General features: G+C 38.7%; 13 protein-coding genes and 1 long non-coding RNA gene across 39 annotated transcripts; 8 read left to right on the forward strand and 6 right to left on the reverse strand.

The window, feature by feature from the left end:
- Nucleotides 1-7,838: 7,838 nt before the first annotated feature.
- pald1b (phosphatase domain containing paladin 1b) lies at nt 7,839-22,245 on the reverse strand. 2 transcript variants are annotated; one of them, XM_056242887.1, is made up of 20 exons: nt 19,897-20,139; nt 19,445-19,630; nt 19,139-19,241; nt 18,807-18,986; nt 18,381-18,545; nt 18,104-18,264; nt 17,382-17,457; nt 15,592-15,743; nt 15,351-15,444; nt 15,047-15,151; nt 14,830-14,925; nt 14,584-14,718; nt 14,218-14,334; nt 13,940-14,119; nt 12,472-12,669; nt 12,261-12,401; nt 12,044-12,115; nt 11,683-11,823; nt 9,788-9,943; nt 7,839-8,139 (listed from the first exon to the last, which is right to left on the reverse strand). In XM_056242887.1, exons 1-20 carry the CDS (start codon nt 19,941-19,943, stop codon nt 7,990-7,992), a joined length of 2,655 nt encoding a protein of 884 aa, XP_056098862.1. In that variant the 5' UTR covers nt 19,944-20,139; the 3' UTR covers nt 7,839-7,989. The 2 variants fall into 2 exon arrangements, with proteins under 2 accessions (XP_056098862.1, XP_056098863.1); XM_056242888.1 differs by lacking the exon at nt 19,897-20,139 and adding an exon at nt 21,910-22,245 and having other exon boundaries at nt 7,840-8,139.
- Nucleotides 22,246-24,603: 2,358 nt separating this feature from the next.
- eif4ebp2 (eukaryotic translation initiation factor 4E binding protein 2) lies at nt 24,604-26,769 on the reverse strand. Its single transcript, XM_056242877.1, has 3 exons — nt 26,460-26,769; nt 25,477-25,653; nt 24,604-25,283 (listed from the first exon to the last, which is right to left on the reverse strand). Exons 1-3 carry the CDS (start codon nt 26,590-26,592, stop codon nt 25,252-25,254), a joined length of 342 nt encoding a protein of 113 aa, XP_056098852.1. The 5' UTR covers nt 26,593-26,769; the 3' UTR covers nt 24,604-25,251.
- Nucleotides 26,770-27,258: 489 nt separating this feature from the next.
- ppa1b (inorganic pyrophosphatase 1b) lies at nt 27,259-33,294 on the forward strand. The gene is made up of 11 exons (XM_056242891.1): nt 27,259-27,355; nt 28,772-28,836; nt 29,192-29,245; nt 29,525-29,644; nt 29,972-30,058; nt 30,188-30,314; nt 30,400-30,527; nt 30,621-30,706; nt 30,939-31,014; nt 31,165-31,204; nt 32,944-33,294. Exons 1-11 carry the CDS (start codon nt 27,295-27,297, stop codon nt 32,973-32,975), a joined length of 876 nt encoding a protein of 291 aa, XP_056098866.1. The 5' UTR covers nt 27,259-27,294; the 3' UTR covers nt 32,976-33,294.
- A 618-nt stretch (nt 33,295-33,912) lies between these two features.
- On the forward strand, nt 33,913-39,210 carry sar1ab (secretion associated, Ras related GTPase 1Ab). Its single transcript, XM_056242890.1, has 7 exons — nt 33,913-34,023; nt 34,777-34,850; nt 34,938-35,057; nt 36,797-36,862; nt 37,070-37,173; nt 38,009-38,140; nt 38,264-39,210. The coding sequence occupies exons 2-7, from the start codon at nt 34,793-34,795 to the stop codon at nt 38,378-38,380; spliced, it is 597 nt and encodes a 198-aa protein (XP_056098865.1). The 5' UTR covers nt 33,913-34,023; nt 34,777-34,792; the 3' UTR covers nt 38,381-39,210.
- A 2,741-nt stretch (nt 39,211-41,951) lies between these two features.
- tysnd1 (trypsin like peroxisomal matrix peptidase 1) lies at nt 41,952-45,199 on the forward strand. The gene is made up of 4 exons (XM_056242874.1): nt 41,952-43,056; nt 43,199-43,329; nt 44,418-44,603; nt 44,913-45,199. The coding sequence occupies exons 1-4, from the start codon at nt 41,999-42,001 to the stop codon at nt 45,113-45,115; spliced, it is 1,578 nt and encodes a 525-aa protein (XP_056098849.1). The 5' UTR covers nt 41,952-41,998; the 3' UTR covers nt 45,116-45,199.
- Nucleotides 45,200-45,850: 651 nt separating this feature from the next.
- spock2 (SPARC (osteonectin), cwcv and kazal like domains proteoglycan 2) lies at nt 45,851-82,543 on the reverse strand. Its single transcript, XM_056242875.1, has 10 exons — nt 82,243-82,543; nt 64,166-64,211; nt 58,834-58,948; nt 57,706-57,811; nt 55,220-55,334; nt 54,336-54,455; nt 53,481-53,699; nt 50,112-50,174; nt 48,444-48,581; nt 45,851-47,998 (listed from the first exon to the last, which is right to left on the reverse strand). The coding sequence occupies exons 1-10, from the start codon at nt 82,429-82,431 to the stop codon at nt 47,853-47,855; spliced, it is 1,257 nt and encodes a 418-aa protein (XP_056098850.1). The 5' UTR covers nt 82,432-82,543; the 3' UTR covers nt 45,851-47,852.
- A 6,012-nt stretch (nt 82,544-88,555) lies between these two features.
- Nucleotides 88,556-97,121, reverse strand: dnajb12a (DnaJ heat shock protein family (Hsp40) member B12a). Of its 2 annotated transcripts, none has more exons than XM_056242929.1 (9): nt 96,953-97,121; nt 96,390-96,561; nt 96,111-96,256; nt 95,836-96,012; nt 95,640-95,719; nt 90,603-90,712; nt 89,469-89,641; nt 89,216-89,350; nt 88,556-89,114 (listed from the first exon to the last, which is right to left on the reverse strand). In XM_056242929.1, exons 1-8 carry the CDS (start codon nt 97,083-97,085, stop codon nt 89,226-89,228), a joined length of 1,116 nt encoding a protein of 371 aa, XP_056098904.1. In that variant the 5' UTR covers nt 97,086-97,121; the 3' UTR covers nt 88,556-89,114; nt 89,216-89,225. The 2 variants fall into 2 exon arrangements, with proteins under 2 accessions (XP_056098904.1, XP_056098903.1); XM_056242928.1 differs by having other exon boundaries at nt 88,556-89,118.
- A 1,250-nt stretch (nt 97,122-98,371) lies between these two features.
- On the forward strand, nt 98,372-100,074 carry trmt2b (tRNA methyltransferase 2 homolog B). The gene has a single exon (XM_056242925.1). It carries the CDS (start codon nt 98,584-98,586, stop codon nt 100,024-100,026), a length of 1,443 nt encoding a protein of 480 aa, XP_056098900.1. The 5' UTR covers nt 98,372-98,583; the 3' UTR covers nt 100,027-100,074.
- A 2,283-nt stretch (nt 100,075-102,357) lies between these two features.
- On the forward strand, nt 102,358-109,638 carry scdb (stearoyl-CoA desaturase b). 2 transcript variants are annotated; one of them, XM_056242926.1, is made up of 6 exons: nt 102,358-102,513; nt 102,731-102,935; nt 104,355-104,485; nt 104,809-105,014; nt 107,070-107,302; nt 108,894-109,638. In XM_056242926.1, exons 2-6 carry the CDS (start codon nt 102,746-102,748, stop codon nt 109,091-109,093), a joined length of 960 nt encoding a protein of 319 aa, XP_056098901.1. In that variant the 5' UTR covers nt 102,358-102,513; nt 102,731-102,745; the 3' UTR covers nt 109,094-109,638. The 2 variants fall into 2 exon arrangements, with proteins under 2 accessions (XP_056098901.1, XP_056098902.1); XM_056242927.1 differs by lacking the exon at nt 102,358-102,513 and adding an exon at nt 102,604-102,654.
- Nucleotides 109,639-111,897: 2,259 nt separating this feature from the next.
- wnt8b (wingless-type MMTV integration site family, member 8b) lies at nt 111,898-119,207 on the forward strand. Of its 2 annotated transcripts, XR_008805809.1 has the most exons (7): nt 111,898-112,258; nt 112,697-112,730; nt 114,199-114,337; nt 115,031-115,156; nt 116,790-116,932; nt 117,887-118,502; nt 118,546-119,207. XR_008805809.1 is itself a non-coding variant. In XM_056242923.1 (6 exons), exons 1-6 carry the CDS (start codon nt 112,188-112,190, stop codon nt 118,448-118,450), a joined length of 1,077 nt encoding a protein of 358 aa, XP_056098898.1. In that variant the 5' UTR covers nt 111,898-112,187; the 3' UTR covers nt 118,451-119,207. The 2 variants fall into 2 exon arrangements, 1 of the variants encoding a protein (XP_056098898.1); XM_056242923.1 differs by having other exon boundaries at nt 117,887-119,207.
- A 21,298-nt stretch (nt 119,208-140,505) lies between these two features.
- Nucleotides 140,506-147,640, forward strand: hif1an (hypoxia inducible factor 1 subunit alpha inhibitor). Its single transcript, XM_056242885.1, has 8 exons — nt 140,506-140,889; nt 142,272-142,522; nt 143,136-143,284; nt 143,446-143,591; nt 144,223-144,329; nt 146,187-146,250; nt 146,349-146,459; nt 146,748-147,640. Exons 1-8 carry the CDS (start codon nt 140,698-140,700, stop codon nt 146,802-146,804), a joined length of 1,077 nt encoding a protein of 358 aa, XP_056098860.1. The 5' UTR covers nt 140,506-140,697; the 3' UTR covers nt 146,805-147,640.
- An 8,568-nt stretch (nt 147,641-156,208) lies between these two features.
- Nucleotides 156,209-161,913, reverse strand: cuedc2 (CUE domain containing 2). Of its 3 annotated transcripts, none has more exons than XR_008805807.1 (9): nt 161,079-161,260; nt 160,843-160,986; nt 160,666-160,727; nt 159,629-159,753; nt 159,370-159,540; nt 157,919-157,983; nt 157,743-157,803; nt 156,712-157,640; nt 156,209-156,679 (listed from the first exon to the last, which is right to left on the reverse strand). XR_008805807.1 is itself a non-coding variant. In XM_056242919.1 (9 exons), exons 2-9 carry the CDS (start codon nt 161,150-161,152, stop codon nt 157,494-157,496), a joined length of 849 nt encoding a protein of 282 aa, XP_056098894.1. In that variant the 5' UTR covers nt 161,153-161,157; nt 161,760-161,913; the 3' UTR covers nt 156,209-157,493. The 3 variants fall into 3 exon arrangements, 2 of the variants coding, with proteins under 2 accessions (XP_056098894.1, XP_056098893.1); XM_056242919.1 differs by adding an exon at nt 161,760-161,913 and having other exon boundaries at nt 156,209-157,640; nt 161,079-161,157; XM_056242918.1 differs by having other exon boundaries at nt 156,209-157,640.
- Nucleotides 161,914-225,119: 63,206 nt separating this feature from the next.
- Nucleotides 225,120-257,490, reverse strand: pax2a (paired box 2a). Of its 20 annotated transcripts, none has more exons than XM_056242897.1 (13): nt 257,354-257,490; nt 251,162-251,327; nt 250,882-250,902; nt 250,255-250,452; nt 246,869-246,951; nt 246,608-246,778; nt 245,720-245,764; nt 239,770-239,945; nt 237,638-237,758; nt 232,315-232,524; nt 230,309-230,410; nt 227,573-227,659; nt 225,120-227,222 (listed from the first exon to the last, which is right to left on the reverse strand). In XM_056242897.1, exons 1-13 carry the CDS (start codon nt 257,376-257,378, stop codon nt 227,101-227,103), a joined length of 1,527 nt encoding a protein of 508 aa, XP_056098872.1. In that variant the 5' UTR covers nt 257,379-257,490; the 3' UTR covers nt 225,120-227,100. The 20 variants fall into 20 exon arrangements, with proteins under 20 accessions (XP_056098872.1, XP_056098876.1, XP_056098871.1 ...); XM_056242901.1 differs by lacking the exon at nt 257,354-257,490 and adding an exon at nt 252,921-253,005 and having other exon boundaries at nt 246,608-246,727; XM_056242896.1 differs by lacking the exon at nt 257,354-257,490 and adding an exon at nt 252,921-253,005.
- A 10,761-nt stretch (nt 257,491-268,251) lies between these two features.
- On the forward strand, nt 268,252-272,552 carry LOC130077624 (uncharacterized). The gene is made up of 3 exons (XR_008805808.1): nt 268,252-268,467; nt 270,160-270,632; nt 271,466-272,552. It is a non-coding gene; the product is annotated as an uncharacterized LOC130077624 (long non-coding RNA).
- Nucleotides 272,553-288,358: the final 15,806 nt, after the last annotated feature.

Raw genomic sequence — 288,358 nt, forward strand, 5'->3', positions numbered from 1 at the left:
AAGGTAACCGACTGGTATCAGTCAGGTGTGAGTCTGGGGACCGCCTCGAGTGTGCAGGTGGTGTCTACGGACGCCTCCACCTCGGGATGGGGAGCGCTGCTCAAGGGCAGACCGTTCGCTGGCCTGTGGTCAGGATGGGAAAAGCTCCTTCACATAAACTGCTTGGAGATGATAGCAGTTGACAAAGCGCTACGGTGCTTCTGTCCCCAGATAAAAGGTCACCACGTCCTGGTCTGGTCGGACAACATGTCAGTGGTGGCACACATAAATCGCCAGGGCGGCGTCAGGTCCCGAAACCTTTACAGGTTGACGGAACGCCTTCTGGTCTGGGCTCAGCACAACCTGCTCTCGCTGAGAGCAGCGCATGTGCCTGGTCACCTGAATGTGGGACCAGACAGGCTGTCCAGAAACAATGTCCCAGCAGGGGAATGGTCATTGCACCCGTAGACGATCCAACTGCTGTGGGAAACGTTCGGCAGACCGCAGGTGGACCTGTTCGTGTCCCACGAAAACGCTCAGTGTCCGAACTTCTTCTCGAAGAGCAGGGACGCGCTAGCCCATGTCTGGCCCCGCGTTCCACTATATGCTTTTCCCCCTGTCTCGCTCCTGCCTCAAGTGTTGGAACGAATCAGGGAAAACAGATGCCCAGTGCTGCTCGTGGCCCCGCTCTGGACAAACCAGACCTGGTTCCCAGTCCTGATGCAGCGGGCCAGCACTGCCCCGTGGGCTGTACCACTGAGGAGAGACCTCCTCTCTCAGGCAGGGGGCTCGATTTGGCATCCTCGCCCGGATCTGTGGTCCCTGCATGCATGGGCCATCAACGGGTACCCGCTAACCTCCCGGAGGGAGTGTTAAACACGATCACGCAGGCTGGAGCTCCGTCTACTCGACGGCTCTATTCCTCGAAATGGTCTGTGTTCTCTGCTTGGTGTCAAGCTCAGGGCTTTTCACCCGTAGACTGCGGGGTTACGGAAGTGCTTTCCTTCCTTCAAGAGCTGCTGGATAAGGGCAGAACCCCATCCACGCTCAAAGCATACGTGGCGGCCATAGCAACGTTTGCAAAACCGGCGTCTGGCCAGCCACTGGGGGAGAACGACCTAGTCGTGCGTTTCCTCAGGGGAGCTCGGAGATTGAACCCTCCCAGGCCCCCTTCAGTCCCGATGTGGGACCTTTCCACGGTGTTGGAAGCCATGCAAGGTGCCCCATTCGAGCCAATCCATTTGTCAGACATGAAACATCTGTCTTTCAAAACAGTGTTTCTCATGGCTCTCGCTTCAGTGAAGCGCGTAGGGGACTTACAAGCGCTTTCGGTAAGCGCGTCATATATGGAGTTTGGGCCTAATGACTCAAAGGTCAAACCTAGGCACGGGTACGTGCCGAAATCCCTCAACACACCGTTCAGGGCCCAGGTGATTTCCCTGTCCGCCCTTCCGGTTCTCAATGAGGAGAAGGACGCGAGTCTCCTTTGCCCCATCAGGGCACTAAGAGCTTATGTGTCCCGCTCGTCTGGTTTTAGACAGACTGAGCAGCTTTTCGTTTTGTTTGGCGGACGTTCTAAGGGACTTGCCGCATCAAAACAGAGCCTATCCAGATGGATAGTTGATGCCATAGCGCTGGCTTACACCTCTAAGGGCCTGCAGTGTCCCTTGGGTGTCAGAGCGCACTCCACGAGAGGCGTGGCCTCTTCGTGGGCATGGTCTAGCGGGATTACCCTGCAAGATATTTGTACGGCTGCGGGCTGGGCCTCGCCGTCTACATTTATAAAATACTGTAACCTGAAGGACCCTGTCCCCAGCTAAGCTTTTGGCGGTCTAGAATTCAGTGCGATCTGCCCCGCTGTGTCGGCCCAGATGCTGAGTTTGGCCTGCGTATCGCTCACTGACTGATACAGCAGCTCCATGAGTGTCAACACATGTATGGCCACCCAGTTTAGGCTGAAAGTGTTTCACCCTGACTACGTGGTATAATATCTATATGATTAGCTCCTCTGGATGCTATTTTATAAGGAATGACGCTTCTAGCCCCTCTTCCTTCACTCTTTCTGAGTCTATGGTGATTATGCACTACATGCGCCCCGGGCCTCTGCCCTTGGGACTTTGGTGTTGGATCCCTGTATGCACGGCGTGTTACACTGTGTTCCCCATAGCGTACGATATTACGCAGTACGAGAGATACTCTCGTAAGAGAACGTACTCGGTTACTAACGTAACCTCTGTTCTCTCTAGAGAGAGAACGAGTACTGCGTATCTTGCCGTGCTTACAATATGTTTTGGTTCGCTTCGGCGATGAAAACCAGTGTACCAGCCTTATCGAGCTATATTTATAGGGCGAGACCACGCCCTTTCTGGCGGGACGTGAGGAAATGGGCGCGAAGTGCCCCCATTGGTCAAGACGTCACGCAGAGCCGCTCTCGATAGGCTGCTGCTTTTGCCACAGAGCAGCCAATAGGCGCGCGAGCCGCCTCGCCTATGTCTGCTTGCTGCCGCAAAGCGTTTTGCATTGATTAAAAATTAAGGATAATTTTTGGCTTCAATATCTCGAGGAAAAGAGGTTTTCCCCATAGCGTAAGATATTACGCAGTACTCGTTCCCTCTCTAGAGAGAACAGAGGTTACGTTAGTAACCGAGTACGTTAATATTAATAAACACCCTGACGCTTCCGAGCTTAATAATGGAAGTGGATTGCAATCATCAGTTTGAAGCTCAAAAAAGTGCATCAATCCATTATAAAAGAACTCCACACGGCTCCGGGGGGTTAATACCCCAATTGTATTCGTCTGAAAGAAGAAAGTCATATACACCTAGGATGGCTTGAGGGTGAGTAAATCATGGGGCAATTTACATTTTAAAGTGAACTACTCCTTTAATAATCTAGTGCATTAGATGTCTTTTTTTTAGGTTTTAGGTACAAATGAGAAATAATGAATCCATTATAAACATATCAAGGTAAGCATCTTCATGTTATTAGCCCTCCTTGAACCCATGGAGGTGGAGGTTTTGAATGAAGACAAGTGTTTCCAGCTTTCATCACTGGGATCTGTGATGAGGTAAGTATTGCCATGGAACCAGTCGGTCATTTCAAACCTTCACAATAGAATATTGACAACCACCAGGAGCAGCCTGTACATCTTTAGTGCATCAATAGTGGCTCTTTGTATTATTACTCTAGAGCTTTAAAGAAAATAGGTTGTATCCTATGAGGAGCACTTCAAAAGTATGAAAAGCCATTTCGGGGTACTCCATTAAAAAACAAAATGAAAAGATGACTGCTGAACTCAGTGGCAGCTGTGCTGCATGTTGTTGACATCAACCACAATACACACTGTTGCTCTTATGAGAGACATAACACATGATCAATAACAGAAAATAATAGCATTCATATTAAAATATGGCATAGCAGGCAGCTACTTCTTTTCAAAAGATTGGGGTCAGTAAGATTTTTTTTCTATTAATCAAAATGTATTTCAGAAGATATTACGCTGAACAACTTTTTTCAACATTGATTATAAGAAATGTTTCTTGTGCACCACATTAGCATATCAGAATGATCTCTGAAGGATCATGTGATACTGAATATAATTATAATGACTACTGAAAAATCAGCTTTACCAACACAGGAATAAATAGTATTTTATTAAATATATTAAAATAGAAAACTACCATTTAAATTGTTAAAATATTACAAAATATTACTGTTTTTACTGTATTCCATAAATTTGATCAAATAAATGCAATGCATTTAAAAAATCTTACCAACCCCAAACTTTGTAGCGCCATGTATATTTCCATATTATTCTCAGAATTGCATGATGAAACTTGGACATATAGGAAAGACAATAACTGATAATGAAATTACACATTCTTAATCATGACATATCAGATGACCTGATGTTCAAATAACCGATATTTATACATATTATCTTTTGTCACATTAACTGCCAATTACCATTTGACACCAGAGCACAACATTGCATTATGACTGAAAAAGCCTCTCTCAGTTGTGAATTGCCACAGAGCAGTTTTGGGCATCAACAAACCTTAGCACTAATGAGAAGACATCTGTTGAGCTTCAGGTCCTGCTCCACTGTCTAAAGGGATCATGGGAGCATGAGATCCATGTCAGCTGCAAGGTGGCTAGACCTCAATTGTAAGCTACAAGAGCAGATCATTATATCACTTTCTTTTTTATATGGAGCAATGTTCTGTTTATGCATTAATTTCCCTAGAGGTTGCAGCATATTTGTACTTGTATTAATAGTGCTATATTTTGATGAGCCTTCTAGGGGTTAGAATAAATAGGATCAAAGGTCTTCTCATTGTCGAACACGGATAAGGATCATTACTGGGCGAGTATAATCAGCATCTTAAAATCAAACCACAGAAAAGAAAGTAGGTGTTCAATTAACTGACTACAGAAGAATGAACACTTGAAGAAACTATTAATTTGATGAAATTCTCTCTCATTAGTTTCAATCTAAACACAATAGGCATTTCCCAGGAAAAACAAAAAAATGTCCACATTATACAAATTATCAAAGCCAAATATATCTTCAGTTAATTAATTATTAAGGATTCAGTGACTAATGACTACCGTGATAGAAATGAATAAATAAATGGATTACTTAAAATGTCAAATTACAAAAATGACTTGACTGTATTAAATATTAGCATTTTACTCAACAACATAAAAACACTATTCAATCTAATTAAAATAAAGCAACTGACAATTTCACCTTGAGTAATATTTAAGCCATTTCAGTGAAAAGCGTTTTTCTTTTATGAGACACACTATTATTTCCAAACATTCTTATTAAAAATGTAGAAGATTGAATCATTACCTCTCCATCATCTTGCTGGTATAGCAGTGGTGGTAAAAGAAAAAAATCCTTCAGCATCATTCTGTTCAATGCTCCTGGCAGCCCTGTCCTCATTATACAGTCTATTAAACCCAAATGCAACCTCAGCTCCAGTTGTTTCCTTATGCAATGAATTAACTCTGAATTCAGAGCTGAGCATTTCGACTGTCACTATTCTCTATTATCATATGTGAAGTGAAAGTACAGGACATCACTGGAACATATGAACAGCTATACTCTAGATTATGTCATGACGAAACATTGGGAAAACTAACAACTATGATGCCCTGGAACAACAACAGCATAGTTTGATGACTATAATGACAAGAACAGTCAATAAAAATCAGTTTGTTTTCATCTGTGTAATAATTGTAAGGGGTATACAGTCAAAGACCCAGAACCAGATATGAAGAATGAAGACCCGGAGTCAGAATTATAAAAAATTAAAGAAAAGTTTTACTGAAGATAGTTTGCATTTTCATCAGCAGAAGTCAGCTTCAAGACTCACACAGGAGTTCGTAGGCCGCCCCACTTACAGTTACAAAGATCACAGCAGTTATACCATTTCCAAGGTCTAAGCTACGTCATTGCTTACAGGTTGAATGATTCTCATTGGCTAAGAAACATGAAAGCCTAAACAATTTAACACATGTGAGGAGATAGGGGTGCCTATCGCCATTAGTAAAGATAGTTGTCGTCCACTCATTGGATTTAGGTCTGTGGTGGCCTCGCAGGTTAGAGAAGGGCGCCGGGGTGTCTGGTCCGAACGTCCAGAACCTACATAGAATGTCATACGCACACACACACAAATAACAGACACTAGCAAATAACAGCTCCCATCAAGGCTGAAGAGAGTCTGAGCTCCTTATTATCAGTTAAGTATACCAAAACATAATGCTAAAACCTTCACTCGTTTGGGAGAAAAACAGATCACTGGCATTTACTCCCAAGGAAGGAAATATACTGGAAAGAATACATTTTAATACAACAATTAAAGTTTGATAGTAACGCTCAATATAGCTTGACCATATGTCCAGCGAAGAATCATATGTGCCCACGCTGCCTTTAGGACCCTCTAACCTTTCTACTGATCCCAGAGAAAGAGACAAACGGCCTTGTGGGTTACGTGGCCTTCGTGTCCTGCGTGTACTACGTGCAATCTCAAAGTAAGATTGGAATGCACCTAAAAGAAACTGGTTACTTGCATCCATGCATTTAAGAAAATATAATTTCACAAGCACAAGAATATAAAAATTATTATGTGATAATGAATATATTTGATTATTGATTTTTATAAAGGAAGTATATAACCATTCAAAATGATATATGATTATATATGTATTTGAAGAGGCAAGGGATTTTGACCAACCCTTCATAATTTACAGCCCTAATCGCACTGACTTATGAGTGGCAATATTCTTGTAGATTTGGAACAGTGATGTAGTATTTTATCACAGTATATAAAATATTTCAAAACAGCTGTCACTGCCCTCACAACCAAATATAAAAATGCATGGGGCTGATGTATTATTTAGCAGAGATGGAATTTGGAATATCAGCAAAAAAAGAATTCTAATAATATCTTTATGCCAAATTTTTAAAAAAAAACTAACGATTGAAGGAACCTGAGTCCTAAGGAAATAAAAGAATCCAAGAATGAAACAGACCACGTTTTCAGTTCCCAACAGTGAAGCACTGGTCTCCCGACACATGCTACAGGGTTGTTTGTAATCATGACATGAGACACAAAAATAACAAGAGAATACTGGGAGGACACTGCAGATGGTAAATTACAATATGTATGAGATACAGTTTCTCAAAAGCACATGGCTTTTCAGTCTTTACTGTTCCTGAGAGCCAAGCAGGGTTCATTTCGACTTGTCCACAATCCTTTGCACACAGACATCAGCAATATGAGCTTGGAAATAAGGGAAAAGAAACAAGACACATTCTGTGCCTTAAAGGAGTTGTTTCTCCCTGTACCTTCCTTTTGTGAAAGAAGAATTTTTAAATTAATCATAACTAACATTTCTTTTTCTTGCAGGCTTGACATTTGTATGCTTCTGAGACTAACACTTTACTAACAGTTTAGTGAAAGTTGGAGGCTAGACGGCGGTCTAAATATAATGACCTGAGTAACAAGCTGAAGTAATAAAAAAACAAAAACACAAAAAAAGTTGCTTTGCCAGCAGGTTAGTGGAACACTAGAGACCTTATTCCCAAGTGATAGTGTTCATAGAGGACGAGAAGTCGTCCGACTAGCTGACATCGATTAGGTTAACTTAAGTCAGGTGTGTAGGGGAATTTCTACCACACTTTCCATGAGGAAAGTCCAAGAATGAGAATAAAGACAAAAAGTTATAATCAAATTTAATGTCACAGACAGGGTACGGGATTACACTTTGCTTTTTAATTCTAATTTTCTTATTCTTATTCTTATTATTAATACATGGTATACTTGACTTTGATCAATAGCGTTATCCAGGTAATGGTCAGTTGGCCATTATTGCAAAATAAAACCTGTCGAAACTCAGAAAGTGTATTGGCCTATTTTTAAACTAATTTTAATTCTAACATTTTTTTTGACTGATATATGGTCGAGGGGCAGCAGAAGGAGGAAATAAATGACATCAGTTTGTTCAGTCAAAAACTTCAGGCTATTAAAAAAAGAATCAAGCTGCATGTGCTCTTTTCTTCCATATTAGCTCATTTAACTGAATGACATTATGAAATGATCCTTAATGGGCCCTAATGGACAAAAACACTACTTTTATGTAATGATATAATGAAGCTAATTGTTCTATAAATATATATATAAAGAGCCATTTAATAACCACATACTTGAATGCAAATCTCAATTACTTAAATGTTTTATATAATGCGGTGTGCAAATGTACCTTTTAAAGGTCCGCATTATAACTTTTATTCATCTTCATGTGTTGTTTATTTTAAGCCATCAATCTTCTATGTATGTCTTGTGTTTTTTAAGGGCAAAACATAACACTGCAAAGCCAAAGATGGTCAAAAATGTAAATAAGACAACAGGATGCATTAAATCACTTCTTGATTTAAGGAGTCTGACAGAAATTGTAATAAAAAAACATTTATAAAATGTGAGTCAGTTCGATGCATTTCTAAATAAGTTCCCCTCGCATGGGAATAGACTGGACACTGTGTGGGAGCCAGCGGAAACGGAGCCTGGTCATCGGAGAGTCGTCAGGGTTCTCAAACTCAGAAAAGCCCAGATGGTTGAGGATGGTATAGATGCCAGCTCTAGCTGCCACCTGCAAACCAGCAAAACTCATGAATGCATTTCAAACACTTAAACATTAAAAGGAGTAATAAATATGACTATAGGTTCTTCATTGGGATCGATGGTTCAATGAAGTACCTTCAACATCCATTGAACCTTTCCATTGCACAAAATGATCTTTATAGTGGAAAAAGGTTCTTTAGATTATTACGAAGTTCTTTACACTAAGAAAAATGGTTCTTTTAAAAACTGTTCATTGAAAGGCTCATTTGGGGAGTGTATTACATATTTGCATTTTCTGAATACATTTTAGAGGGGTTTACAGCAAGCTTCACACTAGTAATTTTCATAAGTCTCGTAGCTGTTCACTTGTTCTTAAAGGATGGCAGGATGATGGTAAAACACTTCTGAGGCCTTGACAGAATGCTTAATTTATTTACTTCACAAATAAGAAAACACATATAGTGCTGCACCAGCTGAATCTACAATTTGGAACAATTTGGATTTTTTCTTTGTGCATCTGAGGACAGATTGTTTAGAGGGCAAATAAGGTGATGATAACCTCTTGTGTAACTCAAGCTCAACTATATCTGTTAGAGCAGGGGTCGTCAAAATGCCGTCTAGAAACCAGCAAGAGGTTGCTAGGTCTGTGGAAAATTTGAGAGAAAACAACTTTTTACAAATTAATTTTTTGCTTAATCATAGTTAACATCATTTCTTAAGAGATAAAAATGAATACACTGCACTTTTCAAAAGTCCGGGTTCCGTAATTCGTAATTCCGTAAAAGAAAATGTATTTTAAACTATAATAATATTTCATAATATTACTGTTTTTACAGTCTTTTTAAATAAATGCAGCCTTGGTGAGCAATTCTTAAAAAAACATTTAAAAAAAATCTTACCATTTGTTTAATGCAATTATTTACAGAATTTTATATTATTTCTCTTCCATTTTCATTGTTTTTAAAGTTAAAAAATGGTTCTAAATAGATATAAATAATATTAAATAAAAAAATATATATTTTTTAATTCACAGCCATAGTTTTAATAGTAAAAATAAGAAAACACAAGGTGACCTATACTGTATAGTCTTCCAATTATCTTCTACCCCGTAAAACCAAGTTTAAAAGCCGTGGCTAAACAAAGGTTTGACTCAAGAAACCTCTAAATGAGACAGAATACATTTACAACTTCATATTGACAGACCACATTGTGAAGCTGAAATTTTTAGTGGAAGTTTTGGAAGTGGAAAGCATTTTGTTTTGCTGTAGTATTTTGAACAACTGGAAACAAAGAAAACTTATGATATAAAATAAACAAGAAATACTTAAGATTCTGCATATTTACTAGGTCACTGAAATGACTGAAAACAAATCTAATTTGCATTAAGTGCAGATGTGGTCATAATGTCTGATATGATCAAGCTCTGAATTCTCTAACATTAAATTGCTAAATTATCATTTTCAGTTTAAATATATTTTAGTTTTCAATAAAAAAAACATTTTCATTTTATTTTAAAATAAAAAATATTTGAAAAATATTTGATAATTCATTTTATTTCACAATTCAGAAAGAAAATATTTGCTCTGTCGATTAGAATACACTCTAAGTAAGCATGAAAAACAGCTTGCATGTGATATGTTTCTCTTCCTAAAGTAAGCAAGCGAGTCCGGCTTCACCTGGTACATCCACTGGCTGAAGGATCGCCTCCAGGAGTCTTTCTTCTCCAGATGGAGGTAGCAGTTAAACAGGATGAGATAAATGTAGCGCTCGAGGTACTGTAGGCTCCTTAACCGCAACCACTGAGCATCAGCCTCCGATTTAGCCATCTTAATCTGAGGAGGGAGAAATGTCTACTGTTATTCCTCTTGCCCTCTTATTTGTGACAAAATCCTTATGGCATGACACAGTTTATCAATGAAGATTATCATTTCAGTTATAATCTACCATATCTGTTCACTTTGGTAAGTTTATTTTGTGGGTGTTATAAAACAGCGTCTGAGATCTACACAAACAGGGCCTAAACAAGTGATCACACCAGTGTTTAAAATGAGGTGCATATTTGCTGGATTGACTGATATCCATATTCAACAACTTCTGCTCTAGAAAGTTAGTTCCTTAGTAATCTATTGAATATAATCTCATGTAGACATTTCCACTAGACTCATTTAATATAGATTATAACAAACAGCCTCTACCGTTTTCAAATTAGAGAATTTATAAACGTTTTTCACCTTTTCCATGTTTTAACAGCAGAGAAAGTAAGGGAAATGACAGAAAAGGACAGGAGAAGAGGAGAAAACAGGATTGGGGATTTGCGTCACCTGCATGAGCATCAAGGGACATCGTTTGACTAACTAATTTAAATCAAGTTACTTTTGACCTGTTATCGCAAGTGTGCTACCTGCCAGGCCATGTCTGAGACCAGTTGAAATATGTATAAAGCCAAGTATTTTTCACAGTTGGTAGTTTTCACTTCACCCTTTTCTTTTGACTTTAATATTCTACAATGGGTTCTAAAAGTCTGAGACCGCTAGTAAAAAAAAAAAAAATTTGATTACTGATTCATTAAAAATGTACATGAATATAAATCCACAGGTTAAAGTAAAAAAAAAAAAGCCCAGACTTTCAGCATTAAGTCTTCAGAATTTTGGAACTCACTGTATATCAAGAGGACAAAAACAGGTGCAAATTGACAAGCAATTCACACAATTTCACAGAATTAATCAAGAGCTTCAGATTATGCAAATCATTTAGAATAAGGCAGCTGTGCTTCTAAACTAGCCTGTACATAAAATCTCTATAACAGGCCTTGCAGAAATGCGGTTCTTGCAATGTACAATTGTTACATAACTGTCATGTAGGTGATCAAAATGAGTTAGTCCTGTTACCCATGTACACATACGATGTACTTATTATAGTAATTACAATTACTGGGTAATAACTAGGTACTAACCCTGAACCTACCCCTAACCCATGTACTTACCTTATATTAGCCAGTATTTTGTATGTACACTGTAAGTACACGTAAGTACTGTACTGTAAAAGGAAGCGTTACCATAAAACTAAATTTTTTTTGGACCATAACAAATATCTGCAGGGTTTTTTAAAGCAGTCTTTTTGAAAGCTCTCTGCTTATTTACGTCACTGTTTGTTTTCAAGGCCTTCGTGTAATTCAGCCTCAAATCAAACACATTCAGTGTGCTTTCGCCTAATGCATACATTCAGAGGCACTGGAATGGGCATTAATAATCTCTTTGTCCCTTTGAGTGCATCAGTACAAATGAGAAAATTGTACCTCTATAAACTTCTCAAGGCTACTATATGTTAGCTACAAAGACATGTGCTGTGGAAGTGATCTATTATTCAACATGACTCTTAAAATAAGGAGCACTGACTGACAGTCTTATTAACTACCTTTTTTTACAGTCGACTTTTCATGTTGAAGTTTATGCAAGCAAACACATAAAAAATAGTCCCACGAACCACATAGAAGATACAATAAAAATATTATATATATATATATATATATATATATATATATATATATACACATATATATTAATCACTTTACCTGTCTGTAAGTGGATATGATGATTTCCCGTAAATGGAAATGCATTGGGGTCATTGTCTCACTAACAACATCTAGAGCAGCATCCACTTCTCTCTTCACACAATGGCCATCAGGTAACACCCTTACCACCTGCATCACCACCTGAACACACACACGTGGGTCAAACTTCATCATATAAATACTGTATATATATATAAACTGTATATATAATGTATGTATATATATCATTCAATTTGCATTTACAGATCACAGGTGGGTTTAAGTTTATTAATTATTCATTTAAAATGTTCAAATATTACTAAATGTTTGTTTTAAGGTTGGCAGTGGGAGCTGTTTAAAGATACATGACCTCAAATTGTACCTCAAACTCTCCTTTGGTGTACTTGGCATCTGGAACACTTACAATCTCATCTTCTTCACACTCAGGAAAGCCCTGCAGGAAACAGGGTCAGGTTTATGAAACTGATTTGAGCTCAGTTCAGACATTTTTCATCCATCTAACCAATACCCTGGAGGCGAATACTTGAACTCTTGCTTCCTCTCTCCACTTCAACAGCCGATAGCGGAAAATGACTTACATTAATGTGCCACAGGGTGAGAGTGGCAATGACCATAGCTGCAGTAGTTCGGTCTTTCCCATCATGACAGTTGAAGATGAAAGCGCAGGTAGGGTCTTCAGCCAGACTACACTTCATGGCCTCCAACAACTGGTCAAAATCCTGAGAAAGAGCAACAGCATTTCAACTAAAGTGTCAGATCTATACCATGCTTTATATTGTACCGTCTTACCTCTTCTTTAGGTGCACAGCAGTCAGACAGGGGAATCCGGTGGTAGCTGAGACCTGGATGAATGCTCTTCTGATGGACGAAGAGCTCCTCTATGGTGTGACAACTTCTAAACATCCTCATCTGTTTATCCTGCTCTGTAATCACCTCCAGCCACTTCTCACACCTCAGGACATCCTGCTTCAGTGCCAGCTCAATTTCCTGTAGAGACGGCCATTTACCATTGCTAACACTTCTCAGGTTATTAGATTACAGCAGCCAATCTTGTAGGTGAAAATAATTTTAAAAAACGCTCATATCACATTTCAGACAAAGCTATTGTACATGTAACAAAGAAAAATATTTACCAAGACAGTATGTGGACCAAATATTTAATTACTTGTGTAATAAAATATGTCCTAAAATAAGACTGTCAATGAGCCACAATATGTACTTACACTACATACTTACACTCTAGCCTAATTTTTAATGGGGAATATCTACTATCGTCTATTCAATGTTTTACAGGTAAATTGCATTTAGCGGTGTTTCCTTCGTTTCCAAATCAGTCTTTTTGAACAAGTAATTTAAGTGAATTGTTCTCATTCACTTACATGAACTAACGCAAATGTTAATAAAGGATAATAACACTCTTTTTTTATTGATTGAGTGACTCACCTACTCGTGCAAAGGCTTACACTTGGTAGCAACAAGCGAGTATCCTTTCGTGTGTCTCTCAACCTTCTGATTTAGATTTAAAATGTTGTTAAAGAAATTCATAATGATTTCTGTCAAATTATGTTTCTTTGAACTTTTTATTCAATAGAAAATTATGAAAAACAAATTAAGCAGCATAACTGTTTTCAACATTGATCATAATACATGTTGCTTGAGCACCATATCAGCATATTAGAATCATTTCTGAAGGATCATGTGACACTGAAGACTGGAGTAATGATGCTGAAAATTCAGCTTTGCCATCACAGAAATAAATTACATTTTAAAATATATTAAAACAGAAAATAAGTAATTAAATAGTAATAATTCTAATACACAACAATATTACTGTTTTTATTGTATTTTTGATCAAATAAATGCAGCCTTGGGGAGCATAAGAGACTTCTTTTAAAAACATTTAAAAAATCTTACCAACCCCAAACATTTTAACAGTAGTGTATATCTATGGGAGTAACATGTTACAAATCTTTTTGGTGAACCGATTCAAGTCACTTGGATGAATCAGAATCCCCACCACTATACATTTTAAACACACATGATGTGTTGTTGCAAGCTTTAGCAGGTTTAGCCCCTGTATACTGCACATTGTATTGAACTGTAAATTGTACTGTGTTGTATTCACAGCATGCATTCTGTACCTACAACAATTTTGTCCAGTCCAGTCATACAAAGCCACAGAAATAAAGACTATCCTCTTTAATTCTATTTAATAATACATACTACTACTACAGATCTTCCCTGAACAGAAACGCACCTGGAGCTGCCGTGGATGTTGAACACAGACGGGAATAGGCTGTTCCAGACAGCCTGGCTCTCGTGGGGTGAACATTAGTCCATTTGCCTCCAGTGCAAGCTCTTCCTGTAGATTCAGCCAGAGAATTGTGGAGTGCCCTCGCCTCTGGTCTGTCAGGTAGGACATCACAACAGCAAGAGCCTGAAATGGGCACAAACAAGCTTTGATTAGTGTACACTGTACAGGCAGATGCTATTTAGAAGACTGACCTGCTGAAATGAGCTTCAAAAAGGATTTACCTCAGAGTTTGGCTGGCCCATTCCATACAGGGCCATTTTTGAAACACGTCTGAAATTGGCCACTTTCATCTCCTTGGCTGTACTGAGCAGATCCGTTGCTAAAAACTCACTGGACACCTTTTAAAAAAAGTTATTATGTGCATAAGTGCATGCCTATGTTTTAGGAGAATCTGCTGTGCTACAGGAGAAGGAGAAGGAGGAGGAGGAAACAGTTCGCATCTGATAAGAGCCAGGCTAGAAAATCTCATGTTAATGAGATTCAGTCTACCGGTATGCTTTTAAAAAGATGGTTTAGGCTTTCTAGAACCATAAACTAATGTTCTGGGAACCAAAAATTGTTCATTGTGTTTGCGGTTGAGCCCTTACCAGAACTCGAATCCCATTGGCTATAAGGTTTGCTGGTGCTGAGAGTTCTGAGCTATCCATGCTGGCCAGCAGTCTGTAGATCCAAGCGTTCATACACATCCACTGACTGAAGCTCTGGGAAAACGCCTGTGGATACTACAGAGATGGAAAAAGACAGCTGGTAATGCAGAGATTATTCAAATTATGGCATAATCTGGTAGACATTACTGCTTTTAAATATGATATGTCGAATTTAGTTAGCAATACCTGATCATGAAGATATGCATTGAACACTAGTAGGTACACATAGCGCTCGAGACTCTGCAGAGTTCTTTGCAGGAAATAGCCTTTTGTGCTGCTTCCCTGAAAACAAAAATGTGTGAATGACACAAATATGTGACCTTCATTTAACAATTTTTACATTAAAGCAAGTTTAATAGCAGTTAAACAAAACAGACACATTAATGTTTTAGTCGAGACTCACTTGAAACTGGAAGTTTTTCCCAATGCCTTCCAGCTTTAGTTTGTTTTCATACACAGCATCTTTTATGTTATGCATCTCTGAACACATAGCAATAGCATCATCAACCTATGGTGTATACATAAAAAAGCACTTAATATGATTTACATAAAACCATTCATTAAATCCTAAAGTGGTATGTTTTGTAAGAAGTAAAAGGCTTGGTTTCTGTTTACTTCTATTACTTTTCCAAATGAATACACCCTTGAAAGCAATTGGACCACTTCATGAACCATGAGTTATACAAACATAATTAATACGCTCTAACCTCATCAAGGAGTTGTTGACCTTTAGGTAGGCGACTGATTAGCAACTGAATCACTTGGAAATCCAATTTGTGTTCACTCTTCTGTATTTCCTGCCTGTGAAAGAAATGGAGAATAAGTAGAACTTAAACAGAGAAATTACCTTAAAACAATTGAATTACAGAAAAGTGTTATTAGTTCATAAGTAATGCTCTTCTTTGGTAAACAGTAATTGAAACGGCACTAACAGTTTACTATAGGTACCTGAGGCTATTTGATGCCCCCTGCAGGTGATGTAAGACTAAGGCTCCCAGAATTAAGCCAAGATTGGTGCGTCCTACCCCCACCTGGCAGCTGAAGAGCAGTGCAGGCAGAGGTCTGGAGCTGCCCCGCATCACAGAGAGGTTTGGGGTCTCCTGGTGGGCACAAAGGTGGGTGAAGAACATTGGCCAAACTAAAATACAAGTGAATAACATAAAACTATGTCATTCATACCACAAATACATAATGGCAGGCCTAAGCCAGAATTAGGTCTTAGCTAAATTAAGACATTTAAGTAGCTTTTATAAAGGTGCTTTAGAAAAAAACCTTACTGGGGTCCATCTTGAGACAAAACAATGGAGCTGTCATGGTTTAAAATATGTCAGTGCAAGCTGCTTTCAGTTAAAACAGCTCAAACATGCATTTTAGACTGGGACTAGGCTTAAAGAGCATATTGCAGGTAAAAAAAATCTAAATGAATATATAACCTTGTATGAAAATAACATATGAAAAGTTAATGCAGGATTTAAAATGTTTTAAAACGACATAAGGGCACTAATTTAGTAGATAAAGTGAGCGTTTCTTGGACTGCTCGTAAAAACGGCTTTTTTTTCTTTCTCAACATCGCGTCATTTTACGTCACGTCAGGGAGCCTCAGCCTCCCTCAGCTCAGTGCAGCAGAGTAGGCTGGTAATGGTATCCAGTGAGAGCGGTCGTGAGTGTGTTTTCGGTAGTTTTTGTATTTCATTTTATCATCGTCATGGTAAATTATTGTGTTTGTGGAGGTTGCAAAAACTCCAGCCTGTCAGGACATCGAGTCCACAGGTTTCCATAACAATAAAAGGGACGATGCTATATAGCCTATATCTTTCATGCCTGGTGGTGCGGTTTGTGCAGGTGAAGAGGGATAATCTGTACAATATTGTGAGCACAGTGTATATCGTTAGCGAACTTGTATCTAACGTTATAAGCACTCTCACCAAGACACCTGTCCTGTTCTCCACGTGTTCTCCTCACACCACAACTCAATTTGTCTCTGACCTTTCTGTCATTATCCTGGCCTGTCCCCGCTCTATTGGCAGTATAGCAGGCTCATAATTGTATGGCTGTGGTCCGTCATACGAGTAAGTATTTCCTCAGCGTCCGAAATGTCATTTATTAATTTATTGCGATCCATTGTTTTCCTGTTGTTTGAATCGACCGCTCTCCCGCCCGTTACGTCACGCCCATTTTCAGACGCGGAAGTAAAATTTTCTCACAAAAACGACTCCAGAAGCTTCTGTAGCGTATTTATAAGTATATTTTAAAGAAAATTTAGTTCCTACATTATTTTTCTTTACATTGACTCGTTGGGTCCTCTGCAATATGACCTTGTGAAGCCAAATAAGTTACAATTCTGTATACATTTCTGTAACCTCAAAAGAGAATACATATTCATTCTTGGCTGTGTCAGTCCAACTCTGATAAAAGGAAAATAAAATTAAGATGGAAAAAAAACGGAAGAAAAAATCTCTCGCCATTTCCTGATCATGAGCGGATACCTGAAGACATTTTTCATGGTCTTAAGTTAACATTTATAACTTGTGTCGGTGTTAATATGGTTTTAAAAGATTGATGATTGGTGACAGTGAAATATAAATAAAGTTTGCTGGCTAGTGCTGGGTTCTTGGGATGAATTATTGGTTCAGTGACACAAATCATCAGATATAAATAAACCAGAGCTCACATGGAGTTATTTTAAACTTAGAAACAAGAGTGAGAAAAAATATAAATTATATTCATAGAGGTCTTACCCGGAGTATATTAACAAAAGAATCAAATGTCTCCTCCAGTGGTGCCCCTTCCATGGGAAGCGGTAATCTGTAATATCTAAATTCATAAAAATGTATAATCAAACAAAAAAAAAAATCTAAAAGGTAAGATTAATTTTTATTCATATATCAGCATACATTTTGCCAGGTTTTTATTTAATTTACAACAGATTTCTTTTATTTCTTTTTTATATGAATATCTTATTAAAAGTGTCTTGGAAAGTTTTTCCCATGTCATCGTTTATTTTTGATACTTTTCAAATGCCTTTTGTGTACAGTATTGTTCAAAGGTTTGCAGTCAATAAGATAATTTATTTCAAATAAATGTTGTTCTTCTGAACTTTCTATTCATCAGTGAATCCTGAAATCAAATGTATCATGATTTTCACAAAAGCACAACAGCACAACTGTATTCAAAATAGTAATAATTTAATAAGAAGAAGTTTCTTCATGTGACACTAAAGACCGTAATAATGTCTGCTGAAAATTCAGCTTTACCATCACAGGTATAAATTACATTTTAAATATGTTAAAATACAAAACAATAATATTTGTAATAATATTCACAATATTACGTTTTTGATCAAATAAACACAGCCTGGGTGAGCATCAGAGACTTCTTTAAAAAACATTTAAAATCTTAGTGACCCCAAACCTTTAAAAGTTTGAACACATTTATTATGTAATAAAATATGAGGAAATACCTGTGTAACAGTTGACTGAAAAGTGGTCTTTTGTAGACCTCCTCAGTGACATGAATGTCCTCCTCTGACATAATCTGAACATGCTGAGGTTCATCTTTAAAATGCTCAATGTCATTATAGACATAGAACATATTTTCACTCAGCTTGGCAAAGTCACACAACTGGAGAAAAAATCAGAGAATTAAAAACTGACATGGAACAGACACTATGACACATTTCACCATAAATGGATGGCAATCAATCCTCCTCACACAACTAGTTGTGCTCTATAACTGACCTCTTTTCGGATGCAGAGCTCTATTTGCTCTGCATTGAGCTCTCTGTCCAGGTCATGCAGGTTTTCATGGAGGTTTTCTCTTCTTCTGGGAGTGTACGGAATAAAGTCTCCATCTGAGCGGAAGAACACCACTGGCTCCTCCCTCACGCAGATTAAAATCACCTCCTGTTCACATATTTTGCGAGATAAACAGCGATTCATCTGAGATCGTTATTTGAATGCCTATTTGCTGAACATATGGTAGTCAAGTTTGGGAGTTGGGACAGAACAAAATCACCATTTTATAGGGAAATTTGATGTAGGTTTATGCTACTTAAAAGCTAACAAAAATAATGATTCTTACAGCAAAAAACACTTTGGGACCCTAAAGTGTACTGTATCCGTGCCTCATTTCCTTACTTCCTACTCAAAGGACCACTCACTGACCTCACAGCCGTCAATCTGCAGTCTCTGGAGGACCTGTTTGAAACCATTCAGGCTAGGTTGGCCCATTCCAAAAAGGGGGTAGTTTCCCTTGACCTTGCGGAAGTTGGGGGCCCCGTGGCTTTTTGTAGTATTTAAGACATCAGCTCTATTGTATACATCCTGTATCATAAAAAACTCCCCCTGGAAAACATAAAAGCAAGTCATAAAACGTATTTCATCGTAAATGACAAGGAATTTCCATGCACTGATCTACATCTCCTGGTCATTAATGCATTGTGTTTCAAACAATAAGCACTAAATATTTAGTTTAAATCTCAAAAAGACAAACGTACCAACACTAGGTAGTGCTCAGGCAGCAGGTCAGATATCCTTCCCTTCGAGTAGTTGGAAGATTGGATCTTGTCATGAATCTGAAACTCTTCCCTGCAGTTATTTCTGTATAGAGACAAAACTCAACGTTTTTGAAATGGCATACAACTGATAATACATGTTGGTCTTATCCTTTAATTCAAGGTGAAGTGGTTGAGGACATCCACTACTGTTTTCACTCAAAGAGTAACACACAGGCGTGACATTTTGTGCATAAGTGGGCACTTACGGTCAGTTTTAAAAAGCATCATGTTGCACTTGTCACTTACGTGATGACAACAGGGGCCACCTTGTTTGTGATGATGGACTTAGCCTTGCTGTTGCGAATGTTCACCGACGGTAGTGAGCGCCTGTGCTCGGCCATGCTGTTCCCTTGGTGATCAGCCTGGTGTGTAGGTGCAAGCGGAGCAGCCTGGGAAGTTGCACTGGCGCTCGTACCCATAATCTGCACAGAACTGGAATGAGGATTTATACTGTGACTAATATAAAGTAAACAGGCAGACATGTTAGTCATTTTACATGGGGTTATTTCTAACTTTGGCACATTTTAAAGGGCCAGATGCACTTTGTGCAGTGAGACCACAACGATCCAATTTCCACAACAAAACCCCCTAATAAAACACATTATTGAAGTTTTATAATCTCTTTGAATATGTTCCTATTAAATTGCATGTGCACAGCATCTCTGTCATGTTATTTGATTGTAAAATGAATGGCTTACGGTCTCACAGCTGTGCCGCGTTTGTTCACATCCTTTGGTTTTTGCATCGTATTTTTCAGCAAGGGTTTAGGTCTCTCTTTAAGTGTAAATCCCGCAAAACAAACTCAGTTTCCTGTTGCTATCAGAATATCAACATAAACAGCCTTCTGTTTCAAAACAAACCACCACTGAAGTTTTGCTAGTGTCTTTTCTTCTCTTTCTCGCTCAGTGCCTCTCTGGTTCTCTTCTCACAGTGACAGGATAACAGTTCCAATCCTTTTGGGGGCCACAGAGAAATACAGTACATCTGGCAACCAGACGACAGTGTGGGCGGCTCCAGACATTCACAGGGACAGCCCATTCAAAGGCCATGACGGAGACATTAGAGAAAGCCAAAAGTGAGAAGAAAGAGAGTGCCAGATCAAACATGTCTGATGCCTTTGGATCTACTGAAATCAACTGAACGTGTTTGATATCAGTCATGAAGCAAAACTAATCTCCTCCATGGATTTCAGCGATAAGGCAGTTAATTAAACAAATCATGTTTTCCTCCCCCTCCCCCCTACTCCTTTCATAAGATCAAGTTTGTGCCAGAGAGATATCACTGGGAAATGTATGATAGTTCTGTGAATGTCATTAGGACATTCCTGCTTTATGTTTATATAACTGGCTGGTCTATTGAATGTTTGGGATACTGAGTCGCTGGCACCAAGAGCAGGGCTTGATTTAAATTCCAGTTGTGCCCGAGTATCACGGTCCCAGAACAAAAAAACAACTACAACGAAAAAAATCTCTAAATTTGGATGGGAAAGGCCCCGGGATGAATTTGTACAAGGCTGCACAGATCAGTGCAGATATTCAGTGAGTGGGAGTGACTAGTGATTTGCACATCCTCATTCACGCTGAGAAATGAGGAGCTTGAAAACGACATTTGTTCATTAAGCTTTCAATCCACATCAAATTCTGAATATGAAAATACTGAAACACTGCATGTACAAACATTTAAGGGATAGTTCACCCAAAAATGAAAATTGTCATAATTTACTCACCCTCAACTCAAGTTGTTCCAAACCAAAACTCTATGAATTTATTTCTTCTGCTTTACACAAACGAAGATGTTTTGAAGAATGTCCGTAACCAAACAGTTGATGGGCCCCATTGACTGTCTGGTTACCAAATTCCAGCATTCTTTAAAATATCTTCTTTTGAGTTTGGCATAAGAAAGAAATTCATACAGGTTTGGAACAACTTGAGGGTGAGTACATTTTTTGGGTAAACTCGCCCTTTAAGAGGCTGTGTAATAATTAGACACTAACACTAAAAGGTTTTATAATCCAGGCAGGTCAAACCAGGGACCCGGTAATGTAAAAAACAATATATTCTCTGAACCAATGCTTAGTAGTAACCTTCGATAATAACAATCTTTCATTTAATTAGGCTAACTAAGTGTTAACTTATCGTATATTTTTCAATTCACTACCTTTACAAAGTATTGCCACTACAGCGAGAGATGTTTGTTTAGCCTACTGACAATTTTAAGCTTTTTTAGCGACAACTGTAAATATGATGTCTTAATTTGTTTCTTTTTAGCCATAAATAAAATAAACTATAGAAATTTTGGAAATAAAGAATATTTAGGTATTTTTTTTGTTCACTTTTTCTGCATGTTACATCGATACGCCAGTAGATGCCGAGAAGTGACTAGTGAGTCATGCATGGAATCATTCACTCAACCGATTCGTTCAAAACACTGATTCATTCAGGTAGGCCTACGCCATTCTTCTTCTATATGGCTTCGTTTGCAATTATTGTCGTTGTTCGTTTCGGAGGAAGTAACTGACAATACCAATATAGTGTCTAAAATGTTTATTAAACTGTAAAAACAATGTTCCACTCACTAGATATGTTTGTTTAACAATGTTCTGAGAGTTTATTCGACTCAAAAAGACATAATTATACACTTAACAGAGCAACTGTCCTGAAGCCAAGACAAGGTAATAGGGAAAGTAAAACTATAATAAAAAGTTTCCTCACCTGGCTACCCGTTTTCTCAGACACCTGTCAGTATTTGACAGAGACAATTAAATGTAGAAGACCAAGTCCATGTCACACTCATCTTGAGTCCTGTCAATTAATGCCCCTCGCAGGTCCAAATACATCCAGTCACAGGTGTGATTCCTCCAGAGTGAGTCTCAACATCTTACAGCAGTGCGGATGAATAACACAGGGGGAGGAAAGAATGGCCACCTCCTTCAGCCGCCTCTTTCACTGGCAATAAATGTTATGGGAGAGGAGGATGGTGGGTGGATTCTCATCTTTTCACCAGTCAGCACAGCTCCATCTCCCAGCAACGGCGCTGCACACATGCCTGGAATGCAGAAAAGCCTGAGGTTTGGGGGACATAGTATAAGCTGACATTGATAAACATAATCAGTACAATTTCAACAAAATTCAGGATTAGCCAAACTTGTTTTTTTTTTATTATTATTATTTTTGTAAACAGTGTTGCCTATTCAGAGTATGTAAATTAAGAAGAGCACAAAGTTTGCATAGAAAGCTTCTAGCTAAATTCTTATTTCCCTGACACGGTCTAATGTCTTTCATTGCATTGAAAACAGCCTCTGCTTAAACTGCTGGTGTGGAGTGGACACATTGTGTGGCCACGAGTTTCCAAGCAACCAAGCTCTCTTCACATGAGGCATTCGTGTAAGGGCTTCTAGCTAGAGACAAGAAAAAAACTTTGAAAACTCCCTAGTGTAAACAGTTTAGCACTTACAAAACTATTCGTAAAAAGCCATAAAGATATGGTGATAATGACAATAACTGTGGTTATTATACTTAGAAAATATTCCCACTCTCGACTAACTTGGAGAGGACCAGAATCTTTTTTCGATTTTGCAGTCATAAAACTAAGAGCAGTGCACTTACTTACCCCAGTACTCCATCTAGTGGAAAACCTACTATTTCAAACCCAATAGATTGTTAACATTACATTTACGCATTTGGGAGAGAAGACAAGACAGTTGATATCAAGGAACTTTTATTGATTTTGCTGTAACAGTGTCCACTGGCATTGGCATTTCATTAAAATTCAACCGAACAGGGTCTCAAAGAAGAAAGAAAATACAGAAAGAAAATTTCCGCCACATTAGATTAAACACTTCCATCCAAAATCCCCTTGTACAGACCTAAATGCACTCCTGATAGTTTCTGAAAGCTCAGAAAAGCAAGCAATGATCTTAAAAAAAAAAAAAAAGAATCTTAAATTCCATATTGCAGAGTTGAAACAAGCTGGGATTTGACAACTCAAAATATATTACAGAAAGACAGTATAATATACGTTTTCTTTACTGTATAATCATTACTTGAGTTGAATGAGACTTTTACAAAACTCTATGATTTAAACCGTAAAAACTGCATCGAATTGTCAAGGATTTCAACAGTATTGAATACATGATAGAAAGTTTAACTGCGACTGATCAAAGTGGAACCTAAACTACATTTCTTTTTTAACCAATCCGTTACTATTACAAACATTACACTGCTGTATGTGCAAATATTCCCTTCTCTGTAAGAAAGTAAATGGTAACAAACATGTTTCCAAAAATATAAATGTTTTCTAGTAAAACATAGCAATATCTTGATCGTATCTTCAACTTGAAAGTTGGAAAGAAATTAAACAAAGGAACTGATCCTGTTTTAAGGTATGAAAGAGAACTGTATTTGACACAGTTGGTCAGCTTAGTAAAGTAAGGCATGGATACAGAGGCTAAGCACAAAAGATTACTGTGTGAGAGAGAAAAAAACATTGTGCTTCAGAGAATGACTGGAGCACAGAAAGAGACAATTAAAGTCATGAGAATAAGTCTATCCTCTTTAAGTCACTTTGTTTAGATAATCTCTTTGCCCTAATTCTCTTTCAATATAAATCAAACCTTCTTGTCTTCCACAAGATTTGGCATCCCCCCCAAAAACAACATAGATTAAATGATGTGACATGTGAACTAAAGACCAAGAAGCAGACCAAAAGAACATGCATAGAAGAGCATTGGAAAGATTCAATTCAAGTTTTCAAGATGTTTGATCTGAATCAATATATGAATGTCTGGTCACTACAAAACTATCCATCTTTTGAAGAATCCCATTGTGTGGATGTGAGACAGACAATAGTAAAATGACCAAAACAACACTTCAGTGCTTTCCTACCTTTGATTTGATTATCAAGGTTTGTAAGGATTGTAGTAATCGGAAAGTGACAGCAGATGTCACAGCTGATATTAATGTTAAATATTCATAGAGCGATTTCTCCCATTAAAGGAGCCACAAGAAGAAGTGTACTAGGTACATAAAGCAGGGGCTTCCTGAGACCAGCTCTCTTTTTGTCATCATTTCATAAAGTATATTAAACCCTTGATCCAGTCCAACCGTACTGTGTATTGTCTACCCTTTATTAGCTGATGTTGACGCTTCAAATATCTCGCCATGCAAAGGTAAGTACAAACCATACTGTTAGCAGGACAAATCTAAATGGAAACACTCTCTCTGAAATAAAGTAACAGTTTGGTCTTTCAAAATTGTGATCAGATGTTATTTACCTTAAGGAAATTTGAAGAATTTGCTCATGCTCATTTTGGGGTAGTTCTAAATAAGATTCGAAAATCTGTATACATTTGTTTGGCATCATAATCATGTAAAAATGAAATGAGTGATTAAGGACTGTGGTTTCAATGTTTTTTTTACAATTCTATAAAACTATAGTTTTGAGCTGAACAAATACCTGAAAAAAGTTTAACGTTTTAACTGATATAAAAGACATTTTTTAATCAAAATTATGATGATAATCCTGCTGTCCCTTTAAAATTAAAATGGTAACTGTAACCAGTAACTTTTTTGGATGGAAAACATATACATAGTACATTTGGTAGGACATGAACATGCAGATAACTGCATTTCCTGACTTGACAGCAAATCAGTTTACATGTGAACAAAGTAGACTGCATTAAGGGTATCAACTGGAACAGTGTACTCTGAACTATCAGCAGTGAATCTCTGATGGCTGATTTGTTTATGAGTCTATTACAGTAAATTGGTAATATATCCGGGCACTTACAATAAAGAATTTTTCCTTTGCTCTGTGACTTAAGCAAGTACAGCTGATGGCAGCCCTGAAACCTAAACAAAAAGAGCTCATCAGGCTAACAGGTTAACTTTCAGGGCTCCACTGGGCAAACTTAAGTCATTTATCCCCATGATTATGCAGCACCCAGCAGCTAGAGAGAGCTAAAGGAGAGGGCTCACAACATTGGTTTCTACAAGCCAAGCCACTGGCACACAGGTACCAGGTAATAAATCGTTCTTCACGTTGGTTCCTCTTCTTTAGATGTCCATCTCAAACTGAGCATCTTCAGCTGGAACACAAAAGAAAAAACTCATGTGCGCCATGCATGACCACTAGTAAAGTAAAAGAGAACGGTGTGAGTTAACACTATAGTCTAAACCTCCAACCAGATACATTACTGTTTGTGTATATTAGATGAGCGAGCACAAAGCAGGGAGGTTCCAGTGGAAACAGTTCCAGTTCGGTCGGTTTTAAAGACAAACCTTGGGCTGGTTTGGCATCATGGTTGTTGATGTTGTTAGCTTCATTCCTCTTGAGTTCATTGAGGATGTTCTTGCCCGTCACTCCTGGGATAACCGGCAGGTGTGCTGGTGGGGTCTGGGCGATGGGCGAGTTACGCCGGTCTAATAGGAACTTACGATCATAGATTATTCGGGTTCCTGCATTGTCACAACAAACATACTGTTATAATCAAGTTTTATTGCATAACTACCAGCCTTGCACAACAATCCTAAAGAAATATGACATCTTTCCTTTTTGTGTTACTCAGAAGTAAGCAAGTCATATAGGAATGAAAACATGATGATCATATCCCTGAAAAGGGTGAGATAGACAATAATATGACACATTGTCGTGCCTTTGAAATCACAAAGATGATTAATGTGAATAATTTAGTATGAATGGTCACAAAAAATAAGAATATAGTCCTTTGAGCATAATTTTAACTCAATGCAAATGAGATGCACAACGATATTTTTGTTGATCAAAAACAATCAAGATTACACTTGGTATGGTGTATACTGCTATATATGTAGCGCTCTCTGTATGAATTTAGTGGAATGCATTTCTTTGTTCTGTCCATCAGTCACTGCGGACCAATCAGGTTGATCAGAGCGAAGCACAGGCGGCGCTGTTTTTGTTTTGAACTACATGTCTGTGCCTCAAAAGCCCAGTCAGTTGCCTTCCTAGGCAACATCTTTGGCCATCGCCGATTTAAAAGTCTAAACATTTTGAGCATTCCCAGACTGTCTACATGCAAAATAACTCAACTTTCCTACGAGCCCCAAAATTACTGTCTAAGCAGCAGGCAGAACAGAACGTTTTGAGTCAGAGCCTTTTATGTGGTTACTGCTTCCTGGCCAACACAGGCCACCCTCTAACATTTGACTGTCTCCATGTAAACAACAAGCAAACGGCTGCAGATATCAGCCGGGACATAAAGCACACGTCTCAGGCGGGTTATTACCTCCAGGGGTGGTGGAGAATAAAGTGCCTCCAGGAGTGGTGCAATAGTCGTGAGGTAGCTGCGTTGAGTCGTTGATCAGCACCGTCCTGGTCGGGATGGTCCTGCTCTCGCTAAACTGACGACTGGACGACATTGCACTTGCTTCGGGTGCTAATCAGAGTCGAGCGATACGTTTTCCCGATACAAGGTAAAAAACCTCGGACCCTTTCCCCTCGTTTCTTATCGCTTTCCCAAGGCTTTCTTTACGTTCAGCTCGTCCTCCCAGCCGTCAGCACCGTCCCCTCCCTCCGCCAGGCAGGAAGCGAAGAGCGCTGGAAGGATATGACGTCAAGGGAGAATCACATCGCATGAACGCCAACGGCAATATATATATATATATATATATATATATATATATATATATATATATATATATATATATATATATATATATATATATATATATATATATATATATATATATATATATATATATATAAAAAAAGAATAGAGTTAGATTGGGAGATCACTTTGCTGACCAGCTAAACCAGGTGAACATCAACTTGACCAGGCTGTGAACTTTGGCTGTTTTAGGTGCAAATATACAAAACTCTCTTTTAACACATTAAACGTTACTGTTACAAATGTGATACTTCAATTTGTTTACAAGGTCTTTTTTATTTTTTTAGCATTGACCATCATTACCGATTCACAAATCAGATGTACAAAGACTTCGCTCTTATGCGCAATTCAGCCTCTGCGCAAGTGCGCATGCGCGGTTTCCTTGAGCTGAGCTGCTGTCCGTTTAACACAGTAACACACAGCCTACCGGAATCAATACACAACAGCGCACAATATGAGTTTCTCCGTTGAAGAAAGAGGAAACCCTAACACTTTGAGCTATAGGCTCTATTTTAGTAAGTATGAATTCTGTTCTTGAGGGATTGATGATGAGTTTGTACGGTCTGGGAGGTTCATTGAATTAAGATGAAAGGGGTTGGGCCGCAAGTCCCACGTGTCGCTTTTCCTCGCGTCATTTATGACCTAAACTTGACAGTAAATGTGATGAATTTACGATATTAAATTGATATTCAGCCCAAAAACTTTATTTTAATGGCTAATTATTTGTGGGTTTATTTAAAGTTCTTCTTAGTTCAAATTAACTAAACCTGTTGTACCGGTTACATAGTAAAAACTGAAAGTACCAAATGGACGACAATGTAGTATTATCAGAGAATGCTCTGGTATTATTTAGCTAGGTATTATTACCAAACAGAGCAACATCGCCAACTTTTTTAACTTACGTCCATTTAAAATGTGTAAATGAAGGACGGGCAAATACAGGGTCATTGCATCATATTGTCACGGTATATAATTTTTGGTCCTGTTATATTGTCTGCTCTGTTTAAAATGACCTCAGATAAATAAAATATGAAGTATATTAACCAGATATACTGCATGAGTCTCCTCAAAATTTTGTTTATTTTAGTTGCCAACTGTGCATTAGACATCTCATCTCACCCTTATCAGCAGCATGACATCATCACCTCTCTCTTGACAAGTAACATGATTGACAGATTATATGCACACTGGGGAAAACCATTAACATCATTATCATTAACACATTGAATTTACTCATTTAAGTTTCAAAGTCAACCCCATATGACTTTAGAATACCCAGTTCAGAATATCTGAGCTTCTTGCTTTCATGCCATGAACAGTGGTGTGATAAATTCTCTGTTTTCAGTTCTTTGATGTTCCGACTTGTCTTGTTTAAAAAATGCATAAAACAAACTCATTTAATAAAGTTTAAATGCCTGGGCTTGACCAGAACATATTTATGAAAAAGTCTGGTATAGGCTACCCTTTTGTAGAAATATTTTCCTAAATTATCACGCAGGCATGTTCATTTTTAATGGTTACAGTACCCAAAAGGTACTGCATAACAGTGCCTATATCTGTTTAAAGTGAGTCTATTTCGGTGTACCTTTATAATTACTAAAAATCTTGCCATGAAATTCTAGCTTGACAGCTGTGGTCACTTTTGTGTGAGTGAAAAAAAGAGCAGTTTGGACATTCTACTCAAGTAAACGATGCAGATTTGGGGAAGGGTTTAAAGATTTCAACTCATTACATGTTATTCATGATGGACATTGTGGCGAATAAGAGCTAGGTTATATTATTATTTTTATTTGTGCCTTAATATGGAAAACTGTTGCTCTGCAAGGTTTTAAGTGATCAGATGTACAAGTAATTGAAGCACACAACTGCTTTTGAAATATTTATTTGTATAGAAATATTATGTAACATATATAACTTTCTTTTTTTAACAGAGAATTCAGATGGAAAGTATATTTCACCATTTCATGACATACCCATGTGTGCAGATGAAGCTCAGGTACAGAATTTTAATGTTCCTAGTTTCTCTTGTCAGGGTCACAGTGTTGATAACCACCTCTCTTGTGGGAGCCCTTTGGCAGTGTATGGTCATTTCACAATCCAGCACAGCACAGTGTATATCAGCTCTTTATCGGGTGAAGGGACTTAGTCTGTGAGAGGAATGATCTTTACCCTGTGTCATTTAAAATCGTTCAATACTTTGGACTGGTCTGATATGTGTGTCAAACTTTATGATTAATCATTCTCATGGCTTTACATTTTTTTGTATTCGTTTTAGAAATATGACTGTTAATATGAATTTTTACTTACTTGCTTATTTTTTTATTAATAAATATTTTTTATTTACTCTGTAGAACATTTTCCACGTGGTTGTTGAAGTACCAAGATGGACAAATGCAAAAATGGAGGTATGAGCAACAGTAACAGTACAAAACTACACCACTTGCAATATATAACACAATAAAACAATAGAATAGAGGACTTTGCTACAGGCCTCATATTTTGTAAGGCCATATATTTATACACCTAAAACATTAATGGATACAATACATTTACAAGGATTAAGTGGTATTGAAAAGAAGACACTTTTAACCTACATTTGTGGTGTATTACATTCAGACAAAATCATCAACCAGTTGGTGTCTGCATGAATTTTCTGCAAGTCAACATTATGCTTTACTTTTCAGATTGCTACAAAAGACCCTCTGAACCCCATAAAGCAAGATGTGAAGAAGGGCAATTTGCGCTATGTGGCCAATGTTTTCCCACACAAAGGGTATATTTGGAATTATGGAGCAATCCCTCAAGTAAGCCTTTTAAATCAGCACTGATCATGCATTACATAGAATAAAACAGACCTTTTAATTTTAATATTTTAAAATGTAATTTATTCCTGTGATGGTGAAGCTGAATTTTCAGCATCATTACTCCTGTCTTCAGGGTCACATGATCCTTCCGAAATCATTCTAATATACTGATTTGGTGCTCAAGAAACATTTCTTATTATTATCAATGTTAAAAACAGTTGTGCTGCTTAATATTTTTGTGGAAACCATGATACATTTGTGGAAACCATGATACACTTTTTATAATGGTAGATTTTACAACAACTTTCTTTAAATATTTTTTGACAGACTTGGGAAGACCCCGGGCACAAAGACAATGACACAGGGTGTTGTGGTGACAATGACCCGATCGATGTCTGTGAAATTGGTAGCAAGGTATTGATATTGGTGTTTGTCATTTGAAGTATTGAATGAAATTAAGCCATATTTATAATGAAGCAAGTTATCGTTGTGCAGTTCAAGTTGGATTAGATGAACAAACTCCACAATTCTTGATCTTTGCAGGTGTGCAATCGTGGAGATGTTATCAAAGTGAAAGTCCTGGGTGTCTTAGCAATGATTGATGAAGGTGAAACTGACTGGAAAGTTATTGCAATCAACGTTGATGACCCTGAGGCAAAGGACTTGAACAGTAAATAACACTCGTTGCTTTCCTGTTGACTCAGAAGAGAGAGGCAGATATGTGATTGTTTTCATTCATCTGATGTGAAATATAGGCATTAGTGATGTGAGGAGACTCAAGCCAGGTTACCTTGAGGCCACAGTTGACTGGTTCAGGAGGTACAAGGTACCTGATGGGAAACCTGAAAACAAGTTTGCATTCAACGGAGAGTTCAAAGACAAGGTATGTTGCTCATAAAAAGTGCTGTACACAAGCTTTCATTTGTGATTGGTCATAAGCCTTTACAGCACTAAAAATATGCTACATTTATTCCAGGACTTTGCCATTGAGACAATCAAAACCACCCATGGCTTCTGGAAGGCACTTATCTCACAACAAACCAATGCTGGAGAACTAAACTGGTAAGGGAATCTTTCTTTAGCAGTCTGCATTTGTTTGCTCATTTGCATAGTTTTTTATTTCAGCTCTGACTGTTTGCGCTTTCATTCACAATCACTACAGATAACCTATTAAGGTGTAGACATGGTTTCCAACTGAAATAAAAAAATGTAATATAAAAATAAAGAGAATTTTCTGTGCTTTGTATTCTTTTCACCTCAAGTCATTGCTTTTTTTTTCTCTTTCACTGTGCAGCAAGAACACGTGTGTCTCAGAGGGAGACAGTCCATTCTGCTGTTCGGCAGATGAAGCCAAAGCAGTTGTTAATGGAGTATGAACAATTTTTTTATTTGAATTCGCAGGACTATTCACTATTTAATAAATTGTATATATTAGATATATTACTTTTATAGTGGCGCCTTATGTCAAATAATTATTTACTAATGTGGTATTTGAAACACATTTTTCTTTCTATCATCAGTCATGCCCATGTGGAGATACCAGTCCAGTTCCAAGCTCAGGTTTGAATTTTTTTTTTTTTTTTTCAGTGACAAATCAGATCTCTTAAAAATCTGTCATTTTGGTTTTATATTATATATACAGGTCCTGCTCAAAAAATTAGCATATTGTGATAGTCCATTATTTTCCGCAATGTAATGATAAAAATTAAACTTTCATATATTTTAGATTCATTGCACACCAACTGAAATATTTCAGGTCTTTTATTGTTTTAATACTGATGATTTTGGCATACAGCTCATGAAAACCCAAAATTCCTATCTCAAAAAATTAGCATATCATGAAAAGGGTCTCTAAACGAGCTATTAACCTAATCATCTGAATCAACTAATTAACCCCAAACACCTGCAAAAGATTCCTGAGGCTTTTAAAAACTCCCAGCCTGTTTCATTACTCAAAACCGCAATCATGGGTAAGACTGCTGTCCAGAAGGCCATCATTGACACCCTCAAGCAAGAGGGTAAGACAGAAAGAAATTTCTGAACAAATAGGCTGTTCCCAGAGTGCTGTATCAAGGCACCTCAGTGGGAAGTCTGTGGGAAGGAAAAAGTGTGGCAAAAAACGCTGCACAATGAGAAAAGGTGACCGGACCCTGAGGAAGATTGTGGAGAAGGACCGATTCCAGACCTTGGGGGACCTGAGAAACATCCAGAGCCACCGTGCACAGGCGTGTGCAGGAAATGGTCTACAGGTGCCGCATTCCCCAGGTCAAGCCACTTTTGAACCAGAAACAGCGGCAGAAGCGCCTGACCTGGGCTACAGAGAAGCAGCACTGGACTGTTGCTCAGTTTTGCATGTCATTCGGAAATCAAGGTGCCAGAGTCTGGAGGAAGACTGGGGAGAAGGAAATGCCAAAATGCCTGAAGTCCAGTGTCAAGTACCCACAGTCAGTGATGGTCTGGGGTGCCATGTCAGCTGCTGGTGTTGGTGCACTGTGTTTTATCAAGGGCAGGGTCAATGCAGCTAGCTATCAGGAGATTTTGGAGCACTTCATGCTTCCATCTGCTGAAAAGCTTTATGGAGGTGAAGATTTCATTTTTCAGCACGACCTGGCACCTGCTCACAGTGCCAAAACCACTGGTAAATGGTTCACTGACCATGGTATTACTGTGCTCAATTGGCCTGCCAACTCTCCTGACCTGAACCCCATAGAGAATCTGTGGGATATTGTGAAGAGAAAGTTGAGAGACGCAAGACCCAACACTCTGGATGAGCTTAAGGCCGCTATCGAAGCATCCTGGGCCTCCATAACACCTCAGCAGTGCCACAGGCTGATTGCCTTCATGCCACGCCGCATTGAAGCAGTCATTTCTGCAAAAGGATTCCCGACCAAGTATTGAGTGCATAACTGAACATAATTATTTGAAGGTTGACTTTTTTTGTATTAAAAACACTTATTTTATTGGTCGGATGAAATATGCTAATTTTTTTAGATAGGAATTTTGGGGTTTCATGAGCTGTATGCCAAAATCATCAGAATTAAAACAATAAAAGACCTAAAATATTTCAGTTGGTGTGCAATGAATCTAAAATATATGAAAGTTTAATTTTTATCATTACATTATGGAAAATAATGAACTTTATCACAATATGCTAATTTTTTGAGAAGGAGCTGCATATATATATATATATATATATATATAATTTTTTTTTTTTTTTTTTACTGTTGTGTATCCATTCAATTTGAACAGTTTTTCTTTTAAGACATGCCATATATAAATTGTTTTGTTTTATTTTTCAGTTGACAAGTGGTTCTATTATGCGAAGAACTAAAGAACAGAACACTGTAAATGGACCAGTCTGATCATGTTTAGAATTTGTATGTCAGTTTCAGTTTACTTTAGAATAATGGATATTAAAAGAAAACATAAGCACATAACACCTTATCTGGAGACTGAATCTCAAATGAACAGTTAAAGGAGCTAACCAATGACTTGCTAAGTTATGTTAATCTTGATAATGGTTAGATATTCTGTGTAACAGATACTAAAGTTAGAGATACTAAACACTCTAAAGATACTAAACAGTCTGGTCAAACTCAGGTACTGTATGCTGTTGAACAAATGCTTAATAAACCTTTTCTCATATGACACTTCTGCTTCTTTGTTAATGGAGTTTGTTCTGTATTAGATTGCCTTTACATAAATTCAATTTTAACAATAATAATTGCAATATTTAAATATAATGGTCACGAATAAGAGTGAGCTGATGTTTAAGGATCCATAATGCCGGTGTGGGCAAAATGCTGGTCCTTTAGAGCACCTACATCCAAAACGCATCACTTTTAAAGGGATAGTTCACCCAAAAGTGAAACTTCTGTCAACTCACTCATGTTGTTCCAAATCCATATGACTTTTGTTCTGTGCAACAACAGATGTTAGTCAAAATATTAGGGGCTGACAGCCTCGGTCATCATTCACTCTCATTGCAGAATTATTATTTTTCTTCCATACAGTGAAAGTCAATGGTGACTGGATATATTACAATCTTATGTTTGTTATTTTAAATTGTAATCACAATTTAACTGTTTTTACTGTATTTTTGATCAATGCAGTACTAGTGAGCATAGGAGACTTTTTTTTTTTTTTACTGAAAATTTCTTACCAACCCCAAACTTTTAATATAAACCTTAGCTGTCAGACCACACAGCCACAGCTGCAGTAGGTCAGTCAAAATTTAGCAAGCAGATGACAACGCATTAACCTACAATCGATCTGAGACCACCCTATGCAGCTACGCAGTTCCGGTTAAACGTCAAATTCGGGCTGTTGAGCAGAAGAACATAGACCGGACTGACTGGTCTACAAGCGGACACTTTCAGGTACTGGCACGAATGTTTCCCTAGTGAAACGCATTGTCTTATGTGTTATTTACAAATGACGCAACATTACAAACGACGCAACTGTTAAAATATTTGTCACTGGATGTTTAATAGACACATTTCAACACCAAAAGCCAGGTTTTAAGATTTTATTTATAACGTCATCCTGAGCATGTTTACCTTCACAATGCTCTGTTTTGCTCATTCAACCAGCATCTACCTTGCTGGCTGTTGTTTTCAGTGTGTTTTAAAGCGCCTCCACTGTTTTGACGAGTTTCTAGAAAACGCGCGCTAAACATTTGGGCTGTGTATACTGCGATGGTTACAGTTAGGGAACAATAATATGCGGTTGCATATGTATTTAACTTAAATAACAACATTATTAATGTATATAAATGGTCTTGGAGTTGAGCGCTAGTTGCTGTCATTTGAGTGACAGCTATGTCTGTGTGCTATATCCATGGCGTCAAGTGACAAGGTCTCACACTAGAAATAGTTTCTTGCTCATGTTGTGTGCAGTGTGCGGGATATTGGTTATTAGCTATGAGGGGGTTTATGTCTCTTTTCTTAAATGCTTTCTTGAAGGCAAAATGTTAACTTGGGCCATTTTGTAACTACCGGTTGTTTTTCACATGCTTGCAGTAGATTTAGGTAAAGAGCTTATTTTGGAGTTAGCAGAGCCCATTGAAAAGTCTTGGATCTTGCAGTACTCCATTGGGACAAATCTCTCATTCTGTTGCTATTTCATTCCAGGGAGCAGGCCACGAAAATGTCTTTCATATTTGATTGGCTGTACAGAGGATTCAACAGTGTGTTACAATTATTAGGTAAAGTATCCGCAGATATTGAAATACAGATGAGCACAAATCATCATGTAACTGTTTTTTTGTTTTCATACTCATATTTCCTTGTAGGACTCTATAAAAAGTCGGGGAAATTAGTTTTTCTTGGATTAGACAATGCCGGAAAAACAACATTATTGCACATGCTTAAAGATGATCGACTTGGGCAGCATGTTCCAACACTTCACCCTAGTAAGTAGTAAAGTGCCACATATTTTACTGTTTTAATACGAGGTGTATGGGCCATTCTACAGAATTGGTTCAAAGTGGGAGTTTGAAACGTCTTGGCAAATTTTTTTTATTTTTTTCACAAATATTGTAAGTATGCAAATTGTATAATATCCAAGGTACACATTTCTAATAATTGTGCAGTTAATTATCATATTGTATTTTCAGAAAGTTTTGGAATATTTTTCCTCTCCCCAAATTTGTCACTACCGAAACACAATAATAAATAATTTAATAAGAAGGCTTATATTGGCCTATTAATATCTACCTTGTAAATATATTTTTTGCTATTTAAAAAATAAGTTTTCACAGGTAAATCAATAACAATAACAATTTTAACAATATTTCAAGTGTAATTTATAAGAATTGTTGTATTTTGAATCCAATCTTTCTTTGTAAAAGGCATTAAGTTAATCATACTGATTTCAAAGTTAAGGATTCATTACACTAACACTATAATAACATCTTAGTTGATAATTCAATACTTTATTTTAGACAAAACATGTTTCGGTCGTGACGGCACATTTGCTATGACAGTAATGTTTTGGTAGCGAACACATCACTTTACAGAATTTTAACTCGCATACTAAAACACTACTAAAACATACTAAGATACTAATGATTTGCATAACTGTACTAAAATTTTGTCTGTTTCCCCCAAATAAATGATTATGTGTTCCCTTTTGTCACTACCAAAACACTGATGACATGTTTCGGTTATGACTGTTTCGGTAGGGACAATTTTAGATACTTTTGACTTGGAAAGATGCCAATCAGCACATGAACTAGCACAGTTCTGAAAAGTTGTACACACACAAAAACTACATTTTATTGAAAAACATTAAAAAAAACATGATGTCACAATCGAAACTTCACCACATGTTTTGGTAGTGACAAATTTGAGATACTTTTGACCCTAACTCAAAGATGATAACCAGCACAAGGTTACCTAGCACAGTTCTGAACAGTTGTACACACAAAATTTTATGGAATAACACCCAAAAAAGTTTGCTTAATTACAGAAAAAGGTGTTTGGTAGTGACGTTCCTTAAAGTTACACACAGATTTTCAGATTTTTGAACACGTTTCCCTCAACATGATGGTACCTATCTACAATGAAAGAGAGGCTATGAGAGAGAGGGACACAGGAATATTTCCTGATCAAAAATGTTGGGGTGTGGTTAAAATCAGTCTCAGCCAATGGACTAAAACACACACTGTTTCGGTAGTGACATGAAAATGCGGGACACATTTTTTTTACATAAAGCTTCACAATTTAAAAATAAAATATAAAATAAATGGTTTTTTAACTTCACGTTTTAAAAGATATTTTTAAAAACAACAATAAAACAAAAAACAAAAAAACATTTCAATATCATTTTCACAAGTTGAAATTTAGGGATAAGGGTTCGGGACAGCCCCCTCCCAATTGAAAGTACCCAATAAATTATGATTTTATATTTATTAAGCTTACTGATATTTTAAATATTATTGTGGGATTCAATAGGTAATAGAAGGGTCTTTGTAAACATCTAAAATTTGAATACTTAAATTGTTTTTAAATGTGTTTTTTGTTTGTGGGACAGCAGTTTACACCAATTCTGAGTGAAAAAAAAAACAGGATTTCTTATTCTTACAAGCTAAATTCTACATTTGTTGGAGCAAACATTGTGCATCACTGTATCTTGTCCTATCTGCTATAGCATCTGAGGAACTGTCTATTGCTGGGATGACTTTCACAACATTTGACCTGGGTGGTCATGCTCAAGGTAAATATAGAATTTAATAATACATGATTAATAAATCTGGAGTTTAAATTTAAGAGTTAAAATGTATGCTATAATTAGACAAAAGTAGATTTCTAAAACAAAATAATATATATACCGGTGTATATATATATATATATATATATATATTAGAAATTTTAGAAGAACCAGACATGATGCAAATGGATCTTGTCTATTCTTAATTCTCAGCAAGAAGAGTTTGGAAGAATTATCTTCCAGCAATAAATGGGATAGTGTATCTTGTTGACTGTGCTGACCACGAACGACTACTAGAAGCCAAAATTGAGTTAGATGTAAGTCTACTTTTCCTTTTTTATATCTATATAATCAAGGGTTTCGTTAAGACAAGATAGGCCCTGTTTACATTTAGGGTGTGTTTTGGTCTACCGGATCCCAAGTAGACGAGGGAGGCACATTCTTGTTTACACCTCGTGTTTTAATCCGTCTCTTCTGTTCACTTTCAACCACTTCTGTCCTGATTCCTTTGAGGGAAGGGTCTATGAGCGGGTAAATGTATGGCCCTTTTCAGATCTTTCGATCTAATGGACGAAATAAGAGCATGCAATTTACATATGAATGTGAAAGGATATGACAAAAAAACATACAGAAAGCAGCAGCTTTCGTTTCTGCTCTGACAGCTGCAAGACCGCGCCGAACGCCGTGAGTGAGTGTTAGAAATCAGGGATGGTGAGAGAACATTCTGCTCGGTACGTTTTTCAAACCAAATTGGGGTCTCCAGCCGACCAAGTTTAAATCCCGTCTGTCGCTACCGCACTTCCCATAATGTTTACCCATTAAGTCATTAGGCACATTCGAAGACATTCGACCACAGCTTTTACATTATGAAAGCAAATCACTACCTCTGGAAGTGGTCGAAAGTGGACAAGCTCAAAATGTTTTAGACCCCGTTTACACCTTGATTTAGCGCCACCCACTTTTCCGATCGACCAAAACGCGTCTTAATACCAGGTGTAAACAGGGCCATTGTTACATATCAAGTTTAACCTTGAACACATCAAAAGGAGTGACACAGCACTGACTTCAATGCGCTTATTTAAATTTATTCCCTATTCCACCAATCAAAACAGCCATATATTTGAATAATAATGATTGCTCTTTATATCATAGGCCCTCTTAACCGATGAAACCATCTCCAATGTGCCAATCCTTATTTTGGGGAATAAAATTGACCGGCCAGAAGCAATTAGTGAGGATGGGCTGAGAGGAATGTTTGGTCTTTATGGACACACCACTGGAAAGGTAGGTCAATGAGGGAATGTATTTAAAACATGACGTTGCACAGTTTGGTATGTAATATGCAATAAAATGTTTAACGTTTTCTGAAGGAATACAAGGTCTTATTTTGTCTTTGTGTCCACACAGGGGAATGCATCACTGAAAGAACTCAACCTGAGGCCAATGGAAGTCTTTATGTGCAGTGTGTTGAAGAGACAAGGATATGGTGAAGGTTTTCGATGGCTATCTCAGTATATTGATTAACATATTTAATGTGGTTATTAATTCATAACTCGTGTATCCTTATTTATTAATTGATTATTTATCTTGTAATGAAACTAGGTAACCAGGGGTGTTATACACAGTATATATAAATATTATCTGAGCCTATGAAATCTAGTGTGGCGATAGGTCAGATCAGTATCTGAGATATGCATTTAATAATAAGCTACAGTAGCAATTACTTACACTTTTATTTCTTAAAGACATAATGTATGCTGTTTACTTTTCTAAAAGGGTTAAAGATACAGCATCCTTAAACAGTTGACTGAGCTGGGTTATTTTAAGGATTGGCATCCTGTAACAAAACACATTTTTTTACACGGGTGTCAGTTTTATACCCTGCCAAAAAGTTAAACATAACTGTACATTTGAATCACTTCTAATCAGGTGAATATTACTTGTGCTGTGAATTTCTGATGTCACGTTCAGTAGATGATACAGAATCAGTGTTTTTGTTTTCATATTGCATTACCTCAGTGCCTTAAATGCTGGTGGCTTTTCCTAGTGCTGTATTCCCCACCTGTTCAAAGGAAATACTTCTGAAGGTGTGGACTGCCAATGTATGCTTGCTTATCAAATTTGGCAGATATTTACAATGACATATTTATATAAAGGTTTGATTTGTATGTAGTATTTTGATACGTGCTGATGAATTACTCTTCATTTTCAGTGGTGTTTCTACATTAGCCTGTTTCAACACTAAACTACCTGAATAATTGTGCAATGAGTACTTTTTGACTGTCAGCTGTGCTTTATTTGCAGTTATGGCATGAGAGTACATAGGCTTTTTTAGTTCTTGCCTGAGCAATAGAAAAATCTGTCATATTACTAGGTCACATTTACCCCTATTTGTAAGTAGGCTTATGTGAAAGGATTGGGATTTTAGGGATTTTGGGCTAATTATGTGTGTGCCACTTGTATCACCTTGTAACATTTATGCAGTGAAGTAGGCAACACAAATAAAATATTTAGAATTTTCCATTTGTACTTTGCTCTTTTCCAAAAAACATATAGATATGTATAAATCGTAGAAAGCAATTTGAATAAACATTTTAAAGAATAAAACATTTACATCCTAGTCGAGTCAAATCAAAAAAGCTATTTAGCAATACTGAATCTATACCTTTGTTGCGTGGGATAAGTGAGCCTCAGAATGCACACAAACATCCGTAATGTAAACTCAACAAATTCGTCAACGAAACTTTCTGTCTAACTCAACTTGTAAAGGAGGACAAAGTACACAACTTCCTTACTTGAGTGAAAGTACAGATACTACTGGTCCATTTTGCCACCAGTGTGTTGATTAGTGTTCAAAAATATGATGGCTGAACTTCACGACAAGTGACCCTAAAAGAGTGATTACTGATAGGCTGTTTGTCACCTGGAAAAATTCTAAAATCACGTTTTAGAGATGAAAAAAAAAAATCATCCCCTGACTGACGTTACTACTACTCAAGGACCTTGACAGAAATGTAGTAGAGTAAAAAGTACGATATTTGTCTTTCAAATGTGGTCAAAGTAAAAAGTTTCCAGAAAAAAAAGAATACTCAAGTTAAGTACAAATACTCAAAAGTGTTCTTAAGTACAGTACTCAACTGAATATACTTTGTTACTGTCCACCTTTAAAGACAGGGACCCCGGCCCATTGTAACATCCTACAAGGTAAAAAAAAAAAAGAAAAAAGGATGGCATCTAGTCGAGAAGACTAGTAGTAATATTCACGTTAATCAGATATTGGTTGTGTCCGAAATCGCCCCTATACCCTCATCAATATCAAATTTATTTCTAGAACACATTTCCAGTAGTGGGATTGAATGTGAGATTGAATGAGTGCACTCAGTTACATCCACAATGGTTTCGGACACCGAAATGGCTGTTCCCTCAAATAGTGCCCTATTTAAAGTCTCTATGAAAAGTTTTTTGGCTTTTAGTATGAATGCGTTAGCCTTACTGTTATCTATAAACATGCTCCAAAGCAATGACAAAATGTCAGAATCCAACATCAGTCGGGTTCTGACGTCAACCCATTTCCAACCAAAATGCAACTCCTGCAACCAAAATCATCTCCTGGCTGACATTACTTTCTACTCAAGTACCTTGACAGAATTGTAGTGGAGTAAAACGTACGATATTTGTCTTTCAAATGTAGTGAAGTTAAAGTAAAATGTTTCCAGAGAAAAATATTTAGTAAGTACAGATACTCAAAAGTGTACTTTAGTACAGCACTCTCAAGTAAATGTACTTTACTGTGCACCTCTGAAAATGGCATTTAAGTTTTAGTAGGAATGACACCAAATAACCTGTTTTGATCTTAGATGGAATCAGTATATTTAACAAAAAAATTAATAGCATATACGACAAATTCTTCAGAATAAAAAAATATAATGTTTCTAAAGGCAAATTTTACTGGGCATCTCTTATTGAGCGTATAGACTGGAAAGAAGCCTGGCTGTTACCTCATAAGGATTCTCAAATAGACTAAAGAAGTTCATTTTAAGATGTTACAAAAAATATATCATGTTAATGACACTGTGGCAAAATATATGGATGTTGACAGTTCTTGACACTGATCTATTAATTTTTTCAATGTTAAAAAACTCAAAACATTTGGAGTTTATAGTTTATATAAGCACCTTAATTCTTCCAAATCCTTTCAGTTAAAATATATAATCCGTTACTATACAGGTACCCCAATGAATGACATTGTTCATTTTTTGTTTGTTTTGTTTGGAATATTTTTTATTCATAAGCAAAAATTCTCTAACTCAAAGCCTACTTTCTCACATTTCTTAATTGAAATCGACACATTTCTTAAATCTCTTAGTTTGATTAAAATCAAGAAAAGTGACAGATTCTTGAAATATTCTGATAATTGTTTTGGTAATTCCACTGATGCATAATGTTTTCCTCTTTATATGTTTATAATGTTATCTTTTTGTTTGTGAAACTTTACATTAAGATTTGATGTAATTTAATTCATAGGCTAGACTAGAGGTTCTATCTGTCCTGTCTTTTCTGTTTAGTCTTTGATGCATCATATATTATACATTATATAATTATAATAATACAAAAATAACGGGTTAAACCGGTTCACAGGTCGGAATGAACGATTTATTCTCGAATGGCTTGACCATAGGGGCTTGACCTGGGCTTGACGCTAGAAACGTCTCTTTCGGTCACGACGACGTAAAAGAATCACTGAACCGGTTCTATGAAACGAGTTGTTCGAAAGAGTCGGACGTGGATGAACCAATAGGAGGGCACGCTATCGACGACGTGATCACAATGAACCATACCAGGAAGCGCTGCAGATGGAGAGCTCATGCAACAATATCAAGTCGGCGATAAGCTAATATAACCATTATTACTTTATCAGCCTCCTAGACTTTAACTTTGCAACAATAACCAGTTGCTTTTGTTGCAAACTGTGTTTGTTTAGAATGTGTTTTTTTTTGTAATCTAACTGCCAGCACCGTGGTTGTCATTTGTATCTTGAACTCATTGTAAGATGCAAAAACCCATCTACTATTAGCATAAAACTCAGTCTGACCTATTTTACTGTGGCAGTTTAATATTGTTTTAAATATCTAGCTTTTAAAAATGAAGACTGTGGAAGAGGCATGTTGTGTTGTCACAGTATCCGAGACGCCCCTCGACCTCACATCTGGATCTCAGAATGAAGCAATGAGCTGTAGTGGAGTATTTCTAAATTACCAGTCTGGAATTGTAGTCTGTAGTGGCATGATGTTTTCACGCTTTATAACTGATAGACAATCCACGAAGAAAGACACGAAGATATTGCATAGTGAAAGTTTCACTAAAGAGACAAAAGTGTATGTAGATTACATTCACTTTTGCGCCAACCAATCGTGTGCAATCGAGAGACGCAACACGAGCCGTCAAGAAGCCCAATTGTTAATGATGATCAATTGCGTGGAGTTTCAAGATGCATTTAACAAAATCTTCAAGGGGGCTGAAAATTGGGGCTTTTATAGCGGTAGTTTAGATAAAGAAGTCCTTGAAGACTCCAGATTTTTAACATGGTTTGCACTCCTAAAAGTGCCCAGTTCGTCCACATGCACCTGTAAAGAAATTATTCCATGGGTGAAGAGTGGCACTCTTAAAAAGGGATGTCATGTAATCGCATGTGGGTCTCCATTTGGTGGTCTCTGTCCAGACCTCTTTATGAACTCAATTAGTAAAGGTATAGTTAGTAATCTGGCAGGAGAGGAGAATGCACTGATCCTGACCGATGCCCGCTGCTTGCCTGGCACCGAAGGAGGCGGTGTGTTTATTAGCAAAGGAGGCATATCTTACCTCATGGGTTTGATCGTTTCACCACTGTGCTGGAAATCCGATGAATGGATTGGACTGACACTTGTGTGCTCTGTTCACCTCATTCTGAAAAACATCATACAGGCTGGTGCCATGCAGGAGTCGCTGATAGAAAAGTCATCACAGTTAACAACCGGCTCTATTCAAGCTATTCAAGCTGCAACACGGCGGTCAGGTTCTGAATTTTACCCTGGAGTGGCACTGATTGAGACCGGCCTGCTGTGGGGTTCTGGTGTTCTGCTGAACCAGAATCTGGTTCTGACCTGCAGACATGTGGTGAATGAAAAGTCTGTTCTTACAGTCAGAGTCAACTTTGGAGGAAGGTAATGGCCTTAGAATTCATGCATATTCATTGTTACGAGGCCTAAAGAAGTGACATTTTGTTTGTTGACCTTTGTTAAATAAGCTACACGTTATTGGTATTGTTATATTTGTAATCACCAAGTGATTTACTTTCCACCTCAGATTTCATGCAGTAAGTGGTAAGGTGTTGTATTCATCAGCAACATCATCTCCCTATGATATCGCTCTAGTGGAGCTTCAGGAATCCCTCACTGACTCAGTAAAACCGCAGTTTACCACATACTTTCACCCAGGTAACGCTGTGCATACCTGTTTTATTGAAAATCATATTTAGCCAAAATTGTTTTCTTTATTTGTTTTTAATTTCTGTGGATGCCAACAACGTAAGAAAAAACACGTTCCTCCAGCTTGGTTTATACATGTAATAACTTCATAATCAAATAGGCTATACAGGGTTTTGTATCAATGTGACATTTGACACTACATGTATATTTTATATTTAACCCCAGTATTTTACATACAAAAACAATCAATGTGAAATTTGACACTATAAGTTCATTTTATATTTAATCAGTCTTTTTCATGCAACAACAATCATAACTTTGGAAGCCAATTTCCACCACACAAGAAAAAAATCATGCTTTGATAATCATAATCATGACATACTAAGTCATAAGTGACATACATGTGGAATACAAGAGATAAAACATTGAACTTGACATAAAAAGTATAACGTATGGCATAATAACAATGGTAACACTTTACAATAAGATTTCATTATTAACATTAGTTAACTACTTTAGTTAAGATGAATTAAGAATGAGCAATACTTCTACAGTATTTATTAATCTAAATGAATGTTAATTTCAACATTTACTAATACATTATTAAAATCAAAAGTTGTGTTTGTTAACATTAGTTAATGCACTGTGAGCCAACATGATCAAACAATGAACGAATATATTTTTTATTAACAAAGATTAATAAATACTGTAACACGTTTTGTTCATTGTTAGTTCATTTTAGTTAATACATTAACTAATGAAACCTTATTGTAAAGTGTTACCATTACAATTTTTACATAAACAGTCAAAATTGTGACAAATTACGCCTTTTTGTTATAATTATGATGTATCAATGCATGGTGAACTAAAATGACAGAGATGAATTCAAATCTCAAATTGTTTGAGATAAATTTGTCGTCCTCATATGTAAAATACATTTAAATGTATTATAAATATAATAATACAATTAAGTTTATAGTATTATTAATATACATTTGTTGTATCTTATAACAGCTACTATAACAAAAACATTGTTTACATTTGCATACTTTGTCCCAGTGCAGCACCCGACATTTTCATGTTCTGTGTTTATTTAGGTGAGGACGTAGTTGTCGTGGGTTATGGAGCTTTAGGGAGCCGCTGTGGCCCCTCGTTGACCTCAGGGATCTTATCCAGAGTCATCACCCATCAGTCACAGCCTGTGATGCTGCAGACGACATGCGCAGTGCAGTCTGGAGCCAGTGGTGGCGCTGTGGTTCGGTCTGCCACTGGGGAATTGTTAGGTAATACTAATATCATACATATAATTTTAAATAGTTAGGAATTCATGGAAAATGTCAATACATCAACCAGTTGTTGTTCAGAAGAAATCCAGTCTTCAGTGGAGATATATGAAATATACTATTCTTTCTCTAACCAGAAGGGGGCAGCATAGGACCAATTAAGCTTCTTTCTTTTTTTTCACCCTAAAGTCAGAGGCAGAGCATTCCAGCTCTTCATCTGCTGACCGTGACACTGTATGACTAAATCAAGCTTTCACAGGCGGATTAAATCTCATTTGTTTTATTTTATCGTACACCTCTAAATATTAGGTATCGTGTCCAGCAACACAAGAGACTTCACAGCGAAAGTGACGTATCCCCACCTGAACTTCAGCATCCCAGTGAGCGTTCTGGAACCTCTGCTGAGACGTTTTGATCAAACTGGAGATGCTGCTGTTTTTAAGGTCTTGGACAGTGCGGAGGATGATGTCAGAAAGATATGGAGACTACAGAGCATTCAAAGCAAGCTTTGATCAGTCAGAATTTTGCAAATGTACAAGATTCTTGAGAATCACTAGTAAAATTAACCTTTGTGTGTTGTAAAGTTGCTGAAAATTGGAAAATTTAAAAAAAATTGATAATATGTCAAACCTGTGTATTGATTGACACATTAAAAGGGTGTATTTCTCAGGTTCTTATTTGACCTTTTAATATGAAACAATTTATAAAACGATCGATTTCTTTAAGATTACACAAAAATTCCTGCACCCCTTAGATTTATTTTTTAATAATTTTTTTAGATACTTGCAAGTGAACTTAATGACTTAAGTTCACTTGAGTAAACCTCCCCCGGTAAAATAGTTAGAAACCAGGGCTTTCTAATCATTTTAGGTTGATTTAAGCAGGATGCTAAACTGGATCATATTATATAAAATGTGTCAACACAGAAAAATGATTTATTCTAATAGAGATTAGAAGTTATTAGGAGTCATTTTGCGGTTTGATTCTCTTAATGACAAATGAATATTTGTAAGACATGTTTACATCATGCCCTCTATTAAAAGTTAATATTCTTTTTTTGAACCCCCTGGTGTCTTGAGAACCAGCTTTTGTTGGGTATTTTTGGTATAGTTATTATAAATTGCACTTGTCAAAAAATGTGTTTAAAAGTGGGTTGAAAAGATTTGTTTTCTCATGTCTCCAGTATCACATGAAAATTAGCATGTTGCCGAGTCTTGGGAGTAATTAAGAGAACAAAGGAACAGCACTTCGGGCCCAGTGCCTTTAATCATATTCAGGCAAGAAAGATGACACACTTGGACAAAGAAACATGCAACTAAATGCAAATATACTGCAACTCAGCGTAAATATGTTTTCTAATCAGTAAAATCCAAGTATTTACAATAATAATGGCATGTACAGTACAATATAATCATACACTAGTCCAAGTGGTATAACATCACTGTTAGCAGACTCCTGTACACTGCTGAGTAAGACATCAGGACATTCACTATAGACTTTAAATGAGCTGGCCGTCTTTCCACTCCATCACACCAGCAGCAAGGTGGTATTGCCTATGCTATGATAATCCACAAGTAATTTAAATATCGCCAAGATTCATCTCAATGACATTCGGAGGATTTATATTCTCCTGTAGACGCGGCGGTACACTGATGAATGTGTTTACGTCGGGGATGTTACCATATCAAATGCATTTTCTGTGGCTATGTGGAGCTCAAGAGATCACATCTGGGTGAATTATCATACCAGATCAAGCCTGTAATTCATACACATTTTGCAATTCCAGCTAGCTGCTTTGATTCCACAGCATTTTCACCCTAAAAACTGATGCTTTGGGTATTTTATACTGCCAGACTCATGTATTTTAACTTTAGTCGTATATTATAAGATTCAGACCTTGATTATAAATCCCTGCAGCACCAGATTTACACCTAGGAACATTACAGCCAACACATCTTTCACTGCAAATGACGGGAAGATCTGATTAGAAGACATCTGCAAAGACAGATTGGTCCCTTTGGGTGTAGGAGAGAGAATATGTCAGATTGCATTTTTGAAAATTCATTCCTGCCTCTCCTGCTCATCCATACACTGCCTTGTTATAATAGCCGTGTTGCATCACAAGTACTGTATTACAGCCTGACCTAGTGGAGAAGCAAATTCTATTATGACAGACATATGAAACCAGAACGCACATATCTCAGGATTTATTACTGTCCATTTTAAAGAAAACAATGATTTGACGTCGGGGTGAGGGATAAAGCTACTGCATTGAGGTGTAATTTATATGAAAATAGAATGCTTTGCCATCTCTGGTTTCGGTGGATTATGACACAAAAGACAGGGAGAAAAAAAAGTGCCTTTAGGACAAGGATCGTCTTGTAGAAGTGCATTGTGTATTTCTGGCAAGTAGCCTAAAATCGGTTTTAGTTTGTGAGCGTGGAGAAAAAGCTCTTCAAAAACATTGACGAATGCTACTTTATTTTAAAAGACATTTACGACTATTTATCTACTTCAAGGTAGCATACAAATAATGCAGAGACTGTGTGAGCCAGAAGAGAGTAACAGTCTTAGCTTTTTGAGCTAAGCTAACTGAGTTTTTTGGTGTTTTGTCTCTTTGTCTTTATAGTAATTTGTGTGTATATGCTCTAAATCAGTTGGAGGACATATTTGAAACAATTTACATAAACTCTTAACAGCAAAAACATTAGCAGCAATCTCAGTGTTCAAGGAAAGCAGTTGCTGATGGTCGACAGAAGATCTAATGAAGCAGGTTAGACCCTGAAAGCCTGTTTATCTTTATATACATTCTTTATAAAGTCGTACCTTAAACGCTTTAGACTTAACAGGTATCATTTCCGAACGTATAGTGATGAAAGGATGTATTTATTAGACTTGCATAAGAACGCATCACATCACACCTATCAAGCGCCTAATTCTGAGCTCGTGTTTGCAGATGCTAGAGACTGATTCAGAAGAAAACTCTCGCACTTACAACAAAAATATGATGTTTCACAAGTATTCATAAGCCCAATAATTGAAAACTCGTTCCCAATACCGTAATCTCACTACAGCTAACACTAACCAAGACACCCCTCCCCCTCCCTCCCCAAGTCAAAGCTGTTTGGAGTGCAGTATAAAGATGACCGACCCTCCAGTGTCCACCATTTAATGTCAGAAGATAGAGCTGCCTCTGTAGAAATGGGCCACAGAAAGCTACGTCGAACAAGGCGAGAATCGCGTTTCGTTCTACCAAATGTATCCGCCGTCATCAACCTCCCCCACCTCCCCTTCCTCCTCCTCAGCCTCCTCGCCGTTCTCCTCAGCCTCCTTTTCCTCTTCATCTTCCCATCCGAGCCCGCTGCCAAAATCGCCCGAGTACGTGGCCACCTCGTCTGGAAAAGGAAAATGTTATTTAAAAAACTGCCTATATCATTTTGCGAGGCAAACTGAGCGATTTATGCACGACAAAGGCTAAACAATACAGGCTTGGCGCGAGGACAATAAACAAACAGGAGGTGTGACTTCGACGTTGGCCTTTTTAATCGCTATTTTATGTCCAGTCAGGGGATTTGTTCTTATCACCTGCAGGTCTGTCGCAGCCAGTAGTAATTAATCTTATGGACCTTTATTTCGGCGAGACAACTGCTCTTTTGGAATGGAAATGAACCTGGCCTAATGAATGTAGCACTTGGTCTCCTGTCAGATGGGTGACTGATGATTTTGGTGGATCTAAGTCCTAAGCCCTGTAGCTACAGAAGGAGCATTGTCCTCTGTGTGTGTGTGTCTGTGTGTGTGTGTGTGTGTGTGTGAGTGTGTGTGTGTTGTGCTCGTGCTCACCACAGTCGGGGTTGCCATGGATTCTGGAGCCCATTAACTCTCCTCCATGCTGGTCCACACACCAGCACTCCCCTCTGCTCTTGTCACACTGCAGTCTCCTGTAAAAGCCGTCCTCGTCACAGCTGGGAATGTATGTATCTGAAATGACAAAAAGGGAGAGAAACACACAGACACGCACATTTTGAGAAGCAACGGTCGTGTTTAACATTAATTTTCATATCCTACATGAATTGAGTATAAAATAAGCGTTGCATCACGGGTGACATTGCAAACTAGTTTGCATATTGCTGTAAATCATGTGACAGACTCAAGTGACACTGCTCATTGTAATGCATAAAATGTAACCTTGGCGAGGGTTGAGGGCTGAGTTTCTGTCTGCAGTGTCTCGAATCATGATGCACGATAAAAACCAGCTGCATGGAGTAATAACCAACTATATGTCCACATAATCATCATGATCTATTTAGCAATCAAATGCAGGATTTAACCCTCTGATGCACTGTGTGTACTAGGGGATAAATCTGTAAAAGCCAGTTTTAACCATTCTGGGTGTGACACTACATCCTAACCACCACGGGGGATTCGATTGACCCTTACCCATAATTCAACTTGACTGTCCTCTTTTATGTCCTTGTGTTATTTATTTATTGGAACATAAATTAAATTTGGCTGTAGAAAGTCATGACCATGTACTTCAGAATGTATATATAGATGGTTGTATTTTTTTTTTAGTATTTGAGTTATTTATTTTTGTGTTTTAGTTAAAAACATTAATTACATTTTTCTTTAGAGAGGGTTAAACAGAGGTTGAGCTTTCTAGGTTAAGCTTTTCCTTTGACACTCACCCATAATTCTGCATGACTGTCCTCTTTTTATGTCATTGTTTTTTATATTTATGACAACATAAATTAAACAAGGCTGACGAAAGTGGTGCCATGAACCTCAGGAATATTTACCAATGTCTTGCATCACAATGGACACATGTATAGTTCTCTCAAAATATGCAATTTAAAAAGGAAGAAAATGATTCACCAATGATTTCAAAAGGATTTTTTAATTCATCCAACATATTAAGTACATTCTATGTCTGCCCTCTTTATATGCAATGGTGTTTTCAATTTATGAAAAAAAGTGTTGATTGATACATACTGATTATAGTCTTGTTTTGACTTAAACAGTCAATTTTGTTATTTAATAATGAATGTAATGATGATGAATGAGTTGAACGTGTTCATTTGTCAGAATAATGTCGAAACTCTTTGGTCGTATAGTATGCCTAGCTGTTTGTTCTCAGGCATCAGGGGACGTTTGCATTTTGACTGCATCTGATTGGCTGTAGCATCTGCAGCACGTCCTTGGAGAGTCCTGAAAGCTCTGCAGCCAAACATGCAGCACTGCCTGCAGCCATGAGCTCCGCTCTAATCCGCACACCTGATTAGGGGCTAATCCCAGCCTTGTGCTTGTCATCTGTTAAATGAAACTCCTCCAGAGTCACCACTTCCTCCCCTCTACCTCGCTTTTTACTTCTCTCTTCCATTCTTTTTTCTTCCAGTTGTATACATTCTATATAAACTCGTTCTCTGGTTCTCCCTTTGTTGCTTTCCTTCACACCTTAATTTGTTCTTCCCAAGATAGTACAGAGAGTCTCAGAGGAACGTTCATTCTTACCCGGTTTCTTCTTGGCTCCTTCTTGCACTTGGATTCGCTCTAGCTCAGCCAGGCAGGGAGGCTCTGTGGAAGAAAAACAATCAGTGCCTTTAGGGAAGAGCCGGCGCTAATCTCCTCCAGACAAACGCTTCACACGAGCTCCCTCACCAACTCCCAATTAGGAGGCATCACACCAGGGATGTTCTCAATGCAGACGCACAATCAAATCGCACCCAAACACACCTCCATTTTAGAAGTGGCACAATAGATAGTTCTAATCTGTAGTTTTATGGCAATGTAATTCATGAAAGAAAGAGTATCTGGATTTTTGAGTAACAGAACTTGCTTTGAGTGTGTTCTGAACAAAATGAACACCTGTTCATGAAAATATTTCTATATTGTAATTTTCTCCTTAATGCCTTGAGGTGAAAAGTACAACCTTCTTACAATAAATTAGAGAAACATTTTCCTAGAAAATGCAAATTCTGCCATCATTTACTCACCCTCAAGTCATTCAAAACTACAATTACATTCTTCTGAGGAACACTACAGTGTTTTAAGAAATAATAATAATACTAGAATATGAAATTATTAAAAGATTATATTATATATTTTGAAATCCTTTAATGTGTCTTAATGTTTGAATCATTCATTCAAACATTTTGTTCAGCTTTGAAAAGGCTGATTCATTCAGAAACCAAGCAAGTGATGTCTTTATGAATGGGTTATTTATTCATTCAAAAACTAATTCAGTAATGAAACACCACTCTTGTTGCTTGGAGACAACACTTTCTTATTATTCTATTATTCTATTTTTATTATTCTAATAGACTTTATCACACAGTGAATGTGTGGACTCTCAAAGCGTGTTTTTGTTTGTTTTTTGCCTAGTGAGTGACATACTCAAAAATGTCAGTTCAAACATTTTTAAAACAACAATTACGAAATTATAACATTGTATGGAGCATTGTATCGATACAGAAGACTTGAAAAGTAGCTATTGAGTCGTACAAATCACTTTTATGGTGCTTTTTTATCATTTTTGGAGCCTGACAGATCCGGTCCCCATTCATATCCATTGCATGAGCAGCTTAGACATTTTGCCAAACATCTTCTTTTGTGTTCCACATAAGAAAAAAAGTCAAACAGGTTCTGGAATGACACGAGGGCGACTAAACAATGACAGAATGTTTCCTTTAATAAATAAATCAGTGCATTACATATTGGAATATTTGCCAATGCTTCAGTGCTATCATGTTTCACAGCTGTATGTGAAGGCCAGGCCGGTCAAGTCTAAAAAATGCAGCAGGTTTTCGTCTGACTGCCTGTCTGATTTTAGTCCCAGAGAGTTTGAGGCTGAGCAGGTTGTCAACAACCAACACTGATGTTGTTTTTCCCTCTGCAATAGCCATTTCCTATCCACCAGGGGAAATACAAGGGGAAGACAAAGTATGACAGGCCAAAAGCAACTATGCCCTCCCCAGGAGAGATGAGAGTGCCCAACCACATATCGTGAGCAGAATCACATCAAATAAGAGCCAGGCTGGTCTAGTGTGTGTGTGTTTGTGTGTTAAGATACTGCTAAGATACAGCTCTCTGCCCCTCCAGTGAGATGCATTGTGGAGCATATGTCTGTTTGTGTCAAGAAGCTTGCCATGCTGCATGGCTTAAGCAAACACACACACACACACACACAGGAATTCCGAAAACAAAAGAACACACACTGACGAGTCTCATTAATATGTAGAACATGTTGCAGATAAACACATGCGCATGCAAACAGACCTACGCTCTCCCCTGCTAATACACACACACACACACTGACTGTCAGTCACCCTAGCAACAAACACTGAATAGCAATTCCTCCAGACTTATGCATCTCATCAAATGAATACTCCAAATCACTCTCCCCGCATGCCACAAATAACTAAAGGTCAATTTACGCCCTGTCCAGCTCTCTCCTTTTCTATCCAAAAGGGCTGTTTGTAGAGGAAATGAAAGATTTGGCTTTCAATAATCCAAACATATGGTCACCCCTCCCCCTTTTAATGTTTGATTATATTTAGAAAACCAATTAAACTTAATCCAGTGCAAACTGAATGAGTTAGTGGCATGAGTCTGCAAAACTCTCGGCAAACAGATAGACGGATTTTCCCAAATCCCTGCCTCCACCGACTAGTGTCTTCTTTATCTTTAACGCCAGTCCAGTGCGTGCTGATGTCAAATAAACGCTCTCTGCGACCAGTCCAGTCTTTGCATGCAATATCTCTTCTGGTCTTTTGTAATGAAACCAAATATGGCCCTCAAATCCAATTTAAACATCATTACAGATTTGAAACCCCAACTCTCTGAAGCAGTGTTGAACACGCTGAAACACTGACTAGTGCTGGCACTGATGTTCGGCCATGTGTCCCCCTTCTGTCACGCTGATATAACCGAGCAGAGCAAACTGTGGACCGTGGCATTGACCAGCAGGATGCGGGGCACACATGTGCAATGCCAAGGCTCTAATCCCGGTTAGAGCTGATTTTAAAAGTTGAATGTGTAATGTTTGAAGTTACAAAACATTTTTTTTTTTCAATGTTACTTTTTACAGTGTTTTGGTTTAGTAAGAGTTTTTGCCTTTGCATGAAAATATTTTTACAGTTATCATATCATATTCATTAATATAAGTTTTTCTAAAATGTTATCTAATTTTAGTTGGGGTCGACACTGGTGATTAGTATTTGAATATTTGGTATATTTATATTTATAAATATTGCACTGATAATATTTTATGGTGATCTTTTTCTTTTCTTTTTATCAACAATATGATTTAATTAAAATAGTTTGATTATCAACACAATGCATATTTTTAAAAGGACAAACACTACTGGTCAAAAGTACGATTTTCTTTTTAATTAATACTTTTATTCAGCAAGGATGCAAAAGTGACAGTAAAGACATTTGCAAAATATATATATATATATGTTGTATCTTTTAAAATCTTTTTAAAATAAATGCAGGTCTTTTGCAGTACAAAACTTATAATAATGATAATAATTATCAGTTCTGATAATAAATTTTTCTAGAGCATCAAATCAGTATATTAATATGATTTCTGAAGGATCATGTGACACTGACTGAAGACTGGAGTAATGATGCTGAAAATTCTGCTTTGTCATCACAGGAATAAGTTACATTTTAAAATACATTTATTTTATATTGTAATAATATTTCATAACATTACTATCTTTACTGTATTTTTGCATAAGAGACGTTCTTCTAAAACATTCCAAAATATTTTTTGGTAGTGTATATATAAATACATACAAATAGAATATTTAATCATGGTTTTTTTTTAAAAAGTTAAAGGCCAGGTTCAATCATGTAGAGACACTGAAAACTCACTTTCTCTCCAAAAACACAGGCACCACTCAGCCGTGGAGACTTTGCCATCGTGGTAGGAATCACAGGAGTTGAAGAAGGGCCGTATGCACACTTCATACTTGTCCAGATTAATGGCAGCCAGCTCAGCTTGGTCCAGATACAGGTCATTATTCGTGTCCAGCTTAGAGAACATCCAGCCAATAGAGTCCTTACAGGTTGCAACAAGAGTCCGGTCCACAACTGTGCACAAACAATCACACAGTATATTTGAACACAGAAATATTAGTTTATAGACTTCCTCACTTTGCCATCTCTCCCAGAACACCCGATTGCATCAGATTAGCTGTAAAAATTCAATCAACGTCTTCTAAAAGCAAAATTGCTGTTCAAATGTTGCTGATAAGATAGTAAATCACTCTAATGGAAGCCATGGGCAGAAACAGAGAGGGTTTTTTTTTTTCAAATAAATCAGAAGCAAATAATAAAAATGTTGCAAACAAAAGAGGCATAGCTAGTTGGAGAACTGATGAGGCGTATGGTGGATCTGGTCATTTTTCTGCCATTAAATGTACATTTTAAATTGAAGTAGGTGCAATTTGAAACCATTTCACAATTCAGCAAAACTGCTTTTCGGGAGGATAAAATGCTGCTGGTGTTATTTTGGCATCAGGATAGGACACATTTCAACACATAATAGCTTTGAATCTGCTCCTTATGAAAATGTAATGCAGCGGTTTTGTTAGTGCCAATTATCATAGGTCCATGTTTAAAAGTACTAGAGAAAACACAATATATAAATGAAAATGTACAGCATTTGTGGTATTGTGTGTGTATAGGAGGCTGCTTCTGTGATATAAATGGACGTTAGAGCCTCACTTGATGCAGAACTGGCTACAGGATTCCCTGTGCTGTTCTGCTTGCCGTTGCCTTGGAGCAGTTGGAACCAGTCCCGCAGGCGATCTCCCAGATCTGCCAGGTCCTGCCCTGTGCAACTCTCTGTGGACAGAAAAGAAGAGAGATTGAGACAGTGAAATGAGATAAGGGAGTGTTGGCAGACGTTGGTATTGAAGAGTAAAGAACCAATCGTCCTGCTTTTGCCCTTCTGAATTTGACGAGAAAAGCCTCCGGAGACTGCAGACATAAATCCGACATAATCAAAGTCAGCAGAAATTCACAAAGCAAGCAGCGAAGAAAGAGAACAGCATAGTCTGTTGATAAATCAATAAAGCCTTTGTTAGAGCGAGAGCTGCAGAATCAAGGGATGTGAAAGAGACAAATAGCATCTGAAGCACTCTCAGCATAAAATCATTCATTATTATCAAAAAAAAAAAAAAAATCATAAAAAACTTAAAAGCTGACACTGATATTGTGCCTCGTTGAGCTTCAGAAGGTGTTTCTTCATAAGAGCATCTTAAAGGGATAGTTCATCCAAAAAAATAACGCCATCATTTACTCAGCCTCAATTTTATCCAAACCTTGTGTGACTTTCTTCTGTGGAACACAAAAAAAAGGTATTTTGAAGAATATTACAACTGTTTTAGTGAAACATTAACTCTTTTAATGAAAGTGGTCCCATTAACTTTTTTGTATGCATTAAAACACTGATACATTTTTTAAATATCTTTTTTTATGTTTCACAGAAGACGAAAAGTCATACAGGATTGGAACGACAAGAGTAAATGATTTTTGTCTGAATTTTCCCTTTAACAAGCTTTGCAAGAACAAACTGCAGCTTTTGTAAGTGTGTTGAGGGCAGATACCGTGTTTGCTGTCCACGTCTGTAGTGGGAGCCACGGTGGTGGTGCACGGGCAGAGACCAGCACATCTTACTTTCAACTCCTTTCCAGTGAGACAAGCCTGCTGCTCCAGTTTGCACTGATTCACACACACAAAACACAAAGAATAAGCAGTTCCACCATAACACTTGTCCAGTGTCACATTCTCAAGTTCAGTGGCATGAATTGTAAGCCCAGATGGAGAACAATTATATCTACAGACGACTAAAAATCGCTGGTTCAGCTAGACATCTCCATTCAAATAAGATGATGTCAACCTTCATTTCTTCCCTCACAAGGTTAGAAATAGATAATAGAGATAATACATAATTCAACAGAAAGGTTCTTTCATCCCCAAGTAGGCCTACCCAGAATCCCTTCTGACAATTCTTCTTTGATTTTTAAGGATGCCAAGGGCCACTGTACAAGGTTTAATAGAGACTGTTATCCATATTGTGCAAGCAGATAAGTCACACAGAATATAAAATGAAATAAAAAAATATATGACTTTTGACTTGCACAGAACATCAAGAATAGAACTAATGTCATAGGCATTCATTGTTTAAAACCATGGAAACATAAGATGCAGGATAATGAAAGGAATATATTATTACAACCCTTTATTAAAACTTTTTTCTTTTTTTTAACAATCGCTAGGACACATTTATCAGTACTTAGGTCACTTTTTCAAAGCTCTTCATATAGTGAGCACAACAGCAATTTAAGTGGACTAAACTGTGAATTTTTTCCATTGCTTTGGTATAAAATGCATTTGTTGACTACATCTTTCAAATTACATAAATTCTTTTCTTACTCAAACACAACCACCACCAAAATTCTTTGTACCTACAGGCCAATTACATACTTTTTTTCAAAACTGTTAAACTGAAAGGGGACGTATCATGAAAATCTGAATTTTCCGTGTTTAAGTGCTATAATCGGGTCCCCGGTACATCTACCAACCCAGAAAACGTGAAAAGTGACAACCCAGTAACTTTGTTTTTGTAATACTTTCTCTGCAAGCATGTCAAAAAATAAGCCGGACTTCACTCCCCTTCTGACGTAGGAAGGGAATCTTATTATAATATTACCGCCCCTTAATCTGCATGTTTCCACCCACGGCGCCGCCATTTGGTTTTTGCAAGTGACAACAGTGTAACCAGTTCTAACGCAATGGCAAAAGTTAGAGCAAAGCATGAAAACTGTTCTGTCGTTGGCTGCACAGACGAGCACAGAACACTATTTGACCAAAAAATGTCACAGCTGTCTTATAAAGACCTCAGGGAACTGTTTCAACTTGTGTAAAAGTTAAACATGACGGTACATGCAAATCGATGAGATGAATCAATGTAACAACTACATAAACGTATCCACTCTGTATCAAAACTCTATGTACATACAGGCCAATTTGCACATTTACATACTCTTTTCAACACTGTTAAACTTATTTTGGATGTGATGGTTAGGAGAACTGTTCGAAGAGTTTTGAAAAAGTGACCCAGGTATTTAGAAATGTGTCCTAGCGATTGTAGATTATAAAGATTATGAGGTCACATGAATTAAAAAATAATGATGGGTGACAACTTTTGCTAGTGGTATTGAAGAATGACTTGATTTGGGACATGTATGAAGTGATTTGGTAGTTTTAGTGCATTTTGGAAATGATATTTATCAAGCTGAAAAGTGTGAAGAGTGTTGAAAAGTGACCTAAGTACAGAGAAATGTGTCCTAGTGATCATAAAAAAGCTGTAATTCAGTCAAATGAAAAAATATTTGTGGCCAATATTTTGCATTATATTGATATTATTTATATTGGATATTATTTATCATTATAATTCAAAAACATTAAAGAGCCCATTATTACAATGATTCACTAAAAACAACATGCTTTCCTTCCAGACACGTCATGTTTGTCTTTCACAAGTTATTGTGTGCTCTCGGGAAAACAGTTTTTGGGGCATTCGTGAGGAAACTTCCTCCAGGAAAGACCTAGCGGCATATTTCTTTATGTAAATGAATTCAGATGGAACGTTTAACAAAATTAAAGAAAGATATCTGTGGTCTTGTGTGATGAAATTTACAAGCTTAACAAGTATGAAATATCAACTGTAACGGAAATATATCATAATTTATACAAATGCTGGATTGGAAGGAACTAAATGGAACTATAAAACATTAATCATGATTAATTGTTTTAATCTATTGTCAGCCACAATAGTTTGTTTTTCTTTTAAAGATTTAACAAAGCAAAACTGATCCCTGGCTAGAAATGACTGATTTTTTTATTAGGTTACCTAAGTCCACTCAACAAAAATCTAAACAAGAAAAGTCTGAACAAGCAAAAAACTGCAACAAATCCAATTGTATTAAAATAAGCCGAACTACAGAGAAATGTGATCTATATGATCAATTTCTCTGCGGTTCAGTTTATTTCAATACAATTAAAGGAAACTGAATGCAGTGTGAAATACCTGAGAGGCATAGTTGTGTCCATCAGAGCCACAAACAGGACTAGAGGGGGACACAGGGCAAGCCTTACAGTTACTCTCCTCCTGTCTTATGACCTGCTGCTTCAACCTATAACACATTGGTCAAAAAGAACATAGAATCAATATTAACATCAATCATCACTATGAAATATAAACTTGGGCTTGGGTATTTGTCACTTTAAAGGGGCTATGACATGGATTTTCTTTTATTATTTAAATATGTTCCTTGAGGTTCACTTATAATGTTAAAGTTTTTTGCACAAAAAAACAAATGTGCGGAAAACATTTATTTTCAACCCTCATTCTGACCCTCCTGACCCTTATCCGTTTTTAGGGAGCGTCAGTAAACGCCCAGTCTCGTGTAGCCAGACTGATGGGAGAAAGTCTGGACTCCATAGCAGCTTTCATTGGCCATGGAGGCCGTCTGACTGACATGTAAAGCAACCAATCACAGTCCGTTTTGTTTCACATCTGATCTTGTTTAGGGGCATGAAAACGTAACGTCGATGTCCCTACAATAACAGACTGGTGTGTAAAATTATTCGATGTATTGAAGACTCTTGAAAATCCAGCATTTAGCTGATCTTGATTAGCGCTCATTGTCACAGTTGTAAACACAACGGCGTTCTTCTTCCATGAGAGGGTTTGGCGTCACGGCATCTTTGTTTCCAGGCGGACCGTTAAAGAATGTGACACGTCTCCCAGACATCCTGTAGAATTCAACCAATCAGATGATGACTTCGAAAATCCTGATGTGTTACCAGTTAAGTGTGCCATATGCATCAGACGTTTAAGTGCATCAGGGGTGCACTTAAAACGACCATTTTCAACCCTTTCTCCTTCTTTGCGGCTGTTTCTTTAAGACTTCTTTCTGAACAGCCATATTTGCTCATAAGCACTCAGTTCTGGTTGTTTGGAGCCAATCATTTGTACCCTAAAGGCTCAGAAATTTGATTCTTCGTGATATGAAGTTCTGAGTAATGAAAAGCTAGACTGGACAGTTGCAATCTGCACAGTGCCTTAGCATGGCATACCCTCAAAAAACAAACACTATCCTGTATTATAGTTAATGCGCATGAAGAGAGAGTCCCGTATTTCTGAAAGGCTCACCTGTGCTCCAGTTTCTTGCGGTTGACACACACGGCACGCTGGTAGCCCTGGGCAACACACACCTTATGTCGGCTGCATTTCACCTTCTGGCAGGGATCTTTAGTGGTGTCCACATCTGCAAGGGTGAGAGATGTACCCAAATAATCTACTATGTAGTCCAATCCTTCTTGAGATTTGAATATAGCATTGTTTCAATATTATTGAATTGTTTCAATTATTAATTATACATTGAATTTCAATAATACATAAAATATGTAATAATTATTTAATTTACTTTTGCATAATAAATTTAGTGTTTTTAAAAATTATTTTACACATTTTATTAAATGCTGCCACCACAACCTGAACATAAATAAGCAGCAGGAAAAAGATGATAGATTTTTTTTTTTAATGCTTATTTTTATTTCATTTTATTAATTTAATTTGTCATTTTCATCTCTATCGCAACTAAAAAACCCTCTGCAATTCCACCATGAATCCCTAGTCCCTAAGAATCCCTAAGAAAAACAGTGAATCAAAAAATAGCATCACTCAAATTCAAACGCAAAACTCTCTATGCTACAGCAGCATTACCTTAGACAGAGAATGTTATTTTATGTTCTTCCGTAAACCATCATAATTACATCCTACCTTATCTCACCATACTGCATATAAAACCCCGACTGCCTGAGAAACAATATTTCAAGACTGATAGATAATTGCAATCTATACACAACGGCACAAGGTTGATCAGTAAGCCTCACTTTATCACAAAAGGCTCAAGCAGATTAAAGAGAACACAAGAATGATAATGTTCCTATAGCAACAGTCCAACTCCAGAGTGAGGACTGATTAGCTGCTCATATCAGTAAAAAAACACAAAGAACTCTCTATGTGTCTATCCATTATCAACCCTCTCTTCGTCATTAAATATTTCTTATGAGCAGTGGCCCAGTGAGCTTGTCCCTTTAAAACATACTATGAAGGCCTCCATGTGTACGCGATGCCAAATCCAGCTCAGAGAGTCCAGTCACCGCCGCATCGTCTCTCTCATCCTTTGTTACACTGGGCCGCATTAAATGTGATCATCATAATCGCAGAGTAGAAGTAAGGAGCTACTGACTCAATACCAAGCCCAGCCAGTGCCTGAGCTAATGCAGCTAATATACATCAGCAGCCAGAGACACTTAACGCTGAGCATATCAGATCAACTCGCGAGGAAAGGTTCACGGAGATAAGGACGCGATACACGCTGTGAACACAGGAAAGGGAAAATGGAATCATGCTGATAAATAAAACACACACGCAGATTAAATAAAGACACCTCCATCTCTTTTTAATGAACTAAAGCTTTGTATCCACTCGATGGTCTATTAATTCACATACAGGATGACTCAACAGACTGCTGAGATGCTCTTTTCACAGGTACACACACTGGGAACATGAACTGAACTAAAATAAAACATCTGCTTGTGATAAATCTGTCCACATACTGGTAACACTTTGTTGACCTATTAATGCACATGCATTGTACAGGATGTGTGCAGCTCATATGAGATCATAACATTATATTATATCAGACACGGATGATTGCGATAGATGTGCAATAAGATGTGATGCTGTGAAAGTTTCACCTGGCTTGAGATAAAAATCAGGATGAAAATAGAAATACCTAAACTACGGTTCAAAATTTTGAGGTTCGTACGATTTTTTTTTCTCAAGAAATGAATACCTTTATTTAGCAAGGATGCATTTAATTGATCAAAAGTGACAGTAAAGACATTTATAATGTTACATAAGATTTCTATTTCAAATAAATGTTGTTCTTTCAAACTTCTAATTCATCAAAGAATTCTGAAAAAAAATAGGTTTTCATGAAAACTGTTTTTTAACATTAATAATAATAATAAATGTTTCTTGAGCAGCAAATCAGCATATTAGAATGATTTCTGAAAGATCATGTGACACTGAAGATTGGAGTAATGATGCAGAAAATTCAGCTTTGAAAACACTACAGTTTTAGTGTAGTTTTGGTGAGCATAAGAGACTTCTTTCAAACCCTGGACTTTTGAATGGTAGTCTATGTGTAGTGCATGAGTGTGTAAAATATGGAAGCCTGTATCGACATTAGAGTAAAAAAAAGAATGTAAAAAAGATAGTTTTGACTATATATCTCACAATGTGACTTTATATCTCACAATGACTTTATTTTTATCCCACAATTATTTTTATTTTATTTACTCAAAAAATGCTAGTCAGGGTTTTTGTCTGTATAGTAAAAAGACACGAGCAAACACCATCACATGGTGTTTTGAGAAAAACAACAATCACAATAGTACATATCATAGATTTATCCTGGAGTTGTGTGGCAACTGCTGTGTTGATAACTTGTAAAATGCAAATTTTTTCCTCATTAAAAAGGTAAGGACCACAGCCACCTTCAAATAAGCCAGTGTAAATAAGGCTCTTTGGGAATTTCGGCTGCTTTGGTATCTGTTAGCTGTCTGCTGCCTGAAAATCGAAACATGGAGAGCAGATGCTCGTGAAATACCAGACTATAAATACAATTTTACAAGGCCAATTAAACGCAAACGTAAAGTAAATAATTGTTACTATTCAACATTTCTTCTACACTGCAGATTTATCTAATATCATTCCTATCATTCCACAAAAAGGGTGTATTTTAACACTTAAAACTGGTTGGCCAGAAAAAGATCTTTAAAATATTTTAAATGGATTTCTTTTTACTTTTAAAATTCCTTCAAATTGCAATTATTTACAAAATTCAAGTGATTGTGACTCTATAAAATGAGTGAGCTGTTCCTTGTTTTTCTCTTTTAAAGAAAAGAGATCTGAATTGGACTGATGCATGCATTGGCTGCTTTTTAAGTGGAAACATCCTCTTTCTTGGGGCATTGAGGGCTGGGACAAATCTCTTTTGCCACTGCCTCATTAATGATCTCATAAAGGAGACAAAATCATTCAATGCGGCAAGATGAATAGGTTCTATTTAATCAATTTAAAATAAAAAGATGATTATGAGTGCATATTGTGTATACTTTCTAATAAAAGTCTGTAAAAAGAGGTTAATAAGGAATTTGTCCTAAATATTGATTTTTCACAGGTTTTATACGTATTTTGAATTAAGCATTGTATTGTGTTGGTTTAGACTTTAAATGTGCATTGCGCAACTTTTCATGTTAAAAATACCTGTTTTTCTATCCTATACATGCTTAAAGAACTGCCTGATGGGCTGAGTGAGCCCTTCTCTGCGCACTGAGATTTCCTCTATAATCCTGTACAGTAAAATATATAAGAGGGATTCGGGCTCGAATTTGAGACTAGGGGTGACGTCATGCGCGTTCACGCTCACCAGGCTACGTCTCGCAGGTTTGTGTATTCGCCGGCGCCGCCATTCTCCGCATCAGCGAAGACAACTCGTGCGTCAAAGGTAGAAGATGGATTCAAAGAGACCGGCTTGTAGTCCATTCCAAACCCCAACGCAAACTCCACGTAAAGTAAAGAAAAGAAAAAAATTGTCTAGTGCCACCAAAAGGTCCAAATTGGAGTCAGACAGGCGTCGGAGTAAGACGAGAGTCAACCTCGGGAAGGCATTCAACAAACGGAGAGATCTCCGGTCTGCTCTTGGTCTCAAACGGGATCCTCAATTGGCTTTTTTCTTGATAAAACGGTAAGATATAGCCCAGTCTCTAATGTTTGATACGGCCAATCTACAGTATGTATGACAACAAATGACGATGCGTAAAATGTGTAATGCTTTAGCGTAAGCTAGATAACGTTACATGTACAATCAGAATTGGTTTTACTACCATTGTTAGTGAACAGTTTCATAAACTAGGAATTGTGTTCAGAAGAATAGTACTACATGAAACATAAAACATATCCAATAAAAGATGCTAGCTATGTTTTTGTGTATGACCTACCGGTAACGTTAGCCTTGTGTCCATTGCTAACATGCTAAGGTGTTCATGTCATTGACCAACAAGGAAGAATGGCGTTGCATTGGCTATATTGTCTTTTGCGGTAAAAATAGTAAATTGTTCCCGTGAATGGTCCATGAGCGTGCACAACTCTGGTTGCAGTTTCGCTTGTCGCCAGAGGGGGCGTAGTTCTGCAAAAACTCAGAGACTTGCGTTTTGCACCTTTAAAGGAAATCTCTGTAAACTTAATAGGATAATTAGTTCTTATTAATTAAATATTATTTAGCATTTTATATTGCTCTCTAACCTTTGACAAATGGATCTGACAATAATTCCCAAATTGTCACAGAGAATGAGTTCAATGAATGAGTTTCAAACAAAAGATGTGAAGTGGGTGTAGTGACGGCTGCACAAGTAGCTTTAGTGCCAACTCAAAAAATGGACCATCGGGTTCATGGACCTTTGTTCTTGGACATATGAAGCTTAAGTGGATTTGTGCTTTGAAGGAACAAAGCCAGTGTCAGTCAGTGCTAAATCAAGCCTCCAGGACTCTTACTGGGTCTTCTGTGGAACTAGCAATTATCCATTAATTACATCCTGAGATATTTGCTAATGGACTCCTCCATTCTGAGGACTTCGCTTATACTGAAAAATCAAGACATAATGTTCAAATGTGTCCGGGCAGTCTCTCTACACCAGCACAACGAGGAGATGACCTCATCTCTTGTGTAAGCAATTAGTGTTTGGCAGCCGGGAAGAAAAGTAGGGCTGTCTGCTGTGACAAACATACGCAGACTACAGTCAAGACTAACCGCACCATTGAATAATAATTACAATGGTTGCACGACACTGTTGGGGATTTGTTTTAAATTACATTTAAAAAACTGGATTAATTCAGACCAAAGAGCTAAAAATGCAGTCTGAAATCAAACTCGAGACAATTTCGATTTTTTCAAACAAAACAAATTTTAAATAAACTTTGAAAATCTAAAGTTTGAAATTTGCTAAGTGTTCAAATCTAGTCAAAATCTAACAGCGATGACATCAATGTAATTTTTGCATACTGAATACTCTTTCTTACATATATTTGCATACCGAATTGTTGATTAGACTTCTCTCCTCAAATTATATGCATGCTGAATTGTGAACAAGATGCACGCAGAGCATCATGAAAATGCATACTTTATTTACACAGAAACAAAACATAAAACTAGCATTAATTCCTCAATAAATGCTATGAATGCAAATCTACTCTGAACATTTAACCTAATGTAAAATGAAGCTCCATTTAAAAATAAACTAGGCCATTGTTTGGCACGTCATGTGATGTGGGCACTTAAATTGAATGGCTAAAAGACTGCATCATAAAATCTAATAGTGTGATGCTATTAGTAATATTAAATATGACTTACTTTCATTTGAGCCTTGATTTTCATCCCATGATCTGATGTAATCATCCTGACAGAAACAAAGAAGTCAAACAGTCAAATGTGCAGCATAGAATAAACTTTGAGCCTTTAGTCAAAAATAATACTTCTATCACTGTGTATCTATCATTAACCAAACTTAAACGTACAATACTAAGATGTTTAATTGTGAAAAGCAGTGGAAAAGCACTAATGGAAAAAGGAGGGATGGAACTTGAAGAAAAACAAGATAAAAAAGGTGAAAGCTTGAATGAATTGTCAAGCAAAAATGCATAAGCAACTTAGACTGCATAAAAAGTAGGTTACAGCTTTGATGGAGAATATTAGATGAAGCAATTTATAAGAGACATCAAACACAAGCAAAGTCATGATACAGCACTACTGACCTCCACTTCCTGGTGAAATGTGAGAAGGATGAATCAAAGACAAAAGAGAAGGAGACAGTTAGAGGAGAGCGATGCATCTCTAAGGAGCAACTATCAAGAAAAAAAGACAGGCTCCAACTGCTAAAAAAACATCTATTTGCTGTGATATTCCATGATATTCCCACATGTGTCCTTTTAAAAGAGGCAGATGCTTTAAGATAATTATACACATGGTGCTCATAACACTTTCAACACACTGACTAATAATAATAACAACCTTTTTTGTAAAGTTCACAAGCTTATTAGTGTCATCAGCAGTCATTTATCTTTGCAGTTGTAGGTGTAAACAGGAGGTGAAATGGCATATTGATTGAATTTGGCTTTGCCAGCTAAAACATCGCAATAAATAACTTTTCTGTACTGTAGCAAATGTTCATATGTCAAGCGGCAATACATAAACTTTATCACTCCTGAAGTGTAGACTATTAAAAAAAATGGCATTTTCATTAAATAGAAGTTACACAATTATTTAATAGGGTTTTTGATGAAATACATTATGGTTGAATCTATTTAATAATTTAAGTCTGTTTATGCTGCCTAGCCAAGGGAAATACTGTGTGGTGTACTGAGACATTAGATGTCCATAATCAGTATACATCTAATGAACAGAGTGGTAAAACCTCTTGAATATAACTTTTTATCTTTAGTTTATGCAAATTGAAGGAACCACCCATTCAAACACAACCCTAAATTCTTTAGATATGCACTTTTGAGAGAAGAGAGTTGTACACTCAGTGAGCGTGAAGTATGTGGAAAATTCTGTGTCACATCAATGTGTTCCCCCTCGCTGAAAAGATGAATCAGAGCAGAGAAATATTGCCACGGCTAACATAAATATTGCCACAACATTTCATCGTCATCTAATTTTATATGACCATCATCACAACACATCACCATCATCGAGATTTCTTAAAAGCTTAAAAAACTTGAGAATTCTTCTAGCTTAATAGAGTGCAACAGTGTGCCACTTTTTCAGCAGCCTTGGTTCCAAAAATATTTTTCCCATATAGTTATAAACCATGAACCAAATCAACCAGCTATGAACTTAACGAACTTTATTTGAAACAAAAAAATATTTGAAAATCGGACAAAGGTGGGAAAATGAGGGAAAGAACTACAATCCCATGAAGTAATTTATAATGATTTAAAAAAAGATGGAGAAATAAAAAATTATTAAAGATGTTTTTTATTTATATAGAAACAATATATTTTAAATGTATTGCAAAATATTGAAGGGAGTGGATTCTGGAATCCACAGCTGCTTCAATCTATATCTAATGAGTGATTATAATCAAGGTCAATATTTTTCCTTCTAAATATCACATGAGTTGAATAACTTCTCTAAGCTTATGAGATTTTACTTAGTTATAGAAGTTACCAGTGTGATTACTGAAATGATCTTTTAATGTATTCTCTAATGTCTGTATTAAATATCTGAGAGACGACTGAGGGTCTGGCCCATGCCAGGAATGCTGCAGTAACAGTGCTTGATCATTTAGCCCGGCTTCCAGAGATAAAATATGGACTCGTTTTGTTTGAGAAAGGTCTTCAACATGTGTTTAAACATATATCTGTTCTTCTAGCTCACCATGACAACTAAAGGTCACAAGGGTAATTGGAACCAATAGTTAAAGTGACCATTTCTTAGTTAAAACATTTACTTTACTGTTATATTAGAGTGTCCTCGCTCTCACTGAGAGAAAGAACATGTTATCTGGATGATTTGGGAAGAGTCTCCTGTTTATAGTTAGAGCCCGACCAAATCCAACCTTGAAGAAGCTGTGTGTGTGTGTGTGTGTTAATATTCTTGGTTACAGGTTAAGGAACAAGTGGCATTATTGGAGATTGACTGACTTGTTTTCTTCGACATGCTGGCGCCTAGACACAGTCTTGTGACCTCGGAGGGCCACTCGTTCCTAACTCAGGGTCCTGGTGGCAGCCGAGATGTGCTACTGCCTATCAGTCCATGTGTGGAAAATGTACTATGTTTATCTATTTCTTAGCCAATCAGAATCATTCAACCTGAAGTAATGACGTAGCTTAGACCTTGGGTGAAGGGTATAACAGCTGTGATCTTTGTAAATCCAGAGCATGGCCTACGAACTCCTTGTGAGTCTTGAAGCTGACTTCTGCCTGATGAAACTGCAAACTATCTTCAGTAAAAACAATCTTTAATTTATTATAATTCTGACTCTTGTCTTAAATTGACTGCACTTCTAACTCCTGGTCTTAATTACAGCGGCCATATCACCCTGTTGCCCACTGAAGCTAAGCAGGGCTGAGCCTGGTTAGTACCTGGATGGGAGACCTCCTGAGAAAACTAGGTTGCTGCTGGAAGAGGTGTTAGTGAGGCCAGCAGGAGGTGCTCACCCTGTGGTCTGTGTGGGTCCTACCGCCCCAGTGTAGTGATGGGGACACTATACTGTCAAAAAGCATCGTCCTTCGGATGAGATGTTAAACCGAGGTCCTGACTCTCTGTGGTCATTAAAAATCCCAGGATGTCCTTCGAAAAAGAGTAGCGGTGTAACCCCGGCATCCTGGCCAAATTTGCCACTTGGCCTCTGTCCATCATGGCCTCCTAATCATCCCCATAAACTGATTGGCTTCATCACTGTCTCCTCTCCACCAGTAAGCTGGTGTGTGGTGGGCTTAGTGGCGCAATATGGCTGCCGACGCATCATCCAGGTGGATGCTGCACATTGGTGGTGGTTGAGGAGATTCCCCCCTTCCATGTAAAGCGCTTTGAGGTCCCAGAAAAAGCACTATATAAATGTAACGAATTATTAATTATTATTAATTAATTAATCATATCTGGTCCTTGGGTCTTTAACTGTATATCCCCTATGCATACACATATTTAAGTACTTTGAGAGCAAAGGGATTTATGGGAGTGGGTGGATGCTAAAGCGTTCTTTTGTCGCGATTCTCTGATTAATGGCTATTTATCTGCAGAATCATAATGTAGTTTTTCATCAGGAATTCCACTCTTAAATGCGATTATTTAAAAAATAAGTTGAAATATTGAGGACTGATAGCTTCAACAAAACCATTAACAACTTCGTAGCTGACATTAAGTCTGTCTTTAAAGGTTTATAAGTTGTTGTTCAAAATTAATTCCCCAAAAATGTATTCATTCCAGAACCCGACTCTTGCATTCTATATGCAGAAACAACAATAAGTAACAGTGGCTCAACCGATGGTTTGCGTTTGGGGCGAGGCTATCTGTCTCACTATCGAATGGAAGAAGGGAAGAGTATACAGAGGGGGAAATTACATATACTTTCCTTAACGAAGGACATGTTAATGTTAATATTATGAATCATTATTAACAGCTCAAATGTCATCCAAAATTTGACCACATGTGGATGCGTAAACCCAACAATTTGTTGTCTTTGAAAGCATAAAGACATTTTAGAGTCAACAGCACTTGAGACAATCTAGGAAGCAGTCCTCCACAGATGAGCCTCTCCTGTATCCGGAGTCAGCTCATCTTTGGCCTGCCTTGAGTGAAGGCTGCCAGGACTATCCCTCAGAGGATCTTGGTCTCATCAAAAACACCACTGAACGCATCAACCCCTCCTGTGTTGACTGACAGCTCTTTTATTCCTCATATGTCTGAAATGTTATCGGGCATGTCTGCAAATGCACTCTGTAAATTTATCTTTGATTTGGAGGCCCTGATAACACCTGTGCATGTTTGTATGACATACAAGCATTTGATTGGCACATGAGAAGAAGATAAAAAGTGATACACACGTGCGTGTGCGTGCGTGTTCAAGCAGCAGTTGGCGGGTGAACTGGATCTGTCTTTTTCACTCATACTTGACAGTTACATGCCATATGCACTATTGTGCTCCTCTGTTGCTGCAGCTATGAAAACATCTGCGACAGAAACACGGCACAAAGGCATCAGGGAACACAAATCTAACGTATTTACCTTTCAATTCATATTTTTCACATGATGTCAACCTTATATGAACGCCCACCTGGAAGGCAAAACAATGCCTTCCTCCACTGTCCGACTGTTATTTTAATCAGCTTTTTATTAAGTACTAATATAGTGACGATGTTAAAAGATCAAATTTAGTATGCACCTTATTGATGATGCAATTAATATTATGCACGTTAAATGTTATCCCACAGCAAACCATTATAAAGAAAATGCGTAATTTATTAAAGCTGAAGTCCGCAGTTTTCCCTCTTTGTCGCCATCTCTGTTCGAAATCTGCAATTGTAGTAATTTGCGGAATTATCAACTTTACGTGAGTTGTACCTCGGCACGGCACAGCGCGGATGAATCCAATGTTTTGAGGAGAACGTGCAGCTGTCAGTCACCGCGCCGGTGTGGATACTGTCATTCGCAATCACATGTTCTACTTTTTGGAAGTATGACCAACATAAGAATTTTCATTTTTCACCCTAAAATGTCATCTGAACAAGTAAGTAACATCCACTTTTGTTCTGACCAACTAACTGAAAAAAAGCATTGCAGTAAATCGCGCTGATTAAATCTAACGATCGATTATAATATCATGTCAAACCGTGCAAATTATACTTTGTTCTCAAATTGTTCATGTTAAACATCAGCATTGCGTGACTACATTTAAAGCCCTTCAGATACTTATCCTTGTTTTCGCATGGGCCCGGTTGCAGTCTCTTTTTCCAAACTCTCAGTCCAAAGTCTTTTGCATTTTACAGCGGGCGAATCTGTTGTCACTGGTGATTGTCGTTTGAACCCTTCTGGATCTGCCATCAAATTGATAAGTTTAATTATATCAAGTGCTGTGAGAAAAGGCTATAAATTCTCCACCTCCAACATCCTCACACGCAATATAGCCTACTAGCCGAGACTCCTTCTTTATGTGTACAGATGTGACGCAATGACGCAAAGACATGCTCGAATTTCCCGCGGAAATCCACCAGTACCACTGGAATTAAAAACATTATTACAAGCTTACCGTTTTGAATCGAGCTAAGGCAAGCAGAGAGTTTTGAACACTGGCTGGTTATGTACTTGCTCAAAAATTCGGAATTCGGCCCGAACCCAGAGTACCCCCCGTATGTAAATGGTTAGGACTAGAAGAGTGGAGAAGGGGTGGTGGAGGGATGCTGCTAAACTGTCAATGGATTGAGGTGAGACTGCTGAATCTATTTACACCTCTTATCATTGATTGCTGAGTGCTCTCCACCCGTGTTAATTATCTGAACGTGCTCCTCCCGAACTTTGTTAATAAAACATCATTTAGTGGGTTACGTTCATGTTATGGGCTCATCTTATTGTCTATAATATGCGTCATCAATAAGTTTACTGTTTTAATCACGCTGTCTTAATACATTAAGCTATTTTAACAGCGTTATTATTCGCCGAATATCCCGATCCACAATGAGGAAGCGCACATTTCACATTCAAACACACATCTCCCAAAACACGGCATGTTGCAATCTGTGACGAAGCAGAGGCCGAGCCAATAAGCGTTTGATATCACTGCGTGATAGTGTGGGATTTGACGTTTAATGTCGCTGCTGAGAATAGAGATGAAGATTGCAGAATAAAGGCTCGAATTTGGGTCTGCTCCTCACAATCGTATGGATTATAAAGATCTGGATTACAGCGCACAAATAAAATGTATTACTTTTGTGAATTTATGTTGCATTTTTGGTGTATTTTATGGTTCTGTTGTTAGTCATAGCATAAGACTATCCGGAGAAAATGTCTTTTGAGTCCCACGGCAAACAGAATAAATATTACATGATGTAATAAGTAATAAATTGTACACTCAATGAGCTGAAGCACTACTGAACAACAATCTTCATCATGTGATTGAAAAAGTCATTCTACTATATTTCATTTTAGGAGCCAGCCCTTGTCACTATTTTGCCTGACAACCTGCTTTCAGCGTGTGACCTCTCACCTTGTTGTCTCTTTAATTTCATGTCATGCCTTGTAACCTTAAGGGGATTCAAGTTTGGCTGTCTCTATTTTGCCTTTTCTGTTTCCACACATACTAGAGATTTGCTTTGACAAGTTTGGCATGCTCAAAATTACTCATTGTTGGAGGCTCACAGAAAAGCAGCCTTCCATAATTGATTAAAGCCGGATGGACCCTGGTGGTAATGACCTCACAATGGCCTCACACCCACATATTCATCACATCCCAGTGTTGCTGGCAATCACGCAGGCTCCTTACGGTTCATAAACACCCCAGGCAGTGCATGAAGCTGAGGGCCCACACATCTATTCCTTTGACTCTGAATCTAATCGGTCGTGTTCCACAAGCTAAAAAAATCAAGGAAAAAACAGATACTGTATTATATCGGAAGCTTCCAAACTATGTTTTCACTGTCACACCATGGCTATAGCTGACAGGCAAGTACAAGCCTCCCACTTGATTTATGCATAGGGCCTTTTCCGACTGGGCTTTTCAGATTAACCGCACACGGGAACATCAAAAGCTTCACTAACAGCCCCCCCCCCCCTCCTCCTTTGACTGTGAACATCCTTGCTTTCCACATGTAGAAAAAACTCTGGCCTGCCATTCTGTAAGGGTTTTTGTAGAGCCAAGAGCGGCAGGCAGATCCTCCAGGAAAGAACTCCAAAGAGAGTGCTGATTTCTCAGTGAGAATGCCCTAAGAGTATTTGTCACTGACTCATGCATTTAAGTGAAAACATATAACTGAGGGTGAATGCTTCATGGTGACTTTTATTACAGCTATCTTTATTGAGACGCATAAGAGGTTACCATGTGCACTTTGATGCATGAGACATTTAACAATTTGACTTTGTGACGCCTGACTCATTGTAAACAGATGAAGTGATCCATCTAGCACAAATGCCCAGCAGATCCGCAGCACTGTAATACTCTATAATGGATAACACACAGATGGACAATGAGATCACATTATAATTTTAACAACTTCAGCAATTTACACATAATTTATCATGATAAATCATAGTTTGCCAACTTGTGCCCCAGGTTGGAACATGAAGTGCTCAAGTAGCTTATACAACAGTTCAATAAACAAGAAGATAATATTGAGTAAAGTATGGTGTAAAGTATTTGCGAAAATGTAATTAGCTGCTGTACAGAATCTTTTTGGTTACTTAGTTTGTACTTTGACTGAGTATCAAAGATGTTAGCAACATTTCCTCTCCACTTGACTACATTTTTAAATAAGTACAGTATATGTACTCTTTACTCAAGATATACATTTGTAATGAGTAATGCAATTAATGTAATGAGTAATGCAATTGCTCATTACATTTTGCATGTGACCAAACTTTTTCTGCATACGTTTATTTCTGCTACAAAAGCTGCAGCTGGTGATGAGGGCGAAACCAGCACGTCCAGTGCAAGTTGGCTTTGACTATTTCAATTAATTTTATTTTTTGAACCCTTGAGCTTAACAGAGACTTGAACGTTGACGTTTGAGAGGCTGTTGTGTCGACCTTGATTTATCGCAATATTAAGGTGTTTGGCTTTTCTCTTTTTTTTTGATTTTAGAAAATAAATAAAATACTAATGCATATTTTAGCCTACATTCAGGTAAAATTAAGTAATGTTAAAATCAGATACTCAAACACTATGGGCCCTAAACACCTGGCGCAATGCGGTGTTCTTTGCTAGTTTCAGCCTGACATAGTTATCTTTTTCACGTCCTGCGCCACGTTGTTTAAATAGCAAATGCATTTGCACCTATTTGTGCGCCCATTGGCGTGCTGCTCTGAAAACGAGGTGTGTTCAGGCGCATTGTTGGCGCGTTGCTATTTTGAGGCAACTGAAATAGACTGCGCCATTGACCAACAAAAACCTGTCAATGGCACAGTATTATTATTTTTTATTTAAAGGGCGCATTAGTAATATGCGCCTATAGGCGGGTGCACAACGCGCGTACACTCTGCTTGTTACACACACAGGCATGAACAGCAGACCACAAACTAGCCAAATATTAAAATTAAAAGGATTACAACGTAAAAGTCTAGCGGCACGCTGTTGTTGTTTCGTTCAAACATTATGGACCATGGCAAGTAGACTTGGGGACAAAAGGAGAAATAAAACGAGGATCAATATCGGCATGGCGTTTTCGAGATGCCGAGAGCTCCGCGTCCGTGACAAACTTCGACTTGACAGAGCTTCACTACTTGACAGAGACGCCGCTCTTGCATATTTATTAGACAGGTGAATTTTATATAGCTCAACATGATGAAATGTTAGAATATGATCAGTATGTTTTTTCTAATGTTGATCTAGCTTATTGCTAGTCTCATACAGACAAACTAACACATAGAATAACATTATAACTTTCAACACACTAAAATGCAGTTTAGTATGATAGTGTAGACCAAGTGAAACAGAGCTGCTTGACCTCACAATTTTACTTTGTTACATAAACTGACCAGTTCGAGTAGTAATTCAGCACTTGCGGGTAGTTCAGTAGAATAAAATGTTTCAGTAGAATAAAATGTCCTCATTCCTTTATATCCGCGGGACTCGCGTGTGGCGCTGATATCTGTCTCATCATAACATGAATGTATTCACTCATCCATAAACATTATTTCCCATAAACATTATTAGATCCATCGGCAGTTCCATAATTCCGCTTATTCACTGCGTCATAAATCTACGCCTTTGTATTGTAAAAGGTTAGCGACCCCTAGCAGCGAAAAAAAATTGCATATTGTAGCTTTAAGAGAATAGGGACAATCCTTTTAGATGCGCGGACCATTTGTCCCGTCGTTAAACTAGCAAAAGTGGATTCGGACACGCCCTAAGTGCACTTGCACCATTAAAATAGGGCCCTATGTCTACACTGTATGCGACCGTTGACGCAAGAGCCTGTCTACACCGGACCCGACAAAGCGAGCTTTGCAAATCCATTTATCCTTCCTATGAGAAGTATCGCGAGTACTTGGACTGGAGTACGTCATAAATAGAACAAGACATCAGTTTATTGTCACGGATTTGTTGTGTCGCGTCGCACTGCGCTGCAACCAGTGTATACATCACCACTGATTATAATGGGTTTTATTGTCTTTTGTCACATCGCGCCGCTCGCGTCTGGTGTAGATATTTTACAAATGTTTAGCCGGTGCAGACTTTTAATCATGTGGTATTGGAATAGGTAACTTGTAATTGAGTCGCGTGTCGTTTTTGAGATGCCGAGAGCTCCACGTCCGCGACTAACTTGGACTTGACAGAGCTTCACGAGTCACGACTTGACAGCTTTATTAGACAGGTGAGCAAATGTACGTAAAACAAATCAATGTTATATAACGTTAGCTCAACATGATAAAATATTAGAATATGGTCAGTATGTTATTCTAATGTTGATCTAGCTTACTGCTAGTTTCGTATAGCAAACGAACTAACATGTAGTATAACATTATAACTTTCAATACACATTTAAATGCCGTTTAGTGTTTAACGTTAGACCGAGTGAAGCAGCGCTGCGTTCCCTCTCAAGTTTAATTCGTCTAATAAACTGACCTGTGTGAGTAATCCAGCACTCGCGGGTAGTTCGGTAGAATTAAATGTCCTTATTCCTTTATATCCGCGGGACTCGCGTGTGATATCTGTCTCTCTAGCAATCGCCACCTGCTTCATACCACTGTAATGTTAAAAAACATGAATGTTTGCACTCATCCATAAACATTATTAGATCCATCAGCTTGACAGCAAGTCCCATCATTCAGCTCATCACTGCGTCATCAACCTACGCCTTTGTTATTGTTGGAAACTGCGCCCTCTTGTGGCGAAAAAAACCTACATATTGGGCCTTTAAGTATGGTTTTCAGGTACTCTACACTACTGGAGTAAAGGCAACGGTAGCTATTAAGATAACTACAACGATAACTATATTAGCGTTCACATCGATTCATGATAACATTCTGTTTATTATATGCGCACTCTTCAGTTATGTTGTCTGATGCATTAAAAGCTTAAGCTCCATAAAGTTGGGGGGATTCTGATTAGAACGATTATTAAAAATATATAGTTATAGTGATCATCCTTGGTGTGAACGGGCCTTAATTTAGACACAATTCCAATTTAAGCCACAGTCAAATCAACTGTTGTAGTTACGAGTCAACATACATTCATTTCAGAGTGTTTGAACGAATCGGTTGAGTGAATGATTCATTGACTTAATAAGGACAGTCACCTGTTTCATTCCTAAATGACTGATCTGTAATTTTGAACAAATCAGTAGAGCGCATGCCTATTCACCTTACTTTTAACATCAGATATATATTATAACTTGTGTGTGCAAGACTTCCGATGTCATCCACTTCCAGTTATTTTTAGCTGTACAAAACAGCTCTTTATACTGCTTGATATTGCAAAGTGCAAACTGGTATTTCTTTCCATAATATTTTAATGTATTAAGATAATTATAAGCACACTGGTTTGTAGCATAAATAGCTAACTTCGCTTTGCAAAATAGGGTGAATAATTATAGTTATAGTTATCATCCTTGGTGTTCTATTGAGGTGAATGTAATTTAATATATACAACAGCTAGTTCCAGTCCTCAATTTTGATTTTCATCTTATGAGTGAATCTAATCACCTTATTTCGTGAATAGATTCACTCATAAGATGTTGGTCTTACTACTTTTGTAACGGCACTCGGAAAATCAAAATCGAGGACTGGAACTAGCTGTTGTATATATTAAATTACATTTTTTAATAGTTTGGGGCAGAACTATGGTAGTCAGACCAATAGCAGATAGGCAGTGCAGAAATGATATAACACACATTAGACGAAAATTTAGATTTTTCTCAATGCAAATTAGAGTGTCAAATTATCTCCAATGTGCCCAGAAAAACTGCTTCAGTCAGTAATGTTCAATCTTCTGGCCTCTTCAGCGTCAATAACACTCCAACCGACTCTTAGGAACCAACTGACAGCTCTGAAAGTGAGGGAGAACAAAACAGCACAGGCAAGTGCTGCCTTTAAATGAGCAAACCTGACACTAGAAGCAGTCAATAAGGCTTCCTCTGCTTGAGAACGGAAGAAATGAAGGACTCAAATGCTGGGGGTTATAGGAGAATACAGGCTACATTACCGCTGGAGGCAAAATTAACTTAAATGGGGTTTAAAACAATTAACTTAAATTAGACATTTTTAAAAAAAAAGTACATTTCGAATAAATGCCACCTTCATCAATGATGAGCAGTCTTAGGGGGCAAAAATTACAGTCATTGTTGTATTTGTAACTGGATGCCCAGAACAAAAGCCTTTTATAATTCTGTGGTTTTAGTAAGTCAGCTTGATCTTCAGAGAACACAGTGTTTGGTACCCAAACTCCCAGGGGCTGCAGGAAACAGCCAAGAGAGTGACAGAAATGTAAGATAGCACTCGTTCCTTTGCACATATTGGAAGGAAAAGGACATCTTAAAAGAGCTGTAAGATCCATTTCATGCCTCAAACTGGACCAAATTAGCCTGGGTATGCCACTCACGGCACCTGCACTTTCCAGATAAAAAGTCTAATTCAGCAAGAAAGGCCCAGACCCCAGGAGCAGAATGATGAAAGGCCAGTTTCTCACCACTCAATTAAAGCCCACCTACACTCCTGGTCTATAGCCAAGACACTCTGCTGCAATGCCCTCACTCGCTTTTCTCAACACAACAGCCATTCTACCGCACTCAATTTCCCCTGTCTCGCAGGCCCGCGACAATCCAGCCTGTTGAGTCTCAATTCGGGCTGAGAGTGACAAACAGATGTGCATAAACATACATCGAGTTCCAAAAAAAGCCTAATGTTTTGCATTTGAGAGCACTGAATGCTGATTTATCATGGCTTAATGGGGTATTTGGGTGTATCATCTTAAACTGCATTATCCGTAATTATGGACCATATGCTATCTCTGGCAGTTGTGAGGACATTCCCACCACCAAGAGGAATCTTGATGGACTGGAGCTGTGATGGGCCAGCAGAGGTTCTCTGCAGATGCACATCCATTCGGCTAGTCAGATGAGATCACTCACTGACAATTTGACAGCCAAATATCGATGCATTTGCATACTGTCAGGTTATTTTAAACTACGTTCATCAGCGACAAACACAAACTTGCTTAGCGGTGCCAAACGAAGCCTTCGACAGAGTTCTGTCCAAAAAAGAGACTAATGCATTCAACATTTAATCCACAGAGAAAATTTCATAAATTAAGAAAAAGACACATCTAAAGCAATCACAAAGAACAGGCTTCCTCCACCCACCCTGAATGGAAAACCATTTTCAGTGTAGGCTCGAAACATTTTTCCTCATTAAAAATGTAGTGGCGGAATAACAGGTGCAAGCCGACACGGTGTTCTGGAATGAGGGAAAGCACTGATTTTTAATGAGCTTCTTCTACATTGTGAAGGGGGGGCGGAGAAAGAGTGGGTTTTCCAGCCACTGTATATGGTTGTTTACTTTCTGTAGAATAGATAACAGATTCACTCCTGGTTTCTCTCTTTAACAGTTGATGTGTGTGGGGTGCAATCAGAGCCATTTACTCTCAGCAACTCTAATAGTGTTAACAGATAATGAATGTGAACATGTCACTCCACAAGATGTTTATTAGCAAAAAAAAAAAGTCTAGCGAGCAAATGTGCACTGAATTGATCCATTATATCATTTTTTTACTCTCTTGAATTATTCTTTATCATATCTCGTTTATATGTAGACCATAATCTTGGGAAAATCTGATATATAGCTCACTTCAAAATTAATGTGGCAAAGGCAATGGTGAATATAATTGTGTCCAACGGGGATTTGTCATTTTAAACTGCCCAGTCTATTACATTGTTGCATATTTGGTCTTAAATACTGAGCATGAAATAAGATTTAATTTTCCACTTGTATGGAAATAGATAAGAGAGCATGACAAAAGTGGTACTGATTCTAGTCTATGTCAGCAGTCAGAATTGATCAAATTGTAATGTAATCATATCTAATGCCGCTACTGTTATTATTTTTTTTTTAAAGTGAATAACTCAATGTGAATAGAACTTGAAGTATTATACTTTGGAAGTCTCAAAAGTATTATAAACCAATCAACCAAATGAAAACTTTTATGTTGAATGACTTTTTAAATGGACCTCACTCAATTTGCTATAATGAGAATCTGACATACTTCACTAAGATTTCCAGATGGGTGCAAATTATAATGTGCTGCATTAGGGGTGTAACGGTACACAAAAATCACGGTTCGGTACGTACCTCGGTTTTAAAGTCACGGTTCGGTACGTTTTCGATACAGCAAAAAGTAAGAAATGCCAGAGAAATTTCCTATTTGTTAAAAGAAAAAATATTTTTTAAATAAGTGTGAGTTTTCCTACATCTTGAAACTTTCAGGTTTATAAATGGGGGTCATCTTTGAAGGATGAATAAATAATGTTTTGGTCATCACATTAAAAATAACATTTAAATATATGAAGAGTTCAGATGCAAAAGCCATTTGAAATTTTCTTCTAGAATGATCATTTTTATCAAGCTTGTATATTTAAGTTCAGTGATTTCACTTAAATGGCAATGAAGATTACCTATTAATTGTCATTTGAGTGAAATTACTGAACTTAAATATACAAGCTTCATAAAAATGATCATTCTAGAAGAAAATTTCAAATGGCACTTAGAGGCGTTTGCATCTGAACTCTTATATTTATTTATATAATATTTGAGGTTTGAAGTGCTGGAAAAAGATGTGTGAAGTACTTGAAAGCATTTCACTATTCCAGCCAAACTGGTTACAGTGAGTGTTACTGTATTAAATCCATGGTGAATGTTGCTGGTCTGTGGACGTAAAGTATTACTAGTTCATTCACGGCACAATGTTTCTCCTGGTGTCCACGTCAGCGCTGTTTGATCTAATAGAGATCTACGGTTAATAACGGAGAAATGTGAATGCTTCTCACTAGATCTCGCAGCGATGTTATTACTTCAGTGGCGAATTCAAATGTTTTCTTTACTGGATCTTAGCGCTGTGTTGTAACACTGTCGCTTGATCGAGATCGGCTCGCGCTGCACAGATGTTGCTGGTCCGAACTGATAAATGATCCGTGAAGCACATAATGAGTAACGCAGTTTCGTTCCGCTTTCATTCCGCTTGCCATTTGATGTTGCGCAACGTTGTGGTGGTCGCGCCAGCGCGAATTTTGTCAGCAGGAAAAATGGTCCAAGGAATCGTTCGGTTTGAATGCGTACCGAACCGGAAGCATCGAACCGAAACGGTTCAATACGAATACATGTACCGTTACACCCCTATGCTGCATGTAGCCTTGCACTAACTATTCTCCATAGACAGGATGTTTTCAGATGTCAATGTCAACCAATGTCTCAATGCAGTACTCACGAGCGATCACACACCCGACCCCGAAGCGCGCGCACAGAAAGCTGCCTCTCAGACAGCATGTGATCTTGAATTCAGATCTCTTTTGCAACTTATTAGACTTCAACGGTCAAATACACACACAATTATGTCAAAAAGCCCGTCTTGGCGAATATTCACGTAAACGCAGTCAGTTATAACTTGAATGTAAACAGTTCGAAATCGGATGTGTGTCAATAGGATCAATGTATGTCAATCCTTGCATTTCCTGTTGCTGCCATTAATGTTAATCAAACAACAAAAGAAAAAAAATCACTCACTGCTCTTGACTGAATAACTTTAGTAGCTTTAATAAGAATCAGTGTGTATTTAATTCATAGTGAAGACTGTGCAGTGCATTAGTTTTTCAATTTGATTACTTTAGTCAATTTCTGTATTATTTCTTACTTGAATGCTACCATTAAATAGACCTATAAGTCAAATGAGTGACAAGTGAACGTTTTACCATCTGAGTTTGACAGGGTAATTAAGGTCAATAATAACTGTTTAACTCGGCTTTATACTTTTAGCTAACTTACTAATGTTACAAAGATCTAAATATAACCGTATGCTCAGCTATATCACTGGTAGTTTCTCACCATAGGCCTGTGTGGTTGCAATGGCATGTGAAATTTTATTTTATTTTTTTAAAGGGGAGGAAATACTCAATCAAATCTCATTACATAATCTCATGTATCTAAAAAACTACAAATGATAGAATCAACCAAAAATGGAATGCAAAATGTATATGAAATATTAATGTCATGGGCTTTTCATGTTCTGCTGCTTTCATCAGTGTTCGCGTGAGTTATATCATTATTCTGCTGTGAGAACCTCAAAGGACTTTGAAAGCCAACATCAATTTGGATTATTTGCCTTTGTGACAAGCAACACTTTAAAAATGAAATAAGCCGAGTTCAGAGAGAGATTAACTTTCAGGATCTACATCAGTTCCAACTCTGTCTCTGATCAAAGATAACAGATGACTGTTAAAAAGGTACTGAACTGTGTCAGAGGGCCTGTCGCTGTCTCTGGTGCGAATCCTTGCTATCTCAATTTTTTTTCAAGCACTAGCATGTGTTTACCATCATATAAAACCATTCATAAATGCATTTTGATATTGATTCTAATCAGGGCTGTACAGTTCGACATATATGTCAAACGTGGTACAAAAAAATCGGTACCACGATAGCACGTGTGCAGTAGTTTTTGCGTGTGTGAAACAGAGCTGCTTGTTTGTGTGAAGTGACAGTTTGTTGTGTGTGTTATTACAGTAGTAATATTTCTTATTTTGTTTAAAAAATGTATTTAGTAATAAAAATTATAATTATTATGAGTCATATCGATATATAAAACCAAAATTTTGGGCCAAATTGTGCAGCCCAACAAACAAGCACAACAATCATATTCCTATGCAGTTGCCTCTGCCATTTCCTCAGCTTCACGAGTAGTAAAATTAGCTTATTTTCGTCTTCCGGTGAAAATGAAGCGGTATTTTCAAGTGCTCAACCAAAACGGATGGACGTTGTTTGGATTGTGATTTGGATTAGTGATGGTATATATAAACAAAAGTGACTTAATGTTAATCCAGAGGTGTTATGTTCCTGCAGTCTGCCATATTTGCACATAAAGAAAATGTTTGTCTTAAAAGCATTTCTTGTTAAGGTTTGTATTTTGTTTGCCCTTTATGGAACACAAATGTCCTTTGTCAGTCACATGCCTGTTTAAGTGATGAACTGCACTACTGGTGGTTGTTTTCAGAGATTGTAATGTTTTATCCTTGTGGTACAATTATGTGGTCTATGCTACAACACCTTCAACCTCTGTAGCACCAGTGCTATGTGCATCTTCTGATGTATCGTCTTGTTCAATGGGTCCTGCTTCTGTCATATCTTGCACACAGTGAAAGTTAAAGGGAAAAAATGCTTGTTTGTATTGTATTAAACATTCACTATAAGGGACTTCCCATCTGTGCAATGACATGACAACCCAAACAAAACAGCTGACAGCATGTCATGGGCCAGTTCTATTCAGTGCAGTTCAAGAAACAGCAGTAGGAACAACCTGCATTTTAATTTGATGGTTAAGCCAGAGACAGTAAAAGGGCTGAGTTGTTTCCCCTAAAAGCTCTTTTGGTTTTCTTTTCTCCCACCAAAACAACCGCTGCATGTGTCGGACAAACATCGCTCCTCTGCTATTCATATGTGTGAGATGGTGTGATCAATATACATTGATTGGAGAATACAGAGTCTGCTGCAGGGCCTAGTTTGAATGTAAGCCACTGATGTAGAAATGCTGTGTCCATCTATTTATAATCCCGGTCTAATTCACACTTAATCTTTTCATTCCCATATTTTGATAAATTCCTGGTTCTCTTAGATGTTTTTCCACGTAATCATTTAAGGAGTTATACACTTAATCCAGTTCTAGAAGGGTAAAAATAGCTGCCAGCCAAACACTGATGGAGATAAATCACAGTTTCTGCTGGCCGGTTTAATGTTTCATTTGGAGCAGAACTCAACAGAAAATAACTGAAGAACGGTATAGGTCACCGGCCAGCTATGAATAAACATGAAGTCCTAATATCAATCATCACTTTACCTAATTCTGATAGTGTTGCACATTCATTATAATCATTGATTTTTGACCATTTTTATGCATGGCCTATTCATAAAGAAATATCATTAAATACAGGATCAAATAACATACCTGTACAGTGACACATGCTACAACATAACCTTTGCGACATTGATCAATCCATAAATCTCCCTCGGAATACATGTGAAGTCCTAATCAATTATTAAAGTTGCCTCTTATTACATCACATCCACCGGCTGGGCAATGAATGACACTCTATGCAATCTGCTTTATACTGTAATCAAACCTATTGTCAATTAAACAAACAACAACAGATGGTACATTGTTACCAATTTCGGCTATAAGGGTTTGACTGAAGATTTGAGCATCTTCAGAGCATTTTACCTGGCTATGCAAAATACATCCAAAGATTTGTCTAAAGTCTTCCTTTAAGCATTTGACTACATTTACAGCATGAACCCAACAGTTCAACCTATTGTATCCCAAGATCTTTTCATCATCTTAAATGCAACTGCTTTCAAAAGAAGATCGATTTCTTGGGGAATGTTTAAGGACTAATGTTGTCTAAGGAAAAACACTGTCCAGCATTCCTAACCCTTCCTGACAAATCTAAACCATCGATATTGATACGAGCTAAAGCAGATAGAGTCATGTAATGTCACCATTCATCGTCTTAAAGACAACTCACATCTCTGAAGCGGTTCCAGTGCTTGATCTTGCGACTGTACTGGGAAATGGTGGACAGCCACTGTTCATCTTCCATGAAATTCCCCGTTTTCTCCGCTTCTTTCCCGCTCTTAACGTCCACCTGCACGGAAACCCGTACGAGCATCAGCAACGGGACGAGAAGACATCCCAGATCATTCATCCACACCATTTTGTCTGATGTCTCGATTCCTCTGTTTTAAAGGACGAGAGACGGATGCTGAGACTACAGTGAAGTGTGACCTGTTTACAGGATGCGTCTTCCCTCTATAGAGAGAGAGAGAGAGAGCGAGAGAGAGAGAGAGGGGGGGGGGCGAGATGAAGTGCTATCAAGCTTGTCAGTAAATGCACGTTCGGAATTTCATTAAATTCAGTTATTTTCACATTAAATACTCATTCGGGATATCAGTTAGCCCATAACCACTGAGAACTGAAAATAACCATATGACAAAATATGCCACACTTTTCCCTGCCAATTGTTTTTCAAATAAAAATACTTCCATTTAAAAATTAACGCAATATTAGCCTACTATATGTTTTTAAAACAAATGTAGTATTTCATGGCATCTGTTTTTTTTTAATAAAAAAAAAGACATTAAATCACTACATTTGTGTTAAGAATGTAACTAGAACTAATGGTGGACTAATGGTGTTTAAGGAATAATGGTAACCTTGTAATTTACATGATCCATAAAACCAAATATCCTGCACAATTCAAGACTTTGTTTATACTTTGTTTAAGACTTTAATTCGCTACCTCTTACACTACGTAATACCTCATCTGTGGCTACATTCAAGACCCAGTTAAAAACATATCTATTTAACATGCATTTTGGGTAATGTGATTATATGTAGGCCTATCCTATGTGACTGTAATACTTATGTGGGTGTCTAAATGTATTGTAATGTACAATGTAAAGCGACCTTGAGCTTTGGAAAGGCGCTATATAAATAAAACTTCTTCTTCTTCTTCTTCTTCTTCTTCTTCTTCTTCTTCTTCTTCTTCTTCTTCTTCTTCTTCTTCTTCTTCTTAATTTATCACATTAATAAAAAAAACATTGAAGAAATTATAAAAAATAGGCTAGATAATATCTTTAGCCTATAGTCTATTCCATATGGGATCTAATAAAAATGGTGCAAATCTCAAACAATTTATTTTCAATAAACTAGGACTTTCCAACTTGTAACTTCCCTGGAAAGACTTGAACGCACAAAAACAATGGACTCTTTCCTAACCCATGAGGCCATGAGAGAGGATTTATGAATGAAAGTGAAGACAACTGTCTGATGCTGGTATAGGTCACATAGTTATGGCAACATGGCAAATGTAGAATGTTTGAATTTCAGTCATACAACACACTTTCATACTATATTAAAGAACATACTTTTTTAGCGGTCACAAAGTAATTACTTATTCAAAATAAATACCTAAGAAAGTAGCCTATGCGATTTTGGACGCAGCCCAAGTCTTTATGATTGAGTTATTGAATCATTCACTCAACCGATTTGTTTCAAAAGCTGATGCATTTATGAACAAAACAAGTGACTGGCTGAATTTGGACTAGCACACAATCATACTGTTTCTTTATATTATGTTGCAGAAATAGTAGTAGCCTATGCTAGTATGCTAATTTAAATTCAGCCACTCTCTTTATGAGTGAATTATTTAATCATTCATGCAACCAATTTAAAAACAAATTAATTTGTTAAAATTAATAAATGTTTCTTTATAAAAACCTAAATTGCCTCTTCCCCAGTAACAAGTGATATCTAGCCAACACTATAATGTTTGTTTGTTTTTTACCATAAAATGCTGTAAATGAAACATTAATGAAAACCTTTCAATTATATTTTGATTTACATATTTATTTAGATCCGATTATTTAGATAAGCTACTTCCTACTTTTTGTTTATTGCATTTAGTTTTAAATAGACAAAAAAAATTATAGCTTGTTTTGGGTTCACCTGAAATATAAAATGGTTTGCTACACCTTCATTTGCAGCAGGGATTCAGTTTTATCAGGGAAAATCGTATTATTTCTTTGTAGAATATTAAGTAATAGAATCTGTTTCCCAAATGCAAGCAACCAGTTCACATTAACATGGACCGTGGATAGAAACCATTTATAAGTGTGTATTGTGATATTTAATACAGCGTTTGATATAGTGCATCATTATAGACCAAATATAATGTAAGAAACATGCACCCTGATATTGACACCAAAACGATGTGACATAAAAAGCACTGACTGACAGGACAATTGACAGAGCACACATGACATTGTTTATCTGTGTGAATATGTCAGCATATAGTGTAACTCAACCCTGAAAGCCCCACAGGGGGTTTCAAGTGGTCATTTTTGACCATGTCTATGCGGTTGTCACTAGCTGTAGTTTCAATTCATACATGTGACACCTGATTTATATGAAAGAACAAATGCTGCAGGCAAGCAATGCAAACCTCAACATACTTGACATACAACATGCAGATTAGGGGTATATATATATATATTTGTATATTGTAATACAATATGTAAATTCCACAAAGTAAACAATCTTTCATGAAAAATGCTCTTTAATTTCTTAAAAAAACAGCGCATATATATACATGTTCTCTGTTCTCACATTCCTTGGGAATCAAACCGTCTTGGTGTTGCCAGCACCATGCATTACTGTACTCCATAAGCCAGATAGGAAAAGACATAAGACACACATTGACTCTGGATTACTCCTCCTCTCACATGCTCTAAGAAAGAAACATCAGTGTTTAGAGGTGATGTTGTACACGGATCAGGACGGGGTGCAGTTTTCCCCCTGCTCTCAGCATATCCCATGAGGCTCTGCAGCACAGTGTCACTTCGGCAACTGATATGCTGCAGTGAAGGCAAATCGCTTCATTTCAATCTTTCATCTGCAATGAGTCTGAAAAGTCCCAGATTTCTCATACTCTTCTGTTTGCCTTTAGTGATTTTTAATGATACTGATATGTTTTTTTTTGGTGTCATTTTGGCTTTGCTAATACAAGGTGGCAGTTTTTTCAGAGGTAACTATATATACAGTATATACACACACACACACACACACACACACACACACACAATCCTGCTAATCAAATAAACTTAAAGTGCCTAGAAACATGCATCCTGATATTGACATCAAAACGACATAAGACATAGAAAGCACTGACTGGCAGGACAATTGACAATTGTCATGAAATATTGATATGAATATTGTTTTTTTTAAACAAGTTATTGATAGCAAAGCCTATTACAATAAAAGAGAAAAAAAAGACAAACACTGCAACAATGTTACAATAATGTTATCTGAGGTCATTTTCACAAGAGAAAAACTAAAGTAGTGATGGTTCAGTTGCCCAGAAGCTTCCCATTAAGCTATGAAAATGTATTTCTGAATGTTCTCTGAACATTCAAGACTGAACGAGTTCCAGTTTTTTAAATGTTTTCCAAAAAAAAAAAATTCTTGGTAAAAAGGGAACATTCCATTTTTCAAACATTATGGGATTGTTACTTTTGAATGTTCCCTAAGCATTCTGAAACTAGTAACATTTAAAAAACGTTAGACGAACATCCAACTAAAACATTTTAAAGAAAAAAAAACACGTTTGTGATGTAGGCTATAGATTAATTTTGTGCAAACGTTTGGAGAACATTATTAAAGACCAGTTAACTTTGAACGAATGTTCTATTAATGTTACTGGAGAACTTTTGTTCCTATGTAACTTTGAGAGAACCTTGCCAAAATGTTATCTAAGTTCTGTGAACTTTCCCTGATAGCTGGGTAAGCTGCAGCGCTTTCATGGATGACATGTGAATATTAGAAAATAATCGTTGGATGGCACTTTTGATCAGAATTGAGTATTCCAAAAAGCTGTGTTATAATAAGATCTGATAACCCATTCTTTCTGGATTAGTTTTTTTTTTTTTTTGCTCTGCCTTTAAAGCTTTAATCCTCACTTCTGCATTGCAAGGTGTTGTTTTTTTCATGCTTCCCCGAATCCTCGCCAGTATAAATCTGCACTCAAAATGTCAGCAGCATTCTCTTTCTCAGTAGCACACAACATAATCTTTAAAGTGGCTCAATTAATCTTCGCTGAAGGCATTAAACAATGCCTTAGCCCATTATTGCCTTCATCCACATGCAGCAATACTGGCAGACATGATCTTTGCACAGTTTTGCTGACAGAAGGATTTTAGAGTTGTTTTAGGGTTAGGTTCCCCAAAAAGGGGGCCAAATTGTAAATGGCATGACATTTTAATAAATTACTCATCTGTGCAATAATGTCACTGAAGGAAAGCGACCTCCTCATGGTCCACAAGATAAGTGGCTCGGATCTCAATGTTAACCTTAAGTGTAACTTTACACCTAAACTTGCTGTGCAGCGTATTGGAACTGCATGAAAGAACACTACATCTCAGCAAGAATTATCCAACATCAGAGTTTCTCGTGGCCCCTCTGGGAGCTGGGATCCTTTTCGTCCTCTCATGCAATAAATCAAATCTTAAATGGAACAGTGTTTTGGATGAAGACACACACAGAGACACACATTATTTAGATGCAGTGTGCATACTGGGTTAGACTTGAAATTAATAATCAAACACATTCCTCTCCCTCAAAAAAGAAAAGAAAAGAAAACCTCTAGTATTTTGCAGTCAGGCGCCATTATCATGCCACATGCATTCACAATCAGTTCATAGTTCTTCTGGACATAATAATGGTTTCCAAGACTTTAAACATCAGTGACCACAGACAAAACAGGAGTCTGTATTCTTTACCAAAAGCATGGTGTTTCTATGGTTACTGACTACTCAAAGCAGTCCAGGGATTTTTCTGTTGCTCCTTCCTTCACTGTGCTGCCCATAAAATCAGCTCAATTCATGATTTCATGAAACTCTGACCACCAACACTGAGCCCACCTGCATCAGACCGGACACTCGGGCCTTTTAGTCAGCCTGGATGTCCTTGCTTAATGAAGCAAGGAAAGTATGAATGAAATTACAAGGCAAGTATAAATAAATATATATAGATTGGGATCTGCAGTCGACACGTCAGTGTTGGAATTGCCATGTCAAATCTGAGTGGCTATTATTACTGTATGATCAACAACACACACAGAAAAGGTATGATGCATATCAATGCTTACAGAAGATTAACATAGAACGACCCAATCAAGACTTAAAAAGGCATGTATGCTTCTTTTTTTAGGTCTTGATAGGATAGTTCATGATTTTAATATGCATTTGTGTTTTGTATGTATTGTTATGCCCATAACAGAGATGTTGATGCGGAAATAGCGTGTATTTCTTTATTGATTTCTAGCGGCAAAGCTCATGACTGCCTCCCGGTGGGCAATTCCAAAACTGACATGTCGACTGCTGATCTCAATCTATAGTCAGTACGATTTCTTTTTTAAAAAATGAATACTTTCCTTGTAGTTTCATACAGCAAGGACTCATTAAAAGTGACAGTAAAGACTTAAATTGTTACAAAAATCGATTTCAAATAAATGCTGTTATTTTGAACTTTCTATTTATCAAATAATCTTAACAAAAATGTATCACGGTTTCCATGAAAATAACATTGATAATAAGAAGAAATGTTTCTTGAGCAACAAATCTGCATATTAGAAGGGTTTATGAAGAATCATGTGATGCTGAAGACTGGAGTAATGATGCTAAAAAAAATCATCTTTCTACGTTTTAAAATATATTATAACAGAAAACATATTTGAAATCGTAATATTATTTCACAACATTACTGATTTTAATGTATTTTTGATTGGTTAAATGCATCTTTGGGGAGCACAAGAGAATTTCTGAATTAAAAGAAATGTATGTCCAAACAGACTTGGCTATAAAGACGACTTATTATTGGAGTATGGAAATTAAGCATGATTATATTTTAACTCTAAATTTGTTAAAAAGAAAATTTATTCTTATTGTTTATTTCCTTTTGGGTAACTATGTTACATTACATACATACACACAAAATCATAAAATGTTGCACTGAACCGAAAGAACATAATATATATATACGTATATAAAAAAGAAAATCTCCAGAAAATTAGAATTTCAGTGGCTAATTAGTCTAAGCACTATCTTCAAGCAGTGATGTTTTTTCTTCCTATATTACATATACGCAGGGACAGTATACAGCAAGACTGGAGCTGGCAAGGCACTTGATTATGCTTTAGAACCTTCAATCTACACTTTGCAAAACACACTGTTAAATGAATGTTAATACATTTTCTAAGAAAAAATAAATTAAAATGGAAGAAATAGTATGACACCATTTAATAAATAATTAATTGTCCATTTGCATAAATCTCAAACATTCTTTTTAAAAATCCAACAGGCAAAACAATTCATTAAATGCTGAATGACACCGACGTACTCATTTGACTTTCTGTGGTCAGATCAACAGATTTAAACACTACTAGAAATTTCAGATTTGGCTCAGAAAGCCCAAATATGGGTGTTGAAAAAATGCTTTAAGAAAAAACGAGGTGTAAATAAAAAAGGAAAAGCAGTAAGCTAGCAGCATTGATTACCATTTAACAGCAGTTTACTTTCCTCTCTACCAGCAAATCATCTAATTTTTCATTCTTAATTCATTACATTTTTTAATCCATATTTAAAACTACTTCACAGATGTTAAGATCTTCCACGACTTGTAATTTTCCGAAAATTTTGAAGGAGAGATGAGAGCGAACTCCTGTGGCACCAGGATGGGCTATCTTTGCTTCTCTTAAACTGGTGCAATGCAATGTCCCGTTTTAGCAAAGAGAACAGAACATTTCTGTACACGAACATCTTCAAATGACGTCACAACAGGACACTACCTGAAACGAACACAAACGGTCAAAGAAAGTCCACAAGTAAGAACGCACTAGATAAACAAGCTAAAATTCAGAAAAGGAAAGTAAACCGTTGACTCACTTTCTGCTACTCAGTGTCCATGTATCAGAACCTGTATATCTGAAAGTTTCGAGCAACTGGGTGTTGCCATTTTCTGCGCTCTTTGGTACAAGTCTGTGTCCCCAAAGTAACGTGCCCGATACAACAAGCCTTCCTCTGCAAATAAGAGCACAGATGTCTAGGTTTTCAGAATATTATGCAAAATTACACTTGCATTACTTTTTGTTGTTTTTTACATCACGCATTATTAAGCAGCTTCATATGCATCACATACTTTGTTGTTTCTCCTTCCAGCAGTTGTTTCTCAGGTTTGATATATAGTCATCCTCCACACTTTGTTCAACATTCTTGAGATTCATTCCTGTATATTCTTCTGAGAAGTGGTCGCCAACATAGTAAGGCACCTTCAGAGTAGGAGTGTGTCGCCTGTTTGTGTGGCCCATGGATCTAAAGCAGGTGGAATGTACAATAACGTCAGAGATATTTATCACCCACAAGACAACCATCATTCTTCAAAATAAACATGTTTTTGCTTTCACTTTAAACATTTCTCTGTAAAATTGAGGTTTAAAAATGAAAACAAACAATATATAACATAGTTTGACAACTAGCTCAAAATGCACAATGAGATAGAGAAAGAGTTTCATATAACTTTTAAAGTGCCTCTATTATGCTATTTTAAAGGTCCCTAATTTTGTTTTTAGAGGTCTCCTATAATAGGTTTACATGCATCAAAGGTAAAAAAACACTTCAATTGTCTCCTAATATACATTGCACATCACCTCATTTCTCAAAGCTTATGAAAATGGTTTGTTCGAAGATTCAGTCTCTAACTCAGCTACAACTACAGTGTTTAAGGGCAAATCCGGTTTGAATCCCGCTGGAGCGGGTCGAGTAGGACTGGTTACATTTGGTGCCGTGACCTGGATGGGAGTGATGTTTAAGGGGATGAGTGCTTAGTAAGAGCTGTGCGAGTAAACCTCAGTCCCCTGGCTTCAAGAGGCATGCTAGCGACTGACGCCAGAGACCTGTAACGCCTTGATAACGCGCATACCTCCCATGCCAGTTCGAATCCCACTTGAAGCGGGTCAGGTAGGTTACATTGTAACAGGAAGTGAGACTAGAATTGCTGAGGAATCGTTTCAGCAGTTCATATTCGATTCTTTCTTTTAGGAGACAATAACTTTATTTGTTGTGCACGTTGATCTTTAAAACTCTGCAGACCTTTTACATTCACAAACAGCAATATTACACACTACATGAAATTAGTTAAAAAAAAGCATCTTAAGCAAGTATTGTCACACACCAGTTTAAAATAATAGTGTATAATAATAATAATAATAATATACCAAGCACACCAGATCATAATTTTAAGATAATGCACATTTCGGTCAATGTTTGGTCTTACGGTCTGTGGCTGAGGCTGTATGGAGGACTGGAAACCATCATCTGGCTGAGAGCTGAGACTATGATCAGAATGAGTATGGGCATCAGCTGTACAAACAAGGCAAGGCCACCCTGGATAATGAAAATTATTCATTAAAATAAAAGTTACATCATGACATGAATGAAACAGCTGCCGTTATATTCCATCATTCTGAATAATTATTTTAAATGCATAACAACAGCTCAGTTAATGCAAAGTAACATTCTGTAAACAATTGTAATTTTTTTTCTTTTAGCCATAGATGGCACAATATTTCACAATGCTCTTCTTAATTTTGTCATGTCATCTCTAAATATTTGAGCTATTTGGTCACACAAAACAGTTTATAAAGTTAACTGATCTCATTTTGTGTATCTGGAAAATTGTGATCTATGAATGACATTATATTATGTTGAATATCAAAGATGTTTGTGTCCATTAATGAATGTAGGATTTGTGGACATTAATATTTTTAGATTTGTGGAGTAAAAAAAAAAAGTTATTATTTTGAAGTGAAAAGGTAAAATCCTAGAATTGGGACAAAAGAGCCCGAGTGGCATGTTTTTGCTACTGTTATAAAAAAAAAAAATGATTTAATACTTAATATAATTCATGGGGTAATTATTCAATAATTATTATTCTGCACACCCCCCTGCAGTCACATTTTCCATTAAGGGACAATATCTGCCCCTTAAATTCATTTTCAGGTGCATTTTTTACCTTCATTAAGGCAAAGTTTTTCTAACCCTATTAAACTTATGTCATTTTTTTAAAATTCCATTAATATAATAAAGCATTAAATTAAACTAAATTGATAATTTGAATCAAATGAAATCCTCATCAACAAAAGCCATTTTTGCACTGCAGTGGTAAAAGCTGCATCTAGATGTATTTACACACCATTTAATCCAGCTAAGACAAAAAAATGTTATGAGATATGCCTAATGTTTGAAATGAAAAAGTTCAATAGAGAAATATGAAGTGGTGGTAAAAAAAAGTGATACTTAAAATATTATACTAAAACCGACAGTAAGTGGCGGCAAGTCACTGTTTTAATGAGTGCGTCATCTCTATCATTCATTCATTAACAAAGCAACTGGCTGTATTTATGAATAATGACTCTTCCAATTCGTTCATAGCCGCAGATTCGTTCAGTAATGAAACCGCTGTGTTGGAGACGCACAACAGTTCTGATGTGGCTTTCGTTGGAACTATTATTTCGTTGCAAAATAGAGCTAACAATACTGTGTTTAAAATGAACATCACTTAATATTACCTTTTTGTTTGTTGAACTGTTGGCATTGTTGCTTGTATAATAGCTATAACCCATTATCAACATTTAAAACAAGAACTCACACAGGGTCTTCTATCGATCTCTATGCACAGTCGGTGTCTATATTTGTTCTTCATGCTAGTAAGTGCTAAAACCCCACTTTTACAAATGTACATTGTCGAGAACAGCAGTAATGTAGCTTGATTTGCTAAGGCAGCATACTCTGCTCATATGCACACTGCTTGTGTGGATGCAGTAAGTTTTGAATGCAAAAGATGATGTAATTTGATTGGATGTCATTTATTTGACCTTTTACGCCACTAGCATTTTCCTGTTTTTACACCAGAGGTGGCATTCTGCCTGTTAGAAACACATGCTTGGTTTTAACAATTTTAAGGTGGAGTAGAATTATTGAAAAACTCAGCAACTTTGTTTGTGTACCATCTCTGTCACCTCACGTGATGCTATTATACCATATCTTCATTTAAAATATGGGCAAATAAAGAAGTGTCATAGGTCTGTATAGGTAAGTATATAAGCAAGTCATGGAATAAATGTACCTTTCAAATGAATAGTACAAATTATTGCTAAAACACCATTTTAAATAGAACTGTAACGGTTACCAGCTGGAGTGCCCTTGAGAGCCACCAGAGGGGACTCCACATCAGACTCTCACGTTCACTCACAGACTACATTTCCCATAACTCACTGCCCGGACTCATCACTGATCACAATCACCTGTACCTCATTCTCTGATTGCATTCACCTGTGTGTCATCATCCTGTTAGTCTCAGTCCATATATACCATGCTCATTCATTCACTCACCGCGAAGTCTTGTTTTGCTGCTGCGAACATTTCCAAGCGTTTTCCCATGTATATTCCTGCCTGTTTTGACCTTGTCTGTTCCTGATCTTCTGCCTGGTTCCTGTATCCTTCCTGTTTGCTGCCTGCCCTGATATCCTGCCTGTTTACTGACCACGATTTTGCCTGATCTTCTCTGCTGTGTTTGCTGGTGTTTGACCCTTGCCTGGTGACTACTCTGTTAAATAAAGGACAAGCTGCACTTGGATCTGAACGTCTCCTATGCTTCGTAACAGAAGACTTCGCCACACCGAGATCCAGCAGCGATGCCAACTATGAGTCCAGACGTCCAAATCATGCGTCTCCGTCAGGAGAATCGGTCCATTGAAGACTATGTCGCGGAGTTTATTGAACTGGCACATCTCACCTCAATGAACACAGAGTGCCAGATGATCTTTTTCCGAGGAGGACTATCTGAACCGCTCAGTTCATTCATGCCCTTGCATGACCCTCACGGGACATTAGAGAGCTATATTGAACTGGCCCTTCTGTTAAGCGGTTCAGTGTATACGGTGGGTGTGGTAGATGAGGAACTCCGTGAACCCACAGTATCCCCTCAGCCTGAGTTTCACGTCAGCCACGACGAGCCTGAGTTTCTCCACGTCACACCAACCATAAAGCCTGCCACCAGATCGGTCTATGGCCGCCCAGGACTGGTTTCCAGCGTGGCAGATTCCCCGCTGATGTCTGCACGTGGTGCCAAGAGGGCCATTGTTTCAGGGTCTCGTCCTGCCGAGACCGTCCAGCCAGAGTCTCATCCCGCAGAGACCGTCCCGCCAGAGACCGCCGAGCAAGAGACTGAGCTTCACGTCACTTCTGCCGATCCAGAGACTGAGCTTCACGTCACTTCTGCCGATCCAGAGACTGAGCTTCACGTCATTTCTGCCGATCCAGAGACTGAGCTTCACGTCACTTCTGCCGATCCAGAGACTGAGCTTCACGTCACTTCTGCCGATCCAGAGACTGAGCTTCACGTCACTTCTGCCGATCCAGAGACTGAGCTTCACGTCACTTCTGCCGATCCAGAGACTGAGCTTCACGTCACTTCTGCCGATCCAGAGACTGAGCTTCACGTCACTTCTGCCGATCCAGCGACTGAGCTTCACATCACTTCTGCCAATCTTGATCCTGATCCTGAGCCTGATCCTGATCCTGTGTCTTCAGACAAGATGGCCGACTCCACGCCTGTGTCTTCGGACAAGATGGCCGACTCCACGCCAGTGTCTACGGACAAGATGGCCGCCTCCGAGCCAGTGTCTACGGACAAGATGGCCGCCTCCGAGCCAGTGTCTACGGACAAGATGACCGCCTCCGAGCCAGTGTCTACGGACAAGATGGCCGTCGTCACAGAGTCTGTTCCTGTTCCTGAGCCAGAGCCAGAGTCTGTTCCAGTTCCTGAGCCGGTGTCTGTTCCTCAGCCGGTGCCTGTTCCTGCGCCGTGGCCGCCCGAGGGGTCTTCACCGCCGTGGCCGCCCGAGGGGTCTTCACCGCCGTGGTCGCCCGAGGGGTCTTCACCGCCGTGGCCGCCCGAGGGGTCTTCACCGCCGTGGCCGCCCGAGGGGTCTTCACCGCCGTGGCCGCCCAAAGGGTCTTCACCGCCCGAAGGGTCTTCACCGCTGTGGCCGCCCGAAGGGTCTTCACCGCCTGGGCCGCCCGATGGACTGTCTGCTCCGCCCTGGCCGCCCGATGGACTGTCTGCTCCGCCCTGGTCGCCTGCACAGCCTGCTCTGCCCTGGTCGCCTGCACAGCCTGCTCCGCCCTGGTCGCCTGCACAGCCTGCTCCGCCCTGGTCGCCTGCACAGCCTGCTCCGCCCTGGTCGCCTGCACAGCCTGCTCCGCCCTGGTCGCCTGCACAGCCTGCTCCGCCCTGGTCGCCTGCACAGCCTGCTCCGCCCTGGTCGCCTGCACTGCCTGCTCCGCCCTGGTCTCCAGTCTTGCCGCAGTCTCCAGGTCCTCTTCCGCTCCATGGGCCTGGCCCTCCATCCCGCCCCCAGGTCCGCCTCCGCTCCACCTCCCTCCTGGACAATTTGAGGAGCGTCTGGAATCCGCTCCTTAAAGGGGGGGCTATGTAACGGTTACCAGCTGGAGTGCCCTTGAGAGCCACCAGAGGGGACTCCACATCAGACTCTCACGTTCACTCACAGACTACATTTCCCATAACTCACTGCCCGGACTCATCACTGATCACAATCACCTGTACCTCATTCTCTGATTGCATTCACCTGTGTGTCATCATCCTGTTAGTCTCAGTCCATATATACCATGCTCATTCATTCACTCACCGCGAAGTCTTGTTTTGCTGCTGCGAACATTTCCAAGCGTTTTCCCATGTATATTCCTGCCTGTTTTGACCTTGTCTGTTCCTGATCTTCTGCCTGGTTCCTGTATCCTTCCTGTTTGCTGCCTGCCCTGATATCCTGCCTGTTTACTGACCACGATTTTGCCTGATCTTCTCTGCTGTGTTTGCTGGTGTTTGACCCTTGCCTGGTGACTACTCTGTTAAATAAAGGACAAGCTGCACTTGGATCTGAACGTCTCCTATGCTTCGTAACAAGAACAGTTGATTTAGTATTTCATATTAATGACACATTAAAAAATATATGAATGTTTTATGAGGAATGATATCAAAAGTCATGTATACATTTGGCAAAAGTTTCCCCAAAAGGGGGGTAATTTTACACTTGATAATTACTAAATTAGCAAATGTTTCTATTTATTTCCATATTTCCACATTGTCTGATGCATCAACATTCTGTAAATGGAAAACTTGTATCTAAATATGTTACAATAACTAAGTAAATGCACACTGTACTTAAGTGGGGAATCTTTCCCTACTAGTAAAAAATCTGCACAAAAAACTCTTATAAACTTGGAATACTCTTACTTCTCTCTGTTGTTCTCGTCGTTCTGGTCGCTGCTGATGGCCAAACCTCATCCTGCCATTGCTGTACACATGCACATTACCTAGAAACATAAACAGAAATGGCACAATGACACATTTGTGGATTTTGAATGTATTCCACCACAACCACTAACATGTTGCATTTCTAATACGACATTTCAAAAGTCACATGACTCACTGGTTGGAAATCCACCTCCAAAGAACATATTGAAAAGGTCCTCGGGAGAAATATCTGCCTCGAAATTTCTATGATTTGTCCTATGCCTGTGAGTTGGGTGGGCTTTTTCTTCACCGTAGACATCATACTGCCTTCTTTTTTCAGGGTTACTGAGAACTGCGTAAGCATTACCTATAGCTGTTGAAGACCAGGAAACAGAACGAATGAGAAGACCACATGCAAACTTTCTCCATACTGAGAAGAAACGCTGAATGCATGAGTTTAATGTATTATACCTTTAAATGCTTCAGTGGCACCGGGTGCATGGTTTTTATCTGGATGAAACTTTAGAGCCAACTTTCGGTAGGCTTTTTTCAGATCCTCCTCAGAGGCTTCTTTACTGACTCCAAGAGTCTCATAATAGTCCTTACACCTCTTAATTCTGCACCAACGGAAAGACAGATCACAGTATAATAGGAAGAACGTAGTTAGGTAATGAAACCACTATGCACACATATAAATCAAATCACCACAGCCTCGTCTTTTAAGCAAGTAGTCTGAAACAAATAACAGACCTTTTGACAGCATCCAGCTGCTCTGATGTGTAAGGTTTGGCAGATTCTGTGGCACCATGTCCAGAGGAGTGATCTTCAGCGTTCTGGCTTCTGTTTCGTAAACCATCATGTTCTCCGAAGTTTTGTTCACTTGTAGAAGGTCCTCCATTCTCAGCAATAGACTCTAGTAAAGCTGAGACAAGAGCACTTACATTTTAACAAGCAGCACTGGTGTCTGTTTGTCTGTCTGTCTGTGTAAATATCTATCTATCAGTGAAAATATTCATATTGAATTTCAATTTACCTTATATTATGTTAGATTACATTACCTACATATGTAAATAGTAGCCTATATTGACATCCAACAGAAGTGATATAGAACCAAGAGCACAAAATATATGGTTCGTGTTTTTCTAACATACAGTTTGATCATTTAAAAGTAGAAAATGCGGTTATTCCGCAGTTATAAGAGATCGAGATCTCCGGGCCTTAATTACCGTCTAACTACAGGCTTCAGGTTTTCTGGTGGCCCTTTAACAGACCTCCTACGATCTCCACTATACACTTATTTACAGTACACGCACATCTCGCCTTGTCCGTGGGAAACAGTCTCTGTGCCTTCTCGAGGAACCGTCTGGATTTGTCGAGCTCATTATCTCGCAGCGCTGCGATCGCTATTTCGATGCAGCGTTCCGCTTCGTCCTTGTTTGATTCCATTGCGACGGCGGAACTGATGACTGATCTCTTTCCTGAACCAAAAGACGCAGTTTGATGACGTTTGCAACAGAGTCAAGAGTTTTTCACTGGTGGATAGAACGTCCACTCTGTAAGCTAAGGTTTCCCATTATTGTAAAATTACTTAAACCTATAAATAATGACGATGATGATAATAATAATAATAAATTACTTAAAAAAGTTACAATATAAACTGCTATAAAAGACTCACTTCTTAAATCGTTTATTTAGCCTATTTAACTAAAAATTATAAATAATACTAAATTAGGCGTGTGATAAAATAACAACTTTTACAATATAAACTTCTATCTATCTATCTATCTATCTATCTATCTATCTATCTATCTATCTATCTATCTATCTATCTATCTATCTATCTATCTATCTATCTATCTATCAACTTACAACAAAAACATCTGCTATAAAAGGCTCACTTCTCTTAAATCTTTTCTTTATTTAACTAATAACAATAATACATTTGGCAGATTCCTGAAGAAATATCAGAAAGGTTTGGTGATATTATTGGTAACGTTTACCGGTAAACTACTTTCCTCTACTTATCCGTGTTTTACATTATATTTGATTTATTTGTTCATTTATTAATTTGTTTTTTTATTTAATATATTTTAAAATCACATTAATTTATAAATCTTTTACTTCATTCATTCTTTGGCTTATTCTGCTTATCTGAATGTGTTTGTTCTCCTAAGAAAGTTTGTACAATGTAATTTTTTGTTCCTTAATAATAATAATAATAATAATGAATATGATTAATATTATAATAATAATAATCCACTCTTGCATGTATAAATGAAACTATGTGGTAGCTACTTTGCTTTTCTACAGATTGACAGAACTGTAGGCCTACATTTGTATTTACAAAGCAAACAATGATACATTTTACAATGCAAAATAAAGTAGTTCTTGATCCTTTTATTCTTTAATTTCTTTTTCTTTTTGTTTTATTGTTTTTATTTATTTATTCACCTTTTACGGTGTAGGTTGTCACGATGGGAACCTGTAATTATATCTACATATTATAGTAGACTTTTAAGATAATACAAATAAAATAAAATAAAATAAATAGTTAAAAGTAGTACTGCTCAACCTAAGGCTGAACAATTGCTGTTATATTCAGAGATTTGATAATGTACCTTGTTTGTTTGTGTTGTTGAAGCATAATAATAAAATACAAATAATAATTTAAAAAAAAGTTAAAAGTAGTAGGCCTACTTCCGGTAACCGACTTTTGCGGTCTTAAAGCAGAGTGGGCGCACTAGTAAAGAAAGTAGCGTCATTAGAGCGCCGTATCAAAATGTTGTCAAGTTGGCACATGGAAAAAAGGTAGAAGAAACAATATTTGTTTTAGCGGTCTGTTTACACGTTTAAATAGCGAGGCGGAATATATATAGACTACAGCACTGTTTGAGCGTGTGAACCCACGGGCTCACTGACACTGATAGGCTAGAAGTCTGCACCAATGTCGCGTGCATATGAAACAATGCGCTTACATTTAACCTGGCCATTGTTGAAAAAAATCGTCACTGTACCAAAAATATGTTTCGGTTATTTAATAACTAGCCGCTGTGGTGTCAATACTTGCTGTAAGCCTGTAAAGAGAAGAAATGAAAGGAACCCAAAACTACCAGCTGACTGGCACACTCTTTCTTGGGAAGAAAGACTGGCTGACACTGTGACTCCTTTGTGGAGAATGAATTATGAGAAGCAGCTCCAGTGGAAACAAGAGCAGCAGCACAAAATCTTGCTTGAGATGACAAAGCAACTAGCTCTGGATTCAATGCTCCCTTTTTCAAACGACTTAAGATTCCCTCTCCTATCCATAGTACCCTCACCAGTGAGAGATGGATACCGCAATAAATCAACCTTCTCTGTCAACAAAGGGGAAGATGGGAATCCAAAAACTGTTGGATTTTATATAGGCAATGGAAGAACGGGTAACATAGTATGTGTCCATGGTGACCATCTCCTGAACATGCCTTCAAAACACAGCATGGTTGCAAGGTACTATGAAGATTTTATACGACGTTCACCACTCCGACCATGCATTTTGTTTCATGATGGTGGCCACTGGAGAGAAATCATGATAAGAACCAATTCTGCCGGTCACACCATGGCCATTGTCTACTTCCATCCTCAAAACCTAAGGCCTGAGGATATTGGCATCCATAAAGCTGCTCTGGTGGAGTACTTCACACAAGGTCCCGGAGCAGTTTGTCAGCTGGATTCTCTTTATTTCCAGGAGAGCACAATGACCCGTTGCAGTAATGAACAATCCCCCTATCAGCTTCTGCACGGACAGCCCCATATCTTTGAGGAGGTGCTCGGCTTCAAGTTCCGCATTTCTGCTGATTCTTTCTTCCAGGTGAATCGGGGAGCAGCGGAAGCTTTGTACAAAACTGTTGCGGAGCTGAATCGGGCTTCTGTTGGGGGCACACTGCTGGATGTATGCTGTGGTACTGGAGCCATTGGCATTTCGTTATCCCCACAGATGGAGAGAGTCATTGGCATAGAGCTCATTGAGCAGGCGGTCGAGGACGCCAAGTATAATGCAGCAATAAACAGAGTTCATAACTGTCAATTTCTCTCAGGCAAAGCAGAAGTTGTTCTGCCAAATATGATGCCCACTTTGAATTCTGATGGCGGACTGACAGCTGTTGTGAATCCGTCCCGGGCTGGCCTACATTATCGAGTTGTCAGAGCTTTGAGGAACCACCCAGCCATAAGAAGGCTTGTCTATATATCATGCAAACCTGATGGGGAGGCAATGAGGAACTTTAGAGAGCTCTGCTCTGGTTATAAGAGAAAAATCACTGGTGAAGCCTTCAAACCAACTGTGGCTGTCCCTGTGGACCTGTTTCCACACACTACTCACTGTGAACTAGTGCTTGTTTTTGAGCGATAGTGATTGTTTCAAAAAAAAAAAAGTGGCTGCTTTTCCAGTGAATGTCTGTTTATATGCCATTAAATGTCTATAGAAAATGTTCAATGCAGTTACTCTTAATTACAATTATGATATATTGTGGCATCATGAGAGGGCGTGTACTAGAGGGCAGATACATTGCTCTAAGATGGCTCGTCTTGTTAAGAACTAACACTCCCAGGTCACCACACGTGGAAGCTGGGAAGCAAGATGGCTGCCTATTAAGGACTACAAAACCCAGGCTGCCAGAGATAGCAGTAGCAGCTGCAGCTAATAAGACCGGCAGCAGGGTCTAATAGAAGGTGTGAGAGAATGCTGTAGGTGTGTGTGGTTGGGAAAAGACAAGTATGTGTGAAACAAAGAAGATTAAGTTATTTTGTTGTGAGCTGAAGTGCTTTGAGTTGAAAACCTTCGGTTTGAATATTAAACCCACACCTGCATACTGAAGAGACTGTTAAAGCGGTGTTTACTGGGAAATTGCACAAGCTGAAGATCCTGAACCTCTCATGCTGTCACAATATATATAGGTCTATATGTATATATATATATATATATATATATATATATATATATACACACACATTATATATGTTATAATGGAATAAAACCATAAAAGTTTTAGTTAACTAAAAAGGTTTGTTACTTGAAATAAAATAAACTGTAAAATTAATTAAAATATGACTTCAGCTCAGCATTTCTCATTTTTGTTTTGTTTAACCTGATGTAAAACAACTAAAACTGGAATCAAAATTGTAGACATATTAAAAAAACTAATAAAAACGACAAAAACAAATTTACTAAAACTTTAAAAAATAAAAAATAAATCAATATATTAATAGGAACTATAATAGTATCTCAGTGATACTAGCGCACATATAAAATACTAGCAGGCCCCTTGCATTGTCACTAGGGGGTACTATTGCGTCATCCCTCTTGTGTAGTGCTACATGAATATGTAAATGTAAAGACAAGCCTGTGTATTTATATACTCACAGGATTTTTGAAGTCTGATGGTAAGTATTAGTTGTGACAATTGGACACATTCCTTAAGCATTAACAGAAAGTTCACATTTGAAAATATCTACAGTGCACCACAGAATAAACATATAGCCTAGTAGCACAAATATGTGCTGTATAGCCATTTCCACATGCCATGCTCTTTCACTTTTAGTTTGGACATGGAGTATGGCACAATGACGTGTGACTGAGAAGGGGTGATGATTTGGATGAAGCATGCTTACAACGAAATCACTTACTGAACTAGGGAAAATAAAAGTGCACTGATCGAGAAAACATTATGTAAAGTTGGTTTTTGACCAGATTGGCTTAGCTATAAGGCTAAGCCGTTTTGTGCAGTAGCCTATGTCACAGTTAATATGAGTGCAAAATTCAATCCCATTCAATTACAGTAATGTGTTCAGCAGTAGGCTACATTTTGAAATTAGAGATGAGATCTGGTTATGGGAAATTATAGTAGCCCCTTTCCCACTGCCTAATTGAAGAACTATAGAGTTGTTGTTGTCATTTTAGCACATAAAGATCAATAGTTCCTCTCTTGACGAAACCTCATTGTTTCAGCAGCTCTTCTTTAGAGGGACGACATGTTGGAAAATAGAGGTTGGAAAATGGCTTATGTTTACCAGTAGGGCTGAACTAGCAACAAAATAATCTCTATTTAAATATAAATATTAATGTTTGCATTTAAATCACATTTACATACAAACCTATTTGTATTTTAGTGTTGTAAGGCTTTCTGTACTCCAAAAAAGCAGTTCCAATTTTCAACCATTTTGGGTTCCCCAGCAGAGAACCTTTCAGTGAACAGATCTTAAAAGAACTGAAACTTTTTCCAAAATAAAGAACATTTTGTGCAATGAAAAAGTTCCATGGATGTTAAAGTTCTTCATGGAACCACCAATGGCAATACAGTGTACAGTCACCACATTTAAGCTACCGATAGGCTATGCAGAAAGTATTACATTGAAACAGTGCCAAATTTACAGTAGCCCATGTGCATACATAGCAATTCTAACTCAACAGATGCCCATAACATATCAATTGTTATGTCTCTAATAAAAACATTGTTTTGGCAAGAAAAACCCATATTGATTTAGGAAATAGCCTATCTTTGTGCTTAGAAATGCAAAGACTTTCCTAATTTACTCATGGGCATTAAAAGGCACAAGCTTTGTTGTGACCTGATGATCTGTATCACACAGTGAGATTAAACAGCTGAGGTGTTGGCTATCAAAAAACCAGCGTTCATGGGGTCCACATCATGAACATCAGATAACCGAGCAACCAATGAAACTGGTAGGGCTGGATGGCATCCCTTCAGCCTCGCCCAATTGCATCATTTTAAACGAAATCAGAGGCTTAGACACGCAAAAAAATCATTCACTCGACGGGAGAACCTGCTCGCATCAATCAAATTGCGATATTTTTTTTTACAGTTGCATCGGAAACAAGGTAAGCGTGTAGCAGTTGCGTGAATGCCCGTTTATTTCATCGCGTGCCTTTTTTTGTGACAGAAGTCACACCCATTTTGCGCAGAATTTAATATGTATTCATTGTATGAATGGTTTAAGGGATTTGTCTTTTAATATAATAGTAAGTTAATTAAAATGGTAGATGGCTCTTCTTTGCGTACGGTCGTGAAAATATAATCGACCCGTTCTCTTTACAGGAGACTCCAACGAGCATGAAAGCAATGGCCGAAACGACGACGACGACAGAGGATGTTTATGATGATGCTTATGAGGAGAAACAGGGCCCGAAATCTCCAGCACAAATCGTATGGAGAAACGTTTTATTAATGACTCTATTGCACATAGGAGCTCTTTATGGATTGACGCTTCTTCCATCTGTCTCTTTCTTAACACTCATATGGAGTGAGTATGTTGCTCTTATTCTGATTCTGTAATTGAACTGACTGGTTTGTAATAATAGCAACCTGTTCCTGTGTTTATTACATTTTTATTTTATGGCCTAATGGTAATGTATAGATGACGTAAAAGGCCTATCTGTAACTTTGTGTTTTCATGTATCAGGCTTATAATATTCCTATCTTTGTTTGCTAAAAAAATCTAACATTTATCACTAAATTCTTTAAACTAATGCAATGTTAGTGCTATTGTTACAACCTACAGCCTACCGGGCCAGGGTAATCTGTAATACAAGCAAATATGGATATTTAAAATTGTGTGCCTTAATTTATTGTGATAATCAAATGTAGCCTACTAATATAAGTAGGCTGCTTGTAAATATTTACAATGCCATCACCATCCCCATCCCCACATAACCCTCATTTAAACATATAATACAGATTGAATTCAAAACTGTTAATAAAATCAGGAAAAAACCTAGAAATAAACTATATTAAGACAAATATGATGATAATAATAAAGAAGTAATGTTACTTTCACAATTATGTTCAGTATTTTGCGCTATATGTTTACAGTAGAAGTGCTTTGGAAATTGATATATTAGTGTGGATTTTATGTCGAATCAAACATGAAAATCTGTTGATTTGGATGATCTCAGTTCTGTCATTTAACATCCATTATCATGATTACAAAACAAATGATAAATCAGACATGTAATCTTACTTTCTTAGCTCAGAATAGTCCTGTAAATCTTTTATATTTTTATACATCCTCACAATGTCTGCTGTCACCTCACAGGAGGCTGGTGGTCATGTGTGATAGTTTTTAACCCCTATAGCTCATGCATAACGGGTTAAACGGAAAAACACTCCCTGGTTCCCCCTTCTTTTTGTGCCAAGCAGGTGAATTTATTCTGTTACAGATTTAAGGTGTGATTACTATTCTTAGATATTATCATTAATGTGTCATATTTTATCCAAAAGTGAAAGTCAGGCCACCATTTCTTAGCTAAATTTGTTATGTAGAACAATGTTAAAAACATTGTAAGTGTGCGTGAGTGATAGCGAGACAGTCCCGTGAGTAACTTGAAATCCAACCAAAATCTGAACTGGGCTGCACTGTTGTGTAGATTTTTGGCATCACGGCAACGCATAATATTGCACCCTGACGAACAAAGAACAATTGCTGTTGAAATAGGCTCTCCATTGTAAATTGAGCGGGGTCATAACAGTGTGGCCTTCTTCACTGTCTGTGGCGTGTTATCCCACATCCTTTGCAGCCTGGTCTGACAACACACAGCGAGACATTCTGTCCTCTCATAGAACGAATCAAGGGCACACATCGTTACACACTATAAAATATGTGTGTAGTTCAGGCTAATGTGTTTTTAAAAATTCTTTTCTGTTTTCTCTCTTAATGTGACAGCGGGAGTGTGTTTCATGGTAAGTGCTCTTGGAATAACCGCCGGCGCCCATCGCCTTTGGAGCCACAGGTCCTACAAAGCCTCATTGCCATTACGAATCTTCCTAGCGGTTGCAAACTCTATGGCTTTTCAGGTAAAACATTTTTAAGTGAATGAAACCATATTCCACATTAAATTATGCAATGTGAATGCAGCTCAGATGGAGGTGGTAGGGCGTAGTGGTTAAAGATCTGGGCTAGTAGGTTCAAACCCCACAAGAGCCGAACGATCACCATTGTGCCCTTTGAGCAAAGCAATTAACCCCAGGAGTCAGGACGTTCACCTGAGATTGTCCCTGTAAAATGTGGACTGTAAGTCACTTTGGATAAAAGTACTTGCTGGATAGGTTTTTTTTTTTGTTTTTTTTGCAGCTTTCATTCACTTGTACTCCACTGATGTATACTTATATCCTTTTAGAATGATGTCTATGAGTGGGCCAGAGATCATCGTGCCCACCACAAGTTTTCTGAGACTGATGCGGACCCACACAATGCCCGCAGAGGATTCTTCTTTTCTCACATCGGTTGGTTGTTGGTCCGCAAACACCCAAAAGTTATTGAGAAAGGACGTAAGCTGGAGCTCACTGACCTTAAAGCAGATTGGGTTGTAATGTTTCAGAGAAGGTCAGTAAGAAAATGTGACACTTCCGATTCAGTTTTATAAATCTTATCACCTAAGCTAAAGCTCAAAAGTTTGGGGTCAGTAAACATTTTTTTAAGAAATTGGTATTTTTAGTCAGGTAGGACGCATTAAATTGATCAAAATCGACAGTAAAGACCTTTAGAATTAGACCAAGGTTTATATATTAAATAAATGCTGTTCTATTGAACTTTCTATTCATTAAAGTATTCTAAAAAAAAAAAAAGTATAATGACAAGAAATCAGCATATTAGAATGATTTCTGAAGCATCATGTGACACTGAAGACTGGAGTAATTCAGCTTTACTATCACAGGAATAAATTATATTTTAAAATATAACACAATAGAAACAAATGTAATAACATTTCTCAATTACTATTTTAATGTATTTTTTATCCAATAAATGCAGAGAAACTATGGCTGCGTCCCAATTCGCCTACTTATACTACGCCCTAAAAGTATGTACTCTTTTTGTGAAGAAAAAGTACATACTTTTGAGTGTGTAGCAAAGGAGTAGGCAAGCTTTGGGACATACTACTTCGTCATCTTTAACGGACAGCTCTGTCGTGTGCATCCTGTCACCGTAAACTGCCCTGTCAATCATCTCGTCACAGTTAAAATCCTCCATTCAATCTAATATAATTTCTTACCATTTCGGAGAGAAATGTTGTAGCACGTTCATCTGACAGTCGTGGGTCTTTCATGCGGAGACTCTCCTCATGTGTTTGCAATTTGAATGTAATGATGCATTTAAAAGTTAATGGCTATAAACGTATCTTTACAAAAGTTCACAATGCTGCTGCAGATGCAATATAATAATAATGTAGACAACATTGAATAAATACATTTTCAATACATAGATACTGATAATTAATCACTTAAACCCCTTTATCTAAACCTCTCTATACAACCGCTGGACTCGTGCGTCCTCCATGTCTGTAGTTGTTTAACACTTTTCACTCGTGTTTGTAGTTCTAACCGAATCCTCGTCCAACGCACGATGGGTTGTGGGCAATATCAGCTGTTAGAGTGTGCATCGATCTGCACTTCGGATCCTGACCGGATATAGTAGACCATCCGGGTCTCTTTGGAATACTCAATTCAACATACTACGATTTGGGACATACTAATTCTATTTTCGAATACTATTTAGAACGGATAGTATGCGAATTGGGACGCAGCATGTGTCTTATTAACGACCTCAAACTTTTGAACAGTGGAGTACATACACTACTTTTGTATTGATATAATTATCACTGAAAAAAATTACAAATACATTCTTCATAAAACGTTTTCCTCTTTATAATAATATAATTGAATGATGCTTTATTTTAGCTTTTAAAAATCTTCTGTTTTGATTTATATATTTCGATAAACTCAAAACTGGTTCAATTGATGAACACTAAGGGCCAGATTTACTAAACAAGGCAAATTGCAAATCCAAAAATTCCTCTGTCCATCCCTTTTCATCCTAAATTTTTCACTGCGTGTCTTAGTAAATCCTGACAGTAGATTTTTAACATCAAAAGATGGTTTGTGCTGGTGCAAGCTGTTTGTAAATCTGGCCTTAATTCTGATACAATAGCGCTGAATAATTTAATCAGTATTTACTGGGTGAAAACCTGTAAATGTACGAGACTGGCCAAACTTTGATCAAGGTTTTCTCAGTTCTTATGAGCTGAAAAAAGTTTTTGTTATTTAAAATATTCACTACACCTCTGTGACCCCGTCATTAGGAGTGCCCATCTTAACCAGGCCACATATTTGGCACTAGCTAGTGTGGAATAATCAATATCCCTTTCCATCACTTTGAATGACGTCCAACAGAAAAAGTGCTGAGCTTTTTGATAAGGGTTTAAGAATGTGTCTTGCCAGATCAGATAATGGAAGAACAACTGGTTAGTCAGCATTTCAAACTGCGTGTTGCGGTCTAGCTGAGGTTTAACAGCTTTTGTTAATTCAGAAAATCTGTTACATACAGTAGAAGAATGGCAATCGGAATGTTTGTTTTGAATATCTTACATTTCTCTGTCCCTAGGCACTACAAGTTATCTGTGATGGTGATGTGCTTTCTCTTCCCCATGCTTGTACCGTGGTACTTTTGGGAAGAGAGTCTTTTGACCAGTTACTTTGTCCCTTGTCTGTTGAGATACACTGTGGTCCTTAATGCGACCTGGCTGGTCAACAGTGCAGCTCACATGTGGGGAATGAGGCCCTATGACAACAGCATCAATCCCAGAGAGAACAAGTTTGTTGCCTTCAGTGCCATTGGTAAGAACAATGTCTTTTCTTTTCCAGCTTAATTTTCATTCAATCATTCATTCATAATTTATTAATTAATAACTTTTTTAAACTCTTCTTGTTTGCACATTTACTTAATAATATATATGTAAAAATATGGAAGCAGTTAAGTTGCTTTATGTTTTTTTAATAAAATATATGAATATAGGCCGTGAGACAGAGGGTTGATTGGTACCATTTTGAGGGATTAAATCGCATGGTGATTTTTGTGTAGGTATATGACCCTGTATTTGAAAAATGTGTGATAGCATTAGATTCAAGGTAGTTTTTGGTTACGAAGGACGATTTTCAAAAAATATGTCAAGAAAAAGGATAAATGAATTTATCTTTAAATAAAAAAATAAAAAATGTATAATAAAAAAATTATAAAAAATTATAATACATTTTTAAAATTATAAAAGGATACATTTTTCTCTCTTGTAGTCACTGAACACCTTACCTTGAGGTAGGATGATATAAGTGTTGATTTCTAATGAAAGCTACCATGGATCGGATGCTATCACACATTTTCCAACACTAGAGATGTGTACCTTCATGAAAATCAAAAAGAAATTTAATCCCTCAAAATGGTACCGGTAGCCCAAATTTGGGGTCCCGTCTCATGGCCTAATAGTATATATTAAGTAATAGGAATATTATTAAAGCTATACAGACACATTCAATCACACAAAAAAGTACAGGATATTGTATTTGAATGCACAAGTAAACCAAACAGCAACAGTATGTACCATTCAAAAGTTGGTGGTCAGTAATATTTGTATTTAAGAAGTATTTTCTGCTCACCAAGGCTGCTTTTATTTAATCAAAATGAACTGTAATATTGTGAAATATTATTGCTATTTAAAATAACTGTTTTCTATTTGAATGTATTTTAAAATGTAATGTATTCCTGTGACGGCAAAGCTGATTTTTCAGCAGCCATTACTCTAGTCTTCAGTGTCACATGATCAGTGTTGGGGAAAGTTGTTTTTAAAAGTATTGCGTTACTCCCTGGAAAGGTAACTAATTGCGTGACTTTTTATGGTAAGATACTTTTTGTGTTACTTTTTCTCACCTAGGCTGGGCTTGCTTGTATTGTTTTTTAATAACAAAAAAAGTGATTTTTTTTGGCAAATGTAAAGGTCCTTTCACACCAAAAGTGAGCCTCAGCCTCAGACTGAAGGAAATGCAAATTCACCCCTGTACAGTAGAGGTCAAGTAAATGGCAAAACAAATGAACTCGCGTTACTTATCTGAAAAAAGAATCTCAGATATGTTGTTGTAAATTTAAAAGTAATACGTTACTTTACTCGTTACCTTAAAAAGTAATCTGATTATGTAACTCAAGTTACTTGTAATGTGTTACCCCCAACACTGCGCATGATCCTTTAGAAATCATTCTAATATGCTGATTTGGTGCTCAAAACCATTTCTTATTATTATCTATGTTAAAAACAGTTTCTGTTTAATTTTTTTGTGGAAACCGTGATAGATTTTTTTCAGGATTACTGATGAATAGAAAAAACAGCATTTATTTGAAAGAAACTTTAAATAAACTTTTAAATATGCATTTTAATTTCAGGTGAAGGATTTCACAACTATCATCACACATTCCCCCATGATTATGCTACAAGTGAGTTTGGCAGTCGGCTGAACCTGACCAAAGCGTTTATCGATCTTATGTGCTTCTTTGGGCTGGCCAAGGATTGCAAGAGGGTAACTCATGAGACCATCATAGCCCGCGTTCAACGCACCGGTGATGGCAGCCACAAAAGTGGTTGATTTGATCATTGCATATCAAAAACAAACAAACAAAACAAACAAAAAAAAAGGTTATAAGCCAACATATACAAAAGCATTTCTTAGTGTGCAGTGAAGATTGATCTGTATACACTCTCATATGAAATAAGAAGCTCTAGAGTGTGTTGGACTAATATGTGTTCTTAAGAATTCTTTCCTTTTCATGACTGTGGGGGATAATTATTGGAGATGGTAAAGGCCATAGATTGGGAGGATCATAATTATGTCTCAGTCTGCCTCAAGAGGCAAGAGATGGTACTTCACTAGTTAAACAGCCATGTGCCTCATTACAGCCCCTCTCATGAATAGGTTTCTCTGGCTTAGCAGTTATGGTTCTGATAAAAAAAAAAAAAAATCATTCCAGAGAGCTATGCAAGCTGTAAAATTAAGTTAAGCTATTAATATATTGGCACTACATTTTCTTAGGTGATACACCTAACAGTGTGCACAACTTATCATCAGTGATAAGTTCTGTTTCGAATAGTTTTGTTAGTACTGACAGTATGCCTATACATGTAAATACATCTTACTGTCATTATTGATCATATTTATTCTCATTATTATTATTAATATTTAAATAAATTATTCTACATGCCAATGCAAATGTCTTCAGATCAGTGGTGGTTACAATGAGGAAAATTTCCTCAAGTGAAATGAGCAATTCATCAGAAATTTGTATTTCATTTTTCATATTGCATAGCTCTCTATCTGGTTTCCATGGCCTCTTTTGGTCCTGTAAAAGAGTACCTGGCAAATGTGGTGACCAGGAATATGGTGACCTCTTTTCTAATTAAATACATTGAAGCACCAAATGACTATTTCAAGTATTGTGGAAAATATTTAACCAGAAAATATTTTGAAAGAAATGTATCTGTTGAGGTAAATGTATTAAGGTGCATTAATTCTAGCAGATTTATTATTACAGGACTTTTATTTGTCCTTATTATATAATCCAAGGATTGGAATATTTAATTGTCTTCATCAGATAGTATCTTGCCCTTTGCCTTATAGAATAGGGAGATTTTGGGTTAGACTCAGAATTGAAAATGCAAAAATGATGTATCGCATCAGAAGAATTGTTATAAACTAATGAAGTTTTAAATCAGATGTATCATTCGGGGTGGGCTCTTTTCTTGGCTCTTCTGTGATGAATGAATGACAACCATAAATATTGCTTCTCATAAATGTTTGATAGGTTGTTAGATTTCTCCAAATATAAGAAAAATATTCTCACCAAATGCTATATTTAAAACATTCACCCATGTTTAGGAAGAAGACACAAATTGACTATATTTTACAGCTCAATTATTTGTACAGTGACCTTTGATGTCTGGGAGCCTTAATGGGCACATTTTCAAGGAATGTTTTCATGTACCATAAACCAAAATTTCTATAAGTGGGAGAGTTTTACGAGTTGTTCCGTGAGTTTTGTTATGAATCAATATTAATCTTTTCTTAATTGAATAAAATGTGTGTATGTCTGAAAATGTTGTCTCAACGAACCTTCTTTTGGAACCCCGACCATATTTTATATTCATAAATCTTTGTGATAAATGGATGTATTTTGTAAGACAAAAAAAATGTAATACAGCTTATTCATTGCGATTCATCCAATGAATGAAACGTTCACCCGTGTGCGAAAATGTCTCTGTATCGCTGCATGAGCTTCCTGAATCAAATGTTTAAACATAAAATAATGATTTTCTATGGACCCCTAAATTAAAAGAAAATAGTTAACCTATTGAAATTTAAATATGAAAACTGTTACTAAACCTGTTGGTAGGCTACTGTAGTTTTATTTATATTTCATCTATGGGGAAAAAAGTAAAAACTTGCGAGCACATGCTAAAATCACTAAATAAATATGCATAAGATTTTAAGTAAAACGTCATTGCAACATCCATTTACAATCATGAATAGGCCAGATATATTTTGTTTATCATTTTCATTGATAAGATGAATCTACTCGCATTCAAATAGACCAAACAGTGGATTTAGAATATAGTGGCAAATTCGCTTTACTTCATATGAAAGCCTTTCAAAGCCTAATCCAAAAACATCCCTCTGGAATCTCCCAAATAACTTTCCTAATCCTAATTTGCACAAGAGAAGATACGCGGACGTCAAAGAAGCTGAACCTAAAGGTCATGAAGCGTCAACTAAGGACTAAACTGAGAGAAAAGGTAAAATAACAATTTTATGAAGTCCTCCTGAAAAACGCAAACACAATTATCCTCCTTATCTATGTTAATTCCAGCTGTTTATCTTTTAATTCAACTCCTCGCGCGCATGGATACATTTAGCATTGTGCCGTTTTATATATATATATATATATATATATATATATATATATATATATATATATATATATATATATATATATATAGCATGTGTGTGTGTGTGTGTGTGTGTATATATATATATATACACACACACTTTTAACACAGTCAGGCTAAACAAAAAAAGTTAGCCCCTGTCCTGCGCATTTATTTTTTAAACTATTTTACTGAAATTTAATTTATCAGCCTTTCTGTGCATTTAACCGGATTTCAGCGAATCTAACAACTCTATTCATACGTTTGAATTTAACTTGCCTATAAATTCCTGCGAACGCTACAAATAACATTGTCGTTTGATCCAGTAGATAATGTCAGTAATCCCTGAGCGTTATCAACCACAGGCCTACTGTATCAGCTCCTTTCATGCTGCTCTTGAAATTGAGTTTTAAGGCACAACCTTAGAGATGCCATCCTGATTTCATATTAATTCACTCCAACTGTTAGCACACAGGGAGCTCTTCCCAGCTATTTGTCCTGGAGGAGCCCAGGGTGCCCTTTTGATCATTTCAATCTCTCTCTGGTACAATAGTTCTGATTGGCTGAACGAGTAAGAAAAGGGAAAATCTTTAATTAAGTAGATAATCTCTTGTTGGGATGAGAGGAGCTCCATTTCAGAACCCCCTTGGCTCACACATGAGACCCCCAGCCTCTGAATTCTGGATGTAGGTTATATAGAGCTCTTGCAGACCCCTCTGCTTTCCAAGGTGAAGATAAATCTGCCAGTCCTCTCTCTCAGGATGTTCATGCATTTGGAGTTTTATTATTACGCTTTCATCCTGATGGCTCACATGAAGTCTTGCTGCAGTTGGTGAGTTCCGCGTTTAATTTTATTTTAGGCTGGCGATTGATTAATTAATTGATTTTATCGAACGTTTACATGCTGTGCTAATCTCTGGATTAAAAAAAAATCGGGGTGAAACAGAGACTTCAACTGATCGGTTTTCTGTTATGTTCCGTGATAAAGAAGCTTTGAGCCTCGTTTCATTGATTAGCATGCATGAGGAGAAGCTATGTTCTTCTTTTTTTAACTTTGGCTACATTGTGATGTTATATAATATATATATGACACACAATTTCCATTTGAAAATGTTACTTTTAATATCAGTATGCCTATTTGTAATTAGATAAACTTATTTTAAAATGTTTAAACATGATGTTTTATCAATTTGAAGTGTTACTTGTAATTTCAAAGGGAACATATGAAAGTTTTGGGTCATCTGACTTAATAGGCTGCTCTATCTTCCAGGTCAGTGAATAATTTCCTGATGACTGGTCCAAAGGTAAGCCAACATCTTTTGATCTGCTTTGCTGATCTTTACCAGGAGAGAGAAACTTCAAAATGTCCAAATCATTTATGGATGTGGGTAGTTAATGTTTGACGGTGACCCCGTGATCACAATGCAAGCAAGTGGCAAATTAAAAATATTCGCACACCACCATGTGCTGTATTTCTTGAACATGTATCTTTGTGGATTAGGTATTACTTGCTGCTTGGGGTGGACTGGACCATATAGCTTTCACACACTTCAGCTCATTCACAATGTGAAGTTGTGAGGACTTTTTACTGAGTGGCAAGGGAAGGGGGCCCAAGGGGCCTTTGGTGGGTGGTCATCATTAGCAACCCAGCCGCCCGTGAGAGCACTTGTGGTGCTGTCTCTTCTAAACCACTTGAGACATATTAGATTGTATGAACCACAGTTTCACAGTCACATAGACCCTTTTTGTTTACTTTTTGTGTGCATTTCTGATCAATCTCTGAGTTTGGATCATTGTGGAATTACAAGAAGAAGAAAAAACAATTACATTAAAAACACACACACACACACACACACACACACACACACACACACACACACACACACACACACACACACACACACACACACACACACACACACACACACACACACACACACACACACACACACACACACACAAACAAACAATTACCCTACTCTAATGTGTCGTTTTGGTGCTCTTTTTTTATAATAAAAAAAAAAGAATATCCAGCAAACATATATTTCAGACCACTGTGAAAAATATTTACATTCATACATTAACATATTTAAACCTTTAATATATTTATTATTATAGACAGTGAGGCCATTTTTGTGCTTTTTTACATTTTTAGGTAACACTTAACTATAAATACTAATTTGTTAACATTAAGTAATGCATTAATTAACTTACTATGATGCATATATATTTTACTGCATTTATTATTTGTTAATGTTGGTTAATAAAATAACAATTGTTCATTGTTTGTTCATGTTATTTCACGGTGCATTAACTAATGTTACCAGATACAACTTTTGATTTTAATGATACATTAGTAAATGTTAACATTAACTAAGATTAATAAATGCTGTAGAAGAACTGTTTACCGTTAGTTCATGTTAAAAAATTAAGTTAACTTATGTAAACAAATGAAACCTTATTGTAAAATGTTATCTAAAAAATAAAAAAGCATGAAAATGACTCCATTATATCTATAATAATAATTTTACGAATTATATTAAAATTTTAAATGAATTAAATATTAAATGTAAATATTTCACTATTGTTCCACAGCAACTTTTAAATATAATAATTTAATAAATTAACATACAGGTGCATTTATATATGAATTGTGCATGCTGAGAATAAAAAAAAAGCATCATTTGTTTTAGTGAGTTTTTTTTTTGTAACCACTTCATAGTGAGTGTGTATTTCATCCCAAATCTTTTTGTGTGGTTTGCATTGTTTCAGGCCTACTTGATCTACTCCAGCAGTGTGGCCGCAGGAGCTCAAAGTGGGATTGAAGAGTGCAAGTATCAGTTTGCGTGGGACCGCTGGAACTGCCCGGAGAGGGCTCTTCAGCTCTCCACCCACAGTGGACTCAGAAGCGGTGAGAACTATGACCTCTGTTGATGATCGTTTTATGTATATTGTGCTGTCAGACCTTTAAAAATGCATACATTTTAATAGAATAAAAGTGCAAGTGTGTGTTATGTATACTGTGTGTTTAGTGACTCAAAGCCCATCTGTATCAATCACAGAAACAGCTCTTAAAACAAACACATTGATCCTGTTTAAACCACAGAGAAGCGTCTCCCAATGTTGATGTGCCTGAAAACACTGCATTCTTGAGTCAATTAAACCCGGTCTGTTAATAGGCAAGTAGAAAAGCCACCAAGGGGATATTGTGCATCAGAATGAGTGAGTGAAATGGACGCCCTCTCAAGTCAAAGGGTGTGGGTCAAAGGTTTGCTTCGGACTCCTTTCATTAAGCATTCCTTAAGTGCCAAAGAGGGGACCTGTCGCAGTCCAGTGCCGACCCCAGACCGACAATACGTGTATATGAGAGTAGACCAACAGCGCTACTCTCTGTTTGATGCAGGGGAATAAGAGTCAAAAGCCATCCCTACTGAGATAGATGCTAAGCATCTGAGTAAATCATGATTCATGGTGTTCAGGATGTTAGTAAAAATTACATGCACTAGTGTTTGACCAGCATACATAGAACATTGTATTTCATAGACCAGATAAATAAAATGGCATTTGCACAGAATATTAATTTCAGTGTTGTTTCTAATCACAGCAAACAGAGAAACAGCGTTTTTCCATGCCATCAGCTCTGCTGGAGTCATGTATACCCTCACCAGGAACTGCAGCCTCGGTGACTTTGATAACTGCGGATGTGATGACACCAGGAACGGCCAGCGAGGTGATAAACTACGCCTCAACATAGATGGAAAGTCAATGTTCTGGGTTAAGCATGTTAACATCATTTTAATGTAGACAACCACTTACTAACCTTTTTTTTTCTGTAAAGTTATATTCAGTTTTACAACTTTGTTCCCATGAAAATATAATGGCTAAAACCCTAAAACAACAGACGTGATGAGAACAACATCACAGTTCAAATAAAACACAAGTTTTAACAGAAGAATTAAAGGGATAGTCCACCTAAAAATGAAAAATTTGTCATTAATTACTTACCCTGATGCTGTTCCAAACCCGTAAGACTTTTGTTCATCTTTGGAACACAAATGAAGATATTTTTTGATGGACTTTCTGTCCCTCCATTGACAGCTACGTATCACTTTGACGCTTCAAAACTTCATGAAGAGATCGTTAAACTAATCCATATGAATTGAGCGGTTAGTCCAATTTTTCTGAAGAGACACGATCGCTTTATAAGATGAACAGATTAAATTTAGGCTTTTATTCACATATAAACATTCATCAACGCACACATCAGTTGTGGTAAACGGAAGATCAAGCATGTTTGCTTGACGTGTGAGAACCAGTGAGGTTCATTCTTGTGTTATGCAGAACGTTTGAGTTTCCGCAAGAACCAATGAGGTTTGTTCTCGTGCATCAGGCAGGTTCGTTGAGCTTCTGTTTATGTTCACTGATCAGTGTTTATGTGAATAAAAGCCTAAATTCAATCTGTTCATCACATAAAGTGATCTTCAGGAAATTTGGACTAAACCTCTCAATTCATATGGATTAGTTTTATGAACTCTTTATGAACTTTTTGAAGCGTCAGAGTGTCAGTTGCGTAGCTGGTCTATGGAGGCACAGGAAGCACTCTCAGATTTCATTAAAATATCTTCATTTGTGTTCCGAAGATGAACGAAAGTCTTACGGGTTTGGAACGACATGAGGGTGAGAAATTAATGCCAGAATTTTCATTTTTGTGTGAACTCCCATTAATGTAAGTGCTTTTATACACTACTGTTCGAAAGTTTGGGGTCAGTAGGATTCTCTTATGCTCACTAAGGCTGCATCTATTTGATAAAAAAATAAAATAAATGTAAAATATTGTGTAACTGTTTTCTATTGTCATTTTAAAATGTAATTTATTCCTGTGATTGCAAAGCTGAATTTTCAGCAGCCTTTACTCCAGTTTTCAGTGTAACATGATCTTTCAGAAATCATTCTAATATGCTGATTTGGTGCACAAGAAGCATTTGTTGTTATTATTTTAAGTAAGAATACATTATAAAAAAGTCTGCTTAATATCCTTTTCAGGATTCTTTGATGAATATACAATTCACAAGAACAGCATTTAATGCATCCTTGCTGAATAAAAAAAAATAGAAAAATCTTACTAACCCCTATACTTTTGAAGAGTATAAATATAATTATATATAAGCTTCTTTAAATTTTTGCTCTTAAATTCTCCAATAATTGGCCCCATTCATAGTTTTTAAGGAAAAAGAAGTGGAAATATTTTTTTCTGGTAATCTATATTGTGCCATAAATGCAGGAATGGAATTTCCAAAAATTAGATGTCACATAAGTAGAAATGTTCAATTTAGTCTAGCCAAAACATTCTGTTGTCATCTCAGGTGGTCAGGGATGGCTATGGGGAGGCTGCAGCGATAACGTAGGATTCGGAGAGGCGATCTCCAAGCAGTTTGTGGATGCACTGGAAACCGGACAGGACGCACGAGCCGCCATGAACCTGCACAACAACGAAGTAGGACGCAAGGTATATGAAGTCATCTGGGCTGGCTGGGGCCTAAATTTCAGGCTCGTCTGTTGGCCACCAACAGCTCGCAGAGTGGCTTTTGAATCATTTTTCAGTGCTTCTAATGATAGCTTACCACCCAAGAGTTTCATTCACAGCCCCATAAGCAAGGTGCCACTCGTTCTCCCAATAGAGTGTGCGCTGTACCAGAAGGGCCTATTTACAGCCTGTGAATGTCCTTTATGACGAGGCCTTAACTTGAGATTCTTGGGATCAGTGGTGCAAGCTTAATTAGACGACCTAGGGGTCCGCACATTGCAAAGGTTCTGTATTCTGTTGCTTCCCAAATAAGTGTTTAGTTTTATTCTTGCAATAAGGATCTTACATTTATGTTGGTCTTTGTTGTACTTGAGAGAGCCACGGGGATCACAGCCATGTGGCTCAAGTGCTCTTTGTTTATCCTGTCTGTGCCCCGTCTGCAGGTTTTGTCAATTCATTGGCACCTGGAGCATCATTGTAACTGAAAAAATGTGAAAGAATTCTTTTTCACTTCCTCCTCAATGGACTTGCCACTGGGTCTGCCTATGACAGAAAACATGTTGACAATGGCTATGCAAAATAAATACACCCCTTTCCTGCGCCTAACAATCTAGCTCGATGTGAAACCCTGATTCTGCGTCTTGCGCCGAGTGAATGAGAAAAGAGGCGTTCCTTTTTTAAGGACAGCTGTTTGTTTCAGCCGAAGTCAGGAATTCTTGTACGACCACCAAGAAAAGAGAAATCCCCAGACTTGAACTTTGAACCACTTCCTCTTAACTCAGAGTTTCCTTCTGCTTGTTTAAGTGGATGTATAGGGTGCCTATAAAGAGCGCATTGTATATTTCGACTGATGAGTTCAATCCTAATTAGAATGTTTTGAAACATAGAATGCATGAATGAATGTGTTCTTTAACGTGAGATCCTCTCTTCAACCAGGCAGTGAAAGGAACCATGCAGAGGACGTGCAAGTGCCATGGAGTGTCTGGCAGCTGCACCACTCAGACCTGCTGGCTGCAGTTGCCCGAGTTTCGCGAGGTGGGCAACTACCTAAAGGAGAAGTATCACAGGGCCGTGAAGGTGGACCTGCTGCGTGGTGCGGGCAACAGCGCAGCCAGCCGCGGAGCGATAGCCGAGACCTTCAGCTCCATCTCGCGTAAAGAACTGGTGCACTTGGAGGATTCCCCCGACTACTGCTTGGAGAACCGCACTCTGGGCTTACCGGGCACCGAGGGCCGTGAGTGCTTGAGGAAGGGCAAGAATCTGAGCAAGTGGGAGAAGCGTAGCTGCAAACGGCTGTGCGGAGAGTGCGGCCTGGCTGTGGAGGAACGCAGGGCCGAGACCGTGTCCAGCTGCAACTGCAAGTTCCACTGGTGTTGCGCTGTAAAATGCGAGCAGTGCCGCAAAACTGTCACAAAGTACTATTGCGTGAAGAGGGCCAAACGGGTCACGAACGATAGTGCCAGCCGCAGGAAAAGCTATAGGTTGAAGAAGAAGCACTAGAGATGTCCTGAACTGTTCGCTACGGTGGTCTAGAAGTTAAGCAGATGTTTTTGTCTACAATACACCCTGAGCTTGAGAATGAAATAAGCTCAAAGGTTCATCTGAATGCTTTAATGGACACCTTCCAGAGCTGATACTTTAAACACATATTTGATCTGTATTATTTCATCTAAGCAATTCAAAATTACTCCTGTATACATTGTAGGATAGCACTGAACACCGCATCTAACCAATATATAGCACAATAGACTGTGAATAACCTTTTCATTCACCAACAGTGATGTACTTTGATGGATCATTTATTGGAATGATCATTTTTAAAGGAGTTTTGAATTCACGATTCGGGCCACTTCTCCAGCTTCCATCAGAATCATTGCTTGCCTAATGTTTTCTTGCCTGTTTTTTGCATTCTGATAATAGTTTTACCCTGATACTGTATATGAACTGTAAATAAGAGGAAGCACTTTGTATATTGTTAATTTATTGCACAGATACTATAGTGCTGTTTTTTCTATGATAGTTTCTTTCTATGTGTTTTTTTTTTTTACTTTGCTTTCATAATTAAAATTATGTAATAGGTGTCATTTTTTAATGTTTTCATTTATTTAGGTCAGATGAATGCAATTAACTGAGCCACTTGTTGTTTGTGTAGCAAACCATCCTCTGCTAATTTATTTTGCTCAGAAATAAATGTGCTTCATAATAATAATAATAATAATAATAATAATAATGACATTTTAAGTGTAAAAGAATGAAAGACCATATCGTAAATCCCAGTTCCACACACTGTAAAATTAAATTATTTACCGTAGACTGTTGGTCAGACCTAATGATTTCTTTGTCTTGGGCATATATAACCCTTTTCTTTCTGTATTCTTCAGCTTGATGTCACATAACCCTGGGGCAGAGAGACAATGAGAGAGAGCATTTAATTATAGTCTTCCTTCCTTCACGCCTCTCTCAATTTCTTCTTCACAAATGCCTCCTTTTCTGTCTTGGTAATCCTCAAAGCACTCCCAATGCTTTTGCGCTTGGATGTTTCTTTACTGTTTAAGACTAGTTTAATTAACTTTGTTGAGACAGAGGGAAAACATGAACCAAGTCGCCCCACAAATCATCTAGCATCTAATTTTGTATGCTAATCTCCTTTTTCATGCCACCATCTCGGGAGAAAAAAAAAATGTTGGGAAAATTTCATGTAGCCTGTGTTGGGCTTCCTGTGGATGTTTTATTCCAGGCCCACCTATTTGGCTCTTTTCAGTCCTCTAGGGCCTTCCTTTGCTCGATTTAACAATGAATGGCGAGCTAATCAGCTCCCTCGGAAATGCACTGCTGCTGAAGACGCTAATCCCTCTCTCCTCCTCCTTCAATGGGCTGTCGCCTTCAAAAGGACTTTGGGAAAAGGCTTTGCATGGATTCACACTGTTTGCTGAATAGAAGTTAGTTCAAGTATTGTACCCAAACAAGTAGGGTTTATAAACAAATACTTGCCAGCTACCGTCCCATCTGTAGAAGTGCCAACCCTACAGTAAAACACAGAGACAAAACTGTGGCCCTTTAAAAGTTGTAAAAAAAAATCCTGAATTCAGTCTTTTTTATTGGTGATAGCTTTTCCTGATGCGCTCCTCTTTGCTGTGGTTTCAATGAAGCACCTCATTGACATCTTATTTACGAAAATCAAGATCAAAAATACTCCCTTTGACACCTTGCTAATTTTGAGTTGAAGTGAATTCCTCCTACAATTTATTGTCATTTGTTAGGTTAGGCAATAAGAGCAACTCACTGAGATATTAAATTGAAACGTGTATTTTGATATTCACATTCAAATTTCACTTAATCTTTAAATTAATTAAAGCAAAGTTAGCATAAAATAACCAAGGACTGGAAAACATCCTATAAATGCATACAGTGTTGTATAGTCTCTTTGTTTAGATATGTCCCCTTAGAAAAATTGCATGCATATCATGACCTCAACTGTTCATCTTGCCAAGCTATGATTTCAAATACAAAACAAGAGGAAGTAAATCTCAAAATTAGACAAGCTAAGTGATAAAACGGCCCCAAAGGCATGGTTGAAAAATCAAGCCCCAGTTGATTCAACCTTAAACCCTACTGCTAAACTTCCGTTTTTTATTTGTTCACATGAAAGCAGGGTCATGACTGGAAGGTTGGCCTTGCCATGGATGATTTGCAGTGGGGCTTGAGTTTGAGGTGGCTGAGAGTGAGGTGACACACTGGAAGAGAACAAGATTAGACTTCGTCATGTTTGGCATGTACCATGTCAGCTTAGTTGTCGGCTGAATTCTGAGATGTGCTTAGAAACAGTTTTATGTAAATGTGTGCATTTAGCTACTATTAATAAAGATCTATTACAAAAATATGTAATTTTTTATATTGTAATATAAGATTATATGGAAAATGATCCTGCTTATGTTGCACTTTTTTCTTCTTTTAATTTTAATATGTTGAGAATGATATATAGCAGAGTGGCTTTTGGGCATATACTCTCTCAGCTCACTTAAATGATGAAGCAATCCATAGAAATTGGGAAAATTACATTTAATGGCTCTGAGAAACCTTGACTAATAGGATTTAAGACTTAAGACATCTGGGGGAAGAACACCAAGAGGTGGCTAAGGTCAGCATGGGTGTGAGTGAGGTGGTGGGTGGGAAAGCACTATTTGTCTTCTCCCTTTGACATTCCCCTAGTTTTGTACACCAGTTGGTTCACATGACTTCCAGATTAAAGGCTATACCCCAAAATCACAGCTAAAATATTTAAAGCTTTATCATGGACAGTTATTTGATACCTATTCCTAAAGTTGTCAGCTATTCACACAAGGATAGCACAGTTGTTGTTGTTTTTAAATATCTGTCTTTGCAGATGCATGAAAACATTTATTTGTATTAACAGGTGCACTTTGAGAAATATTTGAGTTTGGCATAATAGTTCCATCTGCTGGTGAATTAATTATTGCCACGACACGATTGCTAGTTCATAAAGGCTAGGCCCTGTCCCAAATGGCACCCTAAACACTTGTGGCGTGCTTCTCAATACTCAAATTGACGCTTCCTTGTTTCCTCGCTCCTCCATCCTCCAGCCTGTGACCCAGAAACCAATCAAAGAAAGGACATCTCAATTCTCTAATTGCACCGCGAAGAGGCGAGGAACAAGGATTGAGGAAGCTTTCAGCGGAGCTATGAGCAAGGATGCACAGATGTATCCTGTGCGGAATTCTTTCCTGTTGAAAAACCTGACGCACATATAAATTCTCCTCCCCCTTCACATCTGTCACAATAATTTTAATTCTTTGCCATTTAAATAAACCTTTCATCTCACATATTTCAACAAGACATCTTCCTTTAAATGACCAAATAAAAAAATTTATAATGAATTTTTAAATTACCAAATTTCAACAACATAAAAGGGCATTTCCCTTGAGCGCAGCTGATGACGCTTAGAAGTGAAGCTTGAGTGATCAAGAATGTTCCAAAATACAAATAAGATTTCCTTTGATTCCTCCGTCCTCATTTTCTTTCCTTCCTTCTCTCGCTTCCTAATGGGTTGGGGCTGAGACACGAGGATAGGAAGCGAGGAAAGGGACGAGACTGCGTCAGTAGCTGACACTACAGGGGTTCTCAAACATTTTGGAGCCAGGGACCCCTTACAGGGGAAAAACATTTCCAAGGACCCCCTCATATTTATAACAGTGACTGAGCCTAAAGTTAATGTGGGAGCGGTTAATGAAATATTTTGACACAAATAGTCTCGACCCAGGGTCATATGCAGGGTTTTCTAAATAGCATACTGAGGTCCCAAAATTGATCTTGCTAGGGGGGTGCACGTGCATCTACACGTGCATTTTAAGGTGTTTTTAAGGCCAAATTTTTTTACTTTTTTCTTGATATACCCAGAAAGAATGGAAGTGCAATGTGACAACATGTCCCATAGGTGGGGCACATTGTAACATGACCATATGACAGATTAAAATGTTATCTGATCTAATCAAACAAATATACAAGACAAACAAAAAAGCTATACAACATAGTTCAAAACATATTCATTGTAACGCAGTGTGACAACATGACCCACTTGCACAACTGGGATTTACGTTGTGCCCCGCTATCCCCTATATTTCCTTTCCCGGTTGATACTTTGCAAACTAATTGTTTCTGTCGTTCGTTTAAAACTTCTATAACAGCTGTTTAGTTTAGCGATTTACATATTATCTCGCACTTTATGACCGAATAACTGAAGCGTCATGCGGAAATTCGCGCTCGGCTTGCAGCTTCTGTGAACATAAACCCGCCTACTTTGATTTAATCTCCGACTCAAACATTTTGACATTGACGAGCGCTGTTAGTCTGCTGAAACCGCTCAGATGAGAAGGTCAGTTATCATCATCGCGATGTTTAATATCCTTGCAGCACCAAATTAGAGTTAATATTAGGCAATTATTTCACAACTTTCATTATACACATAGAAAAATTACAGAGGCCCGGACCTCAGGGACCTCAATTGTGGGTATACGACCCTGTCCCTATGCACAAATTTATAATTTACTATATTTTTTCAGAAAATAAGTTGCACCTGAGTGTGTAATACTTTGTTGCGTTCTTGAGGCGTAGTAGGCCTACTTCCCCTCACTCCACAGCAAATCCTTAAATTAATGGTATTCAGAACAAAACGAGAATGAAAAATAATACTATTAATAGATAATAATACAAATAATAATAATAATAGTATACAGACAACATTTATTTAAAACATCAAGTCTAAACGAATTAAGTTGAATCGAAACTGAAACTGCAGACGTTGGGCTCGTGCATCTCTCATTCGGTCCAAAGTTTCCATATTTGCGATGTAGCCTAACATTTGGATGCTTAACTATTTATGTAAAGAAAGCTTCATGCTTCAGTCCCAATATAGGCCTACACGTATCAGCATCTTCACATTTGGAGAAATGAGATTGGAACAACAGCAAGTCGACAGTATTGACCGTCACTGCCTTCATAGTGTACAACAGACAAATTAAATTAAGCAGAACTTTTTATAAGTTCGGTGAGTATTTTATTTTGATAATGAACAGGTTTTGATGTCAAATTAGCAGTGCTAGAACTGACATATTGTGCGCGCACACGAGACGCCGGCGCGAACACTTGGATTTTTCCTCAGCAGTGGAAACAAAGGAATACTCTTATTTATGGTCATAAAGATAAGAGTACATCATTCAAAAAGGCAAAGTGTCTATTTTTTATTTGTGTATACATTAAAAATGACTACAAAATGTCATGCCTTTTAAAAATAAAGAACACAACAGGATGCGCGTTCTGCCGTCTCTGTCTCCTTTCTGGCGCACGTGCCCAAAAATCGACCAAAACACAGCGAATACTTGACGCACAGACATAAGAAATATAGATAGATTATCTATCTATAGAAACCTTTAAGAGCCTACTTTTTTTATTATTTGACATTAAATGCATTATATAAGTCACTTTGGAATAAATAGCAAGTTTTCAGATGCTAAAGAAAACATGACTTACAGTCGGGAAAAACGGTAGGCTGTTATAAATTATTTCGCGGACCCCCTGGCTATAGTTCACGGACCACCAGGGGTCCGCGGACCCCACTTTGAGAACCACTGCGTATAGGGAACCCATATAGCATGGTGACATTGATACAATGTTGAGTTTTGATCTAAACCATCATTTTGGTTGAGATTGACATTTCAATGTTTAAAGTGTGCTGGATCAGCATTGACATTTTGATGAAAGCCAACAACACACATAAGTGGAGACAGTGACATTGAACTAACAGTGATTTGTAGTTGATGAGCACAAGATCATTCAGGCGTATCTCTGCAGAACACTAGTGGGTGTTTCTCGATCAGTGGGGCGTTTTCAAACCACAATGGGCATTTTCAACCGCTTTACCCGATTTGCTGTAATCCACTGTGGGCTTGGTTTAGGGGTGGGCCTTCATGATTTTAGCAAGTCTGTTGAAAAATGGTTGAAAAACATTTACCTGTATTGTAGTTTGAAATTGGCCACTGATTGGTAAACGCCCATTTTGTCTTTGCATGTGCACTTTTCAATAGTCTAATGCTTCCTCATTAGAGAGAAAACAGGTGCATCCTATACAGAAGTCTTGTTTGTTGAATCACCTGACATACATGACTTCTCTAGCACAGTTTCAAACAATGGTGCATCTACCTTATTTCTCTGTTCCTTTGTTTTGCATGCTTATTTGCGTTTGTGTTGTTACTCACTGTAATTAGATTACAAAGTTATTAAAGTGTTTGAATAAAGCATCTATTTTTCTACATTCTTAAAAAATGCATCTTGCTTTAGTAAAGTTTATAGGAATTTCCTGAATAAAGTTAATTCATTTAACAGATTTCTTAAGGTGCAAGAGACATGAACATGAGCAAGAATGTTAACATAGCCCATGTCTTGTCTCGGTCAGTGCTTGCATGCAGAACACATTGCTCCTTTAGTAGGAGTGAAGGCAGATGAAGATGGACAATTAAAAAAGCACCCTCCTGATAATGCTGACATTGATCATACATTGAGTTGTTGTCGACAGCATAATCACCTGACCTGGGACTTGATGATATCCTGTATCTTATCACTGCTTAATCAGGTAATCATTCATATTCCTGAATCTGTATTAAATTTGAGAAATAACTGATTTCCATTCAGTTTAGCTTGTTTCCACTGAAACACAATAACAAAAAAACATCTAGTGTTTATTAAGAAACTGACTGACATGGCTATTTTGTGATATTTAAAGAGATCGGGGTCTACATAAGGTGAATATGCAGCTTTAAAGAGATAGTTCAGCCTGAAATTAAAATTATGTCATCATTTATTTACCCTCAAGTTGTTCCAAACCTGTATGAATGTCTTTCTTCTGCTGCACACAAAAGAAGAGTGAATAATGTCGGTAACCAGACAGTTGATGTTAGCCATTGACTTCCATGGTAATTATTTCCTACTATGGAAATCAATGGCCACCGTCAACTTTCTGGTTACCGACATAATTTAAAATATTTTATTTTGTGTTCAAAAGAAGAAATAAACTCATACAGGTTTGGAACAACTTGAGGGTGAGTAAATGATTACAGAATTTTCATTTCGGGCTGAACTATCTCTTTAAAGGGGTCATATAATGCCATTTTTGTACAAGCTAATATGATTCTTTAGGGTCTAAATTAAAAGTTTGTAATATACTTTAATTAAAAATTCTCATTAGTATTGTAAGAAAACGAATCGGTTACCTAACGTAACCTCGGTTCTCTCTAGAAGAGGGAACGAGTATTGCGTAAGCTAGCTTACGCTGCGGGAAAGATTCATCTTTGCTGAGATATTGAAGCCAAAAAATTATTTCATAATTTGTATCCATACACAACGCAGTTCCTCTGCGGCAGACCTAGAGCAGGCTAGCTAGCAGCTCATTGGTTCGCTCAGAGAGAACTGCTTAAGCCTATGGGAGAGCGGGGCTGAACCCGCTTCCAATGAGAGGCGCCCGCGCGCTCATTGCGTCATGGCCCGCCAGAATGGGCGTGGCCATGGTGTATATAACAGTCTCTCCCAGGCTTATATGTTGATTTATTTCAGCGTGAAGCGAAACGCTAGTAGCGCAAGCACGGCCGGGAACGCAATACTCGTTCCCTCTTCTAGAGAGAACCGAGGTTACGTTAGGTAACCGATTCGTTCTCTTACGAGAGGTTCTCTCGTATTGCGTAAGCTAGCTTACGCTGCGGGAACACCTGGTCAACGCCGTGCGCGCTATGAATCCACTCATGAATCCCAGGGTGATACCGGGGGATTTTTAACGTGGAGTGAATGTATTATGAGGCCGGCAGAGCGGGCACATGAAGTGTATACATAAGCATGTATGAGGCCGGCAGAGCGGGCACATGAAGTGTATAAGCATTTAAGGAGAGCACAAGGGGCGAACCGGTTGTGTGAGGGACTCCCAGTAATGCAGCTTCTTAGGGAGCTGGTCGTTTAGACAGCTAGTAATTTTGCCTGCAAGGCGGGAACTTCCAAGTTGTAAAATCTGACAAAAGTGGACGGGGAGGCCCATCCCGCGGCCACACAAATGTCATGAATGGAAATTCCACAGGACCATGCCCACGATGAGGCCATGCCTCTAGTGGAGTGCGCCCTGATGCCCAGAGGGCAGGGCAGGCATTTAGATGCGTAAGCAGAGGCGATAGCGTCTACTATCCATCTAGACAGTGTCTGTTTAGAGGCGGCCAGACCTTTGGTGCGCCCCCCAAACGACACGAAAAGCTGCTCAGCGCGTCTGAACGCGGCAGCGCGCGTAGTGTACAATCTCAGAGCCCGCACCGGGCAGAGGAGATTGGCGTCGCGCTCACTATCGGATGAAGGCAGAGCCGATAGGGAAATAATCTGAGCCCTGAACGTGGTACCAATCGCCTTCGGGACATAGCCATGTCTAGGTTTGAGAATGACAACAGAATCATTCGGACCAAACTCGAGACACTGGATGAGAGCGCGTGAAGATCCCCCACGCGTTTTACTGAGGACAGAGCCGTCAGAAAAACGGTTTTGAGCGAGAGGTATTTTAGGTCCACAGACTCGAGCGGTTCGAACGGGGGTGCTTTCATAGCTTCGAGAACTATAGAAAGATCCCAGATAGGAACCGAAGGGGGGCGCGGAGGGTTCATCCTCTTAGCTCCCCTGAGGTAGCGGATGACTAACTCGTCTTTGCCCAGGGACTGAGCGCGTCGGGGTTCAGAGAACGCCGCGACGGCTGCCACGTAAACCTTGAGAGTGGAGGGGGACCTGCCCTTGTCCAGCATCTCTTGAAGGAAAACAAGCAAAGACGGCACCTCGCATGACCGTGGGTCCAGATGTTTGTCGGTGCACCATTTTGAGAACACAGACCATTTAGACGCATAGAGCCTTCTCGTGGAAGGTGCTCTAGCCTGTATGATAGTGTTTCTTACTCCTTCTGGCAAATCAACGAATAGTCGTTGATCACCCATGCATGTAGCGCCCAGCGCCGTGGATGGGGGTGCCAGATCGTGCCGCGAGCCTGAGAGAGGAGATCTGCTCTGACTGGGATGGGCCACGGGGCTGTCTGCGACAGCTGAGTGAGCTCCGGAACCCAATTCTGACTCTCCCAACGCGGGGCTATGAGGAGCACCGAGTGGCGTGTGTCCCTGATCCTCTGAATTACCTGTGGTAGCAGAGCGATCGGAGGGAATGCATAGAGCGGGCGGCGAGGCCATTCCTGGGCTAGCGCGTCCTCGCTCCTTGAGAAAAATATTGGGCAGTGAGCGTTCTCTTCTGACGCGAAGAGGTCCACCTCTGCTCTGCCGAATAGCCGCCACAGTATTTGGACCGTTTGTGTGTTCAGGGACCATTCTCCTGAGGAGATGAGGTTCCTGGACAGTATGTCTGGACCGTTGTTCAGATGGCCCGGCACATGCGTCGCTCTGAGCGAGAGCAGGCGGCTCTGAGACCAAACTAAAATGCGGTGTGTCAGTAGGAAGAGATTCCTGGACCTGACACCGCCCTGACGGTTGAGATAGGAGACCACAGCCATGTTGTCCGAACGGATCAGGACGTGGTGTCCCCGAATGAGCGAGAGGAAGCGCGAAAGCGCGTTCTCGACCGCAAGCATTTCCAGACAGTTTATGTGTAAAGGGCTTTCCTGTGTCGACCAATGGCCGAAGGCCGGTGAGCCCTCGCAGACTGCACCCCAACCCGTGTTGGCTGCATCTGTCGAGATGACTTTTCGGCGAGAAAAGGTCCCCATCGTGACGCCCTGTCGAAACCATTCTGCTACTGTCCATGGCTGCAGCGCCGTGAGACATGTCTGCGTAACTCTGATCAGCTGGCGGCCCGTGTTCCACGCGCGGTGGGGTACACGGCTGTTTAACCAAAGCTGAAGCGGACGCATGTGCAGAAGGCCCAGCTGAAGCACAGCGGAGGCTGAGGCCATGTAACCCAGCATCCTCTGAAAAGTTTTCAGAGGTGAGCGGGTGCCCATCTGAAACGAGGCGGCCAGTCGCTGTACACTGCGCGCGCGCTGTGTAGACAGGCGAGCCGTCATCGTGACCGAGTTCAAATCTATTCCTAGAATGGAAATCGATTGACTGGGTTGAAGGGAGCTCTTTGTCCAGTTGACAGAGAGGCCCAGCGTTTTCAGATGGTCGAGGAGAACTGCGCGGTGCGACAGAAGCTCCGTCTGTGATTGGGCCAAAATCAGCCAGTCGTCCAGATAATTCAATATGCGCAGCCCCTGGCTCCGCAGGGGGGCGAGCGCCGTATCCATGCACTTCGTAAATGTGCGGGGCGCCAGAGATAAGCCGAACGGGAGAACGGCGTATTGATAAACATGACCCTCGAAGGCGAAACGTAAGAGTGGCCTGTGACGGGGATTTATCTGGATCTGAAAATAGGCGTCTTTCAGGTCTAGAGAGATGAACCAGTCCCCCTGGCGCACCTGCGCGAGGAGTTTCCTGGTAGTGAGCATCTTGAACGGTCTCTTCATGAGCACTTTGTTCAAAGACCTGAGATCTAAAATCGGTCTGAGGCCGCTGTCTTTCTTGGGAACCAGAAAATAACGGCCGTAAAACCCCGACTCGGTCATAGATGGTGGGACTCTCTCTATGGCGCCCTTTTGCAACAGCGTCGCAATTTCTGAGCGGAGCGTGCCGGCGGCCAGCGGGCTGACAGTAGATTCGAGCCGCGCGCGCGCACGAGGCGGGTGGCGGCGAAACTGTAGCAGATAGCCGTTCTTTATAATGCTTAGTACCCACGGGGAAATGCCTGGAATGGCTTCCCACGCTTTGGAGCATGCGGCTAGTGGCCGAATGGCTATATCGCCCTGATTGCTGCACATAGCGGGCTGGACACAGTGTGTGGGCGCGCTTTGAATGTGTGTGGCAACGGGATTTGCACTCAGAGAGGAGTCTATGGGCCGTGAAACAGAGCGAGCAGAGAGGGGACACGCGCACGAGCTCGTGGGCGTGTTTATGTTCTCTGATATTAGAGCGGGCTGTGCCCGTTTCATGTGATGGGGCTCTGATAGAGACACGGGATATGTTATGCTTGTGTGTATGGGTGAGCACATGATTGTGGGCACATTTTCTACACAACTGGCAAATTTTCTCTTTTTGAGATCTCTCTGGGTAGCCGTAAAAACGGCTTTTTGTCGCTCGCAAGCGGGCTGGGACACCGGCTTGTTTGTGGCGGTCAACACTACAGCAGTCGGCGAAATAACGGGGACTGGCAGAGGGCGAAGCTTTGACGGCGGTCCGGCCGCAGCGGGAGAGCACCGTCGTTTTCTTGACTTTGCTAGGCAGACTTCTGATGATCAGGCTTCAGCGTGATCTTAGGTCGCGGGCCTCGTGGGGGCGGCGGTCTGCGGCGGCTGTCAGAGCGAGAGCGAGGGCGGCCGCCCTGTCTGCGCTGGGCTGTTTGAGTCTGCGGAGGGGGGCGCTGTGGTGGAGCTCTGGCAGGAGGCTCGCGAGAGCGGCCCGCGGAAGAGCTAGCGCGGCGGGGCAGAAACAAATTCATCGCCTGAGTAGCTTTCTGGACCTCAGAAAAGCGATCGACGATTCCCGTGACAGCAGATCCAAAAAGGCCCGTCGGGGAGAGGGGCGCGTTAAGAAACGCGGCGCGCTCAGAATCTCCCATGTCGGCGAGCGTGAGCCATAAGTGTCTCTCGGCAACACAAAGGCTGGCCATGCATCTCCCCAGAGCTTGTGCGGCGGCTTTAGTGGCGCGAAGGGCGAGGTCCGTAGCACTTCTCAGATCCGTGACAGTGGGGGAGGGGTTTCTACCGCCTTCGGCCCACTCACGGAGAATATCGCTCTGTAATACTTGGAGGACAGACATAGAATGTAGCGCTGCGGCGGCCTGACCGGCGGCGGCGTAGGCGCGAGCATGAAAGCTCGAGGTCGCTCTGCAAGCTTTCGAAGGAAGCGTGGGGGAAGAGCGCCATCTAGCAGAGGGCGGGCAGAGGTGTGCAGCGACCAAGTCCTCGACGGGCGGCATGGCTGAGTAGCCTTTTTCGGCGGCTCCGTCCACCGAGCGCAGCGAGGCGGATATATCAGAGCGGTTTCTAGCCGAGAGCGGGACATTCCAGGACTTTGTCAGCTCTGCGTGAAGTTCAGGCAGGAATGGAGCGGCCCGGTTGCACGCGGGGGTCGAGCGCCGATGAAAAAAGCTGTCGTCCATCCGGTTCGGGGCCTGCTCGGGTGGAGGAGACCACTCGAGACCGAGGCGTTCGACGGCCTGTGAGAGGAGGCGCATTAGTTCCTCCTCTATCCCGGCGCGGATCCCCGCCGGTTCTCTCATGGATCCGAGAGATGACCATTCTTCACTGTCTGATGCGAGCAGTGAACAGGAGTCCTTCTCCTCCGCGGCGTCATCGGAAGCGACAGAGCGGCCACTCGGCGGCAACTGTATGTCCGGCAGGGGCGGGGAGGGAGAGCGGGAAGCGGGAGGCGGCGGCGGCGGCCCGCATTGTTTCGCTGGGGGCTCCGGCGGCCTCTGGGAGCGGCGTTTCTTCTTGCGCGGCGAAGAGGAAGGCGGCGCGGGAGCGGATTTTGCTGCCAGAAGTCGTGCCCGCAGGGACGACAACGGCAGGCTCTCACAGAAGTCGCATCCTCCATCCGCGAGGGCGAGTTCTGCGTGCTCGAGTCCCAGGCAGAGAGCGCAGATGACATGGCGGTCTCCGTCCTCGAGACGAGCGCGGCAAGAGCCGCAGGAAAAACGAGACATCTTTAAAAAGACGCTCGGCTCTTTTAGATATAATAGAGAAAAGAGAAGGATACAGTCGTCGGATGGCGCTAGCTTGCAGGGCGGCTGAAGGTGGCGAAGACGGCCGGCTTCTTCAGGGTCCGGGAGCTCGCTAGAGTGATGCCTTCTCGACGGCGACGGCTTTTCTCAGGACAGCAGAAGCGTGCAGCTTGCTGAAGATGAAATGAATCAACATATAAGCCTGGGAGAGACTGTTATATACACCATGGCCACGCCCATTCTGGCGGGCCATGACGCAATGAGCGCGCGGGCGCCTCTCATTGGAAGCGGGTTCAGCCCCGCTCTCCCATAGGCTTAAGCAGTTCTCTCTGAGCGAACCAATGAGCTGCTAGCTAGCCTGCTCTAGGTCTGCCGCAGAGGAACTGCGTTGTGTATGGATACAAATTATGAAATAATTTTTTGGCTTCAATATCTCAGCAAAGATGAATCTTTCCCGCAGCGTAAGCTAGCTTACGCAATACGAGAGAACCTCTCGTAAGAGAACACTTATTTTACCTGGTCAAAAACAGCTCTGTTTTCAGCATGCCGTTTCAGTGCATATGACTTTAAATGATCATGAGCTTTGCTGACTCCGCCCCTCTGTTCTATGCGTACACCAGAGCTCTGGCGTACACCATTTGTAACTCAATAAACCTGGGATTATGAATTATATTGAGAACGTCATACATAGAAAACATGCCGTAATGTACCCTGAGTGTAAACCTTAGACGCATTCATTGTGAAGCGTGCAGCTAGCGATTTGCAAAGATTAATATATTAATATAAAGTTTAATAAAACGTTACACTCACTTCCGTTCTTCTGGAGATTCAGCAGGAACACGAATATCTGGTAGCAGCTACCGATCCATTTTTCATGAGCAGCAGCTTAGCAAATCCAGCTTTATACTGATCCTCGTCTATAAAGCAGTCTGGTGAGAAATGATTCGCGCAAACATGAACGCATTGACATTGCTCGTGGGGAATATTCCCTTCGAAAACAAACTCAGCCACTGCGTCTTCAGCGGTTCGGATTTAGGAACATTAAAATGACTGCTGTGTTCGTTATTACACCCAAGAACAGAACACCACAATCGCTTAGACGCCATTCTGCTCATAGACAGTGCTCCAGCACATCAACAATGACCGCGCCGGTCCGCGCAGACTATGATTGACAGCTCTCTCATGGAGCTGATCTCACCCGCGAGGGCGGGTCTGTGCTGAGACGCTCCTGTCAATCAACAATCGTGGGAGGGGCTTCCGAGCGTGTGACGTCACACGGTCGAACGGCTCGATTTGAGGCAGGGGAAAACATATAAGGAGATTAAAACAAAACCACTGGATGGATTTTTATCATTATATGATGGTTGTGTACAGACACTGCCAACACACATTTCAGTACAATCAACTTGTAAAAGTGCATGCACCATTATATGACCCCTTTAAAGAAATTTTCATTGAAAAAAACTAAGATATTTTTTATTCTACAAGATAAACGTGTTATTTGAATGCTGTAGTTTCACAGAAAATGAACTGAGATGTAGTTAATGGCTATAGCTCAGAGGTGTTTGTTCCTCTTCATGAAGAGTTTAGCTCCAGCACCTGGAAGTGTTCATTGATCTGATGACCTTGATTAACTGCCGCAGGTGTGTTTAATTAACGCTGGAGATAAAATCCGACACCCCTGCTAGTGTTTTCTTTTGATATTAAAGCATAGAAATAAATAAACAGAATTTTATGATACTATAATTGTAGTTAGAATATTTTGTTTTCAGTGACTTTAAAAAAAAAAGTGAATCATATTGTGTTTAGTATATTAACATTATACACTCACCGGCCACTTTATTAGGTACACCTGTCCAACTGCTCGTTAACACTTAATTTCTAAGCAGCCAATCACATGGCGGCAACTCAGTGCATTTAGGCATGTAGACATGGTCAAGACAATCTCCTGCAGTTCAAACCGAGCATCAGTATGGGGAAGAAAGTTGATTTGAGTGACTTTGAACGTGGCATGATTGTTGGTGCCAGAAGGGCTGGTCTGAGTATTTCAGAAACTGCTAATCTACTGGGATTTTCACGCACAACCATCTCTAGGGTTTACAGAGAATGGTCCGAAAAAGAAAAAACATCCAGTGAGCGGCAGTTCTGTGGGCGGAAATGCCTTGTTGATGCCAGAGGTCAGAGGAGAATGGCCAGACTGGTTCGAGCTGATAGAAGGGCAACAGTGACTGAAATAACCACTCGTTACAACCGAGGTATGCAGCAAAGCATTTGTGAAGCCACAACACGCACAACCTTGAGGCGGATGGGCTACAACAGCAGAAGACTCCACCGGGTACCACTCATCTCCACTACAAATAGGAAAAAGAGGCTACAATTTGCAAGAGCTCACCAAAATTGAACAGTTGAAGACTGGAAAAATGTTGCCTGGTCTGATGAGTCTCGATTTCTGTTGAGACATTCAGATGTTAGAGTCAGAATTTGGCGTAAACAGAATGAGAACATGGAACCATCATGCCTTGTTACCACTGTGCAGGCTGGTGGTGGTGGTGTAATGGTGTGGGGGATGTTTTCCTGGCACACTTTAGGCCCCTTAGTGCCAATTGGGCATCGTTTAAATGCCACGGCCTACCTGAGCATTGTTTCTGACCATGTCCATCCCTTTATGGCCACCATGTACCCATCCTCTGATGGCTACTTCCACCATGTCACAAAGCTCTAATCATTTCAAATTGGTTTCTTGAACATGACAATGAGTTCACTGTACTAAAATGGCCTCCACAGTCACCAGATCTCAACCCAATAGAGCATCTTTGGGATGTGGTGGAATGGGAGATTCGCATCATGGATGTGCAGCCGACAAATCTGCGGCAACTGTGTGATGCCATCATGTCAATATGGACCAAACTCCCTGAGGAATGCTTCCAGCACCTTGTTGAATCTATGCCACGAAGAATTGAGGCAGTTCTGAAGGCAAAAGGGGGTCCAACCCGTTACTAGCATGGGGTACCTAATAAAGTGGCCGGTGAGTGTAGAATGTGACTGTATGTATTACAACTGAATTGATTCGTTCTTGAGTAACATCATGCTTTCTTTTTCAGATTTCAGAGAACCCAAAGGAAAAGAGGCAGAATCTGATGATGCAAGACAGATTTTTAAAAACCTGAACCGCTGGACCTGTAGTTATGATGACATCAGACTTCTGAAGCCAATTTTATTTTTAAAGGTTGAAATGCTTTTGTCCTATTTCTCCCCCTTTCTTAAAAAAAAAATGATATTTTAATATATTTGTTGTCATTGATTGAATAAAATAAATTGACTCAACTGCTGGAAAGGTGTCATTTATATTTGAAAAGGTTTTCGACAAATTTTGAAATGGTCAGGAATTTGTTGACGCACCATTGAAGTGTGATTGAAATATTAATGTTATTTCAACATTAATTGGTACATCAGATGGCAACATTGTTTGACATTCCTTTTCAGTCTTTCAACAAAATGTATTTGGAATCAACATCACATTGTAACATTGATCAAACCATATTACCAAAGATTATTTTTTGTTAATTTCAGTGTTAATTCAACAGCAGTGATTTAGATTCAACATCATAGTGTAACGTTGATTCAACAATATTACCATTGGTTATTTTTGTTAATTTCAATATTGATTCAGCATCAGTGATATAGAATCAATCATAGTGCAACGTTGATTCAGCAATATTACCATTGGTTATTTTTGTTAATTTCAGAGCTGATTCAACAGCAGTGATGTAGATTCAACATCATAGTGTAACGTTGATTCAACAATATTACCATTGAGTATTTTTGTTAATTTCAATATTGATTCAACAGCAGTGATGTATAATCAATCATAGTGTAACGTTGATTCAATAGCATTACCATTGATTTTTTGTTCAACATAGTTTCAACATTAACTGAGGGTGCAAAAGTGATGTTGATAAAATATCACTTTGGAAACCAAACAGCAGTATATCAAAGACAGGCTATAACTGAATGTAAAACCTAACAAATAAGTTAAAAAAAGTTTTAAAAGTTAGCAAATGAGAAGCCCAACTTGCGGCCAAACAATGTCCTGAATAGATATACCCCGTGCCCAAGCCCATGAGGACGGCAAGCCTCGAGTGGAGTGGGCCCGGAACCCAAATGGAAAATTCTAACCTTGCAAGTCTAACCTTTGTAAGTCAAAGCAATCGCCTCCACAATCTAGTGAGATAGTCTCTGTTTTAAAACTAGCAGATCCAGTGCGGCCTCCAGAATAAATAAAGAGCTGCTCCGACAAATGAAACTCGCTGAAGCGTTTAATGTACTGTATATGGCAGATGCCTGCAGTGTTATAACTTGGACCAAGTTGGTAAGCACCGTAGGCACATAGCCATGTCTAGGCCTCAGCCTAACCACACATTCATCCCCTTCTGAACTCCAGACAAGTGGGTTTAACGGACAAAGCTTGCAGGTCTCCCACACGCTTTCCACAGGCTAAAGCTAGCAAGAGCGCTGTCTTTAATGAGTACACTCGCAGCTGGGCAGAGTGAAGCAACTCAAACAGTGGTTCAGACAGTGCCCACAGAACTACTCTCAGCCTCAGACGTCACGCCCACGGACCGTTGGCTGAACGTCTGATGCATATGGCACACTTTTCTGGAAACACTTCAGGAGTTTCGAAGTCGCGATCTGATTGGTTCAATTCTACAGGATGTCCGGGAGATGTGTGTGTCACGACTCACGTTCTTTATCGGTCCGCATGGAAAGAAATGCCTCGACGCCAGAAACCCTCGTGCACAAGCTGTTGTGTTTACAACTGTGACACTGAGCGCTTACCAGGATCAACTAAACGCTGGATTTTCAAAAGTATGTGAAGTTCGCGGCTCCATTGTTGCAGTAAACTTGCACAACGTCCTTGAATGAATATTAGATTAGATGCACGCCGGTCTGTTGTTGTAGGGACATCGACATTATATTATCATGCCCCTAAACATGACTCGGAACAAAACAAACTGTGATTGGTTGCGTTACATGTCAGTCAAACGTCCTCTTGGGCGGTCCTTGGCCAAGAAAAGCTGCGATAGAGTCCAGACCTTCTGCCATCAGTCTGAAGGTCTGGCTATGTGAGACTACCTCAGAACTAACGGCAAGTCCCAAACAGGCATCATAGAAGGAAAAAGGGGGTTTAACCGCCTCACTCCATTCAAAAACCTGTCACTAACTTATGCCTCCCAACCAAGCATTGGTCCACCTGAGCATAAAATGATGTGATAGCGGCCACATACACTTTAAGTATAAGCCAGTGTAAGCAACATCTCCTGCTCAATCCTGACCTTGTTCAGAAAAAGCGGCAGGGCTCTGACTGGAGGAAAAGCATATTTGCGCTTTCTGGTCCAGCGGCTCGACAGCGCAACCCCTTCCAAGGGAGCGTATGTTCAGGATAAGAACAGCGCGCAGTGTGTGTTCTCTTCCGACGCAAACTAATCAATCTCCGCTTCTCCAAACAGGCCCCAGATTACCTGTGCCTTCTGGGGATCATTCCCTCACATTCTAAGCGGGTGGAGATGGGAGGCGAGGATAAAAAGCGAGGAAAGGAATGAGACATTGCATCAGTAGCTGACATAACAGATAAACCTCTTTCTCCTGGAATACTGAAGCCCTATTGCATTGAACAAGTAAACAAGTAAAACTTACTGATCAATGGTGATCAAGCGCTCCTGATGGGTGGAGCTATACTCTATGTAACATGGCGCTGGGCCATCATTGCCTTAGAATATTTCGACTGTAAAGTTAGGTAAGCAGACTGTAGGAATGCAGATGCAGCCTCCAATCTCTGCAATGCGCAAGGCTGCACACCACCTTGGTGATTGAGATATTCCACCACCGCCATGTTGTCCATATGGAGAAGAATGTGATGGTCCGGAACATCAGCTCCAAGTGGTTTATATGCCATGCCATCTGCACACCTGTCCATGAAAATAAGCATCCTTTAGATCCACCAATATGAACCACTCCCCAGGCTGAACATGCGTAAGGATCTGCTTCATCGGTTATCCTGAAAGAGTGCTTTGATAGCATGCAATGCAACGGTCTTGGGTCTAGATTTTGACCACCTCTATTGCTTGTTTGACAAGAAGTGAATGTATCTCTGTCCAGAGCACCAGCTCCTCTTGCTCCTGCAAACCGGGGCGGCCTGCTTGTAAACTGAAGCGCATAGCGTTTTTCTATCATATTCAGCACCCAAGCCGGCAGAGCAAAGCACACATTCGAAAACCTCTCAAAGGGCTGCAATGGCTCGTGTTTACTCAAAATGGCTCGCCACTCTGTGGCTGGAAACCATTGTCAATTCCTAACTGAGTGGGAAACATATGGGCTCCAGTGCATCTGTGCAGGAAGTGGCTCATGACCTTGGACTGCCTCTGAGCCTGCAAGAACCTCTCAGAGAACATCCCCATGGCATCGCCAAAGAGACATTGGGAACTCACAGGGCAGAGCCATCTTCTCTGAGTCTTTCATCTCAGTGAGGGTGAGGCATAGACGGTGGTTCAAATCCACTAATGTTGCCCATGTTGCGGAACACTCTTTGAATGTATCCTCGTCCATCTTGAGTAGCTTGGCCTGGAAGACCATTGCATGAAGCGCGGAAGCTACCTGTCCTGCTGCAATTTAGGCCTTCTCTGTAATGTTGGTTGTAGTTCGACATGGTTTGGAAGCAAGCTGAAGGGCAGAGGTGGGCCATAATGGCTTCCTCGAAGGGCGGCGTCTTTTTTGTTGCCCCAGCAGTCAGCTGAAAGAAACGATGTGAAATGGGGTGTGTGTAGTGACAGGGAGATCTCATCATGCACCTCCAGGAAGAAGGGTGCTGGAGGGCAGCAGCTCGGCGGCCCGACTGCAGAAACCACTCATCCAGGTGGTTCTTTGATGGCTCCTTGGGAGCTGACCAATCCAGGTCTAGCTCCTCCTCTGCCCTTTTGCGGATCCTCAACAGCTCAGCATCGGCAGGATGAGCTGCCTGGAGCGAACTGCAACACCAGTCGTCCTTCTCCGAGGCCGTTGTGGACATTGCATTATTGTTCGAGGCACCACATAAGATCAGCTTGCGGGATCTGTCGGAGGGGGTGAAGACTGTCCTCAGCATAAGAGAGCAGAGGCTCCGAGGGTTGTGGCACATGTGGGTGCTGGGCCAGCATGAGGTCGTTTCAAGAGGCTCCTGAGTGTGACTGCCGTTGCTTTCTGTCCCATGGCTAGACGGAAGCGGGAGGAGGAAGTGGAGGGGCAGCAGAAACAGTGCTCAGCATGATAGAGAGCCTTGAGTACAGCACCCCGAGTGTCATATGCTGGGCCCGTCAAGCGCTATCTTGGCATGCGCGGGTCCCAGGCACAAGAAGCCCGCCTCTAGTCCGTCTGGAAGCTGAATTGGGCCCTGTACTGTTGCATTCACCATCTTCTTTGTCGCCGGAGCGCTCAAATCTTGAAAGGGAACCACTCTATATTTAATGAAGCATGTCCAAAAAAACAGAACCGGAAGCGATGCAACCTATTTTACATAATACAGAAATGTATTGTACATAACCTGTTTTTAGAAAACCCCTGAATGATATAAGGCCAGAGACACTAAAAAAGGGACAATACAATAAAAAAGTTTTGGGGCCCTCCGGAGGTTATCTGTATATTTTACAAGAAAAGCATCCATGGTTGATGGCTAAAGGGAAAAGTAAAAGTAAAAATCGACTGAAGTTAACTCTTTACATACCAAAGACTCTTCTGTGATTTGGTCAAAGCTATTTATAAATGGATAGTTCGCCCAAAAATGAAAATTCTGTCATAATTTACACATCATTCCAAACCATCTAATTGACCTGAATTCACCTTATGTACTCTGAATAGGGTGCATTCAACACTGCCCATATATATAGGGTTGTAGACTTGGAATTAAGCCTTTTTCCCCGCTATTATTTGATTCACGGAACTGGACACCAGTTATCTTGCCAAGAAAAATCTTTATTCTTCACACGTGTCAGTATAGGAGAGAAACTTGAGAAGATGTTGTATTCGTGCCAGGCCTATGAGTTCCCGGTGTTTCTCTGATGAAGGACAGTAAGCTTGAGCTTATATACACCACTGAGCTACTTTCAACTTCCTTGTAAGGTAGAAAAACATGTTGCTTATGTTTAAAAATGGAACATATACCTCATGCTTACACATGGTACAATCCACTTTCCACATTACGAAACTATCCCTCGGTGTATAGTACATTCATGGTACATTTGCATCAGTTGAAAAACATTCCTTTCCTTGTAAAGATCATGCCAACTGTACACATTTGATGTATCATCATTAGTGGAACATCTCTGCTCAGTGAACATTGCATTGCACACATACCTCTATGCAAAATATAACTCTACCAGGTAAGAGTAAGTGTTTTGCATACCGGTTTGATATATATATTTGCCCTAAGGGATCATGAATATTTTTTAATATTTTAGACAGACTGCAGAAACAGACACTGGAGCAAACCGGTAGGCTATTATATGTTTTGCCAAATTATCTTTGTAAGGCTTCCAGTCTGTGAAAACAACAACAACTCAGGATTCAAGGTTTTGGGGCTTATATCCAGGACTAATAGCATATTTGGGCCTGCAAATTTCTCAGTTATCCAAGTCATGTAATGTTCAACAAGTTTCACTGAATCAACTGGATGTCTTTTTCTGTAGCTTAATCAGAAAGTGTTTCTCTTTATGTGATGCATCTCTTTATGTGAACACATCCAGGCTAACCAGAATGAATCTAGGATATTCTTCTCTCCCATGACCGAGCACCACGAATAGCAGCTGTCAAATATCCCCATCTACTGTTCGATTTGCAGCTCTGCACTTTTCTCTTTCCCACTAGTTGTGTGCGCACGAGAGATTAATGTAATCTTTGATTTAGATGGCCAGTCTTATATGGGACAGCGAGACATTTTATTTATTTCTTGTTTTGTTTAAAGGGTAAAATGAATGAAAAGACATTCACAGATCTTCTATTTCTATAAACACACAGCTTTCAGGACTAACGTTACTTGATTCTAGTTCTAAAAATCATATCAGTGAACAACAACTGTTGGAAACACCGTGTTATTTTGAGTTAGATTTTGTAATGATTGACATTTTTGTTACATGTTTGCTTTTTGCTCGCTTATTCGTACATTTATGAATACCCGGCGTCCAACGGTTCAGCGACTTTTACTTTGAAAAAAAAACACTTCCGGTGGGTGTATTGGAAACATCACCAATATTTCTGTTTTCACGCTGCTTGTATGACTGCTCGGGTCGCTCTCGTTTGTTCGTGCTTCGGCGGGGTGTGTGAAAGCCCAGGAGCGGTTCTCGCGCTCGCTGCTCCTCTTTCATCTCAACGGCTGTGCCGGCTAGCCTCGTGCAGCTTCATTGTGAAGTAACCGCAATCCGCAGGCGGAGGACATGGCAGCCGCGACCGTGGCTGGAGCGGACCCAGCGGAGACCGATGGAGCTGCCGCCCCCGCCGCCTCCTTCACGGATCTACGCGACCCAGGCTGGAATGAATCGCAGCTTCGACAATATACTTTCCCAACCCGACCGATACCGCGACTATCCCATACGGATCCGCGTGCCGAGGTCCTCATCAATAACGAGGTATGTTGGCAAATTTACCCTGCATTGAGTTAGAAAGCGGCAGATGTAGGAACGGAGAGCTGCAACTCATTTTGTGGGTGCAAGGTGCACTAACGTAATACGAAAGGATGATCTACCCAAAATCAAACAGTAGACTATTAAACGTCCTTGTCTAACATAAAGTCTTACGTTGTGCTGAAACTCTTTGACGAGTTTGGTAAGATACCCGTTCAGTAAGTTACTCCACATCCCAATAAGCGGACAAATCTGATCAGTTATAATTTGTTTATTTTTCAGATAATTTGCAAAGATTATTGTGAAACTGCCATAGTATATTAGGTTTTAAATGTAGACATTTATTAAACATGCTAAAGTGATAAGGTACGTTTATTGTAATTTGTTGCAGTAAATGTAAATAACTTCTTAACATTTTAACTATATTATATAATATTACAAGTTGTGACCATATAACACAATTGTTCCAATGACTTAGTGATAGGGCAAAAATATAACATTTTATAGGAACAGCATAATCATAATAGTGTTTTTTACATGGCCTAGGGAGGGGTTCTTGCACCAAACAGAAAGAAAAAGTATGAGATAAAAATCCCTTATATAAATTATTGTATAATCAAAGTCTTACTCTGTACGCTAAGAACTACTGTGGCAGTCAGTTAAAATGAGACCAGTCAAAGCACGTTGTTCATGTTGTGTTGTTGACGCCGACGGCTGTCTCGTGTAAACAGTGATATTGGACTATTGTAGCTGTGCACGAGTGTTAACAGGTTTAGAGTGATTTAATTACCTTTCTATCATATATATATATATATACACACACACACACAATTTTAATCAGATCGGGTACTTCTCTGACTTAATCATTAGTCCAATAATAAGTTGTTTAATAATATTTAATACCATGTACATAGTAGATAGCAGTTTATACCTAAACGTCGATGTCGATGCATGGTGGTTTGTTAGTTTAGCGGTCGTCTGGTGTAGTTGCAGCCGAGCGCGAGAGCAGCCTACCCGCGCGCGTGCTGGAACAGTGTACGTTCTTCTAGTCACGTAGCACTTGTCACTTTTTTTATGCTGCGGCATCAGTATAATTCTGTGTCAAATAAACGCTGAGCGTTGGCGGGGGTCGCTGCACGACCCGGACAGTATTTTTTTGCAGTTCTGTTTAAATCATTATTTTAGATCTAGACTAAATATTTGCACTTAAATGTTAACATGAGTTTGGAAGTGTGTTTGGTGATTGTGCCTACAGAATAATAAAACTGCTAATGACCCACGTCACCCACCCAACTGAGAATAGCGCTTCATTGATATGTTGTTTACAAGAATTTGTTTTAAATATGATGTATTTTGTGTAATTTTTTTATTTCGTTTTTCTTTTGTAGGAACCTGTTGTATTAACAGACACTAGTTTAGTATATCCAGCTTTAAAATGGGACATACCCTACTTGCAAGAGAACATTGGAAATGGGGACTTCTCTGTTTACACAGCAGAAAATCACAAATTCTTGTATTATGATGAGAAGAAAATGGCAAACTTTCAAGACTTTGTGCCCAAATCTAATCGACTAGAGATGAAATTTTCTGAGTTTGTGGACAAGATGCATCAAACAGAAGAACAAGGTGGAACAGAGAGGTATGTTAATGTGATTTACATTAATTTACCTGATATGCATGTTCATAACTGCTAGCTGAGGTTAAAAAAAAAACCTACAAAAGTGTATACAGTGATTTATAACTGGTTTTGTCATTATAAAAAGATTGCTTGCTTTCTTTATCCTTTCACAGTTAAACCATCCCTTTAGCATTGAATAGGTGTATGTTCGTGTACATTTGTGTATAGTTTATATTTAAAATTTACCTTGACTACAAAGTTTTGAGCTATTTATAATAACATAAACAGTTGAAGTGTGATACTGTGGAAAAGTGTTGAGATGCATGAAATCCAATCTAGGAAATGAAATTGCTCGTCTGTATAACTAAGCAGTTTATTCTGCCAACTGGTGTCCAGTCCATAACGCTGACCATTTGATACTCACCTTTGGTGGCTTTATTGCTATATCATTTGTGATCATCTTGTTTCTGGTTCTAGACCTTTAAACTGTTGACCTTACTAGATAAATATTAAGCAAGTTCAGGTAGATATTAACTTAAAAATCTTCTAAAGAGGATAGAATTGCATTCTAAAGTATCACTTGATTTAATTTGACATTTTAAGATGTGAAATGACTTTGTTGTTTAATTTGTAGAGTGTACTTGCAACAAACGCTAAATGATACAGTAGGCCGAAAAATTGTGGTGGATTTCCTTGGATTCAATTGGAACTGGATTAACAAACAGCAATCTAAACGAAACTGGGGACCGCTGACCTCAAATTTGCTGCTCATTGGCATGGAAGGTACAGTTTCAGTGCACCTTTTTCTGTATCCAAATTTTTAGGATTATTATTTAAAATAGTAAAATAAAATAAAACGTTGATTTGTCATTCTAAAATTGGTGGTGGCGTGACTGTCATATCAGTTTAGTTTGTTTGTTTCTCCTCTTAAAATATCACACCAGGCAATGTGACACCAGCACACTATGATGAGCAACAGAATTTCTTTGCACAAATCAAAGGACATAAGAGATGCATCCTCTTTCCTCCGGATCAGTTTGACTGCCTTTATCCTTACCCAGTTCATCATCCATGTGACAGACAGAGTCAGGTATTATATGTTTGATGACGCCCTAGACCAATGGTTCTCAAATTTTGGTATGTGACATGACTCCACAAGTTTGCATATAAATTGTAAAAACAAAAAAAACACACAAAAAAAAACACATCATGTTTTGTTGCAATATTAATATAGCTTTATGTGTCTACTGCTTTATTGCATAGACCATATTGAACTTTGCACTGCCATTATATCTTGGTAATACAATTTTTTTTTCTGTTTTAGTCACATTACATTTTCCACTCATCCACCATATTTATGACCATCAGTGGGCCAAAGTGATGGTGGTGAAAAGAAAATCATTAAACATATAAACAGAGATATCAAGAAAAATGTTGCTCATTGAATTCAATCTAACCTTTTTTTAAAATCTTTTTTTAATTTATTTTTTACAGATGTCAAGTTAACACAAACCCTACGAAATGCAACATTTACTTTTACTGACATTTGTATATATTTAATCCACAATCTTTGTCCGTATATAGTGCTGTTATATGATTGTAGATTAAATGTTGGCCTGAAAAGTTTGAGAACCACTTGCTGAAAAACTTGAAACTCTTTTAGACTAACAATAACGTAAACAAATAAGTGAAATGTTAATTTTTTTTCTTTGCATTCATAGGTTGATTTTGAAAATCCTGATTATGACAAGTTTCCTAATTTCAAAAATACTGTTGGATATGAGGCTGTTGTGGGACCAGGCGATGTCTTATACATCCCAATGTATTGGTAAGATTGTTTTCAAATACATAGAAAAGGTTGATTACCATTATTACTTTATTCTGATGTGTGTTGTTACACCAGGCCGGGACTATCTGTTTGGCCAACCAAAAGCAGAAGGGGAGAGTGTTTGGAAACGCTGTTAGGAATATATATATATATATATATATATATATATATATATTGCATTTCTGTTCAGTAGTGCTAGTGGTGCAGAAATGACACTCTTAAGTTTTGCGTGGCTCGTTCGGGAAGCCTCTGCTTCCATAGGCTGCTGACTTAGTTTCAAGTCTGTGAGAGTGAATCAGCCATGACGGCTTCCTCTTCCAACTCCTTGCTCCCCCTAGTCACTGGAGGGCAAAATGATGCCAAGCTGCTGTGTAATTCTACAGTCCATACTTTTTGCCCATGGCTGCCCATGAGTGTGAACATCTCTCCTCTTCTTTTAACCTAGTGTCACAGAAGGGCCTCCATTTGAATTAGGGGAAAAACATAGAATGTTGTACAATTTTCCAAATGTTCTCCAAATGTCCTTGTCTGTATATCTGTACGCTGACCTGGCACATGGGCAAAGAGTGGTGCACTGTGCGTCGTGCTGCATATGGTGTTTAAAATCAAGCACATGCTACAAAAGTTGAGCTTGTTGCTCTGTAAAGGTTTAAGTCTCTAAAAGACAGGTTTTCAATTGGTTTGTGGAAAGTGCTTATTGGCACTATAGAAGACAGGAGTCTTTAAATGTGTGCAGGGCAACAAGCTTTAGTCTTGTACTATGTGATTTGCATAAGTGACTTCATCTGGGTAAAGTTGCAGGTGTGCCTGAGAATGTTTACGTTGAGAGCTGAACTGTTTTTAGTTTAACTTTCCTCCAGGCAGGGTGCTCGTATCTTAATTGCCTGTCATAAATAGCTATTGAATGTTATTTTGTGAAAGATTTTTTTTATGTGTTCATTAATTTTAGAATAGCTTTAAAGTAGAGATTAGGGTTGTACTGATAGGCAATAGGATTGTGTATCAATGATAGTCTGAGATATCGCCGATGCCTTTGACGAAATCAAGACAATAATTGGCTTGTTTTCCCATTAATGCATTAAATAATTGTTATTATACCATGGTCTGTCTGAATACTGGTTTCTGATTGGCTGGAAGGTGTGCAATAAAACCGTTTAATGCACAGGTTGTTCCAAGTCAGTTTTATCACCGTTCTATAATAATGTTTTCATTGAAGCGCACATACAAATGCGTCACTCGCACAGAGCGCGCAAATATTCAGGTATTATTCACAGCTTCACAGAAACGTATCAACGCTGCCACGCGACTTTAATAAAATAGCTTCGCTACTGAATCGCATTACATTGCTATTTTGAAGTAATTAAACTCACAGCTTCATTGTTAATAGAGAGAGAGAGAGACGCTGAAAAGTTGCAGGTACGAATCGCTCTCTCTCTCTCTCTCTCTCTCTCTCTCTCTCGATAATGAATTCAGATAAATGCTATAATTAATTTATTCAAATAAATGCTATAATTAATTTATTCAAATGAATGTAATCTTACGCACTACTTTATCTCTCCACAGCTTGCTGTGGATTATCCCTTACTTATTATTAATGTTGTTGTTGAAACATTTCATATTTTTATCAATGTTGAAAACAGTTGTGCTGCCTAATATTTTCACGGAAACCATTTTTTCAGGATTCTTTGATCAGTGGAAAGTTTAAAAGAACAGCATTTATTTGAAATAGAATGTGGCCTTGCTAAATAAAAGTGTTCATTTCTTTAAAAAATGTTAATGGTTCTAAACTTTTACACGCTAATGTATACATTTATTTAATTATGTTCAATAAATGTCTGCATTTTTGTTGTTGTAAAGGTGGCATCACATCGAATCCCTGTTAAATGGAGGAGTGACCGTCACAGTGAACTTCTGGTACAAGGTATGCTTTTGCAGCACCATCTCAGTCGTGCACTGTCTTGTTTACATACATGATATATCTTTGCACAAATCAACCAGTATTAAACAAAATATTTCAAGGGGACACCCACTCCAAAGAGGATAGAGTACCCTTTGAAAGCTCATCAAAAGGTGGCCATAATGAGGAACATAGAGAAGATGTTGGGAGAGGCCTTGGGGGACCCACACGAGGTACAGAAAAGTAGAACAGTCAATCATAGCCTTTTCCGTTTTTAGGTCCTCAGATATGAATAATGCATTAAGGAATTCCCTGTGTATTATGACCTTGACAATAACCCAATTACAAGTATATTTGTGGCTAACCTGCTTTACACCTAAATCAAATTGTGCATGCCTACATTTGACTGACTAGAGCAGAAAATGAATAACCTTTTTCTTCTTTCCAGGTTTTAATTAATTGTTTAGCATATATTTGTTCACAGAATACATTTTATATAGGTTATCCTCTGTTTTCAACAGGTTGGTCCATTGCTGAACATGATGATCAAGGGCAGATATGATCATGGACTGAGTTAATGGCCTGAGCTGAAGCCTCTTTAGTGTGCTGCTAAGATGGTCTGTTAATATGTATGTGTGGATTTGAGTATATGCTTGTGTGTACATTCGGACTGTTGAAATGCCAGTGCATGGCAGTATTTTGGCAGTATAAAGACTTCCGCCTTTTGTCTGCTTCCATTTACTGGACCCAATATTGCTAGTTCTGTGTTGGTGTAAGAAGAAAACCACTGGTGAGAAATTGATTGATTTTCTCCTTAAAAAGAGTCCTTAAATCCATATGTGTGCTGTGCAGCATTACGACTAATGCATTAGCAGAGCCTGTAAAGCACTTTTACACCACCCAGAGCGCCTGTTGTCAGGTTTTGTCCCATGTTGGGACAAAGAAGGTGCCATATGTCATGACTTAACTCCTGTGGTTCTGAGTCCGCAGAGTAAAACTGTCAGAGTGCCTCGAGCATATCCACAGAGGAGGATGATTTACAACTTAAAACCTACCATCGGTTCATTGACGGGTTTAAACTGTTGATGTTATCATTGATGGTGTTTTGTGTGTTTGCTTTTGAATTTGATCTCATGACTTCAATGTTTCAGACACAATATGTTTTTAAAACAAGGGATTTCTCATCCTTTTGTAGCCTACTCACTGAATTAAAATTTTGCATTTGTAAATGCATTTTCTTTCGTTCTTTTTATGTGTACATTAAGGCAAATGTTTTAGTTTCTTGGTGTTATATTTTTTTAATGTAACATTATATGGTACCATTTCAGTAAGGATTGTAATTCAGAACAAACTACACTTGCCAAGTGTTAACTGTCTCCATGAATTGTAAGGAAATAAAAGTTTTTGAATGGTTTGATCTGTTTTTTTTTTGTTTTTGTTTTTATTGCAACTACGATTGTCATTATTACAGTTTTTGTTAATGTGAGTGTGCTAAAAGCTGAAATTGATTTACATTTTTATCTACACTACCGTTCAAAAGTTTGGGATCACTAAGATTTTGTAAATGGTTTTAAAGGAAGTTTCTTATGCTCACCAAGGCTGCATTTATATGATAAAAAATGCAATAATTTAGTCAAATATTATTACAATTTAAAATAAAACATATTTTGAAATGTAATTTATTCCTGTGATGGCAAAGCAGAATTTTCAGCAACATTACTCCAGTCTTCAGTGTCACATGATCCTTCTAATATGGTGATTTGGTGCTCAAACATTTCTTCTTCTTATCGGAGCTCAGAGCAGTTGTGCTGTTTATTGTTTTTGTGGAAACCATGATACATTTTTTCTTTGATTAGTGGAAAATTGAAAAGAACAGCATTTATTTGAAACTGAATTATTTTGTAACATTATAAATATATTTACTGTCACTTTTTGTTTATACTTTATTTTAGTGTTTTTGCTTTTTCACAGAACAAACAGAACAACGACAACAATGAGGAAAAGAAAAAAAGACGAGATAAGAAAAAAATAAAATAACTTATGACAATACAACAGAACATTTGAGGGACGAATTATCCTTTGACTTTACTGTCACTTTTGATCAATTTAATGTCAATCAATTTAATTTCTTAAAATAAGATCACTTCACACTGACCCCAAAATTCTGAATGGTAGTGTAGGTTTAGGGAAGAAAATAAGCAATAACCCAACTGGCCACTTTAATCCTTTAAATGTATGCAATGTTTTTGTATCATAAAGTTGTGATCTTGGGTATATCATGGGCTTGTTCTAGCTGACTTTATATACTGCCAAAACTTGATTATGTTAAACAGTGTACCGACAATGATAGCAGTCATCTATCATATAAATCCCTATTACAGAATATCAAAATATAGCTGCAAGCAGCAATTATCGGGGCCAAGCGCAAAGAAGACGATAAGACATGCCAACATGGCTGGGAGTGTCAGACCAACTGCAGCAAGCAGCAATTAAAGACATTTAAAGATGAATTGGCAAAATGGCTGAAAAATCATATACATTACCTAAAAATATGATTTAATGGATTATCACTTTCGACCAATAGGTGGCGTAGTTACAAAATTGATGTGATGTGGTCAGAGTGAGGTGACAATGACAAACCTAAAGACCAGTGGCATTACAATAGGCAGATTTTGTTATAACTTTTTTACCACAAGGTGGCGCTGCCCTGAGTACCTTTTAGGCATGGTGCCGATGACTCATACCGAGTTTCGTAACCATACTCTAATGCGTTCATAAAGTATAGCATTTTACATCACAAAACTGTATTGAAGTCAATGGCAATTTCATGTTTTGCTCTATTATAGCGCCAACAAGAGGCACAATCCCACAATTTATTTTGTGTAGTGAGCCCATACATGTGTGTGTCAAATTTGGTGAAAATATCTCATTTCGTTTTGGTGTTATAGACATTTATACATAAACACATAAAAAATGACCCACACCTGACTTTGTTTGCATTTTTATGCCACTTACTATTAATATTTGGGCATTAACGACATGACCAATGACCTAGGTTCCCTTTCAAACGGTCCCTTCGTATTGCGTAGCTATACGCAGTGGGGAAACTCCTTTTCCTCGATTTACTGAAGCCTATATGTAAAACGCATTTGCAGCTGCACAGCTAGCACACTGAGCGTCTGACACGCTCATAGGCTGTGCTGCAGCAACTGCACATCCAATGGCGCGGGCGACTCTGACGCGCGACCAATGAGCTAGCCCAACGTCAGAGCCTGCCAAAGGGACGTGGCCCAGCCTATATAGACCCCCGAATTCGCCATTATAGCAGATTTTTACTCCTTCAGCGACAGTACACATGTCCCTGAGCTTCTACTGACTATTCGCCGTCGAACAAGCCTTTCAGCCTGAGCGTGCTTCTCTTCATCAGACTTCGCCTGCACGTCGATTGTCTCCTGACTCCGTCTCACCTGTGGCTATCCGGCGACAGCCTATATCCTTTTAAGCAATTGTGATTATTTTCAGATGCCTCGTTCATCCTGCGCCACGTGCGGAGGCCGTCTGCACGAGGCAGACCAACACTCGAGCTGCATTTCCTGCCTGGGGATCGACCACGTGGAAAATGCACTCTCTGCCGGCGGATGTGCGGCCTGCGAAAGCATGCCTATCTCCGTGCTGCGCAATCGGCTAGCTCTCTCCCGAGACGGCGATGCCGCTTCAACCACGCTTTCTGTTCCAAGGAAGAAGAAGCGTCGCAGCCAACGGCAACCGGAGGGTATGGAAGCTAGTGAATGCACGCCGGCCGTGTCCCCGCGTGCTTCACTTTCTCCTACTCACACGCCATCACCGGTCCTGTTCGTAGGAGACCAGCGCCCCCCCTCCCACGTGGCAGGCCTCGTCTCCTTCGGCGGGTCTCTCGAACGCGACGACAGTCTGTCCATCGCCGCTTCTGAGGATGAGTGGCCGGGCTCTCTCGACCCCGTCACCGCTTCTCAGTCTGTGGCCAGTGGTTCAGCGACCAGGACAAACTCCGACGCCGAAATGCTTCGGATCCTGACGAAGGCCGTCGCGGACCTCGAGCTAGAGTGGGCCACGCCCGAGGAGCCGCCTCGTAGTCGGCTGGATGGATGGTTTCTGTCGGGGCGCCAGCAGGCCCCTTGTCACAAACCAGCGCCATTTTTCCCCGAAGTCCACGAGGAGCTTACCAAGGCCTGGCGCGCTCCTTACTCAGCATGTGTGGGATCTGCAGTTTCCGCGACGCTCTCCTCCGTGGATGGCGCAGCGGAAAAGGGTAATGAGTCTTTGCCGCCCCTCGAAGAGGCCGTGGCTGCTCATCTTTGCCCGAGCACTGCAGCTAGCTGGCGAGCTAGAGCCGCGCATCCCAACAAACCTTGCCGAAACACTTCAGCCCTTGCTGGACGCGCGTATTCCGCCTCCGGTCAGGCTGCTTCGGCCCTGCACACGATGGCCGTGTTGCAGGTCTACCAGGCCAAACTCCTCCAGTCCATGGACGAGGCTGGCCCGGACCCGGAGGCCTTTCGAGACCTGAGAAGTGCTACAGACCTAGCGCTGCGTGCTACTAAGGCTACAGCACAGGCCATCGGAAGGAACATGGCGAGTTTGGTCGTGCTCGAACGCCATCTTTGGCTCAACCTCACCGAGATCAAAGAAGCCGACAGGACTAGATTCCTCGACGCCCCGGTTTCCAGCTTCGGTCTCTTCGGCCCGGCGTTGAAAGGATTCTCGTAGAGGTACACAGAGGCGCAGAAAGCGTCCCAGGCTATGCGACACTTCTTGCCGAAACGCTCGAGCTCCTCGACCAGCAAGCCCAAACCACCGCCTTCGCCTCATCCAGCCAAACCGGTGAAGCAGGCCTCTCAGCCCCGCCCTGCGGCCCTCAAAAAGAGCATGTTTCACAATCACAACACACGGGTTCACGGTCCCCCTTCTCTAGGTGGCCCCCTCCCTGTTGTAACACTGACTTTCCCCCGGGCAAAAGCCTGTATAGTCAGTCAAACACTCAGTATGTGCACAAATCACATTATAAGGGTATCAGGTCCCCCTATGTTAGGCGGCCCGTCCCATTCAGTGTGTCAAGCCCTAGCCACACGGGCCATGGCCTGGCAAGCTATCCCCGGTGTGTCGAGTTGGGTCATAAACACTATAAAGCGAGGCTACTCGCTCCAATTCGCTCGCAGACCCCCCAAATTCCAGGCGGTTATCGAGACGTCGGTGAGAAGCAGCGTGGGTCACGTGCTTCGCACCGAAGTTCAGAATTTATTAGCAAAAGGAGCGATAGAATCAGTCCCTCCCACGCTAATGTTTTCGGGGTTCTACAGCCGCTATTTTCTAGTCCCAAAGAAAGACGGCGGACTCAGACCCATACTAGATCTGAGACATTTGAACAAGGCTCTCATGAGACGGCCTTTCAAAATGTTAACACTCAAACAAATTCTCGTGCAAGTTCGCCCGGGCGATTGGTTTGTTACAATGGATCTGAATCTGAAAGATTTTCATATTCAGATCGACCCTCGTTACAGGCCATTCTTGAGATTCGCCTTCGAGGGGAGGGCATATCAATACACCGTCCTGCCGTTCGGTCTGTCCCTGGCACCCCGCACATTCACGAAATGTATGGATGCAGCGCTCTCCCCACTGAAAAGTCAGGGAGTGCGTGTGCTGAATTATCTCGACGACTGGCTGGTTCTGGCGCAGTTGAGAGACGAACTGGTAGTTCACAGGGATTTGATTCTCGGCCATCTAAAATGCCTGGGGCTCATAATCAATGTTACCAAGAGCAAACTGACCGACCCCCAGCCAGACTGTAGTCTTTCTGGGCATGGTTTTAGACTCGGTGACAATGAAAGCGCGGCTCACTCAAGAGCGCGCGCTCTCTGTACAGACACTGGCAGCTGCGCCTCTGAAGAGATTTCAGAAACTACTTGGTCTAATGGCAGCTGCATCATCAGTACTCCGCTTGGGATTACTGCGCATGCGCCCGCTGCAGCACTGGCTGAAACGCCGTGTGCCAACCCATGCATGGCAGTCAGCCAGCCTGCGCATTATGGTGAATCACGGGTGTTTAAGAACACTGATTCCCTGGCGGGCTCAGGACTGGTACCACAATGGGGTGACCATGGGGGTAGTATCCAGAAGGAAGGTGGTTTTTACAGACGCGTCCAACCTGGGTTGGGGAGCGCTGCATGAGGGCAAGCCTGCCTCCGGCCTCTGGTCGAGCACGGAGCAGAGCTTACATATCAACTGTCTGGAAATGAAAGCAGTTGGTTTGGCCCTGGAAGCTTTTCTGTCAAACCTCAGGGGTCACCACGTCCTGGTCCGTACAGACAACATGTCTGTGGTGGCCTACATAAATCGCCAGGGCGGCATCAGGTCAGGCAACCTGTATGCTATGGCGAGGGACCTCCTCATGTGGGCACAGGCCAATCTGAGCTCTCTGAGAGCAGCGCATATCCTGGGCGTCCAGAATGTGGGCGCGGATATACTCTCACGGGGCAACACTCCCCTAGGCGAGTGGTCCCTGAACCCTCAGACGGTCAGTCTAATATGGGAGATGTTCGGCGAGGCCGAAGTCGACCTTTTCGCCTCGAGAGCCAACACCCACTGCAGGGTGTTCTTCTCGAAAAACAGGGACGCGCTGGCTCATCTCTGGCCCAGCCGCCCCTTTATGCTTTTCCCCCCGTCTCGATGATCCCACAAGTTATCGAGCGGGTCAGGGAGAGCGGATGCCCAGTCCTTCTGGTGGCTCCTCTCTGGAAATCCAGACCATGGTTTCCGGAACTGGTTCAGTTGTCAGACACGATCCCCTGGCCTGTCCCGATGAGGAAGGATCTCCTCACACAGGCCAACGGAACGATGTGGCATCCCCGACCCGATTTATGGGCCCTCCATGTGTGGCCCCTAAACGGGTACCCGGGGACCTTCCTGACAGGGTCTTAAGCACTATCTCTGAAGCAAGGGCCCCGTCTACTCGGCGCCTTTATGCTTTAAAGTGGTCGGGTTTTTCCAGCTGGTGCTCGAGAAATCGTATTGACCCAGAGTCATGTGAGGTTTCTGTGGTGCTCTCCTTCCTGCAGGAGCTACTGGATGCGGGCCGCACCCCGTCCACGCTCAAAGTGTACGTGGCAGCCATCGCAGCGCATCATGCTTTGGTGGCTGGCCAATCACTAGGAAGGAATGAGGTGGTAAAGTTTCTGAAAGGTGCTAGGAGGATTAACCCCTCCAGGCCCCCTTCGGTGCTGCCTTGGGACCTCTCCACGGTCCTTAGGGCCCTGAAGGGACCACCTTTTGAGCCGCTCCAGTCGGTTGATCTAAAACCACTTTCGCTAAAGACTGCTCTTCTGTTGGCATTGGCATCTATCAAGCGAGTGGGAGATCTGCAGGCCCTCTCTGTGAGTCCTGCATGTTTGGAGTTTGGAACGGATGACTTCAGAGTCATTCTCAAACCCAGGCATGGTTACGTACCCAAGGTGCTCTCAACGCCGTTTAGAGCACAAGTTATTACGCTGTTAGCCCTTCCCCCTTCTGCCAAGGATGGGGATGTTAATCTTCTCTGCCCTGTCAGGGCGTTGAGAATCTATCTGGAGCGTTCTGCGTCTTTTAGACAGTCAGAACAGCTGTTTGTCTGCTTTGGTGGCCGATCTAAGGGTGATCCAGTCACTAAGCAAAGACTGTCTAGATGGATAGTGGATGCCATTTCTTTGGCCTACACCTCAGTGGGTCAGGTTTGCCCCATAGGTGTCAAGGCCCATTCAACCAGAGGCATGGCCTCGTCGTGGGCTTGGTCATCTGGTTTTCCCATTCAAGATATTTGTGATGCGGCCGGCTGGTCCTCGCCTTCCACATTTATGAAGTTCTATAATACGGAGGTACCTTCCCTGCAGGCGAAGGTGCTTTCGGTATGATTGAGACCTTACGGTGTCTGGTCTTGTCTACAAAAATTACTGTGCATAATCACATACATATTTATATAAACCCGCTTCGGCCGGTAATAAAGTTATACTAATAATCCCGACGGTGTCTGGTTTTGTTAGTATATTCTGTTAGTTGTTACTGACTTTATATATATTATTCAGACCCGACAGTGTCTGGTCTGTTATATATATACGTATATGCATATATTATTGGGTTCTGGCTTGTTCTGTTAACTGCAGTGCAACCAGTTACTTAGGGTGCGGCGTTTTGCATGGCGTCCCCACTGCGTATAGCTACGCAATACGAAGTGACCGTTCGAAAGGGAACTACTCGGTTACTATCGTAACCTCAGTTCCCTGAGAGAGGGAACGAGTATTGCGTAGCCGGCCGCACTATAGTAACTGGTGAAGTTGTCGCTTCAGTCGTATAAACCTGCTATAATGGCGAATTCGGGGGTCTATATAGGCTGGGCCACGCCCCCTTGGCGGGCTCTGACGTTGGGCTAGCTCATTGGTCGCGCGTCAGAGTCGCCCGCGCCATTGGATGTGCAGTTGCTGCAGCACAGCCTATGAGCGTGTCAGACGCTCAGTGTGCTAGCTGTGCAGCTGCAAATGCGTTTTACATATATAGGCTTCAGTAAATCGAGGAAAAGGAGTTTCCCCACTGCGTATAGCTACGCAATACTCGGTCCCTCTCCCAGGGAACTGAGGTTACGATAGTAACCGAGTAGTTTCCAAACTTCTGACGGTGGTTTCGTCTCGATCGGTCTAACGGTTTTGAAGATATTGGTTTGGTATGAACACGATAAAGCATTGCGGAGATACAGCCTTACGTCTGTTTTCGCGAGCGCTACGTAAAATTAGTTTGCGTGGTATTCGAGAACGGTTTGACGAATCGACATGAATTCCATAACTTTTGGTCTGCATGCTCTGGAGATGATCTGGTTCAATCTTCGTGAAAATCGGAGCCTCGGCCTAGGAGGAGTTCGAAAAAGTAGTTTTTTTTGGAGAATTCAAAATGGCGGACAAATTTTCATGAAGGAAAAGGACGTAATAGGAATTAGTGGAAAAAAGAATTTTGTTAGCCCTTATGGTTCCCAAGTTGAGTGAAACTTTGGACAGTTGGTGGCGCTAGTGGGATTGAGTTAGAGACTCCAAATTTGCTATGTAGACAGTTCAGACTGTCCTCTATCTGTGTGCCAAATTTCATAACTTTCCCGCAAGCGATTCTATGGGCTGCCAATGCCATAGACTCCAAGAACGGAAGAAGAAGAAGCAGAATAATAAGAACGCCAAAGATTACAATAGGTGGATCCGCACCTTCGGTGCTTGACCCCTAATAAATCAACTCTGGGAAACATTTATCTTGTTACAAGATTCTTACAAAGATCGTGAAGGAATAAAATATACTGGAGAAATTCTTAAGATAGTTTGAAGTGTTTGACATGTCTTTTGTCTCTATAAAGAATTATTGCACAGGTGTTCAAACAGCTGTATCTTTGTGCATTAGAGGACAACATTAGTCATGTAAAAATTTAAGAGAACAAAACCTGTTACTTCAAAGTATCTGCATGATCCTTTGATCACTGTAGTTCTCAGCACTGATTTCTGAGTGGCATAGGCTTGGATTCACATACAGGGCTTAGATTAAGCTAGGATTAGGTCTTAGTTCAATTAGGACATTTAAGTAGCTTTTATAAATGTGCCTTAGAAAAAATATTACTGGTGTGCATCTTGAGACAGAATAATGTCACTGACATAACTTAAGATATGCCATTCAAGTTTCTTTCAGCTAAATCAGTGCAAAAATGCATTTTAATAGTCTGTGAAACTGGGGGGTAAAGTCGTTAGCTTTGTTCTTCATGTAGTCTTTAAATTAAACATAAAATGTTTTCTTTTTTCACCTTTATGTCTTTAGATGCCTGTATTCGCCCACTCTAAAATCCATGCATTGTTTCGACACAATTTCATTATGCTCTTCAAAGTACCTAAAGCTAGAACAATACATTTTTAAACCAGTTTTAAGAGGTACAGAACTGAGGAAAGACACATGATTCATAAAACATTAATTCTTTACTAGTTACTCTCAAAAACATAATCAGTCCTTGAAAAATACTGTTAATATATTTGAATCTAGTCACTGCACTTAAGTTTCAGGGCCATGGTAAGGTTGAATGGTAGTGTTGACACTGTGGTTCTATGGCAAAGACAACATGTAAACAGAGAACATCAAGCACAAACAAACAATCTTGAAAAATACTGGTGTGATAATATGGATATGACAATACAATTGTTTATAGTAAACAAAAAGCACATCCATTACTAAAACTATGCAAAGCCAGCGAACTACACAAGACAGAGAAACTAACTAGTAAATATGCAGGTGAAGGTTCGGTCTATCCAAAGCTTGTCCAGTGTATGGGAAGATTCACCTTCATTTGAATCCCGAATTAACAGGCAGACCTCGTTTGTAAACTGCAACAAAAATCACTAACACTTTACAATAAGGTTTCATTGGTTAACTACTTTAGTTAACATGAATGAACAATACTTCTACAGCATTTACTCATCTTAGTTCATTTCATCATTTACTAATACAATCCTAAAATCAAAAGTTGTATTTGTTAACATTAGTTAATGCACTGTGAACTAACATGAACAATGAACGACAGTATTTTTTTTATTAACTAACATTAACAAAGATTAATAAATACTGTAACAAATGTATTGCTCATTGTTAGTTAATACATTAACTAATATTAACAAATGGGACCTTGTTGTAAAGTGTTACCCAAAAATCAAAATGTCACACAGACCCTGCTATTATTTAGTCTCAGGAACATATATGGAGTCTTTTTATTTCTGCGTTTTAATTAAACAGTGCAAAATACAAAGACTGATGTTCCCGCCACTGAAAATGAGCTAAATTGGCTGATTTTATAACAAAACAACCACATAGCTGAACATTTCAAAGACTTTCATTGAAATGATGTGTAAAATAGGGGTTGGCTTTAAAAAAACAGTCAAATGTTAACACCTTCATGTTTTTAGGAATAGCTTAATGTTTTAGTAAAAAGTAGTTAAAAAAATAAATACAGTAACTTATAAGGGCTCGAAAAAAAGAGACCTGCTGGGAGATTTCACAGAACAGCAACCAATTCAAACATCAAAACCCATAAAACTCCCAAGAAACCAAATCTCCAGCACCATATATCTAAGTGGACACACATTTGGACCAACAAAAAATAAATCATTTGTTTCCAGTCACAGATAACCAGACACAAATATCAAAAACAAGAGGGGTTGACTCTGAATGGTCCATCAACAAGATGCCTTTCATCAATGAAAGCGATATTTGCGTGCTGGTTTGAGACTAACATAAGTCTTCTTCATGTCTTCTGGTTCTTCTTTCTTGACAAGATGGTAGCGCTCTCCCTTTGTAGTGACCACCTGACTGCCATGATAGCGCACCAGTTTCTTAGGAGCCTGCAGATGACCAAGTGGAAAGTAGAAAAAATTAACTCAAAATGAAAATGAATTCATCAATGTTTTGCAATGCAGTCACTAAACAAACAACACAAAACTCACATCTTTTGGAGTGACTGGTCTGTGTACTTTCTTGTCTTCTTCACTATCAACCAGCATGTACCTGGGATGGGGGGTCCAAACATTTAAATGAGACGTTTTGTTTTCTACTTGCAGTGACATCCGATATAACAGGTTTGTGCAATAGTTTGAAAGAATTTGAGATCAAGATAACTCACTTTTCTAAAATGCTTGCTTTCAGTTTCTGATCAACTTCAGCAGAAATGGTCTTCCCTTGGTTAGCCTGAAAATATAACATTTTAAAGGCATCAGTGTTATTTTAGTATTGTTTATATACTATTATAGTATTTTATCAGACTGATCTTATGAAATGGCGTATGTATGACACGCCAATTCGTATTTCCATTTTTGGCGTGCTATCAACACGCATAATCGATTTTCAGCGTGTTTATCAACGCCGTTGACTTAACGTTACATTACTGTATATATAAATATATGACCTACCCCAACCCCGTCCCTAAAACTACCCGTCACTGGGGTTAATACCATTTATGAGTCTTCCCCTACCATCCTAGGAAAAAAAATATTGCTCCCCAGATGTAGATTACATTTTGCTTCGTTTCGCTCGGACATTTAACGGCGTGTACATACACACGGAATCACACGGACATTTAACGGTGTAGACATACACGCAAAAGATGACGGTTCGTTTCGGCGTGCACATACACGCGGATAGCTCAAAATTCGTATAGATAACACGCCACTTGACTTGAAAGTGGCGTGTATGTTTACGCAAAGTCATGATGTCATGTTGCATTTTATACACATTTTTTCCATTTCAAATTTCCAAACCTGTCTGTAGATTTTTCAGACCATATTTAATAAACCATACAGCATTATATTTGGTATGTAGTACAGTCATCTGTAAATATTTCATTTTCTCTTTTTTTAATTGGTTTTCTTGAAGTGATAACATGATGGGAAGAACCTAAAACGCTTTATAACCTGCATATATTCACCTCTGACACATCGGTTTGATACTGTAAATATGGTTTGATGTTGCATGATCAACAAAAAAGCAAAGTACAGACTGATTTAGATTATCGTTTGTTCTTTTATCTGTTGCTGGTTTGAGTGGCACACACACATTTGTTTAGTGAAGTTCAAAAGAGACTTGCTTATGGTAAAGAACAACCAAGTAGAAGTCTTGCGAAATGAAAATGTGCACCTTGAATTCATTCAGTCGTGTTTGACAATCACTAAACTTCTGCCATGAAAACACTCTGCTTGTATGATACTTTTTTGTTATTTTTTGTTATTTTTTTAGAAATTCTTAATTTTTATAGTTTAGAAAACTGAATAGGGGCATTATGTATTATTTCTTATTTCAGTTTTAGTCATTTTGGTACTTTATTTTTGTTGAAGTTTTTCATCTAATAGTTACATTTTATTTCAGCCTTATTTCAATGAATGAAAATTATTTTTAATAGCCTAAGTTTTAGTTAACAATAACAACACAGAAAGGATTTACACAAACAACAACAAAAAAATCACTAACATCTTTAAATTATAAAAACATCCATCTTGAATCAAATTAAAGTGATAACTGGCAAATAGTCTATCATTTTATCTATGATCAGTGTAAATGGAACTTTTCAAATGAACTCACGTGGAGAGACGTTGGGCATGCAAGCTGGACATCTCCCTCAATAATGAGACGAACAGCCTCCTCTATGTCTCCTTTAGCAATAGACAATGCACTTCTGGCCTCAGTCACACTGCATTTGGGAAACATCTCGAGAAGATGCTGCTCCTGGTTATCCCACGTAGATTCACTAACCTGAAAACACATTTCCAGACACATAATCATTTGTAAACCAGCTTGCCAGCATCTGGTACATTATGAATGTGCCTGAAAGGCCCAATACCTGAGCTGTTGCTCCCTCTGCTTGTAACGTGAGGTTGTGTGTCTTCTCTCTTGAAACTCCGTGGGTTAAAACAGAACTTTCTGAGAGAGGAAATTTACCTTCCTCTAATTTTATCTCTCCAGATTCTTAAAGACACACACAAATCACAGTTTAGTGTGGGGGATATTTTCTTGCCTATATTCAGCTGCAGCGCCACACGTTTCAGGACACACAAGCCAGGCCACACGTCTCAGGCTGGAAGTGAAGGGGTGGAGTTATTAAAACATAACATGATGGCAGAGAGCAAGGTGAGTTGTCTGTAATGTTTCTGTCATTATGTGGTTAACAATTTATTTATATATTAAGTTAAGTGTTTATCTTCTAAATACCCATTATGTGCATGTATTTAACATTTTATTACTCGCGTGCTGTGGAAAGCTTAAAATTGTTTTCATCCTTTATTGTTTTCAGCGTTTGTCCGACAGTTTGATTACTTTTTAGATTGGTGTAGTAAATGGGCTTTGCGATGAATATTTGACATTAAATATCCATACTCTGTGTCTTTAAGTATTTGTTACAACATGAATATGAAGTGAATATTATCTTATAATAGCCTACAGTCAAATGGAAAACACTATAATGTTACATTAGTTAACTATATTGATCAAAATGAATATCAATAAATAATCAGACCATGTATTTTTTAGTAATTCAGGTATTGCTATAATTTTTTTTTACATAAATATAAATCCAATCAAATTCATGCGAATTTTTTTTTTTAATCCATGCGAAAATAGCTACATCAAACAAAAGAAAATTACGCAAAAAAAGTTGGCGCTACTCTAATAAGATTTGCTCTGTCTAAACCATATATGGTTCGCCTTCACTTCCGGCCTGAGTCTGGCTTGTGTGTCATGTGGCGCTGCGGGGATGCAACTGGATTGTCCTGCACACCTGCTATTAGTCATTCAGGTGTGAGGACTTTTTTTTATCTGCTATGGCAAAATATAATATAATATTATTCAAAAAGTTTACTTCGGTTATGAAAGGAAAATTACCTGATTCCCGGGCTGAGGCCAACTTTGATGCCAGATTAAACATCATCTCACAAACTTTGACACTTCATGATAAAAAAAGTCGAAAAGGCATTGATTAAAATATGATAAAACTTTTAATATAAAATATTTGTAAATCTCAGTTAGGATTTAACTTGCAAGACATCTGCCCAAAAATACCTGTCAATATCTGAGAAACCAGGAATGTAGGCCTCCAACATTTCAACAAACACCTCGACATCAAAGTTTTCCTCCTCACTTTCTTGAGATCCCAAATCTTCTAGCACCCCAGTGATATAGGACAAAAGCACGTCATCTAGCGTACTGATCAAAATAAAAATACGTTATTTACAGATTTGCACGATTGAAGGGGGAAAAATGTAATCTAATGTATGAACTGACAGACACGCCCTCACCTCAGATCCGCGTGAGGAATATATGACAAAATGAAGTCGTACAGCGCGTCGTGGATTATTTTTTGGAGATCCATCCTATCTGCAATTGGATAAAACAAAGAAGACAACAGAAGCAATAGCAACTTGTCAGAGAAGCACATCATGAGAAGTTATATAAGGCAAGTATGTCGCAGAAAACAAACACGACATTACTGTGGCAGCGTGTTGGAGATTGTGCTCCATTTGTGAATAGACAACAACAAAAACTGATATCAAAATGAAGGTTAAGAGTCTGCATAAAACGTCAGTTTCGAATACAGCAAAAGTCGCAACAAACTATTTTCTTATGCAAAGCATAAATAGTCGATTGTTTACGGGATTCGACTTAGATAAAGATTCAGTGCAGTTTTCATGCACTTTTCTAAATTATTAAGTTAACAGTTACATGTGTTGGAAAACATGTTTGCATTTGCAAGCGATTTCAATTAACTGTTTTGGCAGCCGGCGTTAATTACACAATTGAAGAATCAATCTCATGGTTTATATTTTAGGAATAAGGCAAACCAATAATACATCCATTAGCTGTCAAATAGACACATTTGATACCGATATTATGATTTGTTTATCTGTGCTCAGGGGTAGCCGATGGCTAACTAGCATTGTCCCATAACATGCGCAAAGGCCTTTAGATGTCAGTCTCACCTTTGGATCAAATCGCACAGCTGAAAGAACAAAAAGAAAACAATATTTTCGTAAAAATTGATTACTTCTGTTGGCAAATAGGCAATAAATCGTAAAATGTTTAGCTAATTCGTTAGCCCTGCGCGCGGTCGCTCAGGTTCAAAACCTAAAACGTCACGTCCGCTTTAATGTAAACACACCCTCGTGTCACTGTTTTGATTGCATTTAAAGACTTGCGCAAACGCATTTTATTCTCTTTATACAATATTCTGCTCTTATTTAGCATTGTATAGAGTAGTTCCATAATAGACTTTTACGCTTGGAGTTCAAATCTTGACTCTACCTGCTGATGCATTACTTGGATGTGTTTCGCATTGTTTTGTTTTTCTATTATTGAATGTGCTTGATGTTTGCTTGCTATACGTTTTAATTGGGATATAATTTGATAGAACATTGTTTAATGTCATCCTCTCATTCACAAACAAAGGCCAAAGTCACCATAAGCAAAATTGTTCTCCTTTAAAAAAAATAAAAAATAATAATAAAAAAATCATTTTAGGTTTAACGATACAGTTTTTTTTTACATCTGTTTCAATAATAAATAAAAACTCGACTATAGCAATACAAATCAATGTAAATAAATGTACAATATTTAAATACATTTTTATTAGTGTTATCATATTAGTGTTATTCATATTTCATTTATTTTTTACATCTGTTTTTTTGTTGTTGAAAGAAACACAAATAACTACAACTACTATAATAAAAATAACAAAAAATATCATTGATAATGTATGGCTGTTATGTGAATTGAATAATTTATGCAAATAATACATTAAATTAGTTAATTTACCTATGAAATGCAGTTGTTTTCTGTTTAATGCTCATTGGTGAAATGGCAATAAATGGTTGGGTGCTGTTTTTAATGATCTAGCAAAGAATGTAACTTAGGGAGAACCAATATTGATTCATTAGAAAAGTATGAATATCAAAAAATGTCATTTATCGTCTGTCTCTAATAGCAAGCAGTGTCTGGTGTTTTTCGGATCTTTTCTAATGCCCTTACATACGTCAGGTCAGCATCTGTTAGCGCATATAAGGGCTAAAGAGAGCTCCAGCGGTTTCTGGTGGTTCAGTGTTATTACACTAGTGTATGCTGTCACGCCTCTTGATTACAAATTGGTTTCATAGATGTTTAGCGCTGCATAATTAATGCTTCATCACGCGTGTGTGTGTTTTATCCAGCTGCACTGTTTCATTATTATTATGGGAAATACAGTACATGAGGCTGATAATGAGTCTAGGAGAGGACGTCTCATCTTGGCTGGACTCTATTTAACCCTCTTGGGTCAGTTGCATGTAGAATTGTCTTACAAACTGAATAAATGCATAAATGAAACCCATCCCTATTCCTTATATATGTATATACTAGGCATAGTACTTTGTATTAAGAATATAGCAGTGTGTTCATTTAAGCTTAATACTTCACTTGTTAATGATGTTGACTACAAAAACACAGCCTACTTGTATAGATAGTATAGGTGCTATAGAACAAGAGAATATGCATTCGTAATTTTAATTGCATTTGACTTATTCATATGAAAATAAAATCTTATGTAATGGGGTAAGATAATGATGTTAGTTATTGTAATTAAATCTATCTATCTATCTATCTATCTATCTATCTATCTATCTATCTATCTATCTATCTATCTATCTATCTATCTATCTATCTATCTATCTATCTATCAGTACGTTTGTGTTTTTTTACTGGGTATGGGAAGCCAAGTGGAATAAGTTGTCATCGGGGCATTTCATGAAACCGTAAATAGAACATCTGCAAATATAAAACTATTGTTTTGCTTACAGACATTGTAGTAATGAATAGTTGAAATAAAAACAAATGTGATGACTTGAATTTTAAATTCCTGGTCTGACCTGTATGACAATTTGTCATTAAGAACAGTTAACTTTTCAGTTAAATTCGACTTAGTTTTATTGTGGTCTGTTGTTACCCAACAGCTATAGATGATGCTTGAATTTAAGTTTGGAGGATAAATTGTGATATATATTTGGAGATCATGTTTGGTGAGATTCACGGTGTGAACACTAGGTGGCTGCATTGAGTCATGTTACATTTTCACATCTGACTTGAACAAAAACATTGCAGCAGTTGTAAAAAGAAAAAGAAACGTATATTTATGGGGTTTATAGGAAATCGTTAATTTCTAGTTTCTGGGTGTTCATTTTTAGTTTAATAGTTTGCTGTTTGAGGATTATAGCAAACATTTAGGAAGTTAAAAAATTTAATATAATATTAGGCTACTTAGCCTATCTATTTTCTTTAATACCAAAATGGAGTTTGAGCTATGAATATAATTTATTTTGTATAGTATAATTTATTTATTTTCTTTTACCGGTAATATGAAAATGCTGTTTGAGCTATGGATATACACAAAGTTATTTGATTTTCTAAAACGGCAAGACAAAACAGTATGTGTTAGTTTTTTATTACACTGGTCCTGGAGGCACTGTTGAAGTTTGCTCAGTCTTGCTCTGCATTCTCTTATTTGCCATGACACAAGAGAACTATTTTCCAGTTGAAGGCACGATGTGTCCCATCTGCCAGTGTGCCAGAACCCTTGAGCTGAAGGTGGGCCACTGAGGCCCTGTACTGAACCTGCTGGGACCACTGTGTCATGAAGCACATCCCGTAACAGAGCTTTAACATACTGTATGAGAAACAATGCACTTACATATGTTCAAATGTTATTAACAGCCCTGATGTTTGTTTTACACACCCGGTTGTTGCTCTGTGCGCTCAGAAACCAAATGAGAAATCAAGAGCTTACAGACGTATCGTGAAAACCTGGATACATTATTTTTTAGAAGGAATCTTAAATTAAACAAGATTCATTTGGTAGTTAGTATAGATAAGTTTCCTATGAAATATATTATTGTCAATACATTTTTTATTTACTGTAGATAAATAGATGTCATTACTGATAGATAGATGTCATTGTTGTAGATAAAAAAAATGTAACTTTTTCCATGCATTCCAGCTAACCCTTTAAATTACAATTTGATGACACATATATTATGGTGTTGCTTATCTTAACTTCTAACTTTCAAATGTAGCTACTTATTTATTTAATATTTTATAATGGTATTATTATTTTATTTATCTGTTATAAATTAATAACTACATCTAAAACATTTTGCATTTAAAACATTAAAAGTAATTAAAGGGGTTTTCACTCATAGTTAGTGGTATGCTCAAGCATGTCATCCAGCAATGGAAGGCCAGGTTCCACAATATGCATATTGTGTCAAAAAAAGAAAGATTTCCATTTGATCAGACACAATAGAGGAAGACTTGATCTCCGTTTTGCAATTTCCTCTCCTTCGTTAGAGGAGCCAAACACGGTGCGAATAAATTTACTGCCAAATTAATTACCTTTTCCCCAACTTTAGACAATAATACCAGAAGCTGTCTGTCGGAACACATCTCTAATTATTTTATTAATGTTTGATTCACAGTTCAGGTACAGCGATTTCACATTTTTTATTAACTTTATTATACTTTGAAGTGAATGTGTATTATTATATATTAAATGATCTTGAATTGAATTACCCAAGTGCTAAAATCAAATCAACAGATTTTTGTTTTTCGTCTCACAGATATTGTTAAAAATTGAACAAATCTATTGTGTAATTGAAGCCACCAAGTTTTATTAATGAGATTTTTCAAGCTTTCGCAATTTGCCTCCTAAGCCTCAAATGGTGAAATAAATGAATAGAATTGAATCGCACAGGCACACTGCATGAAATTGTGCTTTAAAGTTCATCATCATCACTTATATGAGTGGGGAAGAATTTAGATTCAGTTTTGAAAAAATATATATATTTAAGAAGAATATGTAGTTTAATGTATTTTTCATTTAAACAGTCTTTCACGTAACTTTGCTGTATTCTGAGACAATATACCATTTAGACTAAATGCCACACTACAATTTTATGCTTATGTAATAATAATAAATTATTATTATGCATTTTTTCACTTGTTTGTTGCCAGGTGGTGATCTCTGACTCTTATCTGTTCTGAAAGACTAGTAGCAGGAAACTCAATGTCAAACAGTAGCATGTATTCTGCAGGCATGGCAAACATTATTTAGACCCGCTTCTGTGGCCAGGGTATCAGGCTTGGGGGTCTGGAGCTGTATCAAGCCATCAGAGCTGGCTTATCCGGACTCCTGCAAGGCAATGCTTGCCTTCCCGTCTGGCTCCTGCTTAGATCCTGTCTCAAGGAAATAGGCACCAGACTGGCCAATGCTCTATAAGACCCACTGCGAACAAGAGGCATAATGCGGTTTTGTGCAGTGGACGCCGTCCTACTCTAATGTAGATGAGTTTTAATGCTTGAATAGACCACTGAACTTACGGTAAATATACCACAAACGAGCACGTCAGAATTAGTTGATTCTAAAATGATATTTAGCATCCATGTAGCATGTGTAAAACAGCATATTTTCTGTTTTTAATGTTTGATGCTGTATTTCATGTGAAATGATCATATTAATGGCAGTTTTGTGGCTAACACGGTTAAACCACTATGAGAGGTTTAGTTATATGATATAAATCATTTGAAAGGTCAGCTTGTCGTGCTATAAACTCGTCTTTCTTTCTTCTGAAAATCTCCACACGAATAGAGCATACAGTATATGTGACCCTGGACCACAAAACCAGTCACATGGGTCAATGTTTTTGAAATTGAGATGTATACACCACGAATAAGCTGAATAAATAAGGTTTCCATTGATGTATGGTTTGGATAGGACAATATTTGGCCGAGGTACAACTATTTGAAAATATGGAATCTGAGGGTGCAAAAAAATTTGAAACATTGAGAAAATCGCCTTTAAAGATCTCTATGTTCGCGACTGTGCAGCATTCACTCACAAAAATAAATGTTTTATATATTTACGGTAAGAAATTTACAAAATATCTTCATGGAACATGTTCTAATGATTTTTGGCATAAAAGAAAAATCTATAATTTTGACCCATACAATGTATTGCCACAAATATACCCGTGCGACTTATGACTGGTTTTGTGATCCAGGGTCACATATATGCATGCTATACCATCTATATATGACAGATCTTATGGCTTATGATGTATGAAGTGCTTCATATCAAACGAAGACCTTGTTTCTGGCTCATACTTCTTATATGACCCTGGCACTTAACTGGTTAAAGTGTGTCCGCAATCCATCTTCAGGACCCCCTGCATATTAACATTGATCTGTTGGAAATGAAGAACAGACGTGTGTTATCGTTTACAGTGGGAAAATTTTTCTTTCTGTGATAGATCTGGAGAGCAACATTTCTGACAAATGGCCTTTCTAATGTGTTTTGTTTTCCGTCAATAGTGTGGCTCTTCTCTGGATTGTGGATCAATAGAGGCAAACGCTCTGTGTGGTAGGATTTAAAGGGATAGTTCAGCCAAAAGAGAAAATTATTTCATTATTTACTCACTTCAGGTCATGCTAAACCTGCATGACTTTCTTTGTGAACCACAAAAAAAGAGTGATTTAGCAGAATGTTCAAGCTTCTTTTTTCCATATACCGGTAATGAAAGTGAATGATGACCATGATTGTTCCTGGGGGGGAAAAAACGTCTTTCTAATTAACATCTTTTGTTTTCCATGGAATAAAAGGAAGTAAAACCAGTTTGGAATGACGTGAAGGTGCGTAAATGACAGAATTTTCATTTTTGGGTAAACTATCCCTTTAAGATGGCTCTTTCACAGTTTCTTTTTTGTCTTTTGTACAAACTTTGGCAATGGTACTTTGCTTTTTATGTGTTAATACCCCTCTGTGTTTTTGAACAAGCCTTGAATATTCAGTGGTGGGTAGTCCGTATGGGGGGGTAAGCGTTTTTACCAGTGAACATACATTTTCAGGACTGTTTCCAGAGCTTTTGGGTGTCTCTCATGTGTGAGACTGCTCAGTGGAGAGTAGACTCCCCTCGGTAGAAACATCTGTTGTAGAAGGGCCTGTCACTTTCCCTTTTGCAGGCTCTGTCTCTTCCTCAGACTGAGACTGTCATCAGGTTTGATCATTTACGCGGCTCAGAGAATAATGTAGCAGAATTGGGCATGCGTTCATGCAGTTGAGTAACTCCCTGCGTATACATTTTTCTTTTTCTCCTTCAGATTCCGTTTCGAGAGGAGATGTTGTTTTTGTCACTGAAACCAAAATTTGAAGAGCGAGACAAAATTAAAGGATTTTTTCCCTCCTTTTTGAAATCTTTGAATCTTAAATGTTGACATTTGTTACTAGTTCTGACATTATTTGTTTGTGTTTGTAATGACTTGGAGAAGCCAACAAGTTTAAACTTAATCCTTAAATTTTGGTTGCATTTTACACCATGCTTTATATGTTCTGGCATTAACTTGAAAATAATAGATGTGATAGACTTAAGCTTTTTGCATGGACAGGCAGGCTCATTCATTCAGCCTTATCTGAAAGTTTTCATAGCGGAGATATACTTATGTCTAAAATGGCCTAAAGGTGTGGTGTCTCTCAAGCTAGACAGGAAATGTTTTTAGAGCAGCACCAAAACAGTACCACAAAGCTCCTCACCTCCCGGTGTCTTCAGGTCAACTGCCATTTATCTTGTGTCAGAGAGAGACCCTTGAAGTGATTCTTCATCTTATCTTGACATTAGAGCCACGTCAAAACATGATGTCTATGCCACTGGAGGGAATCCATAAATAAAGGCGGAAATGCAACCTGAGCAAAACAGGTTCAACCTTCATCTGCATTTATTAATATACGGTACTAAGGTGCTGCCATCGCTGTGTATGGCGAAATGATTCAAGTTTAAAAATGTTTTTGGATAGTTTAAAAAAATTCATGAATATTTAGCTTGGAATGGAAATCATCCCTCTGCATCCCTATTTTCATAACTAGGTACCGAAAAAGTTTTGTATAAGGTTGCCCACTGTTTGTTACACTGCAAAAAGTGATCAGTTGACTTAACTTAAACAAATAATCGAGGAAACCCATTGATTTAAACATTTTAAGTAAATCATGCATAATTGAAAAAAATAAGTTATGTGAACTTGACAATGCCACATAACTTAATTTGTCAACTGATCACTTTTTACAGTGTATGAAAGTAACTTTTTTCTTGTATTTAAGTCTTTATATCTCACAATTGCAATTTTTTATTGTAATTATGACTTAATAGCACAGTTGTGACTTTATCGTGATTGCAACTTTTTATCTTGCAATTGTTACTTTTTTCTAGTAATTGCAATTTTATATCTCACTATTGTAATTTATTTTTTGTAAATGTGACATTCACAGTTGTGATAACTTTATATCTCACTGTTGTGACTATTTGCCACTTTTCAGTTAACTGTAAGTTTACAATTGTAACTTCAGTTTTTGTAAATGTAATTGTAATTATCTTAGTTGAAACTTTATATTATGAAATTGTAATTAAATTTTTTATTAATGTGACTATAAATCACAATATTGAGATATAAAGTTGCAATTACTAGAAAAAAGTATCAATTACAAGATAAAAAGTTGCAATTGCGATAAAGTCATAATTACAATAAATAAATTTGCAATTGTGAGAGTCATATTTATAAGAAACTAAATTATTTCTCTTAAATACAAGTTTATATCTCACAATTGCAACTATTTATAATGATTGTGACACTATTTCTCACAACATAACTTTATTTATTATTTTATACCTGATCTCATTATCTCTCATATGATATCTCTAAGAGCCTTTTGTATTTCTACATTATAGCTCAAACAGGCATCTGATTTCTGTAGGGAACATTTTTCTCTTCAATAAGATATTGACAAAGATTTCATTGGTACAACTATTATTGACACTTTAACAGTGACTTTATTAATAGCTCATGCCTATCGCTCCACAGTTTGAGTAGTTTGAGTTGCTATAATTGGATTAGATTTTTTGCTCTTGTTGTTTATTGTCATTGTAAATGCTGCTTTGGTTCAAACATTTTTTTTTTCAGCACAAGAAGTGTCCTGGCAAAATACACCTTTCACATTCAGATGAACTCAGGGCAAGCTCAGCCAGACCTTTGCAGTTGGATGCACAGGTGGCTACTGGGTTCACCTGCCCTCTGTAAAGATTGTCTTGCTTATGAAAATACAGGTTATTTCAGGACGAATACATGCTTGGCTTCAGTGTAAGGGCCCTGTGCCACTCTTGCCTGTCACCATATTGCTCATCTTGCACAGCGAGTGGAATTCCAGCCCCGGTCTGCCCCACTCTCTCGCCAATGTGTGTGTTTTGTTCAGAGACTGTATTCCATTCTTCTAACTTTGTTCCATTGACTGAGTTGCCCCGAGTGAGCTATGAGAGACGCTGGCTTTCTGTGCCAAAGGTACGCTAGCATTACTGTCTGAAGAAAATAAAGCTTGCTGTTTCGCTTTGCTGCCACCAGATGCAATTCGCAGCATGAAATACGGGCACTAGTCTCTGGTCTCTGCGCTTTGTGCAAAAAAAAATTGCCGGGCGCTTTCAACTCAAAACCCATTTTCATTTTCAAATGATACAAAGATGTAGTCATTTATCTTTTTTCTTTTTTTTTGTATTTGTCTCATTCTCATTGTAAAGATCAGACTGTAGGTACACATAATCTGATTTCATGAATTTATTATTGTTTGTATTTACTATGAAAGTGTCAGATCATTTCAAAATGCATTAATGATTTCATCCCAACGTTGTGCTCCCATAATTAAAGATGCAGTATAATGGATTTTGTCATCCAAGTATAGAATGAATGAAGATGATGCATCTTTAGGGTGTTCTGAAGTTGTATATGTCTGTCCGTTGTTGTTGAAAATTGGCACATAATAATAATAATAAAGCCCTGATTGCAAGTTCCTGTTTCTTATCTACCACAGACAATACCTTGACACACAGTCTTTTTCCCATGGCCAATTACCAGATCACCTTTCCAGGCTCCTGGTGTGTACGATTCCACACCTGTGCTATAAAACACAGTGAGACAACACCGGTTATTGAACTTAGCTTCCCCGTCCACAAAAGCAGCTGTAGCTTAAAGGTTAAAGTGTGTTTGTCCTACAAGCTGTTTTAAGAGGCATAGTTGTTTGTTTTAGCCTCACTTTTATTGACACTAACCTTTATAGTTTTTATTGTTATTTGCAGGTATATTTTTATCGGCTATTTTATTTTTAAAAGAGTGTTATTATTATTTTAATTGTATCTGGGATGATATACTGGGATGGATCTTTAAATAATAAAGTAATAATAATATAAATATAAATTTATAAGTATTGTATTGTGGTGCAAAAAACTTGCCATGTTGCCATTTATGTGTTGTTTTTTTTCTCTCTCAAGACAATTAATATTGAAGCTTCCTCAAGGTGAAAAAGGCAGATCAGAGAGGCTTTTACATGCTTCTGATTTTCAGTGGAGCCCATGTCATTTTCATATTGATTAATTATCTCCCCCCTCTGACGTTCCAGCAATGAACTGGCCCCTTCTCTATCTCAGAGATATATTTTATCTTCCTCCACCATTCATGTACACATTTATTGAATGTGGAGACCTTAGGATTCATCTTTTGGCCACCATAGAAGCATAACTAATGGCAACATTAGAGTGGTTTTGTGAACGAGGCGACCGGATGCAGGTTAACCAAGCAAGAAATAATCTAGGATTTTATATCCTGCATGAACGAGCATAGGATATGCCAGGAATAAATTCATCCCCCAAAATAATTTGGGAGGGCGCGTTTTCAATGGGACGGTTTTTGGGGAGTCGGATTGCCGCCGCTGATATGAAAGGAAGGGACTCGTATACGCATGTGTGGCATTTATAAGCAGATAATCGCTGTCAGTTTAATGTTTGGTCGAGGTCAAATGATCTATTTTGTCTCTGACCACACGTCTAGACAGCTGCCATTTAGAACTTCACGTTTCTTTGTGTGCATTCAAGACTTGGCCCGTTCTAGTCCTCCTGCCCAAACAAGGATTTTTTCGAGCGGTTGACATTGCCACACAAGCTGTCTGTGGAATCCCCTTTAATTAAAGTGACATTTGAAGCTTTTCTTGGCCACTAATAAACCTGGAAACCCATTAAGATCTTCCTAATTACTCCGTTTGGGAGGAAGGAGAAACACATGGGCAGCCAGCGCAGGGGTTAGCCCGCTGGCATTTGGCCCCAGAAGCTTAGAGCCACACAAAAGAAAATGTCCCCTCGGTTACCCATCCCTCCCAGCTGAGCTCTGCTCCCCCTTGTGTTTTTGCTCGCGATGAATGGAATTATATGACATGTCAGTCTTAGAGTATCCATTCATGGAGTTGAGGGAATGTGTGAATGAAGCCTCTTAATTAGAGCGGCCTCTGCGAGTCACCTGACTCGTCATTAAGGTGGTATTAAGCGAGCCCTCTGTTTTAATACGACCAGGGGAGAGAGCGTCTCTTTGTGCACGAGTCGGGCATGACAGCGAAGCGCCCGGACCGACGTTAAAGAGATAGTTCACCCAATTCTGTCCTTTTCTCACATTCATGTTGCTTTAAGCCTTTTTTTCTTCTGTGAAACGCATAGGAAGATATTTTGAAAAATGTCCATACAATGGACACTTTCAGCCAAAAAGGAACAAAAGGTACACCTGTGTATCTTATTCACCCCTAAAGGGTGCATAGTAGTACCTTTAAATGTACATATTATTACCTAAATGGTAATGGTACTTTTTTCTGAGTGTATGAGCAATAATTATTTATCTATACAATATCTTCTTTTGTGTTTCCATACAGGATTGGAACAACATGTGGGTGAATAAAGGATGACAGACTGCACATTTCTGGGTGAACTATCCCTTTAAGCAACTCTAAAGCTGAGGAAATTTGTGAATGAAATGTTTATACATTACATTTAGTGTGTATTTTAACTTCCCTGAGGATCTTTCTCAGGTTGAACTGCGATCTTTTGGTAATCTTACACAGGGCACCAAATGTGACTCGTGAACCCTTAATCATCTTCCCAAAATGCCTTTTTGCACAAACAAATAAAGATGATGAAATTCTCTTATTGTCATTTCTCGGGTGTGAAGCTCAAGTCTAAACAGCCCTCTGGTGCTTTCTGGTACAAACAGGCTGATGTGTGTTTAGTGCATGTCCTAGTCGGCAGATTAATGACATTAACGAAGTTTCCATTAGGCCAGCGATGGGGGGAGACAGGGGCGTCCATGCGGAAAGCCACATGACTGAAGCACTGATAAGAGAAAATGAAACACATCTCCGTGGGCCAAGAGGGGCCAGGAAATGCCACTCCAAATTAGCCGCCGGCCCAGTTTGTTGTTACTTCATTAGCCCAACAGCCTTGGGAAAAATAAAGAGGGAGGTTACGACCTCTCCCGTGTCCAAATGGGAGGCCCAAAAGAGATTCTCTCCAAAGTTTGCCTCTCTCCCTCGCCCTGCTCTCTCTCCCTCTCTGTTTCTCTCTATCTAAAGACAGGTGGCTGGGAGGGATGTTCCTGGCACCAAACCAGAAATGACAAAAACCACACTAGATAACAATTTATTTAGCGCTCAAACACAGGCCTGGGGATAGCCATCAGGTAGCGTGCCACCCAGCGCCAACACGGAGCAAGAAGGCCATCGATGCAGAGCTAAGAGCAGAGCCGAGCGGCTTGCTTTGTTTCATGTTTTAGCATGCTGAGATATTTTCTTTATTTTTTTTTTAAAAAGCTCAAGTTCCACAACTTCGGTCCACAACTAAGCGCTTGGTGTTGTTTGTACAAAACCCCTTTACACCAGCTAAAACCCGAACAACCTTAGCCTTGAGTTGTGATCAGGTTTCTGTGTTTTTGGGTCTGCATTAGCTTAGCATATTTGTGGAAAACAAAACCCCTTGAGGCATAGTGCGGCCCTTGTTGTTGGTAACGTGAGTGCGATAGCAGCTCCTCATTTAGCCGTTGGTGACTTTATTAAAGTGTATAGTTTCAGACCCCTGGTGCCTTAGCTATTGTATTCTCACCCCTCTATAGCAGGGTTAAGTCCTGCGCTGCTTGTGAATACACAAAACACCTCTCAGCCACATTGACTGCATTATAATACATTCAACTCGCATTGAAGTCGAAGTGATTGTTGCTCTTATTTGTCCTGGAGTTAAATGACATAAATGGAAGTCTTAATATTGGTCTCCTTTTGTGTTAATTTCAAAATATTTTACAAATGTTGATGGTCAAAGAGGGCAATTGCATGTAGGGTTGTCAGTTTGGTTAATTATAAGAAATAAAGTGTTCAAGAAATGTACACAATTATTTATGTTAATACGTGGTTCAATCCTCAAGTGCCACCAATGATTTTGCAAGTCCTTAGTCAGCGCAGCCCCGATGATCAGGGGCGTCGGACTGGGGGTAAAACCAGTACTGATTACCAGGGCCCCAAGGGGAGAGAGGGCCCTTGAAAAGTCTGGAATATATTTTATTTTACCTTGATATTTTCATTTCCTAATTAAATTTCATAATGAATGTCAGATGAAATGTAAAGTTAGTGTATTAACTGAATAACTTGGTTGATTGATTGATTGACGGTCTTATGGTCCCACCCCTTGTTAATGCGCCAAATGGTTTAGTCCATCTGCACGCATTTTGTAAATGTTAGTTGAGCTGCATCTCGTTGAGCGCTGTAGAAATGTCTTTCTCAAAGAAAGCTAAATCAGGCCACCAAAAAAGAAAGTAAAGACAGGAGAAGGAAAGAAAAGAAAATGAGGGGAAACAATTGGTTACTGACTTCTTTTCAAAGAAAAGTGAGCACAAACCAGAACACGAAATTTATAGTGCTAAACTGCTTGAATATCTCCGCGATCGTTAGTGCTAAAAATGAACTGAGACAACCCAATGAAAGAGCAGAAAAATTCTAATTTTTCGAGTTTCACTGTAGCTACAGAGCTACCAAGCTACCTATGAGTGACACTGATTAGCCTATTATTGCTAATTTTAGATATTATAGCCTATTAATTTAAAATTAAACATGTTTCAGATTAGGCTATTATAATGAAGTTTTGTATGCAAACAGCATTATTAGTGTACAGTTTATTTATTTAGCCTTTACCTCAGATTACATATAACCAAATTATCATCTGAAAGTGTATGTTCTGCCACATACACTTTCAGATGATAATTTGGTTATACATGTAAACTGTACACTAATAATGCTGTTTGCATACAAAACTTCATTATAATAGCCTAATTTGAAACATGTTTAATTTTAAATGAATAGGCTGTTTGCATTGCATTGTGGGGCCCATCAGGACTGCCTATGCATAGGGCCCGGGATCTTGTGCTACGCCCCTGCCGATGATGCTATAAAAAACAGAACACAGGGCTCTTGAGAAGTTTCTTTTCAGTGTAACTACTTTTAATTTGACATGGCATCTGAAAAATATTGCCTCATAAAGCAAAATTACGAGATGCCTGTATGTGTAAACCAACAGTTGGTTAACCAAACTTTTGTTTTCGACTGAAATCAATTGTATAGAAATAAAACTAACAATATATGAACTTTTTTCTTCAATTATTTAATCTGGTACATTAACCTAATGAATTGTTTAATTTGGGTGCTTCTCTCAATAAATATTGATATGTGATTAATTTGATTAAAATAAATCTCTTATACTCACCAAGGCTGTATTTATTTGATCAAAAATTAAATATACAGTAAAACGGTAATATTGTGAAATATTATTGCAATTTATAGTAACTGTTTCTATTGCAATATATTTTCAAATATAATTTATTCGTTACTTCAGTCTTCAGTGTCACATGATCCTTTAGAAATCATTCTAATGATCTGGTGCTCAAGAAACATTCCGAGAAACTTTTTTTCAGGATTATTTGATGACTAGAAAGCATTCATTTGAAATAGAACAATAGAATTTGTAACATTAAAAGTCTTTGTTCAATTTAACTGTTAATCAATTTAATGCATCCTTGCTAAAACGATTAATAGCTTTCTTTAAAAAAATTATTACTTACCTCAAACCTTTGAACAGAAGTGTAAATAATTGTATTTAAAATAAAATAGTCTGAAAGCTCTATAGAAATTAAAGGTATCATTTTACTACATAAACATTTACTACATCTCCACTCAGACATACTGCACCAACATACATGTTTATCTGTTCTGATCACAGATGTGGATGAGGTAGTTTGTACTATGTTCACAGAGTTTTGCTTTGCCAAGTACCCAGTGGAGGGGAAGACTGTCTGATCTCAGGTGTTAAGTGAGCATGTAATATTCACCTCTGGGCTGAAAGGCAATCAGTGGCCAGCAGTTGGGGGAAATTACAGCGATGAGCGCAGCAATAACGCTCTGAAACGCATGAGTGTGTGGATGTTTGTTGTATAGTAAGTCCTGTACTTATAGATATGTGAATGAGTTCTTGCGCTTCATGGTTTTTATTTCAAGGCGTGATAAAACTGGATGCTCAATAATGGGTTTAAATGCACCATTCCTTGAGGAACAAGTTTTTAAAAATGATTTTGGATGTTTGCATCTGAGTTTGGACATAGCTCAGTGTATATGGACTGTCAGTATGTTGCTGCTTATCACACAAAACTTGGAGTGAATTGGGAGTGTAAATGAGAAGTGTGAAACACTTGCTGTGTTTTAAGCTCTTGTGTGAAAATTGCAATGCCAGCCAAGCACATGGACTCTATATTAGTTTTTTAATGCATAATATATTCAGCTTTTTGTTCACTGTTAACACTCAATGTTTTGTGTCCTTTAGGGGATTGAGCTCAAATTTAAGAATTAATTGTGTATAAAGATGCAACATATTTATATATATATAGGCTATATCTTTATATTAATCATTTTACTATCTTTATCTATCTTACATTTTCATGATGAAAAAAAACAAATGACAGCTATTTTAGAGGAAATTTATTTGAAAATATTAATTATTAATTGACAATATCAGCAATTGATATTATACTTCCTCAATATGTCTAATCCATTGTTTATGTACCTATATTTTTTATATATATATTTTTTTGTTTAAAGTATGGGTTGTAGAAATATAAAGGAAATATAAGAATATTAATTGCTGCTATTTATATAGATATAATATAGATTAAATAGTATATCACTGCCTCATTATAACAAACCTTCCAAATATATCATACTTCAAATATATCAAACATACACACTAAAAAATACTGAGTTGTTTCATCCAAGTATGGACAAGCCCAGCCGTTGGGTTTAAAAATTTAAATAAAAAATTTAAACCAATTTTTGGGTTTGTCCATATTTGACCTAAACATAGGATGAAACAACCCAGCATTTTTTAGTGTAGGCTACATAATATATTAAATATTTTACAGTGTGTTAAAATACAGTTTTTCTGTACAGGTTGGAAATTTGTAATACTACAAAGCAAAATTTGTTATACCTACAAAGCAGAATTTGCCCTGAAACATTTCTGAGTCAAGACGACTCCTAATTGTCATGGCCATTTTGGGTACCAGCAGCGCCAGTATTATAGCGGTTTTCTTTTAGTTTCATTAGCTCCCCACTGGAGCCAGAAAGCTCTTTAGTGGTGATGGCTATTGTTGGTGCCCTGGTTAGAGCTCCACTGAGCACACAATAACATTTTATGTTCTTGAGACAAGACTCGCTTCTTTGAGTGTTCCACAGGAGCCAGTGGAGAGGTCATTTATACCCAGTGCTTAGTCTGGAGATCTGTGCCTCTCCATCTCAACCTACCCGAGCATTTTCACCAACAAAGGCAAAGAAAACATGTTATTTTAAAATAGACATGGTCCTCAGACAATATCTTAAGCTGAAGGCTCAGTCATTTGAATGACGCAACTTAAATTTGTTATTTTATTCTTGGTTTTTGTTTGTTTTGTTTGTTATAACAAAAAATTTGTCAAGTCAAATCTATTTATATAGCGCTTTTCACAATGCACGTTCAAAGCAGCTTTACAGAAAATCATGATGTTGATGTTTATACGATCTTAATATCGTCATTAGTCGCATTTAGCAGATTAGAGCTGGGCGTAAATATAGTTTATATATAGGCCTATATATAATATATATATAATATATGATACCCTCATGTCACGATTCGATAACATATCACAATACTGAACTCTTTTTTTACTTTTGATTAAAATGCTAAATTTGATATTACATTGGGTGTGGACATGAATAGGCTTGGACTTGGTGCTGATAACCCAATGCACAGGACAATAGTGACACCAGACTAGCTGAAAACATAATTATATTAGATGAATATGCTTGCACTCTTTCACTGACTAGATATGTTTAAAATAAATGTAGGCCACTTTTTACTGGTAACATAAGACATTTGGCATTACCAAGACCCACAAATATTCCCCCATTGTATTATTATACATTATTTTCAACATTATATATAGTAGTTTAATGTAGTACTGACACTAAAACTCTGTTAACTTGAATTTTTTCACACACAGTAATTTTCATTTTGGGTGAACTATACCCAATACATATTGTCACTATCCACGATACATATTGTTCCCTGACACAATATATTGTTACACCCCTAATATATATATTTCCCTACGTGAGTATACTGTATGTGGTAAAGTTGGACATAAATACTTATATCCAACTGGCAATTGACTTGATTTTATTGAAAATTTCCCAAGAAAAATAGAAGCACTTTTGTCATTGCAAGCCAATGTATCTAAAAAGTGCACAAGCAAACAACAACATTTACCCCAAGATTCAATATGTTGTTTTGTTTTCTCATCTGACCACTGTGTGAAATGGTTAATAATTGATTTACAGAGTGTTTATCAGGGTGCTGTAATATCCAGACGCAGGTAAAGACGACTCCCACCCAAAGGGACCGTGCAGACACCCTGGTACCATAGAAAATGGGCCGTTCACATTCAAAGCCATGTGTTATTTACCATTGTTTGTAATGTGTGGGGCTGTTAAGCGTCTGAGAGCGGGACTGCATAGCGAGTGTTTACAGACTCTTCCCCCAGCAGTGGAGTAAGTGTGGGATCAAGGTCATCTCTGAGCAACAGTAGAGTGATGGGCCATCAAAGAGAGCAGTGAAAGAGCTCTGACAGACACAAGAGGGCTTTTATTGACTTCAGTGGTGTTCCTCAGGTAACAGTGAGGCAGGGCCGAGATGGGAGTCTTTTATCTCTCTCCATCTGGAGTTACCACTGCTGTGTGGGCCTTTTTACCCTCACTGGTACCAATATACAAGATATGCACATGTGTTTGAATGGTTTGTCTCAAAGAACTTTTGTGTTGAATATTGTTGAATTTGGTCGAGTGTTGAACTGAAGAAATAACTTTTGGTTTTAGCATTGGGGAAACTGGGACAGGTTGTCAAACTTTTACACTGTGAGTATTTCTCATGGCAGACTTATTTGTGACAGTCAGTTATAGACATCATAAAGACTACAAAAGCTATTTCCAGCATTGCCCCTGAAAAAAAATACAGCTCATCGAACTCACATTGACCTTTTGTGACAACATACTCCAGTAGAGCAGCTCCATTTTCAAGAAACGGCTAAAGACTATCTAATACTACTAACCCTTACTATTTTATTCTGTGTCAGTTTTTTTTTTTACGTGCTATGTGTACTGTGCTAGACTAACTGGGACAAGTCACAACACTTAGATATTGTTGCACTCTTGTTGAATTTTCTCCTCATTTGCAAGTCACTTTGGATAAAAGCATCTGCTAAATTATTAAATGTAAATGTTGTTGTCATTCTATGGGCAAGTTGTTGCAATCGAAACCTTTTCAGTAAACCTAAGCAGTAAAACATTTTAATGAAACAAAACAATTAATAGATACTGCAAATATTTACAAGACAATAACAAAAACTATTCTGGAAAAATAGAATTTAGTATATTATAAACAAAAATGTACCTAAAAATGCTAAACTTACCTCATCTAGATGAATGCATATTAACCTTTCTTAAAAAAATCTATATTAATACTTTTATTCAGCAAGGACACATTAAATTGATCAAAAGTGACATAAAGACACTGATACAAATAGATTTCTATCTATCTATTCGATTTCTGTTCATCAAAGAATCCTGAAAAAAGAAATGTCACCGTTTCCAGTAAAATATTATTATAATGGTAATAATAAAGTAATCTTTGAGTTCCATATCAGCATATTAGAATGATTTCTTAAGGATTATTATGACACTGAAAACATTCATCTTTTTAAATTACAGAAATAAGTTACATTTTAAAATAGATTTTTTTCAAACATAATAGAATTCCACAATATTCCAGTTTTACTGTATTTTTGGTCAAATAAATCAGCCATTTCAAAAACATAAAAAAAATCTTATTGACCCCAAACTTTTGTACGGTAGTGTACAGTATGTCAGTGATTTGTGTTCGGTTGTTTACCCAACAACAGCTAAAGCAAAAATAGAATGATTTCAATTTGGAAGATTAACTTTATGACCAGTGTGTTCAATTTTAAAAGTTGAATACAAAATCACTGCTAAAGAAAACAAGGATTAGTGCAACTGGACATTAAACACAAGATCTTTTGATCTTTTCCATGTGACACCCAGATCCGGTTTCTAAAATATGCTAAATGCAGATTATTTTTTTTAGAAAGTTATAATGGTTATTATAAATCTTTCAATCTTAAAAACCCAACAGAAATAAGTAAAGGTTGTAAGAGCCTGAAGAGCTTATTAAATCTGTCCGTCAGTGTGTGTGTTGTAGCTCAGGTCTGGCGTGGTGTGGGTGAGACTCGGCGATTTGAGCGGCAGCGACAGATGCCGTATGGTCGCTGGTATTCCCAGCAGAAAGAGACGCCCCTGGGGTCTGTTGACATCTGACAGTACATCAGGGATCAGCAGTGACACTCTCGTGTTCTGATGCCATCGTATACAGTATGTCAGTGATCACATGTACAGGCCCATGCTGAAACACACGTGAGCTGGTGTCATCTGTCTGCTGATGTGTTCAGCTCTTCACTGTTTAGTGAACATTGAAGATGTGTTATTCTGGAGCTGTGAGGTGTGGATTGAAACCTGTAATGTGTCAGTAGCAGAGATAGGTTTGATTCCAACCAGAATAGAAACACATGGTACATTATGTTAAGGCATGACGGCATGTATGATTTAATGAATTCATGGCAGTTTGGAAATGGAGTTCTTGTTTTATTGTCTTCTAAATTTTCAGTAAACAAACCAAGGTGTACTGTAAAAATCTTCCTGTAAAAATCTTCCAGTGAAATTTTAAATAATGCTTAGGCATAAATATAGCTTGATATAAATGTAAATGCTTTAGAGGGGATTGTTTAAGGAACTGCATTGCCTGTGTTTGACCAGTTGAGGCCATGCTTTCCCCAAACTGGGCAGACGCTGTTAGACCGGAGGATGTATAGTCTGGAATGGATCTGTTCTTCTTAAATAGAGAAAGCCCCATTCAGCCCTCTTCCTCCTCATTGTCATAGAGTCACTGTGTTATTGCAGTTAGACCTGGACAACCACATTATTTGTGCACATGAAAATACCAAATTAAAAACACTTTTTATTTGATCATTATTATGATTATTTTTTATTATCTTTAAAATTATAAATGAATGTGTTTTGCTTTTGGTCAGGCATGGATCATTTTTATTTTTAAATATTTTATTTTTGATGTTTAATAGAAATTAGCTTTTTTGTTTGTTTTGTTTTTTGGTCAGTCATGCATCATTTAAAAAAAAAAAAAAAAAAAAAAATATATATATATATATACACACTCACCGGCCACTTTATTAGGTACCCCATGCTAGTAACGGGTTGGACCCCCTTTTGCCTTCAGAACTGCCTCAATTCTTCGTGGCATATATTCAACAAGGTGCTGGAAGCATTCCTCAGGGAGTTTGGTCCATATTGACATGATGGCATCACACAGTTGCCGCAGATTTGTCGGCTGCACATCCATGATGCGAATCTCCCGTTCCACCACATCCCAAAGATGCTCTATTGGGTTGAGATCTGGTGACTGTGGAGGCCATTTTAGTACAGTGAACTCATTGTCATGTTCAAGAAACCAATTTGAAATGATTAGAGCTTTGTGACATGGTGGAAGTAGCCATCAGAGGATGGGTACATGGTGGCCATAAAGGGATGGACATGGTCAGAAACAATGCTCAGGTAGGCCGTGGCATTTAAACGATGCCCAATTGGCACTAAGGGGCCTAAAGTGTGCCAGGAAAACATCCCCCACACCATTACACCACCACCACCAGCCTGCACAGTGGTAACAAGGCATGATGGTTCCATGTTCTCATTCTGTTTACGCCAAATTCTGACTCTAACATCTGAATGTCTCAACAGAAATCGAGACTCATCAGACCAGGCAACATTTTTCCAGTCTTCAACTGTTCAATTTTGGTGAGCTCTTGCAAATTGTAGCCTCTTTTTCCTATTTGTAGTGGAGATGAGTGGTACCCGGTGGAGTCTTCTGCTGTTGTAGCCCATCCGCCTCAAGGTTGTGCGTGTTGTGGCTTCACAAATGCTTTGCTGCATACCTCGGTTGTAACGAGTGGTTATTTCAGTCACTGTTGCCCTTCTATCAGCTCGAACCAGTCTGGCCATTCTCCTCTGACCTCTGGCATCAACAAGGCATTTCCGCCCACAGAACTGCCGCTCACTGGATGTTTTTTCTTTTTCGGACCATTCTCTGTAAACCCTAGAGATGGTTGTGCGTGAAAATCCCAGTAGATTAGCAGTTTCTGAAATACTCAGACCAGCCCTTCTGGCACCAACAATCATGCCACGTTCAAAGTCACTCAAATCACCTTTCTTCCCCATACTGATGCTCGGTTTGAACTGCAGGAGATTGTCTTGACCATGTCTACATGCCTAAATGCACTGAGTTGCCGCCATGTGATTGGCTGCTTAGAAATTAAGTGTTAACGAGCAGTTGGACAGGTGTACCTAATAAAGTGGCCGGTGAGTGTATATATATATATATATATTTTTTTTTTTAATGTTTATTAGAAATTAATGTTTTTTTTGTTGTTGTTTTGGTCAGTCATGAATCAGTTTTATGTGATTTTATTTTATATTTTATTTATTTATGTTTGTTTTTGATTATTAGAAATGAATGCTTTTTGGTCAGTCCTAAATTCTCAGCCATGGTTTTCAGGCTTAGGTAGAGGACCCCCATGCAGAATACAGGGTTGGAGACAATTTCCCTGCTGAAAGGTGGTCTACCTGTGCAGGCCGGGCCAGGGGCAGCTGCATGTCATTTTTGTCCCAGCCAGCCAGGGTCTGTCAATTAAGGGAACACAGGGCAATCTGTGGCCACTGAAAGAGATCCCCTCACCCTGCTTGCTGGCAGAGAGACGGGCCTTTGTTCACTGGCATGTCTCACATACTTTCTGAGGCCAGATAAGCCCGGGCTCCATGAAACCCGGCTTTATATTTGGCCACTGTAATGTCCCCACGAGGGCAGAGCATAGTTAAGAAAGCACAGGCAGTGAAAAGGTAATATTCCCCTCCTCATTACGGGGTCGGCAATAAAAGCCACAGGTTAGGTGGTCCCAAAGTCTGGCTCGGAATATTTGCTGAATGATGCACCCCCCTCACACCCCCGCCTCACCTCCTCCCCCTGGCGGTGTAGAAATAAGCTGGGAAGCTAGAGGGCGGCTTGGTTGTTTCCTGAAATCGGATTAGCAGCTACTCTACACTTAGATCTGCAGGGAAAGGGGCTTTATTTGAGCCCGGCTCAAGACCACCCATCAGGTAAACAGGTACATTAACGTGGGCCTAAAGAGAGAGAGAGAGCAAGAGTCAAGGGGAAAGAGAGCGATCGAGAGAGGAAAAGTGAAAGATTCGCTCAGTGATAGGTGGGCAGTCTGAGGATAATAATACCCATTTTTTTCCCTGTTGATTTCCACAGAATGTTTTTAATCCAGAGGGACTGTGTTATTTGACCTATAGAGGCAGGTGCAAATGATTTTTAGAATTCACACAAAACAAATTTGAGAAAAGTCAATTTTTTTTTATTAAATTCTAAACTTTCTTTAGTTCAATTTCAGCTTTGCAGCGTTTATTTTGCCCATTTCTATGTGATGCACCCCTATATATCCCTCATGTGCAATGGTATCAAAAGTTAATACCCATTTTTCCCCTGTTCATTTCTACAGAATATTTTAATCCACTGTGTTATTTGACCTACAGAGGCAGGCACAAATGTTGTCTGATTTGTAAAATTCACCAACCTGATCTCATGGGAAAATGTTACAAGGTGGCGATTTTTTGTAATTGTACAAAAATGTACAATTATTAGAAACATACCTATCACTGGGGCATACGAAGATTGTACGAAAACTATAATGAGATCTAAATGAGAATTAGCCACCAATTCACTAAAATGTAAAATAGTTGCAAATTGCCATGAGATTGTGTTGAATTCACACAAAACTAATTTTTAGAAATTTAGAAAAGTCTTTTTTCATTCCATTCTAAATATTTAGCCTTTTTGAACATTTATTTTGTTAAATTTCTGCTTTTCAGCTTTTATTTTGGTAATTTCCATGCGATGCATCCCTAGATCCCTCATGCGCCATGATATCTAAAGCCTGCCATGTAGTAGCACCACCAAAGCATCCTGAGGAAATCCCTGAGTGCTCCAGAAAATGAGTTTTTGGCAAGTTGCTTGAAGACATGCTCTTCCCTGCAAGCCACCCAGGCTTTGTTAGCATTGCTGGCCTGAGCCTGGAGCCTTCAAGACACCTATTATGCCTGACTCAGTGGGGCAGAAAGCGCAAGAGCCTTTTCTGCAGTCATGTGGCCACAGTGGCATTATACACAGTTGAGTATTAGATATTTTGTGAGTCATATAAACAGTGCAGAGGACTGTGAGGCTGCCTGGAGAAGTTTTGATAATTGGGAGTTATATAAGTGTCCAAATCCTCAGCGGAGGCTTGGAAGAGTTCCCCCCCCCTCTCCTTTCTTTCCTCCTATTATGTATTTTTGAAAAGCCAAGACGGCCTCACAGTGGAGGTGACAAATCCTTTGACATAAACTGTTGTGTAAAGGTTAGGGGTAAAGCAAAATCCTCAGGAAGAACGCTGCTAATTGCCTCGTCCGATTAAGTTTTTTTTTTTTTGTGGTCTGTGTTTTACAAATGAAATCTGCGCTAGTGTTCGCCGTTGAGCCTTGTTCGGTACTTAATGCTATTGTATCCACGCTGAACGGTTCACTCAGTGATGTTGTTGTCAACATCCACAGACGAGGTATGTGCCGGTTGGGTGCCGGCTGGGAGAATGGAGATTTTATTAATCAGTGATGGGCAAACTGCAGCATGGTCAGCTGTCAGGAGGGAGGGTCTTGCGGGGGCTTCCTTCAGGAAGCAGACAAAACCGCTCTTATTTTTCAAGATACTGTTGCTACAACATGGCTCTCGGGAGCGTTTGTGTTTGAAATGCGGTTACGCGCTGTCTCTCCCTTGTGTGTTAAGGCATGAACTGTTAGCAAACCTTGATCTTGCAATATCGGATAATGAGATTCAGATAGGAAAAGAACATGACTGTAATTTAGGACCGCCTTTGTTATGGTCAAAATGTGTCACTGGAGAGGGAAGCACCTGGTAGACATTTAAAAAAACTTTTTGCATGAATCGGAAAATGTTAAGAGTTTAGATCTATCCATCTATCCATCTAATATTATTGATTTGTTGATTTAAATATGATTTGCCATTTGTACACTCTCAGACAGTACGAGTGTATTGAAATGTTTTACCGTAAGTAAAGTTCTTAGAGCCAGCATTGCAGTAAGAAATGTAAGAAACAAAATAATTAAAGTCCCAATGTAGTCAATAATTGTATCCCTTAAAACTCATCTTTGATCACCAAAATGACATATTGTCAAAAAATGACAAGTTTTTCCTGTGAAACAGAATTCGTCATGCCTTAAAATAGCTTGAATGCAACTTTACACCCTTGCTTCATTTAGTATACTTGGAACCTTGAATATGCTAATTAGCCCCGCCTCCACTCGCTCAGACCAGATCAGAGATTGACTTATGTCAACTTACTGAGGTAAATGCACAATGGTATCACTCTTTACAACGTTGGACACATAATGGTAATTAATATGATTAGCATTTTGCTTGACTATGTTATCAAACAGCTAATGTGTTGCTAATGCCACACAAACCATGTTCCCGTTTGCCACCTCAGAGTCCGACAGCTGCCTTCTAAAAATCATCAGAAACTCAGAACGTCAGTGGGGAAAGGCATATAGTTCATCATAACATCATTATACATAATACACCAGTTGTATTGCTAAATCTACTCGATTTTTCATATCAACAAAAATATATACCGGATAACCTATCTCTCGAGACTCCTCTGCTAGTTCGGTGTTAATGATATGCGAAGGTCCACCCGCACTTTGACGTGATTGGTCACAGGGTAGTTTGTGACGTCAGAAAACACCAGCGATTTCAAACTGCGTTTTTGAGACTTTTTTTTTTTCACGGCAGTTTTAAGGAGAAAATACTCCGCAATGGTGTTGACTTAAATTTACACATGGTTTGTCTTAAAGCACATTAAAAACACCACATAGACATAGAAACAACATTAAACATTAATAATAATAAAGGAAACTTTCAAGGCTGTACACACAATGAATAAACAGCAAAAAATACAATGGGATACACTATAATGTAAATTTTATATTTTGTAATACACACACACACACACACACATATATATATATATATATATATATATACAGTATATATAGTATATGATATAGTATATAGTATGATATATAGTATATGATATATATTAGATATTTGTGTTTATATTTAATACATTTACATGTTTTACTTCACTTAATATTCAAAACATAAAATATAATACATTTATATTATATTATTATTAATAATAAAAACAGTTTGGTCTAGGCTGAATATATACAATGCATTAATGTTCACTGTCTTGCTGGTTGATGTTCATTTCCCCTTTCCCTCATCCCCTCTGGTTGTGCCCCCAATTATAAACAACATGAATTTTCCCCAAAGCGGGTGCATCCTCCTGCCCTGTGCAGCTGGCCGGTGTGAAGCTCTGCTCTCTAGCTGTCTATCCCCCTGCCACCCCAACTGTGAGAGAGGAGAGTGGCTGCAAAAGGACGGCAGGCCGAGGCACTCAGGCATGACCCTGACCATGTCAGGCCGTGTGTGCTGGGGGCATAGAACTGAGTGCCTCCAGCGGTGTGTTTTACCAAGCTCACAAACAGGGATTTAGTTGCCAGCAGAAACCTCTCCACCTTCTTTCACAGCCCTGAGAGATCTGCTCATCTCTCACACAGCTTTGCATCTCTTGCCTTTGGGATGTGACCGACAGCAACAACAACAGAGCCTGTTGTAAATCCAGTATCTCTCTAACCATTTTTTTAATTGATACTCATCCTCATGTTTTTAATGAAATTTAAACACAGGTCTTTTCTGTACAATAGCAGTAATGCAAACTATCTACAAAAAAAGGGGGGGAAATACCATAAAAGTGGTCCATATGACTCATTTTACTATATTTTGAATCTTCTGAAGCTGGACAAAAGCTTAATGTGTGGAACACATTAAATTTACATCATTATTCACTAATAATTGTTTTCTTTGTGCCATCTAAACCTTAATTTAGTGAAAAATTGTCAGTTTTCACTATTTTACTCCTTTCCAGATAACGTAAAAGTCTTTTGGTCATTGTCCTTAAAGGGATACTCCACTTTTTTTGGAAATAGGCTCATTTTACAACTCCCCCAGAGTTAAACTGTTGAGTTTTTACCGTTTTTGAATCCATTCAGCCGATCTCCGGTTCTGGCGGTACCACTTTTAGCATAGCTTATAGCATACATCATTGGAGTGGATAAGACCATTAGCATTTCTCAAAAAAAAAATTACCAAAGAGTTTCGATATTTTTCCTATTTAAAACTTGACTCTTCTGTAGTTACATCGTGCACTAAGACCGACGGAAAATGTAAAGTTGCGATTTTCTAGGCTGATATGGCTAGGAACTATACTCTCATTCCTGCGTAATAATCAAGAAACTTTACTGCCGTACCATGAGAGCAGCAGGCGTAATGATATGACGCAGCGCCTGAAAATAGGCCACCTTCCGTCAACACAACGGAACTATTTTCAGGCGCTGCGTGCCTGTGTCATATCATTACGCCTGCTGCACTCATGGTACGGCAGTAAAGTTTCTTGATTATTACGCAAGAATGAGAGTATAGTTCCTAGCCATATCAGCCTAGAAAATCGCAACTTTACATTTTCCGTCGGTCTTAGTGCACGATGTAACTACAGAAGAGTCAAGTTTTAAATAGGAAAAATATCAAAACTCTTTGGTCATTTTTTTGTAGAAATGCTAATGGTCTTGTCCACTTCAATGATGTATGCTAAGCTATGCTAAAAGTGGTACCGCCAGAACCGGAGATCGGCTGAATGGATTCAAAAACGGTAAAACTCAACAGTTTAACTCTGGGGGAGTTGTAAAATGAGCCTATTTCCAAAAAAAGTGGAGTATCCCTTTAAATATCTGAATAGTTTTCTGGGATTTGTCAATTCAAGGCTTTGATTCCCTTGTGATAAACATTATAGCTTAACCGGTGCTTAACTTCTTTCATATCGTCTGTCTGTCTGTCTGTCTGTCTGATTTATGCGAATGAGAATATTTTCTGTGTGGGCTTGTGCCTGTGGGTGGTTTGCCTCACCCGTCTTTGCTTGGCATGGAATTCAGCTGGCGAGAAGGCCAGCCTGGGGCAGAGGCTACTGGTTAAGCATTTTCATGGTGGATTTGAAATCAGATTATATATGGGTCCGCTCAATTGCCTTAATGGATTTTAAGAGACTAGATCCTATTAATAACACCGCCGCCCCTGAGGCCACTCTGCCACCAGTATCACTATAATCTAGCATGCAAATTAAATCCTACCTCAATATGCTTGTCTGTTACATCCCCTTTATTTGTTTAGATGTAATATTGTTTCAAATACGGCCCCCATACCTTCAGCCAACCCGAGGAGCGGCAGTAATTGCTCAGGAAAATGAAGTGTGTTTTGGGGCTCAGGACGCCTGAGGACGAGCCCTGATCATCATGTAGGAGCGAGTCATATTTTGTCATTTCTCTTTCTTAGATCAACTCTCATTTCCCTTCTATTCACCACCATCTCTCAGTGGGGATTAGGAAACGCCAGCCACTTAGGTCTCTAATCCAAGCAAGTGCCACTGTTTGCTCTGTAACTGAGCTTACCCCCCACCCCCCTTCCTCCCTTCCTCTCCTCCTTTTTTGTAACTAATGAGAGTGTACTTTGCCTTATTTCTTTGCATCCTGTTACTGTACGCCTTGTTAGGAGTCAAAGGTACGCAGCCTCACATGCGGCGCATACGTTAATCGGCTTTGGTCTTAATGATGACGGAGATTATACAGCGTATAGAGCTTTGACTTTCAGTCTCTGGGTGGTGTCTCATACCCACCTGCATGAGACACATTATACTCTGATCAGAAATTAAAGTTTAACTCGGCTGGAGAAGGAAAATCCCCAGAAACGGTATACAATTAATGGCTGCACATTATCTTCCTCTTAGTAAAATGCTTGGTTTACGTGCAATTTATTTGTTCCTCATGGCTGGAAAATGATTTCTCATGTTTTTACTGCATCGCAAAGTAAGGGGATGTTTTTCCTAAAATGCTGTTTAAGCTTTAATTGATCCATTTACTTTCACAAAATTGAATAAAGCAGTAAAAGTTTAGAAGTTAAATGAGTTGAATCAGTTCATTTATGCTTAATTAACTTAATATACACATGAGTGAGGTAGTTTAGACAATGTCTTTAAATTTGCCATTGGTGGAGGGTGAATTTTTGGCTATGACAAGTGTTTTGCCAATTACGTTATTACAGATGTAGATAAGCGACATTTCAGGAATTGACAGATTGAAGTAGGATAATCACAGCTCCAGGACTGCATGGTTAAAAGAGAGAGAGAGAGAGAGAGAGAGAAAAGATTATTTCCTGTTTCCCAGATATCAACATCCGGCCAAATAAAAATAAATAACCACCTTTCAAACAAAGGTATGCTCGAGAGTGCGCACCTCATTTCAAGCACAATTAACTTGAAATGGAGTGCTGTAGGATCAATAGTCCCCAGTTGATCCAAGGGGGCTGTCACTCTGTGGAAATGGCACACATATGGTAATACCCCAGCTTAACAACAACTTAGAGGATTTACTGTTGCCGTTTTCAGACCAACATGAATAACAAACAGTCGTCCACCCCCTGGGAGCCATTTTGTTTTATTCCAGCTTCAATTAATCTTTCTGGGGGAGGATACCATTTAAGATAAATAACAGGGGGAGCTAAGGAGGATGTATTGAGGAACTGAACAGTAAAGTATGCTAATTATGAAAATGAAAACCTTTTTTATGTAAATTAAATGCTTACGAGAGAAAGAGAGAGATCTTTTTTCATTGTTATGCAGCAAATTCATATTTTTAGCCCAAAGCCCTCCTCCGCATAGGGAGTATTTATACCCAGGTCAGCTTATGATAATGTATGTATATAATATTGTACTCTTGTACTGTCTGGTCACATTGCTTATCAAGTTCCTGAACATTCAGCAATTTAATAGTAACCAGTATTCAAACATTCAAAAAAAAAAATCCATCACTGGGAATATTTACAATATTAGCAGTTACAAAACCTTGTGAGCTGCCCATTTATATACTGCATATTAATGGTGCATTAGTTTGGTGCTAATTTTAAAAGTTTTACATATTTAAGAGAAATTGTGTTTTTGTTAAGACTCATCTGAATGGTGTACACTTGCATGAGATGAAGACTGTTCTCATTAGGGATTTACACACTGTGTATAACCCTGGGTTATCGTCATTCGCTTTTTAACCTTGGGTAAATGAATGTTTCACAGTTGTAATTTAGAAGCGGGGTTAGCAACGCTTTTTATCCATGAGCTAACCCTTCTCCGGAGAAGGGTTAGCTCATCTTTTGCAATGTTAACCCCACATTGGCAAAAGACAACCAGTTGCGTGCCTCTTATTCACATGCTTTGGACAGTCATGGAAACACTGTGCTATGTATAAACAGTTGTTTCAGCGTTTGAGTGGAAAAATGTCAAATGGTGGCAGAAAATACTACAATTGGAGTGAAGAGACCATTTCATTCTTTAGCTTTATAGTCGACAAGTCCGTTCAGGGTGAACTTGATAGTACAGTCAGCATTATATATGATGATGCGCAGTGCTAGAGCCTTCATGTAAACAAACTCAAGCAATCCAAATGAAGAAAGGCAACTTGACAGCGTGTAGAACACAACAATACCGGACAACTAAATGGAGCACAAAGAGGAACTTAAATACACTGTGATGATGACAAAATAATGAACAGGTGTGATTATTAAATGAGTGTCCATGACAACTAATGATGGGCGGGAAACTAGGACCAGAGGAAACACAGGAAACAGGTAACTGAGGTGACAAGAATTTCTTTTTAAATTAGGATTTTCTCCATTACTGATGTCAAAATGTAATAATTTGTGTATCTGACTCTGAGTATTCGATTTATTATGTTAGTTTTCATGTTTAATAAAGCATTAAAAACCCCAGGGTATTGCAAAGTTTCAGCAGAAATCTTGAATGGACTCATATTCTCCTCTTGTTCAGTTTCTTAGAAGGATAAGAACATGCATGTAAATACATTCAATGGTAAGTTGAATCTACTGTGTGCGCATGTAATGAATTTTATGGGGTGTATGTGCTTATGTAGAGCGTTCCAAATCGCTTGAGGTTCCATTTCATTTAGGATGCACTCTCAAAAGGCAGCTCCCTATGTTGGCAGGAGATAGCAAGGCAGCTCACTAGGTTTTGAAAAAGAGCCATTGCGTAACAAACACTGATTCTGCATGATCTTGAGGCCAGCCTGACTCCAGTACTGAGCTGTGCTGCTGATGAGTGCAAAAGCAGACAGGCATATAAAGAGGGAATGTCACCCTGGATGATGAGAGAGCTGAGGTCAATTCCAAATTGATTTCCTTCAAGTGCTGAATTGATGCATTCCATTTGATCAGGAAACTTTGCCATTGTGATTGAATATCTGCTTCAGGAGCTTGTATTAGAATTGACTATGGTGTGTCGAAGCGCTCTCAAACCAGGTGTGCAATTGAGCCACGTAGCGTGTATGATCGGCTATCAGCCAATGTGCCTAACTACGTTGTCACTCGGCTTTAAAGTCATTATGTGGGTATTGAGGTACTTTGAGGAGTTAAATCTAGCTGTAAAGCAGCAAAAATCTAGTTTTTCTCTGTTTACCTGAGGCTGAACACCACTCTGATCTCTTGCCTTTTCGACTGATATCGCCTGTGCTGAATGTGGGGAAGCAGACACGCTACACAGAGGCAATTCCCTGTCCTCTTTCCCCGGGAGTATGTTAAACTAAATCTAAATTGCTACTATGATTTCCTCAGTAGCCCCTGATGGAAAGCGAGTGATGTTGGTAAAGAAATGAATAAATGAGGAGCAGTTCCGCTTTGGGGCCAGTTCTCCGAGCCCCTGTGCCTTTCTCATGTAAATCAGAAGAACGGGAGTGGGTTAGGAGGACAATTCCCAAGCCGCCACTTGGGTGAAATGCAACTTTCCTGTGCTTTGAGAACCCACAATGAGGAATTTATTAGGAGTATTCAGTTTTAATTTAGAAGGAGTCGGTGACTCAAGGGAACAGTCGTGGCTTATGTGATGTTCAAGGCAACTAGGGCAGCCACTACTGGCTTCTCCCCATAGTGCACCACCTCCGGTCCAGCTTTTGTGTACTTGTGCGCGTATACACTGATACATCTGAGGTTTTTCAGGGAAGGGAATTCGTCAGGGTGAGGAAGTGTATCGGTTTTGGTTATTATGTTTTTAAAAATGATCTCCAGCTCCCTATGAGGCAACAAAAAGAAAAAAAAATTGCTCCACTAGAGGCAGTGCCTTGAAATTGACAGCTGTTATCTCGCTCCAATGTGCGGCACCATCTGCTACTAATGCCAGACAACAAAAAGGGTTAATATTCTATGATGTTTTGTGTTGGCACTGCCGCCACAACCAGTCAAAGTGTTTTGTTCTGTGCCAGCAGATTGTATCATCCAATAGAATATAGTCTTCTATTACCTGCGTACTATAGTCGAGGATGCGGTTCACTTAAAGGGTAAGAAATGTTTGGGATAGTGCCAGAAATACCCCTGAAGAAGCAAACGAGCCAATTTAGATGTCATACACTACGTTATTGGTATTTGCATTGGGGATCCATGTTTGAAATCTTTAATGTATGTAATATGACTTGCACAGAAAGTTATTGACCTGTTTTAGTGGCCACAAATGCACACACAGTATATTAAAACAATGGGACACAAGCTCTCTTTTTGATATCTTTCAGAGAGGATGGAGCCTGCTGACATTAATAGGCTTCCCGTGGCTAAATAAGCAGTGGTGAAATAACACTAAATGTCCCCAGATTGTTTGACAGACAGGGCCGGAGACTCAGAACAGCGGGTAGTTATTATACAGTGTTCTAGAGAGGGACATATTGCAGACCTCAGGTCCCACGTCAAACCCATTACAATGCAGGGGGTCACTTATAGAAAGTCAAAACCTTCAGTGTATAAATGTTTATACTGTCCGACTCAAAGGCATTAGATACAATGCAAACCCAAATTGTGAGAGAACTCCAAGACAAAGTTCAGAACAGAACTTTTCTTTGAGCATAAAATAACACATATGGACACTCATTTGCCCAAAGGTTTAATGTTGACAAAAAGCTAACAAATATGTCCATAAATATGTGGTTTAGCTGGAAGACAGGCTTTTTTTTAACGAGTTGCTCATTTAGCATTCTGGGGGACCGTTCACAAAATGGTCCAACATAGAAAGCGTGCAGCAGGGGGTAAATTGGAGCTCAGAGATGAATTATCATATAATCAAAATTCCAGACTGCGCCAAAAACAAAATACACAACATAGAGCGAATCACATCGCTGTTTCATTGCTCTGTTCGTCACTTTTAGATTGTAAGTTAATTTTTTTGTTTGTTGTGTTTATTTACATACAAAATCTGAGTGATTTGCACAGAATTGCTGTTTTCAGAATTTTTGTTAATCTTGTAACATTGTTGCTAAGTTACAATTGAGTGAATAAAAAAAACAGACATCACAACCCATCAAAAGCTTCTTTTATGATTGTGGAAGCTCACTTTCATGTTATCAGTGTGCATGTGCACAGTTTGACCTTTATAGAAGTTGAAAAAACTAGAAATGAGATGGTATTGACTAATAAATGTTTTTTTTTATTTATGGTATCGTTAAAATTGGCTGATATATTTAAAACGATAAATATATAGACAATTAACTGCAATCCCACAAATTCTGGTTTGTCTGTTTTTTAAACACGCATTGTTTTTTCAGAGCATGTATGTTTCTATTCATCACTGAACACTGGCACTTTGCTTTATTCTTTTATTTATTATTATTTGTTATAGATAGACATTTATAATTTCTTTATTGGTTCATAGTAGACGTCCGTTTTTAATCAGTCTTACAAAAAATAGATTGATAATCGAATATAGGCCAATATATGCATTATTGCTTTAAAATATTAATTTTTATTATTGTTATTGGCTAAAATTTACTTATGCATTCCTAAAAGAGAGTGGACATTTTGAAAAGTTTCGTTAGATTATGTAAAAACAAAAATGTTGCTGAAATATTCATCTTGCTTTCTCACGTTATTTGTAATAAATGAATGCTCAATTCATGAGCATGAGAATGCTTTTCTCAGTAAATTCTGAATGATGGAGTTCATCTTTTTAATTTCTTTGTTTTATTTTATTTAGGTTTTTGAAAATGACTCGTATCTCAAACAATAAAATAATGCTAGTCAAAAAGCATAATCCTACTTTATTTATAGAATGTAATGAGACATTTGCAATTACTTTCTGTGAGTGTGTTTGAGTAACATACAATACCGGTTGGCTGTGTTTGCATAAAAAAATCCATTGTCAGGATGAGAGTATGAGGTTAGATTAGTCAAATGCAGCAAGTAGATGTCTCCAGTGATGCTGGAAGAAGCGTTACCTGATAACTAAACATGATGTCCGTGTTTCTGCAGAGCAGTCTGTATGTTACAGCTACTCTGCATTATGTGTGTAATTCGGCATTTGAAGTGTAAAATGTGGATTAGGTGCTTCTCTTCATGGCTGCAGGCTTCCGTTCTGGTGATAAAGAAAACAGCGGGGCTCTGGCCGCATGCCGAGATGAGACTTGTGCGATGGTCAATAATCTATTACCACACATCGGCCTCCACAGAGTGACAAATGCCCATCACTGAAATAGGACTGCAAAGGTCAATGTTGGTCTGGTGACCTCAGCCCCAGCTACAAAGACTGGAGTGGTTTTACACTTGCAGCCACAGTCTCCAGGGGTAAACACAGCCACGCACAAACAAAAATAGCTCAATGTTTTGAGCCTTACTTTTGGTGGAAAAATCATGCACACTGTGCATATTACAATTAATTACACTCTGTTGACATTGATCATTATTGTTCTCTGTAGGTTCTTTTTTAGATCAATTTTACCATTTTAAGGCTGTAATTTCTTTAAAAACCATATGCCGATTCATTAAACAAATTAATCACTATATTTTCTGAGAAAAGCATCTAGTTCAAAGCCATCTAGGGGCATTTTCTTTCTTTTTGGTTAAATTGTTGGACTACATGCTGCAGGATGTCTTTGGCTGTCACTTCTGGCTATTTTCAGCTGGCTCATTTTTTGTCATGAGCTCCACAGTTGTAGACATCATGTCAAGTTAAAAGTAGCTAGTTATATTATTTTGTGCTTCTGTCTAGAAGAGAAGAACGTGTCCTGAATGGATGTTGCTTGTAGTAGTAGCTGTGTCTGCAGATTAGCAAAAACGCTTAGTTTATTTTACAGATTTTTTTTACACAGATCATTCAAGTAATATAAAATAATTTTAAGTATGATTTCATTCATTAACATGAGTTAATGTTAACTTTTAGGCATCATGAGCTAACAATGAATGATTAAGTTAATGTTTATAAATATTCTATTGTTCAATTATTTAAGATATATATTCATAATACATTAATTTATACAAATTGTAATATATATATATATATATATAAGTAGACTGTATGACTTTTTTCTGTGGAACATATACAGATGATATTTGAGAAATGTTTGTTTTTTTGTCCATACAATGGAAGTCAATGGACACCAAAACAAGTTTGTTTATCAGGATTCTTTTTTTGTGTTTGCAGAAGACATAAAGACTTTCTAAGGTTTATAATGACATTAGGGTGAGTAAATTACACTTTTTGGGTGAACTGTCCCTTTAAGGAACGTTTTCACCTGGTAAGAGTTGACTTGGAAGGAGCTGTGGTAGATTCTTGCTGAAGGGGAATCTTTAAGGCTCATAACAGAACAACATTCCAGCGCTCTTATACCAGTCAATGTATGCCTCTAATTCACAGCCACCCAAGCGTCACCCACCACCTCATCTTTTCTCTAAAACACATCCCCATGTCTCACATACTTGCTTGTGTCCTCTCCAGTGCTGTACAATTAACACTACTCATCTTGTCAAGCTAACAATGATGCTAGTCCAACAAGTCACAATTTTTGGCGATAGTAGCCTAACCCTTTTTTTATTACAAGTTTAACCTCAGCAAGTACGTGTTGAGTTAAGGTAAGTAGGAAGAGTAATAAGCTTGCCAAGAACCTTGTAAGTCTTCAATGCGAGATGAAGAATTGAAGAAATTAACAGTATTTAAGAGCAACCTGCAACTCTGAGCGTGATTAGAAACAGTTAGTTTGTATTTAAGTTCATTTTGAAGCTCAGTTGTGTAATAAACAGTAGTTTCAGTTGTTCAAGCTCCATCATCAAACAGAAGAATATGGTGCAAAAATAATGACCGTTTATAAATTGGTTTACTTGACACTCCCTGCTGCTGGGGGTACTGAAACATATAGTTTGGATAACACCACAGAGGCACAGTGTTTACCTTTTGTGTGTGTGTTTATAACGTGATTTCACCAAGTACATGTTCCTGGATCAGCAACTTTGTTGATCCTGGAACAACATTCAAATCAACCACTCAGATTTAAGGGACAAGTTTACAGTTTATGTCAAGTTTAGGCTTACAACAAGGGTTAAGGGCTTCTGCATCATTCTTTTTCACCTATCATTCTCTCTGATTTTAGGGATAAGTTAGGGTTTGGTTTTACTAAGTTCCTGACAGGAATGTTCCAGGATCAACAGAATTTGTTGATCCAGAAACATGTCTTACTTGGCAAATTCACGGCGAAGGGATTTTCACACTTGAACTAGTTAACCCTGGGTCATTCTAAACCCCAGTTAAACTGAATCCTGGGTTATCTTGATTGATGTTTCACATTACTCATAATTTACCCGAGGTTAACAATTAATCCTGGTTATTTGTACGCTGCCGTTTCACACTGTACATTCCCAAACCCAGGGTTAACTTCCTTATTTGCATATTTGTGGTGTCAGTGTCACTGCAGGGAACTACACTGCGACCAAAATGGTCGCATATGCGACCCTTTGAAATGCCATTGCGACCCTAATTTTTTATGGGTCGCAAATGTATCACTGACTATTTTTGTACCTACCTTATGTTTTAGGCAATATGCTAAGATTTACTATGAGCATTTATTAAAACGGAAATGTGTAGCCTATTTTAAGTATACGTTTTTATAACGTGCTCTGAGCATTCAACACATCAAGTTGGCTTCAGCCCCGCAAGAGAGAGAGAGACGCGGGCGCGATCGAACTCTGTGTGTGTGTGAGAGAGAGACGCAGGCGCGATCGAACTCTGTGTGTGTGTGTGAGAGAGAGACGCGGGCGCGATCGAACTCTGTGTGTGTGAGAGAGAGAGGCGCGGGCGCGATCGAACTGTGTGTGTGAGAGAGAGAAAGACGCGGGCGCGATCGAACAGTGGAAACATAAAAACATACTCCGTCATTTTGTTCATACAGGACATGATTCAAACTGCAAAGTGTTTACTTATATTTGTGTACACTCGCAATAAAACACAATATTGTGCTTTTGTCACACTCTAAACTCTTGTCAAACTGTAACCTACAACTCTAACCCAACCACACACACACCGTTTTAAAAGCAAAACATATTTATCCAACCCCATTTAAAAACAGTCTGTGTGTTCCATCTTTTGGAGATTCATCATATCGCATTGGTTTTCATTTCTTGTCCTCGGAGTCGGAGCACTAATCTGTTTATTTTTAAGTTACACATTCTACATTGATTAAAAAAGAAAATCAAATGTGTTTTTAAAGGTAATTATTTTATACGGAAATCATTTATTTATAATTCAGATGAGAATAAAGTTAGGGTTAATTAAAATTAAGGAAAACAATATATATATTGATCTGAAATATAGCAAATTAATTTTAAATTCATTCAGGTACAATTACCAAACATATATCAAGGTCATTTTGTCTTTTTATTAATTTAATTAATAAACTAATTATATAAAACTATTGTCAGTGCACTACAAATAAACTGGTTCTATGCCTTTATTAATAAAACTTATACAACTTAAAAATACAAGCCTTAAGACATTTATAAAAATGCCTTCTGCATTTTTGTTTTGCTTTTCACTCCATTGTACTGAAATCGTACCGAACCGTGATGTCTGAACCAAGGTATGAACCCAACCGTGACTTCTGTGTACCGTTCCACCCCTAATGCAGTACAGTTTCATTATTGTTCATAATTATCCAGAGAGCGGCTTACTATAAATAATTTGTGCGACCAAATCATGTTTTGCGCCAGTAACTGAAAAAGTTAGTAGCGCAAGTGCCACCAGTGGAAAAGGTTAGTGTAGTTCCCTGCACTGATTGGACGAATTCCGCACGTGATATTCTTACATAAGGGCTCTTGCAACAGTTTTTCTAACTAGTTTTTTCTTTGTATATATGCTGTGCTCAATTGGGTATGGCGGGGTTGTGAGGGGTCCCTGAGAAACAGAATCAGAGTGTATGTAGTCAAATTAATTTACATGAATATTAATCAGCTTGTTTTCTTGTCCCACACATGTATGACTGACAGACTGAGGTCTCATATTCGGGGGGCAAGTTGATATAAAGGAATTAATCCAATGTTTCATGTTTTTTTCCTTTGCTAAGGAAAGCACCTTGAGCCTGGACTTGTGCTTTGATGTGTTGGGTCTCTGCATATTGGCAATGTGGCTTCCATGTAATAATGATAAGAATGGACGTGAGGCATTTAAGTAGCAAATCAATAGCAAATTAAATTTTTCGGCTCTGAGGCACACTTTCACAATCACGTGTAATTAGCCCTGACAGTCCATCCCGGGCTGAATTAGATTGCTGCCTCTTGTCACGTAACCCGTTTTTTAAGTCTACTTTGGATGGGGGCACGTCAACGCTTTATGGTGCATTTCAGTGCCTCTCGACAAAAACGGTGGCGTGGCTGTGTTGTTTATCATAGCTTCAAGGCTAGAACATCTGTCCCAATGCAAGGCACTAACCAAGAGAACAGTGACAACAACTATCAGCATCTGTAGACTCTTAATTAAAGGAAAATGGAAATTTACTCCCACTAAGCCAGCTTATTTGCCATAGAGATCTTTAGATTCGACTTACATTTGGTGAAACGCGTCTGTCAGAAGTATCCGCACATCAAACCATGAGCTTCTCTGCATGTCTTTGAGATTTAATGAACTGAAGTGTCAGATTGTTCTCATCGTTATATCACATGACCCAGAATGATCACGCTAGCACTATATTCTCAAGGAGATCGCATTGGAAGGGCAGGTCTTGAAGACTCTACCTGAAGTAGGTTAATCAGAGAACACATGGCTCTTGCCTGGCGGTATTGGGGGAAAATGGGCTAGAACCTGATTTAGATAAAGCATGATGACCCACAGGCACTCCTATATAATGAATAGTGTGACGACAGCGTCCTCCAAAATGCACTGCTTGCTGGAGACCATTCTTCATCTCGATACTCCATATGAATAAACAGAGCATGTTTAATCTATCTTTCCTTCATCTCTTTGTAGGGCATATGGTCCAAACTACAATCGTTGAAGTGCTCATTCATTCAGTTGTTTTGTGTGTGTGTGTAATTATACTACTACTCATTTAAATACAAGGCTACAAGTTTCAACAAGCGACCAAAATTATTATTTTTTCCCCCCTTGATTCAGTCTGTCAATGCATTGTTTTTCACTTTTCCTCTGTGAAGGTAAAGTCGATGCATTTTGAATTAACTGCACCTGACTGACATGGCAAACACCCTCAATGGGCTTGAAATCTACAGACAAACCCCCTTTTAATAGACTTACACCTCATTTGGCCTCTAAAGCCCATTGAGGGGTCCCAGAGGATGGGTGAAGGCAGGTCTCTTCGGAGACAGCAGGCCGCCTCTAGCCGAAGTGAAAAGGGGAGCGTCCTGATTAGAGCATGCCTCCCAGCCAGAGGAGACTACAGCAGGACAATGCCGCATTTTCCCTTTCTAAACAACAGGCCAGCCCGTCTGACCTCTGTCACCACCAATGTGTCACTGTGAAGATGACACATGCACACACACAGTCAGAAACAACAAAGCAGAGGAAGACCTCACTCAATAGTTTTTGTATTATGTAAATGTGTTTTCTAAATGTACTCTGCACATTTTACTTAGCATTCTCTGCATGATACACAGTGTTTGATTGTTTTTTGAAGCTCTCAGTCTGAAGGTTCACACATAATGTCCTCTTTGTTCTTATGAAAAAATATTATTTATGAGTTTTTTTCCCTTGCATATTGAAACTATGGAGGTAGGCACCTCATAAGGTTTCATCTATGTATACATTTTGGGTTGCTTAATTGGCGGAATAAGATCTACCTACGTGTCACAACATGTAATTAAATAAATTTTAAGGTAAACATTTACTTTAATCTTAAATTATGTTGCTGGTTACTGGCCAATTAGTGAATAACTCAATTGGTAAGTTTTATTTACTCACCAAAGCTAATGTGTACTCACATTTTATACCTGGCAATGTGTACACTTCTGCCATCTTTAATTTGTCATAATATTTCACCTTACTCAGGGTAATTCTGCCATTTAATAAATTGCTTTGTCAAGTCAAGTCAAATTTATTTGTATAGCTTTACATAAAGTCATGCTAATATGTCTGCCTTGATGCTTTAACTAACATAGAGCATATTTTCTCGGTGATATATTACGGTGGTATAAATAATCCTCCAGATTTAGATCATTATGTTGGATTTATTATTTTGTTATCAAAATCTTGTGCACATTCCTGAGTGTTCGAATGTAATGAGATATAAATATTAGTCTGTTTTGTTCTAAATGAGAGTAAGCAGTTCAAAACGTATTAATGAAAATACGATCAATTATCTTAAGTCAATATAAACCGTTATCAAAGTCTGATTTGAGCTTAACATTTTTTCTAATTTAATCAGCAGCCATTTAAGTGACGAAGTTGAGGAATATATGGTATGGATTTCATTTAGTAACATTTAGTTGTTTTAGTAACAAACCACATTTCAGACAGAATTACTGAATTTACTGTGGTGGAAAATTACTGGCATTGGGGTTTTTATTCTCACCTCTAAATAGGAAGCTGCTAAAAAGTCCATTTATTTTAAATTATGATGTTCTATCGTGTTTTAAAAAATAATGGCATTTCTATTGTTCCTTCACATCATTAAAAACACAAGCAGCAAAATGAAGTGTTACACTTTATTTTAGGGTGATTTCCTCAAATAAGAGCTGAGTAATATTAATGAACTACATGTAGGTACTTACTAGAGAGTTAGGGTTTGGTTTAAGGTTAGCTACTTATGCAGAATTTACTGTTATTGCTATAGTAAGTATAGGCTACATGTAGAAATTTGTAACTGTCACCTTAAAATAAAATGTTACCAAATTATTTTTTAAACTACATTTTCTTTCCTGTCGCCACAGTTATAAAAACCCTTTTCCACTCCAGTCAGATTTTAATAGCTCCCAATATGCTTTTAAGCTGAATTTCTATACATGTAGTAACAAGAGGGAAATGTTTTGTGGTAGTGCAGGGAAAAGCCTCAGCCTGGGTTCATCTTAAAAGCTCTTCTGTACAGATGTGCTTGGAATTCAATATCCATGTTGTGTGCAGTATATCACTGAGCTGGGTGGAGATAGGAAACGCAGCCCTAGCCCTGCTGAAGAGGCTTTTGGGGGCTGAGAGTCTTGGAGTGACGCTCTGTATTCAGCCCCCAGCAAAATATCTGATAGAACCATGAGCCTTCATCTCTACCTAACAGAATACTAATGCACACTCTGTGTGGGCTTTAGCCACAAAAATACACCCTTTAAGGTGAGGACGGGAGATGTATTATTGTAACATGTAGATGAAATGAAACAACCAAAATAAAAAAAAGGCATTTGTACATTTATCAGATTCAACTGATGGCTGAGCCGATTGCCTCACTAACCCTGCTGATGTGCAGCAATATGGCAAGTTTCCACAAGTCAGGCCTGGGTGAAGTGGTCATTAGAAACAAACATTGTCATTTGGAATGGATCGTTACTCATCTGAGTATTGTTCTCTCATATTAATATGGAGATGACCTTCTCAGGAGGGGGCTGGCTTTGCTTAGCCGCAAATTATGATGAATACCAATTGCTATTTATGATATGCCGCAAAATGCTTATGCATCATAGTGTCATATTCAAATTGCTGCCCGTAACCTTGCGATCCCTAAAAAGTCATATGTTATGAATTTGGGTTGGTGGCATTGTTTACGCTGCATTAATCATGCAAACATGCATTTGGAAAACAAATGGCTTGTGTGTTTTTTGGAAATGATTCAAAAAAGGTCTGGCGCTGGTATCGCTTGCTCAATACACGGCGAGAATAAAGAAGACGTGGCCGTGGAATGGCTCATACGCTGTGTAGACACTTTATTTTTGATTCGATTTCCTTTTAAAGACTTTGTTTTGCTAGGAACTGCTTCCTGCTTTGCTGACACAAACATGTGTAAGACAAGCTGTGTGAAAGACCCATCAGCCAGCTGTAAGTATAAAATAGTGCAAAGTGCGTTGAAAATTTGTCTCTTTAATCTTCCCATAAGGCTTTTTTTTTATGTTCGTCTGCATTCATGGTGGCAGCCTGTAAATATAAAATAGTAAAAATCCATCATAACAGTCTAAATCAGTACTCATAGTACTCAAAGGCTCTATAAGTGCAGGGAAAATGACTCCCATAAGGCTTCAAAAAAAATTGTCGTGATCTGTTCTCGATCTGCTTTTTTTAAAATGAACATTATTATTGCTGACATTATGCATGCTGTCGCTTATGGGATGGCTTGACCTTAGTTACCTAGTTACCCATATTGGATGCAGGTCAGTAATTGAATACCCACAGCAGACGTAATGCTATTTCTTAGCGAGCTCAGCTGCTGAATGAGCTGTACTGTCATTGCCATCCAATGAATAGGTTACAGCACGTCTAAATGAAGGTTATTCTTGGCTGGGACAAATAAAAGGATGTTGGTGATTTTCATGAATCCTAATGAACATGTGATGTGCACATTTTTGAGAGCTTAACCAAGCACAGCCTCTGGTTCCTTTCTCTCCGTCGCTCTGAAAGGTGACATCCAATGTTCTGATAAGGCACTTAATGTACATGAAGCCCTTGCATAGCTCATTTATTCATTGGCTGTTTCAAAAGCATCCTTTGTCTACACACGGGGCTTATTGTCTCCATATTAAGTGGGGTTCTGTGAAGATTTGAACAGCATCTTGACTCCCCTAAGTTGAAGTGCGGCCGAGGTTAAGTGGTCTCCGTGCTCGCAGCACCCATCTCCACTCCTGCGTGACAGCTGGGGACTAGGCCGTTGCTATGGTTATCACTCCTTCTGTTGCATTGCTGTGCCCCAGACTGCTCATTTGAGACAGAAGCAGTCCACCACCCAGACACGAAACAGCGATCTGCAGATCCGTAAACTTCCAGGCAGGCGCATTTCTTGCCATTTCCTGCCATTTCCCTCCCTCTCTCTCTCTCTCTCTCTCTCTCTCTCTGCTTTGCTTATGGCATTTGGCTGTAACTGTACTTGCTTTGTTTTCACGCATTTGCAACTTTTAATTGCACACAAATTAAAGCAATCGGCATAAAAATGGAAAGTCATTTTTGGAACACTAAAAGTAAATTCCATTCACTCGAGACATCCTTCCTCCAGTTTATATTGCTCTCTCTTACAGAGCACAGTATTGCAGATGGAAGCTTTCCAATTGATAGTGAGGCCACTGATCAGGAAAATTATTTCAAATAGTTTTCACCACTACCCTCCCCACAGCATTGGCCTTTGTAATGCCGCAGGAATGGCATGTTTATGGATGTTCTGCGGCGGGAATTTATTGAGATAATTGTAAATGTAGAAATATTTAGCCTCTTAAAATCCTATATAATAATAATAATAAAATTGTATTATTAAACATTATTTTGTGTGCATTATTTAACATAAATATTATAATATATCAAATTATATTTGGAATTTATATGAATTATACTGGTTTATATAATAATATATTAGTTTGTTTTAAAAGAACAGTGACACTCTTAATCCGGCTTATCTTTCTGCCTCTCTTGTAAAAAATTCTAACTTTTATTTTATTTTGTTTTAAATGTAATTTTTTTCCTTTTATTTTATTTTATTACTTTATTCACTTCACAAGCTCAATGTGTTCTTGTATTTTGTAATTTTGCATAATGAAAATCCAATCTGTGCTGAGCTCTGTACTGTGGTCTATGAATAAATGTGTAGATTTTAACTCGTTCTGGCAGTCTTTTTTTGCTAATAGGGGGACATGCACATATGGATTAGTTTTTGTCACCATTGTCACTTTTAGCTCCAAATTAGTACATCCACCCTCCCTTTGTTAGAAACCCTGAGAGAGACTGCGCTCCTTATCTCAGAATCTTCTCAAATCACAGAGCAACACAAGCAGACAAACAAAAACATTTCCTCCAGTGAGAGGCTCGTCTCTTGCAGGGCGAACATTAACAGCTCCGTATGCAGCTGTGCTTGTAATTGTGTTTTTTCTTCAGAGAGTCGTAAAGATGAACTTCAAAGACTTGGTTTAGTGCTTTAAACTAAAGGAGAACCATTCCGATCCCAAAGCGCTCCCCTTTCTCAATTACAGTCGGTTCTTGGCTAGATGCATTTTAAACTGATAGGTTAGATGAGGGTTACTTTGATCTCAAAAGTCTCAAAAGTACATTCCAAACCTGTCCCACTGCAGACGTAAATAGAGCAAGTGGACATCATTCTGGCAATTTATAGGTCTTCAGTTACCCCCGGTTGTCGTTGGCATGCCTAAACTCCGAGCCTGGCTCTTCCTGTCAGCACCTGTTTGTTGCTGGGCCAAAGTGTTAACCTGCCTTTAGCACCTCCTCCGTCATGCTGCCGTCCGGCCTGCGTGAAGGGTAAATTCAGGCCGCGCGACGGCGGGCCCCACTGGAGCCTCCGACCAGCAGGCTCACATTAGAGGACATTTGTTCCACAATATTGCTGCCTCCTGCTTTCCCTAGGCTGGGCTCGGCGCAGAAGGTAGAGGCAGATATTTGGGTTGTGGCCAAAGCATCTCCATAGCCACCTCGCTAGCACTGCAGGTGCTGAGCTGGGCTCCCCACTGCTAGCACTCAGGGTCCAGAGCCCACACCGCCTGATGGAACAAATGCCGGCCGCACGCCGAATAAACTTATCTTGCTTGCATGACAACACATACCCTCGGGTTAGAGCACTGAGCTAGTTTTGCAAAGCAAGCGGGGTCAGGAGCACATCTTCGGCGCGAGGGGGAGGACGAGGAGGAGGGGTTCCTCCATAGACAGAAGAGAGGATGAAGGATGGCGTCCTTCTTGCATTCGTATTTGGCTCCAATATGCATTTTTGATAAATGAGCAGATACAAAGTGTCTTTTTAAAGGGATAGTTCACTGTTCACCCAAAATGAAAATTCAGTCATCGTTTATGTCATATCATTCCAAATCTTAACTTTCATATGTGGAACACAAAAGATGTCTCAGCGTTTTTTGGCCATACAATAAAAGTCAGTGGGGTCCAGTGATGTTTTGGACCCCATTGACTTTCCCATTGTTTTGATTTGAGGGTATTTCCCCAGTAACAAGCTTTTATACAGGTTAGATTTAAAAAAAAAAAAACTTTTTTTGAGTGTACAGTGAAGTGTCTTTTTCGTTTGTAATCATCTGAAATGATTTGAATACACAACGGAGACTCCATCCTGGCAGATTGCAGTGATTAACTAGGTTTTAATGTGAGATCAATGACTTAAGTTGAAGTATAATGGTGTTGGCATGTGTTGAGTTGAATGGCTCACTTCTCCCCTGCTTTTAGAGCCCAATAAGATTTCATCAAGGTCCTGATGTAAGGGTGCCACAGGCATGATTGATCACCCCCGGCAGCCCCCCCCCCCCCCCAATCCCGGCCGCAACCACCAGAGGCCAGCCGTGTCTGGGCGTAATGATTTGCAATGATCGTGGGAGAGGAGTTTGATGATGGATGAAGCTTTCTTAAGAGGTCAAAAGGAAAAAGAGCATTGACCATACGGGGTATTGACACAGGCCGCAGAGACTGAATAGCGTGGTGCCGTATGTCTTTATCATAATTAAGTGGGGATACTTAACCCTGGAATGATGTGGTTCCTCTTGTCCATTGGGAGGCACGAGCAGGCCTCCTCAGGGAAGCTCTCCCACAATAGCCGGCCATATTGTCAAATGATATGCTAATGGTTGTGACCCCTGGTTCCGAGGGGCTATTCCCACATCTGAGAGGTTACTCTCATGAACTGAGCCCACTTAATAAATTTTAGGATATCTTTTTTTTTTTTTTGTGGTTAATATGGAAAATGACAGCTATCAGTAGGATTTTATTTTGTTTATCATTGACTATACCGTTTGAAATAAAGTTTACTTATTAACGTAGCTTACTTTTTGTAGTTCGGCATTTTTTTGTTGTTGATTAAAATCCTCCCAGATCCAAGTCTAAATCTAGAATGAATATACGATATATTTGATGGTGAGCTGTGTATATCAAATATGCTGTATATACAGTATGAATTATACGAAAACGAGCCTGCAATCTGAAACAAAGGCAGGTTTTGAGAGGATCATTGACTGCTGTTCTAGATAGTACATTGATTTTCTCAATTCATACATCATTCATTTTAGTTTAGTTTCTGGTTTTTGATTTGAAAAACTGTGTGGATAGCAGCGGATATTGATACAGTCCAACTGTACGAGTTTTATGCAGGCAACGCCTAAGAAGAACCTTGGATTTGGAGGGGTCGTCGCTGGCGCACATGAGTGCATGCATCAGAGAGCAGGAGTGCTCAGCCAACTCCCCCAAAAAGCCTGTCCCTCGGTACGGGGAATTACACGACCTCTCTCAGCTCACCGTAACCTCCTCATTATACACACACCAATGAACTCGGATCATATTTTCCTGGGCAGTGGGAAAAAATGGAAATGGGTGGGTGGGTGGTGCCATGCATTTGAACAATGCTTTGCTGTTTTTTAAAATGACTCCATGGAGAAGTTCAGATCCCATGTTACCGAACCGACATTTCCATTTGCATTTTTGGTATTTTTGGAGTGGTTTTATGCCCCCAAAGAGTGTAAAACTGGCTGTGATTATGCAAAGTAAAATATAATGTTGTGTCTCATGTTTGCAGACTTAAATCGTAGAATTTAAATATTCATATTTTTATTTCCTTAATAAGGTTTGATTCTCAATATAATCCTTTTTTCATTCATAATAATACATATAAAATAGTTTCAATCTGAAATGAATAACTAACATGTTACGAATTATTTTTCAGTTTATAAAAAGACTAGTATTGTGCCATTTGAGAGCATGAGAATGATTGTAGTGGACACTGTTTATGAGCCTCCTGTGCTGTCTCTGACCGTGGTCTCTCTCTTTCGTTCCCCCCATTCATTTTCAAATTAACCTCCTAATAGACCTCATCTGTCCACGGAGAGCCTATTAACTAAAGATCTGTTTTCATCTGCTGGACAACTTAGGACAGGAGAGACCCCTGCCACACAGACCACCGCTCCCATGCAGTGAGCGGCGTCAGAAACAAAAATCGAATCAAAAAAGTAGTAATGAAAGGATTTCATTACATATAGTTAATTACCTCCCAGGCCCGGGCCAACCCTTTGCTGGCAAAAGAATTAGAGAACCTTAATTGCTTTATCACCCGGCCTGTGATTTCCAGCAATCAGGTTGCTTTCATTTAATTTGGCTGCCAGGGGACAATGGTGCACGCTCTGCTCTCTACCTGCCCTGGAGCACAGGTGCACGTTGGGTGGAGTAGGGTGAGACCCAAACTGGCAAATTTAGTGTCTGTGAATTAATGAAAATCAACAGCGGTGTCTGACTACTGCCCCTGAGGTGCGTGTTAGTGGAGGACGCTGTGCTTGATAAGAAGATGACTGGTGAAGGCCTGTTTCGGTGTAGTGGTGAGAAGGCAGGGAAAACTTCACACTGGTCGCCTGAGGATAAACGGAAGGAACCGGGGGGATTTGGACAGCTAATGATATCCGAGCAATTAACACAGACTGTGTGAGGAGGAGGAAATATGACAGAGTCTTGAATGCCTGAATGATTAAAAGGCAAATATTAATTATAGAGACATGTTGCTTCTTTAGAATAAAAGGATTATCATATCATGTGTATGAATATGTTTTACATTTGGGTCTACTGGAAAATAGGATCCTCCTTTTTTTTTTTTTATTACTCAAAATGTCGTAAAGTGCTCATAAAACACTTTATCACTAGATTTTTGTTTTAAATAACCTGTTAAACATTAAGCCAGAAAGGAGACATATCTTGAATAATTGCATAATACTTTAAAGAGTTCTGTAAAATTGAGACAAGAACCCTATAGGGTTTTAAATAGAACCCCATTGAACTGTTCTTCTCTGAGTGTGTTTGCTAATGCTAGTCAGTTGCAGGTATTAGGGAGTGATGATACTTTGTAAACATGTGGACAAGATAAGTTAACAATATTGTTTTGTTTTTCTCAAGAAACACTATACATTTTTAATATGCTGAAAGCCAACTTATAGGAATACACTGAGTAGCTGTTTAGTAGCGATAAGATGTAGATAGAGTCCGATCGGTTTTATCCTGCAGTCCCTTACTTCTCCGTTTATCCCTGTGGAGCTAATATGGTTCAATTTAAATACGAAATTCCTGACAGTACATTTTCTGACACTGCTACCTTTAGGTTCTGCATGGCTGTTTGAATCAAAGAGTGGTTATCTCTTATATTGAGCTGTTCTAACCTCTGTCCGGTCTAATTAAACAGGCCGCTGTGAATTTTCTTGTTATTCTGGACCAGTTTTCAGGGTCACTTACTGTCGAAAACAAAAATGCACAAGCCAGTAAAAGACAGTACGCGTGTTAAAACAAATATTAGTCCTTTCAAAGTTTTGGTTCAAGTGTTCGGGTTGGCATTTCTATTACAGTTGGGCTTTTGGGGTTACTGTTTTGTTTTAATTAGAATGCATTGCAATAACACTCTCTCGTGATGTTGTGCTCAGTGAGAACTTTTGTTACATGTATCGGATTTTCATTTATTTATTTAAGCTCTAGTTGTCTTTGTGAGCTCAAGTTGCACTTGGCTAACTTATAAAACTACAGCAATACAAAAGCATAAAACATACACATTTGGATCAAAAATACAGTAAAAAAAACAGTAATATGGTAAAATATTGTTACAATAAATGTTTTCTAATTTAAATATATATTTTAAAAGGTTATTTTTTTCCTGTGATGGAAAATCTGAATCTTCAGCATCATTACTCCAGTCTTCAGGGTCACATGATCCTTCAGAAATCATTCTATAATGTGGTACTCGAGAAACATTTCTTATTATTATCAATGTTGAAAACAGCTGTGCTGCTTTATATTTTTGAGGAATCCGTGATATATATTTTTTCGGGATTCTTCGATTTGAAAGTTCAAAAGAAGCATTTATTTGAAATATATATTTTTTGTAACATTATAAATGTATTTACATTCATTATGAACCAATTTAATGCATCCTTAGTACATTATTAAAGTATTATTTTGAATGATTCTCTCTCTCTCTCTCTCTCTCTGTGTGTGTGTGTGTTTAATTTAAGCCCTAAGGAAACTGACATAACAGATATTAGTAATTCAATTTACACAACTTATCGGTTTCGAATGGTTACATATTTAGGTTCAAAACATTCCCTCCATATGTCAAAAACTATTTGAAGACTTTTGTAGTTATTATTATTTTTGTCCTGTGGGATGTATGTAAATATTTTAGTAGTTTCTTCTGTGCAGAGCTAAATTATAAAGAGAATTTTTTTTTAAATCAAAATAAGATTTTGTCTCTTATATACTCACTCTCTATATTTATAGCTTGTGGTTGTTGTAGTTTTAATTCACATTTAAACAGAACTCATTACCCAATCTCTTCATTTACCATCACCTTCTTTGTCTCAGCACTAGATAACCATATTGTCAGCCCTTGATTAAAATGTTGACTTTTTACTCAGAATTAACCTGATTATTGTAATTGAATGTAAAAGCGTGTAGCTCAGCACAGGCCATGATCAGTGGAGATGGATTAGGAGAGAAGGCTTTCAAATTGAATACAGTTTTCCCCTCTCAGCCCATTAATTGTGCCGTTTACCACTACCTGAGTAAGTGACCAGTGCTATTTAGTTTCTCTAATGATGATGCACAGTGGGCTTGGGTCGGAGATAATTAAAAAAAAAAAAGAAAAAAAAAAGAAGAAGAAAAAGCTCTGCTTTTCTCTCTCAGCCTTTACTTTTGGCCCATTGACAGCTGAGCACAAACGAAATATTGAGCTGTCCTCTTGGCAGCATCCTGAATGCCAGCATCGAGTTCTTCAAATGGCCTCTTGTGCTATTTCAAGAGCTAAAAAAAACTTATTGGTCTCTGGTCTTCTGCTCATGACTGACAGAAGTTTTTAAATGCACTCTGGTGTTCGGCTGTGTGCTTCTCACTCTAAACTGTGACAAAGTTTTCAGCTTTCTTGAGAGCTTTCCCCCCCCAAACACAACATTACATTTGATACTTTTAACTTTTCATTATAACAACATTAACAAATTTTTTTACAGTAAAAAATAATCCAATGCAGTCCACAGTAAAATCACTTTCTTCATTCCAGTCGGCTCGTGTATTTATGAAAATATTGCTCAGATAAGATGACGTAAATTTATAACAGCCTTCTGTCTGCACCGTCTTGACTTCTTTGCTTGCTTTCATCACTTTCACTTTTATGACTCGTTCGCTGAACAGCCAATCAGAGTTCTCTCTCTCAGCAACGGCCCTACGCAGATTCAACATGCTGAATCGGCCCAAAAAACCCAGATGGTGTCTGACTAGAGCCAACGGTGTGGAACACACCAAAAAAACTAAGACGGCCGACACTTAAAAACGGCTTGACATTACCCGATGGCCGACCGTTGGCTTGGTGCCTTTATGGGACAAACCAGAGAGAGGAGGAGAAGAATCCCCTTTCCTGAAGACCTTTGTGAAATCTCTCTCGATGTTCTCTCTCTCTCCATCTCTCTTTCTGTCACAGCAAGTGTTTTGCTATTTCACACATGACCACAGGCTAAGTGACATCAAGCCTCATTATATTCATCACATGCCACATTTGTAACCTGTTAGGGGAGTAAATTGTGCTAAAATCAGCTGATGCCCCGTCCTTATCCCCACTCTCACAGAGAAGATGTTCTCCGCTCTGAGAAGTGCAGCACAGGGTTAATTGGGTGGCTTTGGCCCCGTTATATTCTCTGCCGTTTCTGCCGTGATGCCATATCTAACTCATTTCAAAGCCTGACATCAGAATACATTGTGTCTGGAGGAAAACTGCAGTTCGCTGATCTTCTTTGCAGCAAAATGAGGAATATGACATTTATTTGGAGAGGGTGATCGGAGGTGCTGAACCTCATCTGTAGTAAACGGATAACATGAATGGATAAGTCTGTTTAATGAACTCTTTTGGTTTCCAGCAGAAATGACTTTTTAACCTGCATTCTCAGCAAGGGATACAACTTCTGCTATCACGTCTTCTCTTGTTGTTTTAACCTATGTCACATTGTGCAGTGATGTTAGTCTTTGTGTCAAGAGGAATACAGGCCATAATTACAAATAGACTAGTATAGAAATGCACTAGTTTTTACTAAATTGTATCATGTACATCGTTCAGTAAACAGCTTCAAATGAAACATTTTACTACACATAAAATGTCATTGCCATGTTATTGCCATGTTTTCCAGTAAAAATCTAAACAGAAGAAAAAATGTAAAGTCCAAATCGGAAAAAATAAACACACACACGTGTGTGCACATACACACGTGGTCCTGGTAAACATGTCCCCAAAGATGGCAATATCCTTATACACACATATATACACTGCCTTTTAAAATGTTTTTAAAATACGTCTCTTATGCTCACCAAGGGTGCATTTATTTTAAATAAAAAAAAGAAACCGTAATATTGTGAAATATTGTTAAAATTTAAAATAACGGTTTAGTAATTAAATATTATATATATTCTGAATATATATTTTGAACATATGCCATCACAGGAATAAATTACATTTTATATAAAAAAAAAACAGTTATTTTAAATTTGTAACAAAATTTCACAATATTACTGTTTTATTTTTAATAAAAAAATACAGCCTTGGTGAGCATAATATACATATTTTTAAAACATTAAAATAATAAATAAATAAATAAAATAATATATTATGTAAAATAAATATGATATAGTCACTGAAAACAAGTCTTAACTTTATGCTATTATGTTAACTTATGCTGCTTCTCAAGAAATTTTTATCTTGATTTAATAATGTTTGGATATATTTAGTGGGAATATATTGCAGTGCATATTGTTGATTTGGTAATAAAATAATATATGTTAAATATTATCCAACAAATAATAGAATAGAATAGAATAGAATAGAATAGAATAGAATAATCATACTTTAATATTATACAAGAATGATATCCATATTCAGGTGCGCTGGAAGCGCGCTGTGTCTCGGTGAGTACAGGTGGGCATGTAACGAAGGCAGAAAGTCTTGTCATCTTGATTTTTAAATATGAAATCTCACTTAAGTTCTCCAGAGGGGAACATGCTTCACCCATTCTCTACTACAGCAGAAGAGAGAGAGAGAGAGAGACAGAGAGAGCAAGATAAATTTATGCCGCCACCAGTGCTGAGCATATGCTGGAATAATTAGGGGGGAAAAATCTTGCGCTTATGCAAACTTCCAATTGCCAAAAAAATAATCTGTCTCAAACAAAGGAAAGACCCCTATGGTGCTGGGGTCTATGGTTTCTGTCATACCTATTCCTGTGGGGTTTCACATGACAAAATGCAGAAAGTTGTTTTGTCCCTCTTCCTGTCATGTTACACCCCTTAACCGGAGTATTTCCCCCCTCTCTCTCTCATCCTCTCTCTCTCTCTCTCTGTCTCTCTCTCTCTCTGTCTCTCATGTTGTCTTGCTGTCTGTGCTGTCAGCCCATAGCCTGGCACCTGCTCTCATGTTCCTAATTAGTCTCATTTAATTAATTATATTCTGCTGCACATCTCCTTATCTTCCTCTCGGTTCAGTTTTTTTTTTTTCCATTTACATTAGGCTGAGAAATGAGCTGCTCAGCTTTGTCTAATGAATTTAAAGAAACGTTGCCCTTTTAACACCACTTAAAATAGTATGAATTCTAGCGGCTATGGTTACTTTTCGACTGTAACCCTCTGATGTATGAAATATTAAAACACATGTGAATAAAGTATCTTAACTTAATGTTTCTTTCTTTGAAACAATATGTACAATACAATATTACATTGCAATGTATTTTTCAAATATTGTTTATTTTAAATAGAATTATGGGTCATAATATATAAATACATTTTATTTTGCCCTGGACAAAATATATAATTTTTTGAGAGAAAAAATGATTTACTTATCAAAATGATATATCTTGAGAGTTTTAGCATGCATCAAAGGGTTAATAATTAATGCTAAGCCATGCATCTTGTTTTAATCTAAATGTTTCTTTCAGTAAAAAACAATAAATATTATAGCAATGAATGACATGCAGATTGAATTATGTCATTTAGCCCACTTCTATAAAGTACATACCATATTGCTTTATACTTCTAGGCCTTTTTATTTGGTGTCTTCCAAATTTCCCATGCCAGTTTATTTGTCCGTCCATTTACCAGTCGCTTAAAGTCAATCTGATATGCGCCCTCCGTCAGCAATCCCCACGCTCAAGGCCTCAGTGCTTCGCATTTAGTTACTGACACACTCATCCACCGGCTCTTTACCTTACCTAAGAAAACAAGTCAACTTTAAACACGGCAAGTGAGCCGCAGTCAGGAGCGCACTTCAGCAAAGACAGTTTACCTAAGCACCTTCTTTCTTCTCGGTTAGTTTCTCTATTTCATTTGTCAGATTCACTCAGCTTGCATGCCTCTGTTGTCTATCAGGTTTACTGAAGGTGTGATAAATAGCGTTTTTTTTTTCAGCAGAGTGGACTGTAGAGGAGCCAGAATTCAACTGGGCCTAATGTGCTGACTTGAGACTCAGATTGGAGAGGCTGTGGGTGATCACTCATCATTTGATCTGCGATAAGGAATCTTGGTTAGGTTCCAGTGAAGTTAGAGTTCAGACCGATCTCAACATCAGACTCTCTGTGATGAGAACTCTACTGGAAAAGCAATTTCTCAAATTACTGTGTTAAACTCATAAACGACTTGATCCCGTGCTGTTGGTTTCCTGATAATCTCTATGTAGCCGACTATAATAACGCCTTCTGCATATGGCGAAGATAAACCATAAGACAGTCTCATGTGGTGCTTCCATATTGCACACCTGCAATAAATAGACTCCACTGTTTGGCAGATCAGTCCTCAATCTTTTCATCTAAGAAACGGCTATGGAAGACCATCCAAGGTACCTGGGCTTTCATTCTGGCGGTGGAAAAAGCCTCAAATTTCACTTCCTGCTGGTTGAGATGGGGTGTTCCACAGATGCCTGAGTCCCAGCGCCTTCGGCTAGAGAAAGGGTCCCATCAATAATTCAGCCTCTGATCAGACTTTCCACAATGGGGAAGAACAAACTTTTGGCTTGACGGCAACCACGTCACACTGATAGTATTTCCCATGCTTAGATAGCTTTGCATTGACCATATGGACATCATAATTACCAATGGGACGAGGCAACAGTTTCTTGATCACCAGGCCAAAAATCACACAACAACCTTAATTAGTTTGGGCTGCTTCAGAGCCCATCCTGGACTAATATGGTGCTGTAATGATGTTTTCTGATAGGCAAGATACCATAGGTACTAATTAATTCTAATCCAATTTTGGAAATGGGCACAGCGAAAAAGAAAATGCGAGAGGAGATATTTCAGCTGGATTGTCAAGCTGTGATCTACTTTGAATTTTGTTTATGGATTTAGCATTTTATCTGTGATTTGACAGTCAATTTGCCATTTAGCTGTTTCTTTCAGTCACATGAATAACTAAATGCGATATTTGAAATTTTCTACTAATTATAAGCTGTACTTTCTTTATTGTTCTTGAAGTGCTTACTTTATGTATAAAGTATAGTGTATATATACCCATTCCAGGGCTTCAGACTGTGGTTATAATGATCGCCAAAGCGACAAAAATTAAAAAATCATTTAAAATCTAGTCACAAATTGGTGTCAGTCAGTGAGCACCAGTGTTTTCTACATGTAAACGTGAACGCAGGTGTGATGTTTTGATTCGCAAACAATTTACTCTTATGATCGTGTTCTTTTTTTTTTTTTATGAGTCAGTCAGATTTGCAAAACAGATTCAGTTGTGCTCAAGTTAACGGTTTGAGTCAGAATCCCTCAGTAAGTGAATCGTTCATTCCCTAACTATATGTCAGATTTGAAATGAGCTTTGAACTATAAGTGATGTTCATATAACAATGTGTAGTTAAAGATGGATTCACAGAGTTTTGTTGTAGTATATTCATAAACTGTATTCTATAAACTTTCAAATATTTTACAAAAAATATTATCGGTTATTGGTCCAGCTTTGAGGTTGACTCGACATTAAGGGACAGTTTGTTTGGGTGACATGTCATGTTTGTTTGTTTTTCAAATATTCTTACAAAAAAGATTAATATTTATGGCACAATTGGGATCACTTTAGAGCATCAGATTTGAACTCATTTATAATAAATACATCTAGAATACGCACACATATCCCCTCCACGGACACACTGAAGCTCGAGTTGCCATTGGCTATTTTTTATTTTACTCGCTAGACTTTTTAAATGGAATGCAAGAACAATGCAAATGAAAAAATTTGACATAAATATTATATAAGTTTAAATTATAAATTTCAAACTCTATTAAAGTCAAGTAAACAGTCTGTAATAAAATAAGAACAAATCAAACTACAAGCAAGCACAAATAAATGCAATTGAACAAAGATGCAAATTAAATAAACTGTGCTTTTTCATTTTTTTTCAGGTAGATCTAACTGTAGTTAGATACAGATTAGGTCCATAAATTGAATTAATTAATCAAATGTAAAATACCACTGCATAGTCTTCACTGTAAACTAAATATAGCTGAATCCTTATTAAAGTTACTAAAGTTATTCAGTCAAAAGCGTTGTGATTTGTTGCACAGACAGCAGCAGGAATATTAGGCTGCTGTCACTTTAAGGTATAATGCACGGATCCAATATAATACTGTTACACATGCGTTTAATTTCTCAACTGTTTACGTTCACTTAACACATAACTGACTATGTTTACTAGGATGCTCGCCAAGACGGGCATTTTGACATAATTTGGTGTGAAATTGTCAGTTCAAGCGCAAGAAGGCGTTAAAGAGAGCTTAATATTCACAAGCTGTCAGACACGACTTTCTGCGCGTGTGTTCCGGACAGTGTGCGCACGAGTTAACCTTTCGCATCTTCTTGCGCTTGAATGTTTGAATTGGCAAGGCTTAAAAACGCATGCAAATGAAAAACTTTTTTCTGACGACCTGTCAACAAGCCATGCATGTGCTTTCTCTTTCTCTCACGGTGAGTGCGCATGTGTGAGAGAAAGCGACCAGGCATTGGCTAATTAAAGACATTTTTGTCGCCTCTCGTAAAATGTGGTCGCATATGCGAGTGATTTACTCGCATTGTAGAGGGTTGCAGTTTACTATGTGTTAAACAGAGAACCACAAGGTGCATGTATTGTAAATAGCCACTCAGCTCAGTTTTCTAATCTTCAACTTTGCTTCCTCTGCTTCCATGACCTCATGGAAGACTGAAGGCCTCATGGAATACTTTTTCGTCCATTGTTTCATGAATACTGCTTATTCAGGCATACTTCTCATTTGACTTGCTGCTTTTCACATACTATATATATAGTAGAGAAGTGTGCATATCGCTATGTGAATATTTCCTGCTGTTTACCAGAGCTGTAATTAATCACGAAATTGAAACAATCAACATGTATCCACCATAAAGACGTTTTCAGTCCATATGGAAGTGGCTGTACATATATAACGAATCAGATGCTATTTTCCAATAAAAGAGTTATTTATAGTATTCGAAACGATGGGGTGGAATTCTATTCTATTAACCTGAGTGCAGTGTTAAAGGATCTGTTTATGGAGAGGAAATGACAAGAAATGGGGTTGACAGGCCTGGAGTGAGACAGTTAAATGCCCCTCGCTGCTTTGGATAATTAATAAATAAAGCACCAGGGGAGCCCTGCCATGCCTTTCTCTATGACAGGGGCTGTCTCCAGTGCGCTAAAGCATTAAATGACCAATTTCTGTCAGACTAACTTCCACCATGCACTCTCTCTTTCTTTCTCCCTCTCTCACTTGCTCTTTTTCTCCCTTCTCTCCGTGGCTTCCTCCTCCAGCTCTCTCTCTCTTCTCCAAAGTAAGCTACTTTGCTCTCTTTGCACTGAGTTTTTCAGCGACTGATGGCTCTAGTTCATTTCTGCTGAATTAATTGGTCCCTGAATGAATTCTGTTGACAGGGCAATTCATCATGTGTTTGGCCTGACAGTGACTGGGTGTTGGGGAGGGGGTGGTGGTATAGAGAGGAACACTGAGCCAGGGGGAGGTTGGGGTTAGGAGGGACGATGGGGGTTGGTGCTTCTTCACTTTCTCTCTTTTTTCTGTCTTTCTCTGTCTCTGTCTTGCTCTCTTTCTCTACTCAGACTCTTAACGGGCGAGATGAGCCTCGTTGTGGAGTCTTGAGGACTGTAAAGGGGGGGATTGTGTGTTGTTTTAGCCTCTGTCTCGAACATTAAGGGTGCCCTGGGGTTGCAAACACACAAACCCCTTAGGTAAGATCTTTGTCGGCTTTCAGAAGATATCCACTTGATTGGATGGTCGGGTCAAAGGAAAACTCTGCTCTAGGCGCTCTGTTTTCTCATCTCCTTACAGGCTAGGTGACATAATCGCGCGGAGAAGCAGATTGCGCGGTAGTGCTTAATTACATAATGTAGCACACAATGGCCATTAGAAGCGATCGTTTAGCTGTTGAAAGAAAATGAGATTTGGCTGCCGCTGGAAGTGGCCAGATTTGGAGGCAGAGGGTCTCCGATCAGATGGGCTTCTGTAAGATTCATGTGCTAATAATACAACTAATAAAACCACCCCGTTGCTTGGTGCAAAGGCCGAACCTGGTGGCTCTCAGCGCCACCCACACGTCGCTTTTTACAAAGCTAAATCAATCAGTGCTTGCTCATTAGGACGCTCACCAACTTATGTAACCGTCTCTTGGATGAGCTCACACAGCTTGGGTAAGAATGACCTCATAATCACAGCGCAGCCATCAAGACAGCGTCTGAGCACCAAAGCCACTGTGCTTGCAACAGAGATGATGCTGGGGAATTTTTTTATTTCGTTCCCATTATTGCCACAGTAAAGAAATCCAGTGTTAAATACATATTGAAAGGTTAGGTTCATTAAAAGTTGGATATATCGTACATCCTATATACATCCAGTCAAAGTGTCTTTCAAGGAAAGTCTGTTCTTTATTTGCAATGCCACAGACAGCTATTTCAGGAATCCAATACCAAGTCCTATCTACTTGAATGGGGGAATCCTGAAATCTCAAAAAGTCACATTATTTAAATTCATTTCAAATCAGCAACAATAACTTATTTGAACTGTCCCATAAATTGTGTTTCTTATGTTTGAATAGGATTTAAAAAGCTTATATTTCAGGCTAGATCCGTCAATGCGTATGTGCAAAGCACCCTGACTGTTCTTTTTTAAAATTTTATTATTATATTTTTTTTATTGCTTTAAACAACAAAACAGTACAACATACATTTTACAGCAAGGGGAGCAAAAACCACACATAAAAACAAAAATAAAATAAAAAATAAATCACAAAAAAAACAAGTCCTTTGAATCAATCAAAAATGTTGAAGACAGTACACAAACGAACAGTCTTAATAGCCTTAGTACTAGCTTGAATAGTAGAAAAGTAATTTTCAAATTCTTCAAAGAATACTGAGAAAAGAGGCTTTTTATTAGTAAACTTACACTTATGGATGTGAAATTTGACTAATAAAATTAACAGATTAATTACAAAAGCCTCCTTAATCACACTGTTATCATACTTTGAATATCCGAAAATTACATTTTCAAAATGCAACGCTGAATGTTCTTATTGCAACTAATGGCAGCTGCAGTGACACGATGACTTTACCAATCGCTGATTGGCTCTTTTATTTAGAAGTCGGGACTTTGCACTTTCTCCCCATTTATAAGTAATATAAGTGCACCGTCTTTTCTGCAAGTCTTTGCTACAGCATACACTCACCTAAAGCAATATATAGCAAATCTCGGCTGCACAATTGTTTATACTGTCGCAAAATGTAAACTGTTTTATCACACAGCTCTTTATATAAAGTTACATCCAACTTTATCCACATACTGTACAGTACTGTACAGTACACTCATGTCAAGTCGATATATAGCAAATCTTAACTGCTTAATTTTTTTGTTGTTGCAAAATGTAACTACACTCACCTAAAGGATTATTAGGAACACCATACTAATACTGTGTTTGACCCCCTTTCGCCTTCAGAACTGCCTTAATTCTACGTGGCATTGATTCAACAAGGTGCTGAAAGCATTCTTTAGAAATGTTGGCCCATATTGATAGTATAGCATCTTGCAGTTGATGGAGATTTGTGGGATGCACATCCAGGGCACGAAGCTCCCGTTCCACCACATCCCAAAGATGCTCTATTGGGTTGAGATCTGGTAACTGTGGGGGCCATTTTAGTACAGTGAACTCATTGTCATGTTCAAGAAACCAATTTGAAATGATTCGAGTTTTGTTGTATGGTGCATTATCCTGCTGGAAGTAGCCATCAGATGATGGGTACATGGTGGCCATAATGGTCAGAAACAATGCTCAGGTAGGCCGTGGCATTTAAACGATGCCCAATTGGCACTAAGGGGCCTAAAGTGTGCCAAGAAAACATCCCCCACACCATTACACCACCACCAGCAGCCTGCACAGTGGTAACAAGGCATGATGGATCCATGTTCTCATTCTGTTTACGCCAAATTCTGACTCTACCATCTGAATGTCTCGAGACTCATCAGACCAGGCAACATTTTTCCAGTCTTCAACTGTCCAATTTAGGTGAGCTCTTGCAAATTGTAGCCTCTTTTTCCCATTTGTAGTGGAGATGAGTGGTACCCTGTGGGGTCTTCTGCTGTTGTAGCCCATCCGCCTCAAGGTTGTGCGTGTTGTGGCTTCACAAATGCTTTGCTGCATACTTCGATGTAACGAGTGGTTATTTCAGTCAAAGTTGCTCTTCTATCAGCTTGAATCAGTCGGCCCATTCTCCTCTGACCTCTAGCATCAACAAGGCATTTTCGCCCACAGGACTGCCGCATACTGGATGTTTTTCCCTTTTCACATCATTCTTTGTAAACCCTAGAAATGGTTGTTCGTGAAAATCCCAGTAACTGAGCAGCTTGTGAAATACTCAGACCAGCCCGTCTGGCACCAACAACCATGCCACGCTCAAAATTGCTTAAATCAACTTTCTTTCTCATTCTGACAATCAGTTTGGAGTTCAGGAGATTGTCTTGACCAGGACCACACCCCTAAATGCATTGAAGCAACTGCCATGTGATTGGTTGATTAGATAATTGCATTAATGAGAAATTGAACAGGTGTTCCAAATAATCCTTTAGGGGAGTGTATATTATCACCAATCTATGAAGCTGGATATATATATATAAGTATGCCCAACTATATTCTCATACATATACTCACATAGGGTGATATATAATATAGCATATCTCAACTGCTTGATTGCTTGATTGTATTGTAAATGTAAACTATATTATCGCCCAGCTCGAATCTGCTAAATGTGACTATAAAGCATATAAGATACTAAGGTATTATAAACACTAATACAGTGCTGGGTAGATTACTTACAAATTGTAGTCAGTTACTGATTCCAAATTACATGACAAAAATTGTAGTTAGTAATGTAAAGTAAATTCATTTTTGGTAATGTATTCTGGCTACTTTGTGATTACTTTTTAGATTACTTTTGACCAAACTCATTTATTACATTGATTTGAATAGCATAATCTTGTACCATTTTGATACAAAAATACAAAGAGGAAGAAAATATATTGCATTTTTTGTTAAAGACATGAAGTGCATATTACATTAGTCAGGGTTTCCCTGATTGGGGTTCATGATGGACCTGCAGGGGTTCGTGAGTTTAATGAAAAGCTATTAATTAAATCATAAAAAAATAAATAATAATAAAATGAAAACAATTAAAATAAAGCATTTAAAAGTTTTTTTTTAAATTGTTTACCCGCATGTCATGTGACCATTAATCAGGGAACCGTGAACTTCATTTTATTACTATTTTTGACTTAATTTTATTATTGACATTTATTAACTTAAACTATAAGGGCTTACTTCAAGTAAATATATTAGGGCAAACAAATTCAGCTGAGAAAAAGTTGGGGAATCTCTGCATTGCATGTAAATATGAATTTATGTGAATTTGTACATTTTAAAGAGTTGGAAATACAAAAGCCTTCCAAAGACAGTAATACATGGTCAAATAACTCACAATTATCAAAAGTTATAATTTAAATAATAATTGTGTTCATCAGGAGCTGATTAGATATGCAATGTTCTTAAAAGAGTAAAATGATTTCTGTAAAGCCAGTGATCAAATGCCGTGTGGATCTCGGTTTTCAGTGATAATCACATGACTAGTGGCTGGTCTGTGTGTGCAATTCTACCTGGAATACCTTCTGAACGTATTTAAGCAGTAGGCTTTTATTAACAATTATACAGATATGGTACAAGGCTCTCATGACAAGATGCACAACCATCCAGAAGACACTCACAGATGTTTCAGATAGGAACCGGGCATGTAAAAAGAAGTAAATAAAAAATAAATACAGGCAGAGTCCTAGACATCAGATCTTTGGTGTAACTTATATGCAAGTTTTTTATTATTTATATTTTAATGGCAAAATATTTGCAGCCCTTTTTTCCATAAGGTGAATTTGAAATCTGGAGAAATTACTGGCAGCCAAAAGTATTTAGTTTTCATGCTCCGATTCATTGCGGGCCTGTGTTCATATCATAGATATTTTAATTTACACCCCTGTTCTTAAGTAGCATGAAAAATCAGTTCTTGTCATATCACAAACTACACATGTCTTGATGATATACAGTACCTAAGAAATACTCCATTCCCAGACATCGTAGGAAATTTCATAATTAGCAGTGTCCCTAATGAGGTGTATTTGATTGACAGCCCCAGGTTGGCCTTTCCCCTCCCCAGCATCAAATATGACAGCAGTGATGATGACGAGCACATAGACGGCTGACAGGACTTAACAGCGAGTGCTGTCCAGTGCAACTCCTCTGGTGCTCCTTCTCTCTCCAGTGTGACACCCCATGACAGATGATGCCGTTTTCTCCCCATTCAAGCCTCAGAAAACATCCGACATTTTCCCATTTCTTATGAATAATGTGTCTACAAATCTTTATTGTTCGTAGGAAATTTACATAGAACTACATGGACACATTTTCCGTGCGATTACCAATGTGACTAATGCTTGATGAGATGCAGGCGATGTCACGCTGGCCTGTTTCTTGGAAACGTGTATGTTTCTATGTCAGTGATCAGGTTATTCTTGTAAAACCAGTGTAATACAGTCATACTGCAGTTCTGGGGTTGTCAGATAATTGGAATAGTGCTTACATGAGCGTTTCTGTAGCACACGTAGAGTTAGGACTGAGAGTTGCAAAATTGACTGAGTTAAAGTTCATAATAAAAGGTAAAGAAAAAATGTAATCTTATAATTTCACAAGTTCCCCAAAAATTGTACAGTATCATTAATAATGCATTAAGATCAATTAAAGTATTGTAAACATTCAGAATCTATAAACTGCAAGGTCACTTTCACTTTCCAAAAATAGTTCACATAACCTTGAAATTAATTTGAGAATGAGACTGCATTTGTTTGTATAGTTGTCTCCAGTACTGAGCTCGGGCCCCTCGCAGTGTTTGAGGAGCCGAGAGGATGACAGGTGCTTTTTGTAATGCCTTGCTGATGAGAGCCAATCAGCTGATTCCATTCTGCTGCCCTCCCCTCCCCCCTCCCCCCCATCTCCCCTGTTGTCATCTGGCATGCTAAAGTAAAGATGAGCCTGATTGACAGATGCATCCGGGTTCACAGTTTATTGGTTCCAGCAAAAGAAGCAGATATGCCAATTTAGACAGGGGAGTGACAAAAAAGTTTCCATCTAAATGGAATAATTTTACCACTGGGAATTCTCAGCTGGGGGAAGAACAGAGGCAGGCCTTTTTCGTTATTTTAACAAGGGCTGAATGACAAACATATACGACAGTAAGAGGCTGACAGAACAGCAGCTTTTGATGCTTCACAGGGGAGCCATGAAATAAACAATAGGCAGAAAAATTGAATTACAGCAGGGTAGGATTGTCTGCTCGGGCTGGAGAAGAGCTGCTGCAGGCACCAGTCAGCTGCGGAGGGAACCCAATGCATCATTAAATAGTCCACACTCTGTTTTACACCCTCACTGTGACGACTGCTCTCTGCTTCCGTTCCTCCACGCTTCCTTTTACTTGCTTACACTTTCACTCTCGCTAAGACTCTCTTTGCTCTCATTCTTCCTCGCTTGAACTTCTTTTATGTTTGCATCTCACTGTCTCTTTCAGCCTTAAACGTCCTCTTGTGTCTGCTCTGCAATGGCATAAAAGGCCATATTGATTTTTGGGTTTGTTATTAGATATGAATATGAAGAAATATATATGTGTGTGTGTATATATATATAAATAACAAAAACACTCAGTATACATTTATTTACTGGACACTAACAGATGCGATATTTTCATAACTAGCATTTATTCAAACCGAATGTCTCAGTTTGGAGTATCCTTGAACTCTGAATGACTCTTTCATGAAAGGGTTAATAATCACCACTACTGTCACAGGCTGACATACAAAAAATTTATTTCTCATATGCACAAAAAAAAGAAGAAGAGAGAACTGGACAGAGGTGGAATAAAGTGATGGCTAAGGCCATGTCGCTTTTTGTTACATATTTTCATCAGAAACTCTTTTTATGCTTGCAACAAATTTTGTTTGTAGAACATATTTTGCATTATTTTAATGAAAGGAGAACCATCTCCCCTTCCTGCTGCTGTGGGCTTGTTTTAAAAAGAAGAATTCTGTCAACCAAATGTGGATTGCAGTGAGTGAGTTAGAATATCTTCATTCTATGCGGGACTGTGGTTTAACTTCATAGCTGAAATTAGATTTTTTAAAAAGGAAGACCCAAATAATATCTTTTGTATTGTGTGAAATAGAACTTGTGGTTGCTCTGTGTGTACATTTATGTACAGTTGTATTTGTTATTGTTTTTTTTCCTTTGCATGCTATGAATTTTGAATCATCTGTTCTTGTAGCAAAATAACTTTAACTTAATATTTGCGACAAAAAAAGCTTCAGAATTCTGAAGTCTTGTGTTTAACTCTATTTTGACTTCTACAGGAAGGTTCAAAGTACAAAAACAATCCACAAAACTATGCATGTGAAATGTATTTGTTCATTTCTACAGGCTTATCCTCTATACAGGATTTAGGGATCATTTAAAATGAAAGGTAAAATTGAACGCAGTAATAAAGGAGAATACAGAATACCATTTTACTTGATTTGCATAGAGACTTAAACAGTATGAACAAGTTAAGTAAATGTGAACCGAAACAAAACATACAAACAGCCGCACATGTGGTGATAGCATCTGAAAGCCGCCGAACGACGCAGGTCGGCTTACAAACTTTTTGTTGTGCGTCTCTGCAAAGCACAACACATTGAAGACACAAATGTAATGTCAATCTTTTTTTTCTTTTTTTTTCAATTGTCATATCTACAAATGGAATCAGTAAATTAGTACGATACTGCAATGGTGAAATGTAGATGATCTTATATACATAGAAGAATTGTTTTCACATTATACACAAATCATTCTACAAAGCAGCAGTTTGTTGCAAATGACATACCTTTAAGTAACAGAATTCACCTTTTCTGTTTACATTGCTGTGGGCCTAAGATGGATCTTGTCCTTTTTGTTCAACATTACCACATACAATCAGTTTTGACTACTATTAAAACATAATACTGTTTTATTGACAGATACAGCAAATAAAATATTAAATATCAAACTAAGTCTTTGGCAAACGTGGTATAAAGTACATTCACTTTACATTTCCAGGAGCGTATGTATGGACCCTTTCCATTTCTATCCTCGGTTAACATTTGGTGAAACGTTTGTTCGACCACACAGAGGGCTTACATGCATGTCTACCTCTCAGGACCATAGCCAAACCATAAAAAAATGAAATTAAAAAAGCTGTAAGGCATTTGTTAAACTTGTTGTACAATTGACTGCTAATGATTACTTTGGTACTGAGCCAGTCAGAGTCGTTCTGTCTCAGTTACACGTTACAAAAATGGTTCTTTAAGTTTAAGGAATCATTAATGATCCACACGGAAGGACAAAAAAAGCAATATACTAGTTTTGTAATATATAGCAAGTGGGTTTTTTTTTTTTTGTCCAATGTTGCTGTTTTTTTTGTCAATTGGAGTAGACCTTTTTGCTTATATATAATCTGGCAAATTTACGAAGATAATTGCAATTCATTTGTACTTAATATAAATCCAGTAATGCAAAATAGTGCAAACGAGAAAAGAGCGGCACCGATCATGATGTAAAAATGGAATATCCTGAAAAGGTATGACACACAAATGCACACACGCACACAAACCATCAGCTAAACCAAAACAATAATTTAATATACGGTTTCTTTTCAGGTCATTTACAGCAACAGTTAACTTCTTCAGTGTCTGACCTGTTTTTATCTTTTTTTTATCTGTTTTCTTTACCCCGTTTTGATTGTGTATCACAGAAAATGTTAAATCAAGTTGGTAATTTCATACCACGAGTCAGAGATGGCTTCTAAGACTGTTACACTTGTCTGTTTGACAGAAAATGGAGCAATTCCGCAGTTTTCTGCTCAGCTGACACGTCGCTGTTCTGTCCGTGAGAGGTAAGACACTAGTGAAATGGTGTAGGACATGGGCAAATTACTTTAAAGGCCTCAGGCAACCTTGTGTGTGTGATCTGTTAGTGATCCTAAATACAGTATGTAAAGGAATGTATTGATTGATTTAAAGAGAGAACAAAACAAAAAAAACAACAACACATCAATTGTTACTTCGTATTTCTTCACACGGTTCGTCTTGTTTTATATCTTGTATAATATATATATTTTTGTAGAATCTTTCAAAGTCTTTCAGGAAATAGTTCAGTCATTGTTCAGCGATTTAGAGAATGATAGCCTTAGTGTTGATGTTGCGTGAGGGGGGTGGGGTTGGGGGGGGGGGTTATAGTCGATGTCTGATGGGGGGGGAGGGCCCGCTGTTGCTTGACCCTCCTAATCCGATCTCGGCCCCATGAAACTGAAGACCGCGTAGCCATCTTCAATCCCTCTGACCTTAGCGCCATTCAGACTGGTACGATATGGAGGCTGCGGCCATGGTCCTGCAGTTTGATTGGGTTGCCATGGTAACTAGTGGCGGTCATAGGCAGTGGCAGCAGTGGGAGGGGCGGAGCCCCGGGATGCGGCACTATAATAATAAGGGGAACCTGGAAGTTAACAGAAGAGCGGAGCGTTTGAAACCACAGCAAGAGCAACATTTACGCCCACTCCCAATGATTTTGCTTATGTAAAATACAATCAAACTATTCTATTACGTTCTGAAACCTCGGCACGCACAAAAACACTTGCGAAGGGCTTATGAGCGTCTTAATTTAGAGATGCAGTGTGTTATGACCTTGCTAATCAAAAAGAGAAATAAAACTGTAGCTAGTTTAGTAAAGCTGTATGCAAATAATGTCATTGTAAAATGTGATTATATTAATCCCACTTTAAAGCGACTAATCCCATAAGGGATAAGCAAAAAGGGTTAATACTCACTTAATAACGCGGGGTTGCTGAACCGCCAAGCTTCATTGTAAGTTGTGTACTGCGGGTGAGAGTAGGGATTTCCTGAAAAGTCGCTTCCTAAAATCAAACACAAATGACAGGTTAGCAATAAAGAAAATCTGGTATCTTAAAGCATATTCAGTAGAAGTTAAGCTCGACAGTCAGAATTTGTGGTATAATGCCCTCTTTTATCACTGAGAAATTTATATTGAAAGTAAATGGTGCCAATTTATGGAAAATTTAAACTCATTTTATAATTTATAGTGCCGTCAAATCGATTAATTGCATCTAACTCAAAAGTTTTTGTTTATATAATATATATGTGTGCGTGCGTGTCTCGTTGTGTGTGTGTAAGTGTGTATATATATATATATATATATACACATACATACACCCATGTATGCATATATACAGTATATGTGTGCATATTATACAAGCAAAAACTTTTATGTTGGATGCGATTAATCGCGATTAATCAATTTGAGAGCACTAATAATTTCATAAAAGCACTTAAATTAATTATTTTGTTAATTTTGTAAAGCTGTTCAAATCTTTTGTTGTTGTTTTAGAGTTTTAGGGATTATAACGAAGTTGGCAACAAAAATTCCCCTCAAAATAATTGTTTACATTTTGTGGCTTTACTATTTAAACAGTGAGTATTTTAACACAGATTTGCCCCCTTGTATATGCCTCACTGAACACTGAAAAAAAATTGTTGCAGGATTTACTTTTATTATTAAAAAATTTCACTCGTAAATTGCTTGTAAATCTCACAAATAATTACAAAGAAACAGCAAGTAACACATTAAATTAAATGAGAAATTTCGAAAGACTGAAATAGAATTTTCATGTTCTTACTCCAATAACTAAATTTATTTTTTTTACATTGTAATCTAGATTGCGCAGGAGGGACAAGTAGAAATGAATTTTGTGATAATCACCATTATGCCACTAATGCTGTCGATTGAATTACAGTAACGCTGTCCTTGAAATATTGCATCACATTAGTTCAGCACATCAGAACTAAAGGAACTGGCATTGTTTCGCCACTCTAGATAGCAGATGGCTCGCCCTGTCCTCTTTCCTACGCCCTGGTGCTCGGCCATTTTGGCTGAATTTGTTACATTAATCCTGAGCTGGGGTTTGAATTTTCTTTTCTTTGATTCTGCTGTTGCGCTCTTAAGATTCTCTTTTCTTTGGCCGCACCAAAGCCCCGCTTCAAAAAACCTCCCCAATGGATTCGTTCTCGCGCACACTCGCCCCTTTTTATGCGGCCGAATTCGACTTTCAGGAAGCGGCCCTGTCCATGTCAGTGAGCAATGCTGTTGGTCCCCCACGTTTCTTTCTTTTATGAGACAATAAAGGCCGGGTTTTATATGAAGCTGGTGAGGAATGGCTTTTGCTTTAACAGTGTTTGGGGTCTGTCACTAAATCTTAGTCGTTCGAGGGCCAGATGAATGGAAGTGCACACAAAACCCATGGCTCTAGGATTTAAGAGGATTTCTCAGCCTGTGTGACCAATGAAAATGAATCTTTGATGAAAACATATTTGATGTACCTGTAAAGATATGTTTGCCCAGCAAATGAATCCTGTCACTGAATTAAATTTGCCCCTGCGAACCATTCATGTTTGTGGGCCGTGGAAGCCCAAGACAGACTTGAATCTATCTGAGGCACTCAACGGTGACCGAGAGAAGAATCCCTCTCTGTGCCTGATGTAAAATATTTGTTTTCCAATTTTCGCACACTGCGTGTTTGTGCTCACAAGTCCGACTTTGAGCGCTGATGTTATCCCCTGGCTCCGAGTACAATCGCATTTACACTTTTCCAACTTCTCTGCGGCATCTCTCAGGCTGTCCGTTTGCATACGTATGTGTGTGTTTGTGATGTTTGGGGAGAGGGCACCGTTCTTGCTGCCAGATTGCATCCTGTCCTGGCAGTGAAACTCAAGTCAGGTCCCTCTGAGAGATAGTGATTTAAATATTTACAGGCCTTCCCGCCCGCTGTTTTGTGACCCTTAACTGTTTGCTGTGAACCTGAACTGCAGGTTAAGTAGAGGGGAAAAGAGATACGCTCTGCAGCACTAGAGGCTAGGTTGGAGAAAGCTGTGTTTATCGATGGCCTGTGAGAGCGTCGAACGGTTGGGGAGAGAGAGGGAGGGAGGGAGGGAGGGAGGGAGGGGCGTAATGAGCACTGGAACCCGAGTGGAACTGAGAGGAACTGTCCTATATCCCGCACTTATGTCCCTGATCACTTATTGAGAGGCGCTAATTTTCTCCTCAGCAGCCGATAAGCTGAGGCTCCTACTCGGGTTATTGACGACTCGAGATCGAAATCCACACTGCCTGTCCTTGTCTTTAGTTAGACTGCAATTCTGGCTCCTCATCCTCCTCATTATTCTTATCCTCATTAATATTATCCTGTTTAATAAATATTAGCATCACCAGAAATGTCATGGGCAACATGCTTGTAGCTTTTGTGTCACTTCTCTTTAACTCTCATTCTTAAAATGTTACCTGGCATTCTACACTAATATATTAAAACATACAAAAACAAGTTTTGGGCTAGTGATAATTGAATATTTTCCAGATGCAGAAGTGCAAATTGAGGTTGGCTTTGCATGACCTCAGGTTTCCAGAAAATGATCAATTGCACAGGACCGTTCCCTGAAAATATTACGAGCTCTCTTAAAATTAACGTCCTCGTAAAAATAGTAATTAAACTTACCAGGGACCATTCCAGCAAGTGTAGAGGTGGGGTAGCTGCCCTGCCCAGTTGGGGGAACGTGAGGTGGGTACCCTGGTAGGGTTGTGCTTGCCATGTCTCGGCCTGTAAAGAAAGTAAAATTTGTAAGCGCACAATTACACACACACACAAAAATAATAATAATAATTCAATGGGCTATAAATGACCAAATGGTGTTGATGCCCCCTTATGATTATCCCAAAATCTTTAGAATAAAATAATAATAATAAAGGGCTTAGTTTTACTACTACAATTTTTAAGTGTACTACAACTAATGAGGGAAGTTAGGCAGAATTCAAGATTTTTAGATCATACAAATACTAGATATATAGGGGCATTAGAGTTACTTTTTGATATGCTGTAAAAAAAGATAACATGAATACCACATATTTTGGCACATAAAAATGTATGATGCATAGAAGTGCCCTAAGCATTAAACTACTTAAAGTGTTACATGCACATCAATAACAATAATACTCAAACATATTTGTTTTTTAAGCACAATCCTGTAACCATTTTCACTGAAAATCTAAGAAATCAGCTCAAGCTTTTTTGTTGTTGACAGATAACTAGAAAACCCACATGCCAAGGATGCACTGGGTAAAGTTCACCTGAAAAAAATTCACAACCTGAAAAACTGTTGACCCTGCAGAAGCTAAAACACCTCCACTGCTTTTTTTCTCTTCTAGGTCACTCAGCCTTTTAACTTCCTTTATTACACAGAGTGGCGCTGCTGGCCTGTTTTGACTGAAGTGTTTTAAATTGCTCGACAGAGAGAAGCACAGAATGCCCTCGGCCTGCTGGTGGCATTGCTGCTGCTAAAAAGCCCAAAACATCACGAGAGTGCAGAGCGCACAGTGCCGGCTCCATATTCAGTTCTGTAATTTTAGGTGATGGCTAGCAATCCTGCTGGATGTGCTGGCTCAAACTTTAGAGCACGTAGGCCTTCTTCAGTCCCGACTGGACCCTCGTGAGGTCCTGCATCATTGTTTGAAAGGGGACCATTGGGTAGGGAGGGGGGGAAGCATGGGGGGGGGGGGGAGCATTCCCCTGGTCCAGCCACTAACAAGAGAGCTGACAGTCAAACAGGCACACCAGGATGGTAAGCAATGTGAAAACTTGTGATATATATAGTATAGTATATAGTAAATAAGTATAATCACAGAACTAGAGACTAAAAAAGTGTTAGCAGTGTTTCTCAGGAGAGTACAGGACAGAAGCTGTCTCCAGAAGCGCCATGGAATGTGCCTATACATATATATTACTGTTTTTTTTTTTTTTTTTTTTTTTGCCACAAGTGTATACCTCAATTATATATACACAGACACTACCTTTCAAAAGTTCAGGGTCGGTAAGGTTTTTGAAAGAGGTCTCTTTGGTATCTCTAACGTCTCTTACGCTCACCAAGGCTACACTTTATTTGATCAAAAATACAGTAAAATAGTATTATTGTGTAATTTTATTACAACTTAAATGAACTATTTTCAATTGTAATTCATTTATGTATATATAATGCATAATTTATTCATATGATGGCAAAGCTGTATTTTCAGCATCATTACTCCAGTCTTCAGTCACATGATCCTTCAGAAATCATTCTAATATGTTGATTTGGTGCTCAAGATCACTGTTGATCACATGATTATTTAATGATTAAAAATTTCAAAACCACAGCATTTATTTTAAATAGATTTTTTTTATATAATGTAAAAGAGTGTCACTTTTAATTAATATAATGCTTAATTGATTGAAACTTCTTTCAAAAATATCTTAATGTCCTCAAATTTTCAAAGGTAGTGTAACACTTAAAATTAGTTAAAGAGTGTTTTTTTCTTCCTTTGATAATATGTAGGGCACCAAATGACCTTGGACTGCTATTGGTGCCCTCTCAAAAAGAAACAGATGCATGACGCCTCTGGCTGTTTCCCCCATTTACCAGCGCAAGTTTCTAATCTTTCTTTTCTTTTCTTTTTTTTGTAGGGCTGTACCTGCTATAATAGGCTGGCTTGCATACTGGCTGTAGCTGGGGGCATGATGGGCATAGGCACCGTAGCAGGGAGTGGAGGCATCTACTGACACGCTGGGCTGGAGGGGCAACAGTTCCGCTAGACCCGAGACTGCCAGTGAGGAAGGGGTGAAAGGAGCCAGGGAAGCCTCATGCGGCTCCTGCTTAACACACGCGGAGGATGAATGTGACTCTGCCAGGTGGAGAAAAACAACAAAAAAAGCCACACACACACAATCAGACAATGCACAATCACTCGCACTCAGCAAAAAAAAAAAAAAAAATGAATCATGACAGATGGAAGTACTGAATGGAAGCAGTAAAAGAAGAGGAAAATGAAGTTTGGCTGACAGTGTTTGGTGTTGTTGTGATGCTACATTGCGTTTAGGAGGAAAAGAAGGATTTATGTGAAGTTCCGAGTGCCGTGGTGTTCTGACTCAGTTCCCCGGGTGTGTTCAGGAGTTTTAACAGAGCCTCCAGAGGCAGACGCTCAGAAAACAACATTTCTACACGCACGAGGGGATTTGGTCATGGTAAGCCAGGAAATGTTACTGTGCGATGTGTGGGTTTTATGTGCAAACACCCATCCACAAATAATTACATCAAAAATGCTTTAAAACTTTTGCCACACATATTTGTGGGCTACAAATAATCATTAGACTGTATTTTGCATTATTTCTGTAAAACTATTTGACAAAATAATTATTTATTTCTGTTTTTCCGTATATTTACAGCTGTCATTAGCACTCCCAGCAACTCTCAGTGAAACATCACCTCTCACAAAAAAAACATTAAGATTGATATTTTATTCCTTATGGTGGCTTGATGCCTGGAATGCATCTCTTCAAATTCAGGAATTGCAACATAAATTTAAAATAGATCAAAAACAGATACATTTAATTGTGGACATTTGTTGTTGATGTAAACATTGTATATATGTATCGATGGAACAGTCACTGATTTTATCTTCAGTAGACCAGTTGAATCTCTGATTCAATTTCCTCACATTGAGAGAGAAAAAAATCAGATTCAGAATATCACAGTTTTCCATAATTTGCAATTTCAAAAATATATTTTTTGGGTGGGAATTCCAAGAAAAGTTAAAGGCCAGGTGGCCAGTTATATTTTTTTGATAAAACTAAATTTTCCTTGAATTTTACCTTCATTGTGAGTCTTAGTTGTGGGCCCTGCTTACTTACACTTACGGACAGAATAGATTAGAAGTAAAAATATATATTTTTCTTGTAAACTGATCATAGAAATCTTTGGTTCCATTGTTTGTTTGTTTTTTCTATCTTTTTTTTCAGAATGGAAAGCAACTTATAATTTGCTCCATAACAGAAGACATTTTCACAGTCTTCTATCAACTTTAGATTTATATCTGAATCTAAATAAAGCTACATTTTTAGACAAACCTGATTGGAATTATTTATCCGTCAAATGAGCTAAAAATGAGCAAATACAAGCAGGTAAATCACTTTCAAACAATATCTCTTGAACAGCATCAGCAAACAGCAGCATGCCTCGCAGATCAATCTAGCTCAAATACAGAGAAATTTCCCTAAGGTTCGGAGGTAAGAGTCGCATCTCCAAACAAAAAAAGCCTGCAAATCGCGACACGGCCCCTTTGCATCGCCAGCCCTAATATCATTTGGCTGATGATGTTTGGCATTTTTCATCTTAGCGGGTTTGCCACTGCAGCTCAAGCAATCAATGTGAGTTCTGTCTTCATCTCTCTCTCCACTCATCCTCTTTAACATCCTCTGCTGTTAACATGGTCTGTGGGGAGGGCTCTCACAGCTTCATGATAGCCTCATTAGCTGTTTCCCAACTATTGTTGTTTTACAACCGAGCTATGTGCGGAGAGTCGCTCATTAAGATAAGGCCTCCTTTTTGTCAGATGCAACCCTGACAACCCGTTCTGACCTAATGCCAGGAAATCAGGCAACTTAACTGGCTTCTTTCCCACACAAATCAATGGCAGAATTTTCTTTCCTGCGCAGGTCTGGGACTCTGCGAATCTTCATACAGCAGGAGCAGGATAAACATGACGTTTTATTTAAAATCGCATACAAAAACGAGGCTGTTAGATGACTATATCTCAAAGAGGAAGATGATGGCCATAAAGCCTAACTTAGAGGAAAAAAAACCTTAGAGGCCAATAAAGAAGAAAAGGAAGAGAGGCTGTCGGAGGAATTAGGCCTCGCGTTTTCACGGCCTCTGCTTTGCCGCTGTAAAGCAGACAAGGGCGTTCGCTACACTGACCGAAGCCCAGTGTTCAAGATCACTGAACTCTGAAACTAATCAGAGGTGCTGTTGCTTATTATCCTGGAAACAAGCAAGACCTGCAAAAAGGAAGGCTGTCAACCTCCTGATTACAGAGATGGAAGATAAACACTGGTCTATGTGGAGGCGCATCACATCTCAACATGAACCAGAGCTATAGAGTTCTCTACGTCTGCCTCGCTCTCATGAATGCATGGTTTCACATGGGTGCAGTAAGAGAAGAGAGAGGAATGACTTTTTTTTCTTTCTTTTTTTTTTAAAACCCAACAGTTCCAGCAAAGTCACCTGCCTTATGTTTTGTAAAAGTACTGAAATCTTTGACCTCAATTTTCAACATTTCTCACAAGATCACAGGAAGAAAGGGACTGATTTACACTGATCAATTGCAGCAATGTAATGTTTGGAAGACCAAACTGCTTGAATCCCCAATATAAGTTCCTAAAGTTATTCATTATCAAATGTGTGCTTAAAGGTTAGTGTGCTATTGTGAGGCTGAAATAAACATTAATTTGGGCTCTAGGGCCTGCCGGGGCTTCTGGTGACTCAAGACAGAGGCAGTTTGTCACCGGGCCACACATCAGGTACCTCAGTCTAGCCAGCAGCGTGTTGTTTGCTGCTCACTGGAGAATAGCGGGCCACACTTAAAAAATGGCTCTCTGTCGGATATATTTCAGCCGGAGTTCATCAGCCGCATAAGCCGACACAAAGCAGTCTTTTCTTTCACTCTGCCTGCGTATGCTGCTTTCCTTTCTTACTTTCCTTGCTTGTTTTTTTTTTTTTTTTTTTTTTAGACATGGAGCTCTGTTGCTTTCAGGCCCGGGCTCTCTGTATTTTTTTTCTCCTCCCGCCCCCTCCTCTCCCTCCATCTCTCTGAAGAGATTTGGAACAGGGGGGATCCCTTCAGCACCTGCTCAGGTTTTCAGCGGGTCGGAGGGGTGCCCATTTACACGGTACCATCCTACTGGCACCAGGAAGACTTCCATTATATGGCTCGGCAGGAACAGTGCTTAAGAATCCGCACTAGTCATTCATTGTGAAGGTATGTGCAAACGGCCTTTTTAAAAGGCTAGTCATATCTGGACAGCATCCAGACTTTTTACTGCAGTTTGAATAAATCATACCATTGTTTTTTCCCCCCTCTACTACAGTTAATACATGAAAGTGTGGAATGTTCATGAGTCATTGGGGAAAGTACTGCCCCTGATGACAACAGAAGTACAGATTATCATCTGTACTTTCTGGGATTTGATATTATTATTTATAAATGAATCATATTTATTTAATTTTATATGTCTTTATTTATACATTTATAAATGATTATTAATATTTTTAAGCATGCATCTATTACATTACTTTAAGGAATGTACTTTTTTTTATTACATTTCATCCAGCATCATAAATTTCAATCTAATACATAAGCTATTTTTAAATGGCTTTTCCTTTAGGACTTTCAGTACAGAGCAGTAACCCCTAAAACTAATTGGGTAAACAGTTAACACAAAAATCTCTCCTATGCCTCGTAGTGCCCTTAAAATTCCAATTTCTGTTTTGTAATGAAGAGTTCATTAATCATTCATCTTTAATAGATTATGCAAATCGCACGACATAAAATCAACAAGATCAATGGCAGTGTGAATTTTAATTGGCTCAGGAAAACATTGCTGGGAATGAGCATAATCTCCAGCTCTATCCAATGAGAGGGAGTAATTTATTCAGAATTGGCTCTCAGTGTAAATGCGTAGGGTAATTTAGCACCTCCTTTAACTCTGTCCTTATTCTTATTTCCAGTTTATCACATGCGAGTACACCATAACATTACGTTATTGCGTCTTTGAACTGCTTTTCTTGCTTTTTTTTATTTTTATAAATGAAGTTATTACTGCCAAAAGTCATTTAGAATACGACATGGAACAGTTAATATATACGGCTCTCAAGAAATGTCATTTGGAGCCTAGACATTCTGAAAGAGCTTTAGAACATAACTACAACTGTATTTTATTTTTTCAGTAAAAGCTGAATTTAGGATGCCAGGGGTAGGTATTCTCATCATGCATGCATAAACAACACTGTTTTGAAATCATTAACAACAATATAACTTAAACAACCATTTGAAAATCTCTCTAGTATAGAGCCGTTCCTGTGCTCTACCAGAAGCAAGAGGTGGTCTGCACTAAGACCCCCGGTGTGTCCCGTCCCAGGTGCAAGAAAGGCCACCTGCCATGAGGGTGCTCCCTAGACCGAGACTGCTTTCATACAAAGGACAAAAACACACCTTTCTTCTCCAGAGGCCCAACTTTCTGGAGGGAACTCTACCTCCCACATATTACCAAGGGGGGAAAAAAGCCCTTTCTTTTCACATAACATTATCCAGCTATCATTTGAGAAGGGGACACAGCAATTTTCAATCATCCTGTCCTCCGCCCACACAGAACTCATTGGCTTTGATGGCTCCTGCATAATTATGTGAATTTTATTAAAAGCTCAGCATATTAATCTCAGCCCGACAGTTGGCTATCAGTAAACTTAACCTTCTCTGAGGTAATAACAGCCGCAACAATGAAACAATCTTTCAATTAGCCAGGCTGACATTAACCACCGCATACCACGAAAAAAAAACACGATGCAACAACAAAGGCCAAACCATGCTAGACCGCCATATTTCTTTTTGAGAACTATGAGCTGAAGCTAACTTTTCAGTACACAAAGGTGAAGTAGTAAAACAATCCATTGGTTTTTGCACAGTGACACTGGCTGACAGTTTTCCATAATCACTTTGAATGATTGGGACTTGCATGCAAGAAACGGCGCCTGTCTGTTTCGATCGCCTCTCTCTTACACGGGTCCTCAGAGCAGGCAGCACTAATCCATCCACTTTAGATCAACATGTCACATTCCACTCTCACCTGTCCGCTCAACTTATAAAGCTCACTTTACCACATAAAACAGTCACATAGACCAGAATATGAATGTACTGCCAGTATTCTAATGGTCAGCTGGGACGGTCGATCCAGCGCTCTTACCTGTCACTACCGGGTAGCTCTGTGACACGCTGGAGCCCAAATCTGAGCTGACGCTGGTCGACAGACTGGGCTTGACTTCGTCCAGTCCAGGGTTCAGTGCTGGTAGCGAGTATTCATTAGCCTGCCAATGAGGGGAGGGGGGACACTTTAAGTAGATATATCTTGGGATCCAAGCATCACTTTTAGGTGTCCAATTAGAAAGCTTTCTGCCTGTGAGCTGCCAGTTCTATATTTTATTTTAAAATAATTTCTCTCCTTTTTATGATATTTATTATGATTCAAGGAAGGGAAAGTGTTGTACACAAAGTACCAGGGATTTAATATAATGGCGGCTCAGTTACTGTGGCTTTGTAAATGGGCACCTGAAATCCAGTCCTACTACACTTGCACATTATTTTTATTTCCCCCAGTCAGATAGATGTGCATGTGTCTTTTGCTGGAGTTAATGTGAACTGTGTGTGCATACATTAAGGTTGTGAGCGGGACAGAGAGTAGGATTTGGAACAGACTGAAAGGAAGGGGTGTCAGCTGTCTCTTTGTGCTTGACTGCAGTCATTCCCCTGACCAGCCAAGGGAGGAGACGGGTCCGCTTTGTTAGATTACCAACATGGCCTCGTTTCGAGAGCATTTGAAATTGTTTTCTTTAGGATGAGAAAATGATGACACGAACATGAGCCCCAAAACAGCTCTCTGTTATTATTTTGAAATGCTAAAACATTGACGCTTATGTTTTTCTGGATATGTACGTTGGATTATGCTGCATTTCAGGTACTACGACTTTCTTCAAATAGATTTCTTTGTAACTAATTCAACAAATGAGAATAGATTTCCGGCTCCCATTGTTCCTCGCGCATTTAAGTGCGAGCATACATATGTCCGTTCTTATGCGTATACGTCTGCGTGCGTGTGTGCGTTCGTGCATTTGCGCATCACAATAGGCCTGTGTCCCAATGGGAAATGCTGTGACCCCAGACTTGTCTGTCTCTATTCCAGATAAACTCTAATTGTCTGCTACAAATGTTCAGTTGGCCAGTAGCGGATGTTCCTCTCTATTTGGTCTGGCCTCAGATGCACAACAGCTATTTTATCATGCAGATAGGGGCAAGTTGGGCGTGGGGCAACTGAAGAGCCATCTGAAAAGGATGACCAAATGGCTGGCAGAAGTGTGGGAGGGGTGAGCCCATTGAGTTTAGCATTTCCAAAATGGCTTTTTAATGCCCGGCCTCACACACCAGACATGGCTAATATGTCCGCTCTTTCAAGAGTTAAAAAGGGGGCATGAAAACGGACAAATAAATGGGAATGTAGTCTGATTAATATTACATTAAATTAAAAGTGATTTTTCTAGACTGTTCCAGGGCTGTTTTTTCCCCTGCATTTAGCCTCTTTCCTTGCCTTTTTTAATACCTTCTTGGCTTCTCTTTGTGATTGCAAGTCATTTCCAATTCGTTTTGGTATTGATCTTCCAGTAGAAATCAGTTTTGTAATTAGCTGCAAATTAGGCCCTCTACTAGGGGTGAGGGCTGTCCCCCTGATTTATCACCAGTGTAATTCTCAGCGATCGGAGAGAAATTAAAATGAACTCAATTAGGCCACTGCTTTTGCTTTATGGGCCTCTACTTGAAGTTTCAAGGGAAAAATTAATAGTCACTGGTTGTTTGATAGTATAATGAAAGTAAATAAAGCTTATCTCTTGTAATAAGCCAAACGCTTTAAATAAGAGCTTGTATATACAAGATGGGTTTTTTGTTTTTTGCAGCATAATTTTTTGTGAGACTCTTCATTCAGACTGAAGATTCGTCAATTATTTTTCATATTCGTATCAGTGGATTCGTGTTGATGAAACTAAATTAATCTGGCTTTAATGCACCTTACACTATTTAATGCATATATTAGTGATGCTTGGGCAAGATGCATCATTTAACATTTGTCTGGGATTAAATCGTATGGTGACTTGATTTTACTAGTTTATCTTAAAGAGATTTTATTCAGAAAAATATCTGTCGGTTCAAATAAACTCTGCTGTCCGCTCACACTCCGCTTTAAAATTAGTACTGCAGACTGTCTAACAATCTCCAGTTTTTTGTGTATTAGTTTGTTAGTATTCGTCCATTTGCCTCGATATTACTAACCTGCTCTGGCTTGATGTGTTCTGACGTAGGGAAGACGTCGGGGTACGACGGCCGCTCAAACACCCGATCCAGAGCCTCCAGCTGTTGTTGAGTGAAGGCATCGGCCCTCAGGTGCTTCCGTAAACTCTCCACACTACCCTGAGAATCACTGTTTGGGCCAGAGCCATCTGAACCATCTATGAGAGGAGAGAGGGGACAAGGCCACATGCTAGTACCAGTCGTTATGGTCCCATTTCTCCCTGGAGCAGGCACCCCATCCCCCCCCCCCATCCCGCACCCCACACAACAGCTACGTCTAGCGCTGTAGTGCACCTCTCAGCACCACTAGATGAAAGATTGGAGTATATCAGCTCAAATTCAGTCAGCACTAGCCTCAAACTGATCCTAATAGCTGTAGAAAGATAGAGCACATGAGGCTGGGAGAGAAAGAGAGGGAGGAAAAGATGTGGACGGTGCAAAGTGGGGGAGCGAAGACCCACACATCCCCCATCCCAGATCAGCATCAGCACCGTCATCATCTGATAGGCCTGCAGTAATTGATGGATTGCCTTCAGAGCAAACATATACTTGTTGGGAACGTCATGTGTTTTAGCGTGAGCCACCTTGTTCTCTTTTCAGTCAGTGGGCTGGTGGAAAATGGAGAGCTATTATTTAAAAGGCACCATTTCCTTTAGAATGTAATGCTGCTTTCACTTTCAGATTGCTTTTCCCTGGAAAAATGGGAGGCCAGTCCCGGCTTGAATACAATTACGCAGCTTGACTGCCAGCTTATGCATTTCCCTCCATCTCGCTCTCTATAAACAAATGAACAGTTTCCCCTCAGACCGTGACCCCATCACCCTGCCGAAGCAGGTAGCCTTCCTTCCCCAGTGCCTCATTTTGCTCCTTCGCAAACATTCGACAAACGTCCGTGCATCCTCGGCAGCCGTACTGGCAGCCTCCCTCGGTCTCTGGTGGTGGAGGGGCTTTTTTTGCTCCCTTACAAATCTGTCATTCTAAATTTGCAGCAGATTATGTTCTCTCCTCGGCGAGAGCGTAGTGATATATGATATGCAAGGCCCCTATTGATTGCCTGATCTGGTGGCAGGAGAGAGGCGAAATGAACTTGAAATGAACATCATGCCTCAACTCATTGTGCGTATAATACTCTACTTAATCCCACATTTTTCTGTGCTATGGAATTCAATTGATCAATCATGTTCCACTGATAGTACCATTTCAGGGGCTTTATTGCCATTCTACCCGCCAGCTTGACCTTTTTTCAATGGCTGAGGCCACAGGATGAACTGACTTTCAGGAGAAATGGATCCACAGAGAGGTCTGATAAGAGACTGGGAGATATTACGTGTGTGTGTGTGTGTGTGTGTGTGTGTGTGTGTGTGTGTGCATGGGAGTGTGTATTTAAGCTACACAGAGGTGACATTTTTTCTCTTCCTATTAAGTTGTGGTTGTTTTGTTGTGTTTTTTCTCCTTGCCTTGCATTATCTGAGTCATTCCATATCTGAGAGCAGGCATTTTTTATAGACAGCTCCCTTGGGGGCCTTCTATAAGGCTGCGTGTTGTTGCCGTATAAACCTCAATTGTTCTCTTTGGTACAGAAGAAAATAGAGTCATTAATTACTTTCTATCAGCTGGTTTAAGTGCAAACTGCGATCAATAAGCAGGCGTTTGTCATTTGCTTCGGAGCAGCATGTTTGCCATACTCAAAAGCCCAAAGCGCGCAGGGCCGCTAGTTGACACAGGGGACGGAGCTGCGGTTTGAGCTGTGGGGGGCTGGGCTGTTCTCCGTGACGTTACAATTAGGGGAGATTTAGGTTAGATCAAGGTTAGATGAGCGTTTCACAGTGGAATTTTTGACATTTCACAGGGATTCACAGTAATGTTGTCTAGACTATGTATATAGCTCCGCTCCTGTTTACATCAGTGCTCATGCTATATTGATTTCATTGGAACACTTGAGTGTGTTTGTTTTGACATCCCACTGCATTAGCACTCTGGTGCTATGGGACTAGAGCTCTGTCAGATCAGATAACCAGAGTCCATAAAACAGGCCTCCCATGGGCTTCCTCCTCTGGAGAGCCCAGTTCAAATAAAACTAAGAACAAGAGACAGTAAAGGGCTTATCATGGTGAACTTGTCATTTTAAGATATGCACTGTACGAAGTCAATATGTGTGAGTGCTTTTGAATATTTAAAAGTAAAATGTCCTAAATTTGTGATATGAACTCTGAGAGAATATATTAGGTTTTTGGAAGTTGTGTTTAGGGTTGACCGGGCAGGTGTGACATTCTTTTAAAAGAACAGTGCTGTGTTTCCTGCTTTCATCTCATCAGATAAGGCTGGCTTGGATGAGAGAGCTTTTTGAAAAGCAAATGAGGGTCTCGTGACCCCTATGACCCTTGACCTGATATCACACATCCTTTGTTTTTATGTATTACTTTTATTGTTATAGGGATAGTTCACCCAAAAATGCAAGTTTTATTATCATTTACTCGCCCTCATGTTGTTCCAAACCTGTATGACTTTCTTCTGTTCAATACAAGAGACAATGTTTTTTGAAGAATTGTTTAAGTATGTTTTTTTTTCATACAGTGAAAGTCGATAGGGTCCAAAGTTGTTTTAGACTCTATTGACTTACAATGTACGGATTTTTATTTTTTATTTTATTTTGTGGTCCACAGATGAAAAAGTCACACAGGTTTGCCTGATGTTGAGCGTTCCATCCAATGAAAATGTTATAAATTCTAATTCTAAAATTTTTTTTTACAGCTTTTGTCCTACTAATAAAAAAAGTGAAATTTATTTATACTTGCTCAAAAACGAGAAATTTGTGTGGGTTTACACTAATTATATAGGCTGAAGTAGCGAATAGAAAAAAAGGTTTGGCACTCCTATTTATTGAAATCTACAGTGCGGCAAGACTGCACAGCAAATAACTAAATCAGAAGAAGAGACAATAAGAGAAAGAACAAGAGAGATGGAGGGAGAGAAAGGGCGAGGCAGCAGCAGCAGCAGCAGCAGCACAACCGGGACTGTTAATTTCCTGTTATGTTACAGCGTGTTTAAAGGCTTTATTAATTCAATTTAGCGTCGCTGAACAGTGTGCAGGCTGCCAGTAGGAGCTGCGCTTTCTCTCCTTTTCCTTTTTTCTTTTCTCAGGCTACCGCTGTCAGCATGGGTTTCTCATCTCACCCATAACACACATTTCTTTACTGTACTCACACCCGGTCCGTCATTTAGCACATCGGCCTCATGTGACGCAGCGTTCTGGAACGCAATTAATGAATGCGTATCTCCCTCGCTCTCACTCTCTTTCCTTTTAAAATCTGCGTAATGCGGCGCACCATTAATTCTCAGCATCAACGTTCATAATTGACTTTTCTCTGACATGATTCCTCTTCGAGCGAACCACCCTGCCCTTAGATGTTTTCGTGCTGCAGATTTTCGCGTTTGCGCTATCGGCCAGGCCGGGGCGGCGGGTCTGCTTGAATGCAGATGTATCAGCCAAGCGGGGGCATAGACCTTTTGTGTCCTTTGATAAGGAACCCGGCACCTTCTTCTCTGCCGGTTACGCTCTGCAGCCTCGCTCAAATCTGGGCTTTCTCTTTCATACAGAGGCCATCATCATGATGAGATCGGTGGGATGTTCTTATTCGATTTAGACTGAGGCCAATCCATTTCTTGGTTTGGATGTATTTCATTTCTATTCTTTTTTAAAGTAGAATCCATATTGACACAATAGAATCTCACAAGCCATGAAATGGAAGCACAGGTTAAAGCATTCGAGCTGTGGGCCAAACTATTTTAGCATGGGGATTTGAAGTGTGTTGTCACTCACTCTCAAAGCAATACTTTTAGATGAACAAACAAGCTACAAAGTAAAACTTTTGCGTACCTGTACCACGATGGCACGGATGTAATCCCTTTATCGTGCTAATGTCAAAATAAATAGGCCGCTAGGCCTTATAAATCAACCTACTTTAATTTATTTCACGTGAACGCACGCTCCCACAGCTGATTCGAGCGTCAATCTGTGTTTTTGCATGTAATTTATTGCAACCGGCCTACTCCCTATGTAGGTTATGTTTGAACTCATACAGATGGAAGAGAGCTGGGTCACACCAACCTGCTAATCAGCCGACGCAAGGACAGGTGAGAAAGAAACTGCGTGGAAAAACGCGACTCGTGCCTGTACGCTAGTAATTAACTCAGTTCATTCATTTGTGTCATTTTGTAGCAAAGTATTAACTCTGACAAATGAGAAATCCCAAACAGGCTTAATTTCCCTCTTTTGCCATTAATGCATTTGGCAAGAGAGGCATTCTATTTTCCATAATGAGATACACAAATAAATCTGGCAATGGATTGAAGGGCCTGTGAAGGCAGCAATAAGGTTGAGGCGCATTCTCTGTGCTGGCATAATTGGTATCACTGCTTGCAGACATATAAACCAATCTTTACACAGATAGGGCTGTGTCTCTCTCTTCCCCTTTAGGCTATTTCTTTTGTCTCCTCAATAGCTTGCACATCCACGATAGAGGAAGGGGGTGCTAATTTGTGAATTAATAGCTTTTCTCTGCAGAATTGCAAATTCTCTTAAATGTCACTATGTTCAACTTGCAGGGAGCTATTGCCACCAAAGAACTAATCTTGGGAGGCTCCCCCCAACCCCTCCCTCCCTTCTCCGAAGGTCCGCACCACGTCGAACGTCACCCGTAGCCGACGAGCAACACGCTACTTTTAATTTGCAGTAACACATGAAAATGACAGATTAATGACTCTTATGACACCTGTGTCCCTGAAGCCCCTCTTGCAAAGACCTGGTGTACATAATGCGTGTCAAACTACATTATCTCCATATCACTCTTGTAATGGGGACCTTTTTTTTTTTTAAAGGGCACTAGCATCATCAAATAGAAAGACTGCGGACGCCTACGTCTCTTAAATCAAGCACTGAATGAATGCTTACTCATTGCACATGACTTTTTCTCTTCCCCGAACGGGCTGTTCTCAACCTCATTTTACACGTCACGTGTTTCAAAGTGCATTTCCTCAGCTCTTCCTAAAATCGGATTAGCATATTTCTGTTATGTCATCATCTAATGAAGGGAAGATTGGCTTCACCCAGCCAAATAAGGCTCAGGTAGCCCAAGGCTGCTGGGCTGCTATGAAATTGAAACCATACACTGGCTGTCGCTCTGCCTCCCTGATGTCTCGGTGTGAAATAAGGGCTAAGTTTAAATAACACAATGCTTTTTAGACATTTGGCACTGTATCAATTACCAGCCATGAGCTCTTCATCAGGGACACGGCATGACAAATGCCCTACAAATGTCTCTGTACACCTTGAGAGACCTGCATAAGGATGTGTGAGGCCAGAGGAGGGGAAACACATTGGCAACAACAGGAATATTTACTCTAGTCGTTATAATAAAAGGTAATCCTCGCTGAAGCGGTATTAAATTTGATATTGCGCATGCACGTAAACTCGTGTTTTCCCGCCTAGTGTTTTATGATGCAATTACACTCAAGCCCTTCATCCACTCTTCATGTCGTGTCAGTTCTAATCAAACTAGGAATAACTACCGGCGCTGGCGTTTGGCTGGGTAATCCCCTCTCGTCGTGTTATGTCCTTTCTCTGTTTTTAGAAGCAAACGGTCTATGACAGTGGCAGAGGAAAAGCCCCACAATGGTCTCTGTAAGCGCATGCCATGCTGTAGCAAATGTGATTTGCCACAGTCACTTTCTCACAGTGTTTATATATGATCCAGAGCTCTTTCCATAAAGATATCATTAAGCGTCAGTGCGCTCCGTTTCATCCCCCTCCCCTCGACACACAACCCTACACGTACACGTGCACACACTCACACACAGCCTCACAGAGCACTTGATCAGACTCGAGTGGCTTGTGATTTAGCAAGCAAGAAAAAGTTGGGCTAACAAAACTTACAATATCCTATTTTCCTCCCATCCAAGTGGTTGCCACTCCAGAGAACTAAAGAGACGGAAACATAAAAGAAGCAAGGAGCCCTGCTTTGATAAATGTTTTAAGAGATCATTTCCAACCACTTCAACCTTCCTCCCTTTGACTACAGCACTTTCTGTGTTCTCGTTCGGCCCAGTGCCACATGGATGTTTATTCACTAGCATTCAAAAGGCGATTGTATGAAGAGCTGATCAGCCATTAGGCCTTAGGCGGTATGTGCCCTCTCATTTATAAAAGGAGAGGGAATGTTGGCATGAGCAGGTTGGCAGCTCCCTTTTTGCTGCTATTTCAGTTCTTCAAAAGCAAAAATACACAGCCAGAAAATTGCGTGAAATTAAAATGTCAGAATATGTCTAGAGTTGTTTTTAAGTCAATTATAAATCGCACATCAGGTAGTTTTGTCTTTCCAGTCTGTTCTGAGCAAATTTTTTTTTTGCCATTTCCTAATGCATTTTACGTTGCTGATTTCTTTGTCTTCATTTCCATTGACCTGTATTATTTACAAAAGCATAAAGCCGTATCCCTGATGCACTACCTAAGCGCTATGCTGTCATGATTCGGATGTAGGCATATTCTTGTTTGCGCAGAGCTACTGTATCATCAAATAAAATGTGCTAGAGCCGTACAAACACCATAGTATCAAATGGCTGAATGTAACAGTCCAATCTGCTTTACTACATAACAAGTCACTTGAGAGCCCTTTTTTTTTTTCTTTTACAAAATGCTTTGTCCAGTGCTATCAAAATGCCATCTTCATCTCCTCACACAAATTGGAAATTACAGGGGGCTGTAGAGAGGCCTAGAAAAGGAGTGAGGGGAATAAAAGCGATGGAGAGAAATCCAGTCTCTTACCATCATCGCGTTTTCTCTTTTCGCCGTTGGAGCGAGGGATTCCTAGGATGCCATTAATAGAGTAGGACCCCACGGGGTCATTGGAAGCGCTTGACACAGGTGGGGAGGCTGTGCTGGGCACTGAAAGAGCACAGGAATAGGTTAACGTATATGGAGTGCTCTCAAGATCACCTTAAAAGAGAATGAATTAACATTAGGGCACAGGCATAATTGATGTCATTATGATTTTAATGTTTATATGCAAAATGTATGCTGTCTCACCTATAGTGTGTCCCGTTGTGGAGAGAGGCGTTCCTGTGCCGTCGGATGGATGGAAAGGCTGCTGAACTTTGGTTCGAATTATCCTATGAAATGACAGTTAAAAGAACACGATGAGTTGAGGGAGCAGCTGGTTCGCTGGATCATGTTACGCATAGCCTGATGCGACCCATTGAGTGTGTAAAACTCTAGTGTTGTTTTGGGGCCTTCCTATATAGATGCACTGATTCTGTCACAAATAACCAATCTTGGGGTATTAGGGCCAATCATGGAGTAGATGTGAGAGGCAGAGTGGGAGCTACCGCGGAGAGAGTGGATTCAATCAAATGGGATCCCATCTTTAGAAATATGATAAAGTCCCACTACCTCGAAGGTGTGATATGGGGGAAAGTCTTCATTGCACTTTGGTCTGAATGATCTTGCAAACAAAGCATGAAATCACATCAATTCACCTCAATGATGAGCTTCACTGCCCCGAACTGGCCTCAGCTTTAATAATCTTTCTCCCTCTCCTTCTCCTTCTTTATCTATCTCAATCTCTCCCTATATCCTCTTCCTCACTGAAGCAAGTGAAGATTGCTTGTAGAGTGTGGATACTGACTTCCCAGATCCGACATTTATTTTCTAGCACAAACATGCAGAGGTGCCAGCATGGATGAGGTCCTATTGATTGGGACTTGGGGATAAAAAAGTTGGGAATTAGAGGCAGAGAAGAACAGATGCAAATAGAGGGCTATAAATTATATGTGACAGGAAAGCAATAGTGTCTTATTGCTTCACCAAAGCCCACTGCAGCATCTGATGTCTTTAATCTGGGACACACTTTTGAGAGAAGAAGCTGTCACCTTATTCTAGGAACACATTTATACTCGTTGGCTACACGTTTTCACATTTGTATACACTATAATATGGCTGTAGATTTCATTACTAAGGAAATCCTAATTCTGTATGCACTTAGAAAATCATTACTTATATGACTAAGATTTGATTCATTGAATTGATACACACACACTATATATATATAAATTGAATGACAATAAAATAATTATTTTATACTATTTTATATCTTCCTGAACAAACACCATATCAGTATTTTGTGATTTTTTTTTTTTTTTGAAAACAATGATTTAACCCTGTGTCTATAGCAACACAAATTCAATAGCTTGGATCCATGTTCTCACTATCGAATGAGCTATTTGGAAGGTGTGAATTAATGACTTGCCAGGGTACTGAGAATTCCCTGTAGAAATATTAAAATATGAATCGATGCTATTGAAAGGATGCTTAGGATTCAGGCAATAGAAGGGCTCAGAACTGGTTGTGTGCAAGTGACTTCATGCTGTGAGGAGGACACAGAGAACACCCCAGACAGTGTGTAATCTTTAATAATTCATGCAGAGAAAATGTGCTTAAAGCTGGGACATCTTCTAATGTCAACAGAGCAGAGGTCACCCTCTTAAGCGCTCAGTGCATGAGGGTCCTGCCTCTGAAGTCTGCTCACTGGTGAGGGAATACTTTTAGACAGGGTACAAGAACACCTGTTTGAAATGGCACAAGGCTTACAGTTTGACTGGACGACTACGACTACAGCCTGCTATAATTATAGGAAATGTGAAATTGTATTTGCATTTTATTTGTACTTGGTCGCTTTAAGGACAGTGTTCAGGTGCTGTACAATCCAGTTCACTTGAAAACACAGCCCACACTGATGTATACTGTAGCAACTCCTAATTTATTAAATAATACAGGCAAGTTTTGAAATAATTAGCTCAGGTATGGTTTATCCAATGTGTGTTCCCTAAGCATAAAACACCATCTTTGTATGATTTAGAATAACAGTCCAAATCAATTTGTTACATCCCTATATGTATTCATTTCATATATAAACAGAGGTCCTTACAATGCCCTCCTCTGAGGTGATAACTTTAACATCATTGGAAACAAAGGTTTAGTGGCTCTTCTTTCATGTCATTAATGTAGATTAAAAATGTACCACATACATGTGTTGAGACCTGTTCAAATAGCCCTTTTTAAGCAGCCATAGTGCATGAAATGAATTTTTTTCAGCCTCTCTCTCCCCCGTTTTTTTTTTTTCTTTCTTTTTCCGAGGAAATGTCTTGTGCGGGTCGGCCCATGATCTCTCTTCAGCTCATTAAAATGTAATGCTGCTGGCCAGCTCTATGGAACAGTGCCTCCTAACCAAAGTTCATTACTCCTGCTTGCAGGTAGGCCTTTTTCACCTTGTTCTTCCACTCTTAACCCCCCCCCACCACCACCACCATGTCTCCATCTCACTTGGGATAGTCTTGCTAGCCTTTGTATTTTCATAAGAAATAAGAATGAGAGTGGTAACTTAAGACTATTTATTTTCAACTGACTGATTTAATGTAGGTAGGCATATCTGCATATAATCTCCTTTGCATTATTTATGATAATATAAGGACTGCAGGGCCTGTTTGTTAGTCCTTGGAAAGTTAATAACTTACTGAAATTGCTGAGGTAGAAGCCCAGTTACCCATTCACACTTTAAATTTTTTGTTTGCACTATTCTTATTTAATAATATTAACAATAATAATAATTTAGATTTATTAATTGTAATTATTTTTAGTTAAAATAAGTTAAATTAAGATAAATTACATTTATTCATTTAGCAGACGGTTTTATCCAAAGCGACTTACAAATGAGAACAATAGAAGCAGTGAAACTAACACTATGACCCTTCCCAGTTTAATCTAACACAGTAGACATGTCCTTTTTTTTAAGATAATAGATATAGAATAGATGAAGTGTAGTATTAATGGATCACACACATTACTGAATTACACATCTCTTTTTTCAACACATTTAATTAGCTTACAATAACTTTTTTGTCTTGCATACTATATATATTAGCCTATATATATATATATATATATATATATATATTTTTTATAACCACTGAGATGAGATTCCGTATAAAGCACTGAGGTCTGTTCGCGCATTTCCCAGTGCCACTGGATCTGGTTACAGAGTATTGATTGGTTTTCATCGAGACAGATGTGATTTTCGCGACCTCAACTATAGATCCTCTGCAGGCTGTGGACAGATTTGGGATTGAATTGCACATTTGAGACCACCCCGAGAGCAAGAATTTAAAAAAGCAAAAACATCACCCATGGAATAAGCAATTGGAAATTGGAAACGATAGTTTTCAGTACAAGGCCTCTAAAGGATTTTAAATTAGCTGACGATAATCTGGCCGTTAGTGTTTGGAATCGCCGTTTTAAAGCTACTTCTGAAGGACAGTAGATAACGGAATTAACAAATAGTTCTGTTCTGTCAATGACATCACGCTTTTCAAATAAATTTGAAATTTAAAGTGTGAAAATGGAATTTCAAACCGCTTTACCTGTTTATGGATGAAACACTTGGTACTGTGTCGTTGTCACAAACGCCCTCGGCCAGGAGTCGGTCTCGGATCTCCCAGGCGAACATTGTGGGATTCTGCCGCTTGTATTCTGCGATTTTATCCACAACTTTGGGCGTCGCCACTTTTGGTTTGGACCCCCCAATAACTCCAGGTTTAATACTGCCGGTTTCATAATATCTGGAAAAGATGAACGATAATTCGTTATTTAAAATTGTCCTCACGTCTTAGGGATGGCGTTTTTTGTTGTTGTTGCGTGTGGCTTTGAGGCATATTTATAAACAGTGAATTATGAATACGGGCCATAAATACTTGGGCTATATAATCTATTGATTTAATTATATTTTTGACTTTTAAATTATCAGATGTTATTTTTTTTCCCCAAGCCTTGCGACGGGAAAATTTGTAATTTCTATTTTAACACGTAGACATTCAATAGTTTTTGCGTCTTCAATCATTAGCATTCGTATAGGCTGCGATCTAAAATCGCAATCATTCATTTATCAAACGGTTTCCTCAGCGACTGATATATGTCCCATGCACCCCACGATTAATACATGCCACCAACACATCTCATAATTTCTAAGGAACATTTAAAGTGCAGAATACCTTATAAGATCCTTTTGATAGCTGAAAAATATTTCACAAAATTCAAAAATCTATAACAGTTTCCTAGAAAACATATCCTTCCTCCTTCACAATGAATTTAAGGTCAGTGAATTTAATATTATACCTTTTCACTAAAAGGAAAAAAAAATCTTACTAATACGACACATTACATAGGCAAAATTGTTTAAGATGTTAATTTACATGAAGCAATAACATTTGACTAGTAGGCTATTAGTTCTCTATAATAGGACAAATTTGCTACATCTGTTATTTTTCGTACCTTCCGAGAATTTTGCTGACACAGCCATGGCTGACCCGTAGTTGTCTTGAGATGTCACAAGGTCTGACTCCTTGGTGCGCGAGCTCCACGATTCTTTGCCTGACCACGTCAGGTAGGGGTCTGCCATTCACAAACACCCCTCCTAGCTGGTTCACACCGCCGTGCCCTATATGGGATACAACAACACAGACACAAAAAGCATAACATTACATACATATAGAAGATAGGCTGTGTCGTTAACATGGCTACCACACAGAAGCATTTAATTTTCCCTTTCTCCCCTCACTCTCTCTCTCTTTCTCTTTATCACTCTCCGCATGGGAGAGCGCGCGCGCACACACACACACACACACACACAATACCTGTGTGTGCACATGTGGACAACCATAAACAATAAGACAGTTAGCTATAATATTAACTGAGAAATAATAAAAACCTATACGTAAAATGTTTTGACCTCCTTGTTCTTTTTTGTTTGTTTGTAGCTTACTATTTCTGTATGACAATATTAATCAATTATCATCAAAAGGTTCACGGGACAGTTAATAATGTTTTCCTCATAGGCTAATGTTAAAACAAATTAAATTTGTAAGTTGGACAGTATTTTAAATTTATAGTTTAATTAATTGCTTTATGTTTACATATTTGTCAGCACAGTAAATAACTATAGCCTACAAATTGTTATACAGTTGTACTGATAATATAATAATAATTATTATATTATAGTATTATTATTCCACCCGTAACCCTCTATTTTTATACGCAATCATGATTGTAAACATTAGCAAAACGTCATGTGCTATCCTATCCAGAAGACCCATAGTTAGGTAGTATTTTCCTCTTCTATTCCATTGCAGCCAAACACATGTCGCATAGATTATGTTTCAACCTGTTTAATTTTCCTTGCACAATTATTGTAAATAATTAAAAAGAGCTTTGATAACTCATATTACAACCAGGGAGTAGGCTACTGCAAAATAATTAAGAATTAATTATTTAAATTATACCCAGGCCTTGTTTCAATACCGTGTTTTCAACAAATACAGCACAAATAACTCATTTAAAAAAAAAAAAGTATTATTGTGCCTAACAGCAAACCTGTTCTCCCTGATTTTCAAAATGATTTTTATTTTGATTGGAAATTCCGCGCTTTAAAATGTACAATTTTTAAAGGCAATGTTTTGTAAAATAATTTAAGCTTTAGCAAAAAATTGTCTATAGTATTTTCGCGTTGGCACATGTTAGATACTTCTCGTGATTTTGCTTTATATTTTTGCAGTAGGTAGGCAACATCTCACACATGTGCCAGTAATTCACTCAAGCATTGGACTTAAAAATAAGAAATATATTGCGTGAAATATGCACTAATCATTTACGTTTTACATACAACGCAGAATGAGTCATTTTAAATTAAACCACGCTAAATATTGTAATCGATTTTTGAGCGACTTTTTGTCGGAACAAACGAAAGGGCCGCTTAAAATAACATAAGCGATCGCTGATAGTATTTCTTCACGGTGACTACTTTCCGTATTCCGTACTGAGCTAGAAGCAGGCTAGCCTATAAAATATTAAAACAATTATTTTTACATTTTTGTAAGACCTTTAAAAACTTGGTAAGAGTGAGTAGCTTAATGCGGACAGGTTATAGGCTATAGTTTTACAAATCCAACTCTACCGAAACGCTTAATAATTTAGAATTGATTTATGCTAAACAAGGTAGAGATTTTGAAGGGGAAAAAACTGATATTTTACTCACGGTGCATCGCCGAGAAGGGGTCTGCTTTGCAGTGAATATCCATGGGATAGCAAAGGAAGGAAAGATAATCGACTGAGGTCGCCGTCTCGCCTTGATTATGTAGCTATAATTGGAATTAATAAAGATCGCTATCCGTTCAAAGCACAGTGCTTCCGATGCCAGTGTACAGGAGAAGTTCTTCAGCGAGCGACGAACTTTATCTCGTGCTGATCAGTCCATTCAATGAAGACACGAGGCTGGTCAGGTGCAGATCATGTCCTGCACTAGTCTCTCAAAAAAAAATATTTTACGCAGGAACGTTAGCGTAATCAGTCGTTCAGTTAATATTTGTTAGCTACATATTTAAGGGAACGCAAGCATTAGTGGTTGCGTCTCCTCCAGTGTCCTCTGGTGAAACTGCAGTGTAAATTCCTCGATATGGAGAAGCGTTTCTGGTAAAGTCTGAGGGGTACAGTCAGATTCGTCCGGGGATGACAGGAAAAAACATGGACACGGCGAGTGTCTCTCGGTCCCCCTCTCTTCAAGAATGGGATGTGCCTGTTAGAAGCTTTGGGCTGAGACTGAAACCCCTCTTCTCAGTGTGTCTGTTTCTAAAAGCTGCAGTCCACCGCCCCCCTCCTTCCCAGATCCCCCCTCGCATAGAGATGGATGACATGTCAGACAAAGGCAATAGATTCCAACACTTTGTGATTCGCCAACGCAAAAAGCTGGAGCACCAAATGAGGAGGTCTCTTCATCTGACACTTCGGAAGGGGAGGGATGCAAACAGGGAAATGAGGAGAGATGGGTTTAAAAAAATCGAGGAAATTAAAAGACAAGTGGAAAGGAAGCGGTACCACCAGCGGCCAGGCATCGTGGTATTTCTAAACTGTATGTTGTCAAACTACATGAATCATGTTTAAATCATGACCTAAACGTATAGACTGAATGTATTTTTGTGTGTGTTGTTGATTGGCATTATGTTGTCAAGATGAGACTAGTTAAGGATGACGTAAGGTCTTAATCTTCATGTTTTCTATTTCTACTGTATTTTTTTCTCGATTAGCCTATAGCCTTGGTATTGTCGGATGTTTTCACATTTTTCCGATTGATTAGCCTACAATGGATTGGCGTTAAATATTATCAGATTGTTAACCAATATTAACCTAGCTTGTGGCTTTTTCTAAAACACATACAGCCCTACGCTGTTTTAGCAAATACGGAAAATGTAACAATACAATGTAGCATAAATATTCACAGTCTGATATAAATAGCCTAGACTTAAATATAGCCTATAATCTCAATTTCTGACAAAGATTTGTTAGTGCATCTGAAAGCTATCGGATAAGGAAGAATTACTGTATTATCGTTGTATTTTAAACTATGTCAACCCTACTAAGTTTGGCCTGTCAAATGTTAGTGAAAGGATTGTCTCTTTTGACCATGCTGTTTGGGCTGCTGTATTGTAGGCATTTCTGTAGATGGCGCTGCTTAGTTTGCTTTATTTCACTGATGGAGGCTCTTGAAGTTTGTTTTATGGCTATCCAACTAAATTCTTGATTGCTGATGACAATTGATGAACTTAATGTTTGTAAGTTTTGTTTATTTTTCGTACAGCTTATTGTTTTTATTTAAAGCTCAGATCTATAATATTATTTTGCGAACTGAGATCGATGGTAGGTTTTGTCAGTTTGTTTATGCTATCTGATTAGAGAGGCTACCTATATGCTTCACTTGACGTTTCACTATTTTTATTCTATCTATCTATCTATCTATCTATCTATCTATCTATCTATCTATCTATCTATCTATCTATCTATCTATCTAAAATTCGTTATAAAATGTTTTTATTTCTTATCTCAGAAAAATAATGTATTTCAGAAGAATCATATCATGTTTTTAGATCCTGGAATACCGGAATACATAGTGATCATGTTTACATGTTTTTTTCATTACTGAAGCAAGTGATAAAGTTAGCTTCCTATCTTAAATGTCATATTTAAACCGTTAAAATACAAATAGAAACGTATGCATTTATTTTTTATCTTTATCGCAATTAATAATTAGTATGCTGTTATTATTATGCTATTATTGTTGCCATTATTATTGCTTTAACTGTTTTCGTTTTTAGTAAAATGGCAAGTAGGCTACACATTGAGCTGAATTTAAGCACCATAAATGCTGTTTAAAAAAAAATAAAAAAAATAAAAGCCTATAATTGGTGAAAAATGCAGGCTTTGGCTTGACTAAAGAAGGCTATCGCACATTTATAAAGTGTTCGCACTGTGACCGTTGTAGGTTCGGCTAAAAGAACAGGAGGGTATGTTATGTTGTGCCTCCCGGCTAAATTTGGGGACGATTCTTCTTTTTGTTAGTATTTTTGGAGGGAGCTTCTGGTACAATATGTAACACCATGGGCTGTAATTTCACACTTGACTACACATTTCCCCTAAAGCTGCTTTTATTTCCCCGCAAGACCCCAGCTTTTTGCCTCCACTCCCCTTTACTATATTAGTTACTTCCTCTGTTAAATGATAGGAAAACTAATTGCAACTGATCATAGTGGCCATTGAATTCTAAAGGCGGGCTATTGAGACTTTTAAATTTCACGTGGCTCATCAAAAAAAAAAAAAGTACTATATGGGGAAAGGGAAAATGTGTAATAAATTGCAAGCATGGCCTTTTAAATAAACAGGTAAACATGCAAACATTTTTTTCAAATGTCTGCTTTAGGTGTGTTTGAAAACTTTTAATTTTGTATTATTTTCTTTAGATCAGATTTTGTGAACAGGAGGTTTTTACTATTAAGATAACTATTAGGAGAGAGTGATCGAACATGTCACAAGAGAGCCAGACAGAAAAGAGAGAGATAGGCTACTCAACTGCACGAGAAGGTGCAGTGATATAGTGCATCTGTTTTGACAGCCTCTGCTATACGCCACATAAGTTTGTTAGTCAAAGTGAACAGAGATGAACGTCCAATGAGAACGCAGAAAATCACATCTTTCCAATATTTCTATTTCCACTTTTAAAAGCCCATAGGTTTCAACTCATTCACTGTAATATTGTCAACGTCACCAATCGATACTTTCCACTCCACTAGACCTGCTGTCCACGTCAGTGTGCTAAAGCCTATCTAAATGCAAGTATCCATAGCTTTTACAGCAGGAGTAACCTATAATGGAATTTTAAGGAGTCTGATACGCTTACTGCGATTTTCAGTCGCTGGATTGTTTTAGAATAGCGTACTTAGTCGTGTTTTTCGATAGGTATCTAATTGTCACAGACTGAAAAGAAAATGGAGAAATCGGTTTTTTGGAGGTTTTTCTTTGGCAACAAACATTTTTTTTACGTGGAAGGAAAGTTTAAACTAAAAAGTATGAACAATCTCTGGTCAAGTTCAAATTATTATCACATAAATTAAATATATTTTGCCAAATAATAAGCCTACTGACATTAGCCTAATAATAATAACAATAGTTTGTGTTGTGTTGCCCAAAATTTCAAAATGATATAGCCTATTAAAAAAACATAATTTTATTCCCAAATGTCTCTTTCCTATATTAATTACATAGGCTATAGATATTTTAAGATCTATACTTCAATCAACAAAAAATATGAGGTTTCCAAATATTTGACCGCTGTAACCAAAACAACAAAACGGCATTCACAACACCAGAGTCATGATATCAGCTGTGTCTTTAGATTACCCATTCATGGTGTCTATAGAGTGAACAGATGGACCATCAATTGAGTTCTGTCCACAGCATCAGAAATTGATTTTGTACTCGCTTTTAATTTTACCATAATTAATTAGATTATTACAAGTGTTATATTGATCTTCACATTTACACCCAAAATAGAAAGACGAATTAGCATGATCTGTTTTCAATAAAGCGAACTGCATAAACAACAGCAATATTATTAACAACAACAGCAATACTAGTAACCTAATAATACTAGCCTATTTAAAATATCAGTCTATTTATACGATATTAATAGCCTATTGCTATAAAAACAATGCGATTGCAAAAAGTCTGATGTTTTGGGGAAATTAATATTTGAATTATGGGAAAGCCCGCAGTAGCTAATACAAGGCTATTATGGATTACAGTGATCACAAATGTCAACACACGTACGGGCCCAGCTAACATCACATAATAACATAAGTTACTTCCAGCGTGAATCAGTTGCCACTTTAACTGTCTACAGATTGGCAAGGCATAGCCTATGTCAGAATTTCCACCACGTAAATTACAACCGTAAGAGCGAACGACTGCGCTTGCAACACTATAGGGCGGTCAATAAAGGTTAGTCGCTGGTCAAGTAGTTTGCGTTTGAAAAGTACAACACCTACTGTATGTTCTTACCTGAGCTGACGGCGACTCACCCCTACCGCTAGAAAATAAACACTCACACTGTTTGGCGAGACGAAAAGAGAGCCCTGCGCTTACCTGATCGACCAGAGCTGTGAGCCATGGCTTTTCCCTGTCTAATGGTCCGTTTCGTCGATGCAGCCCACTAGATCTGTCCGGCCTCCTGCGTTCCCTCCTCGGCTGGGCGTCCTGCCTCTCCCCGCTGCTTTTCACAACCTTTGACCGATCATCCAAAACTAAACGGTTTAGACGACAACAAAAAAAGGAGAGCAACCTCTGCTCCACTGAACTAGATTGATAAAGGAGGGAAAATAGCAATCAAAGCAAATAAAGCGTTGCAGGTGTTATATAAAAAGAAAGAATAAAACTTGTCTGCTGGAAGTAAAGGACTAAGAGTATGGAGATATGCTAAGATCCGCACGCAGGCTTTTACGTTCATGAGACTCAAAGGTAGGACTTATACCGTTAAATATTAATGATCTTTTGAAAACATAACTATATGCTTACGTGTGTACTTAGAAGCTTAACATTTTCTGATCGTGAACTTGTATGAAGTTTGCTCAGAAGTTCGCGTAAAGGCTGCGCGAATGGTTGTGATGACTGATTCGTGCTGCTCATTGGCTGAACTTTAAGGTGAACCTGTTCTCAGTAGGAGGGTCTTTAAACGAGCTAAAACGAAATTTGAATTCATGTTAATGTATTATGAGGTCAGATTAATTACATGTTGTTACATTAAGTAGTTTTGACGTGTGTGTGTGTGTGTAAATATCTATCTATATATCTATCTATCTATCATCTATCTAATTTGTTGTTTAAATGTAATAACAATAATTATATAGCTCCAATATCGTATTAGTCATGCCAATAAAGCTATTATTTAATTTGAGATAGATAGATAGATAGATAGATAGCCTAGATTTAATTAATGAATTCCCTAAATTTTATAACATTGATAATACAATGCTGTTGAATCATCTTTATATATATTTAATTGCCAGGTCAATTGAATTAACGCCTGATGACATACTTTTATAATTGTTTATTTATTTATTTATTACTGCAGAATTCATACATGTTACACCAGTGTTTAAAAAAAAAAAAAAAAAAAAGGTAAGAGACTATATAGCCACCTTCCAGACCAGTAATCCTTATCCCACCCTCCTCACCAGCCGGCAGAAAAAAAAGGAAAGGCCAAACTTTTCAGTTGAGCAGTCAAAGGTGTGCTCCCCCTGTCACGGAAACAAGCCTTTACTCATTTGTTGGTGGTGATAGTAGGTTGTATTTTAAACCAATGTAACGTTTCCTGCCTTGCACTAGAATAACGTTGCCGTTCATTATTGGTCGTTTTGTTGGAATTATAATAATTTTGTATTATTCCTTGAGAATGTAAGCTGTCCGTTTTGGTTTAAAAATATATTTGATTCGCATATTAATGACAGTTCAAGTAAAATTCGTTTAAAAAAACTTGCATGGATAACTTTAAAAGTTTAAAATAACATTTGTCGCGAGGGATCAGATTTATAAATCTTGAGAATGTCAAGTCTGTTAATGTTGAATGAAACACCCAGTCCTGCATTTCTGTTGCTGGCTTTATTCCTTAGAAACATTATAATAGTTACACGTCTCTGTCACTAGTAATTAACATCTAGGACAATTAAATTAGTCTGATGTAGAGCATTGCACATGTAACAAGGCGTCCACCCATGTTTTAATGAAATCGATTTCGCCGGCCCTCTCTGGCTTCAGTAACCACAATTCTGACGTTTTACATCCCTAAACTCTGACAACAGCAGATTCACACAAAATGTTTGTTAACTAGGCGAAGTTGAGGCCATAATAATTTAATGTACAGTTTTATGTCTGTACCACGCTCCGTCGTACTTTTAGAATTTGTAATATGGCATATTTGCAAGTTACTTGTCTGTTAATGTTCCAGTTAGTAGACTTTATCATCCCTTTCTTTTTCTCTGCGATCGCTCGCGCTGTTAAGCTCTGACGGAAGTTCCCACTCATCCGCTCTACTTATATGTGCATTTGTGATGGGGCTATACATGCATCTGCATCGAACATTTGAGCCATATTGCTCACAACATAATTCCGTGTCGTTTTGCTACTTTAATGTACTGAAGCCTTGAGTGGCCGCGCGACTGTTCTCCTCGCATAGTTGGCGTTTTGCAATAAACCACATCTATGGTTTTTATGTCGAATCAGACGAATACGCTTGTGATTCGTTGTAAGAATATTTCAATGCAAAGATGATGTACAGAAATAAATACATACGAAAAGTACTGATTTTATTATGTAGTTTCTCAGAAGATACAATTACTTTAAATTGTTGTAGCCCAGGTGCTTCTTTTATTTCAGCAAGGGCTGAATTATGAACTATGGATTATATATGGATTATTTTCTTTTTCAAAACAAATGATTGAATGAAGCAAATGGAAAGAGTCCCAGAAAAGAGATAATGATGAACTTGAGCATACATGTTCTTCTTATTTTTTTTATTTGATATATATATATATAATGGTTATGGTAAATAAATATATAAATCTCATTCATTTACAAACCATAATGTATTTTAATATTTCTATATAATGAGTTTCCAATTGCATTTTGTGCGTGTCTGTGTGTGTGGTGTGTGTTGGACCCTGAGGCAGCCCAGGGTGCTCTCAAGCCAGCTGCCACTGTTCAAAACAGACAGGAAACAGCTTCCACTAACACGACTGCAATATGGAAAGCAGCGACCTCCTCAATGCACCCCATGGCATGATTCTAATATCCCCCCTCACTCTTCACCCACACACTTACATACATGACTGTTAAATGCAGGGTTAAATGGTTTAATATCTCACCTGGTTTGTCATTTATATTATCAACAGCATCATATGGTTGATATTTTGGAGATCATTCATAGGACCTTGACCTGTTTCAGCAGTAGCTCAGGAGCATTTGGGAACGTGTACCTGGAGTGCAATAGACAGAGACTTTATTTCCCTGTGCTGTAGAGATGCTTTATTTCACTGTAAATGTGTGCGTGTGTGTGTGTGTGTGAGTGCAAATCTATTATCCTTCTGAGAAATACAGAGCCGCTCGGCTCCCACACTGGCCTCTGATCATCTCCCTGTAAATGCAGCCTGTCACCTTCAGTGGTGTAATGATCACAGAAACTGTGACCTTGATCTATGGCAAGCCATAACAGAGAAGAGAGAGCGTCTCCCACACACCGTACTCAGATATAACAGTGATACAGGGGAAGCCGAAGGAGGGTTCAGAACAGGGCCATTTGATTGGCAATAAAGGTTGTTGGAGTGTCTGTAATGGATGTGAGATCTCTCCGGTTATCATCCATTTGGATAGGGCATCGACTGAAGACGATGTGATTCCAGATTGAAAACTCAGGGAGTGGCTGATTATGGTTTTATTGTATAGTCCATTACACTGGTCAACACTACACACTGTTTCTCAAAGCAGAGGCTGTGGTGGATTAATGGGGCAGCGCTTCTGTTCTCTCCAGCCCCCTCGGACATACGCACCTTTCCTTCCCTTCAGCAAGGCTTTTTGAATATGTCCCAGTTCCTGCCACATTTAGCTTTAAATAAGTTTCACCCTCCCTTCTTCTTGGAAGAAGGGCGCAGTGGGTTCATGCACCCTGTGAGTTCAGCACTCATCATTTATCATCCCTCTCTTTTTGGAAACGATGAACAATATTATGTCAAAGACTCCTCTTGTGATGGAACCTATAGGTACATTTTAAACTATGTGAAAAATGAACGTGTTGTTTTTATATAGGCTTTATAACATTTGATTTGATAAATGTTCACCCATAATTAAAACTCACCCCCATGTCATTCTAAACCTGTATGTATTTTTTGTGGTGGTGTTTTTTTTATTATTTGTTTGTTTTGTCAATGCAGTGTAAATCAGTGTTTTCCAGTGTTTGTTTGGACCTCATTTACTTGCAATGTATGTGCAAAAACATTTGAAACATTCTTCAAAATATCTTACGGTTCCATCCCATCCTCTCCCTCTCTCTGTACTGTACAAAAGGCAAAAAATGCCAAATATATATAAAAATTCATACATTAAATTAATGTAATAAATTACTTATCTTTTGAGTGAACTATAACAAACTAATTTCTAAAGTAAAAGTTAGTTTGAACAAAACGTGTTAATATAAACATTTTGCATTATGTGCAAATTAAACACCTCAAGATATGGTGACAGAGTCAGCAAAAGGGCACCAGGAAAAAGTTAAAAAATTCTCCCTGTGGAAATCTGGATGCTTTTGTGAAATCTGGTCCCCACAACAGCGAGCCCCATCAACTCATCTCCCCTTGCCAGCTTTTCATATTTAAAGCCAGTACGGGTTTAATTACCAAATGATGACAGTGTCATATGGTGCCATGATGGCACAGGATATGTGCGAGACACTGACTGACAGTGGGAAGCTGGAAAGCAAAACGGGGGAGAGAAAAAAAAATAGCTGAGACAGTAAAACATCTGTAATTTGCAATTCACTGGTGTTCAGTGGTTGCTCATGGATTAAAGATTAAAAACTATTGTCTAGCAGATGGAAGAGAGAGAGAGAAAGAGAGAGAAACATGGAGGGAGGGGGAGCTTCTAAGCAGCCCATTTACATTTGTATATAAGCAGCACTGTTAGGATAATCACATGGAAAAAATAAGCTGTCTCCATCACACACCCAAGGCAATGCCTCCATTAGCCCCATCTCCAGATGCAGATGCTTCTGTTTTCAGATCGATTTGTGGTGACAGCATGTTGCCCTCTGTAACAGCTTGGCATATAGTTTGGTACAAGTGTAGTGAGGATCTTTTAGTTATTGTCTTTGAGATGCCACATTTGTAAATGCTAAGTGCAGTAATCCACACAGTGTAAAACTTCTTATAATATGCAATACACAGTGTTTGGTTGGCCAGCGTCTAGAATAAAATGTGAGCTAGTTTTTCTTTGTTGGTAATTGAAGAGACCATCAGCTACACCTGATCTTTTTGTAATTGTAATTAATTAGTGTTTTGTTAGTCTTGCTGTGCCTTAATTAGTTAGCACTGCCCAGTAGAGAAAACGAGAAACAGATACCTGGTTGGTACACAGCAAATAAGTATTAGAAATGGCTATAAGCTAATGCTTTCACTGTGAAGTTGACCCTACTTTGATATGCTCATAGGTTCCTTTGATGCATTCGGGTGTACGGGGGTAACGGGCAGCCTATTGGAGCGTGGCAGACCACCTGAGAGTTGTTTTCTGGACTCTGGGAGGTCACCTGACACCAGTGCTCTGGAAAAGCTGCTCAGCACTGGATTTCACGTGAGTTAAAGGACCTCTTCAATAAAACATCACCAGCTTTCAATGGTGCACGCTTGAGCTGCTTGTGTAATTGACTTTTTGACTTTTTTCGGATTTGCATGGACTCTTCAAAAGTAGCTCACCTGGCAAGTATCGCTCTGCTCCAAAATGACAGTAGCTCTGTGTTATATTGTAAATAATAAGAACTCTCCACTGGCTACAGCTAATCATACCGTCTTACCTCTTAAGGGGTACATCAAGAACGATAACTATAATGATAACTATATTAGTGTCCTCACCATCACGATAATGTTGTGTTTATTATAAGTATGTGCTGCAGGTCAGTTGTCTGCTGTTTTAAATGCTCACCCTCTTTAAACCATCAATGTTTTATCCTTCATCAGCTGGGAAAAAAATCGTTATGAAAGTGATTCCAACGATATCGTTCCCCTGTTTCTTATCGTTATATGTGTGGTGTGGACTGTGCTATTCTTTTAAAATTAGGATTTAAAAAAAATATCTATCTCTATTGTTTTTATTATAGCTATCATCCTTAGTGCAAATGGGCCTTTAGACAAGCTATAGATAATGTATGTTTGGCGTGAATGAGAGCCTTCTCCTATCCATGCAGTTCCAATTGTGTAAATTAAAGACATAGTTCACCAAAAAAATGAATATTCTGCCAGTATTTACTCATATTATTTGATATACAAACAACATTGGACCCTATTGAGTTTTGTTGAATGAAGAAAAAAGAAGCATTTTTTTATAGAACAATCTTTTTTTATGTTCCACAGATGAAAGAAAGGTTTGGAATGACATGAGGGTGTGTAAATGAGGGGTGAATTTTCATCTATTTAATATATTTAAATAGCTCCTAAGGCCTCTCAAATGGAAATATGAGATCGGAGAATACTATCATTGTATTCTCTCTGAAATGATTGAAGGTTCAAGCAGGATGTTCTGTAGGTGAAATTTAATATGGGCAAACCATTTTAGCCATCTTTGGAGTGAGGTGAAGAATCATTTCTGTTCTGAATGGATGATTCGGAGCCAGAGGTGAATCATACAGGGGTTTGTTTGTATCTGTGCCTTTGATCCCCCTCTGATAGTCCCTACACCGCACAACATCTGTCACGCCGCATACCACAATCGCTCACATAGAGCTTCAGGTGATGCGGATGTATGGTTATTCCTGCCACACGGTCCGCATGGGCATCCCCAACGCCAGCGCTCATTAGCAGGCAGGTGGCGTTAGAGCTTCGACTGGGGCCGAGACGAGAAATAGAACCTGGCAAACTGGGTTGTACGTCCGCATCGGGTAATCCCCGCCAGATTGCCAGGATATCAGAAGTGACATCACAAAGCCAACAAAAATTAGCATCCCTAATGGTCTGCCAGGCCAAACATTATTCTTCATGATGAGAAGCAGTCATGCCTGCCCAGGGCTCCTGATGATTTGGCCAAAAGCAGTGGAGGCCCCCAAGTTCTCAGCTCCAGCCAAAACCAATAGGCTCTATTCTCCAACCCATGAAGACAGGTTCTACAATACCCAAAGGATGTTCCTGTGAAAAATCCTTGGTGCATCCCCATCATATACTGCTGATGCCTTCAGATTCTAGAAGATTCTAGAAGATATACAATTGAGACTCTCACCTGGCACTTGACTACCAGTGAATAACACCTTGACTAGATTTGGAAGCTAAAACCAAGAAAGATCAATGAGAGGAGAGGGGGAGAGTGGCAGATTTAATTAATTACTGCACATTAGAATGTTTGTTTACAAAAGTGAACAGTTACAAGGGGCCTGATGGTAATTAATTTAAAACGTACTTCCCCCTGTCCCTGCCTCGTGTCGGTAGTAGACGTGGTTGTTTCATGGCAGGTAAGCCTACGTCTCATTGGATTTCCATCAATTGCTCAAAGGTGTGTTTGAAAACAAAGATGCATGGTGCGCAAATTAGCCTGAATGTTAACATGATTGCATATTAAGAAATCTAATTAGGATTCCAGGGAATCAAAAGGGAAGAGCTGCATGATGTTGTGATAATGCATATCTAAGAGGAAAGTTTCACCATTTTCCATGTAAACCGTATTTTCTTTTTCATTCTCTACACTATTTTAAATAGATCTGTATATTCTTTCTGTGAAGATGACTTTATTTCCCCAACAATGTCACAGTGGTTGCATGTGTGTGTTTTCATCTGTGTGGTCAGGAGGTCTCTCGAGGTCCCCCTCCAGGACAATGATGTATTTAAGTCCCCTAAGAGGTCAGATGGACTCTGTCCAGAACATCACCTGCAATCAATAGTGTTGGTAAACCAGGCTCAACTGAGTGGCCATGAAGACTCCCCTTATAAACACGCTCGCAGAGAGGCCGGCATGGCCCATTGCTTTGCTAAAACTGCAACCAACATCCTGACACACACACACACAACACATGCCACCACTCTGAAAACAAGTGTTGATGACAAAGAGAAGAAAAATAACAGCACCTCAGCGGTAAGTGGAGAGCCTCCAGGTGATGAAATCCTCTCTAAAGTGACACAAAATTGAAGCAAATTGACAGCAATGTGAATGTGTTTATAAATGCTAGTGGGTGGTACTGCCGTGGAGCAGTGAGCTCACTGGAGTGAGAGTAGCCTATTTATTTATTTTTTATTTTATATATATTTTATTATTTTATTTGTTATTTTATATTTTAAAAAATATCCACCTTATACTCTTCACTATGGTATTTTGCTTCATTATTCTTGCTATTTTGATAGCTAAAATGTGCATAAATGTATATTAGCATTATTTCTGTCAGTCTAATAAAAAAGGAAACTACTGTATATTCACATTTATTTGTATAGCGCTTTTCACAATAGACATCATTTCATAGCAGCTTTACAGAGAATGCATGAGTCCACATTACAATTTAGACATTACAATTACAACTTAAACATAACTGTTATGTATTTCAGAAATGTACATATTACATTGTTTAAATTAATACATTTTTAGCTTTATTTGTATAAGTTTATCAATGTAATACTTTTATCAACAAACAATTAGTTGCATATACTTAAAAAGTTGAAAAATAACTTTTTTGTTTTGGTGGACTGTTTTTACATTATTACGTATATTTATTTATGTTCTACTTTGCCTGATTATAAAAATGTCAGCTTTTTGTATTTTTTATTTACCAGCAATACCCTATGCATTCAGCTTCACTCTGTCATAGGTTGTGCATTCTCCTTAACGCACAGGTGAATTGGGTGCACTGCTTCAATCAAGGCTTCACTATTGGGTTTGAGAGTCATCTGAGCCCAGACAACAAAAGCAAACGCTACAGTGAGTGTCTCTACTGTAAGTGGCTTTTGAAGAATTGGCACAGTCATCTGGCGAACACCTCACATCTCTCACAAACAAATGAAGGCCTGGTGCTTCAAAGTGAGATTGATATCTCTCTCTGAACTTCCACCAGAATATTCTGAATATTGAGAGAGGTGCACTCCTCCCACGGGACTGCCGAGGCGCCTCTCTCCTCCCTCGTTCCGCCAAAGAGGGGAAAAAAGATTGCCCCTGTAGATCTTCCATGTTCATCAACATTCACTCATTCATCGTGAGTCATGGCAGCTGAAATTTGGCCTAGTGTTTCTGAATAGATGACCCAGGGATCCACTTTGCTGCTATGAGGTTGTCTGCAATTGAGTTTTAGGATTAAAACAGAACAATACACAATTTTTTATCAACTTCAGAGTAGTCTATATATTTTACGCTATGACAGAAAACTTTTCAATTTGCTCTGCAAATTCTTAAGAGTACCCAGGCATTTAAGAAGACTAGAATAGTAGCAATGGAATAGATGTATCTACTTTGTCAAATATACGTTTTTTTCTATTCTTTTATTTTTCAAATGAAATGGAGAAGAAACTACTGCTAAAAAAAGTTGGTCATAAATCAGTATGTACTATTTGAACAGTTTTAAGCTGTATTGTATATAAAACTGTATAGTATAGGACTGAATTATTGTTATTAAACTAACCTTGCAAGAAGCACAAATGTCTTTGCACTTGCAATGTGCATGTAGACAATGTAATATGTACTATGTACCATTTTATGACAACACAAATGATCAAACTACATTTTTAAGTTTACTATATAAAACATACATACATACATACATACATCTTCTTCCGCTTATCCGGGGCCGGGTCGCAGGGCAGCAGTCTAAGCAGAGATGCCCAGACTTCCCTCTCCCCAAGACACTTCCTCCAGCTCTTCCGGGGGGACACCGAAGCGTTCCCAGGACAGCCAGGAGACATAATCCCTCCAGCGTGTCCTAGGTCTTTCCAGGGGTCTCCTCCCGGTGGGACGCGCCCGGAACACCTTCCCAGGAAGGGGTCCAGGAGGCATCCGGAACAGATGCCCGAGCAGCTCAGCTGGCTCCTCTCGATGTGGAGGAGCAGTGGCTCTACTCTGAGCTCCTCCCGAGTGACCGAGCTCCTCACCCTATCTCTAAGGGATCCCCCAGCCACCCTGTGGAGAAAGCTCGTTTCGGCCGCCTCTATACGGGATCTTGTCCTTTCGGTCATGACCCACAGCTCATGACCATAGGTGAGAGTAGGAACGTAGATTGACCGGTAAATCGAGAGCTTCGCCTTGCAGCTCAGCTCCTTCTTCATCACAACATACCGGTACATCGACCGCATTACTGCAGAAGCTGCACCGATCCGTCTGTCAATTTCCCGTTCCATCCTTCCCTCACTCGTGAACAAGACCCCAAGATACTTGAACTCCTCCACTTGAGGCAGGAACTCTCCACCAACCTGAAGTTGGCAAGCCACCCTTTTCCGACTGAGAACCATGGCCTCGGATTTGGAGGTGCTGATTCTCATCCCAGCCGCTTCACACTCCGCTGCAAACCGTCCCAGTGTATGCTGAAGGTCCTGGTCTGATGGGGCCGCACGACAACATCATCCGCAAAAAGCTGAGACGAAATCGTGTGGTCCCCAAACCCCAAACACCCTCCAGCCCCTGGCTGCGCCTAGAAATTCTGTCCATACAAATTATGAACAGAACCGGTGACAAAGGGCAGCCCTGCCGGAGTCCAACATGCACCGGGAACAAGTCTGACTTACTGCCGGCAATGCGAACCAAGCTCCTGCTCCGGTCGTACAGGGACCAGACAGCCCTTAGCAAAGGGCCCTGGACCCCATACTCCCAGAGCACCCTCCACAGGACTCCGCGAGGGACACAGTCGAATGCCTTCTCCAAATCCACAAAGCACATGTGTATTGGTTGGGCAAACTCCCATGAACCCTCCAGCACCCTGGAGAGGGTATAGAGCTGGTCCAGTGTTCCACGACCGGGACAAAAGCCGCACTGTTCCTCCTGAATCCGAGGTTCTACCATCGGACGAATTCTCCTCTCCAGTACCCTGGCATAGACTTTCCCGGGGAGGCTGAGAAGTGTGATCCCCCTGTAGTTGGAACACACCCTCTGGTCCCCCTTCTTAAAAAGAGGGACCACCACCCCGGTCTACCACCCCAAATGTACTGTCCCTGAACGCCACACGATGTTGCAGAGGCATGTGAGCCAAGACAGCCCCACAACATCCAGAGAGTTGAGGTACTCAGGGCGGATCTCATCCACCCCCAGTGCCTTGCCACCAAGGAGCTATATAAAACATCCAGCAAAAAATGTATCTTAACACAAGCAAAATGCATTGACATACATTCAGGTTTGCTTCTCTGTTAGTATCTCCACAGCTGTAGGTCTCTGTCAGTGCATTATTCAGAAAACTCCTTGGTAGCCAAATGAAGAGGCAAACACAGATAATGATGATGATGATGGTCATGACATACATAGTTGAACCACTTCAAGAGGAATGCCAGCCTAAGGTGAGAAAATCTTAAATTTGTGTAAAAACAATCTTATGTAAATTACGTACAGGATTACTGTAATTGAGCTTACTTCAGAAGACCTAAGGCAAGGAGTGCCTTAATATTGTCTTGATTGTGGTCAGAGGTGGACAAAGTACACAACTTCCTTACTTGAGTGAAAGTACAGATACTACTGGTCAAATATTACTCCGTTACAAGTAAAAGTTGTAAAAACCAATTTTTACATAAGTAAAAGTACAGAAGTACTTGTTTTTAAAAGTACTTAAGTATCAAAAGTAAATGTCAATGCATTGTTTTATTATTGTTGCATTGTTGTATGTAATACTTACAGTACCTAATGCCTCTAAATCTATGCCTGCGTATACCTACCCTCATAACAAATTTATTTCTAGAACACAGTTCTAGAATACAATACAGATTTCAAGCGACAAAAAACGAAACATTTAACATTCATTAGTTCATCCTGCGAATCCATACTCCAGGTAAAACGCCACATTTTAAATTCCAGGTGAATTTTCATGTGAAAATGGCTATGCGGTCACTGTGAAATGTATTACCACAGTTGCATACATTTTAAATTTTCCACAATGCAATGTCTACATGCGTGCATGTTTTAATCCTCGTAATGAACAACAAAAACTGCTCTATAATGATTTCCCCTCAGAGGTAAATCAATAATTGCAGAGCTACAAAAGACTTTTTTGTCCTAAAATGGTAATTAGCACGGGTCTTGACCTCCCTCATGGCATCTCTCAGTCGCCCATCTGAGAGCCAGGGCATGTCCAGAGCTGACACTTAATGACGCTAACATTACACACTCGCTGAACATTGTCGGGCTTTTGTCTTCATTCACATCGAAATGAAGTTCTTGGGGCCCACGTTTATCAATCATGGTGGGGCTCCAGCTGTTCGCCAGTCTTTGGCCTGACTTCAACAGCCGCGCTTACAAATTGTCTCTGAATAGTGTGGAGCTCTGCCTCCCCACCCTTCCACCCCCTTTTTGTCACTGTCTCCTGACAAATGTTCCACTGCAGCTTTTCCCAGACATGGCCGACCCTACCTTCTGCTCCTCGCCATTCAGAGGGGGGTTCTGGCCTCATGTTCCTCTCACAAGATGAGCATAATCTGCAATGCTAGCCATTCAGAAATGCGTAGTGTTGTGATGTCGTGGCGTTCATTTTGTCTTGGGTATCAAGAATGACACTGAAAGAGAACATGAGTCACCTTTATTTATATAGCGCTTTATACAATACAGATTTCAATTTCAAAGCATATTCACAGTAATAAACAGGAAAATAATGATCAATGATGCAAACTTCATCAAATATGAGATAAATTCAAATTCTGCTGTAAAGCAGCTTTACAGAAGAGTGTCATTATTCGGCTCAAGTCAGTTTGTGTTGGTTCAGTTCAATAATTGTGTAAAGTTAATCAATTATGAAATTAGTTTAATTCAGCTATAAGCAGAAGGCAATCGTTTCGTTCAGTTCGAATCAGTTCAGTGTTGATTCAGTTCAGTGTCGATGTTGCAAAATTTGTCAATTATCAAACAAAGTCAGATATATAAGATCGTATGAAAAGGACAGATTTGATAGAGATACTCAAAATGAAGTATTCATAATGGTCGACTGATGCATTAATTATGAATTGCTTGATAAGATGTGTTTATCTCTCTTTACTACTCTCTAGATCTCCTGCTACCTGACGTCCATCAAACATTTCTCTTGAGTTAGGCTGGCAAAACACAAAACAAAAGAAAACAAAAATCAACATGAGTGAAGACGAGATGCGTCTGCATCAGAGGGCTGAGTGACTGATACAGTTTCTCTTTCACTGTGCTTCGAAAAGTGAAATAATTAAGATAGATGGGCAGATGAATTAGTTGTCTTCCAAGGTCAAACGCTGATTGCCTTATTACTCTATTACTCCACTGTTGTGAAACTGTTACCGCTGACACTTTTTCATGATATTCTTTACATCCACAAAAGAGAAAGGAATGAGTGAAGAAGTGAGAGAGATACAAATTGATTGTTTGGCGGCCAAATCAGTCATAGTCATCTTGGGTGGAAGGATTAATGGGTCTGATGGCTGTTGCAGGTTCAGGCAGGGAGACGGGCAGAAAACAAGAGAAATTGGTTTGGGCCCCCGGGAGCTGAATCGATGTGAGTAGCATGTAAGCAGTGCACTGTTGTTGTGTGTGTGTGGAATGAGAGAGAGATATAAGGCTGTGACACATTTGTTTTTTTAATTAAACGTATTAAAAACAATTGTTCTAGAATAACACTATATTACTGAAATATTTTGGGTTCAATATAAGCTCAATCAGCAGCATTTGTGGTATAATTTTGATTACCTTGACAATTAATTTCCACTTTCCCCTTCTTTTTCCTAAAAATAAACAAGTTTATTTTGAAAGCACCTTCAGTGGAAGTAAAGGGGGACTATGGTTTTGGAGGATTTATAAGTAAAAACGTGAAGCTTATCATTTTTTATAAAACACTTGCATCATTTCTTCTGTTAAAACGTGTGTATTATTTGATCTGTGAAATTGTTCTTTTCATTATCATGGTCAGTTTTTGGATTTTATGCGTTACATGTCATGTCAAATTTTTTTTTTAAAGTAGAAAAGGTGTGACCAGTTTTGTTCACATTAAAATCAAGGTAATATGCATATTTATGTTATTTACTATATATGTAAAACATGTTATGTTTATGGATTGGCCCCATTGACTTCCATTGCTAGTGTCTTACTGAACCCAGATTTTTGCTGCTTCTTTTTTTTTTTTAAGAAAAGGAGAGACAAATTGAAATTCAATTCTGTGAAAATCAACATTGTGCCACAAATGCTGTTGGTGAACTCGGGTATTGAACCCGCAATATTCATTGAAAGTGAGTATGATTGAATATTAAATGACAAATGTATTTATTTTTCTAATTCATGTGCAATAAAATCTTCTTTAGATGACATCGATGATTCTGATGTGTTTTTTCTCAGCTCCAGGTTTCCTCAAGTCTTCCAGAAATGGGCCCAAGGAGGTTAGCAGCTGTGACAAAAATCAAAATCCATTTTCTGTGGCCAAATGTAATGAGGACCAAATGGTGGATGTTCCATTCATCTCTCCGGCCTGTCTGAGCACTCTTAGGCCACAGGCAGCAGGCTTGTGAAGGCAGGTGTGAAAGCTGCGGGGAGTCTTATGAGCAACCCCATGATGCTCTATGTACAGGCATGGCATTTTTGCTAGTGTTTTTATTGGATATATAGTTATTTTATATGTCTATTTTTATTAAATCACCACATCAATCCATGTGTGTGCAAGATAAATCGCTCTGGTTAGAGGTCCGTCTAATCAGGCATCACAAAATAAACTCTATTCTATAGCTTCAGGAGTGGGACGTTGTTCCCTTGAAATTGTTCCTATTTGTGGACAAAATAGGGTTTGCTTCGCATACTGAAAAACAACAGATGAAAATTGCTCCAGGATTATGACTGAGAGCCCCTCTTCAATCTTCAGAAAGCACACCCACACAAAATCTGGCTGAGCAATTCACTATGGTGAAGTTAGACCTTTTGTGCGACCAGAATATATTTCTCTCCTTCACAACCGAATTCATGTAAAATTAATCAACACCCCACTGTAATTCCAAATATTTGCCACACGGACTGATTGGGGTCAACGGCTCAGTTTGACATCAGGAGAGCGCAAACTCCCCATCATGATTGATTGCCAGCATAGTCACACATATTATTATGAAATGAGTTTATTAGCTTTGAATCTGTTGGTTATGCACCGCTGTTTTAGGCCTTGTGTGCAATTTTCAGAGGCAAGCGTGGATCACGAGAGTCATGAAGGCTTGATGATGTCATTTTGGAACTCTCACCTGGTTAATCTGGAAGAACTCTTGTTACAATAGTGATAAAATAGGCCTGAACTACAGGAGATTTCTGCCTGTGATTTGTATTTAGACTGAACACTCGGGAATCTCACTGAGCACCAGTCAAGGCTCGTTATTCCCTCAGATAAACAGGCAGGTCAATCATAGACCACCAAGCCAATTCCCAATTCCTCTATTTTATTTTACACTTTTTTTTGTGTGCCATATTTATGTTGCAATCTTCATCATGATTTAGCATGGCAGTCATAAATCATAATTGCAAAGACTATAGAGGCACCAATTTACTTGCGGATAATAAGGTCTTTGTATTTATAGCTACGCTGGCAGTATATTTTATGGTTATGATCATGTGCATTACACCAGTTCATTACAATCAGCATTAGCTTGAGCTTTTTAATAGAATAAGAAGAGTGCCAAATGCCTGTCTATTTTAACCTGCCTTTCTAATAGCCATATGAGTCTGATAACTAAGCAAAGAGCTTGGCGGTAATGAGTCATGTGACACCTCATGGGGTTTTCCATAACTATTTGAGTAAATGTTCGCTCTCCACCAACAATTCCCTTTGATGACCCATTAGATATTATGGGGCAGCCTGCTGTGAGCTCCATAGTCATGATCTTACCAAATTTGTGTTTAATGCCCAAGAGACAAACAATAACTAGATTTTAAAAACTTCCTGACATTATCTCTCATCTGAAAGTCTAACAAGTTTTGTTGTGAGTGACACTTCATTTTTTAGATATTAGTGATATTGTTGTTGCTACTGGGAAACCCCGCCACAAGGAAACAGTGAAGGAAAAAAAAAAAAAACCTATATGACACCCCAATGCTTTTAATCTGACATTTTATTTTATTCTATACTTTTGCATAATTTGTGGCCTTTTTCTTTTGGTATTTTAATTTAAACAACATATATTTCAATTTATTTTTTATGTTGTATTTATGTTTAGATTATGTATATTCGATTTTACATTTGAACAGTTTTCATATATATTCCTCTTATTTCATATTTCCAAATGTTGTGGAGGCTACTCATATCCTTATTACACCTATTAGAGAGAGAGAGAGAGAGAGAGAGAGAGAGAGAGAGAGAGAGAGAGAGAGAGAGAGAGAGAGAGAGAGAGAGAGAGAGAGAGAGAGAGAGAGAGAGAGAGAGAGAGAGAGAGAGAGAGAGAGTCACTTTAAGGGCCCTTCTCCTTTTGTTTTGAGATGCATTTGTTTCATTGAATCTTTTGCCACTGAAGCCTGATCAACTTCCATTGCAGATGCTTGTCAGCTGGGGAATATATAAAGATAAATGGTATTATGTTAAATTCCACTTAATGACAAATTTTTAATTTTCTGAACACGGTCATTTTCTGGCTTGTGAATCAAGTGTAAGGAGCTAATTACGTGAGGATCTGAGCAAAAATAACTCCTCATCTCAAGGATAATGGAAGAGAAATGTTGTAGATTAATGGCACTATTTATCTTTTTTAAATTTCTATCTTTCTCTGGTGATAGCTGTGCTCCCCAAGGAAAATATTCATAAAATGAAATTGAAGTCGTAACTTAATAGGTTATTAAAATTTTTGAGCGCATATCACTTCTTCTTTCGCGGCGCTGTAAATTTAAATTGAAGTTTGTGGCGTTCGGAGTCACCAGCAGAGTTTTTTATGATGGCACAATAGAGGGGGAACATGCATCTTTGTCAGGAGGTATTTGCTATTCTAATTTTATGGCAGGCCAGATTATCAAAAAGGAATGTCATGGCGCGGGCTGCTGACAACACCTCAGCCTTCAGCCATGTGTTTCCATTAGGCGACTGAGCCGTCCGGGGGTTTGTTCGTCCCATTATTTTCCATTTCTGTCTTTTATCTTGATTTAAAGTGCAGGCTCACTGCATATTCCTGTGCTGTCATTTCCTTTCCTCTGCCAGAGCCTGAGATTGGGCAGCACAGGGCGCCTCAGCACAGGGACTCGCTCTCTCTCCAGGGGCCGCGTGTAGAGCGATTCAAGGTGGAATATCTTTAGCCCGCCTATATGTTTGGAAACACTGTGCGAATGAGAGATGGTGATGGAAAGAGAGAGGGGCCATCATCACCGCTCTGGCGTTTTTCCTCAAGGTCAGGGGGCCAAATTTATTTATTTCCCTGAAAGTTACGATGGAATTTTACTGACTACTTTGCAGTAATGATGAGGGACATCAGCAGCCATAAATTTCTCTTGCCATTTCTTTCGCCAATGATGAACCATTTTTTATTTAGCCTTCAAGGACGTTACTTACACGGTATTTGTATGGAAGCGGTGTTATATGTAATGATATCCATTTCATAGCGTCATAACCCGGTGGAAAAAAAATTAAGTAAAACTGACTAGGGTGCATGATATTCATATTCATCTGGAGCTATTGTAATAAATAGTAAATGTCAGACAAAATTTGTGATGTCCTTGTCTGTTTTGCAACTAAAATGCTTGTTTTTGCTTTCTCTTCCAGGATATTAAATAGTTATTTTTTAATAGCAATTAATTAAAAAGGATATGTATATATATATATATATATATACATATATTTATATTATTATATAAACAAATTATATATATATATATAAAATACATTTGTTTATATAATAATATAAATATATTTATGTAATTAACTATATATTCACAATAATATTTTTTGCATTAGACTTGTATTTCTATGATGTAATCTACAGATTGGAAATCAAAGGAGTGTCCCAGCTGGAAATGTGGCTTAACAATATCATCAACTTATTTTTTTTCCCCAGTACCTTTAGAAATCCACAGATTTTCTCAATCTAAAGGTCATGTAATTAGCATAACATCATGATGTCTTTTATTGATTGGCTATTTAAAATCCCATTGTGGTCCTGGGAGTAATGTTAATGGGTAGAAGCCACACCTCTTTATTGCCTCTATTATGATATCCCATGAGCCCTTGTGAATATTCCTCAGTGGGCACTCTTTTGTAGTTCATTAATGGTCAATTACTTAGAGCTCATGGGCCCCACTGTGTCATCAACAGCGACACCAGCCAACCCTCTTACCAATCCCCGCTGCCTCCTAAACAAATAATAGAAAACCTTTCTGTGCGCAAAGGCTAGAATCACAGCCTCTTAACCAGACGATCCCAGAAAACCTGAAAGTTCCTGGTCCCCTGTTATTTGAAAATTAATACCATTTTGTTTCTCAATTTCAGGACGTTCAGCGTACATTTGTCATCTGAGAGATAGCAGCCTCCATTGTTTCCCCCAAGGATATCCCCCCCCCCTCCCCCGTCTCTACTTAGAGATTCTGCATGCTGAAAGCTTAAAGTAGAACATATTGGAATGTTCAGACAATCCTGACCTGTTTATGCAAGCAGAGTTGATAGGTTGTCAGGCCCCCAGCGAGAGGGCCCAGAATGAGGCGAGCTATCCTTTAAACTGCCTGCCTGATATTTGTGGATAATAAAAGAAATAAATCAGACAATAGGCCTGAATATTTTATTTGCTATCCATATTCCTTATGGGGAAAAATTATACAGAAATGTAAAAACAGCAATTTCGCCCTGGCCCCTGACGGAATTGTAACACAGCTGCTGCTGTTTTCATGTCTAAAGACAAAGTGCATTCTTGCCACTCGGCTAGCTTGTGCTATATGTGCTATAACTCTGTTCAGCAGGCTCTTATCGTGTTTTGTAATGGGGCCATGGCTACCCCTTTACACACATCACCCCCTTCAGCCTCCTAGAATTTCATCCTTTTCCTTTAATGTCCTTTCTTACAGTGGTTGACTGTTTTGTATATATGTCAGTGTTACAGTATCTTAGCATCGCCTATAAACATGGACCTGAGGCCTAGCCGGGTCACGCTGACCAATGTCCGTAGCCTATTGCCCTTCATTTAGCATCTCTCGTCTTGCTGTGCCATGCTGCGTCTCTGTGAAAGATGCCTCCATCAGCAGAATAGTGGTGACAGTCAGAGGGGAATGAGCTCGTGAAGTGATTACGAGAACGGGTGGCAGTCATTCAGACCCCCGAGATGACAGCACATTCAGAGGGAAAGTGCCCGACTGGCATTAATCCCGGGAAAATCGCTGGCCTCCAGGAATGCATTGTGGGCCTGATAAGATGGTCGCTGTAATATGCACTTAATCTGCAGGTCTCCAATGAGCCTGCTTGTATTTCCAAACTGGAGGGAGCCATTGTTGTGAGGCCTGCAAGATCAGGGGCTAAATTGTAAGGTTTTATTATATTTTAATGCAAAAATGTGTACTACACCTCATCTGTGCAAAGCTATAAAATCGCAGGCTTGTATAGAAACATTTAAATGGAGAATTCTGTCATAATTTGCTCACCGTCATTTTTCTTTTGTGGTACTGAATGCTTTTCCATAGTTACAATGAATGGAATTGGATCTTTCAAGCTTCAAAAAGTTTACAAAAGAACCGTTAAAGTATCAAAAAGCAGTCCGTATGACTCATGTACTGCATTCTACATAAAAAAGTCTTTTTTTAAAGGGATAGTTCACCCAAAAATGAAAATTAGCCCATGATTTACTCACCCTCAAGTCATCCTAGGTGTATATGACATTCTTCTTTCAGATGAATACAATCGGAGTTATATTAAAAAATATCCTGGCTCTTCCAAGCTTTATAATGTCAGTGAAAGGCCGTTTCTGTTTTGAAGCCAATAAAAGTGCATCAATCCATCATAAGAGAACTCCACACGGTGCCGGGGGGTTATTAATAAAGGCCTTCTGAAGCAAAGTGATGCGTTTGTGTAGGAAAAATATCCATAACGGCGCGTCTCAGGTGCTGCGGTTATCACTCCGCCCAAGTAGCAGTGCTTCGCCTTCAGAGAATAGTTCCCAGTATTTATACGGTTAAAATATGTCTGTCTCATGTGACTTTGTTTTTTGTACACTCTGTGACTATACAAATCACAACATGTAAATAGGAAAATGTTTGCGTTATTTTGTCACTTATTTGGATTAGTATGCTAGCTGCAACCATTTACATCAGTCTTTGTGCTAAGCTAGGCTAGCGGTGGGTGCGTCAAACAGACTTATAGCACGCACGAAGATGAAAAAGGTATGTATAGACTTATCTAACTCTGGGGGATAAGGAGAATAGGCTAAAGTGTTCCTTAAGTCTAAAGCGCAACTTATGCGAGTAATGCGACATACTAGGCGTGTATGGCCATTTGGCCGGAAGCTAGAATTTTACTTTGTAACATGTTAAATGTGAATATTTTTCTTACAGAAACGCATCGCTTCGCTTCAGAAGGCCTTTATTAACCCTTTTATAATGGATTGATGCACTTTTATGGACTTCAAAACAGAAACGGCCTTTCGCTGACATTATAAAGCTTGGAAGAGCCAGGAATTATTTTAATAACTCCGATTGTATTCATCTATTGTCATATACACATAGGATGACTTTAGGGTGATTAAATCATCAGCTAATTTTCATTTTTGGGTGAACTATCCCTTTAATATATTATAGTTTTATTCACTCATCTTCCTCTCCTTGAGCTGTCACCAGCTAACAGTGAACATTCTCAAAACTGTGGGAATAAATATTCTGGCAAGGTTCTCTCAAAGTTATGAACATCGTACATTGATCATGATGAATGTTTTATTTCTGAAACATTTTAGTTGCACGTTTGTTAAATGTTTTTTAAATGTTACTATTATCGTTCAAGAACATTCCAAAGTATCCCATTATGTTTACAAAATGCTAAAATGGAATGTTCCCAATGTTTGCATAACCAAAAAAAAGTTTTATAACATTTAAAAAACTGTATGTTTACGTTCAGAGAACATTCAGAAATAATGTTTTTATACATTAATGGGAATGTTAGAAAATACATTATTAGAACATTTTTTTGTTAGCTGGGTAACTGCTGCGACTGGATCATTGAGTGAGTGAGAACTAATAAATTCAAAAGATACGAGCCAAGAGCCAAATATATAATGGGTCACTTTTATTGTGCTTTTGCATCCTTTTTGAAGCTTTACATCCTCTGTCCCATTCATTGAAATTGCATAAATAGTGACCAAGTCATTATCCAGAGTTTTTGTGTGTTCTGCAGATGAAAGAAACTCATACAGGTTTGGAACAATATGAGGATGACTAAAAAAAACTATCCCATTTACTTGGCTATACAAATATTTAACTAAATAGCAGAATACATTTATAGATAACATTCAACATGCTTATTTAAAATTCAACTAAATATGAAGTGAATGAGGAGTAACATGAGACAAGAGGCGTTGTTCCTGCAATAAACCAAAGCCGACTTTCTGTGCCAAAGAGAAAGGTCTATGTTGGCCAATAGCTGATTATGTCCACTCAGCACATTGTCAGAGCAGAGCCGACAGTACCCCTTTCACTCTGTCATTAGGCCATTTAGGGGTGAAAATATGGGGTTGTCCTGAGCGGGAGGAGAGCACTCTCTGCCTGTTATTATCAGTTTTACCCTGACAACACCCTGGTGTGTAACTTTCACCTGAGAGATGGAAAGATGGAGGTCCCTGTTAAGAAAGGAACCATTGACTGATGGGCAATTTCATATGAATGTCCATAGAGCTGCAGTCTAAGTGCTTCTCTTTCAAGTAGTTCATGCAGCTAATATTTTAAAGGTGTGTGATTTATTTTAAATTCTAAAATACTTTCTCCTTTACTTTTTTAATATGCAGAATATGCAGCTAGTAAGGCTTTTATGGGTTGATTCTCCTCTAAAGTGCTGATAACAAAACTTTGTTTGTTTGTTTAAAATTCCCAACCTGACATAGCAACAGTGGCTCATCCAATGGGGAGAGTTTGGGGTGGGGCTATTGGTTTGTTTGACCAATGGCAGATGAGAGGAGAGTTTAGAAAAACCTGTTTGAAAACAGTTCTTTTTGTGCAATTCATTTTGGTGCTGGCACAGAAATACCACACGTCAGCTTTACTGTGAAGTGAAGTATCATCAATGAAAGCTTGTTTGGGTTTGTGTATGTACTGTATAGAATTAAAATGTTAATTAAAATTCTAGTATACCAAATTATTATGTTTGTGACTTTTCAATTCTCTTCAATCCTTCAGAGTGAAAGCACACTGGAACAGGTATTGGGTGCTAGTCTCTGATAAAACTTTAATTGAGCTAGTTGATGATTGATTTTCATGCTTCGCTGCTGGTTCTATTGGTCCATGCCATATAAATGTTGATTAAAAAATAAATATCACATACCTTCTTCTGTCATATGAGCTCACGACTCGTGTTAGAGGGTTTGCCAGTATTGGCCTACAGTCACTTGCCTAACATGCACATTCTCTTCATCTGTGACGGTAACATTGCTGGCAAAAAAACGGTCGCTGATGTACGTAAATACGGCCAGAGTTCTTACAGTGTGGGTGCTTTGCTCCTCTGATTATTAATGACGGCGGGCCAGTATGGAGTATGTGATGAGAGACCCAGGTGAGCTCCAGGAGAGTCCGTACACCACACCCTGGGGTCCCACAAATATCACCCTTGTAATTTCATGCCTCTGATTATTATTGCACACTGTAGCTCCGAGCACTGCTCTTCTACCCATTCTGTTTTCTTCCCCAGCTGAGCTGCTGTTTTAACAGGACAAGCCCACCTCCTGCTCTGTTCTCACACACACACACACACACACACACAAATATGGGCATGATCACCTACTGTATTCACTGACTCGCTCTCTGAAGCACAGACACGCTCACACTTTAATCTTTATTTTTTAATGTTTTGCCTCCCTGGACCAGTCATGAGCTTTCTCATTTCTTCTTCTCTCATTTTCTGTTAATTCGCTACCATCTGCCTCAGCATCTGTTTGAGGAGCTAGAAAAAGTGTCTGCCATGATGGAAAAAGTCTCTGCTCTTTCTTTCCCTTGTTTTTCGAGTGTATCCCTCTCGCTTGCTCATTTACATGCCAACCATAGATTTCTCTTCAGTCTTTGTTTGGGTCTCTGCTCCACCCCTTTCACCCGGTCTCTTTTTTAGCATAATCTCACAAACGCCTTTTTGCGCCCTCACTCTATCTGCAGTAAGTAAACCGGGCGGCCTTCTTCCTCTCTTGGCCTCAAGACAGAAGTGGGAGTCATATCCTTTCCATGTCCGACTGCTTACTTAATATCCACTGTCAACAGGAGGACACAAAGGATTAGAAAAAGTGCAATTGTAATGCCCAGACAATGCTTTCACAAGGTCCTCCCGACATCTTCCCCTTCCCACCCCCCCACCCCCAAATCCCTCCCAGCCTGCATCTTTGAGGCTCGCCGACAATAGTGGCAGGCCTGCTGCAGAGCAGAGCCCGGGCCCGGCATCACCCCCAGCCAACCTGCAGATTACAGGCATTCTTTGTGCGGGCCAGGGTTGCTGCGGTCCCCTCACTGGCAGAGGCTGTCCTGCCTCAGGCTGCTTTCTCCTCTGTTTAGAGAAGTTATTGTGTTCCCCCGGTTTGAGTGACACGGAACCCATCATAATCTCCTCCCCGCAGGGACTTGCGCCAGTTGTCTAGCAGACCTTACAAACTGTTTCGACCCCGCGTCCTCTATTCCGTGCCGCATTAGTGTCATTTAATTAATTCAGGCTCGCGTTTCATCTTCACTTACATCTCCCCGTGGTGTCACGGTAAAATACACAAAATTTTAATAGATATAAATAAATGGAAGGCAAATTATTTTCGAAAGAAATGCCTTGCTCTGCATGTTCTTGTGTTCTTGTAAATAAATGCAATTATTATCATAAGCGCAATGTTGTTATAATTAAATTGCGGCGATAAATTGTATTGAGCATCCTCTCAGACCGATTTGAACTCTGGGGGTATAAATGGTGACTTCATTATTTTATGCAGATGTTTAATACTACAAATTTAAAGTTATAATCTATAACCTATTATGGTTCAAATTATTTGTCTCGCGGGGACACTGACCGACCATTTCTGAATGATCCTCTTGGCTTTGGATAATAACTCTAATAGAGTGGATGCATTTGGCCTAAGGTGCTTGTGCATGGCATTCATTTCCCATAATGCCTCCCTCTCTCTCTCCCTCTTTCTCTCTATTTCTCCACAGGGAACACTTTGCTGATAAGTTGCTACATTACATACTAACTTTTCAGCAATAGCTCTGCATTTGACTCCTTTATGGTCCAAGTCCTAATGGTTACCCTCGGGCTCTGCCTCCGGCAGTCATGTCACAAATAAATAGAGGCTGACACAGTCATTTACTTAAATCTTCTCTCCGCTTTTGCTCCATTTTCCCTTGGAGATTACGCCTATAACAACAGTTATTTGAAATGTCACTGATTCATGCCTCCAGGCCATAGACAAATGAACATTATAAATCTATTAACACCTATAAATATTTAAGTATATATTTTTTACATGTACCTTTTATTATAGAGATTTAAGATATAAGTATATTTATTATATAGATTTATTAAAAAAAAAATGTCCATAAGTCTTATTTCTATAGCTTTTAACTGTGCAGTCTGTTTTGTGTATTTATTTACTCTATTAATAATGTTTCCCAACCATCTGTACATCATTTTCTACATATTAAAATTCTTATATAAATCTATAAATGTATTTATTTAAATGTGATGTTCAGAAGTCTTGCCATTCCAAGAACTTGCAGTATTATTTACAACACATTTACTTCATTCAAATTCTTAGAAATATATTAACATCTAATATTTGCATTTATTTATTTTCTTATTTATTTTAATTGGCTTATTCCCAGACCCTGCCCTATGTATTCATATATTTACTTAATTAATTACATCTTTTCAGTCCACCTTTACAATGCATTCAACACGTTAAAATTCATTGTGCTCCTGTGCTCCATTGTAACTGCAAAACAAGCCTTTGTTGATGTGTGAGTGTGAGGTCATCTTCTTTAACCGCACACTGCTGCTCTTTGATGTTTCAGTATCCGTGGTGATGAGAGGATCCGCTGTGGTGACACTGGAGTTGCCACGGGGACTTTGTTTGTTTTTAATTTCCTCGCTGGCTATTGTTTAGCGTGGCCGTGTCTAGAGAGGAGGGAGATCTGAGGCCGCTGTCACAGAAAGTCGTTCTACATGACCTCCTGTAACCTTTCTTCTGGCCTTCATGGCATCCCAACATCCCTATTGACTGCCTCGGCTGATGAAGATATTTTCACATGCACACGCAGAACATCAAATAGTTGACGTAGATTAATGCATGGGCATGTTCTAATCATGCAAAGACCTATGCACGAATAAGACTGCTAAATGTGCAATGCACTAACTTGTAATATATGGGTGAAATAAATCGCTTGTAGGGCTTAACTCTTTACATCATACTTTTTTCCACAGATTTAAAGTGCACCCAGTCGTATTCCACTATGGTGCTGATGTTCACTTAAAATATGATGATATAATGATATTGCTCACAGTATCAATCTATTCCATTTGATTGCTTTTTGAGATGGGCTCAAAATCCATCTAGGAATAATAGCACCATCTACCTCTTTATATTGCATGTATTTGTTACCTTTAGCCCAGTAGCAATAAATTCAATCTAGTCTCTTGGATTTGGACCACTGACCACTAGGAACTGGTCACAGTGAGCTGCCACAGACCACTTTACCTCCACAACACACACACACACACACACACACACACACACACACACACACACACACACACACACACACACACACACACACACACACACACACACACACACACACACACACACCTTTATGAGTTAAATTTTTATGAGAAAACATTTATAAGATATCAATCTAAATCTTTTAAAAGTTGTTGATAGGTCAGTGCAAACTTTCTGTTTTGCTTGTATTTTTTGTGATTTAATTGATTTATTGTTCAAAAGTTTGGGGTCAGTGCGATTTTTTTTAAAGAACAGTAATCTTGTGAAATATTCAAATTTAAAAACTGTTTTATTTACTATTTTAATACATTTCAAAATGTAATTTATTCTAGCTGACTTTTCAGCATTATTACTCCGGTCTTCAGCGTCACATGATCCTTCAGATATCATTCTAAAATATTTTCTATTTCATAAACAATATATAAATATATATTTAACAAAAAAGTGTTACTGACCCCAAACGTTTGAACGGTAGTGTACACAATGAAAAGATGTTCATATTCATGTATGTGTAAAAATCACATGTTAAGGTCGACTGAATTTCTAAGAAACAGTTTCACCAAACATTGTAGCTAGTTGAAAATGTTGAAAATATGCCATCTTTGCTAATCCTAAGAAAAAAAAATCATCAAAGTCCATAGTTACATACAGTAATTTTAAAATCCTAATACATTAATATGGTATCTCCTAAAAATAAAAATAATTTTCTCATTGGAGTACGGAATATGCTTCAAGTCGATGTAAAATCTTTTTTGTTTAGGCTACGTATGTTTACGTTAGACTTGCTACATAAATACAGGGTTACAGTGTAAAAAGTCGAGCGGTTGCATGTGGAACACGTGTTGCAGGCAGAACAACAACAACTTCACATTTAGGAGTCAAAATCAAGTGAGTTAATTATCTTCTCCTATTATTGTGATTATTGTTTAATGTGTCTACAGGGAACGTCAGTCTCCGAGCATCTCACTCATTAGTTTTTAAACTTCGCGACATATTGTTTCCTGCGAGTACAAACATTCAGAAAGTAAATTGCTTATGAGTGATTACTGTCTTTCATTACTGTTCCCACGGGAGCTGCTAATGGAGCCCAGATGGCAAGTAAAGCCACTTTAAGAAGAAAGAGAAATCAGTGACATCAGCCTATGTACATACACTTCTCTTTTTGTCCTATAAAGAAACTTAAATGTATTTATACATTTGTGTTTACAGTAAATGGTAATCTTTAGACTCTTTTCATTACCACTAATGGACACATACCTGTTCTAGCCAGCTTACAGTCAACCTTTGAAATAACCTAGTGTCATTGAGTGTAATGCCTGACTTTATTGCCTGACTTTATTTTCCAAGTCAATTTGGTAATTTAACACAAGAGTGCAATAGATAGAGACTGTGATCTCCTAGCTGTACAGTTTAAAAGTCAAGGAACTTTTCGAGGAATTGCTTTTGGTCTAATAATCACATAACACAAACCTTGACCAGGAGAACCCCTGAAGAATTGACATGACAAGGCAAAGTTGATCGGCACTAAACTATGCATTTCTAGTCTGGCTGGAAATGTTATGAAGTTAGCACAGCAATTACAATGCTTGCGTTGTAAATGAAAAATTCAGTGACTCCTGTGACAGTGATGTATTCTACATTGATCATCCTCTGTAATTTTGACTTGCTAATTAATCAACTTTATTTATGCGGTTAGGGAAAAAAATCCTAATGAGCAAAATGCCTCAGCAATCCAGATGCGCTCAATCATATAAACTTTTAGAAATATGCTAAATATGTACATACATTTACCCATTTTTAAAACCAGTGTAAGCTTTGTGGAGAACTACAGAAAGGATATTAACATGCACTTGAGAGACTTTGACCAGCTTTTTATTAAGATGACTGCTTCCACTAAGTAAACTAATTTAGTTAAAGAACAGTCTTTTGTTTAGCAATTAAATATCAAGAGTGTTGAATTCAACTGTCCATGCACTAGTTGACAGAGCAGTTTCTCTTTTGAAGACGTATTTCCGTTTAATTTAGCGTAAATGTGTAAAACTTTTTTTTAATGTATAAATTAAAATTTCCATTAATGTTCGATTGTTTGTCGGTGTACTTTGTGTGTTATATTAACTAAATAAATGAATAAATAAAGATCCAACTAGGCCACACTACTGCATCTTTCTCTGAAATGGCTTTAACATCCCTTGAACTATTGATAATAACAATTACAACATTTGCCAAAAAGGAACATGACTTATATCTCTCCAATTATAAGGATGAATGTGAATATTTTCTTGTTTTATTTCTTAGCTAGTTTACTGAAACAAAATAGTCTTATTTGAATGTTTGAAATGCAATATGCTAAGTGTGACAATAAATTAGTAGGCAGTTTTGACATGAATTACCTCATATTTTGTATAACATTGTATATATCGTTTCAAATTGTCCCTTTCAACTATACCGCTTTTACATACAGTTTCAAAAACAGCCGATGAGGGAATGTCCGTAAACTTGGCACCTTTTTTGACTACTGTTATCTATCAAATTTCCCTCCTTTGGATGGAAACTTTTATTAGTGAATGTTTTCTTTTACTGTGCATGTTTTTATGTTTATTTTTTGTATAGAACTTCCATCTGATTACATAGCTCTAAGGAGTGATCACTGGACAGGCTTGACTTCTCAGCTTTGGGTAAGACTTGCAAACAACTTCATGGCCTAGCACAAATTTAATCCACAAAATTAAAAAATGTAAAAGGTTTTTATAAAGTGTCTGTCACTTAAATTCATTGGACCCCTAAATGGCCCCACCTTTTTATTGTAATGATATGCACACCCTCAACCCCCAGGATCATTGCATTGGGCAGCCCACCATATTTTATGCAGTTTTTCTTGTGTTCATTTGCATTTTTATGCAAGGTTACACACAGGGGCTCGATTACCACCGTGAATAGATTAAGGAAACTATCAATCACGTCTCTTGTCGGACACAATGAATCAGGCACACCGCTTACCTGAAAAACTGGAGGTGTGGATGGAGTACTGTCTTTTTAGGAAATGATGACCCCAGACATGATCCAGCAAAGGTTATGCTTTCGAGTGAACTGAGAAGTTATCATGAATATTATTATTTTAAAAACACAGATGTTGGAGAAACTGATGGCATTGTACTGAATTAAACACATAAATAACAGCTTTATATACTGTGTTCAGTATTTTTTGCTTTACAGATGCTCTTGATTTGTCAACTTATAGAAAAGAGAAGCTATGCAAAAAAAACTGCATTACTTTCTGGGGCGAGAAAGGCTTAAAACTTCAGGCTAATGATAACAAATGACAGCTAATGAGTTGTCCAAACATAACAAATGAAAAGAATTAAAGGCTTAGAAGCACCACTGTTTCATTAAAATGCAATAAGGAAAGGAAAGATTAGGTTTATGGATGAGTGAGGATTTTTATTGTGTAGGTTTGGTTTGAAAATGGAAATTCACAAACAAGGGCAGAGTCATGTTTGCTTAGCTGATGGGATGTGATAAGCACCTATGCATTTTAGCCTACTTTTGCATATGGGGATGCGCGTACAGTTTGGCCTGCTAATTTTACAATAATCTTATGTGATTCAGGAAGTCTCTCTGCTTCAGTGTTTCTTTTTCATGGTTTTCAGACATCGTTTCCCCTCCAAAAGTCTTTGCGCTCGACATTGAGCACAATATCATTTATCTTTATGATTGTATTCCTTGAGTAGCAGTTTTCTTAACAATAATCAATATTGAAGTCGCCATTGGCCAAAGCGACCAGAAGAGCACAGCTGTATGAAGAAGGGGGAGGTGAGGGAATTCTTCCACTGAATTGACCTTGTCAGTGTAACAGTGCTGTTTGAGTTTGGCCCTGAGCATTCAAACACGCTCTCAATCACCCCTGGAACCCAGCAGTCCACACTTGGCTGCAGTAGTAGCCCTTCGCTATGATCTCAATTTGTATGTTGTCTCGGGCTGTTACGACTTGACATGGTAAAATGAATGGATTGATCTATCGTTTGAGTTTATCTCCTTCCTGGAGGCGGGATAACTTGTTTTTGAGACTTGTGTGAAGAATAAATAATTCGAATGAAACGGCACAAAATGTCGCATTAAATCTGATTTTGCGGCGGGTTAAACTAATTACCAGGAATAATTTAAAGAACGGCTTGAATGAGGATGATGATGCTTTTATTATTGGTCTGTATTATCAGATATTGCTTTTTTTTAATCCTCTTACCCTAACAGGCAAATTATTTTCTTGTTTTTGAATAATTTAGTTAGGCTTGTGCTCAGTACAGTAGATTATTATTCAGTTTTGCTCTATTTGTTCAATTTGCATAAATTGAATTTACATTGATGTATTTTGTATGTTTTTCACATTACTGGGCCCGGCTCATTTGTGTAATTTTGTTTTTATTTCACGGCAGCTCTACAAACCATATAGTCTCTGCCGAAACACTGTTTTAACTCTTGACTGCATTACATCTGTTAATGAGCTCGCGTATTCGGGACGCCGCCGTGAATTACTTTGCATGTTTTTAAAATGCCCGGCACAGAGTGGGTGCTGTGTGCTACCCTTCTTACAGCAGTCTCCCATAGGGAGTGGAGAATTACACTTATGTTTACTGCAGAAAAGGAGGCGTGCTCACAATTAGATTGCAATAGAGAGCCCAGCAGTCCACTAGACTTCATGCCAGGATTTACAGAATGAATACATTCAAGTCAAAGGGGGCTTCATTGTGAGGGCTGGTTTGTAACTCAGTGTTGGTGGGCCAACATTGGATAGCTCATAATAAGGAAGCCTTACTATTCATAATCCTATGGTCAGATACACCCATTTGAATGTTTAGTTCAATGAAAATGAAAATTCTGGCATTATTTACTCACCCGTATGTTGATATTTTAAAGAATGTTTCAGTGGTTTTTGTCCATTCAGGGAAAGACAATGGTTTCCAAAACTTTCAAGCTCCAAATATTTTTACCTATATGACTCTGTTATACTGTTATATAATAACTGTAATATATACTAATTGTTATATTCGATGTTATATATGATTTTTATTTTTATTTACTGAAAAAAATTGAAAACATTGATCAATGCAGCAATACATACACGGCATCAAATATGCAGATACAAAAGCTCATGATGTTTGGTCACGTGATGTGCGAGAACCAATGAGTTTTGATGATAATTGACAGTTCTTGTTGCCATATTTGATGTAGTCTGTGAATGTGTGTGTTGATTAATATTTTGGTTTGAGTAGAAGGTGATTTAAGACAAGTGTTACTGTATGTAAATTAATTTAAATGAATTAATTTCACTTCTGTGTCTTTTTTTTAAGCTTGAAAGTGTTATTTT

This window comes from Rhinichthys klamathensis, unplaced genomic scaffold (assembly GCF_029890125.1).
Source record: "Rhinichthys klamathensis goyatoka isolate OS25496 unplaced genomic scaffold, OSU_Roscu_1.1 h1tg000764l_1, whole genome shotgun sequence".
NCBI classification, from domain to species: Eukaryota; Metazoa; Chordata; class Actinopteri; order Cypriniformes; family Leuciscidae; genus Rhinichthys; species Rhinichthys klamathensis.

What these genes read in the sequence shown, in the direction of transcription:
- pald1b (XM_056242887.1), bottom strand. Translation starts at nt 19,943, where the DNA reads ATGCAAAAACCAAAGGATGTGAACAAACGCGGCACAGCTGTGAGACC. An exon ending in TGGGCCAGCCAAACTCTGAG is followed by an intron (nt 14,120 to 14,217) that starts GTAAATCCTTTT and finishes TGCCCATTTCAG; the next exon opens with GCTCTTGCTGTTGTGATGTC. An exon ending in GCTGTGCACCTAAAGAAGAG is followed by an intron (nt 12,402 to 12,471) that starts GTAAGACGGTAC and finishes GCTCTTTCTCAG; the next exon opens with GATTTTGACCAGTTGTTGGA.
- eif4ebp2 (XM_056242877.1), bottom strand. Translation starts at nt 26,592, where the DNA reads ATGTCGTCCAGTCGTCAGTTTAGCGAGAGCAGGACCATCCCGACCAGG. An exon ending in ATTCTCCACCACCCCTGGAG is followed by an intron (nt 25,654 to 26,459) that starts GTAATAACCCGC and finishes GTGACAATGCAG; the next exon opens with GAACCCGAATAATCTATGAT. An exon ending in TGATGCCAAACCAGCCCAAG is followed by an intron (nt 25,284 to 25,476) that starts GTTTGTCTTTAA and finishes TTTGTGTTCCAG; the next exon opens with CTGAAGATGCTCAGTTTGAG.
- ppa1b (XM_056242891.1), top strand. Translation starts at nt 27,295, where the DNA reads ATGAGTTTCTCCGTTGAAGAAAGAGGAAACCCTAACACTTTGAGCTAT. An exon ending in AATGCTGGAGAACTAAACTG is followed by an intron (nt 30,707 to 30,938) that starts GTAAGGGAATCT and finishes TTCACTGTGCAG; the next exon opens with CAAGAACACGTGTGTCTCAG. An exon ending in CCAAAGCAGTTGTTAATGGA is followed by an intron (nt 31,015 to 31,164) that starts GTATGAACAATT and finishes TTCTATCATCAG; the next exon opens with TCATGCCCATGTGGAGATAC.
- sar1ab (XM_056242890.1), top strand. Translation starts at nt 34,793, where the DNA reads ATGTCTTTCATATTTGATTGGCTGTACAGAGGATTCAACAGTGTGTTA. An exon ending in AAGCCAAAATTGAGTTAGAT is followed by an intron (nt 37,174 to 38,008) that starts GTAAGTCTACTT and finishes TTTATATCATAG; the next exon opens with GCCCTCTTAACCGATGAAAC. An exon ending in ATGGACACACCACTGGAAAG is followed by an intron (nt 38,141 to 38,263) that starts GTAGGTCAATGA and finishes GTGTCCACACAG; the next exon opens with GGGAATGCATCACTGAAAGA.
- tysnd1 (XM_056242874.1), top strand. Translation starts at nt 41,999, where the DNA reads ATGAAGACTGTGGAAGAGGCATGTTGTGTTGTCACAGTATCCGAGACG. An exon ending in AGAGTCAACTTTGGAGGAAG is followed by an intron (nt 43,057 to 43,198) that starts GTAATGGCCTTA and finishes TTTCCACCTCAG; the next exon opens with ATTTCATGCAGTAAGTGGTA. An exon ending in TACCACATACTTTCACCCAG is followed by an intron (nt 43,330 to 44,417) that starts GTAACGCTGTGC and finishes GTGTTTATTTAG; the next exon opens with GTGAGGACGTAGTTGTCGTG.
- spock2 (XM_056242875.1), bottom strand. Translation starts at nt 82,431, where the DNA reads ATGGTGTGGATGAATGATCTGGGATGTCTTCTCGTCCCGTTGCTGATG. An exon ending in ACTGGAACCGCTTCAGAGAT is followed by an intron (nt 64,212 to 82,242) that starts GTGAGTTGTCTT and finishes TGTTTCTGTCAG; the next exon opens with GATGATTACATCAGATCATG. An exon ending in AAATCAAGGCTCAAATGAAA is followed by an intron (nt 58,949 to 64,165) that starts GTAAGTCATATT and finishes TCACCCTTGCAG; the next exon opens with ATGTGGACACCACTAAAGAT.
- dnajb12a (XM_056242929.1), bottom strand. Translation starts at nt 97,085, where the DNA reads ATGGAATCAAACAAGGACGAAGCGGAACGCTGCATCGAAATAGCGATC. An exon ending in CAGCTGGATGCTGTCAAAAG is followed by an intron (nt 96,257 to 96,389) that starts GTCTGTTATTTG and finishes CCGTTGGTGCAG; the next exon opens with AATTAAGAGGTGTAAGGACT. An exon ending in GACGAGAACAACAGAGAGAA is followed by an intron (nt 90,713 to 95,639) that starts GTAAGAGTATTC and finishes TTCATTATCCAG; the next exon opens with GGTGGCCTTGCCTTGTTTGT.
- trmt2b (XM_056242925.1), top strand. Translation starts at nt 98,584, where the DNA reads ATGTCGCGTGCATATGAAACAATGCGCTTACATTTAACCTGGCCATTG.
- scdb (XM_056242927.1), top strand. Translation starts at nt 102,619, where the DNA reads ATGAATGGTTTAAGGGATTTGTCTTTTAATATAATA. An exon ending in TTTCTTAACACTCATATGGA is followed by an intron (nt 102,936 to 104,354) that starts GTGAGTATGTTG and finishes TTAATGTGACAG; the next exon opens with CGGGAGTGTGTTTCATGGTA. An exon ending in CAAACTCTATGGCTTTTCAG is followed by an intron (nt 104,486 to 104,808) that starts GTAAAACATTTT and finishes ATATCCTTTTAG; the next exon opens with AATGATGTCTATGAGTGGGC.
- wnt8b (XM_056242923.1), top strand. Translation starts at nt 112,188, where the DNA reads ATGTTCATGCATTTGGAGTTTTATTATTACGCTTTCATCCTGATGGCT. An exon ending in TCCTGATGACTGGTCCAAAG is followed by an intron (nt 112,731 to 114,198) that starts GTAAGCCAACAT and finishes GCATTGTTTCAG; the next exon opens with GCCTACTTGATCTACTCCAG. An exon ending in CACCAGGAACGGCCAGCGAG is followed by an intron (nt 115,157 to 116,789) that starts GTGATAAACTAC and finishes TTGTCATCTCAG; the next exon opens with GTGGTCAGGGATGGCTATGG.
- hif1an (XM_056242885.1), top strand. Translation starts at nt 140,698, where the DNA reads ATGGCAGCCGCGACCGTGGCTGGAGCGGACCCAGCGGAGACCGATGGA. An exon ending in AGGTCCTCATCAATAACGAG is followed by an intron (nt 140,890 to 142,271) that starts GTATGTTGGCAA and finishes TTTCTTTTGTAG; the next exon opens with GAACCTGTTGTATTAACAGA. An exon ending in CATGTGACAGACAGAGTCAG is followed by an intron (nt 143,592 to 144,222) that starts GTATTATATGTT and finishes TTGCATTCATAG; the next exon opens with GTTGATTTTGAAAATCCTGA.
- cuedc2 (XM_056242918.1), bottom strand. Translation starts at nt 161,221, where the DNA reads ATGATGTGCTTCTCTGACAAGTTGCTATTGCTTCTGTTGTCTTCTTTG. An exon ending in GGTTTCTCAGATATTGACAG is followed by an intron (nt 160,728 to 160,842) that starts GTATTTTTGGGC and finishes TTTATCATGAAG; the next exon opens with TGTCAAAGTTTGTGAGATGA. An exon ending in CATGCCCAACGTCTCTCCAC is followed by an intron (nt 157,984 to 159,369) that starts GTGAGTTCATTT and finishes TTATATTTTCAG; the next exon opens with GCTAACCAAGGGAAGACCAT.
- pax2a (XM_056242896.1), bottom strand. Translation starts at nt 252,963, where the DNA reads ATGGATATTCACTGCAAAGCAGACCCCTTCTCGGCGATGCACC. An exon ending in TATCAAAAGGATCTTATAAG is followed by an intron (nt 250,453 to 250,881) that starts GTATTCTGCACT and finishes CATCTTTTCCAG; the next exon opens with ATATTATGAAACCGGCAGTA. An exon ending in AAAGAGAAAACGCGATGATG is followed by an intron (nt 245,765 to 246,607) that starts GTAAGAGACTGG and finishes CCGTCTCTTTAG; the next exon opens with TTCTCTGGAGTGGCAACCAC.